Genomic DNA, 288,358 nt, shown 5'->3' on the forward strand with positions numbered 1-288,358 from the left:
GTCAGAGCAGAGAAGATGAAAGTTGTTTGCTTATCACACCTGCAATGTCACCTTGGACAGTTCATATTTACACAGCTATGAAGTAACGCATTTCTCTGAGTAGCACGACACAGTTCCAGTTTTATTCCGGATAGGAACAGCAGTAAAGAAGTCCGTTTTCCTTGTAAATTAGTAATGATCTGTACGTAGGGAAGCGCTCTCTCATAATTTTGAAGGTTCATGTCCTACTATTAAGATCACAATTGAGAAAATCAATGCGTATTTTTTGGTTACGCTGAGCCAGGCACTGTGCTAGGCACCGCAGAGAAGAGGAAATGAGGGCCACGCTGTAGGAGAGAAATGCAAAGTCATGATTAGACGATGCAAAGGTTTCAGAACTTGAAGGACAAGTTCTAAGAGTATGTCACAGGGAGCGAGTCTGGTGCTGGCTGTGGGGGGCAGGAAAGCCTCGTGGAGGGGGTGGCATTTCCAACAGCCTGCCAGGGAGAAGGGGATTGCTAAGCCAAGAAGACAGCCAAAGAAGAAGACACAAATATGGAATTCTACAATCCTTCAAGGTAAGGCGCTCGTAAAGAAACGCTGTGTTTGGAAAAGGCATTCCAAGGCTCCGTCTTTTCTATGCCTTGAAAATATGACAAGGGTGCCTAAAATTCAGATCATTTAAATTTGGCCCTTTCTGTTTGGGTATGTTTCTCTTCTGGTTGTCAACCCTATTGCAGAGAAAACAACTCTAACCAAAAAGCAAGAGCGAGTTTTGGATTTTAACACGATGCCGTGGTGGAGGTATTGATGACATGGATACCTGGACAATTATGAAGCTTATGTGTTTTTAACCACAAATGATATAATAGTACCGGAACGAATACAGAGAAATCGAGAGAGACTTAGAAGGCATTATGAGTGCATCTGAAAACAGGTTAAAAATAAGCCACAGGTTCTCTTGTGATTTCTGAAACATTTCTTTGTTTAATCATAGAATTATTTCCATCTTCCATTCATCATAAATAATCCACTTTATTATTTCACCAATCCTTTTGTAAAAATTTGGTATTTAGCATAAACAAACACTGAACATTAGCCAGAGGTGTGTTAGTTTTAAACAGAATAGGGAATTTTTAAAAAATACAAAATTTAAAACTTAGAAAAGAACACATGAAAAGATTAACATTATCACCCATTAAAAAAATCAAATTTCATAACAAACACTTAAAAAATGCAGGTGGAAAAATGAGTAAACATAAATATAATCTAATGTATTTCCTTCATAAATACATTTAGACAAAAAAAAATGCATAAACGGATAGCCTGACAGTGCATAACACAATAATAAAATATTTTGAGGTTTTTTAATAATTACATCCCAATAAGCATGAATTACAAATAAATTGTGATTTTAATTTTTAATTTTTATTCTTTATGGAAAAATAATATTTGTGTAAAAAAAGAAATAGGCATAAACGTATCACTAAAGCCACCAAAATGCACTATGTAGAGATTATTTGAAAACAAAACATTTTTTAAAGCATGTTATAGCATTTTCAGTTGAACCTTATCCCATAATCACACCTACTGTAGGTGTTAGACAATAGAGGTAGATAAGTTGGGGAGAAAAAAAATCAGTATTCTGATGCTGGGGAGAAAGATTTTTATAGCTCAGACAGACAGATGGACAACCCCATTGCCTTTGAAATTCCAAGAAAATTGTAGGAACAAAACACAAAAACCTTTCTGTGCTCCAATTGTGAGCATCAGAAATATCGAGCAAAATTACTGGAGTTTTAGGTATGAGTGAAATTCTTGACAAACAGCCTGTTCACCACACATTTTTGCAGAGTCTGGCATTAGCCTTAAAATTTACACTGAGGATAATTCCTGTGAAATTGATGAGGTCCAGCAATATTGAAATGGTCAGAAGTAACACAAGATGAGACCTGGTTGTGACGATAATTACGAATTTACGCTACTGATAAACCTGGTAAGTTTCTAAGGAATGATCTTTTCTGTTGCTGACCACAGAGTCAGCCTCAGTGTGACCCAGGATGCCAATACTGTCTGTCAAATCAAGAAAGGACATGCAGAGAGGACGTGACAGAATGCTGGGCAGGAAACAGAACAACTGTCCCCTAGTTCTCTATATCTCTTTCTTCTCTATCTGTGTGCAGTGAAAGTTCGTCCAGCCACAGTCGAAGCAAAGATTGAATACTCCTTTGAAAGCTGATGCCCAGTTGGGGCCTCATTTTATTTGATCTTTTGGTTAATGAATGGTTTTGTATTTTCCGTGCCCATTTTTCTTTCCATCTGGCTACACAGAGTGTGTATATGTAACATTTGTTTGTGTCCATGACCTTTATATTTTTACTTATTCATAAGAACAATACGATTTAATTTCAAAAAACTGTTGCAAACATTTGTCAAATCTGCCAAGGAAATTTTCATTAATAACTCGTCTCAAATGCCTTAAGTGTGCTTAATTCAAGGATGAAACAGGCTGCTTCTGGCTAAAAGGGGCAATTTGTGCTCAGACATCTGCGGAACAAGAAGAAATTCTGGTCTCAGTTGTGGAATGTGAGTATAATCCATCATTAATTGTTGCTGTTTTCAAACTGACTGTAACACTTTCACGTCTCACATTTGGCTGTCAGGAGTTTGCAAGTGTGCTGGAAAACAGGTAAGAAAGAAATTATGGCAGAAAGAGGGAAAATATATGAAATATAATTTCAAAAAATCCTGAATACCAAGTCCTGTAGTTTACCTCAAAACTTCACTTCCTTCTAGCTCACACATCAGGCTCTTTCTTTGAAGCAGCTTATAATAAATTTAAGACACATAACACCACAATCTCTTATAATGGGACTGAGGAATTTCTGCGTGGAAACAACTATCTGAAGGAATGTCTAAAAAATGATGTCAAGAAATGCAGATAACTTATGCGTTTCAGCATCTATGCCATCTATGACCCCTGCTGAGTTGATAAGGAAGAGGCATGTCACAGTTGTAGAAACAAAGAATCACACAGTAAATCAAAGTATTCATGAATAAGACTTTGGAAATTTTCACTGTCATCAGAAGGGCATTTTCCTGATGGTGTGACCTCATTTCAAACAGCACAGTAACTAGTGAAGGGTTGTACTGCACCAAAGGTGGTACGAGGAAAGCGTGTTTGCTTTTTGTCACGATCATGGTTTCCTGTGTTTGGAAAAACAAAACAAAACCAAAAAAAACCACTCCAAAATACGGTACCACCCCTGGCAGTAACCAACAAAGTAGGTTTTGGAAATAACGCTCCTGCCAAATACATTTTAAGGCACTTAAACTGTTATATCATATTTTTGTGTAAAAAAATAAAATATGCATCGAAGCCACATTCACAAGTACAAGTCTTCAGAACTGTCTGTATGCACAATCCTGTACATATATACATCGCTGCGTAAAGACTGCCTCCTTCGTTATACTGTTGGCCTTGTCAACTTCACTCCCTATAAGAAAGGACAACATGGTGTTCAGAGCTGGACAGTATCTATGAACAAAACGAAAGCATCAATTAACACCAGATAATTTATGCCACTAGAAGGAAGACGAAGCCCACCCGCCCCCATAGCATTACGTAACCAATGATCCAAACCTCTGGACACAAACGGGTCCGCTTGCCCACCTCACTGGCCAGTGGACTTTGTCATTTCTCCAGCCCGATCTGGCTACTCACACCGTCCCGCTGTACACGGGAGGGCGGCCACGGGTCTCAATCAGTCTTACTTACAAAGCAGAAGAGATACCCATGGATACACTTATGATTGACAGTTTGTATTTATTTTTGTGGTCAAATGGGATGGGCAAATATTCCACACTTTCTGGATTATTCTAAGGTAGCCAACACCTCCCGGGTCCAGAGTGGTTTCTGTGCAAAAGGAGAATGAACAGCATTGTCCAATTTAGCCTCCCTTTTGGAAATGCTTCTGTCACTCTGCTTTTAAACATTTAGAAGACAATTTCATTCTATTTAATTTGTTGTTCACTACAACTGCATATTTTTGACCGAATATTAGGATTTTTAAATCATTTTCTTCATTCTTTGTCAAAATTGACGTGTATCAATGCTGACCAACAGTGCACACATACATTGACAGATATAAATGGAAGTTTTCAAAAGGGATAAATAGTAACAGAAATAAAAAGGCACTAAACCGCTCCTCCACCAACCCTTGAGTGGGCGGGCTGGAGCCCGGAGTGGTACCCAGTAAGCAATGGTAATCACCACCGTCCTGGTAAGTGGAAAAATGAATGAAGGTGCCGGGTGGGCTAACTTGTTCAGGTGGGATCCTGGGGACCTAGGGCACTCCTAAAAATAATGTTCTGTTTCTGTCTCAAGTGTCCTTGTGGTATTGGGGAAAGATTTTGGGGACCAAACAAACCAGGGTTCCAGTCCTCACTCTAGAACTGACTAACCCACCCACACAACCTCGAGCAAGTTGCTCGACTCCCCAAGCCTCCTTCCTAAACTGTCCCATGGCAACAGCAGAGCTTGCTCCCGTGTCGTAGATCGTGATGAACAACAGTGACAATAACGGTAATTATAGCAGCTAGCGTTTATCAAACACCTGCCAGAGAATCCTCCACAACTCTGAGGAGCGGGTATTATCGTCAGTCTCAGGGTGGCAGATGCTGAGGTACTGAGAAGGGAAATAAGGTGGCCAAGGGCTCCCAGAGAAGAGGTGGCAGAGCCCGCAGGCTGGCTCAAGGTCCACACTCCGAACCAGGTGAAGATTGGGATGTGCTTATTAGCACACACAGAGCTCAACAGGGGGTAGTGTGGCTATTCCATTTTCAGGACCCTAATGACAAAACACAGGGCATGTCCCTACCACCGGCTGTCTCTTTTTCCTACTCTTCTCCTGATAACAGCTGCCACCTTGTGTCCAGGCTCAGGGAAGTCCTGTAAGGTCTGAGCCACTGGGAAGGAGCCAGCCCGATGGGTGCTTTGATGGTATACGCAGCATCTAAACTTTGTGTGAATCATCCTGATTTTATTTTGGCTGATAATTTAGGAAAACAAATCTAAAGATATTGAATACATTAAAAGACTCTGAGCTAAGTGTGGTGAAATTGACATTGTGTGGGTTCTTTTGCTAATTAAATTTTTTAAATGATCAAATGCATAGTTTTGCTGTGCAAAGAAGTTACTAGGTGTCTGGAAAATTAAAAATAAAGTAGGCATTTTAGATAAAGCCAGCTGCTATCATATTTAGAAAGGCATGTGAAATCAGGACATGTAGGAAAGACAGGGTGGGGGAAGGAAGGTGTATACCTCAGAGGAGGGGCATGGATATTCTGAGTATATTCACCTTTACCTCATTGCAGTATGCCCTCTCATATGAGTGGATTGTTTTAAAAAAGCTTTTTAAAACTGCATTTTAAGTCTAGTTGTACTTTTATAACAATATAAAACATGTAACCTTCAGTCCTCCTTTTCAAATTGAAATGGATCAATGCATCATCATTATCGTGATTGGCTAAGAAACTACGTACTTGAGAATGAGGATATGCTAGCAAAAGTTAAAGTATATGAACAGCTAAGATTCAGAAATAGCATTTCAATCTGATCTGGATTCAAAGGAGATCCTTCCAGAGTCTCACCTTCTGCCTTGACACCATCCAAGACTTTATTGTTGGCACCAACACGCTTCCCAGAAGGATCTGAACTGGGTGGTAGATGAGTAAGGGCACGGATATTAGAGACAGGTGCTCGTGGCCTGCAAACACGATCTTCAGCATTGGAATTCCTGATGAACAAAGAAGACAGAACATCTAGAGTCAGATTCAGTCTGTCATCAAACTAAAGACACACGCCATTAAAACTGGAGCTCTGGACTAGGTCATTACCACCTTCCCTCCTGAACGTGTTCATAGGGAATGTCTCAAAAGACTCATCAAATCCCTCCATCTTCCTTTCACTACATAAAACTCTATGCTCCACCCCGAGGGGATGAAACTGAAAAGGTGGTTCAGTGTTCAAAGGCACCAGTAAATCCCACTGCAAATGAGCAGGCTGTCTACCAAGGACAGGAGAGAAGAGTTGCTTCTCAGAAGGCTACAGAATATGAGTTAAGCAGAGATTCAAAATGGATCTTCTCTTGCTTAGTAGTGAAAACGTCTGCTGGAGGCCTGCCTGGCATCATTTTATGTCCCAAAGTTCACTTTTGAGGACCAAAAGGATATGGTAAGATAATATATGATATATACCATTATAAGTGGGAGGGTACTTTCACTAGATGAATGTTAATAAAGGCTTTGTGCCTTCTCTTTGGTCAGCGATATTATATGGCAGGTGAATTCTAAGATGAGGGCTGAATGTTCAAACCCCACAGTGAAGGTCTTAATGGAACTCAGGTAAGTGAATACTACTTCCTGAGTCTACCCTTCTACTAAACCAAGGGCAAGGTCTGCAGGTTTTGCGAACAGCTCCCTATAGTGTGTACCTATTAAGCTTTTGTAAGAGAAATCAGACGCCAGCAATTTGACTATTATTACCCATTGTTTTAATATGGCCCAGTTGTCAGGATTACTGTGTCTGTATGTGAGCTTTTTCAACGGAATAGCTTTAATCGCTTAGCTTCCTTCTTGTTTCTTTGAGAACAGCCTCTGAGAAGGACCCAAGGTCCTAAACATGCACACTGATGGCACATAAATTTTTATTATAACTCACTGAGGAAAGCTCTGCTTTTTCAATTATTTTTACCTTCTAATAAATTTCAGACCTTTATGCAAAAATGTATTTCATAGCCGCTTTCTTTTTCATAGCCTCACAAATCATTGCCGTAAACTGAAAACACTTAACTCGTCCCCAACAATCTCTCTCTCAAAGCTTGGAAAGTACACATTTAGATTTTTGCACTTTCTGTCTTCTCACCAATATAAAAAACAAAAGAGCTTTCTTTTTAAAATAATAGACGTAATCAATTGATAGTCGAAAAGCAGCATCTGATATTATGACCCTGGGAAGTTATCATGATGAGAAAAGAAGAGCTGAGCGTCCTCCTCCTGTTTCTAGGAAAGGTTATTTGGCGCAAAGGGATGATGCTCAGGGGCGGGGGGATCGGGCTGGAGTAAAAGCAGGGCTCAAGGGGGCAAGTGATAGGAATATGGAGATACTGGTCCCTGGAAGTGATGACAGCAGGGGTTTCTGACCCAAAGTTCGTGGACCTTGGCTGCTGGGCTAAATCACGCAAGCTACCCTTTCTTGGCGAAGACTCGGGTTCCGGGTCATTCCTCAGCAAGCTGAAGTGGGCTCTGCTATTACAGTCAGTAAACAAAAAATGGGCTGCAAGAGAGACAAGGTATCTCAAGGTAAGCTACAGCAGGGAGTCACCTAGTGTGAGGAATTAGGTACACAAAGCTCGCAATAATGATGCCGATTGTCATTAGTGTGCATCGAGTGCTTTCTAGATGTCACATGCTGCCCAAGTGCTCTCCCAAGAAAGAATGAAGCCTCGTGACAACCCTGGGAGGCCGATGAAAACTAGTGTTCGCACCGCTTACTGAGGAGGAAATGGAGACACCTCCTTGTCAGGAAACTGTCCCAAGGGGTGGGGTCTGAATTGCAACCCAAGCAACTTGCATTTCCAGCCGTCTGTGCCAGGGAAGGTTCAAGGTCTCTGAGGGCTTCAGTCCACCATGCCCCAGGGATTGCAGCTTCATTAAGCAGAAATGCAGCCTTTGGGTACGCAAAAAACTTTCTCCTCCAGAAGTTCTTTTGGAACTCCTTCCTCTTGGATGCTGCCCAGAAGCACTTCCAGAAGCAGCAGGCCACACCGAACTCCCCTGCTCCCCTTACCAGGATGTTCCTGTGATTGCCTACGCCTGAGGAGCTAAGTGAGGGCTAGGACCCCCCGCCCCCCCCCAAGTGTCTAGGGCACACAGACGGAAAGACGGAGCCAAGTCTTTACTCTCAAGAAGCTTCCAGTGCACAAGTGACCTTCTACCTGCTTTGGACCCTCATCCCAATCTGTGCGAAGTTCTCTTCTGGCCCTGTGCTGGCTCTCCGGCTCTTGGGTCTCATCTTCTGTCTGTAGCTGCTCGGGGATGGGGCCGGGACTCTGCGAACATCACTCCTCCTCGTCTGCCGGACTCCAGACTCCCCGATGCTTCTGCCGGTAGGGGCACTAGAGGGAGGCTGGAGGAGGAGGTACTTGGGGCTGCTTCGAGCAACAGCACCTTTGGGGTGCAGCAGCAGTTGGCTCCAGCTGATAGCTCACTGTGCCCCTCCTAAGAGGTCAGAGCCCCCATTTCCTCCGCCAAGCTCCTAGGCTCTGAGAACCCCAACTTCCCTTTGTTCCCCTAGCTCTTGCTACTTCGTGAAGTTTTTACTCCTTTTTGCCCTCACCGTCCCCCTTCCCCCCTTTCAGCTTTCGGACACTGTTTAATCTTTCCTCCGTTGAAAGAGTGCTTTCTGTTTTCCTGACTGACCCTGGCGGTCCAGGTGCTTTTCTTCCTTCGCCTGGTATTACAGTTACTCACCTCGCTGGACAAAGAGAAGGGATCCGTGAGGACTAGCAGCTGCTGCAGACGTTCGTCGAGTTAAAGAGGGATTTCTCCTCCCTGCTTTACGTGTCTGCAATACCTCCCTGTTAATCGTTAATCAAATTTCCTATCACTAGCACTCGAGCGACTGATGTGAAAAATATGACTGAACATAATATAACAGAGAAAAAAAGCCTAGCTTCCAGGGATCAGGACCCAAGTCCCTGTCACGTGTCCTTGCTTGTTCCTCTCCTGGGATGGATTCACAGCTCGATCACTTGGTGGGGGGGGGGGGCAGCCATTCAAGTCATATGTCATTTGTTTCGGGAACCTCTATCTTCCCTCAGTCTTAAAATCCACCTTACTTTTCAATCATTTGATTTCTACTTTCCTTCCCAATTATTAGGGTTTCTTCTCCATCTCCTATTTACCTGCGTCTTTCCATCTTTCTTTTTCCCTGCTTTCCTTTCATCCCCCTGCCCACCTCCCCCCCCCCCCCCACAGGAGAGAGCTTCCAGCCTGCATTTTCATTTCCTCGAAGGTCATTGTAGAAAGAAGTTGGGAGAAGCTGAGCGAGAGTTAACTTCTCCACGTTGGAGCGTTCCACGTTCTGGTGGCCATCCCTCAGAGGCAGTGAGTTTAACACATCGGTTCTAGGGCATATTTGCCACGTTGCTGTCACTATCAGGATGAGGACGCAAAATTCAATAGAGCGAGGTTAGGAACCTGCAGGAGCCCCTGCACTCACCATTCGGTGATTTCTTCCACTTGGTCATGAATTGGGCAAAATGTGATCTTCAAGTCCAATCAGAACACCAGCGGTAGCCCTTATTCCAGAAGCCTATGTCACGTGCGCCCTCTCATCCTCTCCACTCACTCATTGAGCAACTCCCTCCATCATTCATTGCTCAGTCAGCACTCACGGAGCTGATGAACTGCTCTGTGAAGGCCGAGGCATGCCAGGAGCAGAATGAGACCTAACCCTGCACGAGGTGACTTCCTGGGCTCCCCTGTGACCGCTCACCCCGCCTCCCCAGAAGCTTCCTTCAGGCCAGTCAGCTCTCAGTGGCGTTCCCATGCTGTCTCCACACTAGTCTCTCCGACTTCATGCGTGTCCTCTCTAAGCTCCTTTCCGCTTTGTGACCAGAGCGAGCACAAAATTGGATCCTGTCAAACCCCTCAGGAGTCTGTGACCCAGGGGAGACTCCTAAGTGTGGTGCACGAGGACTCTCCTGACCTGGCCCCCATCCCGCTACGTCTCGATGTCACGCTCCCCCCTCTGCTGCCTCTGTGCTCCAGCCTGGAGGAGCGCCCGTGCTGCTTCCCCCCAACTAGGCCTTTGCACATGAGCGCCTCTGGCCTAGAATGCCCACCACCCACGTCTCGCTTCACCCAGTCCTCTAGCCCTCAGCTCTTAGGTCGCCTCCTCTGGGATGCCATCCTCAAAGTCCCACGCTGGCCATCAGGTCCTTTCTACTCTGCTTACCCAGCCTGCGACTCGCTCCAGACTAGCGTTCACTGCACTTACTACCACCAGTGCTTTCTTCTTCATCTTTGAGCATAGACGAGGTGCTCCAAAGGAGTGTGTCGAATCAACGGATCTGTATTTTTCCAGATCCCATCACAGATTTACTGGACAGACTATCACTCCGTTTTCACGACATTCTTTAAGCAGGAGGAAAAAATGGCAATAATTTTAAAAAACCAAACAAACTTACTAGAAAGAGTTTTCTTTTTAAAGTAAAATTTAAATATAGGACTCTTTTCATCTTGCTATCACTGCAGTAATACAAATGAAGCGAATTAATTTTAATGCTCCCAGGTACTGATTCTGTGTCACCATGGTTGACAGGATCCAACTAGACTTTATGAGATGGCACTTGACTTTATGGAAGTGAACGCGATGCACGCATTTACAATTTTACTGGGGCTTTAAGCTGTCATGCTGAAAAATGTTTATAAAACATTAATCAAAAAATGCCTCTTTAATACAATGCATTGTCTGAAAGATGTTAGAAGGCGCATATTGTAAATGGATTCTTTTCCTGACTAAAGTAATTTCCACCGAAAGCATTTCCCCATTGCTCTACAGGCACACTGTGTGGCTAGATGAAGAGCACTTTCCCAGCACATTACTACCTGCTGCAAACACTTGGGAAATCAGTAATGTACAGCATGCCATATTTCCATGTCACACATGACACATTCGTCTAAAATTATCCAACAGAGTTTGACACTGTAGCATATTCCATAAGCAGAGCTTTCAACTGACATCTGCCAAGTAGGAACTTCAAGTGAGGGCTTTCTTCTTCTAACAAGCAAGTAAGGGGTTTCTTTTATCCTATACCCAGGATGGAAAGGATAAAACAATACGTACAAGCACGAGGTTTTTTTTTTCCCCCTCCCAATTTTAAATATGTTTATTTTATGTCCTCTGAATTAGAAAATTCCCTTTGTATCAATGTTCGAGTTGCAAGAGTTTATACTTTCTGTTGGATGGACAGTTTTTCATGCTTCCTTGAGAAACATTTTTCTTTCTAGATTAAATATGGACTTTAACCCACGCTGAAGGCTGAGGCTGCTCTATTGTTCATTATAGAAAAGACTAGCTACGTGACATCACTGTGCAATCTACTTACTTGTGGATGCACCATGTTCTCACCATCCCGCCATCCGTTCATTAAAAAATACCTTTCGGGCCTCTGCCCAGTGTTAAGCGCTGTCCTCGTTGCGGAGGCTATCAGGTCAGTAGTGCGGCCAAGGTCCCTGCCCTCCGGGGGCTCACCTTCTGGTAGCTCTTGGCCTGATACGTCAGCTTTCCTCCATCAGAGGGATGCTATCTGTCAGCATAGCTCATGTAACCCGTTCTGCCACTGGCTCACCCAGTTCCTACGACTCAGAGTTTGGGGATTATCTTTGACTAATTCCATTTGTCTTCTTGCCCCTCGATCAAGCCCCTGAATTCTGTCGATTCTTTCCTCCATCTGCCACTCTCCTTCCCGCTCAGTTTTCACTGCCACCTGCCTAATTCAGTGCCTCAGAAAATCGAGCCAAGATTACTCTTACAGTCTCCTGACATCAGCCCGTCTTCAGGCTCTTCCCTTCATCAATCCTCCAAACCCTGGCCAGATTAATCTTGCCCAAACCCACATTAATTAAAGCCAATAGCCTGCTCAAGAATTACAATGACTTTCCAGTGCCCATTCATCACATTCTCTCCCTATTCAACTTCAGTAAAGAACAGTTACTACGGCCACCATTTTGTAAGTGCCTGCTGCATGCTAAGTGCTTTGCCTGCATTATCTCATTTAATCCTCCCGGCAGCCCTGTGAAGAAGTAGGGCCGGTTTTCCCATTTAAGCCTGAGGAAACCGGAGTTTAGGGCAGTGAAGTGACTTGCCTGACATCATACATCATGCATTTCAGTAGAGGCACAATTGGACCTTGGTCTATTTACTTTTAATCCCTGAGCCGTGCCAACTCCATTAAACCAAACTTTCCCTTGCCAATTGCTGTCACTGGCTCCGGTCTAGCACTTTCTTGTCTTTGTAAAAACTGAGTCTCTGTTGGATCTTGCCCTTTCTCCCTACGTGCCTAAATCCTGTGGCTTCATTCAGGCTCAGCTTTCTATTTCCTCCACCCTGAGGTGGCCTCTCTACAGATTTCTTCCTTTTTTGAGGAAAGAAGTCGCTCTTCCTCCTGGCATCAGATAATGTAGCATTTGCTGATTCTGCCATTCTTTTCTTCGGGGTACGTTTTGCTTTCCCCTGAACATAGGCAAAGTATGACATTTGTCCTTTAATCTCCTGCAGTATTTAAGCACAGGACTGTTACTTAACAAATGACTGATTATTTAAGAATAGGTACTAAAGGAATGTTTCCTACTTGAAAGGACAGGATATAGAAGGAATACTAGTTGCTTTGCTGAAGTCTGCAGAGAGAACACCTCCACACACCCTTGGGGAAAGGACTGTATTTCCTAGCATAAAATTTGCTGTGGCAGGAAGGAGAGAAACTGGCCTGACCGAGAACACGAAATTTGAAAGGAGTACTGAAGTGTGGAGCAGGAGAGGAAATATGTTGAAAAACACCGTCTGTGTTCTTTGAAGTCTAATATTACACTTACGTGCTCACTTAGCCAAGATCGAGTATATTCCAATCACCTGGGTCATTTCCCGTCTTTCAGGCATTCATTCGCCCGAATTCACATGACTTGTTTTCCATTTAAAGGCTTTCTCAGACTTTTCCCTGAGTTTTGGAGAGAGCTGCTGGCAGATCTGGAATCCAGTTGCTTCTCTCCTCAGTTGTCATGGTGATTTCCCGCTTTTGTTTAGTCTGTCCTTAGTTAGAAACACCCATAAGTTTACTATCTAAATGTCCCACACATTGTTATTTGGATTCTATCTCTTCCTCAGGGAATCTCTCAGAAAAGACTGCGCTCGCCTTTAAAAGTCATTGGGATAGATGGTCTCCCCAATCACAAAATAATCCTGGAAGGCAGTTGCTGTTTGAGCAACAGAGACACTCGTCCAGCATCACTGAGTGCCAATCTCTGTGTCTCCTACACACACACACCCACCCACCCACCCACCCACACACACATACACACAGAGTCCTTCTCTTTAGAGACAAATAGTCGCAGAAAGTCAAACTCACTGGCACTAATTTATGTCAATTACTGAACAAAGGAGCAATTACATGCCATTTCTAGAGCACAAAATGAGGCCATGATCAAGTCCAACAGCAGTTTTGGAATTTGGGTAGAAAAGGCTTTCAGTTAGGGTTATCCTAAAGCAGGCGAATTTTCAGTAATATAGCTGTCACTTTCCTGCAGCGATTTATAATCGACTATATCCAGTAGCCTATGTGAGGCAGGTCAGTGTAGCAGTGACGAAGCCTGACACGGGAGTCAGAGCCCTGGGTTAGAATCCCATGTCTACCACTCAACCACCTGTGTGACCTTGGTCGGGCAAGTTATTAAACCTTGTTTTCACATCTGTAAAATGTACTTATTGTGTAGGTTTTTTTTTTTTTTAAATAAATGCCAAGTGAAATAATGCTCAAAGTCTGAGAAGTAGTAAGTCTTTGTCTATGTGTCAGACACTCTTCTGGGTACAGTGAATTAATGGGTAAGCGCCCCCTCCCCCTGCCTTCAGGGAGTGTATGCTCTCACTCATTTACCAGGGAGAGAAGACAGAGACTACCATGCCAAATCTAGGCAAAGAGCCAATTCCACTCAATAACAGCATCATGGCACATGGCAGTGAGAGAACGCAGCACTGCTATCCAGGAACACAGTGGTTAGGCAAATGGATTCAGTGACCGTTTGGGTTATTTTGACTTTTGTCACTTTTTAGTGGGGGGTAAAAGAAAGGCCTGCTACTTCTAGGTCAACGGGTATGGCTTGGCTCGCTGCCCATCAGAGGCCTGCTGGATCAGTTAAGAGCTCCCCTAAGATATGGCCTTTTGGAGCAGGCGGTATTTAGTCTGCACAGCCCCCAGAATTACATTCTGCTTATAATCCTGGCTATTTCAGGACTCCCCCGAAACCCCCTCTGGTATGTTCCAAAGGCTGGCAAGTCCACTTCCTGCAGATTCCCCCAGGAAGGGGGACAGGATGTCACGATCGTGTGCTCTGTTCTCATTCACTCCCTTCTAAATGACTGGTCTTCTGCTCAAATTCTCCAAGGTATTTTAATATGCGGATTATGCTGCTTTACCCTTGCCAATGATTTACATTTTACTTGCTTCCCTGTTCTTTTCGTGTCATTCCATCTTTAACCGGAATCTCCTGCCATATTATCTTTGCTATGACTCTACTGCAGCTGTATGAGACACAGAAGAAAACATTTTTGTCCTTTTTGTACCAAAAGACATCCAAAATGAGGTACAACTAAGTAACATATGCAAACATGAGCTCTCTAGCAGTTTCCCCGGTGTCCCAGTGTGGGGTTCGTGGAACCCACATAGATGTTGAGCGTTTCCAAATTTCTGAATACAAAGGCAATAACAGCAGCTCCGGGATCTCTGACAAACCCCCCTGGCTAGATCTCTGGCAGAAAAACACGATCATCTTGCCCCAGTTTAACAGATATGTACAAATGGAATTTTCATTTCTAATCTCTGAAGCCTGAAAAATGTCATATGGTTGGTTATCTCTGAAGATAGCATAGGAGAGGGAAAGGGACACTTTAAAATCCACAGAGAAGATGTCCGCAAACGTGCTTCACAAACTGGCCTCAAACAGCCTCTCTGTTTTCCTCTTAGGAGCTCATGCTGCTCGCTCACCACCCTCCCCTTCACAGTTAGGAAGGTTTTACATGTCGGATTTCTTTTCTGATGTACAACTTTTGAGAGATTTATTCTTCATCTTTCAAGACCAGAACCCCCAAAATATTTTTTTTATACAAAAGGGACAATTAGGCCTGGAAGAGCAGGGCAATGAACAAGTATAATGTTACAAGCTACAGGTCTAAGACCATTATGAAGAGAAAAGAACCATCTCTGCAGGAGTCAAAAGCTTTCGGAAAGAGAGAGCAGTGTTGGTGTTTTAGTCTTTCAGCAATCCCATCTTGTACTTCCGAAGCCGCATCTGGAGTTCACGGATGTTTCCGATCTGCATTTGTACGTTGGTGAGGCAGAATACAGATTGTGGAAGGTAGTTACACAGGGCTCCCTCTGGGTCAGGCACCATTCGGTGAGTGTGCAAACATCAAGTCATTCCCTCCTCACGTCTACAGTGCGAGTACAGCTTCCTCTCTTCTCTCCATTTCTCAGACAAGGAACCTGAGGTAGCAGTCAGGACCCATCTCCCCAAGGCCAGGCACAGCTAGTGACCGGGGGGACTGGTTCCACCATCCGTGGTCTTCAGCTAGACTCTGGGCCTGCAATGCTTGAATGCTCATTTGTCACAGTGCCGGCGGACCCCAGAGAAAAGAGATGCTTGATAACATTAACACTGAAGACAGAGGGGGAAACCTAAGAAAAATAATATTTACACAAGAAAAGTCTGAAAGGAAAAGAGAGGTATTCCTTTCAACACAAGTGCTTATGCTTCCGGCCTTCCACTTGCTTCAGATAAAAGGTGGTTTTATGACCATTTTTGGCCCATTAGGAAAAGAAAAGATGGTGTTTTAGTCTTTAGTTACCTGGGCTGTAAGCCCGTCACTTTGCTGAAAGTTTTATGTAAATAAAGGGGCAGGAAAAGACCAAAATGAGCAGCTGGTGTTATTTCTGTTTTGAAACAGGTACGTTCTGATTGGAAAAGACGTTGAATGAATGGCCTGAGTCGGCTCACCAGATGCTGACAATGAAACATTTAACTCTACAATTGAAGGTTTCTGCGTCGGAAGATTAGGCACACCTTCACCTGTCTGACAGCGCTGTAGGAGTAATTAGCAAGCAGGGAATTCCAGAATGAATTAAAGAACTGAGCCACGGAGCCTTCATTCAAATGCTGGCTGTGTCTTCCAGGAGGGGTCACCATATATATGGAGACAAGGTGGGCAGGAAGTAGATCGAGATTACTTTTTTTCCTTTCCTAGGCTGTGAAGGAAGAGCCTTTTGTCTTCTTAAGAGAAAATCTGGCTAATATTCATGCTCACAGGATGTGAAAACACCAAAAATAGACTGAGGCTTTCGTGTGACAAAAACAACACAAGGTCATCAGAATATGTTTAACGTGATCGCCAATACAGAGCTGCCCCGGCTCAGAACAGAAGTCACTCAGCTCTGGCTCTGGAAAGCCTCGTTGAATTTTACAGAATTTTTTAGATATGTAAATGAAGATAAACACTCAAATCTTTTTAGTCAGAGGCACAGAGAAGCGGGCGGGTAGGACGTGAGCGTCCACGGATCCGGGACAGCTCCCACCCTCTAAACATAGTGCTCCCTAAAATTTTGCACTGATGACCCTCTTACTGGTGGAGAGTGGGACTTCCGGAAGGCTTCCAAGTCTTAGTTACATGGTAAATGTGAGGAAGCCGTGGCACAAATGCACAGTATTTTTTTAACATACATTTTTTGTTTTGTCAACATGGCCATTAATCACCCTCTGGCAGTAACTTTCTTCTTGATGGTACCATGTTTATGATGAATGTCAACCTCAGAAGAGATGTCTCCTGACACAAAAGAATGAGGCAGTTTTGATTTGGGGATTAGAAACCAGCACTATTTATCCTTAAATCCATCTATTCTATGTTTTTAAAGATTTATTTGAGAGAGAGAGAGAGAGAGAGAGAGCACGCAGGGGGAAGGGGGAGAGGGAGAGAGAGAATCTCAAGCAGATTCCCCGTTAAGCACGGATCCTGACTTGGGGCTCGATCTCATGACCCATGAGGTCATGACCTGAGCCGAAATCACAAGTCAGACACTCAACCGACTCAGCCACCCAGGCCCCCCTAAATCCTTCTGTTTTAAAAAGGTTGACCCAGGTTTCTGTGGTTTAACTTGGCTAGGTGATGTCCTACTAACCCCCTCCTGCCCTTTATTTATTCTGAATGATATAAAAAATGGAGAGTTATGGCCTCATTTAGAAGGCTTTTAGGCAGAAGAAGAAATTAAGAAAGTCCTGGGAGCCATTTCTGGAAATAATGATGTTTTACTAAACCCCTCTGTTTTCCTTAACCTCTGAGTACTTCACATATCTAAGAGAACTGTGGTTTTGGGGTGCCTGGGTGGCTCAGTCGGTTAAGTGTCTGCCTTTGGCCCAGGTCATGATCCCGGGTTCCTGGGATCGAGTCCCGTATCTGGCTCCCGGGATAAGCCGGCTTCTCTCTTTCTGTATGTCACTTACTGTCACTGGATGGTTATATGTTTAAGTGTTTGTCTGTTTAATCCTGCTGGAAAGGAAGCTAGCTAAGGGCAAGAACTTTTCTGTACCTTGTTCACTGCTATAGCCCATGGGGCCTGGCACAGGGGCTGGCATACAGTAGGCACTAAATAAACACTTGGTGAGTGAATGAATGGATCAAGGAAACTGTGTTTTAAAAGCATCTCTTCATCGGCACCGGCCCTTCCTGTTTGGTTCTGCCATCAGTGCAGAAGGGTTTGTTTTTTACTAATATTGAGGAAGTTTGCTCTCGCAGTACAAGAGTCAAGTACTAGAGGTGACGAGTTGTGTACAGGCGGCACTAGTACGTAGAGCAAACGTGCGGCGAAGGCAGCTCTGGGAAGTGTCACGGCGACACTATCATTACCGCTCGGCTTCAGGAGAGATGACATTTCAAACGAGCCGGCTTCCGGGGACCCAGGGCTCTTCCGAGCTGTGCCCAATTTCACATCTCCTCTTGTCCCCATGGTAACTTGTCAAAAACCTACCGAGTACCCCGTGGCTTTAAAAAGTGGGCAGCTAACTTTAACTTCTGACTGCAGTTGTGTGGCTGGGGCTGTAGATGGGGACAAGGAGGTGGAGGCTGTCCCCCTCGTTTTGCAGCTGCAGGCTCGTTTGTTCTTTGCTGGAAAGAGGCATGGAGCTGGCTGTCATTAAATACATGCAAACGGGGTTATCGCGTCTGGTTCAATTAAGGGAACTTCTGGGAAGAGATGCAACCAAATAAATAATTGGAGATGCAACTCTGAAATGCCAACTGTTATTCACAGGCCTCTGTGTGCAAGTGGAGATGGAGAGACACGAACTTCAAGTGAATGAGGTCTCCTGGGTGAGAGTCTTCAAACGCAGTAAACCACTGTTGTTCTGTGATGCACGTTTTAGCACTGCTGCGGGCACACTTTCTAAATATTAATAATAATAATAATAATAATAAAGACCAAACCCCTCTGCAACTGACAGCGAGCGCAGAGCTGCGGGGAGCACTGGGAGATGGGCCGTTGTCAGCTCTCCTGGACATGGCGAAGGCTTCCTCAGAAAGCACCAGCCCCCGAACACCATGGTGTGCTCCCCTCTTCTTGGGCATTTCCGTTTCGGAAGCATGGAGCGTATGTGACTTTGGGTGCGTTACTGATTATTAATGTGTAAAATTAATCTCTGTAGAGCTACTTCTAACATGACGGGGTGGTTTTTACTTTGAAATAAATATGAAACTCAGGAAATAGAAGTTTGCACTAACTTGATGGCACTAAGAGTTAACATTCGAAGCACACAGGATAAGGATTTCATACATACTTCGAGGGTCCCCCATAAGCCAAGCCCAGCTGCAGTGAAGCTGGTGCGGGTAAACATTGGCTCCTCTTGCTCCTGCCCCGTCACTGAAGTTGAGCGAGCGGCGGACAGCTAACACAGCCTTCTTAGATATTTCCAGAAGCCTGGGTGGTGTGATAGAAGGGACCTGGTCTTTGACACCAGAGACCTGGGTTTAAATCCTGACCACACCACCTACCAGCTATATGGTCAGGTGATCTAAGCCTAATACCCTCAGTTTCCACATCTGCTCAAAATGAAGTTAAAGTAACTGTCTCAAAGGGGAGTTGGAGGTTTCAGTGACACAGGGTTTGTTTTGTCACCTAGTATGGCACCTGGCATAGATGATGGTGATTAGGGTTATGATTGTGGTTAGAAAGAGCATTATGAGATAGTATTGTGGGGCTCAAATTTAGTACTTTACAGGACCGACCAGGAAGGGGCTTGCCACTGAAATCATCCAGGGTGAGGTCTGAAGCATTCCTAAAACTTTTGAGAATGGTGACTGCTGAGGACTGCTACAGGAGCTGAAACTTCATCGCTTAGGGTGTTGCCAAAACTCCCCCGGCCTTCATCTGTCTACGACTTCTGGTTAAGTGCTTACAGTTCTACTTGGGTTGCTGTCCCTTTCAGAGTGCTGACTTCTGGAAAGCAGTGATTTTATCTTGTGTTTCTTTAGTCTTCTTTCTGTTTTAATTTTAATTTAATTTTATTTTTAAAAAGGTTTATTTATTTATTTCTGAGAAAGAGTGTGTGCATGAGTGCATGATGGGGGGAAGGGGCAGAGGGAGAGTGACAAGCAGACCCCCCCCCCCCCCCCACTGAGCAGGGAGCCCCATGGATGGACACCAGGCTCGATTCCAGGACTCTGAGATCATGACCTGAATAGAAATCAAGACTTGGAGGTTTCACCCACTGAGCCACCCAGGCAACCCTCTTTTCTTTCTTTTTTAAAAATCTTTCCACAGTATTAATTATACTGTAAGATTTTTTTGAAAAATTGTATATATTTCCTTTCATGAAGGGACTTATATAAGGATAACTTTCAAATACCAGGCATGCTGAAATTATTTTAAACATGCTTAAACTTTACTCTCAGCTTAAAAAAGAAAGCTTCCCTTTTGGAGCGGCTGCTAGGGACGATGGGCAGACACCTAGTGAACGGCTTTCCTGTGATCAGGTTATGACTTGTGACATACCGGCATACTTCCACATCCAAAAGCTGTGGTTTAACCACATTGATGCAAAGGGAACTCAAAAGACCTTTGAAGTTCAGGCACAAATATAGATATAGGTTAGAAAAACAGGAGCAAGTTTTTATCCTTTGTAGACACAACCACAATATCACATCCTGAGGCCATGGAAAGAGAAGGTAAGTGATTCTGAGAAACTGGAGTCCAAGCCTACTGAGTTGTTTTAAAAATTTGTTGTTGTTGTTGTTGTTGTTTTTTATAATAATATTTTTTATTATATTATGTTAGTTACCATACAGTACATCCCTGGTTTTTGATGTAAAGTTTCATGATTCATTAGTTGCGTATAACACCCAGTGCACCATGCAATACGTGCCCTCCTTACTACCCATCACCGGTCTATCCCATTCCCCCACCCCCCCCTGAGGTCCTCAGTTTGTTTCTCAGAGTCCATAGTCTCTCATGCTTCATTCTCCCTTCTGATTACCCCCCCTTTCTTTATCCCTTTCTTCCCCTACCGATCTTCCTAGTTCTTATGTCCCATAGATGAGAGAAACCATATGATAGTTGTCTTTCTCTGCTTGACTAATTATTGTTTACCTTTTTATGCTACTTTGTAGTATGTCATGAGCATCTATGTCCTAAGTATCTCCTTTTGGCTAATAATGAGATAAAAAGTATGCATATCATGGCCAGACTAAAGTTTAAAAAAAAATCAACACCCAAAACCAACCAAGCCAAGTTGACCCAGACTAGTTTCCATTACCATAAAAAAGCACTTACCCAAAACTTGCCTGAATGCTCTGCTAGGTCAAAAGCTTCCTTAAAGACCTGGGAGGGTGAGCCAGCATCTCTGGAAACCAAAAGGTGATTCTGGATGCATGTATTATGGTGGCTCTAAACTTTCAGGGGCATAATACTGTTTTTTGGTATGTTTTAAAAATCAGACTCCAGGGTCTTACTCTTGAAAATTCTGCATCAGATCAGGTCCAGTACTCTCCTTTGTTTTCTTTAAAGGAAGTGATTTGCTATAATTTAGAGTGCCACCCTTGGGGAAATGTTGATCTTAAGGTACCCCTTTGAAGGCTCAAGATTCTGGAGCCGAATACCTTTCAAAGTCAGAGAATTATTGAATGTTAGAACAAGAAGGGCCCCAGAGATCATCTAGCCTAAATTTTTCATAGCTAGTGAACCACGGGACTGATATAGAGCGCAAGACTCCCTGAAGAACTCCCATTACAGCTCAGTACAGTGGTTAAAAGCCAGACCTGATATAAGTTTTGTCTCTGCCACGTGGGTCATGTGACTTGGACAAGTTGCTTATCACTTAAGAACCTCACTTTCCTTCTCCGAGGTGACTGTGGGAATGATGTGAGCTGGTGTGTGTAAAGGACTGTTGGGAGGTGCCCTACACCAGGGTGGTCATGCACAGGTTTCGGATTCTTTCTGGCAGACACTGTGTAGTGGCCAAAGAAAGAATTTTAAGGTAGGTCAAGGTGAGCCACACCCCCACAAGTTGGCCAGCAAGTTTGAATGAAAAAGCAAACTGCCACACACACAGGCATTTTTAACTGAACACATATTAGTACTCACGCACAAAAATAGTTTAAACAACCTATCCCGTCGACTGAAAGTCCCAGCTCTGACCTTTCAAGCGCTCTCATCAGCCCCTTGCATGCAGTCTCTCAAAGCACACACAGCAACGTTCCAGAGCAGAATTCTGTGACCCTTACAGTCAGCCTCAGGCAACTCCAGGTGCTCCTAAGAGCAGCACAAAATCATGTAGGGATGAGCCTCCAGCACAGCCCTGAGGATTTCGGATTCAAGCCGCTGGACTTGCAAGATCCTTTGTATCAAGTAGGAAGTGTCTCTAAGTGTCTACTGATCAGTGAGCGTCCATTTATTACATGCAAAGTAACAAGTCAGTAATTTCATCAATAAAAACCTATTTCAGAATTCATTATGCTGATTAGCAAAATCTCTGGTTGACAGAGATACAGGTAACAAAAGCATTTGTTGGCGCTGCCTCTGGAGTATTCCCTTTCTGATAAAATAGTAGCTGAACACTTGGGGGAGAATTTTCCATTAGACCAACTGAACTCTAAACTAACCAGTACATACCTACATGATGCCCACGCTGGGACGCAAAAGTATTTTCAAGTAAATTACTTCACGTAACAAGCACACAGCACAGTGTTTGCCCATTAAGTACCCAAATACGGTTAGCTGTTATCATTATTCCTACTACTATTAAAAACATGATGAATAGAGACACAATTAAAAAATAAGTAAACCAACAGAAATTCTCTAATATAAGCTGCATGAATAAACTCTAAATGCTGGTGATCTTATATTAATGCAAATCAAGAACTGTTCTGAGTTTTAATTTACCTCTGGTTCCTACACGGTATCAGAAATTTGGGTTAAAGTTCGATTAAAAAAAAGACAGTAGAAGTGAAAGCCTACATTGTAACTATCTGAGGAAGAGGATAAAATCTCACCAAGCAGGTATAAGGTAATACTTCTCAGACCTTGGATTATATACCATTATAATGGGTTTATCTACCACTTGGATAGATTATGGAACATATCATATAAAGTAAGAGTGCATGTTATTTTGTAAAACTTTCCCATGCAAGCAATGCATACCAGATCACACTGTAAAATGTCTTTCTAACTGTTGGTTGTAGTTAAAAATGTTTGACAGTCTCCGGCATAGGAAAACGTGAAGGAGGACGAGAAGCCTGTGGGCATCGGGGCACTGACCTTCCCGATGAACCTCCTGGCTTATCATTAACATTAATGGTACTTGAGGGTCAGGGTAATAAAACCAAAAACCAAAGAGGTTTTATTATCTTTAATTTCAGACTTGCTGCCTAGAACCTGGGAACTTCCTAAATTTTTATTACATAAGTCTAGATATGCTAGTAATGATTTTCAGACACCAAACTCAGAATCAAAAATTCAAAACAAAATAATCCACAGACCTCTGTAGAACATAAGTGTGCCATTTAGAGAACTTACATTTCTTTCTTTTTCTATATGGATCAGAAAATGGTACATTATGATGGACGCTCCCTCACTTTTCTTCAGCATAGTAGTAAAATCTACTGTGTCTATAATTTCAGTGGCATCTTTAAGAATCTGTCAAATGACACAGGTCCCCAAACTGCCTTTCCTTACACAACTGTAGCTCCAGCAGCAAACTGCAGGACAGACAAGTATTTATGGCTCTGGCCCACACACAAACGTCTATTTTTTGTCTCTACTCTGGATTTCTATTTCCATTTTAACAGCTTATTTAGTCATACAGTACTATGGCTCTTAGTTTGCCAGAAAAGAGTGCAGACAGTGATGACTCATGAAAGGTGAGGGCTGACCCATCAAGACTCACTTTAAATAGAATATAGAACATAACTTTTAGTTTGGCTATTATGTCTTGAAATCTTTTTATTTATTTATTTTAAACTTTTTATTTAAGTTCAATTTAGTTAACATATAGTCTATTATTAGTTTCAGGGGTAGAATTTAATGATTCATCAGTTGCATATAACACGCAGTGGTCATTACATCAAGTGCCCTCCTTAATGTCCGTCACCCAGTTACCCAACCCCCCCAGCCACGTCCCCTCCAGCAACTCTCAGGTTGTTTCCTATAGTTAAGAGGCTCTTATAGTTTACCTCCCTCTCTGTTTTACACTGTTGGTGGGAATGCAAACTGGTGCAACCACCTAGAAAACAGTATGGAGGTTCCTCAGAAAGTTAAAAACAGAACTGTCCTACGACCCAGCAATTGCACTACTAGGTATTTATCCAAAGGATACAAACATAGTGATTTGAAGGGGCACCTGCACCCCAATGTTTACAGCAGCAACATCAAACTATGGAAAGAGCCCAGATGTCCATTAACAGATGAACGGATAAAGAAGATGTGGTGTACACACACACACACACACACACACACACACACACACACACACTGGACTATTACTCAGCCATCAAAAAGAATGAAATCCTGCCATTTGCAACGATGTGGATGGAGCTAGAGGATGTTATGCTAAGTGAAATAAGTCAGTCAGAGGAAGACAGATACTATATGATCTCACTCATCTGTGGAATTAAAGAAACAAAACAGATGCGCCTAAGGGAAGGCAGGGTACAACTTTTTGTTATTAAAGAAGATAGAAGGAGTGAGTGTCAGTGTATGACTGGGCCACATGGAAATAATGTGCTTATGGGAACAATTAATAGATAGTAAGTATTTTTAAACTGTTTTTATAACTAGCGATGTCATCAGAAGTGATTTTCTTTTTTAAATAATTAATAAAATACTTCAAACTCACACTGAGATTTCACATTCACAATATTTGGAATCAGTATAGCACTTTTTGGTCTTCAAAGTACTTTTGTATCTTATTATCCACTGCAATTCTGGAAGTTTGGAGGCTCGGCATCCGGTCTCTATTAGTTATACGATCTGGGATAAGTTTGTCAAATTTTGCCAGGCTTTCATTTCTTTGTAAGCAGAATAAGATAATTACTGACCTGCTACTATTCAAGGTTTTTGAATTATATGATTTAATGAGCTCAATGCTTTAAAAAGTGCTTCCCAATTGTGGGGCAGTTTTATTAAGACAATAGTCTTCATATGCCAAATAGAGTCACAGATAAGCTTTAGGGGAAAAGAACCATAGGAATGCAAACTTTCATATTTCAATCCCATTTCCTCTTGAGAAAATAACGCAGATGTTATTAAACGATCTTTTTCAGCCCAAGTTACAGGTAGTCCTGTCTCATTCTCAAATAGCTTCCAAGTAAAACTGAAAATAAGATCCTTTGCAGATTCCTTTCCTCTTATGAAACTCTTTGGAGTATGAAGGTATTTTTTAACGTCTTTCGGAAGAAGCAAGAGCTGTATTTCCTTTGTGTAACATTGTAGCGTTATTTACATAACTGTTCACGAACTCTTTTCTCTTCCACACACTGCAGGGAAACTTGGAGTGTAAAGAACGGAAATATCAGTTACTGAGCACAGACTCACAGAAACTGAAGCCTGGAGGAATGTCACGTGTTGTCTTGTCCATCTTCTCATTTTACAGATGTGGAAATTGAGGCCCACAGCAGTTACGTGATTTGTTTCAGCTTTTGGTGAGAGAATTGGAACTTGAATCCCGGCTAGAATCAGGGATGTGTTCTTTCCACTCTTTGCAGAATCCCATGCCTTACCAAAAAGTTGTATTTGTTTTGCTCAGCGCATAGTTTCTTGTCACAGTTCAGCTGTGTAGCTGCAACCATGGCCTCATAATGAAGGATAAACGACGTGAGGGAATGCCTGCCTTGATTCGCCTTTGTACGCGGTGTCTACAAACGTAAGACATATAGTGGACTTTTAATAAGTGTTGATCATGATATTCTAAAATTTCAGGAGCAGTCTTCCAACTCAGAAATGCTTTTGGAAAGGAGAAATGACTGAGAATCTCACAATGGACGGCCATTAGTCAGCTGACATGCCGTAAGAGTGTGTGCTTTCATTTTGCTACTTAACATTACAAACGAACATAAACACTCACTTAACTTAAGGACTTCAAACATCCTGAAACATCGTCTTTCTTGGTGTTGTGAGAATGTTTTTTACGTATATTGGAACTCTAGATCAGCAAAGTGATTGGAATACTCAAGAAAAAAGGACAAATAAAAGTGAAATACTAATTCCACAGAGTATCTTGGATCGAATTTCTTTCTTGATGAGATCTATTGACTGTGCACTGAGCCACTGTTAACCAGGGTACAAGCCGTTCTTCAATCTCTGCTATGGAAAATATCTTGTCATTACGGTGACACAGATTATTATTATACGGATATCGGCATCAAACTACAGAAGAGTCTGGGAGAGTTCGTGGCTTTTACGGCAATCCAGAGCAAGTGATGCTGTCTTGACAAAATATAAAATTACCTCCAACCCTGAGTTGAAGTCTAGGAGAGCAGCAAACAAGCCCTGTAGGATTGTTTTAGATGAAGCACAGTGATAGCTCTGTGCTTCCTGCAGGCCTCCTCTTTCTTCCTGAACGAACTCCAGGGAATGGCATCATGTCAGGCTTTCCAGATGGATTATGTGAAGCCATAGCTCAATGTCATTTCCAATAGGAAGCCTCATAATTAAAGGTCAAATAGTCACTTCATCTGCAATCAATCAATAGAAAAAGTACTAATACGAAGAACTAATCAATCAATGGCAAATGCACTAATAAAAGCAATGAATCAAATTCAGCATCTGTGTAGATGCAGGTACACTGAGAAGATTGAGACAGGGCAAAAGCAAGAACAATAAAATAAACTGGAAGTGTGTGTAAAAGAGAATATTCAGAAGGCTTCTCACGCGAGAGTCTTCATCTTTGGTTCATTAGTCACCTGGGTACCACTTGGCCTACAATGATTTATTCTTAAATACAAATACTGTATATAATAATGAACAGTATCTCATAATGTATTAATGTATTCTATTGGAGGTATTACACGTGTGCGCGTGTGTCTGTTGTATGTACACAAAATCGCTAGAAAAAATATTTTGATAATGATCTCAAAAGGGGTAGATATATTTTCTAAATGCCAAATATGTTATAATCTATTGTATTCCATTTTTGTGTGAGAGGTGAGAGACAGTATAATTCTGAGTGATATTTTCTGAAATACATTCCCTGCTTTCTGGAATATGGATTTTTCACACTTAGTGTGATGTTCTTTCATTTCCATGCAGATAAGAAGTTCCCCTAGGATAATTATTGGCCTGTAGCTCAGGCCACTGTCATGGCATATCCTCTAGACCAGTGATGTCAGGTCACCAGGAGAAGGCAGCACGCCTTGCATTTTGTGAAAATGGAGACAGTGAAATTACGGGGCTTACCAAGGCCATTCTAATGATGTTGAGTCGGACACCCCTTGCTACAGGTAGAAGTAAAGGTGCTGCTGGAACAAGGGCAATCCATGTCACCTCACTGAATAAGCAACAAAGAGGTCATATTTCTAAATGCTACCTCGGAGCCTGCAGGAAGGAAGCCTGGTATGATCAAGGCACGATAGACTAGTCAGGCTGGAAGGGAAATTCCCGAATCTGAGAGCTAAGAAACAAGCCTGGGGATGTCTCAGTGAAGAGTGAGGACAGTATTTAGGTCTTGCAGTTCTAAGAGTGCTCAAGGCTATCATGATATGAAAGTAACTAAGGATTTAGACTCTATGGTTACTTAGATACCACGCTAGTATCTTATTGGAGGATCTAAGGATCTATTTCACGGGAGAACGCTGCAAAAACAAAGTACACAAGCAGACAAAAGTCGAGTTAACTCAAACCTTTTTAGCAAAACAGCTACTTCTGATTGATGTTCAGAGCACCTGTTTGCCTGAAAATTAGGTTTCAGAAAGCATCCAGAACAGAAGAATATCGCTTTGAGATTAAGAAAAATAAAAAGACAAAAAAGAAAAAGATCTAACGGGTAGGTTTTTTACTTACAGAAAAGGAAAGGACACTGATGGAGCTGCACTACACTTCTTGGGTTGAGCTCTTTGCTCAAAACGGCCAGCTCCAGCACAGAAGAACATCACAGAGAGACAAAACATCCATTGTAGTTTTCCTGACAAAAGTGAACCCCTAGGACTGTCTGGGGTTTAAAGGCCCATTGCAGGGGCTCCTGGGTGGCTCAGTCGATGAAGCGTCTGCCTCCGGCTCAGGTCATGATCCCAGGGTCCTGAGATCGAGCCCCGCATCAGGCTCCCTGCTCAGCGGGGAGCCTGCTTCTGAACTCTCTCCTCCCCGCTCCTGCTCTCTCTTGCTATCTCTGTCTCTCTCTCAAATAAATAAATAAAATCTTTTAAAAAAATAAATAAAAGCCCATGGCAGCAACACAGGAGTGTATCTGGCTCAGCCATGGCTCAGCACCTTCTCTGAAGACATGGGGTCATTTGATCGCTGGCTCTGGATGTCTGAGGCACCTGGCAGCTCTTGCCTCTGGACTCCCTACCTTTGTAACAGCCCCTTACTTTCCAGGAGACCTGGAGCACTAGACATCACAGCACAATGACAGCATGGGGAGAACAGTGCAAGATGATTTCTTTGAAGTCAAAAATTAAACCACACTGATTACATGAAAATCTAGAGGACAAGGGGTCAGGGGACTGGAACCCTGGAAATGGTGACACAAACATAACTAATAGAGTTAATAATAACTATTAACAACAGCTACTGCTTAAAAGAGTTAGGCAGCATGCTGAGTTCTGTAGGTGGGCTACAGAATGTAGTCTGTAGCTGTCTACACACAGTGCAATGACTGATCACATTATGCTGGGTACTGACTATCTATTATGTCCAAGTACTGTGCTAGGTACTTAACACATTTTATCTCTGATCTTAATAAACTTCACAAAGTGAGTATTATTCTGCCGCATTTTACAGATGAGAAAGCTAAAGTTCAGGGAGGTTAAGTAATTTGTCCAGAGTCACAAAGTCAGGACTGGAATGTGGCTTCCAAAGCACTCTCGACTTCAATTTGATGATACTAGGAAGAAAGCCGAACAGAAATACTGCAAGGTATAAACATTCAATACAGTTCACCCTTGATCAACATGGGTTTGAACTACAGGAGTCCACTTATACATAGATATTTTTTTCGATCAACATGGTACAGGACTGTAAATGTATTTTCTCTTCCTTATGATTTTCTTAATAACATTTTCTTTTCTCTGACTTTATTGTAAGAACACAGTATATACATATAACATACAAAATACGTGTTAGTTGACTGTTACCGGTGAGGCTTCTTGTCAACAGTAGGCTCTTGGTAGTTAAGTTTTTGGGGAGTCAAAAGTTATACACGGATTTTTGACTGTGCAGGGGGAAGTTCCCCCAAGCCCCCCCCTCGCATTATTCAAGGGTTGATCCTCAAACATCAACCGTGTATCATTTATTCAAATAAGCTGAAGCCCTAGATAGCAAGTGCTCCTTAAAGAGTTTGTCCAATTTTTAAATCATTTTCCAAATTTGGCAAGACTGACAATAGATTCTATCAAACAAATATGCTTGGGGTTAGTAAAAACATTATGAAATGTCTTTGTTTTCTAGCTTACAGACTGAACTTGCACATGAGCAGACAGAGCAATGTCATTGATTTTTCATTTTCTTAAGTAAGTCTCATGCTAAAATGTAAAGAAATTTTTAACGCAAGTTTTTACCGCAATGTGTCTACTACCTCAAGGAGTTTGTAAATGATGTGTATTTTAAGAACGTTCCTGATAACTTAATGACTTTTAATGACTAAAAACATGGATTCAGATGCCTGGACCTTTATAACCTATATATTGGGATAATGCCACTATACTGGATAAAGCTTAGTAGAAAATAGTAGTTTTCTTCTTGATCTAGTTTTGTCCATTAAATAAACATTTCACTTTAGGTGCTAATTAGATTGAATTAATGATAATTACATTGTGTTTCTTTACAGAAATAACATTCTGAAATGAACTTTAAACTAATGTCAATATCAGATTAGAGTAACAATAGCTCTACCTTGCTCCAAGCTTCAAAAAAATAAGTTAATATTTTCCAGGGGCAACTCTAGAGCCTTCCAAAGCCAAGTTTTTGCCCATTCCTTTTCAGAAGTTCCCTACCCTTCCCCATCCCTGCCACCCCCTCCCCTGGCTTTTAATGTTAACATTCTACATTGAAACCCTTTTATGAGTATCAAAACATAATTACAAATTAAACTAAATCCTACACTATTAAATTTAGGCCTTCAAAAACTGGTTTGATCAAGTAATGGTATTTAAAAGGAATGACCCACCCTCACCTTGCTTTCGTTCTTTATCTAACAGAGTGGACAATGCTCCATTCCACTTCATTTGAAGAGCTGCTTAAATTTCAAAATCGTAAAACGTAACTGTCTGAGGATAATATGAAGTTGGTTTTTAACTCTATGAATCACTTACCCAGTGTGAGGGATTTGTGTGTAGAACAGAAAATGATAGCCACAGTGTCTGCTGGTGTGAAACCCGAATTATTCCTAGGGGCAAAAAGAGTGTTTTACAAATACTTGTATAAAAAGCCTACTTAACATATCCTAAATCAAATGTAGTACCTACCTTCATGTTAATACCCTTCTGATCAATCCTGGTAACAGAAGTAATTCTATGCCCAAATGTAGAGAAGTGTCTGAATTTCTTTTTAGAGAATCATTCCTGAGTCATTTATCCAGGAAGAAAAAGTCTTTAAAATGTGTGGTGCACACCATTTTTCCCCATCTCCTCTCCCCACCCCCATTCCTAACCTCTGGCAACCACCAAGCTGTACAAAAATGTTTTCATTTCAAAATGTTCTATATGTGGAGTGATGCGGTATGTCACCTTTTGGGATCGGCTTTTTTCCCTCAGCACAATTCCCTAGACAGTCATCCAACTTGCTGTGTGTATCAATAGTTTGTTCCTTTTATTGCTAGATAGCATTCCATGATATGCATGTACCATAATTGTATAACCATTCACCTATGGAAGGACAGCTGCACTGTATCTAGTTATTGGTTATTAAAAATAAAGTTGCTCTAAAAAATGTGTGGTGGAATTCTCTGGAGATCATACAATCAGCCTATAACTCAGGGCTTTGTGAAAATCATGCAGTGGGCACCTCTGTTAGTAGTTACCAGGCTATCACTTGACCTTAATTCTAGTGGCTCGAAAGCATTAATGTATCTCCATAATTGCTTCCCTCAAGAAGCAGCATACCTTTCTGGTAGCAAACACACCCTTTGGAGGAATACATGGTATGAACAAAGATTTAACATCATATCTTTTAGTACAAATAACAAGTATTCATTCCTCGAGCTGTTACTGTGTATTAGATATTCCTCTAAAGTCTATACATTTGAAGACAGCTATCCCATAAGGTAGGCAATACAATATAACTATGTACAGAGGAGACAACTGAGGCACACAGAAGTTATGTAGCTTATCCAAGGCCCCAGGGCTAGAAAATGACAGTCCCGATTCAAATCAAGTCTGGCTTCTGTGCCTATGCTCTTAACTGCTATGTTCTATTACTGTTATGTAATATGTTAAGCATTAAAAAACTCTTACTTAGCTAAAATCCATTAAATATTATGGGGGTCAGTACTGGGGAATTTCATATTCATATTTCCTGGTTTATAACATAAAGATTTAGAGAACCAGGAGCGAAAAGGATTAGAAATGTTGTTGTTGTTAGTGTGCTTGATATGTTAGAAACTACTCCTTCCTGCAGAATCAGGATTTGAAGGTACAGTGAGTCCATTCATTCCCTGCCCCGAGTTAGCAAATGGAAAATGCTCCAGAACCTGACTCAATGTATATAGTTTGGATACAACAATCAATCCAATTTTTAAGGATCTCTAAAGAAAGTGATCCCACCACCTTCCTTAGTAACCTCATCCTCACATATAACTTTCATTGGGAGAAAAATCTTCCCTGAATAGATCCACACATCTTGTGTTCTTTGTTATATACTCACTGGAAGGGAGAAGGGCCTCCCCCTCCTCCTCATCCCCTGTGTTAAGAGAATATGAAAATTGCCCTTTGGTCTTCTCTCCTTTTAAAAGTCATGTGTGCTCATGCTTCCTAACTAGTCTTACCTCCTGCTCTTTTTGGATAACAAAACTCAGTCCCAGACTGAGTTTTTGGTGTCTCACCTCAGTTGAGGATTCTCATGGATATGTATCACTTGAGTCTAATAAGATTGCCTTACTGTCCCCACATTTTATTCTCATATTTATATTGTGATATCACTCTTTTAAACACTGAACTACATGGCTGACATATTCCTTGATCCCTTAGTTCATCATGTAGGCCTAAAGATGGTAATATACATAATAACACGCATATTTTATACATATATACGAAATATATGAGGAAGATTGAGAAAGAGAGAAAAAGAGGGGGTGGGAGGGTTATGGCACCAAAGAAAAGCATTATCTCAAGCTTGGCAGGGAATGGGGGATAATGATGGAGCACACAGAGAATCTTCTTGAAGGAAATAACCATTGAGCTGGGCTTTAAAGGACACGTTTAGACATGGGTGGGTGTGTATTTCGGGTAAGGGACAGTGAGACTGAAATCTGGGGGTCAAGGGGGCAGATGGCAAAGAGCAGACTCTTCAGGCTGACTTGAGTGCAGGGACGCTGGCTTGTGACCAGGAGCGTAGACTCGACAAGATGGGCTAAGGAGGTCGGGAGGAGTAACCCACTGCAGTGTAAGAAAGATGGGCGATGATGAGGCTGGGCAGGAAGCAGAAAGCTATAAGAGCCTGAAGAATCACAGTGAGGGCAGGGATGCTGGTAAGAGACATGAAGACAGAATTAAAAGAGCTTGTCATCTGTTGACCTCTGTGAAATATTCCCTCCCAGCAGCTTAAGAACGTAGGCTTTGGGGGAAGACCCACTTGAATTTCAATCCAGACCATCCTTTTGCTTATAGAGAAAATGGGGATAATACCGCTGGCCTCTTAGGGGTCATTGTGAGGATAAATACCAATGTTTGTTAAGAATTTAGCATATTGCAAGTGTTTAACACAAGCTAGCTGATCTTTTTATTGTTACTGTTACTTTGAGAGAGGAGGAGGAATTAAAGAGAAACCAGAAGCTTCAAGAAACTTCGAGCGCATAGGATCAAGAGGAGCACTAGGGGGTTAATGAAAATGGGAAGGGAAGAGGCAGCCCAGTGGGGTCTGGGGAGGAGGCCAAGGAGTTGAGTGAATGGAATTTGTATTAGTGAGAGGGTACCTTGTTTTCAAGAAATCTGGTAAAGAGAAGAAGGTCATGGGAGTCTGAACATGACCACGCAGAAAGAGTGAAGGCCCAGTGGGTAGAAACAACTGATGAAACCAGATCCTTGGAGAGGTCCAAGAGGCCCAGGCTGAGGGGTTAGCCTGAGAGGGCTTATTTCCTCGTCCGTGAACTGGACATAAAAGAAGACAGAGTGAGTGAAAAATACAGAATATTTTCAGGTAGAGAATGGGAAAGTAGAGGCAATTTATGTCAGAGACTTTACTTTCTTTGTAAAGCATGAGGCACTTCACTCATCCACGGAGTCTGAGGTTAATACTGAGGCCTGGGAACCCAAGAAATTAGAAAACTTGAAAGAGGCCGATCAGGGAGTAGGAAACAGAGTCAATTCCCAGTGAATAAAGCCTCGTACAGGAATGAAGGCCCACCTGTGCTTGTAGAGCAGGCGGCATAACAAACTGGCCTAGTTGGAGGCTGTTCGCCCGCCATGCTTGTGGTGTTGGTGACGCTACAAAGGCCTCTGTCGTCTCTTGCTGCCCTTGATCACAGCCCATTGCTGCTGCATCTGGATTATGCAGTTTGGTTTTTTTTTCCACGAGCGTCTGGCAATACACTTCTCCTTTGGTGAACTTTGTTCTGCTGGATAGCTTGCTCTTTTCCAGGCTGTAGCACATTTCCAGTGTGTCAAAATCTCTCTGGCCGAGCAGGCCCTGATTGAACCTGGGGCTGGCTGCCGTGGGTCGGAGCAGCACTCACAGCGCAGCTAAGAAGGCTATCTGCAAGACCTGCTTCCTTGTCCTGTTTCAGGTACGGTGGCTGACGCTCGGCCTGCACGGGAAGTTTCCAGCCCTATCTGAACACTGCCCTACGGTTCTACTGACACCGGGTCCGTCGGTGGGGAGGGAGTACCAGCACATAAAAATGGACGGTTAAAGGTTAAGAACGATATTCTCCCTAACCACGCCATGTGTAGGAAACAGACTGCTCCGCAGCCCGGGCCGTGGGGAAAGCCGACAGAGCCAATGCTCGCGGAAGCCTCCATCCACGAGGGAGAGGAGGGGGCTGCTGCTGAACCACCGCATCAGGAAACACTGAGCATTCTTCTAGGCACTCTACTCCCAGGGCTTCCTTCTTCTTGGAACACACTTAGAAGCTTGAGGGCACTACTCCTGCCTGCTTTTTCTGAAAAGGGAACTCGAAGCACAACAAGGCTGAACAACTTCTCTCAAGTCACACACGGCCAGGAAGGAGGCTGCCCCAAACTGGAGACAAGCTTGCTTTCTAGGAAGGAAATTAAGAAAACCAAAACCAAAACCAAAACACCACCCCACACTTTAGTGCAGGACAGCCGCTACCTCAGTGTAGCCTTCCTTCAGCCGCGCTCTGTCAAGGGGTGGCCTAACGGCGAAAGTCAGGACGACACCCAGAAACACCAAGCAGCCTGTGCATTATATTTAAGTGGTAATGACTATAATTATCTTCAGTGATTAACGTCTCTATTGTGTCGGCTCACGCTCTTGAAAGGAATCACATTACTATTTATTTTCTAGCTCTACCTTATCTCTTTTTAATATTGATTTTCTTTTTATCCTGTTTTTATAATTCTTTTGATCACTATGGCTTCCCTTGAGATGTTTATTTCCTTTTCCTACCAACTGGTCTTTTTATGCTCTTTTACAAAGCTTTCAATCAGTGTTTTCCACATAATATTTATCTTGCCTTTCTCTGCAGTACTCACAAAGGAAAACATGTCAGAAGGTTTTACTAGTAGAATCACAGAATGTGGAGCAGAAAAGGTCCTCTGAGAGAGTTCCATCTAAGCCCACTGTTTTTAGAGGAGGAAACTTCCACGTGAAATACTTTCTTTTGTTAACCTCTGTACCTGTGTTTTGTCTTTACTTAATTTTAGGAGAAGCCCTCATCTGTCATTAGCTGTGTGCCACTAAACGAGTTACCCAGAGCTCTGTGGCTTAGTTGCCTCATGTCTGAAATAGTAAGACTTACCATTAATACTAATACCTGCCTTCCTTCCCTCCCTCTCTCGCTCCCTCCCTCCCAGGGCTACAATAAGCAGCCGACTGAGCTATCCGATTAAAAATGTACTGAGATAGGGATGAAAACACGTATACAAATATTCAAAATTTGTTCTCTTCTTTTTTTCCATTCTCAATAGTTTCTTTTGTCACTCCAGTGATACTCTGGGTTTCTATTACTCTAGTTATCAGCTTTCCAAACTGTCTTTTATGTATTTTTTAAAGGCTCACAATTACTGCTTTCTTTTTCTAACCTTTTCAACATTTTATTTTAACTCTGACAGCTTCCCCAGGTTGCAGACTATGGACAGGGTACTACGGACAGCTGACTCGTGGTTTGATGAATCAACTCTCGTCTCCTAGCATCTGTGACAGTGTAACATCAAAGAGAATGTACTACAAAGCTAGAAATGCTAATTTCTTCTCTTCCATCATTAGTTTGTGCAATAATATAGATAAATTGTTTTGGTATAATAAACACTTGACAGTTGCTAACATTTATTGAACACTTAATATATACACTAGGTGTTGTGATGAGGGCTTTACGTGCATATTGTTCAATTCACCAAATGACTTTATGAGGTAGGTCCTACTACTATCTCCGTTTTATAAATGAGGAATGAGAAAAGTCACAAAGTTATTAAGTAGGACTGAAACTCATGTCTGTCTGACTCTAGAATTGGAATTTTTAACCCTGACATTATTCTGTCGACAAATAAGAACACGGAGTAGTAACTCTAAAATGTATTTTAAATACTCAGAGTAGTAGTTCACGTGCCAGACATTAGAAAGCTAACATGTCAGGTCAGTAAATCTAAGAAATGTTAACCAGGTAAGAGGAGTGTTGTAGGAAAGTTCAATTTTCTCTGCTGGGTCTCTCCTGGTTCATGCTAAACTTCCATCATCAGGAGTCAGTGGCACACTGTCTAAAAAAGAGAGACCGATTTCCATGCTGAGATTTTTGTCTCTTGATATCTGGACTGGTGTTAGATTTAATGAATTGGTAAGAAAAAGCTGAAAAACAAACCACAGGCCAATTCCACTAATTTTAAGTAGAAAGAAACAAAAAGTAGGAAGAGAACATGAAACTCAGCAGAATATAAACCAATGGGTCCTAGTTCACACTCTCGGCGTCTTTGACTAATTTGTTTGTGTGAGTGAACTTGAAGAATCCAGTTAAATAGTCTCTACAGATTCCCAAACCAAAACAAGCACATACGCATTTTAAGAGTAACTGAAGTAGTTTAGTGTAGTGGAAAAAGTGTGGGCAAATGTCAAATGGAAATGGATTTCAATTCCACACGTACTCTTTGCCATCTGTTATTAAACTACTGAAATGTGATTTTGGGCAAGCTATTACACTAAACTACTCTAAGTACGGGTCCTCATCAGCAAAACAGCAACAAAAATGTATTGTATCATAGTCTTTGCTGTCAGACTTTCATGAAAGAACATACATATAGTCCCCAGCACAGTCTGCCACAGAGCAAGGCTCGGTAAACACTGGTATCTTTTATTTCTCCAATAAAATCTTTAGACACAAATGAGGTCTCTCATAATGAAAAAAAAAAAAAAAACCCAACAAACCAAAAACCAACCATCTTCCAAATTTTGTTCAATTGAAAAATCCCCAATTTTTAATGGAACATTTTGGGAGGAACATGATTAGAGCCACTCCCTACTCTGCTGTTTGTCCAAGAATGTGCGTGTCCGACAGTCGGCTGAGCAAGTTCAAAATGCAACGGAACTTCATTGAACAAAACGGTCTTAAGATCTCAAGGCCTTATGAAAATCCAGTCTGCTCCACACTGAAAATTCTCACTTTTAATTCAACCAGTTGTGACGCCGCCCCTCCTTCAGCCATTCCAGCGGCGGCCATTCTGTGCTTTTCAGCACGTTTTCAAGCACTGACTGGATATCTGCATCCTGCCCAGTCTGACAGGACAGGATAAGGGGTTCTGATATTACTTCTGCCACAAGGACCCGCACACAAACAGCTGGTGAAAGGCAAACATCTTTTCTAAGGCGACATAACAAACCATTTATAAAAAGAACTTTAAAACAGCTCCGACTCCTACACTACCCTTAAATTAAGTCACATTTTCCCGGTGTCTTAATGGCTCGAGGCTTCACTCTTACTTTAAATCACAACCACAGGCTAGGGAAAATGGTTCAGATTACACCAATCAATAAATTTTTATTGACTGTTTACAATCAGCCTCACGCTATGCCAAGTGCTGGAAGGGCCAAGTGCCTAATGCGAGGCCTGAACCAGCCGCTGCTCTGCCAGTGTTTCGGATCTCAGAAACAACCCGGGCCCGGGCCGCCTGGGTGGCTCAGTCGGTTAAGCGTTCGACTCTTGGTTTTAGCTCTGGTCATGATCTCACGGTCCTGAGATCCAGCCCCGCATCAGGTTCTGTGCTAAGTGTGGAGCCTGCTTCAGATTCTCTCTTCCTCTCCCTCTGCCCTCCCCCGCTGCTTGCGTATGCATGAGCACACACACTCTCTCTCCAAAAAACCCCAAAAACTGAAAAACAAAAACCCTGGGCCTTTTCCCTCATGGCAACTCACTGCTATCACCTGGCAATCTGGCCTAAGCCTGCCCTTCTAGTTACTGTTACTAGTTTTTAATCTTTTCCTACTCCTACTGTTCCACCATGTCTGTGTATGTATGTGTGTGTGTGTGTGTGTGTGTGTGTGTGTGTCCCACATCTGCATTATTGGGGTTTTTTCCCCCATCAAGGTGTCAGATGGAAATGGATTTCAATTCCACACATACTCTTTGCCATCTGTTATTAAGCTACTAAAATCTGGTTTTAGGCAAGCTATTACACTAAACTACTCTAAGTACGGGTCCTCATCAGCAAAACAGCAACAAAAATGTATCATATCATAGTCTTTGCTGTCCGACTTTCATGAAAGAACATATGTATAGTCCCCAGCACAGTGCCTGCATCTCGGTTTGCTGGTTTGCTGAATAATTAGCCATTCTTTATAACTCATGTCAAATCCCATCTCTTCCATGAAGCCTTGCTCTACCACTCTCTCTGGAAGGGCTTTCTTCTTTGAATTGACTCCAGGTTGGCTCACTGTCCACTGGCAGGACACTTAATTATCAGATATCTATCCCATCTATAAACTCATGCAAGGTCAGAATCAGCTCTTTGTGGTGCTCACTGTGACAACGTCCTCATACCGAAGGCTTAAATAGTATCTGGGGAATGTATAGCACTGGCGGAAGAAGCTACAATAGAGGTGTGCCTTTACGAACAGGAAAGATGAACTAGGGCACAGAGACCAATTTAATGAGGACAGCCCCAGCAAGGACTAGAAATGAGGATGCGTGAGGTTCCTCCAGGGAACAGCAAAGATTGCACCTCAACCTAAAGCTTAGATAGCATGAATGCGAATAGTGGTTCCCCTAGCCCCCCAAAATGAACTTCATTCTACGGGCGCTGGAACCACTGAAGATCTCTGAGAAGAGCTAGTATGAGAACTTTAATGAGAAAAGTTCATCTTAGAAATGAAGACACGTATAAAATACCCACTGCAACAGTCCACAGAGAAGAGAGGCAATGAGAGCCTGAATTAGGGACGCCGCTTTGAGAGCACAGAAAATATTACAGAAGTAGGGCCAATACATTTTTAAAGTAGTGATGCAGAGGATTCTGGTCTGAGTAACTCTATGGATGGTGATCCCATTAACAGTAAAGAAATGAGACAGGAAGTATTGGGGGAAAATTTGAATTCCATCCTGAGACCGAGGTCTTATTAAGATGGGTGAAGCTATCTAGATGGTGAGCGATAAATATTGCTAGAACTCAGGAAAACCATCGGAATGGAAGGTCTGGGCTTGAAAATCCTCAGCAGGAAGCTGACGGCTCGAGCCAGCAGAACAGAGAAGGCCGCCTAAGCACACGATGGGAGCAGATGACACGAGGGCCATAGACAAACCCTTTGGAAACGTCTGCAACCTGAGGGTGGCAGGAGCAAGACGGAATGGTCAGGAGTCAGGAGAAACACTAGAACAGCAGAGAGGCAGAAAAGCCAAGTAAATAGCGCCATTTGTCATTTAGAAAACTAACAACCACGAGAGATACCACATCACTTACCTTGTTGAAAAGAGGAAGGTTAAAAGCATGAAACTCAGCTGAACAGAAAATACTGGAAAAAAAAAAGCGAATCTAAATTAAGGGTATAAAGATATCTGTAGCATATTTATTGGTGTGCTTAATTTTATCTGCAACTTATAGGAACTCAAGTAGAAAAACAAACCTACATTGCGAAACTGATAGAATCACTGAAGTTAGTGGGTCTCAACTTGTTCTTATGGAAGGTAGCCCCAGGCATCATCATGATGTCTACTACTCTGCAAATCTAAAACCCTCCTTGATCGGAGACTTGGTTATTTAATTCGTTCAATTTAGAAAGAGCTGGTTTACGCTATGGGTGTTTATAGCAAAGAGCAAAACTGCAGTAGCATATAATATATATTTTGGAATAACTCATATTGATTTTAATAACAAAAGATTCTTAGGTATTATAATTACAAAGTTATCTTTGGCATTACAGGATAAACAGAACAAAAGGCTGATTTTTGATCCTTGCAGTTACTTGCATTTCATAGTTCGCCGCTTCTTAAAACGAAATGATATTACCTTGAGTATCTTTTAATAGAAAAGATGATGTAAATATCCACATTTTAACTAATTCAGTCAATTATTATACTTGGAAAATGACAGTATCAAGTGAATAAATCCTACTTTTAACTCACAATAAAGGGTAAGATCAGCTCCAAGTTATAGTAAAATAAATTGGCGAAAAAGTGCTCAATCTAACATTTGAATGTGACAGATCCCATGGCTTCTTTCATCTGGCATCAACTATTATAAATCACACATAAAAAACAAAGGACATTAAATCATAAGTACGTAGCGGATGTCATCTTGAAGCACACACGCACACGACCAAGTCACTGAGCACACAGAAGATGGAGCTCAGTATTGTTTCCTAACCAAACTGACATTCGGAATGATGCAGGGGACACAAAGGGCTACACGCGGCTCCCGAGGAGACTGAGGGGATCAGCAAGAATATCCCATCTTCCCACTTACTTATGAACAGTACGAGGACGAGGCTGACTGTATCGAGGTCAATACTCGGGTTAGAGAACGTGTCGCAGAACGTGGTATAGATGATGAGGAGAAGCACGCTGCTGCTGGCGGCGCCGAGAGGCGGTTTCTTTCTCTCAAGCCAGTCCTTGACGTATCTCCGGACAATCTGAAATACAGAGAGCAACAGGTTGCCTCTTTTCAAAGATGTAGGGTGTCGAGCTGGGCATCGCAAAGTGATTCTGACAGCAGAAAGACATAAAGGAAAGAGAATAATTTGGCTGATGGCCACAGTGGATTTCAAAGCTTCCTTGCCACGCCACTCTTCTTCTGGGGGATTTAACATTTGTAGTGCAACTTCCACTGTGTCCGTAATGAGAGTAGATTTTCAACTGCGTTCAAATCCATCCTTAATCATGCCAAATGCTCTTTGCTAGCTGTCACTGAGACGTGCCCATTAAGGCTCCCCAAAGTTTATCTCCTCTGCTGATCCTAATGGATGTGTGTAATTATCACAGTCCCCTTTGCCTCAACAGACGATTCCAAGTGCAACTTTGGGAATCTTAAAAATCTGACATCTTCAAGAATTTCAAGACAGTAGATAATCGAAAGTGATCCATGGAACATATTAATATTTAAAATGCAAGCAATGCACCAGAAGTTTTTAATTAAATTATAACTCATGCTTGAAAAGCAAAAGTGCATGTGTTGTGGGAGTTTAAATAATTCAAACTCTGAACATCTAGAGTTTTTGTGAATCCAAAGACAAATGCCATTTGCATGCTTTTAGAATTCCAGAATTAACACTTAAAAATGAATAAACCTGTCCTAACTCTCCTACAAAAGGATGAGTGAATAAAGTTACACAGCAATCCTCTCTTCTTTAAAAATCAAATCAGATTTTTAAAATCAGGACAGGCTGATTTTGGTGATGACTTTTGCTTGGATATAAAAGTGAACCAATCTACTTAAAACCTTACACTTTTGAAAGAAGCCAAACAAACCCTGTAATAAGGACTATGGTTGAGACATATTAAGTTTTGAGTCACTCATTATCCTGCATAATTGAACATGAGATTTCACAACAGGCTGAATTACCATGATCCATTAGCAATAATGAGGTCAGGGAACTTCTCCTGACAAGGCTGATGGGGTTCTGTCATCTTCTACTCTGTGGCTAAAAAGGTTTAATTCGCAATGGAGCATACCTTCACAGATACTCAAGAACAAAGCAAACTACTCTCAAGAGAACCTTTGAATGAATGGCTATTAGATCAACTTCATCCATTCTCAAAGACTCAGTAAGGGAATTACCAATATTAATAAAGGAAATTCTGGCAGGAAGCTGACCAGTTGGTACAAAGTACAGGAACAACACCTTAAAGGTTGGGTGGGTCGGGAATGAAAGAGAAACAGTGCTTTATATATATGTAGAGAAACAGTGGTTAAATATTTTTAAAAAATAGATCTTGTAATTAAAATTATAGCTGGATTTATTTTAAAAACTTACAGTTTTTCTTTTTGTAGATGTGATCCCAAACCATAGTAATTTATCAAGTGTTCGTTTTTTTCTTTAAGGTTAAAATGAAGTAAGGTATAGGGACGCCCGGCTGGCTCAGTTGGTAGAGCATGGGACTCTTGACCTCAGGGTTATGAGTTTAAGTCCCACGTTGGGCACAGAGATTACTTAAGAAAACTGTAATAAGGTAGAGAGAAGTTAAGAGCAGTTCTGTCACACAGTGTTATCGGGCTGATGCATTAGGACACAAATTTGGGGTAATAATGCTTGAGGTACCCAGATGACCCCATGTTCAGATATGTCACTGTGGGGGTAACTGCTCACTAGAAGGCTACAGAGAGACTTCATTTAAAGGTTATTTCATAATCTATTATGTTTGGTGGCATAAAACTAGTAGTTGCCCAAATTTAATACAACTCAACTCCTTTAGGAAATAAAATAAATGGAAGTTACACAGAGTTATTGAAATTGATGCTGTCCTCCAATCTTGTTTTAATATACAATGATTAAAGACACAAAAGTCCTCTCTCTGCAATCGGTTATAGAATGTATGATCCCAATTCCCAAAGTAGAAGTGTCTTCTTCTACCACCACTGACCCCACTGACAAAATAAATAGATAAATGTGAATGAGGTATAACTTGGAAGTCAAAGCCATTTTAAAAACCAAGACAAATCTCTAATCATTGATCAACTTTATAAGCTGCAATTTGACTTAGCCGACCTAATGACCTCTTTTTTCAATACGAAGTACTCAGAGCCTCACAGTATTGTAGGACTCTTTCAATATGGCAGGAAACATGGACTCCTAAGTCCTGCATCCTCTTAGCCAAAATGTCTTTCTTCTAGACACATCAATGTGTTAACGCTGGATACTTAATCTCAATAAAGAAAACAACTAGAAAGCTGGAAATTGGACAGACCCACAAGTGAAGCAATAACCCTAAGGGAAAACAGATCGTCTTTCACTGTTTTTAGTCTTGTAGTGATATTTGTCTGTGTTTTCCAAGCAAACTATTTTATAGCTTTGACAGGCTCTATAGAGCTTTTCTATCTGCTTCTAAAATTAAATTCACAAAGCGGCTGCTTTTGCAAACGTGTAGCGAGAAAAGTGTTAAAATCTTTCATAAACTACTGGGTGAAGTAGTGTTGATATGCCTTAAAGATAAGCTTTGGATATAAACGTCAAGAAACTTCATCTTCTCTTCGTTCAGCCACTTACACTTTTGATACAATCATCCTCCATTTGTCAAGAATCTATGTCATTTAAAAATCCTCCAAATTTCTTTGCCTTGTAGAAACATTTAATAACCTTATAGGAAACAAGCCCTTGCTAGAGATAGCAACCCAACCTGATATAGACGCCTCAGAATTCCCTCTTCAGGGGGGAAAAAAAAGTCAAGATCGGGTAGGAAAAGACATCTTGATAAGGTGGCCAGCTGTAGCTTTCTTCAGGATCTCTACTAATTCATTTGCACTCAGAGCTCACAGAAACTTAGGCATTCAACATTAGATGACAAATCCTCGTTGACTTGCTGTTCCCCATGGAGGAGGAAGGAAAAGCATCTTCCTCAGCAAGCTCTTTATTGTTTCACTTTCTTCATTTTGATTTTCTCTATTTTAAATTAAACACCAGGAGAGCTTAAAGGGAAACCTAGACTTGAATCCTAGTACTTTTAATAAGCTGAGCCACATATCAATTACTGTATGACCTCCAAGCCTGAGAAACCTGAGAAAAATATGTCTTAGGTGAGGAATGTTTATATACTGAGATAACTGAGAAGTGTAATATCCATCACTTTAGTTTTCTCCAATTTTTTTCTGGGGCATTTTCTTGCCTTTTTTTTCTTCCACTCTGTCTTTATATTTATAAATTGATTTTTGAGTGGGAATATGTGATGGATAATTTTTCATATTAAGGCTGAATTTTAAAGATCCATTTTTCTTCAAGGTGACTTTAGATTGCTTCTTCAAGTTGTATCCTCTATTCCACTGAATCCATATATTTTCACAAAGTGTTTGCTTTTTCTTTAATAGTCTGTTGAAATGTAGAGCCAGCGATACAAAATCAAATCCAATGTATGTAACACTTTTCTTTAAAAATATTTTTTATTAAATATTGAGTAGATTCAAAATAATATCTAAAAAGTATAAACAGTAAACACCCATCATCTACTTAAGTACTATTTAAATTGTCTCATGAGAGAAGTTGTGCGGATATTCTCCTGCTCAGTTTACAGTTGAAAACAAAGGCACAGAGAGCCCAAACAACTGGCATAAAATGTTAAAAAGTCATGGGGGGTGCTGGGGGTCTGAGCAAGGAACATGACCTCTACCTCCTGAGGCAACAGAGCTTCATGGTTAGAGGTATGGACTTTGGAGCTTCTTTCTCTGTAATCTTGGGCAAATCCTTAACTTTCCTGTGCCTCGTCTGTAAAATGTAACCAGTAGTAGTCGTAGTGAAGAGTAAGTTATTGAATAAATATAAAATGCTTTAGAACCAGGGCCTGCACATGGTGAATAATGGCAATTCTTATTTCCAAGTCCTGATTTGGTGATGTTTCTATCACATACTGTTTACCGGGCTATCCCACTGCATAATGCAACAGCTCCTTTTCTCTCAGAGCAGTTCAAGTGAAGCAATGAAAATAGCTCATAGCGAATATAATTACATAAATGCAAAATTTTACTAGCATTAATAACATTATCTTTGGCTTTGGCCGAAGACTATTTAATATGAAAAGTCAACCTCAAAATTTTATAGATAAAACGTGGGGCTTAGCATGCTGTTTTGAAAAATGTTTTTCAAAGGTGGTGGAAATTCTAGTTTGTTAACATTTCTTCATAAATCTCTCAATATAATGCATGAAATAAGTAACTGCCACAAGAATTCAGATGTATCAAAGAGTTTATCAGGAAAAAAGAAATATTACAATAACACGTGATTAATTTATTTCTAGAACTGACAGAAGATGCAATCTCCCAACCATCTATGGAAAGACTAATCTTATCTCACACGGTCACAGCATCTTTGAGCTAGAAGATACTAAACTCCTTGTTCTACAAATGAGGTAAGTGAGGCCTACAAGTTGTATATATATTCAGGCAGAAATCAAACTAGACCCTGCATCACATTGCAGTCAGTCAATAATGAGTTCAACCAAGAAGGTGTGCTGTATGGGGAAAACACAGAAAAATACAATAAAATTAACTCTCAGAAATAGAAGTAAAAAATTAAATGATGAAGCTTTATTATCACTAGAAGGTTAAGGAAAATATCTTCAACTCTTCCTTCCTGGTCTTTTTTCTTCTCCCTCTAGTTTCCATTGTTTATTTAAAAGGTAATGATAAAATCTCCTTTTAAAAGATATACACACTAATCTACAGAAATATTTATTTTCATAATGTGCCACCTCTACTTACAATTGAGAGATGAGACTACCCTGCCTGGGCTCCTTCCTCTGAAATAGTACATATGAGCACGTCTAACAAGGTCCTCAAAGATCACATCACAAAGTTTAGGTGAGTCAACTGATAACAAACGAATACAGAGATAAACGAGCAGAAAAGGTCCCTGATACCGCAGAGCTTATATTCTAGTTTAAGAAGATAAATAGAAAGCAAAAACAAACAAACCAATCAACAAGAGGTAGATCATGATCCCTACTAAGTAGAGGTTTAAACCGGATGATATGACACTGACTATTGGGCAGCCACTGGAGGAGGTGTAAGGAAAGGTCTTTCTGAGAAGGTGAAAGGTGAGGCGTTCCAAGCGGAAGGAACAGCCCTTGCAAAGTTTTTAAGGGAAGATCAAAGCTGGCGTGTTTACGAGACAGAAGCAAAGTCAGTGAGAGCCAAGGGTAATGGGCAAGTTGGAGAGTATTAGGGTAAGTAAAAGAGACCTGAAAATAGAAAGAGTGAAATAATCTTGTAAAGAAGTACAGTAGGATTTCTAGGAAGTGTTAAGTGACATTTTAAATTTGGGGTCATAAATTTGAAACCAGATGAGACCAATTATGTGTTTCTCTCTAGTGAAACTGGAGATCTAGGTAAAATAGCTGCTGGGGGCTCCATGACCATAAATTTGTGTTTTTTTTTCCAGCCAATCTTCCAGCCAACTCACCCCCTACTACTAAGTATACTATTAAGTATACTAATGGTCTCTACTTCTAGGAAGCTCCCAGATCAATTATAATCGCTCCTGATGAATATTATCAATCAAGGACCACGTGACAACTGGCATTTAGTCTAGAACGGGGAGTCAGAGCAGGTCAACTGCACGCCAGAGGGCATCTTTGCACTGAGTCTTAAGGAAGGAGCAGGAGTTTGCTGGCTGAAATCTCAGGAACCTAGAGATGCAAGGCAGGGGGCAGTGAAGGGGCGTGGCCAGGTGAGGGAGTGGTGCACATGTGGCCTGGCACAGGAAGTGCTGTTAGGAAGACGATGGCGGGAGGTGACACTGAAGAAGCAGGTTGGGGCCAGACTGTGAAGGGCTTTGTGGGCCACACAAGGAATGGGCAACAGGGAACCAAGGGGGTAGTGTGTAAGGAGAAGAACAACATCTGGTTTTTAGGGCTGTCCTGGAGGCAGTGAAGACATTGGCTAGGAATTAGAAGAGGCTCATATGTGGACTCTGGGAAACAAAATGAAGGCTTCAGAGGGGAGGGGGGTGGGGGAATGGGATAGGCCGGTGATGGGTATTAAGGAGGGCACGTATTGCATGGTGCACTGGGTGTTAAACACAAATAACGAATCATGGAACATTGCATCAAAAACTGGGGATGTACTGTATGGTGACTAATATAACAAAATAAAAATTATATTAAAAAAAGAGGCTCACAGCAGAGAGAGGTGTAATAATTTAGATGAGAGATGACAAAGTTGTGGCACCCTCTTTGGCGGTTGTGGATGAGATCGCAGATGCCAGATGTGAACGACCTCTGCGGCAGAAGTGGAGGCATTTAGTGATTGCCTGGATGTAGGGGAGTGAGGACGTACAGAAAAAGAGGTGGCAGGTGGTTCCTAAAGGTGGAGACTGGGGGTATGATTCTTAATTCCTAAGACTAGGATAGAAGAGGTGGGCAGCTAGATGCAAATATGTTTTCCTCTTTGAAAAAAGCCATTAAAGATCTTTGGTATTGGAAGAATTTTTTTAAAACCATCTATATTACTTTTTGACTACCTTTACTATTTTATAATTTACCATAATACTTTACTACTGGGAACACAATGATGAGCAATCTAACAATTCATTATTCTCTCTGGATATATATTCTTAATTACATAAGTTATAGAACTACATATCTAACTAAGTATACATAACTATATATATATAACTATATATAAAAATATGTATATGTATCACTGAATAGTTTAGACAAATGTATTTTTTTGGTCCATATGTCTGAAGCCGAACATTTATTATCAACAGAGATATATCCAAGATTCACTAAGAAAAGGAAGTGTGAGCCTCGAGTTATACGGAATTATTTTCAGAACCAAGAAAATAAGTATGGGTTTCAACTAAAAGTAACCACAGCTTAAACTGTCTAGAGCTGAGAAGGGCAGGTAGGTTCTGCTATGCCTCTACAAGACAGCATCTCCCTTACTGATCATAGAACTCACGCAGTCATTCCCTCACTCACCCATTCCATACATATTTATTGGGTGCTTATCGTCTGGGTCTGTAATGGTAAACAAAACAAATATGGTTCCTGTACTCACGAAGCTTACAGTCTAACGGGGGAGACAAACAGATAACAAGCAAGCAAAAGATAAGTATACATTGTGGCAAAGGCCAGGAAACGAATCAAGGTGCTACAGTAAAGAACAACCAGGGAACATACTTCAGACAGGTGGTTCAAAGAAGGTATAAATTAAGGAGTCACATGAACAATGAGTTGGAGTGGGAGGGTAGATGGAAAGATGTCCTAAACAGAAAAATTAAGCAGGAATTGAGCAAAGCCAGGGAGGCGAGAGTGTAGGAATGTGGCAAAGAGATTAGAGAGGCAAGGGGCATAATGTTGAGCCAGAATACCTGCGATGTGAGCAGCACTGTAGGAGAAGTATTTTTCCAAGTACCATTCTATATTTAATTTTTTTTTAAGATTTTATTTATTTATTTGACAGAGATAGAGATAGCCAGCGAGAGAGGGAACACAAGCAGGGGGAGTGGGAGAGGGAGAAGCAGGCTCCCAATGGAGCAGCCCGATGCGGGGCTCGATCCCAGAACGCTGGGATCACGCCCTGAGCTAAAGGCAGACGCTTAATGACTGAGCCACCCAGGCGCCCCCATTCTGTATTTGATTAAATGGTATTCTTTGAGTACCTTTAAATCCTACCCTCTTACTCTAAATTTAGTCCATTTTCTAAGTAGAACATTAAAATTTAAAGAAAAATGGAGACATGTAGCAGATGCTGTGGTGTGCCAGCTGGAATGAGGTGTTTCTTCCCACATCTGCAGGGCATGCTTGTTGCCCCAGAGATCCCAGTTGAGTTCCTCTTTGGGAACTGCTACGAAGACAGTAGACTCTCCCAAGGTCATACCTCTCACGAGGAGTGGAGGGAAGCCAGTATCTAATGCCTGGTCCGTGCAAGAGTCTGTAAGACTCTGGTCTTCGGTGGGATGACTCTGAGGGGTCAGTGCGGCTAGAGGCCTTTGCTGGAACTACATTGTCCTATACTTCTCCCCGTCCTACTTTTCTGACTTTCCCAAAGGTGTTCACCCCAAGGGCACTCCTCGAGGAAAGTTCCTACATGCAAACCTCTGTCTCACACTCTCTTTCCCAGAGAACCAGGCCTAAGATGGAGTGTAAATGTAACATGTGCATAGACATCATCTTTTTTCTACTTAGTATTTCAAAGAGTTGCTTCTTGTTTAGTATTTACAGGGAATTCGAAAATGAGGATGATAGACACTATCCAGCACTTACCTGTGTCAGGCTCTGTGATGACAAAAACTTCACATGCATCCACATTTAAATTAATCCTCACAACAACTCTTTGAAGTAGGTGCTATTATTATACAATTTGGTAAATTATGAACTTGGAGCTAAGGACATCAAATTACTTGCCCGAAGTCACATAGCAAATAAAAGGTAGAACTAAGAACTAGAGTCTAGTTGCTCTTTAACCAACGTCTGTGCTCTTAACCACCCTGACATACTACTTTCCTAAGACTCACTCATTTTAGCGGTACAATTCTGTGCTTCATTCCTGTGTTTTCAAATTTGTATGTTATAATTCAATTACATGCTTATTAACTTGCTATAAGAAGTTAAATGTAAGAATTTCTCCTATTAGTCTAATTTAATAAGAATGATGAAGGAAACTAAATTTTCTAAGATCTAATTTTAAGAGCTAATAGAATTAAGTGTTTATTTTATTAATTACATGATCACAAATATGATCACTGTTATTGAAGGGGTCTACGAAGAAGCCAGCCAGCTAGATGCTTGTTCCCAACAATAGTCACAATGCTGAGACCTTATCAGAATGAGCAGAATAAGGAAATTATTTGCTAGGTATTTTTAAGCTAGCTACATGGCTACGAAGTACAGATAATAAATTAAAAAATCAAGAGTATATGCTGGCATCCCTATGTAAAGCTATCTGCAAAGCAGATCGATATTAAATAAAAAAACTAAAAGGTGGGAATTTGGTGATGGATGAAACCTGGTATTTCATAGTCTTTTATGTTTTCTTTTAACTGTCTCTTTCTCTCTCTTTTCTCTCAATTGTCCCGACGTTATTTCGGAATTCACAATTTGACACACACACACACACACACACACACACACACACAAGAGCAGATAAAATTGGAGACCTTACCTGTCCAATAATGAGAGGAACCACAACAGTCATAAAAAGCTGAGAAAAAACAGATGTGAAAGGCACAGAAGAGGACGAGCCAAGCTGTAAAACAAGAATATAAGAGGAGTTAGAATACTTTGAAACAATTATCAAATATTGCTGTTAATTAAATGATACAATAATTGAATTCTCTCACAAGTACCAAAAATTTGGTAGCTTTATACAAAGAGCAAGTGAAGTTACTTTTTTCTAAATTTAGCACCAAACAGACTAAGTACTTTAACACTTAATTTTTATGGGAAACTACCATTGACGAAAAATGATTAACTATGGCTTTGCAATTAACTTACAGTGCTTATTATTAACACATTTCTGACTAGTAAAGTTATTCTGTGTTCATAATGTTCACAATCATATGGCATGATATTTCACCTATACTCATAGTTTTTGTGCTCTTCTCTTTGTCCTATCTGCAGATCCCTAAAACAAACAAGGGTGTCTCATCATTCTCTTCTCAAAATCATATGTTCATTTATGCAAATGAAATAGCTTCTAACTTTTCTACTCCATCAAAACAAAGGCAATGAATCTCACATACTTTTAAAATTTATTCTTACACAAAATCTAGGAAATGGGAATTCCTAAAACATAAATTACTTTTCAACTTTAAATTTCAATATATCTCTTCTAAATTTGTATGTTTTGACACTGCTCATAATTCCTATTTTTTTCCTCCCTTCTCATTTTTTAGTTCGTTTTCACTGCTGGTTGCAGTCTCAGCTTCATAAAGAGTCTACTGCCAGGAGCATAGGGAGTGTTTGCCCATAAACACAGCCCCACACTCACGTTAGTCTCAACCACCAAGAACTGCAGGCTTCCTATTAACTTCTTAATGGCTTTTGAAGTCTCCTTCTGGTTTCCAAACCCCTCTGGACAAACCATAGCCTGTTCCATCGATGTTTCTCTCTTTTATGAGTCCCTTTTGCAGCCAGGTTCTTCAAAGTCGTCAATAATGATCTCCCTGGAACTCGAAACTTGCACCCTTCCCCTGCAGACCAAACCTCAATTATCATATGTACCTAAGTTTAATTAACCTTGGAAATACCTTTGGAAGACAATTTTTGCGAAAGACTTGGAGGTAGTGGTGACCGAGGGCATTGAATGTTAAATAAAACAAATGAAATCCTTAGATAAATGAAGTCAATAGCTCGGAATGAAATAATGCGGGATCAGTGTTTTCACTGATTTCCAATTCCTGCGTGAACTAGCTTACCAGAATCTTTTCTACACCCCGGTGTATTTTATAAAGTTCTACCCCCATCCTCAGCCCCTCAGTGACTCTACATGCACCCACGATGCCAGGAATGTCTGTTCTCCCCATCAGCGGCTTGTATTCACTTCATACTAGCTTCAGCACTGACCACTGGCTGTGAGTTTAACTCATAAAAACTGTAGCCTCTAACCTTTTGCTCCATAACCAATATAAACTAAAGAAATGAAGAAAGAAAACAGAAAAAGTGAAACCGAACAGAAACGTGAACACATAGGATTCCTGGTGTGTTAAATGCCGCACAGCTGTTAGATGTTTCTTTTTATGCAAAGCCGAAGTATTGAAAGCTAATAGTCCCACCTTATTTTACAGCGACATTGCCTTTGAGTGCAAGGCATTTAAAAATATCTATTTCTTTCCACAAATAGTAACCCTAAGGATGCTCCTGAGGTAAGAACTAAAATTTTAAAAATGTATACAGAGAAACTGAGGCACTAGATGAATAGAAAGATAAAATTTAAAGAACAGAGTTTTCAAGTTCAAAAACATCCAGTGCTCAATCCATAAGGGTCACAAGTCTGAAGAGAGGCAGTAGGATTCTGGGTGACAACCTTCAAGTAAAAGCTGTCAATTCTTGCCTGGAATCTCACGGGTAATCTCACATATTTCTGTTCCTCTTTCTGTCTCAACTCTACTGTTATTTAATGTGTCCTTAAAATGTTTTAATGAACAACCATATCAAGCTATGTTCCCTCTGTAGGCCCCAAGCTTAACCCAGTACCTGGCAGAGAGTAAGTTTGCAGAGAGTAAAGCTGCACACAATGAACAAATGAAGTAATTTGTAACCAGGAGGTGCCAAAAAGTAACAAACTCTTATTCAAAATCATATTCCTATTTTTTTCTAAAGTTGCAAAAATACAAAACTGAAGTATATTTTTAAAACCTCTTAGAGGGGCCTGGGTGGCTCAGCCGGTTAAGCGTCTGCCTTTGGCTCAGGTCATGATCCCGGGGTCCTGGGATCAAGCCCCACATTAGGCTCCCTGCTCAGTGGGGAGTCAGCTTTTCCCTCTGCCTCTGCCCCTTTCTCCTCCTGCCCCTGCTCGTGCTCTTGCTCTCCCTCTCTCTCAAAGAAATAAATAAAATCTTAAAAAAAAAAACCCTCTTATATTCAGGTGGTGTTACACAGTCACTCGGTATTATTTTTCACTGCTCATTTATCACTAGCAACACAATTCTAATGTGCACCTAGAAACAAAGGGCATCTAAACATGATGATAACCATGTGAAGAAAGGGTGTGTGTGTGTGTGTGTGTGTGTGTGTGTGTGTAAGAAGCAGAGTGAGGGTGGCTATGCATGTTCTCTGCCCTCAGTTCTCCTCCGTAGCCCTTCCTTAGCTCCTTAAAGCAGCTCTGGAGGGGAAGACCTAAAACTGAGTAGAATCCTAACCCTGGAAGAGATTTGGAGTCCCATTCCCTCTTTTTAAAGATGTGAAAACTGAGGTCCAGGGAGAAGTGACTTGTAATTAACATCTTTAATAATTGCATTGTGATGTGAAAATGGCTATGTTTCTCAAACATATTCAAGCAACTTTTCAGCCAAATCTACTCTGTGATAACAGTTCTCCTTGGTTGGCTTGGTTGGAAGGCTTGGTTGTTTAACCAAAAAGTATTGTTGAAGAGCAGTTACCCCACAGATCAAATAGAGAGAAAAGTTAAAACATCATATATTAAGTTAATTGGGGCATTATTTTTAATCCCAATTCTATCTAAAAGATTGCATTTGGGGATAAGAGAAGCAAAGGAAAATTCATGTCAACTTTGGTTTTAAAAATTTTTATCTATTTTAACTTCTCCATCCATCACACAACAGACCATTTGTATGTTCAATGTTTTTTTAAAATTTTTTATTTAAATTCAATTTAGTTAACATATAATGTATTATTAGTTTCAGGGGTAGATTCTGTGATTCATCAGTTGCATATAACCCCCAGTGCTCACTACATCAAGTGCCCTCCTTAATAACCATCACCCATCTCCCCACTCACCCTCTGCCCTCACTTTGTTCCCTAGAATTAAGAGTCTCTTATGGTTTGCCTCCCTCTCTGTTTTTATCTTATTTTATTGCGTGTTCAATGTTTAGAAGGCTTGTGTTCCTAGATCTCCAAAGTCCCTTTGTCCTCTAAAACACCTATGATCTCTGGGCCACATGATTAGGAACCCAGGTTAGAGGAGGCCCCCGCTTTGTCAGATCAGAGGCCAGGGCAAGCTGGCCAGGGATGTAATTAACAGGGTTCATGAAGCCAGACTAGGTACACGGTGATGCTGGGGAGGAAATCCTGTAGGATGGCTCCCTTAGAAGTGGCTCTGAAAGGAAGGAAATCTCAGTTCTGAGGTCTAATTTGGCATAAGTCCTTTCTTTTGAATAGACGACCAGACCTGTCGCTGTGGTCAGTGTGAAGATGCAGAGATACCCTTGGGGAGGTGACTGATGCTATGAAGTACACCTTGGCATCCACAAGAAAGAAGAGCGGGCATCTGGCATAGGGTAACATATGCGAACATGACCAGGAAAAGTACCAGGATCATTTTGTATGCAGAGTTGATTTTAACTAAAGCAGAAGGAAATATGCTGCCTGGGATATTTGGTTCTTCACATTTTAATGAAGAACCTGTCAGGGTTTCTATTGTAAAGACCAATGTGTTTATAAGAAGCATCAATAATTTGTACCTTTGGATAGAGTTGCAGGTTCGGGATAAGTTGTATCAAGCCAGGGCTCTGGGCTTCACTGAGCTATCCTGGCAGATTTAAAGGGGACAGTCTCATACTGCCAACCCAAATTTTAAGATACACTGTTAAATGAACAATCTGGTCACTGGTTAATTTCTTTAAGGAATACGATGCTTTAAAGCACAGAACTCACAATAAGGTTTATTTGTTTTAATATCATTCTGAGAAGAAATGTTTCAATGAAAATTAAATATATGGAAACTTAGGACCTTTGTGGTTTAATCATTCAGATAGTTCCTGGTGCCTCCTATGAGCCAGCAGCATGTTTTAGGCATTGGGAATCCAACAGTGAACACAACACAAAGCCCCTCCTCTCCAGGAGTTGCTTTTTAAAAGTTGAGGTGTGGGGGCGCCTGGGTGGCTCAGTCAATTAAGCATCCAGCTCTTGATTTCAGCTCAGATCACGATCTCAGGGTTGTGAGATTGAGTCCCCTGTGCTGAGCGTAGAACCTGCTTGGAGTTCTCTCTCTCCCTATACTTCTATCCCCTGCTCAAGTTCTCTCTCTCGAAAAAAAATTTTTTTTAAAGACTAAAAGAAAAAGTTGAGGTGTGTGTGCACACCCATCCACCCCCAAGTGCACATGTGTTCCTTTCCATAAGACGCCGTTCCCCCACTTACACCTGGAAAAGTTCTAGTCTTTGTCTAAGAGTTAGTTCAATGATCACTTTAGAAATTCTTTCCAAGCCCTGAAATGCAGACTTGGCTTCTATTGTGGCTCTGCATTTCTACTGTTCCTCTCAGAATCCTTGGTTGCCCTTGTGTATAAAGCTGTCTCTCAGTAAACTGTATGTTCCAGAAGGAGAGGGACAGGATCTTATTCATGTTTATATTCCCAGTGCCCAGCAGACTGACTACATTTCACATCTAGGGCAGTGGTTCTCAAACGTCAGCACACCAGAAACATCCGCAGGGCTTCTTAAAACACAAATTGCTTGGCCCCACCTTCACAGAAGGATCTGGAGGATGTCGAAAATGTGCATTTCTAATATGGCTCCATTGATGCTGATGCTGCTGAGCTGGGGTTCACCCTCTGAGAATCACTCATCGAGCACGTTGTAGGTATTCAACAACAACTGTGAGTTCAATTAACGAACGCCTACAATGCATAGGTAGAAAAAGAGGCCGGGCAGTGTTTTCTTTTCTTTCCATCCTTCCAACTTACAAGTAAGTTACAAAGCCCTACCTAATTTACAGACTCTAGAAAAGGATCAGGTGCCTGGCCTCCCAACCATCTCCTGTAATTACAATACTGACCACTTTTACTGTGTACTCTCTATAAGCCAGACACTGCTCTAAATGCTAATGTGTGTCAATTTAATCCTTGCAGCAACTCCTTCAGGCAGATCTTACTAGTACCCGTATTTTCATATATGGCAACAGCGGCACAGAACAGTTGGACAAGGTCACTAGCTAGAGAGCGACAGAGCCAGGATCTAAACCTGGAAGTGTCACTTCACAGCCCTCATACTTAATCCTTACACTCTGCTGCATATTAATTACAAATGGTACAGAGCAGCGAAATAGGGAAGGGGGCAGAGTGGAAGCCAAAGCTGGGCTCCCCCTTTCTTGCCCACGTGAGAGCAAGAGAGGGTGTGTGTATGTGTGTGTGTGTGCATGTGTGTGTGTGGTGCTTGCATGGAGGTGGGGAACTGGGGTTCCAGATCTGAGCCACAGAACACTATGTTTGAGTGACTATTTTCTCAACTCAGTCAAGGATGATACCTAGCTAGTACCAGAGTAAATGCACCGGAAAGAGTTAATCCAATACACACAATGGATGTCCTAGGGCATTGGGACTTAGTTTTCTAACCTGGCAGAGAAAGGCTGAATAGAAGCAGGATTGACTGTTATCAACCCACTCAATTTAGAAACTGTTTGATTTGGAAAGAATCTGGGGGTCCAGCAGATAAAATATTATGGGCCCAACCAAGACTCAGAAAGACAAATAAGTAACAATTCTTGATGGAGACGCTGACTGTAAACAATCATGGTTATCAACCTACAGTTAGAAAACAGATGGTGCGTTTTAAATCACTTCTGTAAGTGAGCTGACCTGTAAATTGTCATTAATGCACCAGGTCTTCACTTGCTCTGCTGTGTAATCAGCCTTTTATCTCCTACCAGGGAAATCCATTAGCCACAGGCGTCTCCACTATTCGTGTCTCTTCTTAGCTATTAAAACATTATTGTATTAAATAATTCGCCCTTGGTGATTGGTCTTTGCTTTCGTTAGTGCCACATTCAGAGAAAATATAAGAACAGATATTGACAGTTTATACTGTAGAATGATGAATGGTAAATCTCTTCTGTGAGAAAATCAGGAAGAAGCCGCTTCAGATACAGAGCAGGATTTGTTCACTTCCTGCCCAATTTCCACCCTTCACCATGGCCCACAGAGCCCAGCACTGAGGAGGGGGAAAAAGCAGAAGGCTTCCTTACTATGGGCTCAAACTTTCTTGTACTCCTACACAGACACACTCATAAATACCTGTCTCCTTCCTGTCACAAAGACAAGCATTCAGACAGAATAAGGGAGAGTGGACCCAGGCCCCAACCCCCAAATCCTTCTAGATTTCCATTTTTCCCTAGAAACTACAGTTCAGCTTTTCTTTCATTCCTGCTACCCCTTTTCTCACAGGGAAACATGCAAACTACATTGATTACTTGCACAAAATCAATGACTTAAATGTACACCAGCTGACGGCTCAATGTAAAAATGACTACGATTTTTATCAAAATTAAAATATGATTGTTAAACACCCATATTGATTCAGCTGCATGTATAAAACTAAAATTGGGTTACTGTATGGAAGGTATAGAGGACATGAGCCTTTTTATATCTAGATGCATGGTATTTTTCTTTCTTTGAGAAGGAACAACAAAACAGGCTTGTAGTAATTTTTAAAGATAAAAAATTATGTAAAACATTTCCTTTTGTGATATGCTAATTTAAAACATAAGATTACCTTCCAATAACTGATGGAAACTATGTACAACTGTAAATTCTGGTTACTCAAACCACTCAGGATATTTAGTGAAATGTGCCCAAATGAACTGTAAATTGGCTTATCATAACCCAAATAGAAAAGCTGTGGGAGACAGACTTCCAGGACATGGAGGGCTGGAGAGAAAGATACTCAGAGGCATCTAGGAACAAACTTTGCTCCTAATTCCCTGACCACAGAACTTGGTCTTGGCAATCTGTTTGATTCAGGAACCAAAGAGCCTATTGTCAAACAGTCCCTTAAGTGGAACAAACATTGAAGTTCCCCCAGAAGAATGCTCTAAGCCTGGGGACCAAGGACAAGAGTGGTATAAGGAGGGGGTGTCCTTTTCACTCTGACCAGACCCTACCTGCTCAGGGAGGACCAGGAACAGCAGCACCTGGTGCTGGGGAGAGAACCAAGGGGCAAAGGAAAAGCCTGGCTTTCATCCAGTGTTAGTGCCTCCCTCCAGTTAAGTCTGAGAAGTCCCAGACCAGCAGTGGCATCTCTGGGTCAGTGATCCTGAAAAGGGAGATGGGGTTTATCAATGTCACTTCTGGAGCATTTGAAAATGGCTTATGAGGTGCTCCCCCTCGCCCATTATGGTTCAGTAAGATCTAGGGGGAGTCCTGGCCTGACCCCACAGATTGCTTTACAAAATTCTCCCTGTGTGAGAACCGTTTCTAGCAATTTACGCACACAGCCCAAAGATAAGCTGCTCTCAGGTTCAAGAGGAGGAGATTCGTGGTCACTGGCTTTCGCAACACTCTTGGGCACAAGGTGGAGAGGCTGGTTCAATGTGAAGCAACTGGGGCAATCAAATGGATAGTCTCTCTTTAAGAGGTTGCTGTTCTATCACTTTGTACATCACACACGTGTGTGACCATCAATTATGCAACCATCATTGGGAACATATTATAAAAATAATCAGAGCACTGTACATGACACTAATGGCTGTATTCATTGTTTCTGTTTATATTGATGGGATTAAAAGTGCAATAATTTTGTATCACAGATGGCCAATTACTAGGGAAACTAATGATGATTGTAGCCTCGAAAGCTGCCACTGGTCTGTCTCCCCCATCCCGCTCTCTCTCTAACATGAACTCTTGAACTATGTAGTCTCAACCGTGTAGGTTAGTGGTGACGTTTCTCCTCTAAATTTCTCCCGCGTTCTTTGTTTTTTTTTTTTTTTTTTTTTTTTAAGATTTTATTTATTTATTCGACAGAGATAGAGACAGCCAGCGAGAGAGGGAACTCAAGCAGGGGGAGTGGGAGAGGAAGAAGCAGGCTCATAGCGGAGGAGCCTGATGTGGGGCTCGATCCCATAACGCTGGGATCACGCCCTGAGCCGAAGGCAGACGCTTAACTGCTGTGCCACCCAGGCGCCCCATCGCGTTCTTTGTTCTTGTTTACCAAGGAAGCCTTAAGTTTCTTCAAGACAATAATTATGCTTTCTTCTTTTTTGTCTTTCCTATGTTACCTACAATATCCATGGTCAAGAAATAATAACTGAGGGGCACCTGGGTGGCTCAGTCGTTAAGCGTCTGCCTTCGGCTCAGGGAGTGATCCCGGCGTTCTGGGATCGAGCCCCACATCAGGCTCCTCCACTGGAAGCCTGCTTCTTCCTCTCCCACTCCCCCTGCTTGTGTTCCCTCTCTCACTGGCTGTCTCTATCTCTGTCAAATAAATAAAATCTTTAAAAAAAAAAGAAATAATAACTGAGTGCTGGTAATCTGTCTTAAACTGTGTCTCCTAAGAGGCATGCTTTGGAAGCACAACCTGGAAGGGAACATTCAAGGGGACGCAGAGTTTGGCTGAACGTCCTTGTGTTCTTTACTAGTTGCACACCCTCCAGCGAGTTACGAAACCTCTTTGAGTCTAAGTTTTATCATACAAAGTGAGGATCATATGTCCAAAGGGAGTCATGGGATTACTTTTGAAGTACATATTGTAGCTACTTGATAAAAATTATTCTACCTCTCCTCCCACTTCCCCTCTCCTTCCTGAAAAACAAGGTTTCTTACCTAGTGTGGTGGGAATTCAAGCCTATTGAGTTTAAGAACCACTGAAATGGAAAGTAACAGAAGAGACAGTCACATCAATGGAACATATAGTCAGCTCAGAAACAGAGCCTGGTGTGCATGCATGTGAGTGTATGTGCCTGTGTGTGTGTGTGTGTGTGTGTGTGTGTGCGTCTAATTATCATAATGCCTTATAAATATCTGCTTGAAGAGAGGCCGGGTTCCTAAGAAATCAAGTCATATCCAATCAAGTGATAGAACAGCAGAACTAGTGGTGCTCCCACTTACTTAAGGGGTGCTTACATGCTACTGAATGGGTAAGCGTGTGGGTGAATGTTTGTCAAATACCCTAAGGTATTGATGTGATCGTTCCCATGTATGAAATGGTCTGATCTATGACTCTGAGGACATGACTTTCAGCAGTGGTCAAAGTTGGGACTCTGCATGCTTCCAGAGGCCTTGATGTTCAATTACCTTTATGGCTCGGGTGGAAGCGAGGCCTTGATCTGTCGTTGTAATGGCACAAGCTCAAAGTGTTACTGACCTTCCCCTGCCCAACATAAACTTATTTAAAGACACTGGTGGTCTGCAGAATTATGGAATTTGAGACCATGAACATGATCTCTAATATATGGTTTCTTTGGATCACAGTTGCATTGAATTAGACAGACCTACTCTATGGCGTGAACACGGTTTTCTCCTCCCTTGGTCTTAATTCTCAGAGGAAGTAAGAGAGTTCACATTGTTTCCTTTCGTTCCTCAGAGTCAGCAAGCTGGGGCTGGTTAGATGCTGTGGGGTAGCAGCGGAGGCGGCTTCAGGGGAGAGGAGTCCACAGAAGCAGGAGCTTCACACTGCCCCATGGACCTTCCCAGCGCTGTTCACTCAGATTTCAAGCCTGACAGGATGACCTCACCGCCTAAGTGCTGAACTCAGCGCTCTGGCCTCTTCATCTTAACTCGCACACTCCACTCCAGTTCCAGCTCTCAAATCCCTCTCCTCCAGTGTTCTCTACTACTGGCTGCTGCACAAAGACTATAATCATGTCTGGTAAACAACCATATCAAAGGAAAGGAAAGCCACGGCAAGTTCTGAAGTGATGTTAGACATAACAGATCAGAGCCATGCATATGAAAAATCTGAAGTAAGCAGGAGATCCTTTGAGAAACATCAGAAGTTTCCATCTAACCTTCTCTTCTTCCTCAAATTAAAAGTTTCCTCTCAGTACAAAATTCTCTGAAAACCCCACCTCCCTCACTTCTTCTATTAAATGTTTTCTATTTTAGTAATCTCCTTTGAAATATTTTGATACCTGTGACACTTATAATTTCTGGATTAGATTTTAATTATCTATGAATGTATTCTATTTTCTCTATTAAACCATACATTCTCTGAGAGAAGGATCAATGTCAGATTGATCTTTGTAATATTCACAGTGCACAGTAGGCATTCAAACACTGAATAAAAGAAAGCATGTTTTACTTAATATTATTGAAAAAAAACGGTAAAGTCTTTTTCACAGCAAATACAAGGTAAGATTTTATGCATCAAGCTTAGAACATAGCCTTCTAACCATTCATTTATCATCTGAACCACTCTAATCATTTACTACTCACCCAGCTTTCTATTCCCCTCCTTCCAACAAATATTTAGTGAATATATGGCATTGGAGAGAAGGTAATGAATAAGGCATGCCTGGTTCCCAGCCTGGTAGAACTTCAAATCTAGTGGACGCTTACCACTTGTAACATTGCTTTGTAAGGAAAATTAATATGAAATTCCAAGTAATGAATGTATAAGCGCAGTTTTTTTAAAGCTGGACAAGGCTTAATTTATCCTTACGATAGAACTACATGGACTGGTGCATATCCACTGATAACATAAAGACAATAATTCCCGCCCCTGCCAATATCAGTGGTACAGTATCAAGAAAACTTGAGGTAGCATGTGTGAAAGCGCTTTGAATCTTAGGAGCAAATGGTGATATCTCAGGAAAAGTTTTACTGCTCTCACGGTCAGCCACAGTAAACACTGGATTTATTTACATACAGATTATAAGACTACAGATGATAAATGATTGTAGAATCTTAAAGGTTACGTTTTAAGGCGCAGCCCACCATTAAGGTCTGGGCTAGCTGGGCTAGTGCTGCATCTTAGATAAGCATTTCTGCAGAATCTTGACATCTTTCCTGGAATTATTTTCTATTTTCCTTTCTAAAGCGTCAAATGTAAACAATTAGCACTTGCATGGTTCTTTATAGCTTACAGCATACTTTCACATAAATTAACTCCCTTCATCTTATCGTAATCCTCATTTTACGGAGGAAAAAAACTGAAGCTGAGAAAGATTAAGGAAAATCCACTGTTACACAACAATTTGGCTGCAGACTGAACCAAATTTTTATGCCTCCTCACCAAACCATGCTACCTCTCTACACACAGACTGTGAGGGAAAGTGAAGCCAGTGCCTTCAAAATGGCTTTATAATAAAGGAATGTGTGCCTGAAGGTGGGGCATGTAACAAGGAAATACCAATCTTAAAAGAAGTCCTAACCCAGCTCTTGGGACAGATGCATTCAGTCATCTGTCCATCTGAGATGTGATACAGTAAGAAATATAGTATATTCGGTCTTCATCCTAGCATAGAGCTTCTGAAACCTTGTAACTTCCTGAGTCATGGGGTGATAGGAGCATCTTTTACTATAATATTTGGGTTTTGTCTCCAGTTCCTGGCACAGAGGGTGTGGAGAGTTCCTGGATTGGTGAATATATCCACAGGCAGGTGGTCAGTACACCTCAAACTCCACGGGGACATAAGATCCTGCATTTGGGACCCTTCTAGACCTTGCCCTATGTACTCTGCATCTGACTTTTCATTTGTATTCTTTGTAATATCATTTGTAAGAGACGGGAGGGAGTAGCAAGTCAATGTTTCCCTGGGTTCTGTGAGCCATAACAGCAAATTATCGAACTTGGGGAGGGAGATCACGGGATCCTCTGAGTTGAAGCCAAGTCAGACAGAAGTGTGGGGATCCTGGAAACCCCCTACTTGGAATTGGTGCTGGAAGTGAGGGGTAGTTTTGTGGGACTGAGCCCTTTACCTGTGAGGCCTGTGCTAACTACGCAGTGTCAAAACGGTAGGACACCCCCTTGGTATCCACAGAAAACTGGAGAATTGCTCGGTGTGGAAATCGCACACATTTGGTGTCAGAAGTACTGTGAGTACAGAAACATTTTCCTTTACCAACCATCCATTCAAAAAATGTTTGAGTGGCTTCCACGGGTAGGCACTTCAATGGATAGGCATTGGGGTTACAGCAGTGCCAAAACAGATAAAGTCCCTGCTCTTCGGTGATGTTTCTGTTCTAGTTGGGAAGACAGAGAATAAAAGACTAACAAATGATTAAGATGTCATGTGCTAATAAACGCTGAAAGGACAATTAAGGATGGTAGGCGGGGAGAGATTTGTGGAGAGAGGGTATATTGTTCCACATGAAGTAGTTAGGAAAGGATTCTCTCCTAAAATGACATTTGACTGGAGACAGAGATGAAAGTGAAGGAGAGAGCCATGTGGGTATCTGAGGGGAAAATCCAGGTTGAGACAATGCCAAGTGTAAAGACTCAGGATGGTTCTTGGTGCTGCTAGCGCATCCTACTATCTTTGCCCATTCCATGCTCTCCCATGAAGTGATTTCATATCTTTCCCTCTCTCATCAAATCTCCAAAACCCTCTTACCTTTTTTCGTCCCCCGCCCCTAACTTCACTTGCCGTTTCACTGGGAAAATGTAAACAATCCTAAGAGGCTCCTATAGTTACATGGACCAATTTATTTGCATCTTTGACCTTATACCACGGCTTCCCTCCTATTACTGTGGATGAACTACCTGTGCTTAGGAGGCCATACTTCCCCTTTGTGCACTAGAACTCACCTTCTTTCTCCTACCCAGGGACATGGGTCCACAAATTTTCCCTTCTTTTTTCTGAATGAATTGTTTCTTCTCTAAATGAATTAATCTATCAATACAAATATCCTAATAATTTTCCCAGCTTAAAAATAGATCCTACATGAACTCTGTGGCTGTCCCATTTTCTGCATCCTTTATAGCAGAATGCCTCAAAAGAGTTAGTGATTATCATTGTCTTTAATTCTTTTTCATTCATTCTTGAACTGACTTTAACTAGGCATTTACCTCCACAACTCTGCTGATACAGCTCTTGTTAGGGTCCCCAGTGACCCCCATCTTGTTAAAACCAGTGGTTGATTCTAGGACTTCATTTTATCTGAACTATTACCACCATTTGAAGTAGCTGACCACTCTCCCCTTTTTGAAACACAATCTCTAATAGCTTTTAGGACACCAAAACCTTTTGGTGTTCTTCCTAATCAAACTGGAAATCCTTGGTAGTCTTTGCTGATTTCTTAATATTAGGATGCCCCAGAAGGCAGTCCACTGGTCTCTTTCCTTCTCTATTCTCTCTTGGTAATCTCATTCTGTCTCACTTCAAATCCATTTCTATGCTGACCTCTCCCAAATGTGTATCTCTTATCCAGACCTCTCCCTTGAATTCCAGACTCATACAGTCAACTGCTTACTTGACTTCTCTACTTGAATGTCTCAAAGACATCTTTATCCAAATATGTGCAATACTGAGCTCCTTATGAGTTCCTTTAAACTGCTCAACCCTACAGTCTTCTCTATCTTAGTGAATGGTAACTCCAACCTTCCAGTTCCATAGACTTCATCATCCTTGACTCTTCTGTTCCCTTATGACCTTTATTCAATCTTTCAGTTCTTTCAAGTTCTACTTCCAACTACTTCCCACCAGATTTACTCAACCACCTTGGTTCAAGCTAAACCATCTCTTGCCATGTTATTGCACTAGTTTTCTAACTGGTATTCCTGTCTCCACCATTCTCTCCTAACAATCTATTCCCAACCCAGCATCCAGAATCATCCTTTGGAAAGGTATGCCAGACCATGCCAGTCTCTTATCAAAACTCTTTTAATGGTTTCCAGTCTCTCTCAAATTAAAATTCAAAGTCCTTAACAAAGGACTTCAAAGTCCGACATCATTTGGCCCCTGCTATGACTCTGACTTCATCTCCATCTACTCCCCTCCCTGCTCACTGCATTCTAGCCACACCGGCCTGCTCACCATTCCTTAAGGACATCATGCACGCTTTCAGGACTTTTCCACTTGCAGTTCTTTCCAGCTGGAACACTCTGCCATCAGAAGGCATCAGAAGGCTCCCTTATCTCCTCTAGGCCTTTGCTCAAATATCATTTTCTCAGTGTGTCCCACCATTGACTGTCTAATTTATAACAGCAATTCTCGCAACCCATTCTGGCACTTCTTATTCTCCTCCTCACTTTATTTTTCTCTTTAGTAAGTATTCCTCATCTTATACATTATATTTTCACTTACTAGTCGGTTGTTTCTTTCTACTAGTATATAGCCTCCACAAGAGCAAAGATGTATCTTTTCGCTCATTGCTATATCCTTGGAAGAAAGTGCCTAGCATATAGGAAGAACTCAATACTTATTAGTGAATGAGTGATGAATAAGTTTAAATAACTTTTTGAGTAATTTTGCTATAAAATAGAGGACAGAAATGGATAGCAGGTGGGATAAGGCAAGATTTAATTTTTAAGATATGTAATATTATAGAATACTCATATGTTGGTAGAAATGATCCAGCAGAGACAGAAAATTTGATAATATAGGAGAAAGAAGGAAATCTGTGTGAATCATATTGTTAAGTAGGCAATAAGAGGTAACACAACAGGAGGCCCTGGCCTTAGATGAGGGCACAGACAGTTTATCTATAGAAACAGGAGAAAAGACAAAGAATATAGATGCAGGTAGGTGGGATCTTATACAATTCCTCTGATTGCTTCTAATTTCCTCATGGGCTAATTTCCTTTCTGCATCAGATGAGATGAAAAAAGAGAAGGGGCATCAGAGATTTGAGAAGCAAGGAGAAGGTATGAAACGATTCTCTAGAGAGCAGGAATAAGAATTAATTAGGGGAAGGCAGTAGGATCACCAGGTGCACAGTTAGTTGTCATGAATTTCAAATGAGACCAGTCAGCATGCGAGTGCGTGTTCCAGCCATGTTCAGGTATGCACGCAGGAAGGTACAGAGTTGGATTTAAGCAGGCCTGGCACTTTGCCATGCAAATATGAAGCAGTAAGAGATGAGTAAGGTTGTTGATGGTGTATGCGATACAGTAATTATAATGATGGACCACGAGATCGAGGCTAGGTAAGATGGGATGTGAGGGTAAGGGAGTAAGGGTAGAGTAGGTTAGAGGCTTTGTTAAGGTGGTAAGGTAAATAAACTGGCCATTCTAGCAAGGTTGAAGAATTTTTAATTTGGGGAATAGGTCACAAAGATAGCAGCTATTGGTAAGAGAAGACATTTGAAAAGGGGAGTATGGAAGGATGCTGTTATTGGCGGTAATAAAGTCAAGGGTGTGTGTGACTATAGGGGTGATTGGCTGAGATGAAGTGGAAGGCATTTTTATGGGAGAAGAGGTCAAGAATTTAGAGGCCAGGGTATTAGGAGGATCAATTATGTGAATATTGAAAAACACCGAGAGTTAATCTAAGCATAATATTAAAAAGAAGACAATGGGAAGGTGCTAACATTTTTTGGACTCAGACAGTGACCTGGGGTTCTATTGATAATTACAGCAAGAAGTGGTAGCAGGTGATATAGGTATGCTGGCATAACCTTCAAAGGAATGAGAATATTTTATGAAGAAGGCATGGGAAATGATCTGGAATTGGTAATGAGATGTGAGAGAGACACCTTACCCCATTTCAAGGCTCAGTGATATGAAAGATGCCTGCAGCAGAAACATGAATCAGAGGACAGGTTTCAGTTGGAGCAAGATGGTGAAGGGGGACACTCTGAGGAAAGGTCAAGAATACAGAGAACTGAGATTCCTTCAGTAAAAATGGCCTTTACTGGCTACTACATTTAGAAATTTCCATTTTCAAGATATGATTTTAAAGAGACCATTCGATTTTCCGGGTTGTATTAGTTTCCTCAGCTTCTCTAACAAAATACCACAAACTGGGTGGCTTAAAACAACAGAAATTAGTTTCACGTTTCTGGAAATTCTAAGTCTGAAATCAAGCAAGGCCAGGCTCCCTCTGAAATCTGTAGGGGAGAATCCCTCCTTGTCTCTTCCAGGCGTGGTATCTGCCAGCAATCCTTCATGTTCGTTGGCTTGTCCCCGCATTTCTCCAATCTCTGCCTCATCATGACCTGCCGTTCTCCCTCTGGGTCTGACTCCTCTTCTTGTAAGGACACAACACCAGTATTGGATTAAGGGCCCACCCTGCCCTAGTATGACTTCATCTTAAATAATTATATCTGCAATGACCCTATTTTCAAATAAGGTCACATTCTGATGTCCTAGGGGTTAGAACTTCAGCATATCTTTTGGGAGGACACAATTCAACCCAAACCAGGGGTGCTGATAAGAAAACACTATATCTTTTGTGGAATGTGTTCCAATTTAAGTTGCTCAGGTTTTTGTCCTACTCAGTAAGTGAAGCCTGGTAATCCAAATATTTAAGCAATGGCCTTGCTTTGTGAAATGCATGACAACCCTAAGAGACGAAAAGTGTCATATACCATGCATGTGATGTAAGGTCATACAACACAGACATGTCTATTGATGGTGTGTGATGATGTCATTAAACCTACTGGGACAGCCCAATGAGTTAGCTCAGAGGGGAAGCATTAAACTTTGAAGTTGAGGGTCTTGGGGTCTCTTTCACTATTCTTGTAGCTCTATTATTTTAAAATGTCAAGCCAACTAAAGCTCACCAGCCTATGGGTCTAAGAGTAGGGCAAAGCTTGCAACAGTGTGATGTCATCATGTTAACGAGCTGAGAACATTTCTTGTTATGGCTGGAAATGGGCAGGAGAAGGAGAAAAGAACTCATCTGGTTCTGTAGTCATGAGATGAAACAGTCCGAGATATTCCAGACTCTGAGATACTCAAAGTGCTATCCTAGGTCTCAGTCCCATAGTTGTGGCTGTGGCTTCTCCCCAGCTCGTCTTAAACAGTCACAAGGGGAAGTGGTCAGTCTTCTGCAGTGGAGAAAACCTGTACTACCTAACCGTGTCTTGTGCTTTCCACTCATCTTCTGAGGGGCCCTCAGACTGGCCTGCATCCTGTGCCTGTTGAAGGCTGCCCCTCAGAAATCATGACCCAAGGTCTTGGAAAGAATACTGCAGGGTGATTCCAGCTCCTCTAGTGAGCAGTTGGGCACATACCAAGACTTTTCTTCCAAATGAATGCAAATCAATATTCACTTCCGTATTAATGTGACTCACTGCGAATTCTGAATTGGTAGAATCCAAATTACAGAGGTTTGTTATGCTGAGCGAAGTGATCTGATGATTTGACTCTTCTTAACCTTGTCAGCATGGAGCCAGCATTTCAGAAGGGATGGGGAAGCCGAGGTTTATTACTTGAAGGTAATGTCTTTCATGAAAGATGCAGAATCCAACTGTTTAGGAGGGCATCTCTCCCTCTCCACTTCCTGCACAGCTTGTAAGAAATGAAGTCCCTCACACTATTACTCTAATTGAATTCCAACTTGGGTAATTACACTATAATTAAATAAATTTTCCCCATAGTTTTAATTCACTGACAAATAGTGCTAGTCAAACAGCTACATTTCACGCCCAGAAACGATCCCCAACTTCATTTCAGTGATGAGTGGAATGATTTATATTTGAGAAATGTTGTGTATGAAAAATGCACAGTTCATAAAATATTTTAGGTATCATTCATGATTACATATGCTTTTCTCAGCATGAGATAACATTAATTTCTATTACAATCTTTCATCTAATTTCTCATATGCTCAGTGCCAAAAGAAATAAGACAGTTAATTAGCAGTTCTTATTTTCAGAACAATTTTTGTTAGTTAACCAGTGGCTGGTATTTTTTATTTCTGAAGCACATTTCATTATCCCTGGCAGACAGCCTGGCTAGGTGTTATTGTTTCCCATTCTACAGATGGAAAAATTGAGGCAACCTTTCCCAGATTGAGAAAGCCAGTTACTACAAGCCTTGGAACCTAAGTTTTCTTTGGTTCCCTGGTCCTAGGCTCTTTCTAACTAACATTGGGTCACTAGCTATCACTTTGGTTCTACTAATGAGAAAAGAAAGAGCATATATCTGTGATCTATGTCGCAGATCATTAATTTGTAATAATTAATGATTTAGCCCTGGAGTCAGAGGCCCAATAACTGGGCTCTGATGCCATCCTTGGATCATGAGACCACAGAGATCCTTTGTGTCGACACGTTATTATTTAGTACAGTTCAACTGGAAGAACAATTCAAAATATGATGCAAAGTGGTGCAAAAGGATTCAAATTTCCATTTTATCCTAATGCCCTTTCTTAAAGGGTTGTAGATGGCTTTTAATAAAACATATTAAAGACAACAGCAAAATACTCACAAAAAGCAGCAGCAGCAGGGGTGTTATAACGATGCCCTGAAAGAAATAAAAGAGATGATGATCATTTATCAGCCTGGAAAGCAGGACACTTTCTTTGCCATTTTATACTCTGATGCATGGAAATGTTGATCTTTCTCACCTCCGTTTAATAAAATCTAGGTGATAAAGATGAGGGAACCCCAGTCTTGGCTCTCCCTACCATAAAGCCTTAGCATCTCTATTACAATTATTTGTATTTGGTACCATGAATAGTACAAACACCACTCTTCCTTAAACTCGTCTGCCCTTTTTAAAACAGAAGTTGCCTTCCACGTTGCATACGTATCACTCGGGTGAAGCTGGCAAGCCTTCTCACTCCAAGGCTTTCAACTCTAACTTGGATAAAGTGCCCCCTTTCAAGAGAAGACAGGTGGTTCAGTCCCAGTCGGGGTCCTCTCCTGAGCAAAGACCACGTCAGTTGTGATGAATGAGATGTCGTGATTTTGTAATGTGAACCGATCTCCCCTAGGAAATGAGCTGGGATCTCAAAACTCATTTCACTTGATTAGACTCCATGTCTCCATGGTGGAAGGCAAGTCTTTCATCTAATTCAGCCACATAGGACCACCTCAGTCCCTCTGCCTCCCCTAGGCAGAAAGGAGCAAAAGATTTGTTTTCTGCAATGACAGGAAACAGTTTGAGGCTGTTGTCAATGAGGCAGGATACAAGCTTTTAGGTTTCTTGAAGGTAAATCTTTAAAACTAGGTGTTTGAGTTGGGAGTTAACATGACAGGTTTCGGTTTTAGAGCAGCAGATGATTATTCGCCCCTCTTAGTTCTTTCTTTATCTCTCAACACTTCATTATGATTTATACAAGAAAAAGCGTTTCATATTTTTATTAATGAATTCTACTAGGAACTTTAAAATTCCGAAGAGTCTGTGTGTGTGTGTACACATGCACGCACATGTATTTTATGTGAGAGAAAGAGACAGACAGACAGAGACTATACTGTGCCCAGGATCTAAGGTCAGGGACCACTTCATTACATTTGGGAAAAAGTCCTTTTGGTATTTATATGAAAGCCTTTCATCATTACAGTAACTAAATTCTTTTGGATGTGGCCCAAGAGGGGCTGGCTACCTTATATGAACATTGCTACTATGACTTTCTTAGGCAATACACCACATGTGAAGATTCACACGTGAGCTTGTTTTATTGCTAAATAATAGAATAAATGCTTCTTTATTGTGCAAACTTTTGCAGCTGCAGTAAGAATACAACACTCGAAGTGTTATATTTTTAATCTGTTTATTAAAATGTGTATTGTGGCTTATAACTCCATTGGTGTCTATGAAACAGGTTCTCATCAGCACATTTAGGAGAGCTAAATGTGCAAAATGGTAAAGTAATTTTTAAGAGCTACTGTCTGTCCTCCAATGATACGGAATATACTTAGGCTTTAGGAGGAATTCCAAACTTTACAAGGCCATGTAGAAATGAAAATATCCGGCTATTTCAGTCTATGTGGGAGCCATCTGATTTCAAGTCAATTTGCTTAAACATTTACTGAATGTCCACTTATATGTCAGGCACTATTCCATTAATTAGAAGAATTAGTGGTAACTGATCTGGCAGAAAAGAAAGCAAGGATATTCCAGGAAGAGGCAAGGGAATTCACAAAGCTATACAAAGTTGAGCAGGGTGGGAAGAAAGTATGAAGTGGAGGCATCAAAGACCAGGCCACCTCGTGGCCAGAAGAGGGAGTCTGAGGTTGATGCTTTCAACAATGGCCAAATACTGAAGACGTCAAGTAAAGGTACAATGAGGTGGTAAATAATTAAGTATATGGAAAAAAACTGGACTTAGCTTATAAGCCAACTGGTTTTACCTTTGTGATCTATCAATTTACCCATACCCCGATAAAAGAAAATAGAAACTTATGTTAATGTTAATTATGAAACATCAACAGCACTAATAACACTTATGAGAAACAAGGTACGGTATCTGTGATAGGGTAAGAATTTTCAACCAGGACGAAGGCTGAGCATTGTCACCACTCCGAGGACATTTGTCTTATATTAGAGGAGATGAAGCCACACTAGCGTCTTAGAAGTACATGGGGACCCACATTCTTCCTGGTGACCACTAATTTTCCCTTGCCACAGTGGAATACTAAAAGTATTAGTAATAATACCAGGACTATTAATGGTATTTTGCTTCAGCACTTTCACACAGCACGTTTTACAAGTTGGCTCTCCCCTATGGAAGGAGGTAGGTTACATCATAGGCCCATTTTATAGATGAGGCGATTGGGGTTTAGAAAAGCCAAGCAAAGAGCCCCAAGTCATACAGAAAATAAATGGCAAAGGCAACACCTAGATTTGAGTCTGCTCTGCCCAGCCCCAAGACCAGAACTGACTCCACTACGCCACTGGGCCTGGGTGGCAGGTTTCAGCAACCAGTACAGTTTTCTACAGAGTTCTGCTTAAGACATATGTCGGGGTAAACAGAAGGGGGAATGAACCATGAGAGACTGTGGACTCTGGGAAACAAACTGAGCGCTTCAGAGGGGCGGGGGGTGGGATAGGCTGGTGATGGGTAGTAAGGAGGGCACGTATTGCATGGTGCACTGGGTGTTATACGCAAGTGATGAACATAGAACTTTACATCAAAAACTGGGGATGTACTGTATGGTGACTAACATAATAAAAAATTATTATAAAAAAAAAAGACATATGTCGGGATTAGTTGCTATACGATCTTGCTCTCAAGGTGATAACCAATTCTTAAGATGACTCTACTCCGGAAGGCAGAGCACTATTATCTGCAGGTTTTCCTGCCTGAATATTTCAAGTGTATAGTTCCCAACACACAATAGTTTCTTTGAAGTTCTTCCAAAGACTTCCGGTATTTGTTCCTAAAATATTAAAAATTTCCTAGCAAATAGGATGTGTTTTCTATCTCTGGATTCAAGATTCCTCATTATTTTCTCAAAAATGTTTATTCAATTTCATTCATTAGGAATGAATTGTTACACAGTGCTGAAATGTGTTTTTTAATTGTGTTAGGAGGTGAGTCAGTCACAACGCCATTAATCGTGACAAGAACACCGTAAGTGTTAGTGGAGTCATTATAATACTTATCAAAATACTAATCGCCAACATTTATGGAGCACTTATCTCCCATCGATGATGTGCGAAGGACTTCATGAATGTCATCTTATGGAACTCTCACAACAACCGTATTATTATCCCCACCTCCTACAGAAGGAAACTGAGTCTCAGAGATACTGAGTGAAGGAAGAGTCAATGCCAGGAGTTCAATCTCTAGCTCCTTGACTCCACAGCCGGTGAGCCTGATGGTGTAAATAAAATCTCTGCAGTCTTACCCTATTTCCTCAGGGTGATATTTTAAGAGTAAACCTGAGAGGAGCTTCAAACTCAGTATGTCTTTTTGATGACATGAAACAAATTGTGAAATCAGCCTTTGTGTGACACGGTTGATAGATTTTTTTAAAGTCAGGTTTTCACAAATATCAATGGTAAAAAGGGTGAGCTGAAAATGTAAACTGTAACAGCAACAATCACTGGGAGCTGGAAAGTCAAATAAACATGTTCTTTTCTCTCAGGTACATAGAAGGCTCAATTTGATTGTCTCTTTTCTCTTTCCCCAGTAAATCCTATGCAAATGGATAAAACCAAAAAGGTGGTGGAGGAGAACTTCTAGCAAAAGATGTTACCCCTCTGCTTGCAGACTCAAGGTCAAGACACAGTTTTAGCATCCTTGCAATTGGGATGGAGTGTTAAGTTTTCTGATTGCAACAGAGTCACAAAGTAACTGGCTTTGATTGGCTCTTAAAAAACCTTCAGAAAATCCATTTACACCTCTGATGTGAATGACTGGGTGAATATATTTCAATGGCTTTAGTGGGAAGGAAAAAAAAAGTGTCAAATCTCAGATACTGAGATTTAGTCACTTACAAGTCAAAAAAACCCTCCAAATAACAACAAAAACAACAACAAAACTGTAGATGCACCTCTCTCAGCAGCAATACTAGTTAAAAAGGCAACACTTAAGTGAATTATCATCTTTTTAAAATAGAAAATGTTGTCAAAACGTTTTGCTGCAACAACTACTGTGATCACACAGAAAACAAAATTGACTTCTTAGGTGTCTATCTCCAGGACATTGAATGTTAAGTCTTGGAGAACGTACTTTTTATTTTTTAATTAAAAGGCAATCACTTAATTTTTACAGAATGACAGAGACTCATCTGAAGTGTGACCCCCCCTTCTGTCTCCTTCACTTGCTCACCAGTGAGGTGGGGCTGTGATGGCTGTGCTTTCGCCAGAGAACCTGGAGAGGCAATGTTCATTCTGAAGGCACACATTGACCTGGATGAAGCTCTTTCACAATAAGGAAGCTCTTTTATAAATGATCCCAAACCACCTCCACTGTCGCCCTGTCTTCCCCTTGGAGCACCTTAGGGCACATCCCACCCCTCCTGTCTTGTGATGGCCTCTTAACTGCTGCTTTTGAGTGGTGTAAATAAAATCTCTGCACTCTTCAACTATTGCCTCAAACCTACAGTTTAAGAATAATGCCAAGGTGAGCATTTGGGTCCCCACACTAAGTCTTCTCCAGGCTAAAGGTCATTAGGCAGCCCCCCAACCCCGCCCCAGTGCTATTCCCCTAGGGTAGGGCTCTGAGGCTCCTCTTAGACATAATCTCATTCAGGTGAACCTAAGAGTCCGTAGCACTCGTTTCATGACAATTGACCAAAACTTGGAGCTGTCATCCTGGAGCATTCTCTAACAGGGCAATCTGAGGATTATTTAATTACCAGGTGGGATATACCTTTGTTTGACTTCTATTTACTATTAATTGGGGTTCAGAAATTTTAGGCTAACTTACACAGTATTGTCCAGTAGATACAGAAATAATTTGTCTAGTAGAAAAAACCACCACAAGATTATGGTCTTATTACCCTGTAGATATTAGCCAGTTTTGTCCTTAACCTAGTGAACTTATTTTAGTATTCTTTTCTGATGGACTATATAATCCCCATTTTTTTTTTTAAGTTTTACTTAGGAGAGAGGGAGAGAGAGAGAATGGGAGGGAGGTGGGGGAGAGGTAGAGGGAGAGAGAGAATCCTAAGCAGACTGCCCCCCTGAGCGTGAACCCCTGACATAGGGCTCAATTCCACAACCCGGAGATCATGATCTGAGCTGAAACCAAGAATCAGAGGCTTAACCGACTGAAGTACCCAGGTGCCCCTATAATCCCCATTTCTATAATCTCTTAGAAATCAACTTTACTGTCCTGCTGGTTCCCTTATTATTCAGTTAAATTAAATGTTTGACATGTACTCATTCTATATTTGTAAGAAAGTCATGTTTTCAGCTTTTGAAAATTCTACTTTGACAGCTCCTTTACTCTGAACCTTGCATTTATGTTAATGCAAAGATAGCTTTTTTCCCCCCGAAGGTTTAATGCCACTAAAACTCCCAGTTTGTTTTCACATGTTGTTCGATTGTCAGTATACAGTGATATCTTAAAAAGTTAAAAAGAAGCATATTCTTGTTGAACCAATATGTAATGAGTGAGATTGGCCAATACATCCTAAGCAATAAATTATAAAGTGGCAATATGGGGAATTTTAGAGGCATTTAAATTTAAACAAAATGGTCAGGATATATGGTCTCCAGAAAATGCGGCCTGATAAACATGAATGTCAGAGTAAACAGCTGAGTAAACTTCATAAAGTAAAGAAAAAGGTATTAGGAGCCTAGCTGGAAAGAAAGTCTGGTTGATTGGTGGGGAAGGGCCTCTTTCCTCTCCTCTGCCTATACGTTCCTCTTTAAAACTGGGCCTTCACAGAGTAAATAGCTCAACATCTTCAAATTAAGCATTTCGCAGTATGTTCATAGCTCTGTCAGGGGAAGAAGGTGTCTTAGCAGCTGGCTTGAGCATTCTGGTTTGTCTGCCAGGCACAAGGCACTATAGTAAAGACAGTAGCATCAGACTACTGGAACTAGGTAACACCAGCCACTAAAAACACCCAGTCAATTCTCTCTATAGTCTGAGTCCATGTTTGCCAAGAAAACGTTGAAAAATAATTTCGTTTTCCAAATAGCATTTTTGATAGAAAGAGAACACACTGACTAGCTGACCCCAGGCTCCTAAAATACAACCATATTGAGGTACGCTAAACAGAGTGAGTTTCTGGACCTGCAAAGGTTAGGAACTATTTCTGGATTGTGGGGACTCCATGCGAGCAACATTACCCTATGAGGCCTTGCAGGAATGACAGCTGGCTCCTCTCAATGACATCCATTTAATTAAACAAACATTTACTGAGTGCTAACCATGTATCAGACATCACGGGAGCTGAGGAGAAAAAGATTCCAAAGTCTCCTAAAACTACAGGCATTTTGAAGTAGAATTTTACATAAAATTCCAGAGAATAGTTTGTGTGAAATCTTTGGCTTGTCTTTGAAGAACAAAGGAGACCTTTGTTCTTTCTTTCCTATTTTTCTTCTCTTACAAACACTGGTGAGCACTGTTTATCTCACTCATGCACTTAGAATAATTTTTGGATTTTCAAGTTATGTCTCTGATATGATATGTCCATATTTGATCTTTTTTTTAAATAATTTTTTATTATGTTATGTTAGTCACCATACAGTATATCCTTAGTTTTTGATGTAAAGTTCCATGATTCATTATTTGCGTATAACACCCAGTGCACCATGCAATACGTGTCCTCCTTAATACCCATCACCGGCCTATCCCAATCCCCCATGCCCCTCCCCTCTGAAGCCCTCAGTTTGTTTCCCAGAGTCCATAGTCTCTCATGGTTCATTCCCATATTTGATCTTTAATTTACGCTATGGTCCTTGTCAATGAGGAGTTCCCATTATAGAAAGCAGTTTTACCCATCCTTCTGTAATTTCAACACCTCTGTTAAGAAATACCTCTACTGTCTTATTCCCTAAAGATTCTGGTGTTTCTTCAGACCAAAATTAAGAGTCATATATATATGTTAAGTGTTATCTTGTTAGATTTAGCCTAGTATCTTCTGAGATTTTGGTCTGTCACTGATAAATTCAGCAAATACCTACTTGGTGACTACCACGTCAGGCCCCATTGGGTGAGGGATAGTGGTGAATGAAACACGCAGAAAGGATGCCCTCGGTGCTTTACAGAAGAGAGAAAAGCAACCACAGTAAAATGGTGAGGGTTTAAAATTACAATCTCAGCATGCTATGAGAGTGCTTAACGGAGGTGAGAACAGTTCAGATGAGAACTGAAAGCAGAGTAGGAGCAGGTCACATAAAGAAGGGACAGCCCCAGAGAAGGCAGGCGGGAGAGAACACAGGGACAGAGGAGGGGCTGTAAAAGGCTTTGGAGGCAAGAAGAACATACAGCCAACTGCAGGTGAAGGGTATAGTGTGGGAGAGCCATGTGAGAGAGGAAGCTAGAAGCCAGGCGAAGCAGGAAGGCCTAATCATCCATGGTGAGGAGTGTGGCTTCATTTCAAAGCAAGGGGAAGCCACTGAAAGAATTATGGAGGCATGGATCTAGGGGAAGGGCCTGGGACCAGGGCTAGATGATACTTGTGTTTAGGTAGAAATCACTCTGGGTGTAGTTTAGAAAAGAGGTTACAATGGTGAGACATTAAAAGGAGGGAAACTAATGAGGCTGTTCAGAAATCCAGGCAGGGGTGGACTTGGGCTAAGGTGATAGAAACTTAGTGATCAAGACAGAGAAATCAAATCCTCAAGAAGTATTTGAAATGTAGACTGGTAGATTAACTAAATATTGAGGGAGGGGTGGTGATAAAAAGGAAGGAGGGAGGGCTTCTTAGTCTTCTAAATTAAGTGATTTTTGGCCCAATAGGGAGTTTGTGGAGCCAATTACTGAGCCACGGTAGACTTGGGATGTATGTGGATTAATTTTTCTTCTGGAAGACGATGAATCTGAGATGTCTACAAGGCCTGCATTTAGAGACACTTTAAGTAGTTGGATAGATGGGAGAGAAACTCAAACTAGGGTAGACAGTGGATGCAGATGAGTGAGTCGTCACCATACAGTTGGTGGCTTACTATTACAGAGAAGGAAGGACATTCGGGAATACAGAATACATACTGAAGCTCAGAGGGGGCCTAGCAGAAAACAGTTCCAATGGAATAACCAGTGTGGAAGTTAAGCTGGATAGAGGGCTAAGAAGGAAGAGGAGAGAGTCAGTTTTGTTGCTCTTTCAAGAAATCTGGCTATCAAAAAAAAGAAAGAAAGAAATCTGGCTATCAAGAGGAAGAGAGAGAGCTATAACTGGAGGGGAATGAATACGAGGGAAACAAGTTTGTTGGTTTCTGTTTTGTTGTTTGTTTGCTTTGCTTTAGAAAGAAGAAACTTGAGGATTTCCAAATTCATTAAAAAAAAAAATGGGGTCGGGGGGTAGAGGTTTAGAAAAGAGAAGGGATTATACTTATTACCTTAAGGAGGCAGCAGGGAAGGAGTCCCAGTGCACAGCTGCAGGGTTTAACTTCAGGAAGGAGGTGGGCTGACATCTTTTCATTGTAAAAGGGGAGAAAAGGATAGATTAGGTACAGATGAAGACAAACTTGTATGTGTCTGATGTTAGAAAGCTGAAGGGACTTTCATTTACGAGCTTCTATTTTCTATTTTAAGTAGAAGTTGAAGTGTTTTACTAAACTGAGGGGAAGACAGGTTCAGACAGGGGCAAGTCAGTGATTGGAAACCAGTGCTGTGACTACTGGGAGCGGGTGTCTAAGATGGTGAAGGGGCTGGGATTTCACCATCCTGTGAAGGTAACAAGTTAGCCGGTCATGGCTTCATGGATGCTAGAAGAAAACACAAGACTCCTGGTTCATAGCCACAGGACTTTATCACTCACAGGATAGCAAGCCACCTAAGCATCAACTCCCCTCCCCCCAAGTCAAGCAGAGTGGTGTAAATGGGCTCAGATGGATGCCTGCACCCACGGCGGGTTGCATTACAGAAAAGGAATACTGAGTTTAAGGAATCCCAACCTTTTCTAATGGACAGAAGGCATGCCTATCATTTGCTCTAGAAGGAAATATTATCTTTATATTTCCAAGGCAGTAAGCAAACCTGCCATTTGCTCCAGAGGGAGATACTATTTCTATCTTTCAAGGCCATTCACTATAGAAGCATCCCTGAGAAGACAGATGAGAACAAAGGGCCATCAGTGCCTCTGACAAGATGTTCAGAGATGTGAGAGACACATGGAGAATTGTCTTCCAACAGAGGAAATGTCTGGCAGACCAACCCAACTGATATTAGTTATCTCAACATTTGAGCTATCAAGCTCATTATTGCTCCCTTCAAATATCATCACTTGTTCAGGAGAATGACAATTCGATAGTCATTTCTAAATGACCAGAAAAACCTTCAACATGACACTGACCCTCTAACACTCCACGGACATTATGATTCAAATAAGAGTCTAACCAGCTGGACTGACTTGCAACTCATAATTCACTCTCTCTCTTTTTAAATTGGGGAATTTGCTAAATGTATGTTTGAAATCTAGATCTTTGCTAGATTGAATGGTGGTCTCTGGGCCGCCGGGACTGGCTTCCTGTGAAAGCATGTCAGGAATTGCTGAATCTCAGACCCTACCCCAGGCCTGCTGTATCATCATCTGCATTTTTAACAAGATCTCCAATACTTGTAGGCACACTAAAATTCAAAAAGAACTGATTTAGTTCTAGACTGGGGTAGGCAAACTTTTTCTGTATAGGGCCAGATAACAGTTATTTCCGGTTTTGCTGGCCATACAGACTCTGTTACAATTACTCAATTGTGCTATTGTAGCTGAAAAGCCACCAAAGTCAGTAAGTAAACAAATGGGCGTGGTCAAATGTGGCCCAAGGGCTGCAGTTTGGACTCCTGCGCTAAAGCGTCCTTTTGGGTTCGCAGTTATATTTTAAAAAGAAATACGTAAGCGTAACAAACTTTTACTTTTAATAACTTGGGTTTTTGGAGAACCCGCACTGGCTTCCAAACATCCCAGCATGTTCCTTTGTAACTGCTTATACCACACTACTTAATTACCCATTCTTTAATTTTTCTCTAGACTGAAAACAAAATTACCAGTTAATAGTGTGTAAAATCTACTTTCTTCCCCTTTCTGATATTTGCAGTGACATTTGCACATGGCCAGCTGCTGATTCGACTCCTTTTCTTTATGATTTGTCAAAGATAGCAATTCAGCAATCTCAAATGTTAGTTTTCTCAGGACCCTATGAAGTAATTTGTCTGGGTCAGAAGATAGAGTCTGCTTATCTTGGGCCTACTTTCCTTTTGCCAATATTTACTTTACCATTTCTAATCTGAAGATGATTCTCTTTGCCAAAGATGATGGAAGCAAAGGGAAGGGACGGGGTGGGGGAAGGGGACGGGGGGACGAATGAATAGCAGGATGCTGGATAGTCGGCAGAATATGTGGAGTTTAGGGTCTAATATCCAGAACCGTATGAGAAAAAGGATCAACACAAGAACACAAAAGGGAAATAACATGTACATTGCTAATTAGAATATGGTGATATATGTTAAAGCTGAAAAAACTGTGTTCTGGCTCATGAGTTTTCTTTTTACTCTTTAACTGAAAAAGTAAACCTTCTTTTCTGACTATGTAAACTCATAGACCTGTATTAAAACTATTAACTTGGCTTTTTCTATCTAGATTAAGAGTGATAAGGACAATCTGAAGTTCAATTAAAGCCTAAAGTGAGATGGATGTGGGATTTTCTGTATTTTTCAAGAATCTTTCATGTAAATGTCTCCTAAGTTTACAGATTTAACATGCAATAAATAATTTTCCAAAGGAGCCTCTTAAAAATGCTTATCTGTAGAGTACATATTGGACCAAAGAGGCAGCAAAAGGAAACTAAGTCAAAATTGCTTTTTTGATGACATGAGCTTTCATAGCTGAGCAATGATTTGTCAAGGTTCGATTTGGCTTGCAGGCCTCCACTGTGGTCACAGGGCTGCAATCTGGTGTGTTGTGGTGGTTTTCTTTTCCCTGGGAATACATATAGCAGTCTATGAAGGATCATCAGCAGCATGACAAATATTATATACAAGAAGCACAACTCTCTTAAAACGTCAAGAGGTTGGTCCCACGTTACCCAATGGTCAGCCAAAGTGTCTGAATCTTATACATAGGAGCTGGTAGTTTCAGTGACAGCAAATACTGGCATCATAACGATAGTCAACATTTATTAATGGACATTATCCACTAGGAACTGTGCTATGTGCTTCACAAACATTATCTAATTTTAAATTCTAATAATAAATTGATTATTCCAATTTTATAGGTGAGAAAAGAGAAACTTATAGAGACTATGGCTAGGCTGTAGGAAGTACCAGGAGGCAGAACCCCAGCTGAAGAAATAAGAATAAAGGTAGAGAGGTCAAGAGATGGTCCAAAGGGAAGAAAAGTTGTTAGAAAGGAAAAAAAAATAGAGCAAAAGAGGAAGTAGGAAACTTAAAAAGATATTCAGAAAATGGATTGTAGGAAACCAACATAAAATGTTATATAAATTAAAAATAGAATCAGAGATTACAAATACAATCTGCCAGTGGTGTAGGAATATATGAAAAGAATGCACTAAGGCATTCTCTCCAGGCCATGAGAATAATCTTGAATATTTATTACCCATTGGCTTAAAAGATTTAATGTGTATCTGCCATTTTGCTCGTTGACGCCTTTCACAGAACAGGACACTTGGCACATACTAGGTACTTAATACATTTTTTTTGCTGAATAAATGAATGAATGTGTATCCACAAATGCTTCTTTCAGGGAACAATATATCCATTTGATAAGAAACACACACTTTCTGAAATGCTTTAAAACCCTGTGTTTGTCATCATAATGAGACTAGTTGACATTTATTGAATGCCTACTCTGGATGTGTGAGGAACTGTTCTATACTCTTCGTATGTACTAACTCATTCAATCTTCACCACAACCCTCTGAGAAAGGTACCACTATGATTCCCACTGTACGGAGGAGAAAATGGAGCTATATGGACAGAAGAATTATACAAAATTCCCAAGCAGTAAGTGACAGAGTGGGAGGCAAGCAATGTATTCGGCTCCAGAATCCACGTTCTCTACCATCACGTGTTTATACAGTGGTATAAACTTGGAGCTCTTGGAGAACTTAGTCATATCAGAATTCTAGTTCAAAGGAATCTTGAGAATAGCTGGCTGTCTCACTTTACAGATTGCAAAGCTGAGGCCCAAGAAGGCTGTGTCTCTCCCTCACAGCCTCAGTTAGTGGAAACACCAGGAAGAGGTCAGTAAGTGCCTCAAATTCCCTGCCCACTTCTTTATTTCTGATACCACACTGCCTCCTACAAGCCAGCTGAGTAGAGAAAAACTTACATCTAGAAGATCTGAAAACTATTCCTTGGCACTGTTGTATTTATTATATGTCTAAAGCAAAAAGGACATAGAGAATAAAATTAGACCAGGTGCTCCCTTCCTCCCAAAAAGGCTCATAAGTTTCCAGCAAGGCCATGAGAGAACATTTGTGCAAAATTTTGTAAAAGCAAGGTAGAAATGTGGAGGAGAAAGGAGAGGGGATGATATGAGGGTCAATAAGGGCTGAGAGAGGAGTAAATGAAAAGGGATTTGTGGACTCTGGGGGAGGGCCTTTTAATGAAGTCCTCTGGACGTTGAAGTAAACATATGGAATCATTGAGTTTCTTTTAAATAAGACATTCAAAAGAACAGTGCAATCAGAACTAGAGTTCAGAGTCATGACAGACCTTGACCATAAACAAACAACAACCAACCAACCAAAACCCCAGACTATGTCTACACATGTGAAATGAATGGGTTTGGCAGAGCCCATCCATTCCTTTTGGATGCATCTAAGTGACAGCACACACTGCTGTGAGATCTGGCTGTGACGATCAATACTGAGTGCAAAGATGGACACAATGAATGGAGACAGCTGCACTCCACTTGCCTTGTCTCATATGTCAATGGTCTGATTTACTTTGGTTTTTATCATATTCCTTAGCTAAAGCCATTCCTACAGCTTAGAAAACTGGCCTTGAACTTCGTGATTCAGAGAGGCTTCAGCTGGGAGAAGGGAGGGACTGGCCAATGGTCCTCACGTGAGCATCCTGAGTCTACGAGCCCTCTCAACCTTACCAAGGCAGAGGCAGCAGGATTCTGATGTTCAGGCTGACTTTGAGGAGTCACCTTTCCCGACTCATCCCATCACCATCAAACATATACTTTAAACAGGTGTCTCCTTAATATCATGCTTATTTTTTATTAAATATCAGTGGGCAGGAAAGGAAAAACATACAATGTGGTATTGGGGTCTGAACAAGATGGATCCTAGATCCTGAGCCTCTCTAGGCCAGTGCTACCCAAAGCCTGGCAGAATTCCTAGAGGCAGAAGGAAAAACAGTGGTGAGGTGAGGAAGAACACTAATTTATCAGCTTATTACAACTGGTAAACAGACTTTGTCATTTTATGATCATGTATTTTTTCTAGTATAAAAAGTTTAATAATTAATAAAAGTAAATCACTTCTGCATAATCAAATTTCACCTCATGACCCAGGAAAATGCAAAAGAGCTAGCTTCAAATTTTTTTTTAGTGCTTAGACTTTCATCCCCCAAATTCCCAGGGTAAATTGCTAAAAGGAGTCCTCATTTTTGGTTGTATAATTATATACAGGTAATTCCTCTAAATGTTTCAGCAAAGACTCATTCCTACACAATGACTTCTGGGTCAACACTATTGGGTGTTGCCACTAAAGAATTATTAAGAAGGAGGGGCGCCTGACTGGCTCAGTCAGGACAGCATGCAACTCTTGTTCTTGAGGTTGTAAGTTCAAGCCCCACATTTGTAGAGATTACTTAAAAAATAAAATCTTTAAAAAAAAGTTTTTAAGAAGAATAGCCAATGTTTCCACTCAGAAATGACTGTAAGGATATTCATATCAGATATTTATTTTTAAATGTCCTCTGCTAACCACTTCTAATATCTTTGGAACTAAAAAGTGCCAGAGAACAAAAAGTGATAATCTGGTAAATCACACCAACAAACTTAAGAGTCTTTAAGAAAATTGAAAATCCATGTCAACATAATTTTTCTAGTTCCCCAGTAGAGGGCAACTTCTACACACTTTGACAGTTAAAAAAAAAAAAAATCTATGCATACCACATCGGTAAGAACCACTGTTGAGTTTAAAATAAAACAATACAGTTATGTCCATGAATGGATTTTCACTAACAGGTAGCTATAAAATGTCATGAAATTTTAAATACGTAATTAGGAATTGAGTACATTTAATGAGTAATTAGCATTTTATGATTAATGTAAGTGTTATTGCAGAAACTTTAAAGTAGCAACCATTTAGGTCACTATGATAGAACTATCAGTAACTGAAATACACAAGGCAGCTGATGAGAGTAGTGTTCTTTAGTAAACATTTTGACTGAATTTCATTATGACTGACTTCCAAATACAGCTAATGGGAATGCATAAAGTCTTTAATAAGACAAATACACAAAAAAAGGCCATAATGCAAACATCTCAGAGTACAACTGAATGTCATCGTTATTACAGACTTTGAAATAATACTTATCAGTGTTCATGTTTCAAATGACATCAGATATAAGAATGTAACTGCACATATACACTTAAATATATGTAAATAGAGTAAAATGCTACTATAATGCATCTCATTACTATGGATTTGGACATAATGTGATACGTTCTTACTCATTCACTCATTCAACACTTATTTCCTGAGCATTTATTATGTACCAGAAACTATCCTAGAGGTCAAGGATACAGTGTGACAAATCTGACAAAATTCTCAGCCTTCTTGAAGCTTATACTTCCCATAATAAAAAGCAATGTGTTGTAAGGCCTTCTGAAAAGATAGCTCTGAAAGATAGATTATTGTGTCTCATAATGCTAGTTTCTTTTTTTTTCCCAAAAAAAGGCTTTGTTTTTAATACAGATAAATATCACATGGAAAAATGAAATGGTTCATAATTTAATACTCAGAGAACTCTTGTTGACCATAAATAATGTAATACATGAATTTGATTGGAAAAAATCTTACTTGTATAGAAAAATAATGAAGAGTGAAATATTCTAGTACCTCATTCTCCCCCAGGAATGTTAAGTTTCTTGTGACTCCCTCCGGAAAAGAAAATAATATACCAGTATCCATCCATCCATCCATCCATCCATCCATCCATCTATCCATCCATCCCTCCCTCTACCCACTCATTCATCCATCTAAACCTTTCTGAATTATTCAAATGTATGGAGTTTTCTTAAGAAAATCATACTATACACAGTATTTTGCACATAGCTTTATTTTTCTCACTTCATTGTGCTAGGAATTCTTTTCATAAAAGAATATATAACTGTACCTCATTCTTTTATTTGACTCATTTTATTTTTTAATGTGTAAGTATTTTATAACATTCCATCTCTAAATACCTCAAAATTCTAGTTTTAAAAGAGATTACACAATTTTGTCTGAAATTGATAAGAGCTGTGGCATGTAGTATAGTGCAGTTTTATCTATGAAGACTGGGAATTCATGGACTTCAAAAAGAAGCCTGGAAAAATGACCTTTAATTTATTATAGAGAAGCAAATAAAAATAAATAAATAAAAGGAATCAGCAACTGTTTTGGATAAAAAAAACTTACCAATAACTCCATTAGGTCACGTGCAATGTAACAATCTTTTAAAGAGTAACTCTGGTCATGAACTAGAAATATTAGTAAATTTTTTTACTAGTAAATTTTTATAATACTTCTGTTATAAATCAATATTTTTACGTCCACTTAAAATTTTAAATTAAACATGTAAGAATTACTTTATCTTAGTTTATTTATAATACTGCTTAACCCCTATATTTATTTCAATGCCATATTTGATATTAAAATGTGATCAGAATTTTTAGATTTACAAAAATATTATGCAAAATAAAATACAAAGCACTAGGTGGTGCTGTGGGACCTTCTAGATAAACCAATGCTGCAAAGTTCTGCACTAGATAATTAGTCGTGGGGCGGATTCTATAAATTTAAATGTACATTAAATATTGTTTCTAGATAAACCAATGCCATGTAAGTAATAAACGTTAACATAATGCAAAAACTAAGTTTTGATAGATGACCTCAGGAAGATATGACCCTTTTCATAACTATATACCTTAACTCCTACGTTAAACTATTAAAAACATCTTTATATAATATCACTTTGAGGCATGCTTCTCAATTAATTGTTATTTTTCACCTGTCTTTAAAGTTATTTTTTTCATAAGTCCAGGAATAACAAACCCAACAATTACTTTTTCTTGTCAAATAATTTTCTGTTAGGCGATTTCTTATGTCAAAGAAGAGTAATCTTCTTGGGCTCTATTTTCCAATTCTCCCTAGGTGTGGCTACTTGTTGTAGTGATGTTAATTCAAATGCTGAAAGCGGCCAGACTGACAAGGGAAATGTCTGAATCAGGCCATATGTAAAATAATAGGGAGAGGGGACAACCTAGAAAAAACGAAGAGTGTATGCATTCAAATTCAGATGAAAAACAAAACCAACACGTACACACACACACACACACACACACACACACACACACACACACGTACCACTAGACAGGTCAAAGAAAGCACATCTGTGGTCCCAACGTGGCCTGTGGCCATTCATCTGTGACATCTGACCAAGCCCCAACCTGTACCAACCACTTATCTATGAGTAACACATCCAAAGAAAACTCGAGAATTTCAGTTCAAATGAAGGAGTGCAAATGATGTTTTAGTTATTCTTCTGGAATGCTTTCTTAATCACATACGTATGTCCCTCCTTAAAGAAATTCCTAGTGATTCAGGAGATAAACTATAGTCGTCAAGAGCATCAATTCTCCTGTGTTGAGCTACTGATTCAAAGAAAAGCATAGATTTAGCAGCCTTTTTCGATCAGCATGGCTTTTCCTCTCCCTACTTTTATGATCGTGGGGTGACAAAAATGAAGTATTTAATATTGCATGGATAGAAATACGTGATTAGCCTAAACTAAAAAAGGGCAGAATTATTTTCACTAATAGTAATAGTGGAGCTTACATTGTAGGTACAAGATGTGCTTAAAAGCAATTAAAATGAATTTTTGACAAATACAACAAAGCTCATCCAAAGGAATGTTGTTCTTCAAGTTTGTCATTGAGAGAAGCCAAACTCATTTTTAAATGATGCATCATTGCAAACATTTTAGCTGTCTTCAGAAAAGAGCTCATGGGCCGAGTAAGAAAAGAATATAAATCGTGTCATTTCTGAAATGGAAGAGACCACAGAGAGGAAGAAACCTCTTGTTACTCTAGCTACACCTCACACATCAGTTCTTCTTGAAAGATAAACACAGTAAAGCTGCAGTCTCTAGGCGAGGCTATGTCACAGAAAGCTAAGGGACCTGATGCTTCCAGGAAGCCGTGAGGGGATCACAATTTACTTGGAATAGGGAATAGGCCTTTCGCCAGTAACCAAGGCAAAAATACCACATTTCAGGAATTTCAAATATTGTCTCAACACCCACAAGAGTCTCCACTAAACACTAAAAATCATTTGGAATTTTTTGAGAATGTAATGGGTTCAAACAGATACATGAAAGAAGTGGCTGAAAAGTAGAAACAGACTGGAGCCACACTGCCTGAATTCTTTCAGCTCACTTTGCAGACTGCCTGAGAGGCCATCTCAGAAGACAGTCTTTTGACCTACAAAGCTTCTTGTTTTTTCCACTGAAGGCCTTCTTCTAAGGCAGCAGTTCTTCCAGTGTGGTCCAGGGACCCAGGGGTCCCTAAGACAGTTGTGGGAGGTTGGTGAGATTAAAAAAAAAAAAACAACACAAAACTTTTGTGGTAATACTAAGACATTATTTGCCTTTTTCATCCTCATTCTCTCACAATTGTACAGAGTAGTTTTCCAGAGGCTACATGTTATACTGAGAGATTCGGTACAGAAACAGATAGGAGACTCCAGCTGTCTTATATTAAGCCAGACAGTAAAGAGATTTGCAAGATGGGAAACAATGATACTTTTCTTCTTGTTTTGGAAAACACACATTTTTTTTTCATAAAAATATCTATGTTTTACATATCATGTTATATCAGGTTTATTGTTTTTAAATGAAGGAATAATTTCCTAGCCTTAATTTCAAATATGATAAATACAGTTATAACCAACATAAATAAAAGTTCTCTCTGGTCCTCAACAAATTTTAAGAATGTAAAGAGGCCCCAAAAGTTTGAGAACACTGTTCTTCAGGTAAGCTCTCACTCCTTCATTTCAATCAATTTTATCAGTGTGCTCTCCTCTAAATACTTTTATGAACCTAAAACTTCTACCAGAATGAGATTTTATTAGAAGCAGGCAAGGTAGAGCATTTTGAAGCAGGAAGAGCTTTCATGGGCAAGGTGGCCCTGACTAGCTTGATGCAGAGGGGTAAACAGTCGCCTGAGAGCTATGGGCCCAGGTGACATGGTCCAGGGAGAACAGGGGATTCAGAAGGAGTCAGGAGGGTACAATGGCAAAAACTTTGATTTCAAAATTTAGTCTGGGACCAACACTACATTATTTTTCTCTACCTTCTCTTACCTTTTATACTTTGAGAGACTCCAGCCCAGTCTCCAAACTGAAATGCAGTCCTTCATTGATTTCCCATTATTCTCGAAAGACCAATTATGACCTACAACATCCTGTATGATCTCCTCCTGCCTACCTCTCCATCTCTGTCTCTCCTCGTTCTCTACCTGGCTCTCCATGCTCCAGCCACCGGCCCTAGGTTCATATCCTTGCCTGGCTATGTTCCACTCCACCTGCAGACTTTGGTTTCCTTCCGTCATAAAGGAAGCTTTCCTGTCATTATCGATTTCTCCTGAACATGCACTCTCCTGGTATCATGGACCTCCTCTGTAGTACTTAACCACAGCTGTAATTTTACACTTATTGGTATGATTTTTTAATTAATGTCTGTGTCTCCTCTCCTAGGCTATAAGTTTTATGAGGGTAGGAATCATGCGTATTTTTATGCTACCTTGTACCCTGTACCTAGTAAAATGCCCGGGACATAGTAGGAGCTCCGTCAATATTTTTGAACAAAGGGATAAATGACTTCTTGCTTCAAGGACTGATTAATACTTATAACTATAATAGGTGGCATTTATTGAATATACCTCCCAGACACTGCTGTATGTACTTTGCAAGTGCTTTATAATTTTGAAAACAAGCCAATGGATAGGTACAATCATAATCCCCACTTACGGATGAAGAAACCAAGTCACACAGAGGTTAGTTAATTTGCCCAAGGTCAAACAGTAATTTTTGAGGTCAGGATTTGAACTCAAGCACATTGATTCTAGAGTCTGTAACACTATACTGTAGCTTGTGGGCCTAATCTCTACTAATAAGGTTAGAATTTTTAAAAAAATCATGTACCAGAGAAATCAACAACTGACTTAGCAAACTTTAAGAAATGAACTTTTGCAAGCCGATGAGTGACTCTAATTGGGAACTGTGGAGTATGTTCTCAAATTAAGAAACTTCAAAAAACAAAAAGTCATTTTCACATTAGAGCTTTAGTATATTTCTGTTTCATTGGTTAAAAAGGAAAAGATACTTACGCATTCTGTTTTCTGAGAGTATAAGGGTAGTCCCAAGAAATAATGATGAGAATGATGTTCTCTTCCAGTACACGTTAGAATTTGGAAAAATTCTTCGCTCTTTTCAGAAATTATATTTTTAAAAATGGAAGCGAATCAAAATAAAGCAATGAGCCTAACCTTTCAGAATTAAATAGATAAATGTCCCTCTCCCCAATTCAGTTTAATTTGACTTAAAATTTTCAGCTATGTTTATGTCTTAACACAGGTTTTATTTATATTAACCTTGTCATTTGAAATTACAAATGACTGTCTCATCAGTCTTTAAGTGCAAACAAATTGCAATTCAAATCTATTTTTTTTTTGTTATCCTAGCATTCTTAATATATATTACTATAGGAAAAACAAAGTGAAAATCTAGGAATCCCTCAAATTCTGACAATTTATCATCTAAAACCTAAAACCCATTTTTATGTTTAAGTTCAATTTTATATTATTAGAATCTTTGTAGTTTCATTCAACAAATAATTATTAGACACCTACTCTAGGTCAGGCATATCCTAGAGATTGGGGAAACCATGATAAAGGTGGCCTGATCTCTACCTTAAAAGATTTTACAGTCTAGTTGTGGCAAAGTAAAAAGGCAAAGGGCAGATAACGGGGCAAGGAAAGGCTGCTTACCTCACCTCACTGAACAGGGGATTCCAAAAGAGGTGACATGTAAACTAAGACCAGAATGATGAGGAGAAATGTGGAAGGTACCTAAAAATGGTCTCAAAGAGGGGAAGAGCATGTATTAAGACCTAAAGATAAGAAAAGTGTTCTCACAGTGTTTAGAGGAAAAGAAAGAGAGCGTGTAGTGACAGGACATAACAAATGCCACTCCCACGACAAGAATCTCACAAATTCCTTATGAAAAGATAACCAGTTATACTACTAGCCTTGTCATTTTCTGGTAAATCAAAGAAACATAAAGGGCAATTAGATTAAGGAATACCTCGGAGAGTCTGGGTGGCTCAGTCAGTTGGGCAAACTGACTCTTGGTTTTGGCTCAGGTCATGACCTTGGGATCGTGGGATTGAGTCCCACATCTGGATCCCCACTCAGTGGGGAGTCTGCTTGAGAGTCTCTCTCTCCCCTTCGGCCCCTCCCCCCAGCTCACACACACACTCTCTCTCTAAAATGAATAAATCAATCTGAGGAAAAAAAAAAGATTAAGGACTACTTCAAAGGGTGCCACCTGGAATTTAACTTTCCTTAGCACTAAACTTTTTTTTTTTAATATTATTACCAAAATGTCAGCAAAAGCAAACATGACCGGTGCCGCTAAGTGGAGTGGATAGGGTAATAAAGTTAGGATCTTAAGACTGTCCAAATCTTCTACTGCTGGCAAATGCTTTGTTCTCTAAAGAATGTTTATTACTAGGGTAAACTTACTCCTTCTGGAATTTTTCTTATTTAGCAAGGAGTTGTTTCTATTCAGAAATGGAAAATCCAAAGACCTAAAACCCCTCACTGTATGGTAACCCATGTGGTTTGTGCACTGGTGCCGTCTGCTGGGTCCCACATCATCAATTATGTATAGAAATGTACAGCCACCGCAGTAGCCAGTGTCGTCGGCCTGTCAGGGATCTCTTAAGGGGAACAAAAACATTTGATTGTGTCTTCTTTTAGAAAACATACGCTAGGTGGAAAGAGGAAGATCTTTGAAAGGAAATGGGAGTCATCCTCAAAACAGAAATTAATTTCTTGTAATAAGTGAAAAATGAATGTTAACGAAGTGCTCGAAATGAAACCAGAAATATAACTAGAGCAAAAGCCTCAGAAATAGATATAAGAAAGGCTGCATTAGTTCATCAAAGCCACACACTTTACAATACAAATCCATTCCTTATATATTTGAGAAAAATAACTAATGGGGTCACCAAGCTCCAACCTCTCCGAACCAGATTCAGTGGATTCAGTGTTTACAACTAGGAGTGCTCAGGTTATTTGAAATAAAATGTCTTGTAATCCCCACACCTGGCTGCCTTCTGAGGTGTGAGTTCTCATTCTAAATGAATGAAGCATGTTTACAGACTGACTGGGGAGCACTAAGACTATGAAGATTACCATGAAGAAAATGCAATCTAAGATATCGTATGGAATTTTCCCTATTATACCAAACACAACAAAAGCTTTCACTGGGATTTCAATAAATTTAGTTCTACACATTGCTGCAGAAATTTAGTTATTCTCCCTTTCTCTAGTGAATAGCTGGGGTAGCAGCTGGTGTGTTTTGTATTTAAAACGTGAAAAAAGAACTCTCATTCTCTCTCAGTACCTACATAAATGTGCTCGAGAAAATTTGGAAAAATGATTTACTTTAAGTGAAATGACTTTATTTCCTTTACTGTAAGGTGTTTGAGATGCTTTTAAACATCCAAGAGTAAGAGTCATGTTTTCAAAAAGCATATAGATTTCTTCTGGAGGAGACTACAATGCATAAAAACATACCTTTTAAATTTATGTAAATTTCAACACACATGCTTGAATGTATATCCTCATTCTTCAACACTGTCTGGGTAGAATTTTTAATGCCTAATTTCTATGAAATAATTTAGGTGACATGTAAATATTGTGAGGTAGCCAGACAAAGATATCATAATTTTGTATTACTTTAAAGAGTGCAACAGTCTCATTTTGTCATTACCATACAGGTTAGATTACATATCCTATTATTCAGCCAAATTCTGTAAAATTGAAAGCGTATTTATAAATCAATGCAAAGACATTAGGGAATGCCTGAAACGGATGAGAACCAAATCAATTTCCTTATTCCTTAGATTTAAAATGGGAATAAATTCGTTGATCATTCATAGAAACTGTAATTTAGCAAAACAGGCTTTAATGAACACTGAAATACTTGATTTTCTTAGTTCTTATTTTTTACACAATTGATTTCTGCCAGTTCGAATGGGAAAAATTCCAATGTATTTAAAAACGTTGCAATTTACATGACCTGTGATACATGACACAAAACACGTGACACAACACATCAAATTAAGTACTTGTTACTAATACAGTTCATTAAACAAGACAAAGCCTCAGTTGGACAACTATTATGGTTTAATGTATTCACTTCCATATTTTGACTTCCATACAGTTAATTGAACATTTTGCAAATTCGGTGGGAAATTGAATTGAGACTATTTAGAAATATACTTCCTTATGAATTTTTAAATATTTTATTACACACATGATATGTGAAGAAAATCTTCAGTCACCTATCTACCATGTGACAGGTGCTTTACATAAATTATCTCACTTAATCCTCAGAAATATATTATTGACTATTGCTCTGAAAAGGTAAATAACTTGTCCAGGGGTCCAAAGGCTACTGAGAGCTCCTTATTTTACTCTATCACTCAATAGCATTTGACTTCTTCCTTTTTGAAAGACTTTGTTCCTTTGGCTTCTGGAGTACTACAAACTCCTCTTTACCTTCTCCCAGATCTTCCTCCCTCAATTCAGGTCTCTTATAAGCCCTTTCCTGACAACCCTCCACACCACACACACACACACACGCTCACGCTCACACTCACACACACACCTATCTACGCTCCCCTACCACCTTCTATTCCCTTATCTTGCTTTTTTTTTTTTTTTTTGGTTCATAAAACCCATCACCGCTTGACATTATATTTAGTTATTTGCTTGTTGTCCATTTCCCCTGCTGTTCACCCATCCTCACTCCCCAATAAAGCTCCCCAAGGTTGAGATCCATAAGATCAGGATCTCGTTTGTTTTCCCCCCCCCACCGATATTCTCAGTTACAACAGTACCTGGCACAAAGTAAGCTCTCAATAAATGTGTTGAATAAATGAATGGCTAGAAGTTGTGGAACTGGGATTTGAATCCAGGTATTTCCAACTCTAGGTTGATGCTAATTTTACCACATCTGTTAAATTTTAATTTCAAATATAGCACACCTTTATTAAAAGTTTCTGAAGAGTAAACTCACATTCTTTATAAGGAATCCCAGAGCCCTGCACCTCTCTGCTCTACCCAAAGCCTATAATTTAAAAAGCTGCTTTACTGAAAGAAAGGGAATGAGGGGTCACATAGTCCAGGAAGAAAGAAAAAAGGAGCTAACTTTTATTGTGCATTTACTTTGTTCTAAGTAATATATGTATAGTACATATGTATGCACATAACTATATGTGGATGTGTTTATTTCTATATGTGTATAACTCATTTACATTTAATCCCCATGGCAATAATACAAAGCAGGTAATATTTATCTTATTTTTATGTAGACACAGAGGCTCACAGTGTTATTCACAGTCACCCACAGTCACCCAAGAAGGTCCCAATAATCTTTGTGTGTAGGAATGTACGTGTAGGATAAAATCTTTATTCCTCAATCTTTTTTGTATACCGGAAATATTTTTGAAGTAGAATACTGAGAAAACAAAAACAACGGCACAGCACTTAATATTCCAGAATGCTTCTTTTCATTCAGAAAAGCCTCAAGCAACTGGTAAAGAAGGTGGAACAGATAAAATGAGTACTTCTCTTCGGGTCAGGAACCATTCATTTACCCTCTACCTTAAAACAATAATTGTGCTCTACCATAGGCTCACTGTCCCCTTTCAAGCTATACATGAAAGGCAGAAGTAAGATTGGAAGAAGCAACTTCTTTGAGGAGAGTTATCATTGGACCACATAATTACTCACTTGCTTCTCCAAGGTGGTTCCCGCCCCAGGTAAGTGAGGAGATCCTCACAGCATCAGTTGGAGAATGTGTCCCCTGGACTTCGGGGAATGGGAAAAGGGAATACCAGAGGGTGTTCTCTTCCCAGAGAAGCTTGAAGCTGAGAGGCTGGGAGGGGAGAGAGGCTATAGTGAGAGCAAACTGTCAGTTTTCCGCTGGCCAGGCAATGATGTCACTTGACCTAAGGAGGAAAACTGGTCTTGAGTCATTCTGCCTGGGATTCCACCCAGAGAAGCAGATCACTAAAAGCCAAGAGCTGTGGCTGGAGTTGTAAGAGGATCACGGCCCATACCAGGCAATGTTGAACTAGGATGTTTTTGGTGAAGTAGGATCACTCAAAAACCCACAGAAGTACCCTGCAAGAGAAAGAGCTAGACTTTGGAGATGCACCATACTCAGAGGGCAAAGCCTGAGTGCAACCCAAGACACATCAGACTTTGTCCATTCTTCTCTAGTCCCTCCTTCCCCTATGTGCTTGATCCTAGAGGGAACAAAAACAGTGGCTCGAGAATGGGAGAGCAGGTAGGCCAATGAGAAGAGAAGAAATCTATTATAACTCTCCCTTCCCTATTGCAGATTATTGACTGTGAATTGACAGGGGTCAGGGAGAGCTTTTAATTGAATATGAGACTAAATTTTTGACATTAGACTAGACTAGGCTTTTTCTTTGTTTATTGAGGTACAACACACATAGTATAAATTTTTACATGTATCTCATACATATACATACACCTGGGTTACTCCCACACAGATACAAATAGAAAACATTTCTAGTAATCTAGAAAGATTTCTCAAGCTTCCTCCAAGTCAGTATCCACCCTGCTAAAGTCACCCCTATTTTCACTTTTATCACCATAGTCTAATTTCTCTTACCTTGGACTCTGTGTCTGGCTTCATTTGCTCAATCTTATGTCTGTGAGAGTTAAATATGTTTTTGGGTGGGGCAGTAGCTCGTTTTTTCCATTCATATTTTGTGTTCTATTGTATGCCCACTCTATCAGAATTTAACCATTCTCCTGATGATGGACATTTGAGTTTTTTCCATTTTGATCTATGAAAAAAAAAGTTGCTCAAACCTTCCTGAACTTGTCTTCAGGTGGACATGTGTATTCATTTCTGCTGAGTTAATATCTGAGAGTAGAATTGCTAAGTCATAGGATAGGGATATGTCTAGTATTAGTAGCTATTGCCAAACAGCTTCCTAAAGTACTTGTAGCATTTTCCACTCCCACCAGCAATGTATGAGAATTTCAGTTACTAGACATACTGACAATCTTTTTCCAATTTTAGCCATTTTGATACATGTACAATGGTATCTCATTGTGGCTTTAATTTGCATTTTTTCTAATGACTAATGATGAGTCCTTTTCCATATGCTTTTTGAAGATCTGGATATCTTCTTTTCTGAAATGTGTATTCAAATATTTGCCTGTTTCTTATTGTCACCTATATTTTTTATTGATTTGTATGAGCTACTTATATAGTCTGGATACAAGCTGGATATCTGACAAATAATGTGCCTATTCTAAATATCTTCTCCAACTCTCATGGTTTGCCTTTAATTCTCTTAAAGGCAGTTTCTATTGAAAAGGTGTTTTTAATTTCAATGAAGTCCAATTGATCAATCTTTCCACATAAAGTTATGTTTTTGTGACTTAGGAAAATGTTCTCCTATGTTTTCTTCTAGTGGTCTGGACTTTTTAGTACCTGTAAGTGGCTGGGCTCATCCTGATTTTTTATCTAAAAAAGAGGAAAGAATGATTTTACAGAGCAAAAGTGTGCTAATGAGAGCCAGTAATACTGCTCTCTGTTTGTACCTGACAGAGTCTAGCTCATTCAATAAGTCAGTTATACTTGGTTTGACTATGAAGATTCATTTGAGGAGTAAGTATATCATATCTTTTTTTAAAATGAATAATCTTCCTAGTGTGTATATTAGACACTCCTGATTTATTACTTAAGTTTATTATAGATATGACATAGTCATGCAGAATCAGAAGACTTTCCATTAGTGAATATATATCGGATGCCTTAGGGCAATCTACACCAAGATGTGTTTCTTTTATAATTCGATTTTCCTAGTTTGTGTGTCATATTGAAAAGATTCTGGGCAGAAATTTAGAAATGTTTCCAGTCTACCCTGTCACTACCTAGTAGATAGCTCATCTATATCCATATAGTTGATTTTCCAAAACTATATTACAAGGTTGGATTTGAATTTCTTTTTCTTTTTCCTTTTTTAAGATTTACTTTTTTTAGAGAGAGAGAGCATGCATGAGCAGGTGCAGGGGAAGAGGGAGTGGGAGAGGGGAAGCAGACTCCCCAGAAGACTCCCTCCTATGCAGGGAGCCTGCCCGAGGGGCTCAATCTCCTGCCTGACCAGGAGCTTGATCTTCTGGACCAGGAGATCATCACTTCAACCAAAACCAAGAGTTGGACTCTTAATCCACTGAGCCACTCAGGCACCCTGGATTTGGATTTCTAATCCGTCTTTCACCCAGCATCCACCCAGTGGTCTAAACCTAGAAACCTAGGAGTCATCCTTAACTACCCTCCCCCTCACCTGCTACATCTATACTCATCAAGGACTCCTTATTCTACTTCTAAAATAACTTCAATATATTTTTGTTTCTCATCATTCCCACTGCCATCACTGTACTGTAGGCCAATGTTCTTTCTCCCTTGAATCACCATACAGCCTTCTCATTAGTCTCCACAGCTCCAGTCCTGCCCTGCTCCCGTCCATTTTCCACTTGCAGTCAAGGTGGCTTCTCTTAAGTTAGTAATAGCTAAGTTGTCTGCAGCGCCTACTCTGTGCTTGGTAGTTTATAGCCATGATCTCACTTCATGTTTATAACAATCCTAAGAGGGAGGTATTTTATTCCTCTTTCTGTTTAAATGGAGTCACTGAAGCTTAAAGAGGAAGAGTAACTTCCCCAAGGTCATTTAGTAAGGAAGGAGTCTACAAACCTGATCAGATCACTCACTCCACTTCCCTTTAAGTTCATTGAATGAACCAGATTATGTCTCTGTGCTGGGTCTCTGTGCATGCTGCTCCTTCTGCCTGGAATGTATTTTCTCTACTCTCTACTTCCCATATCCCTTTTTACTAACTGACACCTTATTTTTTAGGCATTACCACTCCTGAGGTCCCTTAGAATTAAAGTCTCTACTTATATACTCTCATAGTTCCCTAACTTTCTCTGTCATAGCATTTATCATATTTTACTTTAATACTTGTTTAACTGTTTTCTTCACTAAATGCAAATTCTGTGAGGGGAAGAGTGATCTATCTTGCTTACTATTGTTCTTGTGACACCCACAAAATAACTGACACTCAGAAAATATTAAAGGAAAAAATGTTGGCAAGATATTTTTGATTTGCCAGTTGTTTGATGAGAAATACAATGAACCACAAAATTGCAAAATAAATCATCCAATAGGTATTATACTCTTTTCCCAAAGAGCCCTCAATCAGATCATCAGGAAGTTTGCAAACTTGCTCTAAGTTCCTTGCATGCAGTGTCTGTATCTTACCATTTCTGTGGTGCTTTCTACACAACGTGTATTTATTATACGACTCAAGCAGAATTGCTCGCAAAGATGCCTCTCTTTGGATGATCTTCCCCATCTGTCACTACAAGCATAGCTCATGTCTCCCCTTATTTGAAAATACAGACTGGTATTGATTCTGGAGCCAGACTCCCTGTGTTCAAATTCTAGTTCCACCAGGTGTATGACCTTGGCAAATCATGAAACCCTTATGTACCTCAGTATCTTCTTCTGTAAAATGGAGACCATAATTGTACCTATTTCATAGGGTTGGTTCAAAGAGTCAATGAATTGATACAAAGTATTAGAATGGTGTTATACATGGAAGAAGCACTGTGATACTGTTGCTGCTGCTACTATTTACACTACAACTACCAATACTGCTACTCCTGTACTGCAGGTGAATGAGTCCTTCTCTTCTCTTGAAAGCAAATGCATTAGTTCTCTTTTTGCCTCCTTCCACACTGCCTCACACATCATCGGCCTGAAATAAATACTAGTTCGATAGATTGAGAGATAATTGCATTTCTAAAAAGAGCCAATGCCAGGCAGAGCCAAAGATTTCATTTTAGGTGGGTCAAACGTATGCTATTTATTTCAAGCTAAGTCAAAGTTGTGTTTTGTAAGTAAGCTGGAAGAATGGATTTTGGAAGGCTTTAGAAGAATTATTTTGATGGAGCCAATTAAAATGGGGCTGCTAAAGCAAAGGCACAAAAGGGGATTAGGGCACTGATTCTCGCTTGCTTTCCCAAAATTCTGACAAGTGACAAAAAAAAAATAATAAGACAGTTTAAACAGTGGAAGCTGCGTCCATTTCCTTTTTTAATACTACTTGCATCAGACAGTAAGTATCCAATGAAGTAGACACCCCCAAAAAGCAGCTGCCAATCCTGGGCAGCAACTGAAGTCCTGAGATCCATAAACTGAGCAAAGTATCAGGGGGACCTGTAATTCTATCTCTGATTATTGTACATTCAGATTACATTGTTATAGCTCAATATCCCATAAATATAGAAAATATAAAGTGTTACCAAAACCTATGGTTCATTCATAATATCTTTTATACTCCTAGAAAGCACAAAGCAAAACACTATTATATTTATATAAACACTGAATTCAATTAATAGTAAGATAGATAATTTGCTTTTTTTGGTCAAGGATCTATATTTGTATTATTATTTTAAATTTTTATCTGGATGCTTAACCATGTAAGATACAATAAATACTACATATATGATTTTTTAAATTACAAAGTATACATCAAAATATTATTTAGTACCTTGCGATTGATGGTGGCTGATTTTATGACTGCATTTAACATTAAAGTTTATCTCTTAAACTTAAAGCACAGTTAAATCATTAGACTCAGGACCAGAAGCTTAATAAATCAGAATTTTCTAACTCTTGATGAATAATGCTTCAAAATTATTACACTTAGTGTTAAGAGGGGGATGGTTACCAAGTTATCAACATCTGAAAGTTCTGCTCCGGCTCCTTAAGGTGGGTAGGTATACAGTTACTGTTTCTCAATATACAGCAGTTTTACTTAAATGAAGCAATGCTTTCAGCACTCAAATTCTAGAGTCGGAGAGGACCATTTGATTGAGTCCTGGCTCCATTCCCTACTGGTCATGAATTCTTAAGCAAGTTATTTAATGTCTCTATGTCTTCTTCAGTAAAAGTACAGTTTTATATCCTTTACCCAAAAATCTTGGAGCCAAATGGGTTTCTATATATACAGTGGAAAAGTTGTTTTCTATATAATACACCATATATAATATATACTAATTATATATTATTAATTATATATAATATATATGAACATGTATTAACCTCTTCTATATATTATATACAATGTGTATTACACACACACACACACACACACACACACACACACACGAAGTAACCATTCCAGTGGGCTCTGAGGAAGCACTCCATAATCAAACACATTACATACGTCTGTGGCAAAACACATTAGTATTCATATTAAGTGAAATAAACAAAGTAAAAAAAAAGCCTCATGTCGTTTCAGATCAGATACTTTCTGACCCAAACTCTTTTGGTTCTGCTCTTGGTTTTCAGAGCTTTTCTGTTTCTAAATGTGGACAAGGAGTAGACCCTCAAACCCTCCTTCGTGGGCTGTGCTAAGTATTAAATGGTAACATGCATGCAGAGCACACAACCCATACTAAAGTCATATTTAGCTGTCAGTGTTATCTCTGTCATCAAGGTTATTATAATTTTGACAAGCTACAAAATACATTAAAGTGTTAAAAGTGATGACTGCTGACTGATAGAATTCCAACTGAATTTTACCTTGTTATTTATACTTTTCTATATTTTATAAATTCTATGTAATGGACATTTATTATTTTTAGAATAAAACAACTTTATACAACTTAAGAAAATATTTATTCTGCCTTCATTTAAAAGTATTTACTTTCTCAAGTCACTGTATTTCCTTCTAGAAGGAAATTTCCTTCTTCGTCTTGCCTTTTCTTCTATCACACAGACAAAAATTCTTCTGAGTGTCCTGTGTCGAAAATGTTCTTGGGTTATAAATTCTTAGAAGCAAAGAAACTTTATTCTTTGACTCCACAGTCAGATTTTTTTTCTCTTCTGACTAACCAATAAGCATGGCTATTTTTGGGTATTCATACTGAAAACGTAGTTTAGCTAATGTACAAGGTATTTCTTCAGTTCCTGAGTTACTGGAATAATGTATTTATAGATCTGTGAACTGTTTCACATCATAAAAGTAAGCTACCAGGATGAATACCGTAATTCTTACATTAATTCTAACAGTTACAGTCTCTGCACCATAAAGAATATTTTAAAATTACAATTAAAAAACAAAACCAAAACAACACGAGGCAAAAAACAAAACTAAAACGTCTGTTGGCTTTCCCTATTATTGTACAGTGCAATGTCATCCAATAGAACTTTCTGCAAATGATGGAAATGTTCCACAGTCTGCACTGTTCAGTACAATAGCCACCAGCCACATGTAGCTATTAAACACTCGAAATGTGGCCAGTGCAACCAAGGACCTAAATTTTAAATTTTATTTAATTTTCTAATTAATTTAAATATAAATTTAATTAGCCACATGTGGTTAGTTACTAATGTATTAGATAGTGCAGGCCACAAAACTCCAGTCATTTATGCAGTCCTTTTTAACGGGGACATTGACTGTCACTTGTATTTTAAAACGATCTGTAATGTTATCCATATGATGAAATTTAGAGTTTTTTTCTATAATTTTACTTGGAAAAAGAATCATTGACAATCAAATTGTCAGAGTCCCCGTGAATGAAAGTTTCTGCTTCATTGTGCCATGTTGGTAGTTGTTGGCTAAAGAATGTATCACTTCATTCAATGTTTGTGCTTGTCTGTATCTGTTCTCTGGTTCTTTATCTACCTCACATTACCAATTATGTCTAATAAATAAATATCCCCAAAGTGGCTGCAGGCAGACAACCATTCAAAACAAAACAAAACCGCCAACAACAGAACAACACAGTCAATTAATAAATGAACCTTCCATCAAAGAACAAGGCAAGTAACAAGAGCCAATTAAAAAAATCTCTCACAGTCCAAAAAAAAAAAAAAAAAAGCCTTTAAATTCTACCTCAGTACACTGACCCTATTGCTCAGTATTAAAAACTTTACCCAATTTTTGGAAACATCCAGAAAGCTTCTGTTTCGGCATTCATTATACTGCAGCTCACAATTAACACTGCCAGACTCCTTTCTAATCAATTATTCACTAAGATGTCTAGCATTTCTTTGGAGCCCCTTACCTCAACATCACAACGGTTTAAGAGATGACACATGTCTGTGTACTTTTCAGAATAAAAGACAGACTTTAAGCAAGTTTTAACACTAAATGAGAACAAGGGTAAGAGAAGAGAAATCAACCCTTTTAGTCAAAGTTGAGCTTCCGGCGAGCTGCAGGCAGTGCACAGCATGAGGGAATCTGGCTCCAGAAAGTGCCCATGTGTTGACAGCTGAGTAAGAGTTTGAAGGCTTAATGGTACAAATGTTCTGTCAATGGTAATGTTACACAGGGTTTTACTTCACCAGAACTGCCAAAAATCTCCAAAGCTGTTGGCAACCAACGATGGGAAATTAATTCACTCTAGGCTTTGACATTAAATTAGCAAGTTATTGTATTTACATGGGTAGTAACGCTGCCCTGACTTGATTAGCTGAAGAAAACAAAGGATTGTTTTGTCCAGCCTACAACTTTGAAGGAGTAAGACCTAAAGACCATAAAAAATACAACTTGTGCCCCCTCCTTCCTTTCTTCTTGAATAAGTCCACTAGATACTAAATTAAGATTGTGTAATATTTTTATCAAGTGCAAATTCAACTTATGTCACAGGTGAGAGATCTCTAAAAGGAAAGATTCTCCAAAAGTATGAATACTCAAAATAATCCATAAGTAAATTAGAATTGGTAAGAGAGAACTCCTTCTAGTGTCTAGAATAACATGTAAATATAAAAATACTTCAGTCTATAAAATTACTTCCATTATTAACATTCCATTGTTTTGGAACTCTAATGCTTTTCTTAGGCATCTCAGTTTTAAGTAAATAACGCCATGTTATTTTGAAAGCTACCCAGCCTGTACTAGTCCCTGTCTCGTCTTGCATACTTGCAGAACCTATCTGGGGGAGCTTATTCTGTGACCTAGCAATGTCTTCTATTAAGACTTACTGTTCATGATTATTATCACCAAAATGAGAAAGCAAGCCACTGGGGAGAAGAACTACATCTCTCACATATTCCTCCAGCAGGTGCGCTATAGTAGTTAAGAGCATGGGCCGTGGTGCCAGACATCCTGGGTTCAAATGCTCCTCTACCACCTACTCTCTGTGTGACTGTATCCAAGCTATCCAATCTCCCGGGGCCTCAGTTTCCAGTAAAGGGATAATCACAGTACCTACATACTTCAGTGTTATTGCAAGGATTAAATATATTTATACATACTAAATGCACAGTATAGTTCCTGGTACTTGGTAAGCATTCAAAAAATGTTGGCTAACATATTATTATTAGTTTTTTTGAACAGATACAGTTTAAGAATAACAAAATGGCTTCATTTTTAAACATCAGATATCAAGGTTAATCGAGAAAAGAAAGGCTGATAAAAGAAATGGGGTTATCCTCTTTGGAATATATCTTTGCTGGTAATATTGACAGCTAAAGTCTTCCACCCTAAATGATGTTTCTATGAACCTTCACCATGTGATTCATATAACATGAGGGCTCCACAGCAGACAAATGAGGCTTATTCCTAAGGCCTGATTACTGATAGAACATAAAATGAGTAATGTTAGAGGCATTATCTTTGTTATTACAGCGAATGATTTATTCTATAACATAGCTCAGGGATCCCAATATTAACATATCTCTACAGCAATCAATCATATTCAATTTTGACTTTCAAATCTTTGGGAAACATCAAATGATACTGCTAAGCATACAGCTTAATTGTACAGACTGCTGATGTGGACAATAATGCCATTAGTGGGGCCCAAAAAGCTAAATCAGCAGTATTGAGCATGAAAATAAAAGAGGTTGGAGTTCTGAAGAAAAAGAGTTAACCCACCAATTTAAACGAGATAAAAACACTAAAAATAATTTGCAAAACAATTTTCCTCATGCATTTAATAAACATGTGTCAGAATAAACAAAAATCACAGAAGCAGAAAGTTTAAAAAATCAATTAAAATAAAGTCACAGGGCACGGTAGAGAATTATTTCTGGCAGTTATTTGATATAATATGGTTAATACTTCTAGTCAGTCAAATTAACACAATTTTGCCACTTTACAGTCACAAAATGCACCCTCCCAAGAGGCTTGTTCCAAGAATCAGAGTAACAAATTTCTTTTAGACAGAACAACTTGACCATTTTCTTCTGAACATAAGTAATGAAAGAGAACTCATCCCTCAGAAAAAAATTAATTTGCTATCCATTCACATTTGGCCATCTTTTCCCTCCTTGATTTCCCCTTCAAAGTCCTTGAATAGAAACCAGTCCATTTATCGCTCCATTTGTATCAACAGATATGCTTTTATTTCTTATCGGTCTGCCTATTCGGATCATGTGTACTCCACCATGTTATTGATTGAAAAAAGCTCAGGCAAGGTGGTGTCAGCTTCTATTCCTAAAGGGAGTCCCCTGAGCAGATTGGTGAGGCACTTAAGGTCAAGTCAGAATTGTCTGTTTCTATATTAAAACTGCAAGGGCACAAAGAAGAATGTAGAACTCTCAAGCATGCAAAACAAATACCAGCATTCAACTGTTTTGTTTTTATCTTTACCCACAGAGCTCGGAGGGCTCTTTACCACTTTTCATGGTAAAAAACAGCAGACACAAAAATTATTTTAAACCATTCTTATACTCTGCACTTTCTTCTTACTCTTTTCTTTTCTCTCACTTATTTATCTTTCCAAAAGGTTACTCCAAAACGAGAGAAATCATAATGCAATAAAGTCACTAAGTCACATCATCGCTAGAGAGAAAGGATCTACTAACTACCCTCAAAGGTCAATTTGGCATTTTCCTGATGACTTGTGAGGTAGTCTGTACACTTGGCAAAGGAGAAAATAAAGTTAACCACATTTGCCTGCTGTGTGCTTGGCACCATAAAAATTCCCTAGATCTGGTTTACAGGAAGAACCTCAAAATTCACTCTTCACACACCTTCCGGAGCACATTATACGTGCAGTGTTTTTTCTGGGGCTAGGTTTCAAAGATGGACTCAATGTGCGTGCCCTCAGGGAATTCACAATTCACTATTTTACAGCGTAATATGTGCTGTGATAGGACAAGAATAACCTGTCAAAGGACAGAACAACACGTCATGGCATAAAGAGCTTGCAAGTTAGACAGATTGGGGCTCAGGTGCCTTTCTCTGCATATTGGGGGGCTCTTGGAAAACACCTTCTTAAGCTTCATTTCAGCTACATAAAATACAGACATAGTGTTGTTTACCTTACAGGGTGCCCTTGATAGATGGTGAAGTTTGTTTCCCTCCTTGTATACAAATCAAGAACAATTCTTTGGTCTAAGGGCAGTGAAGATAATGGGAGAAGGGGCCAAAGAAAGTGCAGAGTTGAGGCTGGGCTTTGTAGAACAAGTTGGGTTTCAATAGAGAAGAATGGGAAGTAAGGGATTCTTAGCAAAGGGAGCATCACGAGGAAAAAATGAACCTATAAAAAGTACATGGTTAGAAAAAAAATAAGCACATGGTGTATTCAGAGGAAGGAGACCATAGTGGTTAACAGTTAGAATTAATGAGGTCAGCCTGACCGAACTGGGATCATATTGCCTACAAGGGTCACAATAACTTGCTTATCCAGCAGGTCACTTTTCTTGTATTTTGCCCACATAACAGTACCTAAGTCATAGGGGGGTATTGAGGATTAAATGGAGATTACATATCTATAAACAGGGACTCAGGCATAATAAATGTTCTTGCTAGTCTAGATGGTTGCGGATGGCTCAAACATACGGAAAATGGAAGAAGTGTGGGTTATCAGAGTGGTGTTTCTCATTCTGCCTTTTGATTCAGTATCTAGTTAGTTAGTACTCTGGATGCAGTATTTTACCTCAAATGGGTGACTGGTTTACTTTGATCAGACTACTCTGTGTCTCTTCCCACTGCTAAATATATTCTGGTCCAGTGGTTCTTAAACCTGGGTGTGCATCAGGACCCTCAATCTGATAAGAAACAGCATCTCTTGGGTCTAAACCCAGAGATTCTTACTCAAGAATTCAACTCTGGGGGCGCCTGGGTAGCGCAGTCATTAAGGCGTCTGCCTTCGGCTCAGGGCGTGATCCTGGCGTACCGGGATCGAGTCCCACATCAGGCTCCTCCGCTGTGAGCCTGCTTCTTCCTCTCCCACTCCCCCTGCTGTGTTCCCTCTCTCGCTGGCTGTCTCTCTGTCACATAAATAAATAAAAAATCTTTAAAAAAAAAAAAAAAAGAATTCAACTCTGACTCCTTAAATTTTTAAGGTGGAGCTGAGAAACCTACATTTTTAAAAAAGGTTCCCCAGTGGTTCTCATGAACAGCCAAATTTGAAAACCTCTATTGTATAGTCTACTCAGAAGCCAGGTCAATGTGTTTTTCTTATCTACCCACTGAATAAAATAACATCCAGTTTATCTAATAATGACAGATTCATAAAAGCACTAGCCTCCCTTTTATTTTTAATTTAAGAAAACAACCCACTTCATTCAAAAAAGGCATTAGTAAGATTATAACTTCTTTCTTAATTAGTTACTAAAGCATTTTGCAAGGATGATGGCATAACAGAGCAAGGAAAGACAGAGAAGCAAGTTAACTTTTCATCAAACATTAACAAGGGAAATATCACTCGCTGGGATTAAACATTATAAAATAAGTGATAAATAAACTGCCAAAATAAACTGCCAAAATAAGTTGTTTGACCATTGTTTACTCTATTCTCAGTTACATTTAGCAATGGAAACGATGATGAGACATCCAGATAACTCATCTCGAGTTTCAATATCATTACTAGGAAGATCTAAACTTTGATTTTGCCAGAGTCTCTTTGTTCTTTCAGGAGGTCTGTCTTAAAGAATATCAACCAGTCATTTCAGAGAGCTCCATTTGCTCCACAAAGGAATTGTTTATTTTATTAAAATCATTTATACCTTCTTAGTTTACCTAAGAGTTTGTGGATCATTATGTGACAGGAAGTCCGAGAGGAAGAACATTTTAAGCAAAAGGATGATAAGAAATACAAATAAACATCCCTGAGGTAATAATATAAAAATAATTTTATGTGATTTATAAATAAATTCAAGGGCAGGACAAAACATAAGGTCTGGCAAGATAAGATCAGCTCATTCTTAAAGGAACTAAATTTGTTTCAACACATGAAATTATTTTAACATAGTATTTAACAAATACCATGATTTACTTCAGGAGATGCAAGACATTTAAAAGGATGTCCTGGACATTGAATATTAGTATGTTACCATTTCTAGACACACAGATAAATTGAGAGAAGCCATCTGCTTCTAATATTGTTAAAATATTTCAAAAACAAACAGCAAGGATAGATAGGAGCTTTACAATGAAAGGTTGATCTTAGGAAAAGTATCGTTTCAATTCATGAGAACAGGGTCTCTGAACCTGTTCTAACCTTGCATTGGCTCTTCCCTTTGCCTCGCATGCTGACCAGAAATCTTCATGACTGACTCTCGCATGGTCCTCAAGTTTTTGCTCCTCCTAAGTGAGGCCAACTTGATCACCCTCCTTAGATTGCAACCTCCCCACTCCTGCCCAGCACTACGGGCCCCTTCAACCCATCTAACTGTTCTGTTTTTTGTTTTTATTTTGTTCCTTAACACTTATCTCTTTTTAACAAACTGTACAATTCACTGTTTATTTTACTTTTTATCATCTGTCTCTTCCGAATAGGATATAAACTCTGTCAGGTCAGAGATCTAAGACTGTTTTATTTGTTATTTATTTGTTATTATTATGCCAAGTACCTAGAATAGTGCCTAGCACAAAGCGGGTATGAAATGAATATCTGCTGAATAAAAAATTTTTTAATTGCCAACACAATTCAAAATTCATGGGTGTATATGCCAGTATTGCTAAGTAAGCATGGTACTAATATAAAACCCAGTCATCAAAACTGACCAGAAAAAAAAAGTCTAATCAAAATGGTTATTGAAACCACTTTCCTGTTCGCTGGTACTCATCAATGCTTTCTCTATTTCTGGAGCATCTGCACCAGGACTAGTGGAGCACAGGAAAGAGTATGTGTTTTAAGGGGAAAAGACTGGCTTTGGAAGTAGGTACTTTGGTAGTGATGTATTGGTAGTGATGAGAACAAAGATCTGGATTTAAGAGACTGCCATTTTGCTTTTAAGCATGTAGGGATACATTCTTATGCTAAAGAAGGGCATAAAAATGCACTTCCTTATCAACAATTTATCAGGGATACTATCTGCTTAGCCATAGAAAAGATTATAATAATTTATATCTGGTCAAAATATCATTAGTGTTCTCTCTCTCTTTCCCACCCTCCCCCCACTTCCTCCTTTTGTCCTGTTCTCTGTTCCAGAAAACATGGGAGAATGATGATAATATTCTGATCTTTGATAAAAACATAATTCACAATCCAGCCTGATTACCTATACACAGAAACTGTGACTCACAGAGATGACCAATCTTTCTTTTGAGTGAACCCAGCTGCCTTGAAGGGCACAATCAAGCAAGATTACCAGGGCACCAAGGACAGCCTAGGCTGGAACAACTTCATGAATTTCCAGAGAAGAAATTCAATTACATCCTAACGCTATATCTACACTTATCTACACTATAGAGTACATGAAAAAAGGAAAGGTGTTTCAGTAATTCCATTTTGCATGGATTTCATGATACATTTGTTTTCTAGTCTAGAGATTTCGAGATAAGAGTGAAATAAATGGGGTTTAGGCAACTCTAGAGAATACAGATTAAGATAGAAAAAAATGCCAAACTAAATAAGCCTAAAGTCATTTAACAAAGCAATGCCTGTTGATTGATTTGTATTTGGTTTTGTAATGGGATTGCACACAGAGTCCACTGTGCCTAACTTCCTGCACTTCACATTTTAGCCCCATCCTTGGCAACTGAAAGCCCAATGGGAAAGTTGATGATAGAAGATCAGATAATCTGCAAAGCAGATAATCTGCTTCTCGCAATTGAGTATTAGAACAGTCTAGTAGGCCACCTGAGCCCCTATAATATACCCTTTCCAGGCCCACAAACAGAGCCTTTCAGGTTATTGACCCGAGCCCAGAGGCATCATGGAGGCTCACAATTAAAAGGCTTTGACCCAACTTCTGACCTCAGTGTCCGCTTCCTGTGGAGAGTGTCTGAACTGGTCTAACAGAATTGCAGATTTAGGAATGCTGCCCACATTACTTTCAATCTACCTTCTAGCTCACAAAACCATTAGGATCTCATTTGTTCAGATACATATTGGTACAACAGCTCAATATAGTTCATATTAGTCTTTGTTACACAGACGGCTATGATGTTCTCAAAAACTATTTATCTCTTCTATCAAAAGTGACGATCTTGATTTTAAAACATGTAATACATGTGTTTACAGCTTTAGCTCTGTGCCTAATTAATGAATACCACATCTTTATTGATGCAGATTTATCAGAAGCCTCAGCAAGATCAGAGTAATAAACAGATCTTTGAGAAACCAGACCTCCAAGTAACCTTAATATTGTAACTGCTGTTGCTTGCACAATCAACATATATTCAAAACTAGGATAGCCAGCCTAAAATGAAGCAAATATTTTATTTCATTCAATTGCCTGTAAAACTGCCTGAATATCTGAGAAGCTCAGAAAAATGAGAAACCTGCTTCTTCAGAGATGGAAACGCCTATCTTGACAACCTCTCCGTCAGAAGAAAAAATTTTAAATGGATAACGTTGATACTAGCAATTAAGTACTTTGTCCTAAATCAGTTTATTCTTGTGTACATTTTTTATTCCCTGCAAAGAGTGTGGCAATAAGTGACTAACTTTTTCACTGGTATCTCCAGACCATCCCTACCATTGAGTATTGTGTCAGATACATTACTCCTAGGTGAGAGATGCAAAAATTCCGAAAGCTTGAAGACTGGCCTCAATTCTTGTCAAATTCTGCAGTTCAGAGTTCACTCAGTGATTCATACTACACAAATACTTGCTTGTCAAATAACTGTGTGCATGTGTGTGTGGTATGTGTACAAAAATATGAGTAAGCAAAAGAGAGCTAACCTCTTATGTCTTAGAAAGCAGCCGGAGCAAACTTTGATATCCATGGGAAGAAAACCATCCAAAGGATGTAAGTTTCAGATACAAGTATATAACTGGTCAAAGAAAAGTATACTCCATCAGTTATCATTTCTCCAGGTCAATCTACAACCCTATCAAAAGCAGAAAAACAAAATCACCAGTAATAATTTTTAAAAAATAAGAAAATAAGACCCTAGATCTTTCAAGCATATGTGAATTTTCAGACAAGGCACACAGGATGCCTAAGTTAACCAGGTTCTCACTGATAAATAACAAAATGGTAGCATGTCTGTGATGGCGTGTTAATTATACTTGCCAACGGGTGATTATGTAATTTCTAGGAGAGTAGAGAGTTTGCTCTATAAAAGTTACTTGACATTAATATGCAAACCACTATAGTAATATTATATGTTTTATTATTTTCAAACCAGACAGATTCTGCTAGCATTTCTTTTTAGTTTTAAAGCAATTCAATTTATAACATATACTTAGCTTCAATTCAATGAATACTTTTGAGCACCTACCATGTGTAGAACATTAGTTATTGCTAAAGAGTACAATGACGAATTCCATCACAATTCAGAATATAGAAAATCTGTCTTTTTAAAATCCATTTGATTCTTCTTTATAATTATTGTAACAGTACACAGAAATATGTAAACTGGTAATTTTATATTATTATACCATAGGGTTTTTTTTTTCTACTTTCCCGTTTTTAGCGTTACTAACAACTATATTTATGGAACAAAGTAATCAATATACTCACCAAAACATGTAATTAGCTAATACATTGTTCATCTCAAGTTTCAGAATTTCAAAAACTAGATAATGTAAACAGATAAAGATTGATGCATCTATTTAATTTAAACAGTTCCAGAATCCCTAAAAAGTGAAGAAATATTGGCCTTCATTTTGGGGAACTTTTCAATTTATGCCAGATCACTCTTTTATAATTGGAATTTCATCAGCAGATCCAGATATTGTGAGACCTGAAGGCTACACAATTTAGGGGCTCTTCTTTAAGAAAGGAATGCAAAATTAATTCCAGGGCCTTCAAAGGGGCCCACGCAATGGAGGAGCCCTAAAGCTTCAGCTTCATTAGCTTCTGAACAAATCCATCTCTGGTTTGCAGCCATCAGTAACAAGCTTTCATTAATGACATGATGTAAAACAGAGCAACAAGTATCTGAAACTTAAGTTGGGGCGGAAATATATTTCTCTGAAACTTAATTACAGCAGCTATGTGGACTTTCGTGAAAATGAGCTCCTAAGGCACCCCCCAGAAACCTACTCTAACATTACCACGCACAGCATCAGGAGGAGGCTCAAGGTTAATCACTCATTTCCCTTTTCAATCTGTCTCAATTACTGTTATGGGAGGCTTCAATTAGTCATTCCTATTCTCTCCAGGGATAGGGAGAGATTGCAGATAACTCATCCCAGATAGACTTCACAATTTGAATCCCTCCACCCTGCTACAGAAAAATCTTCACTAGAGAAAAGCAAGATTTGCTATCATTCTCTCTGTACTCTGTCAATGTCACTCTTTCATCAGACAAAAAGAAGTCATAAGTCTTCTGGGATGCAAGGCCTCCTTTTCCCTTCCCCCCAAGGAGCAAGTTCTGTTTCTACCACACATTCAGCCCAAGACAGCCCTAGGCAATTGTTCTTAAAACTACCCTTGGAAGGCCCTTTCCAGAAGCTAGCCCCTGAGACAGACAACCATATTATCAATCACGGAGACAGCATTTATACTTTTTTTCTATTCCTGCTGTCTACTTGTCCCAAGACTGCTTAGCCCTAGAATCTAAAATCTACAGAAAGAGACATTCAATTACTCTTTAAGAAGCAGGTGTGGCATCAATAGTTTACGGAAGACTACATAGAAAATAATGATTTCTAAACCTACAAAGAGTAATGCCTCTTAACATAAAGAAGGCATCGATCTCTAAATTCATGGGATAAGAAAAAATGCTAATCCAACAAAAGGCTTCGTTGCAAAGGTTGTGTTTTTATCTTTGCAGAAAAAAATCTAAGAAGTTTAGGTACTGCTCTCATGATATGGCGATTACACACATGAGCTTCTATGGCAGCTGTATAAAATAACATCTACAAATGGGTCAAGATTTCTAGTTATGTTGGCATTTCGGTAATTGTTTATTCTCCCATGGAAGGACTAAATTTGCTCAAGGACTGTATGAAGTGGTTTATTTCCCATCATTCATTTCCTCCTCTGTTCTATCACTGCACTTTGTGCTCATTGCACTTACATCATGGAAGAGTTACTTGTTCTCAGTACTGTTTCACCCAATAAACTATAAACTCCTGGGGGCTGGGGCGGAGGGGAACACTGGGGCTATTTTCATTTTTGTGTCCTTGGTGATGAGTAGAGTGCTGATATATTGAGTAGGCACTCAATAAGCAGATTTACTGAAGAAGAGACACGGAATGGATAATATTAAATGGTGAGATTCATATATTTTAAAAACTGACTTTGAATTGTGCTCTTCAATTAAATGGGAATGGCAGGAGGTTTAACAGTCTAGGAATTAACATGGCATATAGAAAATTTTAAAAAGCTACTGTATAAAGAGCTGTACAAAAGACGCTCTCAGTGCAACTGAGCAGTGCTAAGATTCTTTTTTTTTTTATTCTGTTCAGTTAGCCACCATATAGTACATCATTAGTTTTTGATGCAGTGCTCAACAATTCACTAGTTGCGTATAACACCCAGGGCTCATTACCATACATGCTCTTCTTAATACCCATCACCTGGTTACCCCATCCTCCTACCCGCCTCCCCTCTGAAACCCTCAGTTTGTTTCCCAGAGTCCATAGTCTCTCATGGTTTGTCTCCTTCTCTGATTTCCCCCCCTTCAGTTTTCTCTCCCTTCCCCTATAGTCCTCCATGCTACAACCCAGCAATTGCACTACTAGGTATTTACCCCAAAGATACAGATGTAGTGAAAAGAAGGGGCACATGAACCTCAACGTTCATAGCATCGATGTCCACAATAGCCAAACTGTGGAAGGAGCTGAGATGTTCTTTAACAGATGAATGGAGAAAGAAGATGTGGTATATATATACAATGGAATACTACTCAGCCATCAGAAAGGATGAATACCCACCATTTGCATCGACATGGATGGAACTGGAGGGAATTATGCTAAGTGAAATATGTCAAGCAGAGAAAGACAATTATCACATGGTTTCACTCACATGTGGAACACAAGAATGAAGTGATCCATAGTATCTCCTTCCAGAACAACATTTCAAAATCCAGAAATTAAAAATATTCCAGATGTGTTTAAAATCACATCATTTATTTCAAATTTCTTATAAGATCATCACCTTATTTCCTGGCTTTCCTTTTCATAACATTTGTATTTTTGCACATAAGAAAAATATAAAACTCAGTCCTGACTTATGAAACTCTCCTCTATTATGAGCCCAAAATATTTCAAGATATAATTACAAGCACACCTCAGAGATATTGAGGGTTTGGTTCCAAACCACTGCAGTAGAGGAGGAAAAAAAATCACAACAGAGTGAGTCAAATTAATTTTTTTATTTCCCAGTGCATATAAAATTTATGTTTAAACTGTCCTGTAGCCTATTAAGTGGGCAATAGCATTCTGTCTAAAAAAAACCACAATGTACATACCTTAGTTTAAAAATACTGCTACAGAATGGGAGATGACATTTGCAAATGATATATCAGATATAGGGCTAGTATCCAGAATCTATAAAGAACACATCAAAATCAAGACTCCAAAAATAAATAATCCAGTTAAGAAATGGGTAGAAGACATGAACAGACCATTCTCCAAAGAAGACATACAAATGACTAACAGACACATGACAAAATGCTCAACATCACTCATCATCAGGGAAATACAAATCAAAACCACAATGAGATACCATCTAACACCCGTCAGAATGGCTACAATTAACAACTCAGGAAACAACAAATGTTGGTGAGGATGTGGAAAAAGGGGAAACCTTTGCACTGTTGGTGGGAATGCAAATTGGTAGAAAACAGTATGGAGGTTTCCTCAAAAAGTTAAAAATAGAACTACCCTACGATTCAGCAATTGCACTACTAGGTATTTATCCAAAGGATACAAAAATGATGATTCGAAGAGGCACATGCACCCCAATGTTTATAGCAGCAATGTCCACAGTAGCCAAATTATGCAAAGAGCTCAGATGTCCATCAACTGATGAATGGATAAAGAAGATGTGGTGTATATATACAATGGAATAACTCAGCCATCAAAAAAGAATAAAATCTTGCCTTCTGCAACAACATGGATGGAGCTAGAGTGTATTAGGCTAGGTGAAATAAGTCAGTTAGAGAAAGACAAATATTCTATGATTTCGTTCATATGCGGAACTCAGATGAAGATAGGGGAAGGGAAGGAAAAATAAAATAAAGTGAAAACAGAGAGGGAGGTAAACCATAAGAGACTTTTAAGTATAGAGAAAAAACTGAGGGTTGCTGAGAGGAGGGGAGGATGTTCTAAATGGGGGATGGGCATTAAGAAGGGCACTTGCTGGGATGAGCACTGGGTGTTATATGTAAGTGATGAATCACTAAATTTTACTCCTGAAACCAACACTACACTATACGTTAACTAACTTTAATTTAAATAAAAAATGCTTTACTACTAAAAAATGCTAATCATCATTTGTGCTTTCAGAGAGCCATACTCTTTTTCTGGTGGAGGGTCTTGACTCAATGGATGCTGACTGATCAGGTGGTTGCTGAAGATCTGGGTGGCTGTGGCAATTTCTTAAAATAAGACAACAATGAAGTCTACTGCATCAATTGACTCTTTCTTTCATGAATGATTTCTGGGCAACACGAAATGTTATTTGATAGCATATTACCCTAGGAGAGCTTTTCTGAAACTGGAGTCTGTCTTCTCAAACCCTGTCGCTGTTTTATAAACCAACTTTATGTAATATTCTCAATCCTTGGTTGTCATTTCAGCAATCTTCACAGCATCTTCACAGACTAGATGCTATCTCAAGAAACCACTTTCTTTGCTCATTCATAGGACACAACTCCTCATCCATTCAAGTTTTATCACAAGATTATAGCAATTCAGTCCTATCTTTAGGTTCCACTTCAAATTCTAGTTCTCTTTGCCATTTCTACTATATCGTCAGGTACTTCCTCCACTGAAGTCTTGAACCTCTCATGAGGGTTGGCATCAACATTTTCCCAGCTCCTGTTTATGTTATTTTGACCTCTTCCCATGAATCACAAATGTTCTTAGTGGAATCTAGAATGGTGAACCTTTCCAGAAAGTTTTAAATTTACTTTGCCCAAATCCATAAGAGGAATCACTACCTATGGCAGCTATAGTCTTATGAAATGTATTTCCTAAATAATTAGACTTGAGAGTCAGAATTAGTCTTTGATCCATGGGCTGCAGAATTGATGTTGTGTTAACAGTCATGGAAACAACATTCATCTCTTTGTCCATCTCCATCAGAGCTCTTGGGTGACTAGGTGTAATTGGCAAAGAGCAGTCATATTTTGAAAGGAATCCTTTCTTTGAGAAGCAGGTCTCAACAGTGGGCTTAAAATATTCAGTAAACCATGTCATAAAGAGATATGATGTCATCCAGGCTTTGTTGTTACATTTATAAAGCACGGGCAAAGCAGTTTCAGTATAAATCTTAAGGGCTCTAGGATTTTCGGAATGATAAACAAGCATTGCTTTCAACTTAAAGTTATCATCTGCACTAGCCTCTAACAAAAGAGTTAGCCTGATCTTTGAAGCTTTGAAGCCAGGCATTGATTTCTCTTCTCTAGCTATGAAAATCCTAGATGGCATCTTCTTCCAATATAAGGTATATTGTTTACACTGACAATCTGTTTAGTGTAGCCACCTTCTTGAATTATCTTAGCTGGACCTTCTGGATAACTTGCTAGAAATTCTCCATCTGCCCCTGCTGCTTCACTTTGTACTTTGATGTCACAGAGATGGTGTCTTTCTTCAAACCTCACGAGCCCACCTCTGCTAGCTTCAGATTTTTCTTCTGCAGCTTCCTCACCTCTCTCAGCCTTCACACAGAACTGATGAGAGTTAGGGCCTTGCCCTGGATTAGGCTTTGGCTTAAGGGAATGTTGTGGGTGACTTGATCTTCTATCCAGACCAGTTCAACTTTCTCCATATCAGCAATAAGACTGTTTCGCTTTCTTAGTACTTGTGTGTTCACTGGAGTAGCTCACTTTTTATCTCCTTCAAGAACTTTTCCTTTGCACTCACAACTTGGTTGTTTGGCACAAGACACCTAGCTTATTGGCCTATCTTGGCTTTTGACATGTCTTCCTTGATAAGCTTAATCATTTCTAGCTTTTGATTTAAAGTGAGAGACATGTGACTCTTCCCCTCACTGGAACACTTCAAGGCACTATAGGGTTACTAACTGGTCTAATTTCAATATTGCTGTGTCTCAGGGAATAACAAGGCCCAAGAAGAGGAGAGAGACAGGGGAACGGCCAGTCAATGGAGCTGTCAGAACACACACAACATTTATCAGTTCTGTTCACCGTCTTACGTGGGTACAGTTTATGGCACCCCAAAACAATTACAATGGTAATATCAATGGTCACTGATTGCAGATCACCACACCAAATAGAATAACAATGAAAAAGTCTGAAATATTGTGAGAATTGCCAAAATGTGACACAGGGACACGAAGTGAGCAAATGCTGTTGGAAAAATGGCACCAATAGACTTGCTCAGTGCAGGGTTGTCACAAACCTTCAATTTGTGAAAAATACACACTACCTCTGAAGTGTAATAGGTGAAGCACAATAAAATGAGTTATACCTTTATATCAGTATTGGGAGGAGGAAAAGAGGAGGATTAAATCTCATAAATATTGGTGAAGCCTTCCTTGGTACCATCTAACCTCCTCCCATCACCACCTCCTTCTTGCACAGCTCCCACGTGTTCTTTTTGCATGCAGCCCTCTGAAACAATTGAACATTCAATCTGTCTCTTTCTCCACTTGCTCTGCTTCCTCATCACATATCATAAGGGAACATTTTTTACTGTTTCAGTGACCACATTAGAGTGTGCTTACAGTCATGAATTCAGAAGATAATGGGAAGCAACTAGACAAGATTAATTGGTTCACACTGATTCTAGGAGACTGGGTATTTCTATAACAATCATAATAAATATTTTACACAATATTTAGGTCCAAGTACTGCTCCAAGCGCTTTGTATATATTAAACAAACAACTAAATAACTATTTCTCCCAACTCCCTATAAGATAGGTTCCATTATTGTCCCCTCCTATAGTCAAGAAAGCCGAGGCTCAGAAAGACTAACACAAGTGATGGCTAGTGTCCCTGAGGTTCAATCTCAGCTGAGCTTCAGAATCTGGGCTCTTTATGAATAATGATAATGATACTGATGACATCAGCAAAGTAATAATACTAAAAGTTAGGAGCACTTATTAGGTGCCAAGCGTGTTCTAAGTACTGGATAGATATTCACTCACTTATTGAAGAAACAGCACTAGACTGAAGTCAAAAAGACCAGGATTCCACCCCAGACCCTGGTACTGATTAAATGTAAAATTTGGAGGAAGTTAACTTCAACCACTTTGGGTCTCGGTTTCCACAGATACACGCTGAGGTTACTTAACAGCAGATCTTTCGAGTCTAATATTATATTTATTGTCTGCCCACTCAGAATAAACCAATGGGAGTGGCCCTTGAGATGAGTGCAGGGGTACTAGAATAAAATTATATTCTTGCTCTCAAGAAATGTGTACACTAAGTCAAACAATATGAATGATTGAGAACCAACAAAGACTTCACATGGTACTCAAAACTGCTATTTGGTGGATCAATGCAGAATACAAAATAAAATTTGGTAATTGCTATGGACTGAATTACGCCCCTTCACTCCAAATTCATATGTTGAAGTACTAACTCATACTGTGACTATATGTGGTACAGAGCCTTTTGGAGGTAATTAAGGTTAAACGAGGTCATAAGGGTAGGGTTCTAAACAATAGGGCTGGTGTCTTTAAGAAGAGGAGGAGACACCAGAAATTTCAATCTCTCTCTCCACTGTGTGAGCACACAGCCAGAAGGAGGCCATACACGAGCCAGAAATAGATCCTTTGCCAAGAACTGAATCAGCCTGCACCTTGATTTTGGAGTTCTTAGCCACTGGGAGAAATAATTTTCTGTTGTTTAAGCCACCCAGTCTATGGTATTTTGTTAATGGCAGCCCAACAAACTAAGAGTAATTAAAGAAAAAAAAATCCTAGAAGCTATAAAGGAAAAGACTGCTGAATTTAATTGTACATTAAAAAAAATTAATATGACAAAAACAATTATACAGTCAAAAGATAACTGGAAAAATATTTGCAACACTGTAACAGAAATAGATTACTATTCTATGAATAACTTATAAAATTAATGTAAAAGATTAATGGGAAAATTGGTAAAAAGATATGAACATGTTTGTATCCTCGGTGCCTTGTCCAGTTCCTTGAGAGAGATAGCTAATGATTAGTTGAACTAAATACATAAGTTATGTAATTTTATTTTTATTTGTTTTTTTAAAGCGTACAACCCCTTGTAAATATAGTGATTTAGATAACTGTACATTAATTTTATAGAATTATTACAGAATTTTATAGAAATATAAAATCAAAATATTATATTAAAAACAAAAAAGGTATGCAAAAGCCAGTGAACATTTTAAAAACTTCTCAACCTCACTTGTAATTGACAATAAATAATATAAGTAATATTATAATAAATTAGACATATACATATATAAATAAGATTATATTTCTCTTAATAAATTAACAAGTTGGTAATACTTACTGTTGGTGAGGAGAGAAAAATGGTAGAGCCTTTTAAGAGGGAAGTTATTTATCAAAATATAAAATATAAATATTTATGTCCTAGCAGTTCTACTTCTAGGAAGTGATGCTACCAATACACTCCGAAAACAAACATCAAGATAAACGAACACTAATGTTCATGACCAGTTGTTCATAACAGTAAAAAACTAAAAACAACCTTATAGGTTCATTCATGGAGGATTAGTTCAATCCATTATGATACACCTTGTCAACACACTTATGCAGATGTTAAAACAGAATGAAGGAAGACTGCATTGAGTTAAGGAAAAAAAAAAAAAAAAGCAAGGCCCAGAGTTTTATATATTACCACTGGTGTGAATTTTTAAAACCATACACACACACCACACACCACACACACACACACACACACACACACACACTATATTGGTATTGTCATAAATATTTTTCTGGTAGAAAACCATGAGAAATTTAACAATGGTTTTCCAAAAGAAGATGGAGAAGGATACTTTCATTCACAGTTCTATTTTGGCGTGTGTGCCTATAATATATATTTAAGAATATAATTCTTAAAAACAGAGCATTTATATAAAAAGTCTTTAAATTATGGATCTATCTTTAATTTCTAGGAATCAATTACCCTTCCTGAAAAGACTGTCTGAATATTCAACAATCAGTATGGCGGACAATTCAACGAAGCTAACATTTCTTTCTTCCCATAGTAGTATCTTTTTCTTTAGCTATTTCTCTTTTACAAACAAACAACAGTGAGTTAGTCCTGAGCGCTCTTCCCTCCTTGTTCCCTTACAGACACTCAGTTGCCAAATCCAGTTGATGCTCTTCCATTCGCGCTGTCAGGACCCTGGCTCAGGTATTCATTATCATGTATTAGACAACAGTAATAGTACAAGGAGATGTTGTTACTGAGTTCTATGGGGCAGGCACTTCACAGATGCTGCTTTCTAATCCCTACAGCAATTACAGATAGTTGATATTAACACCTCATTTTTCTGGATACCCACAACATGATTACACCTAAAAAAATGGTATAATTGGGTGGGTGAAAAGCAGTGTCTCATTGCTTGAAATTAAATTTCTCTAACTCTTAAAATGTTGAACATATTTTTATTCATTTATTGGCCATTACACTGTCCCGAAGCATTCCCTGTCATATGTTTTGCCCATTTTTTTAACTGAGTGGTTTGTCCTTTGCTTATTGATTATAGTAGTTTCTCATATATTTTAAATCTTTTTCCCTCGACTTTTAAAAAATTCAAACCTATATTAAAATTGCCAAGAATAGTATAATGAACATCTGTATGCTCTCCACCTATATTCACCAATTACCAATTGTTAACATTTGCCACCTCTCTTTCAACCCTCCACCCCCAAACTCTCTCTCCCACTGGTAGACTTCCCAACATTGTGACACTTTCATCTCAATACTTCAGCATGTATTCGGTGCCTCTTCATACTTACTGCTATCCTAGTCCTTCATAGAGCCTTTCTCCAGCCTAATGAATTCCCACAACTTCTTGTATCATACATTTACTGTTTCCTTTCCTTAGAATATATTTCTGCCATTTTCCATATATCCAAATCTTATCCACCCTTCAAGGCCCAACTCAGATGTCCCTTGATCCATGAAGCCTTCCCTTCTTAATTTTCCTTCTTTTGTCTATGCAACTGCATACCATGTATTGCTTTCTTCTTGGCACCACTGTTCTTTATGTATATGTCTTACATCCCTAACAGTCACGAGCACTTAAGGACAGGAAGTGTGTCCAATAGTAACTTGTATTTTCCACAGATCTTAGCATAGCAACTTACAAACAGGAGACACTCAATAAGTATTTGCAAAATCAACCAGCAAAAATCACTGAATAAATGTATGTTTGTGAGAAAATCAGAGGGAAATTAAGATTTTATTTCCGGAGCACCTGGGTGGCTCAGTTGGTTAAGTATCTGCCTTCGGCTCAGGTCATGATCCCAGAAATCTGGGATCAAGTCCCACATCAGGCTTCCCGCCCAGCAGGGAGTCTGCCTCTCTGCCCCTCCCCTGGCTCCTATGCGTGCTCTCTTCCTGTCTCAAATAATTTTTTATAAATCTTAAAAAAAAAGAGATTCTATTGCCAACCCCTTCAATAATTCTTTGTGATTTTCTACAAATCACTTAACTTCAGCAGTGATAATACTGATTATAAAATAATAGCTCTTTTATTTTTTTCAAGATCAGGCACTTTATATGTGTCGTTCACTGTGTCTCTTCAGGCCTACAACAGCCTTATGAGGTAGACATTATTACCATAATACAAGTAAACAGGAGTGTAGAGAGATTAACTAACATGTCCATGCAGGTAGGGTATTGGTTTATGATTTTTGCCACATTTATCTTCTTAATGTTTCTATTGCTCATTTCACCTGTAGTTGTAAAATGACTTGTTTAAAATTGGGTGTTTGTGCCTACTTAGAGATATATGAGTTCAATGACTAATGCTACTTAGCGAAAAACAACAACAACAACAACAACAACCCAAACCAAAACAGAAAAATAACTCACGCTTAATAACAGATAATTAAAGAAAAGTTGATATTTTCTGTTATATGCAAAAAGTGACATAATAATCTTTGGAACTCCTTAATAGGTTGATTTAGCTTTCAACTTTTTGATTTATCATGAATAGCAGCAATACCTAGAGAGGCACGTGCTTAAAACACATGCAAAATTAAGGGGCTTTTTCTTTGGGGGATTCCGGTGATGAGCTCAGTGATTTTAGCTCTGCTTTTATAATTGGCAATTCACCAAAATCCTGCAGGTGGGAATCTGTGACTTTTCTTTTAAACATTTTGCATTACCTTGGAAAAAGCTCAGGCCAAGAGTCTGGTGTCAGGGCCTCTGTTATCAAACAAGGGATCTGGCTCCCAGCTCTCACAAGTCTGAGGCTTATTAGGCCAAACACAACTTTTCTGGCTGAACAGGGCTGTAGGACTTGAAATAACTGGGCTATAATTTCAGTTGTCTTAAAGTCTGACGCCAAAGTAACTGATAGGCTTTGATCTTGAGACAAAAGAAGAAAAAAAGTTAGTGCATAAGCAACTTTAATCAAATTTTGTTTCCTTGAAATATATAGACATTCTCCCAAACCACCATTGTGTTTAGTTTTAAACGCGTACTCTTTCTTTCTTTTTTTTTCAGATTTTATTTTAATTTTTTTTAAAGATTTTATTTATTTATTTGATAGAGAGAGAGAGAGTCAGCGAGAGAGGGAACACAATCAGGGGGAGTGGGAGAGGAAGAAGCAGGCTCCCAGTGGAGCAGGGAGCCTGATGTGGGGCTCGATCCCAGGACTCTGGGATCACGCCCTGAGCCGAAGGCAGACACTTAACAACTGAGCCACCCAGGCGCCCCTAAGATTTTATTTTTTAAAGTAATCTCTAGACCCAACATGGGGCTTGAGCTCACAACTCCAAGATCAGGAGTTGCATGATCCATCAACTGAGCCGGCCAGGCGCCCCTTAAACACATACTCTTAATGAAATCTATTAACTCATTTAAAAAGAGTAAATACTGCCAAGACAAGTAGTAGACCAACACTCCCAGAGAGAACTTCGGCCTCATTGGTCTAGTCTCAGAGTCTCTGTGGCCAAGGTCAGAGGATCAGCTTCAATACAACAGTGGGGAGAAGGAGCTGTTCTATAGATATGAACTCCATTTGGAATTAGGAGGCCTGGGAGGCTGGCCTCCAGGCTATGAGACTCTCAGCAAATTGCTTACCCAGCCTCTATGAGCCTCAGAGTCCTCAGCTATAAAATGTAGATGACAATTCTTACACCGGGCAACTGTTAGGATTTGTGATATAATGGATGTAAAAGCACTTAGCAGTTACCTAGCTTTATAAATGCTCAATAAATGTTAACAAATGCAACCTATGGGGTCTCACATCATATTTTTTAGAGATTATGATAATGAAAAGTGTAATAGTATATGACACCATTAAAGTTTGAGTGTTGGAGTTTTAATCTTTCAATGGTAAGATTTGTTGAAGACATCCTAGATTCTGCTATTTGAAGGACTAAATTTTACTCATATTTTATACCTTATCCAGAAAAATCAATCAACAAATGTGTGTTGATTTACTTATTCACCAAAAATACAGAAAATAGGTTTTGGGGTTATAAGCATACCTGCTCATAAGAAACTGTATTGAATTTGACAAAAGGCAATCATAATGTTTTATAATTCCAATTACTGATAGCATTGCTCATGCTAATAGTTATTAAGGGCTTAAAGTTTGCTAGGCATTGGGAAGCATTTATGGGAAAAGGATACAGGATATGTAAAAGATCGTTATTTAAACCAGAATCCTAGATCTGGGAAGGTTGTGAGCAGGAGAAGCCAAGAAAACATGAGCCTTTTCCCCTTCTACTTTATCAGTTAGATTACTTGTAAGTTATTTATGTTTACTGGTTTAAATGTGCCTGCACAGCAAGTACTTTTTGCTTTTAATTGTAACTTCAGATTTAGCAGCATAAAGACAGAAAATTCAAAATGCGAAAAATGAAAATAAATGGTTGTAAATATAGAGACGATAAAAAAGCAAGAGGGACTTTGGGACAAACTAAGGCTCAGAGCAACTTGGAAGGCAAAAAGAGACAAACAAATCTTGATCCATTTTCTTTAAGGAGAGAGATACTGAAGCTCATCATCCTGCTAGTTTAATGTTGATGTGTTGTGTGATTGAAGTTTCTAATTGTTTACAAAGATGTAACATGATATGTCATCTTCACTTATAAAGAAAATTTCTGCTTCACTCAAAAAAGGACATATAGACCATATAAACTCATGCCCTCAGTACAGTAAGAGTAATTACCTCTATTTTATGACTTTATTACAAGTCTCATACACATATTAATAAAAAGTATACCGGAGCTTTTAAATATTGACCCCTCAAACATGAACCTTGCAAAATGTGTGAAGAGGAAAACAATGTCAAGTACCCATTTGTGACTGTGCAAATCAATGTCTCCAAAAAGAACAGTCTGGACTAAGGGTTATTCTTGTTACCAAAAAGAAAAACGGTCTGTGTCTGTGTGACCAAGAAAAAAAAAAAAAGCGTAAAAACACTGCTAAAAGCAAACAGAATCCTTGAACTCTTTGACCTACTTTGAGTTGAAAAATAAAGTATACCTTAGCCCCTCAGTTCACAGTCCACTCAAATATTTGGGGCTGTGGAGCTGTGTTTCATTAAGTCGCTGGTCAGTTGTTAGGGACTGAGCCGCATAAAAGGCACGTGAAGTCCTCTTCTAAGACTCAATACGTCTTCTGCACGGTCCCCAAACATCCCTAACTCTAAGCAGTAATTGTCAGGAAAAGCTCTCATTATGTGAAGTGTAATTAGAGCACCTTGCCCTCCCAGGGTGTACCGTACGGAGAAGGCTGGAAGGGTTCATAAATTAGTGCCAAATCACTCACCCTCTGTCTACCATGCAATCTGCTGCGAGAGAGAAAATCGTATTTGTACACATTAGGGCAAAAGCCCACTGGCCCCTACAAAATTAACCTAAACACTAACTGTGGTTATTTGAGGGACTCCCCATTTCATTATGCATCTCAGAAATAAAAGAGATCAAGTTTGCTGCCATCAATAACACTGAACATATCTGCTGAATCCCGCAGATTCCAAGACATTAATAATTCAAAATCTTGTGGGAATTTTGTCATGGTGGAGATACGACTTGTCTGCAAACAGAGCTCAGTGGATGCTCAGTATGATCTATTCTTCCATATAGGCACGACTGCTGCATTCATCACAACAGAGAAGAACACAGGATTCTCCTGTATCTCTGCAACTGAAATTCTGGAATGTATATTATAAAGTTGTTATGTATAACATAATAATTCCCAACCTCACATGAAAAGTAATAATCATGATAGGTCCTTATACCTTATAGATTCAAAGGATTGGTAAATACATTTTTCTCTTCCTCATCTCTTAAACATATATGCCTTAATTCAAAAAACATTGAGACTGAGTGGTCAGATGGAAAAAATAAGAGAGAAAAACATGTTGGGCTCTCTTCCTGTTGGGAGACAGAATGTGTGTGTGTGTGTGTGTATACACAAACATACATGTGTGTATATTTATACACATATACATATTTGTATATACACACACATAGTGTATTTATATATTTGTGTATATATGTACATACTCACACATATACACATAGACATACCTATGATCTCCAGATTTACTTAAAAACTAGAAACTGACAATGTCAGTTATATCACTGACTGTTGTTCTGGGACCAACACCTAAGGAGATGACATTATCGAAAATATCCACCAATATTATTCCCCAAAAGGTCCCTATAGAGGCTACCCACACCCTTAATTATTGATAAAAGATTTTGAACCATTCTCAATGTTAAGGCCAGAACAACCGTTCTAAAACTCAAATCTAATCATGTCATTTCCCTGTGGAAATTCTTCTTATTGCCCTTAGAATAAAGCCCTAAATCCTCTTTAACAAGGCCCAGGAGACTTTGTGTGATCTAGCTACCCCAGTGTACCTTAGCCTCATTTCAAGCCATTTCCCACTTCATTTTCTGAGCTCCAGGCACAATGGCCTTCTTTCAGTTCTTTGAAAACATCATGGGCAATCCTGCCTCAGGGCCTTTGAATATGGTGTTTTCTCTTAGGTAATGTTCTCCATTTAGCAAATTCCTAACATTGTTCAGATCTCAGCTCAGAAGTCAATTGCTCAGAGAAAGCTTCCCTTACCCCTTCCCTTTAAAGCCTAATAGGCAACAATTACTAAATGTTCCTATTAGTAGGCAATGTACCCAACTTTTTACATGCATTTTTTTTCATTTAGTTTCAAAACAACCCCTGAAGTTAGCATTATTATCTCCACTTACACATTTATAGTGTGAAAATGGATACCAGAAAGATTAAGAAATATATGGAAGATCACACAGCTTATAAATGGGGGAAGAGAAATTAACTGAGATGGTCCCCCTGATACATTCTCTCTTCACATGTATACTCTTTGGTAACGCTTACCATATGATCAGTTGCTTAATGTTTGCTTTCCACATTAGAATGTAACCTCTATAAATGCAGAGAGGCTATCCACCTTGTTCATCAAGATATTGTTGTGATGATGCTGGGAACACAGGGGTCAACAAACATCTCTTGTTGAACAAATGAGTCTATGATATACTGAGTCATTTCTAGCACAAAGAAAAGAAAGGCTAATTAAAAACACTCACCATAAGTCATTACCTATCCAATTCGAGCACTAAATTTGGAAAGCTGAAATAGGCATGAGTTATTATTAAGTACTATATGTAGTCCAATGCAGTCCATAGTAAATATAATCCGAGTAGGAAATGTACACAGTGTGTCTTTAGGGAAAGGTAATTCTGTGTGCACATCTAACTCTATATTGGAACCTAACAGTAAAAGCAATTACTAAGAGCACTTTCTGCACATTCAATTCCCTATAGATTTCAGAGTAGGCTAGATAGCTCTCAAGTCCAATTTCAAAGTATAAACACATTAAAAATCACAATGAAATATTACAGATAATTATAGTAAAATTGTTTCAAAGACCCATGGAAGATCTATCTCAATTAATAAAGCTAATCCTTATATCTAAACAGTATTACTCTGTATGATACTGGGAAGTCTAATCAGAATGACTGCAAGTCTTCCTGAACTTAATACGTCAGGCCAATTCCACTGACTCTGGGAACTGGTCAAGGTCAGCTCTAGATTTCAAATTCTCATAATTCACGGTTATATCATGAATGAAAGCCTGATTTAAGTATTTATTTCAACATCCTACCTCATTAAATTTTTTATCTACCAGTATTACAACTGATGAACAAAATAAGTAGGTCTTGTTTTATATTCTTCTTTTCTACCTTCCTGTAACAAAGTGGTTAAGGAAGACCGATATGGTCAAAGATGTGAGGCAGCTTGGCATAAAAAAATTTTCAAGGAGTACAAATATTATATTTTAAATCATAAATTATAAAGGCCTATTATACTAGATGTGCATTTACAAGTACAGCAAGACACAATCTCTAACTTTGTCTCTAGCAATATACCTATTTAGAGAGCCTGCAGAGCCCACCATGCGCAAACACAAGAAATATGAACAAATAAAAATATGGAGGACTTGAAGAAGATTCAAAGACATCATCCTTTTAATTCCTTTTTCTTATCCATAGGATCACATTCCTTCATATTCTTAATCATAAGAATAAAATGAATAATCTGTATTTTTCAAAAGCCATGCCTTATTAGATATACATGAACTTTGTTCAGCTATCAGAAATGTTTAAAGGGAATCATGTTCTCTGATCAACAGTTCTATTTCTTCCATGAAGCCTTACCTGATCATTTCTATCTTCCCCCCTAAATCTGAGCTATCACTCCTTATTACCATGTCACCTGTGCCTCACATACATACTTCCTTTTTAAAGCACACAGTTTCTACTACCTTAAATTTCATTATTTATGGGTACATATCTCTCTTTTTAAAGTAGAAGATCATTCAGGGTAGGTTTTTCATCTGATTAAATTTTGCACCCTCCTTCCCCTCAATAGCACTTGTCATAATGGATGCACATAAGAGATAGAACAATTCACCCCACAAATAAATGAACGTGGTTCTCTGTGAGTAATGTGGAGTCAAGTGCTAATATATCTTTGCTTCCAACAATACTAACAACAGACTTGTTCTCTAGTGCTAACATGAGATAACTTAAGTGAAACACCGAAAATAACAAGTGTATGTACATTGCACAGCATGAATACCTTAGTACACAAGGTTTTTCCTTTGGTTATTCAGTATTTCTATGTATTTTGTGTCCGCTGAAGTCCCCCCTCACCCTGTACTTGTAGATAATTATAAATGTCATTCATTTTTCTTTGCTCAATTTGGACTTTATAGAACTTAACATTCATAAAAATCAATAAGATATCTTTACAAAAGTAAGCCACGTTGGCCCTTGAATTCAAGCCACTGGTCATTCTTTTCTTTGCTATGCATCATGGATTGTTCTCATTATAGTTCAACCTACAAAGTTTTTCCTCTCCACATACTTCCAATATTATTCCTTCTTCTCTCTGGCCCCGATCTACTACCCAACATGTTGCAGAATCATGTCTATCTGAAGAGAATAGGTAAGGTAACTAAGCTGTGATAACATTGGATATTTTCTTCCCCACCCTAATCACCCTGATTAGTTCAATTCTTTGACCACAAAGAGGGATCATTATGTTAACTTTTAAATGAGGAGATAACTAATTAAACCAAAGTTAACTCAAAGGGCTTAGAATGTTGAAAGAAACAAAGATACTGGTAGAAAAGCCCATTTCAATGGAAGGAACATATTTAAATAAAAATTTTCCCTCCAGTAATGGACATTTTACCAAAAGCTTTAAATAAAATGCATTATTTCATGCATTATGGTATGGAAGTCAAAAGCTCATGAAAGTAGAAAAGGTTGATAGTTTCAGATTACATTACTCTAAATAAAGAAGGAATTGTTGCTGACATCACCTTAAATATATTGCATATTGACATGTTTTTGAAGGAATTGTAGTTGTATGGCACAGGCCAAAATCAAATTTAGTTCAATCAGCTGCAACATATTTTTAAAAAATAAAAACATATTAGGGATACAAATATATGAAAAGGCCTTTATCAACCTTGCTCTTTATGTGTCCAATTTTAAAATCCCTACTTATTTGCAAGCAAAAAATATGTACATTGGTGAAATTATGGGATTATATATTCATAAAAAGAGTAATTTCACACATACAGACGAATTCCTGACCACTGCTTCCTCAAAAGTTCACTGAAAAAAAGGCAGGGAGGGGCCCACTCCTTTAGAATTCAGTACTAAATGTTTAAACCCATACAAGGGAAAGTCACCAAGATTTAAACATATGTAACAAAGGAAACATGAGAAAAAGAAAGAAGAGAATTAAGTCAAACACTCTGTAAACTGAATTCAGACTCTAGGATTTTACAGGGCATTAATCTAATATATGCCAAATTAGATTCTGAAATTCCGTAATATTTGATTTCTTTTCTAAAACCGGTTTACTCTTAATCCCAGAAGTTTTTCTTTCAAAGATAAACTACAATTCTAAGTGAGATTTCTATTCAACTAGGACCTCTATTGTTGATTTTTTAAGTATTTATGAATCATATTTATGATTTTACCCTCCCTAAACATTACTTTTGACTGTAATAAAGTTTAGACTCACGTAAGAACTCAAAGATGGTTTAATGTGGATTAAATAATACTCATTTAAAAACAGGACCACTTGTACACTATTTGTCAACTAAAATAACGTCAGAAAAGTTTTTAGACATCTGAGAATTTCTTCCAACTTCAAATACAAAGCAACACCGAAGTCATCCAAGAATTTCAGTATAAGATAGATCTGCTTCTGAAACACAATTCCAAAAATATATACAATTGATCACAGGTAACTCTTCTGTCTTTGCTGTGGGATTACAACCTTTAGCTGGAAAACACCATGACTATGTTCCAGTCTTCAGTGCTGAAGAATCTGCATGGAAAAACCGTCTAGGATTTTTAGCAATTGGACAGCTTGACCGTTCCTTTACACCCTGCTTAATGGAGCTTCTCAGTTACACCAATGGTGAACTTCAAGTCACAAAAAGCCATCATTCAACAGGAGTCCTTCAGTATGGCCAGTCCACTCATCCTAAAGTGCTGTTGAAACGTAAGTCTGTGGGTTTGCTCAAAAGCAAATAAAAGACTGCAGCAGGGCACGGACGTATGTAGTCCTTGTATAGTGAATAGATCTGGGGTAGCATCAAAACAGGACAGCAGAAGAAACACCTTTAAGAATTCCCTGGAGTATGATTTAACAATACGAAATAAAAGTGGAAACTAAAGATGAAAGAAAAACTGGATAAAGCAATAACAAAAGAAGTTGTTCATTTCGGGCAGAGACTCTGGGGACCAGAGTTTAAGCAGTTAGCTCTTCGGGCAGTGCGGATGCATATAATATCACAAGTGCTCAAAGTGTTACTGATAGAGCATTGGTATTTTCTGCAACATTATATTGCAGAACACAGTAACTCCTAGGAGCACCTTGAGATTTCTGGAAGCATGTGAATAAGTGTGCACATGAGCAAATACCTGGGAATGAGTACCTCTTCTGCTACACCCTCAATTTTAAAAAAAAATGACTCTATTCTGTACTGGAAAAAAAAACATATAAATCTCTTTACATAATTTGATATTTATTTTGGTAATTAAATAGCAATTAGGATATAAGGAAGAGCCATGTGAAAAAAGGTTGTGTGAACCAGACTAATGTCATTTTTGACGAATCTGCCATGATGACTGTTCTGCAACCGGAACCTTGAGCACAGCCCCTCTCCCTGCTCACCCCCTGACCACTTCTTTCCTTTTGTTTAACACATCCTGAAGCACACCCTCGGGGCATATTGTCCTTGATCTGCCCTGAAGATATAACTATGACACACAACTATTCTTAAAGATTCGCCTCTTGAGTGGTCACTCAGTATTCCCACATCTCTAGGGCTATAAAAACAGGTCTTAAGGAAGGTGGGATTGTGGAGATCTACTCCTCTTGTGGCCACCAAGACAGGCTTCTGTCCATAAATCCCCTTAATAAACCAATTCTCCTCAAGCTAGACTTGCTAGCCTTTCTCTCTGGTCTTAAGGCTCCTTTGGCCTTTGGAAGTCATTTTGCACATACCTGCCTTTCATGGAGCAAAGGTAATAGTTAGAAATACTTACACACACACACACACACACACACACACACACACACAATGAATGTGTGACACCCATTATAACTTAAATATTTTATTTCTTTCTATTTAAAGTATAGTAAGAGAAAGAAGTATCAAAAAGATTCTTTATCACAAAAGAAGTCGAAGAAGACAAATTAAGATCAAGAAAATCAGAAACTCCAAAGGGGAATCCATACAAAATTACACTGTTTGTAACAACAGTGGGACATTTGTTATAAGAAAAGTAGACAAGCCTTGGACCAGTGATCTGGAAGCCCTTTAATTTGATATAACAAGAAACAGCTTTATGGATCACAGCATGCTAGAATTAGTCTTCTTCAGAAAAGAATCTCTGGATGATGTCAAAAGATAAGAAGGATAAAATACGGCTTTGTAAAGCCTGTTTAGAGATGGGAACATAGACAAGTCCAACCCAAAGAAAGAGAAAAGAGAAAGAAAAAAAACAGCCAAGGTGGGCAGAGTGAAACCTTACAGCATGTGAATATGTATTGCATACCACTAACTTATAAGACTCACAAATACCAAGGCTTTTTGTTTTATCCTGAGTCCTGCCTGGAAAATGATTATTTATTCTACAGCTATTTAGACTGGCACAGACTAGGTGCCAGGTACTATATAAACAGCAGGGATATTAGAGTGAAAAAGATAGGCAAGGTCCCTCCTCTCTTAGAGCTTACACTCTATGGGGATTGACACACAATGGACAAATGAACAAGATAACTTTTGATAATGATAACAGCTTTGAAGAAATAAAAAAGTTGATGTGTTAGAAAGTACTGGGGAGGTACTTATGGAAGGGCACTGAGGAGGGGCCACTTCAGCGGACACCTGAGTAACGAGGCGCTAATCCAGTGAAGACCAGTATATTCCAGACAGACAGAAGGGCTAGTGCAAAAGCCCTGAGGAAAAAACAGCCTTGGTGTGTTTGAGGAGAGAAACTTTGTGTTGCTGGAGTATCCTGAGTATGTGGTGTGGTATTAGATGGGGCCAAGAAGGGAGACAGGACTAGCTAATAGGACCTTATTGGTTGGGATAATGAGTCCATAAATTTTCTCCTAAGGGCAACAGAAGACACCAGAGGTTTTAGAACTCGGGAAGAGTTGGGAGACAGTATGGTAATACAACATGAGGCCTATAGTCTAAAAAGATTACTTTAGCTGATGAATGAAGTCAGAATTTTAGGGAAATCGGAGTAGAAGCAGGCAAGACCGATTAGGGAATAATTTTAGGGTAGGAGGCAAGAGTTGTGACATCTGGTATTTGAGTAGTGACAGTGAAGATGAAGAGAGGTTGATGAACTCAAGATATATTTTGAAGGTAGATCCAATAGGATCTACAGATAAGTTAGATATGGGGAAATGGAGATGGTGGAAAGAAATCCAGGAACAGTCTTATATTCAAATCATGAGTAGAGGGGTGCCTGGGTGGCTCAGTTGGTTAAGCCACCTTCAGCTTGGCTCATGATCCCAGGGTCCTAGGATCGAGCCCCACATCAGGCTCCCTGCTCAGCGGGAAGCCTGTTTCTCCCTCTCCCTCTGCCTGCTGCTCCACCTGCTTGTGCTCTCTCTCTCTCTGTCAAATAAATAAATAAAATCTTAAAAAAAAAAAAAAACAAATAATGAGTAGAGCCATTTATTGAAATGAGAAAAACTGAGGGAGAAGCAATCTAAGGATTAGAAGGGAGATCAAGAATTCTATTGTTCATATGATAAACTTGAGATTTTTATTAGATATCCAAGATGAGGCACCAAATAGGCCTTTTGATATAGATGAGTCTGGCATTTGGGAAGAAGTTAGACCTGAAGATATCAATCTGGTAGCAGATGCATTTTAAAAACCATGCAACTGGGGGCTCCTGGGTAGCTCAGTCAGTTGAGCATCCAACTCTTGATTTTGACTTAGGTATGATCTCAGGGTCATGAGATCAAGTCCTGTTTCAAGCTCCACATTGAGCATGGAGTCTGCTTGAGATTCTCTCTCTCTCCCTCTCTCTGTCCTACCCCTGCTCACTCGCTCTCTCTCTAAAACAGAACAAAACAACCATGGAATTGGATGAACTTTCCTAGGGAGTTACTGTAGACAGAGAAAAAACCAGGACCCATGACCAAGCACTGAGACACTCTAACATTTAGAAGTTAGGCAGAGCAAAGAACCCACATAGGAAACTGAGAAGGGGAGGGGGTCGACAAAGTAGATGGAATCCCAGGAGAGAGAAGTAGCATGGAAATGAAGATGAAAAACATGTTTCAAAGGGGGAGTGATCAATTGTGTCTACTACTCTCAAGTATTTGAGTAAGACAAAAACAAAGAAACCACCACTGGCTTTGGACAGATGGAGATGACTGGTAACCTTGATAAGAGCTGCATTAAGTTCTTAGTAGAGTGTGAGGGAGACCTGATTACTGTAAATTGAGGAGGCGTAGTGCTATGAAGAATGAGACTAGAATAGGTGTTTCAAAACCCACAGCTAATATCATCCTCAATGGGGAAAAACTGAGAGCTTTTCCCCTAAGTCAGGAACACTACAGGGATGTCCACTCTCACCACATATACTTAACATAGTCCTGGAAATCCTAGTCATAGCAACCAGACAACAAAAAGAAATAAAAGGCATCCAAATTGCAAGGAAGAAGTCAAACTTCCACTGTTTGCAGATGACATGATACTATACATAGAAAAAAACCTGCTAGAACTGATAAATGAATTCAGTAAAGTCACAGGATACAAAAATCAATGTACAGAAATGTGTTGCATTTCTTTACACCAATAATGAAGCAACATAAAGAAATTAAGGAATCAATTCTATTTACAGTTGCACACACACACACACAAAAGATACCTAGGAATAAACCTAACCAAAAAGGTGAAAGACCTGTAATCTGAAAACCATAAAACACTGACGAAAGAAATTGAAGATGACAAAAAGAAATGGAAAGACATTCCGTGCTCATGGATTGGAAGAACAAATATTGTTAAAATGTCTATACTACCTAAAAAATTTAATGCAATCCCTATCAAAATATACCAGCATTTTTCACAGAGTTAGAACAAACAATCCTAAAATTTGTATGGAACCACAAAAGATCTCAAATAGCCAAAGCAACCTTGATAAAGAAAAGCAAAGCTGGAGGCATCACAATTTGGGCTTCAAGTTATATTACAAGCTGTAATAACCAAAACATTATGGAACCGGCACAAATTAGACACAAAGATCAGGGATGCCTGGGTGGCTGAGTAGGTTAAATGTCCAACTCTTGATTTTGGCTCAGATCATCATCTCAGGGTCATGGGATCGAACCCCACATTGGGTTCCAAGCTCAGCACAGAGTCTGCTTGTCCCTCTCCCTCTGCTCCTCCCCCTACTCTCTCTCAAATGAATAAATAAAATCTTTTTAAAAAGTAGACACACAGATCAATAGAACTGGATAGAAAACCCAAAAAAGAACCCAGAACCATATGGTCAAATAATCTTCAACAAAGCAAGAAAGAATATTCAATGGGAAAAAGAATGTCTCTTCAACAAATGGTGTTGGGGAAATTGGACAGCAACATGAAAAAGAATGAAACTGGATCACTTTCTTACACAATACAAAAAAGTAAATTCAAAATGTATTAAAGATCTAAATGTGAGACATGAAATCATAAAAATCCTAGCAGAGAACACAGACAGTAACTTCTTTGACATCAGCCGCAGCAGCTAGATATGTCTCCTGAGGCAAGGGAAACAAAAGCAATAATAAACTATTGGGACTACATCAAAATGAAAAGCTTCTGCAGTAAAGGAAACAATCAACAAAACTAAAAGGCAATCTATGAAATGGAGAAGATATTTGTAAAGGACGTATCTGATAAAGGCTTAGTATCCAAAATATATAAAGAGCTTACAAAGCTCAACACCCAAAACCCAAATAACCCAATTTAAAAATGGGCAAGAGAGGAATAGACATTCCAAAGAAGACATACAGATGCCCAACAGACACATGAAAAGATGCTCAATATCACTTATCATCAGGGAAATACAAATGAAATCTACAATGAGATATCACCTTATACCTGTCAGAATAGCTAAAATCAACAACACAAGAAACAACAGGTGTTAATGAGGATGTGGAGAAAAGGGAACTCTCTTGCACTGTTGCTGGGTGTGCAAACTGGTACAGCCGCTGTGGAGAACAGTACGGAGGTTCCTCAAAGAGTTAAAAATAGAACTATCCTGCAATTCAGTAATCACACTACTAGGTATTTACCTAAAGAATACAAACATACTAATTCAAAGGGATACATACACCCCTATGTTTAACAGCAGTATTTTATCTACAATAGCCAATATTACTGAGAATTACTACAGAATATTACTGAGCTATAGAAAAGAATGAAATCTCGCCACTTGCAATGACGTGGATGGAACTAGAGGGTATTATGCTGAGCCAAATAAGTCAGTCAGAGAAAGACAAATACCATATGATTTCACTCATACGTGGAATTGAAGAAACAAAACAAATGAGCAAAGGGTTAAGAGAGAGGGAGAGACAAACCAAGGAATAGTCTCTTAACTAGAGAGAACAAATTGATGGTCACCAGAGGGGAGGTAGGTGGGGGGTGGATGAAATAGGTGATAGGGATTCAGGAGTGTACTTGTTGTGATGAGCACTAGGTGATGTATGAAGGTGTTGAATCACTATATTGTACACCTGAAACCAATATTACACTGTATGTTAACTGGAATTTAAATAAAAACTTTATTTATTTATTTATTTATTTATTTATTTATTTAAGCTTTTACTTTATTTTAATGTTATTTTTTTTAAAGATTTTATTCATTTATTTGTCAGAGAGAGAGCACAAGCAGAGGGAGAAGCAAGCTCCCTGATGATCAAGGAGCCTGATATGGGGCTCGATCCCAGGACCCTGGGATCATGACCTGAGCCAGAGGCAGATGCTTAACCGACTGAGACACCCAGGCATCCCTTAAATAAAAACTTTAAAAAAACTGTTTGCTTGGCAGAAGAGCAGTGAAATGAGGCAGTGGCTGGAAGGGGACTTGGAAGGTTATAAGAGCACGGTACAGTAGAAGCCCACACTCAATCCTAGTCTGGTTTCTAAGCTTAGTACTAATATCTGGGATAGAAAGCAGGATCTTGAGTTATTTTTTGAGTCACTGATACAATCAATACTTACTGAAACATTTATTGAACACCTACTAGATGCAAAGCACAGTGGTAGGGATAGGAACAGAACTAAGGATATGGGCTCAGATTTTTAGCACTTGAACTCTTGCCAGGGAGCAGAACACTAATTGTAAATTTGTGGAATTTGGTTCCAAGGAAATATAAAAAGTAGGTTAAGCTTCAAGTCCGCTGGACTTGCTGTAGTTCACATCTGACCAATGTGATGACAGACAGATGAATGGACAGGTTGTCAATAAGAGCTCCTGCTTTCCACACATGTACCATGTTTATCAGTCCGGCCTGGCAGATACATATTTTTTTCCTTAGTTTTTTCAATGGGAAGTTTGTACCTTTTGACCACCTTCACTTATTTCACCCACCCCTCCACCCTCTTATGGATATTAAAAGAAGACGAAAGAAACAGAAATAAATAAAAATGTAATAAAGATTGCATAAAATGTATGTTGACAGGGAATATATATTTATGTATAAAGTGTAAAAAAGGTTAGAAACAAGAAAAATACCCAAAAAAGAACAAATAAAATATGAAGCTATCAATGAAAGGAAAGAAATTGCAAGCACTGAATGGCCCCAGGACTCAAAATAGCTAAAGTTAGGTTGCTGAGTAACAAGTCAGAGAGAAGCATCCAACAGTCATTCAGCCATGATCAATCAGTATTTTTCTTAGAGATCATAAGCTACTCCAGCAGCAGACAGTAAAAGTCTTCAGGCTAGAAAGACCTGTTCAATATTCCTCACTTTCACTGGCTACTGGTCTCCTAGGAACCTTTGGTGTTCTGGCAATCCCCTCAACCTCTCTGTGCTCTACTCCCATCCTCCCCCCAAACTGGGGTCACCATCTGGCCTGGTTCATCTTCTGGGTGATGACGGATGACTTACTGAAATACAGGCAAGAGTCAGATACAGGGAGGGAAGCCAAATATGAACAAAAGGACAGGGATGGAGTCCTTTTCCTCTGGCCCTGGATTAAAAAGCTTTGTATTTCCTTATGCCCAGGAGACCTACATGGACATTTCTTGTGAGAGAAGGAAGAAAGAACGAAGTGAGAGAAGGTAACACTTACTGCATGCCTCTTACATGCCAGAAATTGTGCTTAGGCTTCTCATGTTTCCATGTTTGTTCCTGAAAACAATCCTGAGTTTCCTACGGATGAGGAAACCATGGCAAAAAAAGAAAAAAAAGATGAGGATTTTGTCCCAATGTACACAGCCAGAGAGGAACAGAACTGGAGTCTGAAACCAAGTCTGCCCAACTCTAAATACTAGTCACTTCTCATTATAAATAAACACCAAGGAGTTGGTTACCTATGTTTACAATATATTAAATTGAGAAGATATTATGTAAAAATACTAAGCAAAAAATACATGAATGCAGTGAATTTGTGATTTGGAGTGCCCTGAATTAGCATTTTTTGTTGAGACTGCAAAGGTCAACTGAGCTAAAAACGAGATCAAAATAAACTTTATGAAACATTTTTAGAAACCAGGTTAAAGGGTATAATTAGGTGTTATATAGATCTGTTTAGAATGGAATAAAAATTTACATCTGTACAACTACCATAAAAGAGGTATAAACACACACTTACAATCATTATCTTCAGAACTGAGAGTAAGTTATAGCCATGATACAACATTAATAAGCCAGTGTGTATTTCCTAGAAGACAAGGACATCCTCCTGCGCCACCACAGTAAAACCTGTGTAATCAGGAAATTATCCTGATAACGATACTACCATCTATCATCAAATCCACAGTCCCATCTGAAATTTCACCAATCGTCCCAATCTTTTCCTAATCTAGAATCATGTTTTGTAGTTAATCGTCATGTCTCTTTATCCAGAACAATGCCTTAATCTTTCCTTGCCTTCCATAATCTTGGTATTTCTGAAGAGTACAGGCCACTTATTTCACAAAGAGTCTGTTTGGGTTTGTCTGTGTTGTTCTCATGATTAAATTCAGGTTATGCATTTTTGACAGGAACAGCACAGAAGTGATGCTATGCCCTCCAATTATCACATCAGGAGGCAAAGATGTCGATTTGCCCCATTCCTGGGGATATTCACTTTGATCGCTCGGTTAAGGTGGTGTCTTCTGGGCTTCTTCGCAGTGAAATTACTATTTTTCCCTTTGTAATTAAAATATTTTGAGAATACTAGCTGCCAAACCGTGATTTTTTTCTAACTCCAGCATTCCTCGTATCTTTATTGCCTAGAATTCTCTCCCGATGATTTGTTTATTCATTTATTTATTTATATTAGTATGGATTCGTGTGTTCCTACTTTATTTGCTGGGTTATAATCTTTTACTCTCATCATTAATTTGGATGCTCAAATAATTGCAGATTTGGCCAGTGCAAGTCCCTTCAAGCTCTGACATCTTCTGACATGTCCTCATCACTTTTCAGCACTATATCTTTAATTTACTTATTTCCTCATATGTCCTGTATATAACCAGCCCGCTGGCACTGTCGGCCCTGACTGCCTGCTCAGTCTTACTCACCTCCCAGGACCCGGTCCCAGTCACCTCCTCAGCCCCGGACCCCCAGGCCACCCCAGCTCCAGCTGCATCAAGGGGAGGTAAGGGAACAAAAATTATTTTTTTAAAAAAAAGATAAGGAAAGGAAGGGGAGGAGGACAGGAAGGGGACAGAAAGAAGAACTCAGCTCACTCTTGAATGGTTACTTGTGAATGATCTTCTCGGCTGGCAGCCATTTTCCCACAGCACTACAAGATACTCCATTTTAATCTGGCCTCTTGACTCAAGTCAGCTGCCAGGCTAATTATTGTTTTGGAAAGTTGCCTTTTCTCTCTGGTTAGTTTGGAAATATTCTCTTTGAGCACAATGTTAAGAGCCACAGACTTGGGAAGTAGATTATCTGGACTCAAATCCCGGCTTGGCCATGTACTAGCTATGTAATCTTGGAAAGATTTAGTAACTTCTCTGTGCCTTATTTTCCTCTTTTAAAAAAAGTGGGATAATAGTCGCTATCTATAAATGAGTGTGTGAGTGTGTGCATATGTATGTGTGTACAAGTTTCTGTACATATATCTCACTTAGGAGATTACCTGGCACAAAGTAACCAGTATATAAAGGTTTGCCATTACTGTTAGTAGTAGTTGCAATTGTAGTTATTTCTGTTGTATCAAAGTTTTATTCTGATACACAGGTGTGGATTTATTCATACTTATCCTGCTTGGGAGTTGATGAACTTCTTCAATCTAGGAATTCATGTTTTACTAATTCTGAAAAATTCTCAGCTACTCTCTCTCTTCTCTCTGAAACTCCTGTCTGGAACTAGTTTTTATATTAATTTCTATGCTCAGAGTTTCTGGCCCCATGAAAATGGTATAAATTCATACCTCTAACCACCTCTTAGCACAGGCTTGGAGTATCCATTTTTCCCAGGAGACTTATTTTCTTCCATTCAAATCTCAGCCTAAGACAACACTATCACTTATCATGGCCAACGAAAAGAGTTTTTCTAGTACTCTTTTCACTGCAGGGGCACTTCTCAGATTCCCACATTTACTCAGTTCTAGCTTACTGCTTGGAATATGACCAAACTGCATTTCATATAGCTGCATGGAGACTTAGCACCTATGAATGTATGCAGCGTTCTTCTTTGCATACCACTCAGCCATTTGATAATTGTCTTCTTAACAGAAATTCCTAGAAGTGCAACTGACCCACCAAGAACAGGCTGAACAACATGGTGGTTATCATTGTGGAATCTGGAGTTAGAAAGTTACAAGTTCAATTCTTGACTTCATCACTTAATAGCTACCATCAAACTCTTTTTAGTTCTGGCTTCCTCATTTATAATACAAGAGTAGTAACAGTCATTGAAAATAAAAAACATAATACAGGCTAAGTGTTTGGCATAGCACCAAGTCCATGGTAGCTTTGATAGAGTCTATTATTGCTGTTCTTATTATTCTAAGCATTTCCAGTTTAGATCCACATTGTGAAACTACCATTTACAAAGATCATATCTTATTTATAGACCTACCAACAGCATGTATTTCTAAGTCTTTCCATTCTCATCAATCAGTCTCATTAAACTTTGTTGATTTCATAGATGGAAAATAGCTCAGTCTTATTTGCACTGATAAGATCAGCAGTGCAGTTGTACATCTCTTCATAATTTTATTGCTCATCCATGTTTGTTTCTCTGTGAATGGCCAGCTTAAGATCTTTGCTCATTTCTCCATTGGTATATATATTTGTTTCCTCTTTATCTGTAAGAACTGTTTATATATTAAAGATAAAAATATCCTCATCTATATTTTGCTTCTTTGTTAGAGTGAGCTTCAGATGTGGAAGCACTTCCTTTATAGAGGATGAATTCACTGTCAGAATAAACTGCAGATGTAGTCTTTACTGATATGCTGCAGAAATTTTGGTTATTACTAGTCTTGTTTGCCAACTTCACATGAAAACAGCATAGGGATTATCTTTCTAGATCAGACCCCATCTTGCCCAAACATTGCAAAATTCTGTTTCTAAAGGATGTCCCAGAGAACATGATATAAAATAAGCGACCACGTGTAGCATAATAATACTTAACAATTATTTAGGATCTGTTCAGAGTTTATAGGCAGATTTGCTACAATTTAGTTTCTCATTGGTTCTGAAATAAATTCACCAAAACCCCTCTAAAATTACTTTTTTTGCCTGTGTTAAGTACCTCTACTTACTATTTTTCAGGAGTTTTAAGAATGCCCTTTCCTCTTTCTATTTCCAGATCCACCATCTTGGTCCATGTTCACCTTACATATGCCATTCATGATTTGATAGATTTCTTCTTTACTGGCCAAAGAGTCCTCATCTTTCACTTTGTCCTCATATGTCAATTCCTTTTCTCTCCCTCCTACTCCTCTGATCATTTTATAATGAATTGGTAACCACAATAATGAAATTTACTGAGAAAACTAAATTTTGAGATGCTGCCATAACTAATGGAGTCAGAGAAATGATGAAAAGGGCTTTAATGAGGTTTGAAATATGGTTGGAATATTACAGATAGAAAATCAATTTGGAAAATGCTGTCAGCTTCATCCACAAGGGAAAAATTATTTAAACACACACATCTAAAGGACAGAAATAAGTTTGAAGGCAATGAAGAACTGACAATTGTCTTATAATAGAGAAAGCTCACTATTTCTTTATCTACCTATATCTACCTATCTACCTACCTGTCTATGTCTCTGCCTATCTACCTATCAATTATCTATGACTATTTTGCTATGATTCAAAGTCTAGCTTGGTAAATATCTAAATACCTTGGGTACTCAAATTCTGCAAAAACTAGTAAATAATTAAGTATCTGACAATTGTAAGTAATTTACCCTTAACTCTAAATAATCTTGGACGTAGAAGAAGTTTTATGACTCCTTAGCAATACTACTTATAAAGACAATGTATAAATAGGGCCACCCCACACAATGGGTTTTATCTTCCTCAAGAAAATAACTAAATTCTGTGGTCTCAGGACTGATTAATATTTTGGAGAAAAGTGTACATTTTCCATAAAGCCATTTAGGCTACATACTTCACATACTGTAAAACCTTATACATCAAAGAGAAATTACTGTTTAAACAGATTATCAGGTTATAGAACAATTAGAAGCCACAGTTCTCTTAAAATAATTCTCATGAGGCCTGAAAAACTGCTTCAAGTCTGTGTTATTTAAGCATCCGGCATATTCTCTGTTCTTAATCTTTGAAAATTAGATGAAAGCTATGGCCTTTCTCTCTAGAAAAATCCATATACAATTACAGAATACATTTTGAATATAAATTTTCAGAACTTACTAGGATCCCAAGCCCCCGGGCTCAGAAACTATTACTCTAGAGGAAATATTGTTTTTAAGATTATCACTAAATATCTAATATATGAACTAATCTCCCTTTTCTACCTCAGGCACTCCATCTATTTATTTTGGAGCACAGAAGAGTTAAAGTTTCACACCTTCATCTATAAGCTCTTCATCCACGCTCTGCGGAGTAAAGCCTTGACAACTCCTGGAACTGACTGCTGATGCAGCTCCTACTGGATCTCCACTCTCTGCTATGGAGGGGAGCAAGAGGAGCATCCTGACTGACTATACTGGAGATCTAATGATGTGCCAGAGCACGCTTAGCAATAGGACACATTAGAAGACAACTACCACTGATCTGCTTGGTGCCTGGTTCCTAGGATTCTACCTCACAAGCTGACAATGCAACTCCGGTCTCTCACATATAAACCTGATTCACTTTGGTGATGGATCCTTTCCTGTCCCTCGCTTTCCCTTTACCAACTACCAGGATAGCCTAAAGCATGCAGAAGTGAGGCTGAAAGTATACCTGAAAAAAGAAGTCAACTTTCTAGCTCCCAGCCTCTTTTACAGTATGTAATAATTTCACTTTTAAAGGGGTGGGGGGAGTGACTTCCGAGTGTAACAGATCCACATTTATTCAAATCCAAATACAGCATATTCTGAGCTTAAACATAATTTTTTTTTAAGCAAACAGTTACTAGGCCAGATTCCATGAACTGCCTACCAAATAGCCATACCCATCTTCTCATATGCTAACAAAGCCCTGCTTTCTTTGGGGCAACAGTATGTCTAACCTAGGATATGACTCATGACTAGTCCACTAGTCATTTCCAACTAATGTGAGCCTTAAATGCACCATGGATAGACAAGATATTGATTCCCCTTAACCCTCGGGGCAGATGGGCAGGGCTTGGAGCAGCAGGAGCATTCTCTTCATTTCCATGATGTATAACAAATGTTAAATTTCCTAATGTGTGCCAAGAAGTGGAAGAAGGTCAAGAAGCAAAGGAGAATTTTGTTCCCTTTGATAGACACTCAACCTGTCTCCTTTCCTTACAGCTAGCAGTAACCCTCTGGTTGAGTTCTAGTCAATGAAGTATTAGAGAAAGTCTGCTGAAAGCCTCTTGTGAATGCTTGTCTTATTAAAAGGACAAAGATGAGAGGAAAGATTTCTAGCAATGCCTTTCCCCTTCCATCATACCTTGAACAAGGACACAATGCCTGAAGCTACAACAGCCATCTTGCTACCAAGCACGAGGGTAAAAGACCGATAGCTAAGTAGAGCAGAGCAGAGAGACGGAAAGAGTTTGGAACTTGATTATGTTGTTGAACATCAGAACCAAGATCAACAATCGTTCACTTCCCATCTTCTTATCAATGGGGATTTAAAAAATGTCTATATTACTTAAAGTTGACTAATGCATATTAGTGGATGGGAGATTCCAAGTAATTTTATTTTCCCTCTGAAGCATCCTCTATTTCTCACTTGGTAGGAGGATCAGCTCTTCTGCTCCTCCCAGTTACCTACCGCCTTATCATCTATTAACGCCTTTACCACTTCGAGTAGTGAGTCACCACTTCGAGTCTGACTAGGATGATGCTATTTAATGCTATTAATTTTTATTGTACTCTTTCTTCAGAGCTCAGAACTTCAAGTCTTCTAGAAATTTTAGTACATTATGGCAATACTGTGTATAATTCTGCAGCTATGTGGAAATTCTTAGAGACACTACAGATTCTTATATTCAGGATGTATTAGTTTGCTTAGGCTACCATAACAAAATGCCACAGACTGGGTGGCTTAAACAACAGAAACTTATTTTCTACATATTGGAGGCTGGAAGTCTGATACCAGGGTGCCAACAGACTTAGTGTCTGCAGGGGCCTTTCTCCTTGGTTTGCAGAGAGAGGCCTTCTCACTATAACCTCACCAGCCTTTCCTCTGAGTAAGTGAGACACCCCTGGTGTCTCCTTCTCTTCTTACAAATACACCAGGCCTACTGGATTAGGGCCCAACCCTTGGGGTCTCACTTAACCTTAATTATTTCCTTAAAGGTCCTAGCTCCCAATATAGTCACATTGGAGCTTAGGACTTCAACATATGAATTTTGGGAGGGACACAATACATTCCACAATGCAGGGCTTGAGTTAAAAAATAACAGACCTAAAAACTCTGAACTAACAACCTGGGAGCAAATATCTTTTCACACATTCTGAAAGATAATTTAACTATTTCTTTTCCAATATATGGGACACAGAGAAAGGAATTTTTAAATGGGTATGTATAGGCAAAAGATCAGGAATATTTAGGTACTCTCAACCTATCTATGAGCCAAAAACATCAACCAGTACCTCTCAATAAATGAAAAGTCCACTCCAATAATGCAACTTTGGAAATCTCTTTTAAAAAATAAGTGCAATAACACTTTTGTTCCCAAACAGAAAAAAATGGTGTTTAAAAATGGTACATTAACAAAAATGCCACATTTGTCAAACTCAAAGCACTACATGATGTATGATTCAATTTATGCAGTGTTCTGAAAAAGTCAAAATTACGGGGACAGAAAACAGATCAGTAGTTGCCAGGGGCTGGGAGGGTGGTTGGAGGCAATGCCTTCAAAGGGGCACAGGGAAACTTTAGGGGTGATGGAATGTTCTACCTCTTGATAATGGGGTTACTTACATGACTAAGAATTTGTCAAAACTCATAGAACTGCACACGAAAAAGAATGAATTTTACTATATGTAAAACATACCTTAATTTTTTAATGGGAGAAAATGGCCCATTTGTGGGCTGATATGAAACCAAAAGGTTATTCTGTGCTCAGTTAATCCACACTGTGGTAACCAATCAAGAACTCTAGAAATAGAGCAGTCACCCACATACTATGTAAATTTTTAAGCTATAAACGTCTGTGGCAGAAAGAATCTTGTATTGTAGGATACCGTCATATGTGTTCAAGACTTTTATGATGGTACAAACTTAATGTCTGAATTATATATCAAATTATTAGATTTAATTTACCAGTAAGGGGTCATAAAAAGTGATATCCACTGCTGTGGAAATAAGCAATTAATCTTAATATTTCATAGCATAATTGTGCCTTCCAATGGGAAGAAGGGCACAAATGATAAATTTGGTAATGATAAATTACAGATGATAATAGCTTACTTAATTTTTAAGAACATTTCATGTTTTACAAAGTATCTTGTCTCATCTGATTCTCACAGTAATTCAGGGAAGCTTAATAGGTGAGGTATTATGATTATTTCCCCTTAGACAGATGAGAAAATAGAGGTCAAATGGGTTAGATGACTTGTCTTCAGTCCTGAAATTAGTACATAGAGTCAGAAAATGAACCAAGATATTCTGACTCCAAATCTAATACATTTCTCCATAAATCAGTTGGCCAATTAAAAGGAACATATCTTGAAACTATTCCCCCAATCTCTAACTACAAAGTCAACTAAAACCTGAAAAAGCTACATCAACACTCAAACACACTACAGCTTCTTAAATGGTTCTATAAAATTAAAATGAGAATATAGCAGAGGCAGTACTATCTGCAAGGCAAGCTACTGCTCTAATGAAAAAGGAAGTAGATACACAGTGAGTTCCTACGATATGCTAAGCCCACTGTTTCATATTTAATCTTAGAACAATCTCTAGGAGTAGTATTATTATTATCCCCATTTCACATTTAAAGAAAGTTGGGTCCAAAGATATTGATTTTGTTGCCAGAGTCACACAACTCATAAGGAATAGAAACAGGATCCAAATCCAAATCTGCAGGACACTGAAGCCCTTTGTCTTAGGAGCCAAAGGAAGGTATTTTAAACCTACACATTGGCACAGACTGAGTCAAAATGTCAGTAGTTCCATAACTTTGACTCTCAATCAATCAATCAATCAAGGTATGCCTTCTTCACATTTTCTTCACCTTTACAATGTGGAATAAGTGTTTGTATGTTCCTTCTACACATATATAAAACGTCTTTGACTCTCCTGATATGATCTGAATTCACCAAAAACAGGTGTTTTCAATACTAATGTGACCTCTGGATACCAGTGTGGTGCCCTGTAGCAAGGTCAGCCAGTCCTTGAGATCAAAAAGCAAAATAAGCCAAAATGAGAATAGAAATAATTCCAAGAATTCTGACATTTTCCTTAAAATGTAACTCTGCTTTAAAAATTACATATTAAAGGGGCACCTGGGTGGCGTGGTTGCTTGGGCATCCAACTCTTGGTTTCAGCTCAGGTCCTGATGTCAGGGTTGTGAGATTGGGCCTTGCATTGGTCTCTGCACTCAGCAAGGAATCTGCTTGGGATTCTCTCTCCTTCTCCCTCTGCCCTTCCCCTTTGCACTCTCTCTCAAATGAATAAATCTTTTAAAAAAATAAAATAAAATTACATACTAAATGTTTAAAAATATCTCGGTTTTGCCTTTTTAAAAATCAAGATTCTTAGGGTGTCTGGGTGGCTCAGACAAATTAAGCATCTGCCTTAGGCTCAGGTCATGATCCCAGGGTCCTGGGATCAAGTCCTTGTGTCAGTCGCCTTGTTCAGCGAGGAGTCTGTTTCTCCCTCTCCCTCTGCCCGTCCCCATCGCTTGTGCTCTCTCTCAAATAAATAAATAAAATCTTTAAAAAAATAAAAATAAAATAAAAAATAAAGATTCTTAATTATTAAGATTATAGAAGGAATGGTTTATGTTTTAAAAATCTTTTTATCCAGCACAGAATAATGCCCATGCAGGCATTTGAGAAACATTTCACAGTGAGGTTCATGGTAATGATAATTATTAGATAGCTACTTTTACATTTACTTGTCTTTAGTGGCTTTCTTTATAACAAAAGTGAGGGAAAAACTAATTTCTAAAGTGTCTATTGTTTCATATTGTCACTTAAACCTGTGAGTTATCTGTTCCTACATGTATTTTTTTTCCCCATATAGAGATGTAAGTCATCACTTGCTGGAATAAAACTTACAAAATGAAGTTCATTTTGCTTGCCAAGTGCAGATGAAAGGAAGAGGGAGAAGAAACAGTTTAAATGTAAAAGGCACCTTTTCCCTAACTCCTGAACTAGTTCACACAATAAAATGAATAATTTAACTACCTGAAACTTCTATGTGCAGAATGCTGCATGCAGACCAGTGGCGTTTTCACTTCAAATTTGTACAGTCTTTAGTCAATACCCTTCATCTGCATTTCTAACACCTGCTTCAGTCAGCTGTGAAGTAGGCTGTTCTCTCTATGGTCGCCTTTTATCTTCACTCTGTCCATCCAACACAAAAAAATTGCATTATAGAATATAATTACTTGGCCTAAAACAGAGAGTAATCCACATGATCTTCTCAAAGGTATTTTCCTTTATCTTATCAAAAGATAATTTTAAAACAAGTTACAATCAATGTTGTCATTCTTTATCGTGGATGTCTCTTTCAAACACTAATACTAACTCTGTACAGCAAAAATTACAGCGTGTGCACTCCTCTGCAATGAGGATCTGTTTTAGGAGCAAAGGGAAGTAAAAAATTAAAGGCAATGACCGGTACCATTTGTAAAGCATACAAATATCTCTCCTAAGTTGTTATTATTATCCTGTTATTAAAATGATGCTCTTCTAGCTTCGCCTGCCTATCACGACCTATGTTCAAGCTTTATGTATATCAATGTAAACATTAGCTAAGTTTTGACTGTAAGCCAATCTACTGTCAATGACTCACATTATTTGTCCTGTATTTAAACAACTTTTTAAGAAGAACTTAAGCCAAACTCTTAAAGGCTGAGATTCTCTGATTTAAGAAATTATCTCAGGAAATGAGGAAAAATAGGGAGGAGCTGAGAAAAGAACTGTACTAAAATGGGACAATTTCTGGTTTATCATCATTTTGTTTATTTCATTCATAGCACTTAATTAGAATATAATTATTTTATATATTGTCCATTTCCCTATTTGAATGTCAACTCTATCTGGGCAAGGATGGCGTCTGGCTTGCTCACCACTCTAACGTCTAGCTTAATTCCAGCCACACAGTAAACACTCAGGAAATATATTTTAAAAATTTATTTATTTATCTGAGAGAGAGAGAGAGCACAGAGGGAGAATGAGAGGGAAAAGCAGACTCCCCACTGAGGAGGGAGCCCAATGTGGGGCTCGATCCCAGGATCCTGGCATCATGATCTGAGCCGAAGGCAGACACTTAACCGACTGAACCACCCAGGTGCCCCTCAGGAAATATATTTTAAACAAATGAATTTTTAGATCTTCTACCAGATTGAACTGGGATTCTGAAAGACCATTTAAACTTTTCTTAAAAATATACATATGCTCTCTCTCTATATATATATATAAAAGAAAAAATCCCTCAAGTATCTAGGATCATATTTGGAGAATATTTTCTATATACACTAATCTCAGCCAAAGACGATCCCTTTAAGACAATTTAATTCCCATGTCTTTTAAATATGAGTCATTCAAGCATACCTTACTGTTTATTTTCCACCTTGCTTTAAAAAGTAAATTTCACAAAATTTAATCATTTCTGGTGCCTTACGATCAAAATTATATACTAAAACTCCTTATATTCCACCACGTAATATAGTGGTTCCTTGATGTTAGTAACATAGGTAAGGCTATGTATCCCTAAACATGGGAATGTATCAATAGATTCTCATTTTTTTTTAAAGATTTTATTTATTTATTTGACAGAGACAGCCAGCGAGAGAGGGAACACAAGCAGGGGGAGTGGGAGAGGAAGAAGCAGGCTCCTAGGAAGGAGCCTGATGTGGGGCTCGATCCCAGAACGCTGGGATCATGCCCTGAGCCTAAGGCAGACGCTTAACGACTGCACCACCCAGGCGCCCCAATAGATTCTCATTTTTAATGATTTTGTTGTCTCTTTTCTTGCTTTCAATCTTCAGTATTATACCTCTACCTACCTCTCTTCGCTACAGGTTTCTGCTCCTAATAAGTTATAGTTTATTACTCAGGATTTTCTAAAGTCTATAAATTTCTATTAGAGATTAAGGGTTAAATCCAGCAGAGTTAAACAGCAATCCTTATACAAACATAGAAAATTCAGGATGCAATGCAAGGGAACTCTTCATCGTCCAGGGAGCAAGGGGGCTATACTTCTAAACCTGCAGGGAGGAAAATTCAGAGAGATATGGAGGAAGAAAAGGATGGGGAGGTCGGATACCAAGGTCCTTGCTTGTAAGAGATGGTGAAATAGAAATATGTAGAATCCAGAACCCGGGAGCTAATCAATGGCTTGCTCAGGATTTGCTCTGTGGAAGGTACAAACTCCTGGGAAGTCCCAACATGACTAGGAAATAATAGGGCAGCAGGGGTAAAAGGAAGTGTCTAGCTAAGTGAACATGAACTCCAGCTCCTGCACAAGGAATCCAGACAAGCACATGTGCCCCAGCAGGGAGACACCAAGGTACCATTTGAAATACACGGCAACCCAGAACTAATCATAAGGCTTTTTACTACCCTTCTAGCCTATTTCAAAATTCCGCCAGAGGCTGACATCAAGTTCATCAGTGCTCAGGACTCGCTGAGAAAATGCCTGTGAAATGAGAAACTGCAGAGACATTTGGCCATGACTTTCTATAGGAACCTGTGTACTCTACTCATGAATAAAATATCCAACAGTGGAGGCCAGGCAAAGACAGAAACAAAAGTCAGATGTTGGAGCAGATTCCTCCATAAAGCCTTAATTTAACAGTCCCCAAATCAGTACTTTCATTCCTAATGAGAACACTAAACCGTAAACTGTTGAGGAAACAATAGATAGAAATTAAGCAATTTCTTGGGGCACCTGGGTGGCTCAGTCATTAAGCATCTGCCTTCGGCTCAGGGAGTGATCCCAAGGTTCTGAGATCGAGCCCCACATCAGGTTCCTCCACTGGGAGCCTGCTTCTTCCTCTCCCACTCCCCCTGCTTGTGTTCCCTCTCTCGCTGGCTGCCTCTCTCTCTGCCAAATAAATAAATAAAATCTTTAAAAAAAAAAAAGAAATTAAGCAATTTCTAGAGAAGGATTAATTTAACAATTCGAAGGAGATTTAAACTTCTGGATTCTTCAGGGAAACTAAAAGCTAACCTTTATGAATAAATATACCCTCCTAAGAGGATGAAAAGAGTGTGAGTCAGGATGGAGTACTGAAAAGTTCAATTGATAGACTATTTTGAAAGAAAATGTACTGCTTTCTGTAACTTGAGTTATCCTATGTTTTAAAATGGAACTCCTTCAGCAAATGATATAACAGAAAGAGAGTGTATGAGAAATAATAGGAACTGGATTCTAGGTGTGGTTTTCTTATTACTAGCTAGATAAGCCTGGACAAACCAACTGACATTTCTGACTCTGAATCTCATTGTTTATTAAGTGACAGAGATAATGACAGCTAATATTTATTAGTTACTAACATGGCAGACACTCTGCCAAACATTTAACACAGACTATTTCATCTACCGTGCCCAACACTACACAAGGTTGGCATAGTTGCCGTCCCTAGGAATTGGAGGTACAGTGAGGGAGGACAAACCCAGGCAGTCTGACTCCAGAATCAGTTCCATTTGAAACCTTAGTCTCACGATACTGTGCCCAGCTCCCAGGAGAGGTGTGGGGCTTGCCTGAGAAAAGACATGTAAAAGAGCTTTGAAACCCAGAAGATGCTATACATATACAAGCAATCCGGGGGACAACCTATGAGAGCACCCTGATATTGTCAGGAGCTTGGCTCGGTAGCTACCACCCGACTTGGCGTCACTACGATCTTCCGGCTGAATTACTGCAATCATTTCTTAACTGGTCTCCTTGCTCCTGCCCTTAATTCTCCTTCCATTCTCCACAGAGAGGTCAGGAAGTGAGATCATGTTGCTGCTCTGCTCAGAACTCTCAGATATCTTCCCATCTGCTATGAACTGAACTGTGTACACTGGCCAGATCTCCATGTTGAAGCCATAACCCGCACTGTTTTGTACTGGGAGATCGGGCCTCTAGGAGGTCATTGAGGCTAAGTGAGATCATAAGGGTGGTGTGGGGCCCTGATCCAAAGCAAATTAGTGCCTTACTATAAGAGAAGGACACCATCCATATCTCTCTCTCAGCGCCCCACCCCTCATGTCAGGACGTGGTAAAAAAAAAGCCACTGTCCACATGCCAGGAAGAGCTCCCTCACTAGGAACTTATTTGGCTGACATCTTAAACTTGAACTTCCCAGCCTCCAGAAAACTGTGAGAAATAAATTTCTATTGTTTAAGCCACCTAGTCTGTGGCACTTTGTTTTAGCAGCTCAAGCGGGATAATACACTATCTCGCTCTGGTTTAAAACCAAACGCCTTTCAATGGCCCACAAGGCCCTACCTATACAATCTGGCCCCTTGTTACTACCTGAATTTATCTCTATTGCCCACTTTGTTGTGGCCTTCTTCCTACCTGAGTACTTTGCACTGTGGTTTCTCTCTACACGGAATATTATTTCCCCAAATATCCTCATGGCTTGCTTTCCTACCTCCTTCGAGTCTCTGCTCAAACATTCTAAGAAAGACTGTCACTTACCACCTTTTAAAAAAAAATTGCAACCCCTCTAGCTTCCTCCCTAACTTCCTTCCTTTCCTGCTTCATTTTTCCTCCATTTACTCCGTATATGGGAGAGGGAGTGAAGGAAAGGGGGCAAGACATACATATATATGATATTATATACATATTTGATATATATTATATGCATTTCAGTTGCAAACCTGTATATTATATAGTTGTATGCATCCCCTCAATTAGAATGTAAGCTCCATGAGTTTTTGTCTGTTTTGTACATTTTTGTAGCCTCAATACAGAGTAGAAGCTCAATGAAGTATTTGTTGAATGAATGAACTAGAGAAACTATAGGTATGCCCACATGGCAGCTGCCTTGTGGGTAAAGAAGAGGTGGTATGGCAGGAAGCTGGAGAAGAAGGCAAGGGTTAGATCACGCAGGACTTTATAAGCCATAAAAGGGATTTTGTTATTTATTTATCCCAAGAAAAACTGAAGGATTTTAAGCAGGGAAAGAATGACATAATCAATTTACATCCTTCAAGATCATTTTCACTGTTAAATGGAGAATGGAATGCAATGGGCCAAAAAAGAAGAAGAAATCCAGAGCAACTGCCATTGTCCTGATTAATGCACATTTTGGTGTTTCTGTATGCAAGGATGTATATACACCATTAACACATACTGACGTAAAAATAAGTCCTTGCTCACCTTATCACAATTGTGTTTGCACAGTTCCCCATACTATCTCTCAAAATTTAAATGTTTCCCTCCCAAATCTTTTTTTGTTCTGCGTAATCCCTGAAAGGAAAATATACTGATATAATGACATTAAGCAAATTCTAATTACTAAGACCCCAATTCATAATGTAATCAGTACTTTGAGCTTGTACAAAACATATCTCTGAACAAGATTCATAAAGGTCACGAGTAGCCTAATTTTCTGAGATTCTCTTGGCTATAAATTTGGCTAAGAGCTTGGATAGTAAGGGAAAGAAGATAAGTGAGAAAAACACTGGTGATTTAACCTCTAGTGTTCCCTTAAGGACAAACATTTGTCACCTTGACAGCAAGGTGAAAGGTTTGCAGCGAGTGTGCTTATAACAGGACTCTCTCCTTTCTCTCCTCCCTGGGGACCTGTGATTTCTGAACAGGCATTATCTGAACAGATGATGATGATGACACTGAGCCACAGGAAGGGCTGGGGAGGAAAAGAGGCTGAGAACCACATAACTCAGAGCCTCAAACTGAACGACTGCCCCAGGGACCACTGCCAAGATTTACCATTTGCTGATCTTCTTCATAAGGTTCCACTTGAGGCTGGAGTAATCAACCCTATAAATTATCAGAAAACATTCAAACAGTGTCCAACATTAACAGCATGGATCCAGTAATAGTGATGAGTGTGCTATAAAGCTGAAGTAGGTCCTAGCCTACTATATTTCCACTTTCTGTACAAACCTCTAACATTTAGGGTTTACAATTCTAATGTGAATGTCTGCTGCAGGCTTAAATCAGGTGCTAAAATGAGCCTGATTTTTACTCTTGATGAATACACATAACCCAAATTAGCATTAATGCGATGACACCCATGCATCAAAAAGAACAAGATCTCTGTTTTGGCCTATAAGCTAAATTGCTTACACTATTGTCAAAGTGAAATAGGAGGAGATCTTTTGAAAGCTAAGAACTTTTTTAAAAAGAATTAAAGTCACTAACTTATGAGCATTTTGAGTTCTAATTAAATTTCAGGATTGAGGGGCATTTACTTCTGTGCTCCTATGATATTATTTCACACTTTTACTTTGAAAAATATCTTCAGCTAAAATTACTATAAAATCAAAATTGAAGCTATCATCCATCCTAATGAATATTCATTCATCACCTAATCATCATTGACTCTAAGTACTGTCAGAAAAACCAAAATTATTTTTAGGGATAAAATAAACATTTTAACAGAACGAACTCAAACAAACATAACTAATAGAAAGTAATGTTCCCTAGTATACCCCCAAAGTGAATGGGAATGGAGCGGAGTAGCAGTAGAGAGTTGGAGGGTGGGACACAGAAAGGATGAGATCAGAGAAGAAGGAGAAAGAGAAGGAGGAGGAGGAGGAGGAGGAGGAGGAGGAGGAGGAGGAGGAGGAGAAAGGAAGGAAATTAATGGTCAACCTAAAAGGATCTATATTCATTTAAGATACCAAACATATCCATTCCTAGGTATCTGCCACTGGATGTCCCTGAACCATCATGAAACTAATACCTACTGAATCAAAGTTACATCTCACTCAAAATTATTCTTTTACTTAAACCCCCTGGTTTTGTTCATGACACCACGGTTATTAATCCTAAGACCTTTGGGTCCCCAGTCTGTTTATGTTCCTTGCATTTCCTGGCTTTTCTACATAAAGATATCCCGGACTCTTTCATGAGAAATTTGGCCAGTAAAAGTCTCTAAGTAGGAAAAACAACATTATAGCTATATTTTAAAAACAAGAGCCCTTATCTCTTAGATTCCTGTGAAAATGAAAAGATGGCTAGGTTTGCTTCAAAATAATACCAAAGTGGATGGAGAGTAGAGGAAACAAGATTGGAGTGAGTTAACTGTTAAAGCTGAGAGATGGGTATGCAAGGTTCACTAATATTACTTGACCAGCTTTCTACAAGTTTCAAAGTCTCTAATAGAAAAAAATGTTGTTGCTTTTAAGGAACTGGAGGTTTAGGAAAATATTGTATCTAGGGAGTAGGTAAAAAAGTCTTAGGTATGGGATTATAGAGAGGGTTTTGGCCATAGGGATGGAGAGGGTCTTGGCATCATTTCGTGTTTTTTTTTTTTAAGATTTTATTTATTTATTTAGAGAAAGAGAGTACACACATACAAGCCGGGGGAGGGGCAGAAGGAGAGGAAGAGAGAACCTGAGCAGACACTGCACTGAGCACAGAGCCCAACCTGGGGCTTGATCCCAGGACCACAAGATCATGACCTGAGCTGAAACCAAGAGTCTGAAGCTCAACCGAATGAGCCACCCAGGTGCCCCTCTTGGCATCATGTCTAAAATAAACAGACTCATATTAGCAGCAACCACTTATGATGTCTTGTTAATGTGCCAGACACTCTGCTAAGCATCTCCAAGACTCGATCTTATTGAACCTCTTTAACAGCACTGGTAGGCAGGTATCACTGGTTCAAAGCTTGGTAGTGAGACTCCTTCTGTACAGAGCCTCCCATACAGTAGGCACAAGGTTAATATTAGCTTTCTAAATAACTAAGAAAGCTTTTCCTTTTTCTTCTATGCTTGTGGTTCTTTCTTTGTAAAAAAAAAAAAAAATTTGAAAGGCAGTAGCCAGGGCATTCATCATTTTTTGTCTAGACTCAGAATAGCCTACATCCCAATCTTTCATGCACCATCTCACCAACAAACTCATTGCTGTCAGGACATTTCTCCTAAGACACCACCTCTGGCATGATACGCTCCTTGAAACTCCACAATAATGCCTCATATGGCACCAAGCTCAAGTTTAGCCTTGCATTCAAGGTTCTTCATAATACAGTCTCACATAATTTCCACCAGTCAACAAGAACTGGCTTACTCCAGTAAACATCCCTCCTTTCACTGTCTTTTGCCTGTGACTGCCCATTCATCTATTTACTCATTATATATTGACTACTATGTACCAGGCACTATATTTGCCATTATATCTATATAGAGAGAGAGGTAACAATGAGTATAACAGGTACGGTCCCTTTGTTGGACTATATCCACTCTCAGGTTGATCTACTACACTTGGGATATTCCTGATTTTCAAGATCTTACATTTAACATCTTCCAAGAATCCTTTCCTGATCATTTTCCCTGTCCTGCTCTCCTTTTCTTAATTGATGATACCACATAAATAACCACCTGATTATATTTTTTCTTGTTTTTCTCCAAGTGTTTAACTCAGTGATAGCTCATTTCCTCAATTACACTAAGTCTCTCAAAAAGAAACGTGTGTTATAATCTTCATCACCCACTGAATGTGGATCAACTGAATATGATGATATGTATACAGTATGTCCTTAATAAATGGCTTTTGGTATTGAGAAGAGTTTGAAATACTAAGTCAAACTAACAATACACCAAGACCTAATTTATCTTCAAAAACAGAGGTACGAAAAATCTCTAGGGAAAAAAGAGGTATACGAAAGATATAGTTATGCAAATGAAAACAAAAGGAACAGAAAGGAAAATTTCTGCGGTATGGTTTAAGTGTCTCCCAATCATGTATAATATAGTTGGCCCTCAAACAACGTGAGGGCTAAAGGCGCCACCCCCCCTTGCAAGGGCAAATCCAAGTTATAACTTTTGACTCCCCAAAAACTTTACAAAGAGTCTACTAATAGTCTACCATTGCATATATATATATATATATATATATATATATAATATAAAAATACTAATAGTCTACTATTGACCAGAAGGCTTACTGATAACATACACAGTCAGTTAACACATATTTTGTTATATGTATTATATATCTTATATGTATTATAACATCTTTTCCTTTAATTTAATTTCCTTAAACATCAGCCTTATTTTTAATTCTTATATTTTGTAGAACATAATTGAGACCATACCATAGGCCAAATTTAATAGGGCTCTGCTAAAATGTCAATAATATTGATAAAAGTAAATGAAGTCTTTACTTATTTAACTTTTTAAAAGAAAAATTATTTTTCAACAGAAGCAAAGATTAATATTCTATATATAGAGATCACACACATACACACACACACATCTTTACATTTATCTAAAAAGAACATTACTATAATTTAGTCATGTATAAAAGTATAAAAAATCTAATAAATTAGTTGGTAGGCTTTTCATGTCAAATACACCCTCCTTGCAAGTGAAATTCAGCTATGACAAATAGACCAGCCTCCTTCTATGTATTACTTGTCCATTTTGGACTATGCCAGATTCAGTCTATAAGACACTAACATTATAACTCATCAAAGACTGGCCCTAGTAGACAGATTTTTGAATAGAGAATCAATAATTATAAGATCGCCTTAGCCCCACTCTGCAATAAACATCAGTACTTCCCCAAATTCTATTTATTCTGCAAATCTTCTCAACCCATCCCTTGTGGAAGGTATTCCCTATTGCCCGTACCTTAGCTATGCAGTGAGAGCTCTATGAGAGGAGGAGCTGTGCCTGGAGACCTCTGTACTCTTCCCAGCAGCTACACTGAACCCACTATCTTTAAAGTACTCAGTAAAAAGCGACCTTTCCCAATATAAGAACAATTGTGTATAAGAATATGGATGAATGTATATTTGAGTGTATATAAAAACAGTCCAAGGAGTTCTTTCATGAGCCCCCCAAACACATAAAAAGTCCACAATTAGATATTAAATATACATAACACATATAATAATAAATAAATAAATGTATATTTAATTTTACCTTAAAAACATATTTTTCCAAACTACCTACTTTTTTCTAAAATGCTAAGTTCTTAACAAGTGAGCTATATTATCCAAATAGTCCCCAAAGAGGCTTTTTTTGAAACTGAATTCTCAGGCCTCATTAAGTCATTTTGCCTTTATTCCTTTGTTTTCATCTTCCTCCAATTCTGGAAAAGAGATCTATTTCTTCTGGGCCCCTACAGAGTATAACTTGGACAAACTTAACTCAGAATATGAATTAGACAAATGAATATTTGGTTAACAGATGGCATGGTTAAAACTGTTAAATAACTCTTTGATATATCTCTATCACGTATCAAATGCTCTAACTGGTCTAATCATATTATATTTCCTTAAATAGTGACAGTCTTTGCCTAACTAACAGCATAAAATCTAAATCAAAATTATAATTCAAAACACCAAATAGAGGTGTTCGTAAAAAGATCAATGAAGAAGAAAACCAACAAAGGTTGATAATTTCCATAGTGAAGAGTTTAGGCTTGGGACTAGTCAAAACTTTAAAGGAATAAATAAAACTTTAAAGGGCAAAATAAGAAGAAGGTAGTATAACTATCATCAGGTTAAATTTATTCAAGTATAAATGAATACGATAAAACCCACCCTTTTGGGTTTCATGTTTAAATGTCCACACTTGCATAAAATGATGACAATAAGAAGTGGCAGTTCTTATTTAGCAAAATGAAAAACTAAAAACATTAGGCACTTCCCAAAATTTCTTTTGAAATTTTACTGCTCAGTGAAATTCGAATGTTAGAAAATCACTGACCTAGTTAAACTTCTATGCAAGAAAGACCTGTCTTATTGAAAATAATCTTATTTTCTTATTGTCTTATTGAAAATAATCTTTCAAATGTGAAAAGGTTAAATCAGATTAAAAAATTATAATAGTCCCGTGAGAACAGTTGTTAAATGCAGAGGAAGACACACAAGTTAATAATAAAATCATATTCAGACTCTGAAAACTAATAGACTTTCAGGCACTTCTAGTATAACAGCATACTATTTTCCGCTCTTATACATAGAAGGTTGCATTTATTTTCCTGGTAATGTCAGCATTTCTGAAGGAGTATTATTAATTTATTAAAATAGTACAGCGTTGGAAAAAGCAAGAAAGCTACCGTTATAAGAAGTCAAAATTATGAAAACTATAACCATTAAAAAGTGTTTTTGCCGAGCACTAGAGTTTTTTCTAATACGCCAAAGTACATAATCCTCTCAGTAACTAGAAGAGAATTGCGAATGAAATTTATGAGAACTTTGTCGTAAGTAAAATACATAAGTGCTAGATACTTAAACAACCAGTATTTTAACAACAAAACCCTTGTCCAGCTGAACATGTGTATATGATGGACTTCAAACTCACTGGAGAAGATTGGAATAGTAATTTGGGTTATTAATTGAAATAAATATGTCACAGTGAAGGCATATGAAAATATTAGACCCCAAATTATATTAAAGTAGATAACTGCAAAATAGTTTGCCAATTGAACATCTCACTCCTGTGTTGTTCAGTAGAATCCTCTCCAATGAAAAAAATGTTCAACATTCTATATTGTCCAATACAGCAACCAGCAGTCACATGTGGCTACCTATACTCAAATGTGAGTATTGTGACTGAGGAAATGAATGTTTAATTTTATTTAATTTTAATTAATTAAATTTTAAATAGCCACATGTGGCTTGTGGCTACCATGTTGGTCAGTTCAGCTATATAGATAATACAAAATGGAAATATTAACATATCTTCCTTATCTCTGAACTTGGCAATAAAGGAAATGCCTTTGCAACGAAGACATGTAAAATCACTTTAAAACATCAGAATGGTTTCAATGTCAGCAAGACTTCACTTTAAGGTATGGTGGATCAATAAAAGGGCAAACCAGTCAGCAATGGAACCATTTTGAGAGAAAATGCCCATGAACTAAAGGACACAGGCAGGAAGCCTTTATATTTCTTTCATGTTTTTCATGATCTCTACTACATTTTCTTCTTCAGTTTAAAGAAGTAGAAGTAAACAAAGAAAAGAAAAAGGTAAACAAAGAAAAGAAAAAAGAAAAAGGTTTTTTTGTGTAAACAAGAAATAACCTTTCTTCTTGCTGATTTTAGTTATTGAAAAGACTGAAAAGCTGTTCTGCTCCAAATCTGTATACCTCAGCAGTTACTGATCAGGAATTCTGAATGGCTTACACGGCTGTTATAACAAATACAGATGGCATGAGTGTATTTTTTAGGTTATCGTAGGAAAATGGGACCAACTCTCCCATTAAAAAATCACGTCTGATTAACTATACACCCCTTCTTGGAGTATCTTAAAATTCTGTCTCTTCTTTCTCCATTATATAGAGCCATGTCACTCTACAAACCTCCTCCACCCCAAATCACATCTCTTTTTTCTGTATCTCATTTAACAAATTTTAACCCTTGACAAGATGATAAGACCAAAGTCGAAGCAATATTCTGAATTGTGAACCCACCTACCAAACTCAAATGCAGTGGCTGTAACCTGATGCTTCCAAAGAAGGAAATGCATTAGCTTTCATAGCTGTCGTATTATATTGCCAAGTTCAAGTTACCTGTTTCCTCATTATCATCTTGGCTTTCTTCTTTTCTTTCTTTTTCTTTTTTGGTCATTTCTATTTTCTAAGTACTTTAAATGACTCTCAGATACGTATCTGATCTAGTTTTTATACACCATTGATTTGGTTCTTCTATTTTTCAGACTTATTTTTATCTTTCCTCTAGGAAACTGTACAATTTTTTAGCATTATCTAGTAATTCAGCTTTCACTTGTCAATTTAATTGTATTATATATTTCACAAGTTGTTAAAAAATTAACTTTAATAATAAAATGCTTTTCCTTACGTGCAACAGTTCTCTACAATGGCATATAATGGCAATCATTTATTATATCCTCTTATTTATAAATCTCCAGCTTTTTATATATGTAGTAATCACACTTGCAGCAATTTTTCCTGAAAAACTTTCTAAAATATTTCAATGATAACAGCATATAGGTTGGTAATCTATTACATAGGGATAATCTGCCATAATCTACTTACGGAGATTATAAGAAGATAGTCTTACAAATTACTCATATCAAATTTAGATGTAATAATGAGTTTTCACTCCCATTCTAAATCAACACGGGGACTATAAAGCAATACGCATTTTGGCTGTTTTACTGAAACTAAAAGCTTACAATTTAAAATCATTTTAACGTTAGTAAGAAAAATTTGGTAGATAACCAACTAAAGTGATATTGGGATTTTTGTCAAATTAATTCAACATTTTATTATAATAATTAACATACATTTAACTGCATATCATATACTAGATATTTTACAATCTTAGATATAAGAAGAGAGGTTAAAATAACATTCATCGAATGATTTCTATTTATTCATTTAACAAATATTTTTTGAGTGCTTACCATGTGCCAGGTACTACAGGGGCTGTCGATAGAGCAGTGAACCCAAACCAACCAAACCAACCAAAGCCAATACCTGCCTTTATGGAGGCTTTCATTTGAATAAAGGGAGACAGACAGTAAACATAATAAATAAATACCTACTATGTTAGAAGACACATATTTCAGAAAAAAATTTTAAAAAGAGGATGATAAAAACTGCCAGAGGTGGGAGAGAAGGTCAGAATTTTAAACTAATTCTACTAACCAGTTACAATCTTGATGGAAAGTCTTCCTAAGAGCTAAATAACGATTAAAAAAAATGCTGGAGGCAGTCTTCAAGGGGCAGACAGTCTTTCAAGAGACGCACATGATATAGAAGGGATGAGAATAGTGTAAGCAAAGAGGTGAGAGGAGAGGGTGGAGAAGAGTGAATCAACAGTGAACACAGGAATGGAGGAAGGGTGCCGGGGGGTGGGGTGGAGGTATGGGGCTGCACTGGCAGGACTGCTGAATGGCCAGCAAGGTGGTGGGCAAATAAGAGCCACTAAAGGCATCAGGGCACAGGAGTGACATATAAAAGTAGTATGTGAAGACAGTTAACCTCACAGCAACGCACAGTATGGTGGTGAGAAAGAAGATAGAATCTATCACCCTTGGCTTTTCAAAATTACCAAAAGCACAATAATGTTACTAAACATTCTCTCTCCTAAATGAAGGGATAAAAAGAATAGCATAAGCTTTCAAGTCCAAAACCTGGGAACATTTTAGAAAATAACTACTTACAAGAGAATTGCCTGAAAGATAAAAAAAACTACCCCATAAATAATGACCACTAGACCAAACTTGTCTATAAATTAAGACTATACATATAGTGGACATTTTTAATTTAATTATTCTACTTATTAAAAATATCATAGAAAAAGCTACCCAGAAGAAGTAAATAAGTATGTGGTCCTGCCAAAAGAGAAAGAAAACATATACACTGTAAACTCATAGTATAACCATCAGTGGACATGAAAAATGCAAATCAACATTCATCTCATGGAGATCTGTGATGCTTTGATGTTAATGTCCAAAACACCATATTCACATCATGAGATTTTTCCCCCTGATCAGTAGAGCCTGTTCAATTATAAAAGTTAAAGTCAAATTGATCAGGTTTTTAAAATTATAAATTTATTTTTGTAAAGTCCTCTATTACTCAAAACTCTGTTACTAAGGGAGCTATTCACTTTACTCTACAATCTTCCAAATAGAAACATTTTACTGTTAGCTTGTGTGACTATCTGCAGATTAATTGATAAAGATCAAAATGAGGTTTCTATAATTTTCACTTTTCTATATACAATACCTATTTACACTTCAAACAAATAATTTTATCTTAAGTAACTGTATTAATGTCACGTGTAATATCCTAAGATAGAGAAACAATTTTTAACAGTCATGAATACTGATCTAATTATTTTCAGGGACAAGCATATATGTCACTATGTAGATATGAAAGTAACACCACAAAGCTGGACTTACATGCAAGAAAAAAAAAAGCCAGTAAGGACAGCAATGACATAAATTGACTTCTTTAGCTAATGACCATAATCAGGTGAAATGCTTTCAAACTTACTTATATCTACTGAACTCTCACATAATAGGCTTTGCTCTTTAACATAGTAGATATACACCGTATCTACAAAACTGAAAGAAAATACATGTGAAATTTTATCTGACATTGTGAGTAGAAAGGGGCTTAATAAGTTCAAAGGCTATGAAAAAATCCGTAAGGGGAAAGATGGATACATTTGACAGACATAAAAACTTTAAACTTCCATAACCATATGCAAAGTAATGAATCCCAACTTATACATGCACCATATACAAACATTAACTCAAATTGGAGCAAAGACCTAAATGTAAAAACAAAATCTCTAAAACTTCTAGAAGAAAACATTGGAGAAAAATCTTTGTAACTTTGGGATAAACAAGGAGTTCTTAGCAAGTACACAGAAACCATGAACCGTAAAAGAAAAAAAAGATAGATAAATTGAATTTAATCAAAATTTAAAACTTCTGCTCTTTGAGAGATACTGTTAAGAAAGTGAAAAGCCACAGGCTGGGAGAAAACAATTGCAAATATATATCCCTAAATGACTGCTGTCCAAAATATATTTAAAAATTCACAATCCAATGATAAGAAAACAACCCCATAAAAAAAAATATGCCAGAGATATGAAGAGATACTCCCCCAAGAAGATAGACGAATGGCAAATAAGCACGTAAAAAAGATGTCCAACATAATTCATTAGCCATTAGGGAAATACAACTAAAAGCCAAGATGACAAGTGGCTGTACACCTATTAGACTAACAAAAATAAAAAGCATCGCTAATACCTTGGGCTGGCCAGGATGTGGAGCGCTGGATTCCTTGTACATCCCTGGGAGGAATGTAAAATGGTACAGCCACTCTGGATAACAGTGTGGTGGTTTTGTACAATCTGAAACATATACTTACCGTATAACTCAGCAAGCCTACACGTAGGTATTTTCCCCAGGAGAAATGACAACATACATCTACACAAAAACCTGCACACAAATACTTAGAACCACTTTATTCATAATTGCCAAACACAGGAAACAATACGAAATTCATCAACCAGTCAATTGATAATGTAATACTATTTAGCAATGAAAAGGACCGAGCTACTAGTACATAGAACAACAAAGATGAATCACAAAAGCATATACTAAGTGAGAGAAGCCAGACTCAGAAGGCTACACACTCTGTGATTCCATTCATATGACCTTCTGGACACAGCAAACTATAAGAATAAGACAAAAAACCAGGGATTGCCAGGATTGCCAAGGGCTAAAGATAGGGAAGGGGACTGACTACAAAGGGGCAAGAAGGAGCTTTTGGAGGAGACGGCAATAATCTTTATCTTGAGTGAGGTGGTCATTATAAGACTGTATACATTTTGTCAAAACTCAGAACTGTCCATCTAAAATGGGTCAATTTTCTGTATAAAAACTGTATCTCAATAAATCTGACTAAAAGAAAATTTTAAATTTCCGTGGATCAAAAGTCATCTCACCCACACACACCAATAAGCTGCAATATATATATTAGAGGGTTCAGATCCTCAATATATAAAGACCACTTTGAAACCAAAATAAGCATCCCAATGAGAAAAATGAGCAAAGGATATGAACAAATAATTGACAATAGAAGAATCTCGAATGGCCAATAAACAAATAAAAGATCAACTTCTCAAAAAATTATAATTAAGATAAAATATCAGTTTGTTAAAACTTTAAAAAAAATAATTACCAGAATTGGAGAAGATAAAGGAAAATGAATATTTCTGAACATCCATATATTAGGATGATAATTTTGTTCAATATTTCTGGATGGCAATTTAGCAGCATCAAGAATCTTTTAAAAGATTGTAGCATTTTACTCAGTTATTGCTCTTTAGGGATTTTTCCTAAAAAGAATAATTAAAAGGGAGAACCACAAATATTTATGCACAAAAATGTCGTGGAAGGTTTTTGTTTTTTTAATAATAGTAGAAGAATATAAACAACCCATATGTCTACCAATGGAGAAACAACTAAATAAATATCAATACCCCATTCAAAAGAATATTATACATTATATTATTTATTATATAAAGCAAAATCAAGTTGTCAAGGGAGAAATCAGAATATGAGGAAATGCTTATATATGTTGTCAAAGGGGAAAGCAGAAAATAAAATCACCTATACAATGCAATACCACCTTTGTTAACTATATGTACAAAATACATAGGACATACACCAAAATGCTATAACTAGATGATTCTATATTTTTCAAAAGTTCTATAATAAACATTTACTACTATAATAGTTTTTAAAAAGTTAATTTTTAACACAATGTTCCCACAGAATAAGTTATATTTGGTTAGATACTTTTGTAAGTCAGCTTTTGATAGATACTAATCTGGTCTCTGACAAACTGCTTTTAAAAACAACTAAGTTGGCAGACACACAACCTTAAAATCCAGTTTTCCTTAAAGTTGTAATAAAAATGGAATGGTTTTCTTGTTTGTTAGTTTTGTGATAACTGGAGATAATGATCTACTACTTTACTTGAAGTTCTACAGTTAAAATAAGTGGTCCTCAAACTCTGTGGGTCCAAATCATCGGTTGGTGACTAAGGAATCAATTTGGGGAATCATACCGTGAAAAACCCCATTTATTTTTATTTATTTTTTTAAAAGATTTTATTTATTTATTTGCAAGAGAGAGCATGCGAGCGCACAAGCAGGGGGAGTGGCAGGCAGAGGGAGGAGCAGACTCTCCGCTGAACAAGGAGCCCAATGCGGGGCTCGATCCCTGGACCCCGGGACTATGACCTGAGCTGAAGGCAGAGGCTTAACCGGCTGAGCCACCCAAGTGTCCCAAAAACGCCATTTAAATCCTGGAATTTTTACACTCCTTAATGCCAAGAATCATATATTCCTTTCTTCTTCTTCTTTTTAGATCTAGAACCTTGCCCAGAGCCTAGCACATAGTAGGAAGTCCACAAATGTTTCATTGAGTAAAATTGATATAAGGTCAAACAGTGACGTGAAGTGAATTAGAGCTAAAAATACATGATCTTTGATTTTTTTAAATTTCAAACTACAGTTTGCCATTTCCAATAACACAGACTATTGCTATTGAGAAGTGCTAAATGTTTACACAAAAACCTGAGTCCTCGATGGAATTTAGATGTCTAGCATTGCTTTATCATAAAGTCCAGTAATTAAATAAAAGATTGTTTTTGACTGGTAGAATCCAAAAATTAATACAATTTATGCAAGCTCAGATGCCCTCCTGCTTCTCTCCATATGTCCAGATTTATTTTGGAATGGCAGTGGGGTCTGAGTCAATGAGGTATATTAATAATACTGGAAAATTATTACCTCCTCTCCCCTGCCTGTCATGGGATTTGATATTCTCACCTTGAGAATCTGTAAGGCAGATGAAGACAGAAACCTTGTTTGGCTCACCACATTATTATCCCCAGATCCCCCAATTATTAGCTTAATAAATAGATTAATCATGGTAAACTTTTAGTGTAGAGAAATGAGAACTATCTTCCACATTATTGTCAATGACCTGTAAGTGGGTATACCTCCTACTAAAGGCCATAAACTAAGCAGTTCTATAATAGGCTGGATTCGAATTAAGGAAATTTAGTCATTTTAACCAACCACTGGGATCATGGTTTGTAGGAGACCCTTTACAAGTATCCTACCCTCTCCCATTTATATTTATCTAAATGTGTATAGGAGCAAGTATTTTCCAGAATGATATTTTAAAAATTAATAAAAATATAAATGAAAGTACATGGCATTTGTTAAAGGGTAATAAAATAACTTCAGTCAATTGGCTAGTTCTACACCAGTAGATTTCTTTAAATAGTAATGAAATCATTGCTTTAAAAAAATCCATCATTATTAAAATAAAAAAAAAAGTTGCCTCAGCCTCCACCAAAATTAGATTTGTAAGTTGCTGGTCATTCCTATAATTAAATCTATGTCACAAATTTGCAAGAAAAATGGTCACTGTGACTAATGTATTTACTTGCTACACAAGTCCTGTCAGACGACACAGACATAGCTAAAATGGAGTAGGTAAGGATTCTATACATTTTTATTAAGTAAAAAGACCATTTTTATTCACAATGACTGCACTTCAAATGAGAGTTTGTTTTAGAAACAAACCCAAATGTAGCTATCACAGGGTTTTCCTACCTCAAGCATTACAGCCTATTTTTACCTCTACAAACATGTTTGGCACACATGCATAGTGCTTTTCTGAACAAATGTTATGTGTGAAAATAACTCTGAGGAAAGAAACAATAACGTGTTCAGGTCGCAAGAGTCCCTGATTCTCGGGGTTTCTTCATTTGACCTCCCCAGATGGCTTTAATTCACCTCTGTGACGAAATGATTGAGAAATGACCTGAGAAAACAGTGCTGCCCGAAGTGGAAGTCAAAGCAAGATGACTTAAGCACACACGAGCAGAGAATTAGTGATAAAACTTGCTCTCTTTGCAATCTTTTCTTTGCAATCTTTTAGATCGTAGGATTGTTCTTGGTTTGGTACCAGGGCTAATTTTACTTTTATCAAAAGGAGGGCAGGCTTCAGACTGACAGCCCTGTGTAGGCCGCAGAGTTTAGCTACAAGTTAATAATAGATTTTTTCCATTTGATTTCATTTCGGTTACCTTCTATTCATAACAAGATTGTTTATGTGTTGATGTCAAGTTTTGCTTTAAATTCAAGTTAAGTTTTACAAACGAGTTCTAGAGGTGGCAGCCTGGCTCAGTGGGTGGGGCACGTGACTTTAGATCTTGGGGTTGTGGTTTTGAGCCCTATTTGGGTGTAGAGATTACTTTTTAAAAATTAAATCTTTAACAAAAACAGGGAGTTTAAACTTAATACAAATAATATGTCAAGATGGCAAAAGTCATAAAGGGGCCTAAAATTTGGAAGATACTGCATTGAAGGCAGTTCTTGTCTTCCCTCTTTCTTAAATCTTTTATTGTTACTTTCTTCATGTATTTATGTTTTGCGTATTTTCTTCATAGAAAAATGCCTTGAATCTAATGGATTCTGAGTATATGTGTGTTAATTTATATCCTATTTTTTCTATTTTGTGCCATACTGCTAAATTGAATCAACTGTATTTTGTTTTTTAAAGAATAAGTAGTCTGTTCTCAGTAATCCAGCTGTTCTGATATTCATTTGCCCAAAAAAGTGATTCAATGAAATACATACCATGATGATGGGTTCCATTTTATAAAGGAAGAAACCAGTTTCCCATTGTCTGAACATAGTTCATGAGGTATTTTAAAGCCCAAAATAGGTTATTTTAAATCCTGGTTTTATCGAGGCCTTAGCAGTAAAGGGTGAACTTGAAATAACATCCTATAAGGTTGCACCGAAAACTGCTTAAAAACTCAGTGTTTTTGTGTTTGTTTTTTTGGCGTGTAAACTCAATGAAAATAAAAACCTGTTTTATAAATGAGTCATGAACTTTTAGGGGAAAAGCAAGAGCTCAACTGAGTAATTTGGTTTGGTTAAGATTTTAAGCAAACTAAGAAAAAAAATCAGCATAGTTTTCAGTGTTACACAAAACGAGTATTCCATAAACATAAATGAAATTAAAAACTGACATCCTAGATTTAGGTGAAAAGAAAACTAATGTAACAACTGAGTCTTCTCTGGTTACAACCCTTAACCCTCCTCATTAATGTTTGAGATTCTTGCTCCAATTTTTAAAAAGCAGTGTTGCACAGCAATCAATGGATAACGAAGTAAACGTGCTTCCTCTTTGACCGTGGTAAGCATGGCTGAGCACATTTTTGTACAAGAAATGAAGAATAAAACAGGGTAGTAAATATACACCCTAAGTTATTAAAACATGACATTTGTGTTTGGAATTTCTTTTCTTTCAACAGCTGTAACAGTATCAGTAACTCTTCAAATCTTACTACAAAACTGGGTAGTAATGGCGGACCAGCCAAAGCAAAGAGGGAAGATAGAACAACAATAGGATAAGGGAAGAAAAATATGTTCTGGCTAGTTCTTCCACTTGAGGCAAGGAGTTCCTTTTAATCCTTATTCATCTTAGAATAGCTTTTGCTGGTTCCAGCAATGACTATTTGAAAAGAATTACGTAAAATAAGGCCATTTCTTGATACTTTAAATGAAGAGATTTAGAAAGTAAACAGTAACCTACAGATCTTTCTTAGACTTGGTGTTCTGCATTCCCAGAGATGATTTCACTTTTCTTGTAACTCTTTGGTAATGTTTCAGAAATCCTTGCACTTACGAATTGCTATAATGTTGTGTGACACGTTATTAGCAGCTCAATTTGGCACCATCAACTTTGTCACTCACCAGGGTTTCCTCAGGAACTTAGGAAGAGCCTAGAAAGAAAAAGTTCGACCTTTTCCTTTTAAACTTTAACCTGTAATTCTTGAAGACATGCAGTCACTGAATTCAGCCTCCAAACCAAAAATGCCGAAAGTACAACAAAACATGCGATCAAAGTTTTTTTCAATACATTTACATTAAAGAGAGGATTTTTCAATTGGAATTTTTTTTTTTTTTGAAGATTTTATTTATTTATTTGACAGAGGGAGTGAGAGAGCACAAGCAGGGGGAGCAGCAGAGGGAGAGGGAGAAGCAGAAGCAGGCATTCTGCTGAGCAAGAGCCCAATGCGGGGCTCAATCCCAGGACCCTGAGATCATGACCTGAGCTGAAGGCAGACCCTTACTATCTGAGCTACCCAGGTGCCCCTGGAATTGTTTTAAAAGTTGCCAATATCTTTTTTTTTTTTTAATCTTTCTTTTGGTGAGGAAGCAACACATGAGGTGGTTGAACTTGAAATGCCTGGTTTTACATAGAAAAAAAAATATATATATATATAAATTTTGATAACATTATAGTTATTCAGAGTGGTGACTATCAAATTTTATTAAAATCTCATCAAGTGGGAAATCTTAAAACACTTATTATGCTCCACAATTATTGTAAACAGAGCAATTTAAACAAGAGGAGGAGATAATGACATTAACTTCTTAACTTAAAGCAATCCTCTGTGGCATGATTTTAAAATATTCTCTTGGTCTGAAATTTATGTAAATTGAATTCATCTATCATTGGTTATTACCAGCCAAGCTACATTTTAAAAAAAAACAACAACACAGTTCTCTGTAACAATTAGTTCTTAAAAACACTGTGTTTTAATTAGACCTGGGACATTATTAAACTAGCTATAAATATGTACAGAATTTTATTTGGTATACCCAGATGTCTAAAAATCAACAAAAATGCCCTCAGAGTTCTTTCTTCAAAAATTCTTCTAATAAAGGCTTTCATTCAAAGTTTTAATGTAATCTGAAGTAAATACCCTTTTCAAATTCCATTATGCAAATACAAAAGAAATGGTCACTTATAACCAGAGTATAATCATTAGTCAGAGATAACCAAGTCTTCATTTTATGGATGTCCATGGCCACACAGAAAAATTCATGGCAGAGCTTGGACAAAACTTAGATCCCAAGTATTTTATAAAGATTATCCCATTTAATTCTCACCACATCAATGTATAGTTGAGGTACATCTACTCCGTTTTATAGATAGGGAAGGTCATGTGATTAGACTAATAATTCAGTCAAGTAAGGATTTAAATCAAGCCAATTTGATTCCAGAAACCATACTACTACCCCTAATCCTAAATTTTAAGAATAAGTATTTTCCATTCATGAAGAAAATTCCAAAAACACTCTAACAAGTACCACCCTTTAAGAATAACAAAATAAGAAATAAGAAGTGTTGGCAAGGATGTGGACAAAATGGAACACTCTTGCACTATTGGTGGGAATGCAAACTGGTGCAGCCACTCTGGCAAACAGTATGGAGGTTCCTCAAGAAGTTAAAAATAGAGCTACCCTACAATCCAGTAATCACACTATCGGGTATTTACCCAAAGAATACAAAAACACTAATTCAGAAGGATACATGCACCCCTATGTTTATAGCAGCATTATTTATAATAGCCAAATTATGGAAGCAGCCCAAGTGTCCATTGATAGATGAATGGATAAAGAAGATGTGATGTATATGTAAAATGGAATATCATTCAGCCATAAAAAAGAATGAAATCTTGCCATTCACAACGACATGGCTGGAGCCAGAGAGTATTATGGTAAGTGAAATAAGTCTGTCAGAGAAAGACAAATACCATATGATTTCAGTCATCTGTGGAATTGAAGAAACAAAACAAACGAGCAAAGGGAAAAAGAGAGAAAGAGACAAACCAAGAAATAGACTCTTAACTATAGAGATCAAACCGATAGTTACCAGAGGAAAGGGTGGGTGGGGGATGGGTGAAATAGGTGATGGAGATTAAGGAGGGCACTTGTGATGAGCACCGGGTGATGTGTGGAAGTGCTAAATCACTATATTGTATGCCTGAAAATAATACAACACTCTATGTTAACTACACTGGAATTAGAAAAAAAAACTTAATAAATTTTTTTAAAAAGTAAATTAAGTGAAAAAAATTTTTAAAAGAAAAACAAAATAAAACATGAAGGTTATAATTTGGAATTTCCTTCCTCTAAAATAAGTCCTTTTCCCAAGCCCAACTCAAACACCAACTTCTCCCTAAAGCCTTCTCATATCATTCAACTGAAATTAATCTCTTTTTGAACTCTTGGCAATTGCTATACACTGCCCATAGGCAGAAAGTGCTAGCTGTCTTTCAACATCCATTCTCTTCTTTCTTAGTAACAGAAACCCAATTTTTAGCTCTTAGCAAATTGCCACATGTCCCAGCCTCTCCATTGGCTAAGTATGATCCTATGAGTAAGTTCTGCAATAAAATATTATTGCAAGTATACTGTTGGAATTTCAGGAGTGCTGTTTAAGGAAAGCAAACTTAGATTTTAGGAGAGCTTCTCTGTGCTTTCCCAGTAAAGACTTCACTATCCAGGTATCGTTTTGGCTGGAGCTCCAGCAGCTGTCTTGGACACTGAGGCAAACTTGAGGAAGGAAAGAGCATGCTGCGGAGGATGGAAGAGAAAGACAAGTGTATCTGTCCACAATGAGACCATGAAGCCACCATACGTGGGAGCCTCCTTCCAGGTTTTAGATAACCAAAAAATAAACCTTTATCCTGTATATGCCACAATTATTATTTTTTATCTTCAATATTCTGAACCTAATTCTAACTGGTTTAGCCCAGACTCATACATAGTCCATAATCTAAGGTTTATTGTAACTATGATGAAGAGGGGGGAAAAAAGAAAGAGAATTACTATTTCTTATAACCCTGGAACAAAACATCTCCAATGATCATTTTCATTCTCAAACCCTTTCCAATAATTTCCAACTTTGGGACAGAAAAAGGAGGGAACAGAAGAGGAAGAAAAAATGGAAAACGACACTTCTGCCTCTCTGCCAGTTCCTCTTCTTTCTTCTCTACTAGCTAAGTCCTACCATACTTCAGGGCCCAGCTCAGTGAAATTGCTTCTGTCTGACTTTTGAATTGAGTGCCTATCGCCTGCGCCATCTGACAATCATACGTTATCTAGTAACATCTTTTGTGTGACTTGTTAACTTTTACATTGTATTTCTTATTCTGTGTGTCATCTCCACAACACAGTGGGGCCTACATCCTATTCCTTGCACCCTCCACACTATTAGAAAATTACCTCTGTGTGGTAGGAGATCAACACTTTGGATTACTTGAGTTAAGATAAGAAAAAAGACGAAAAGAGGAAAAAGAGCAGGAGACTAAGAGTGAGAAAGAACAACTTCTTAGAAGCAAAAGAGCATTAAAAAAAATCCTAAAGAATCCCTAGAACAAGTTTTACTTCCCTGGACCTTACAAAGAATCAGGCCTGGTAGAATAAATATTCTGATGTGTTCATTGTTCAAACTATCAGTGCAAAACTCAAACTATACTTAGCGAGTTATCCTCCAACTAAGGGACAGTGCATTTTGCTTCAGTTACTCAGACAACTGCTCAGACTATTTTCTCAATAACTGTAGACATTTTAAAGAGTAAGAGATCTACCTTAGAAACCATGTTTTGAAAGTAGACATATAGGATTCCAAACCTATATTTAAAAAAAAACTGGCTTCCAGTAAGATCATATTTTACAGATATTATTTTGTCAATTTGTGACAACATATGGAAAATAATAGATGAAAAAACGATTTCACAAAATATTACTGAGTCTGAAATAAGTAGCTCAAGAGCTCATTTTCATTAAATAAACACTATTAGCTCTCTTCTAAAACCCAGTAATAAGACAGCACGGAAAATAACATTACTACTTCTTTAAAAATAAGATATACTCTACACATGTATTTTGTAGGAGCTACATCATGTAAAAGGTCTATAACATTGGGACCTTAAAAGCCGTGAGCACTACATAGAATTAACACTATGTAAAGTACATTTAAAAGCTTCAGCCACTTTCAAATACATACAATCATAAGTGACACAGAGAACATTTTAAACAGAAGTAATTAATATTGTGCTTAGATTCATGAACTATGTTATACCTCACTGATTTTATTCTCCATTATCACTGTACTTCATACCTGTCAATGAATTATGTACCTAAAAATACAATACTCCAATTTATTTTCACGAATTTGGTGAAGTTTTAGAGAGGGTATAAATAAAAATATTCAACTAACAGGAAACTCCATTTCTTTCTCATTCTTTCATAACACAAACCAAGTCTTTGTTACATTACTTAAAAAAGATTGAAAATGCTAAAATAGTATTATCCTTATAATTATATTGGCTCTACTTACGAACACTGAACTATTTTTTAACCTTATACAATTTATAGTTCACATGTCAAAAAAATATTACATTTTCTTGCAGATTACTCAATTATTTCATTTCAAATTTTTTTCACACAGATTTCTCAGAAGCATCCATGACAGTGGCTTCTTTGACAGTGAAAGGTACAAAATAAATGACATGTCAACAAGTAAATTAGCATTCCCTTTCTGACCAGCTGGGTCATGTTTCCTTTTCAAAATCCTCAGTCCCATGATACAAAATAATAATAATCTAAAAGACCTCATTAAATGATCAATATATTGACATAACTTCTATAAGGAGACACACAGTGTTTTAATTGATTCTTTGAATCCATTAAATGGAATATTAAACCCCAAATCTCCAAATTATATTGTAAGAGAACATTTCCTTTATTTATCAACTAATTTTTCAGGGTATGGTTAACGGCACATAAAAAGATTCAAGAACTTTTATACTTAACTAAATGGTAAAAGAAGTCCAATTTTCACTAAACCTTTCATACAAACAACATCACAACAAAAGTTATAATAGACAAGTTAAACCATGTTTACTTACCAAAAAACTTCCAAAGGCTGAATTAAATATTGCAGCTGCCTATAAAGAAAATAAATGGGGGAAAAAACTCACTGAAAGTAAATAGAAAAAGGAAAAGCAAAGATTATCATTCTCCCAACCCCCACTATTCAAAACCTTAAAACATTGACTCTATAAAGCAAAGTTAGTCACTGCTTACAAAAATCGCCAGTGGCCTGTACTTTACTAAGATAGATGAGCTGCAGCTTAGGAATTCATAAATAATGGGTCTCAAAAGCAAGCAGAAAAGGCCTGCCATGAGATGCTTTGAACCTGTATGACAGTACCAAAGAATCATCACCAATAGTAAACGGAAACCTTGTTGTTATTGATTTTGCTACTAGACTTGAAAAAGAGGTTGATTTATTCATCAAAAAATTTTTTTTCTTTTTACCGGGAAAAGAAATACCAGAATTGTAAAGCAAACATTGAGTACTCTGCATCAGGGAGCGTTATGAGCTAAGCCCACAAAGTGAGATCTGTTGTTCCCATACAACACACGTTAGAATATGAACAATGCTGCTAAGACGATGGCAGTCACTGCTATACCATTAATTCTAAAGTAAAACAAGCAAGAAAAACTTCCACTTGGTGTTCAAAATTCAAAGAAGAAATATTTGACTTTGTGCTTACCTAAATATCCAGAGAATACATAGCAGATGTAATATACAGTTCTTAACTTTAAATCAATCACTATATTCCATGAAGCTACACCTGAATCCTGAAGCTTCTCACATTACCCAAAAAGGATAAAAACTTGTATAACATCCAATTTGATGGGGGGGGGGGGAGGAGAAAGAAAAAAATAATAAAAGGCAAAAGGAGGGGTAGAGAAAACCTATTGACATCTCCTGTAGATCCAGAGCAGAATTAAATTAATCATCATGGACATTAGCAGCCACGTCGTAGTAAGAAAAGGATGTCAGTTTCCCAAGTTTGAATAAAGTCCAAAGCCAGGCTAAGAGCTGTAGCTGAAAATGCCTTCTGCTCCAGAAGAGGATGCAATGAGAGTGCATGGGTAATGAGATCCCTGGCTCCAGAGAGCTTAGCTCTCCTATTCAAGTTCATAATTAATTCAAAGCTTTGATAATTTCATTAGATTTCTCCTTTGCTGGCCCTATCAATAAAAGATGGCACTGGACCACAGCTCCTCTGCGGCATAGACACGGGCACAGGCACAGACCAGGGAAACCTCTGCTTCCTGACAGGGACAATGGCATATGGTGTTCTGTGTTGTACAGGGAGTCGTGGAAAAAAAAAAAAGATTTGGCTAAATAAAACATTACAGATGACAACCGTAAACTATAGCAACATATTTAACCCATCTTCCTGGAATTCCATTATGGATGATTCAGGAAAAAGTTTTATGTGTGGAGAAAAAGAAGTAAAACTGTATAAAATAAATGAGTTGTGCTAAGATCAACTGGAAACACTGCCTTCCTTCCTACAAAAAAAAAAAAAAAAAAAAAAAAAAGCACCTTCCCCACAAACACTGTTTATTTCTAAGCCCTACTTTGTGCTGAAAATGGATTGATCTCCTCTTAGTAAAGGGGAATGAGGTATTCCCCTTTGAGCTCCTCTCTTCCAAATGTTCTTTCTTTCCAGTGCCTTTCACCAACCCGTTTCAAGGTAACTAACGGTTTGGGCTAGCATTTAAAAAAACATGGATCGTTAGAAGTAAAAAGACTCAGAAGTCAAAGCAAAATAAGTGAACTACCACTCATCAGATCAAATCACCATTCTCCCACTCCACCCTGTTCTCTTTTTTTAACCCAAACACAGGCAACATATTTTATGGGGACTGGCATTTTATAAAACAATGGTGATGACAGGGACAGGCTATCTCAGGTACCCGAAGATGCTGCAGGCCAACTTCTTAGTTGTTCTTCCGCCAGTGCTGATGAATGGGAACTCACTCACCTATCACTCGGTGCTCCCTAGCAGAGCTCTGGCAATCATTTGTGAAATGGCTGATTAAGGTTCTGGGTGTTCTGAAGAACCGTGTGAAATCGGACCCTGAACCAAGGATCCCGGGCTCAACAGTAACAAAAAATTAAGCTAATAGTTGACTTAATTCTGCTTTTGTGGCATATAAGGGAATTATGTTTTTCAGAGTTCCAAAGAGTGATGATAAATGTTTAGAGAGCATTTAATTGATACATAAAAGGCATGCATGTCTTCAGACTTCAGGAGGAATTTCCAGCTCTCAACACAATGTACAAGGCCCTCTGTGAACAGGTTTCCGTCCATCTTATTTCTTGCCTCCAGTTTTATATTCTGACAACACTACGCTACTGACGATTCCTCAAACTCATTGTGCTGTTGATTACCTCTTTGTTCCCTGGTCTGGAATGCCCTTCTCCCTTCTTCTACCTAGGTAATTCCTACTTATCTTAGCAACTCCTTCCAAGAAGCTTTCGATCACCTCCTCCCACATGCATCCATCTATACATCTCGGGGGCCTGCGTGTCCCCACGCCTGCTGCTCGACATCTTGAGCATACCGTGGCACTTGTCACACTACTGAAATGACCTATCTACACCCCTCCTTGCCCCACTAGAAATTAAAGTCTTCTGAGGAAGGGATCTGATGAAGCTCTTACTAAGTACCTACATGTTTGCGTCGGTCGCAACTCAATGTGAGCATCTCTTTCACAACATCTTGTTTTACTCCCCGTAGCCTCCCTATTATGATACAGTTACATACAGTTACATAAATATGCTTAAATAATGTTTTAGAGTTTACTACTGCTATGGAGCAATAGAGTCAGTTAAAATAAAACCTAGAATTACCAAGGAATACTCTGAAGCCATTAAAAAGAGGACGATCTGTATCTACCAATATGAAAGCTGGCTAAGATATTTACAGTTGAAAAAGCAAGTTTTGAAACTGTTTTTTCCCACACCATCAAGCAGCTGGGTGTCCTACAATTCAACTCAATTGTGGCCCTGTCTACCTGAAACCAGTGTCAGATCCCACAGCTGAAGGGCTCGGTCTCACCAGACTGTCCCCACTGCAGACGTCCATCACAAAGGCCAGATTGTCATCACCTGTGCTTCCAACAGACTGGCTATAAATCAGAGCTTCCTACAACCCTGTCCTCGAGTTTGATTAATTTGCTAGAGCAGCTCACAGAACTGAGGAAACCAATTTTATTCACTCTATTCCCACTTTACTATGAAAAGGCTCTACAGGAACAGATGGAAGAGAGGCCCAGGGCAAGGTATGGGGAGAGGGCACCAGGCTTCCCAGGCTCTCTCCAGGTGTGACACAGTCTCAGCAGGTCCACGTGTTCGCCACCCCAGAAGCTCTCCCAAACAGTCCTTTTGGGATTTTACAGAGGTTCCATTAAACAAGTATGATTGATTAAATCATTGGCCATTGGTGACTGAACTCTATCTCCAGCCCTTTCTCCTCCCCAGAGATATGGTAGTTGGACCAAAAATTCTAGCCCTTTAATCTCGTTGGTTCCCCTGGTAACCAGCCCCACCCTTAAGTGAGTTAGGGCGCTTTCTGGAATTTGCCTAATTAACATGACAAAGACCATTTTTATAGCTTTCCTCACTTAGGAAATTCCAAGGGTTTTAGGAGCTCTGCGCCAGAAACTGGGACAAAGACCAAAAATATACTTCTTATTATAAATCACAATATCACATTCCTATTGTGCAAATAGGTACATACACGTGTATAATACACAGATAAGTATTAAAAAAACCACTATCTTTTCTGTGACCCAAGGGATCACAAAAAAAAAACCCTAATATGGTTAAATTTGTTGAAAGGGATTGTGTGGGGGTCATTTTTATTTTTCATTTTGCTTCATCTTGTTTGGCTTTTGTTTTTAACATGTTACTTTTTTATATTTCAACAAAGGGCATCTGGGCACGGAGATGTTGAGCCATTTATTGCTTGCGTTTTGAATCCCTTTGTGTTATAAATGTAAGAAACATTTTATTTTAAAATAAAATTAAGATTTCAATCTCTACTTTGCACGCTCACGATCTCTCTTGGCTGCCTGACAAGGTGGAGGTTTTCGCCCGCTGGAGCCCACATCACGGTGCTGGGGGCACAAGAAGCTACAGGAGGAAAAGAGGGTTTCAAGAATTTCTGTAGCACGTGAATACTGGTTATGAAAATAAACCAAAACTCCCCACTATTTTTGTATAAAACAAACATGGCTACAGAGAATGAACTGAGATCAAACATGAGCCACCCAGAACATTTTGCTCTGAAGGTAGGACCCTTCAGGTTATACAACAGACTTTCTCAGGATATGTTTCCTCTCTCTTGCCTTCTAGAAGCCATACCTGACAGAGTCCACCGATTTTTAAACATAGCATTTCGTTTGTTATTACCGTTTTTCCTAGAAACAATTCAATTACCCATTCTCTGTCTATAACGCTCCACTACAACAAGAATTTTTGTGACTTGTGCGAGATTATGTCCTCAGTCCCTAGAACAGCACCTCGCTTGTAGTAGAACCTCAACAAATATTACTGAGTCAAACAACAAAGGAATGAATACTTAGGCTAACTGAATGCCCTGCACAGAGATGTTTTCATTATTAACTCATGAATCCCATCTCTAAAGCATATACCTTGGTGTAATCACATTTGATGGGTAATTAGATCAAGCCTAACTGAAAAAAGTTCATTATTGAGGTGTTTTTTTTAATACTAAGTAGATTGACTTTCTTTATATTACACATTTTTAGATAACATATTGCTTTTAGTACCTGCCCAATTTTACCCAGTATATGGTATTTTGTTAATGTTTCATTATATGCTGTACAGCATGTCGTTAGTAAATTATTTTGGAAAACTGAGCAAGTTCAAGAACAAATTAATTTCTTTATAACCTACTTGGAAGTCATTTGAAACAAAAAGGTAAATTAAAAAAAAAAAATACCCTGAAAACCTCTAACTCATAAAAGGAAGCTCTGCCACTGGCTAATGTCTTTAAATGTTACTAAGTTCTACCTGACGGTCAGCCTGAAACCTTCACCTTTTGTTGCAGCCATGCCCTGACTGTGTTCCACGCTCTGGAGTGGCACAAATATGGCGTCCTTTTTTGAAATGACTGCACTTCAAATATATGAACACTACCTAAGTCTCCTCTTATGACACTAAGTCTAAAATTTTCATAATGTTGGTCCCACACCCTTTTTTTTCCTTCCATCATCGTCAGCCCACTAAATAAAGAAATGAAATCCACTGTTCACATTGGGTGTCAATGATCTCCTGCAAGATAACTGATGAAACTTCCAGTTTCTGCTGTTGCATACCCTGTTTCCCCACTCAACAAAATCAGAAATACTGACCCAAATGTTAAAGTGGGACATTTATGGTTATCTCAGAATCTCGAATACTGCTCCAAACTGAGGAGAGTATGTAGCAAGTACACCACTGTTCCTAAAGTAAGATACCAGACATAGCCATACAGTACTTCCAAGAAAAAAACCATGAAAACTAGGCCAGGGACCATTTCACATGCAGACTATATAAGAAAAGACTAGAAATTCTAGAAAGGATCGATAAAAGGAAATTTCCAGGAGTAGAAGGTCTTCGGACTTTTCCTCCTCCTTTAGAGGAGAAAGCTGACCTGCGCACCACCCCTCTCAAGTTGAGGATGGGGGCAACAGATAGGAAAGAACCAACAGTGGGCACAGGAGAACTTGCAAGGAAGCAGGCGTGGCACTGCGGCCCCGTGCCGGATGTTTACTGAGGGGAGACAGCACCCACTAGGCCGCTGGAGGAGCAGAGTGCACGCTGTGTGAGACTTCTCAGAAACCTCATGGTAAATTCCCTAGAACTGGGGTTGGCAGAATAAGAAGGCTGTGTAATGAACCAGAAACAGGCATGTGCTTTAGGACTAGAAACGGCAAGGGTGGGGAGGTTGCCAAGAACAGACCACAGCGTGTCTGGAGAGGACAGAGAGAGACTAAACAATTGGGCAAAGTATACTTCAGTTCTGTGATGGGGTGAGGTCTGGGAATTCCATATGGGCCAGGTACATGCCTCGGAGGACTGCCATCATACTTAATTCCTTTTGAAGGAACCAAAACAACTGCCTTCCAGGGTGAAGAGTTCCCAGCAAGAGGAGGCTGAGGGGAATATGCTTAGGGGCAGGGGCTGGAAGTATACTCTGAAGAACTCGCTCCCCTAACCTGTCCAGCAAAGAGACATAGCTGGGGGGTGTCTGCCATGACACAGGGCACTGAGGGCTGGTTTACATCAGCACCAGTAAGGTAAGACTGTCCCCTACCCTGTAATGAACTTGTTCTATTCACCCTGACTCTAAAGAGGCCAGAAGTAGGGAGAGTGAGAAGGTAAAAAAAAAAAAAAGTGAAACAGACCATGCCCTTTTCACCACTGGTCCTGCCTATCCTATTTTGATATTTTCATTATATGTGTGTACATTAAGGGAAAAAAGTGTAATGTTCTGTGTTTTAAATACACAGGTTAGGTGCGCCTAGGTGGCCCAGTCAGTTGAGCGTTGGACTCTCGGTTTTGGCTCACGTCGTGATCTCAGGGTCATGCGATCAAGCCCTGCATTAGGCTCCGCACTGGGCGTGAAGCCTGCTTAAGATTCTCTCTCTCCCTTTCCTTTTGCTCCTCCCCGCCCCACCTCTCCCTCTCAAAAACAAATAAACCTTTAAAAATATTAAAAACACAGGTAAGGCCTGCGTTGGGAAAAGAAGAGAATTCAGGGTTTTAAGCTAGACTGCCCTGAATTAAATACCAAAAAGTTAATCCTAATTAATAAATATTTGACTATTTTTGCAACTAAAAGTGACCAGAAAACCATGAGATCTGCCAGGGATGCTGTCAAAGGAGAGAGGAAGGATGGGGAAAAGGAATGTGTAAGATGGCATTCCATGTACATCATCTTTAAATTCATGCCACTTGATAAAGGGATTAAAATAAAAACACATCATTTTAAACATAAAGCTGAGCTAAAAGAAAACAAGGTAAGCCAGGATCTAGATACAGAGACGCTTAGGCAAAGCCAGGTGGGAAAGCAGGGAGGACAGTGCTGCACACTCCGGGACAACAGGCTCAGGCCCTGTGCCCCGGAAGCAGCAAGCACAGCTTCAACCTGCAGAGGGGACCCCTGAGGCTGAGCCACCTGCAGCAAGCAGAGCAGGACCCTGGAAGGGCTGTCCCCCCACATAAGGGCACCTAGAAAATCCGACTGACAAAATCAAGAAAGTAACATAAAGCCAGCTGCATCAAGGGTGGGCACAGAACTAAACTGACACTACGGATGTGATTCGAGAATCCCAAACTAATGACTAAATCAAGAAAAAAAAAAGACAAAATGAATCAAAGATCAACAGAACCCCTGAGGCCTTGATAGAGGCAAATGCAAAACTTCTCTTTGGGGTCACCTCAACAAACCGGAACACAGTGGATTCCCAGATAAAACAATCCCTACTGAACAGAAGTTTATAATAAAAAATTATAAATGTGGGCGCCTGGGTAGCGCAGTCGTTAAGCATCTGCCTTCGGCTCAGGCCGTGATCCCGGCGTTCAGGGATCGAGTCCCACATCAGGCTCCTCCGCTGGGAGCCTGCTTCTTCCTCTCTCACTCCCCCTGCTGTGTTTCCTCTCTCGCTGGCTGTCTCTCTGTCAAATAAATAAATAAAATCTTTAAAAAAAAAAAAAATTACAAATGTGAGGAAGCTGTATATGACAACAGCACCATTCTAAAGCAGTTAGGAAAGGAAGAGAAACTGAGTATTTCATAATATAGTAAGAAAAAAAATTCTAGAAGGGCGCCTTGGTGGCACAGTCGGTTAAGTATCTGACCCTTGATTTCGGCTCAGGTCATGAGCTCAGGCTCCTGAGATGGAGCCCTGCCTCGGGGAGTCTACAGCGGGGAGCTGGATTGAGATTCTCTCTCTCTCCCTCTCCCTCTCCCTGTGCCCCTCCCTCCACCCCCCCAAAAAATAAATAAATCTTAAAAGAAAACAGAAAAAAGAAAATCCTAGTTGAATTAAACACCTAGAGTTGGAAGGCAAAATCTGAAAACTTCTAGAAAAAAATGAGACCAGCTTTATGCCTTCCAAAAAGGAAACAATTTTTTAAATAAGACACAAAAAGTACACATGAAAAGGGAAAAGCTAGGGTTGCCATGCAACAAAGTTCTGGCCAATGAGATATAAACTGATACACGCTTGATGGTGGGGGTTAGGGAGATTAGTTTCTGGCACTGCCCTTCTTCTGCTCCTACTGCCTAGAGCAGTGAAAGCTCTCCGGCATCCAGAAGAGAGAGGCCAATAGCGGTACACAGACAGCCACTCTAAAATCATTGACCCACAGAACAAATGCCAGCAACCCCCACCTCCAGGCATCCTGGTATATGAGAAAATAAGTCTCTGCTGCTTAAGCTACTTTTAGTCTGATTTTCTATTACTTGAAGCCTAACTGATACAATCATGTTTCCAAATAAGGCAGAAAATAATAAAGGGCTAATCAGGCAGGTTAGATAAATAAAAAATGCTTCCTCTAAGATATGTTTGAGTATGCATATTAAGTTTTATTTAGCATAATCTCTTGTTCCCACTGCATATAGCATAACACAGTATTGAAAAAAAAAGGAAAAGAAAATTAACTATTAGTGATAAATCAAAGCTGCATTGTCTTACCCTAGAAAAGTTCCTCAACTATGTGAATTTATACCACTCCAGCCTCTGATTGACAAGAAGAATATAATATTTTTAATATTTTAATTTTTATTTAAATGTTTACTTAAATTTAAATTTTTATTTAATATTTATTTATTTCCTTTCCAAGTACAGGTTCAGTTTGAAAAAACATAAAGACATCAAAGATTGAATTCCAATCCTTGGTCTTCTATTAAATACAGAAACACAGAATATTTTCTTTTTTACACGTATGGTATTTTGCAAAGTCCTATAGAAATGTCAAAAAAAAAAAAGAATTAGGAAAAGTTTATTCTATTTGCTTTAAAGGCCAATTATAACTGGCTTTCTGAGAAGCACCTTAGTTGCTAGGGCATTTTAATACTGACTACTTAATTACCACTATTTCTGCTGTATAAATCTAGTAACAAGTAAAATTTGAGTTATACATTTCTATATTAAATATTTAAATATAATTGAAGCATACCACAGAAAAGTAAATATACGGGCCATCAGTTAAAATGGGAGTTTACACACCGCGCTCAACATGAAAGGGGCACTCTTCATTTTATTCCATTATTTATGTTACTGCACTTTCTAAGCAGCAGTGACTAAAAAGTAGAATATGATTTTATAATCATCGCTGAATATTTTTTGTCAACAAATAAATCCAGATGAAGACTACAGAAGAACACCCAGGCATTCCCCAATTTAAAGAAAGATTACTTTTAGAACATGCACCATTAAAATTCACCATCGTAACGACCACTTTAATTCTTCGCTTTAAAAACATCACAGGCATGAACGGAAGTCCGTATAGATGCAAGTCACTAGCCAACACATCCAGCTGCTTCTCTCAGAGTCAGCTTCACGTCCTGCCTGCTTCTACAGGTTCATTTCTTGCTACCAGTGGAAAAAATTATTTAATATCCTTAATCTTGAGGTGAACGGGGGGTGGCTATTCTTGTTTGTAACTATTCATCTCAATTCAGGCCAGGAAAAAATATATTCAAGTTACCGTTTCTGGGTGCTAAATTGAATCAGGTGTCCTCTCCTCTTAAGGAAATTAAGTTGCTTTTGTGCAAGAGTGTTTTAATGAGAACAGAGCCCGCCGACAGTGATAAATGGGAATGACACCAGAGAGAGCATGTAAGCAGGACAATATGTGCGTGTTACAGTCTTACAGCCTATTTTTCACTGACTATTCTGAATGACTTCGCTGTTTCTTAAGGGGCCTATTAATCTCAAATTTAGTTATTACACAACGTTTATTTGAACATATATTCTGCGGATGATGACAGTTAATAAAGGAAATCTTTCACAAGCTGTATTTTTACATATTGCTCCAACTACAGCTCCCAGTCATTTGATGGTATTGATGGAAGAACCGACATTGTGCTGAGGCGTGGAAAAAAGGCACATATATTCAGATTCCTTTCTAAGCACATGGGGACTCTTAAATAACCGTTAAAATGCATACAAAAAATCCTTCTACAAAATGGCAAAAGGAAAAGGACACCTTAACTGTCCGACAAAAATTGTTTAATATGAAAACTGACCCTTCTAAGACAAAACAGACACCTTTTAACACTTTTAAAGCTTTGCTGTGTAATATGCAATAGTTCTCACAGAGCAACCCCCCATTTTCACCACATGCATGGCATAGAGGAGGGAGGACAAAATCAATTTTCTTGAGGTGCAAAAAGAATCGAGCAACAGAGCTACTTTGATTTTCTTCTTGGTATGATTTTTTGATAAAATATCACATACTTAAAATAGTGGTGACCCTGTATTTCTTATTTCTGGTAGCAAACGTAAAGGCTAATAAGGATTACCTTAGCGCTTTCCTAAAAACGTATTTATTAGCTCAAGTACATTTACCAACTGAGACTGCGATTCTTGCTCCAAGAGAAATTTGTTACTTTAAGTATAACTGCTTCATACTAACAAAACCTAATGATATTAGCAGGACATATTTAAGATTCAAGATTTTTAGACCTGCTCATAATTGAGATGAATATAGACTTTGAATCAAACACTTGCAATTTCATCCTCCTGAAATCTCAGCCTTCAAAGGTGTTCAATTTCAGAATTTTCCACTGGTAAGGGCCCTTAGATACTATGACAATCCCTTTATAAGTGAAGAAATAGAACTCTAGAGAGATAAAAGGATCTTTCCCAAGGTCAGAGCGGCTAGTGGCAAAGCCTATTATAGAACTCATCCCCAGACATTCCCTGTACCCTCTCTATTATACCCATACTATCTACTTTACATATTATTTTTAACAGATATTTATAAGTATATAATATAAAAGGGCATAAGCCAAAACGCTAATAGCGGTTATGCTGGGGTAATAAGATTATGGATTTTTTTATCTTTGCAATTTTCCTTGATTTTCAATGGTTTTGTACTGGTTATATATTTATTAGAAAAAAGCATACAATAAATGCTATATTAAGTACAACAAACATTTTAGAGGCTCTCTCTTTAATCTTTAGGCAAATCTTAATGCTGTGTACCCACTAGGGGCTCAATGTCTGACTAAAAATTGAAAGAAATTGAGGATAAAACAAACAAACAAAAAATCTACCTAGACTTACTTGTTATATTGATACCGAATACTCAGGAACAAACTGTGGTTGTAATTCAGATTATCAACTATTAAACTGAAAATACATATTGTTTATTTATTAATAGCTTTTTAAGCACTTATAAATTTCTATGAAGCTGAATAAAACCTACTTAAAATATTCCATACTACTTAACATTATATCCTTTTTAAAACGCCAATTTCTCAATATCCCTTAAGTTTAATTGTTACTATCTTTTGGGTTTCCTATGTCCTGCCAAGAAGGAATAAAATAGATGCTCCTTTAATTATTCATTTATTCAACACAAATTTATTAATTCATTACGCTAAGTAAGCACTGAGAATACAAAAATAAATGCCAGAGTATCTGCTCACAGTATTAGGCTAGACATCATAACGGCTATAACACAATAAGATCAATGGGATCAGAGTTATGGCAGCACAGAAATTAACTACTAAAATTTCCTTTAAAGTGGGCTTTTTCAATACCTCCTAATGATGGACAACAAGCACTTTTCTGATCAATTAATGGAAGCTCTATTTAATGCCAACGGATGAACTAAGCTCTCAGCACACCAACAGAGAAATTGGCCATGAATTTCCTCAACACTGTGTAGAAGGGCATCTACAAAACATAAGTGACAACCTACGTCAAAGCATCTCGTGTTTCTTATAAATTTTAGACGCTAGCTACCTACCTCTGTTATTTCTGCTCTTTTCCATCCATTAGGTCTGGGAATCACAAAGCTTCTTAAGAGGGCAATGGATCAATCCCTCAGCAATAACTCTCTCATCAGCTTTTCATTAGCAATAAAACAGCTTTCCTACCATCTTCTGGGAAATAACTTACCATAGATTCACACAACTGAAACGGACTTTTGCAGATCATCTACTCAAGGCACTTTTCCTCAAAGATGACTACACTGAAATCACAAACAAAAGGAAACTACCTGTACTACTCTTCACATCTTCAGGATCCGAGATTGTATAATCTCTTAAAATTCTAGATTTCAAATCTGTATTTTTCACTATTAATCTACATTTCTTACCATCAAGTCCTTTCTTTTTCTGAATTAACTTTTCATTTGAGATCATCTTTTTATGGTAGGTCTCCTGAGAAGATTAGAAAAGAGCTGTGTTATTGCTGTTACCAGTAGTATGCTGGTAAATGTTTAATAACTGGCTCTCAGGATGAGGGGAGGAAGAACAGTTTGTAATATTTGCTGATTTTGAGCTGTACATACTCCCACCATGGCCAATTTCAAGCTACAAACATGATGTCATTGAACACCAAGATAGGAAGGGATGGCATAATTCCAGAGTATAAGAAATGAGAAGGGCACCTAGGTGGCTCAGTAGGTTGAGCATCTGACTCTTGATCTCAGCTCAGGTCTTGATCTCAGGGTCATGAGTTCAAGCCCTGCTTTGGGCTCCACGCTGGGTGTGGGGCCTACTTTTAAAAAAAAGAAAGAAAAGATGAGAAAAAGAAAGGCAAATCAAACACAAAATAAGTACAGGACGGAAATTAAGTAAAGATATGAGCAGAAACAAATGAAATCAAAACCATAAAGGCAATAGAGATCAATGAAATCAAAAGCTTGTTCTTTGGGGGAAAAATCAGTAAAACTGATAAAGCCTTAGAACAGGAATTGGAAAACTATTCTGTAAAGGGTTACTGTTCCATTTCAACCCAGCTGGTCTTACACCAACTGAATGTTCTGCAGTACAAATCTGACGCTAACCCCCTTGAGTTACCACAGACCCCCCACAAGTTCAAAGCTCAGTTCTCCACAAGACTGTCCTCACTTCAGGAGTCCCTGGGCCACCAGCACTTCTGACCAACTGGCTATAAGTTTAGGGATTCCCATGACCCTGTCTGATTCAATAATTCAATAAAACAGCTCACTGAACTCACTGAAAGCACTACCTAAGATGACACTTAGATTATAAACAATACACAAAGAGGGAGGTCTAGGAACTTCCGTGCCCTGCCCCATGGAGTCAGAGTGCATCATTCTCCCAGCACATCAATATGTTCACCACCCAGGAAGCACCAGTGAGCTTCAGTGTCCATAGTTTTTAACTGGGGTTTCATTATATAGGCGTAATTGATTAAATCATTGACCATGTGATTGAACTCAATCTCCAGCCCCTTCTCTTTCCTTGAAGGTGGAGAGGCTGAAAGTTCCAACCCTCTAGTCACATGACTGGTCTTTTTGGTGACCAGCCCACATCCTAAAGTTACCTAGGAGCTCATCAAGAATTGGCTAATTAGCATAATTAACATAAAAACACTAATCACTCAGGAAATTCCAAGGGTTTTTGAAGTTCTGTGCCAAGAACCTGGGACAAAGGTTAGATATATATTGTTATTATATTACAGCAACATAATAAATATTTTAGACTTTGTAGCCCACATGGTCACAAATTCTTAACTCTACTGTTATACCACAAAAGCAGCCATAGATAATGTATAAGTGAATGAGTGTGGTTGCATCCCAATAAAATTGTATGTATGGATACTAAAATTTTATTTTCATTTAATTTTCATGTGTCATGAAATTTTATTCTTTTTTTTTTCTACCTGTTAAAAAAATGTACAGAGGTACCTGGGTGGCTGTCAGTTAGGCATCTGACTCTTGATTTCAGCTCAGGTCATGATCTCAGGGTCCTGAGATCGGGCTTGGCACTGGGCATGGAGTCTGCTTAAGATTCTTTCTTTCCCTCTGCCCCTCCCTGCTTACACGCGCACTCTCGCGCTCTCTCTCACCCAAAAAAATGTACGAACCACTCTTAATTCACTTACTATACAAAAACATGCAGCAAGACTGATTTAGCATGCAAGCCATAGTTTGCCCATTTCTGCTCTAGGAGAAAGAGAGAATATAGAAATGAGCAATGTCAGGAAAGAGGTGACATCTTAAGATCCTTCAGGTATTTGAAGGATAAGAATATTGTGAACATACTACCAGATTTCAACCCTTAATATAAAGCTGCACTAATCAACAGTGTGGTACTGGCTTAAGGACAGATATAATTGATCAATGAAACAGAAAAGAAGGTCCAGAAACAGATCATTATAGACATAATAAATAGATTTTTGACAGGGGTGCACAGTAATTTAATGGAGAGAGAATAATCTTTTCAGCAAGTGGTAACTGACATCTCTAAGCAAAAAACAAAACAGAACTTTAATCCTTACCTCATAAAACATAAGATGCAATGGATCATGGAACTACATGTAAGAGCTAAATCTATAAAACTATTAGAAGAGAACATAAAGAAAATCTTCATGACTCTGGCTGAGGACAGCATTTCTCAGATAGGATTCAAAAATCATAACTTTAAAGTTAAAAAATGATAAATAGGACTTCATTACAATTTAAAACTTCTTTCCTTCAAAGACATTGTTAAGAAAATGTAACAGCAAGCCGAAAATTGGGAGAATATATTTGTAAAACATGTATCTGCTAAAGAACTTGTAGGTAGAACGTATTTTTTTAAAAATTCTTACAACTAAGCCAATCAACAAAAAAAGTGGACTAACGGTTTGAAAAGACACTTCACTAAAGATGGCAAATCAACACATGAAAAGATGCTCAACATCATTCATTATTAGAGAAATGTAAACTAAAATCATAATAAGATACCACCATATACCCACTAGAAGTGCAAAAACTTTTTAAAAAAACTGATAGTTCAGTGCTGGTGAGGATGTGGACCAAATAGAACTCTCATATATTGCTGGATGGATCCGAAATGATACAAAGTTTAGCAGTTTCTTTTAAAGTTACACCTACACTCACATATGATCCAGCCATCTCACTACTGGGTATTCACCAAAGAGACGGATACTGATATGTTCCTACAGTGACTTGGATTCAAATGTTCAGAGCAGCTTTATTTCTAACAGCCCCAAACTGGAAATTACCCAAATGTGCATCAAATGGTGAATGGATAAACACGTTATGATAGATCTACGCAATGGAATACTACTCGGCAATAAAAAGTAATGAACTATTGGTATATGCAACAACATGGGTGTATCTCAAAAGCATTATGCTAAATAGATGCAGCCAGATACAAAAAACTACATACTGTATGATTCCATTAATATAATATTCTCAAAAAGATAAAACTAAACAGAATTCAGATCACTGGCTATCAGTGACTGCAGGTAGGAAAAGGAAAAAGAGGCACAAAAGAATTTTTGGCATGATACCAATGTTCTAAATGATCTTATATATATTCTAAAATGAATCATACTATATACTTTAAAAGGGTGTATTTTACTGTCTGTGAATTATATATCCATAAACCTAACTTTTTAAATCTATAAAAATTTTAAAAGTTAACAAAAAGGTAGAAAAATACAACTATGACATTATGGTTTAACTTTTTCATATTTACTTGGTTTTGAGGTTTTACAGAAAATTTCAACAAATAAATATTAATATGTTTTTACTTAATAATAATATAAATTAAAAACACTGAGTTACTGGGGCGCCTGGGTGGCACAGCGGTTAAGCGTCTGCCTTCAGCTCAGGGCGTGATCCCGGCGTTATAGGATCGAGCCCCACATCAGGCTCCTCCACTATGAGCCTGCTTCTTCCTCTCCCACTCCCCCTCTTTGTGTTCCCTCTCTCGCTGGCTGTCTCTATCTCTGTCGAATAAATAAATAAAATCTTAAAAAAAAACAAAAAACACTGAGTTACTGTACTACTTGTTACTTATGAAAGCTAAAGCTTCAGAGCTCTGCTTATAATTTGTAAAAATGTCTTTTAAGTCATTATTTTCAATAATAACATAATGGTGATACTTAAAGACTCTGTGGGTTGATCTGACATTCAAAAAAGACACTCTTGTTCTATACTTTTTTAAAGATGATAAAGATTTCATGTTAAATAAAATGTTTTATTTTATTAAAACTTATTTTATTTAAATATAAATTAAATATAAGTGAATTATAAAATTTCATTTTATTTAAATGTTAATTTAAAATAATCACAGAGACATATGCGAAATACTAGAAAAAGCAGTGATAATAAAGTCAGGAGACTTGGTTTCACAACAACCTGGTTACATACTCAGCTATGAAAACTCTTTTAAATATCTCAGTGTCTTCATTTTATTAAATGTATTTGAGAATGGGAATAACAACAGCCTCTTCACAAAATTTTTGTGAGGATTAAATGAGATGCACATATAAAACCCCTGGGTATCCTACAACCATACAAGGGACCATTTAAGGCAAGGCCCAGCAAGCCTTCATTACACACGTATTCATGCTCCAAGTAAGTCCCCAAAAATGTAGATGGTACATGGAAACAAGAGACAACATAACGGAAAAAGGTTCACTAAGGAACTTACCATTTCTAAACAGATTCCCAAAAAGACATTTTCCCTTCCACACTCACAACCTAATTACTTTACAATAATATCTATCTCTGTACTTCAGCTTTGGTTGGGTTACTTTCACTTATCGCACAGTATTTTAAACACTTGACAATATACCGCAAATAAAGCACAAATAGGTTGCTAAATATCACTGAGTCCTACAGAAGATGCAGGATTTCATTTTTTTTAAAAGATTTTATTTATTTGACAGAGAGAGAGAGTGCGTGCGCAAGCAGGGGGAGCAGGAGTGGCAGGCAGAAGGAGGGAGAAGCAGACTCCCTGCTGAGTCCCAGGACCCTGGGATCACGACCTGAGCTGAAGGCAGATGTTTAACCGACTGAGCCACCCAGGTGCTCTGAAGATGGAGGATTTCATTAAGTTAATGAAATTAGCACAAAGTTAACGACAAGTAAGAAAAAAATAAATGACAGGACCAGGGCTTAAAAGGAGAGTAACTGGACTATTTTTTGAAATGAGAGCATCTGTGAAAATTTATGAAACCTCAACTTTTTGCAAATTTGTATCTTTATGATTGTGTTGCAAAATAAATAGGAGGAAAAGATGTGACATCATGTCATCTTAACAATTTTCTTGGGAAAATTACATTGATCTCCACCTTCCAAAACAACAGTTGATACTTTCTTCCTTCACTCCAAGAACGAGTACATAGTTATAATATAACCCAAATTTTGTTAAATGAATAAAGTTTAAATAAAATAAAATAAGTTTATTTTCATAATTCGGTGTCATTTTTTCAAAAAAAAAGCTAACCATATTTTTCAGTAATTACTGGTAAATGTTAATTCTTCTTTCAAAGCTAATTAACTTTAAGTGAGCTTTCTCCTGTATCATTTACCATTGAATAATGTGGATCTTCTCTTTTATTATTCTAGTTACTCAAATTTTTGGGGGGAGGCAGAATAGAGCAATTCTTTTTTCCTACAAAGGCATAGTTGAAGTTAAAAAAAAATTTCAAGATATTAGAGTCTTCAGAATGTAATTTAAATTTTCTACACACAGTAGAGTAATACAGGTAGAAATTTTAGAGAACATCTTCCCAATTTCCTAATTTTACATACAAGGGTTGGATGAAGCCCAGTGTAGGAAGTGACTTGCTCAAGATCACAGTTTCTGGCTGTGGCAAGACAGGATTACAAGAACTTCCAATGTTCTTCCTTCTCTAGGCCATTAATCTTTATTTGATTCTAATATATTATGTAGATAAGATATATGTGAATATCAAAAATACACGGGATGGAAATTGTACAGACACACTAAAATGTAAAACACTAGTCAGCAAGCAGTGAAGCACTAAATCGACTTCAAATTTTTATTAAGGTTATCCTTCTGTTAGTGATTGAAGGTATATTAGCTTAGTGGGCCATGCAATAGCTGTAGCACCACAACTAATGGACTGCCAAGAGATGATTTAATAAAGAGGCCCAGCTGAACAATGGTGTATAAGTAACTCTGACAACCTGAGGCTTTCTTCTGGTCAAACGTTTTATATCTGTAAGTGACTTTCTCTAAAAAAATTACCTGAGAAGATACTCTCAGAGGTTTCACTGTAATAACAGCAGCCCAAACATTCTTATATAAGTTCAGATTCTCCAAGAGCTTAAGATGTGATTAAAAAAAAAAAAGTTTAAAGGTCTTGTCCCCAGATCCTTCCACAGGCACCATTTATAACATGGTTAGGGGTCTAGTTAAACAACACTTCCAGCAACTACAATGTGTATTTCTTTCGGTTGAAGTAAAATAAAAAAAATGGGGGGGATGAAATAAAAATATTTATTAAATACACATTTCTATAAAAAACTACGTGGACTCCCCATCTTTTCAACATGGATTGACTAGCACTGAGAAAACAAAAGTAGTGTAAGGAGAAAACTATAGAATGAGCAAAGATTTTCAAAAATAATAATTCATATGACTGATGAGAGTTCAGGGAAAAGATGTCTCTGCATCCTTTATAACCTTGCTGGCAGTGTGGCAGTGAGCAGCAAAACCTTGCAAATGTCCATAAATACCCCTTAACCCAGCAATTCCCCCATTAAAAAAAAAATTATTTAAGAAAATAATACAGATCCAAGAAAAGATTTAGCTAAAAGGATCTTCATCATAACATTATTTTTTAATAGCCAATATTATCCAGGACTGAAATATAACATTGCAAACCCACACATGAGAAGAGTAAACAGTCTTTAGAAACAGTGTTGCGAACACTATGGAGCCATGATCACGATGTATTGCTAAGTGGGCAAACAGGATTACAAAACAGTATGCATTCTACGATCTCATTTTGTTAAACATGTGCAAACAAAAATGTTGGAAGATACACACAAAAATATCAATATAGTTATATGACCATTGGGATTATGGTATTTCTTTGTTCTGTTTATCTACATTTTCTAGATTACTAGGAATATACTGCTTTGATAATAAAAAAATTAAGACATTAAAAAAATTTTAAACAATACAAGCACATAACATTTCCTAGCCCTTCTGTAATATCGTATGTTACTAGGAGATGCCACACACAATGTGCTTTAGGACAGCGAATGAATGGTAAGTCTTTTCCTTGCTAACCATTGGTCAAAAATTATGTTTATGTGATAACGTGAACCAAACGCAAAAGAAAAAAAGTCACTTCACTGAGAATAACAGTAATTTTATGTTATTAGAAAGAGCACCCGTGACAGCCATTATCAAAGTAGTCATTTTAGGGAAATTGAATTACAAATAAATGAAGACATTTATGTGGAATGATTTTAGGTTGCAAGCAAAAATGGATAAGGATTTACATACTTAAAGCTGCAATGTCTTAGGTAAAAACAGAGCTTTTGTTTCCTTTAAAAGAGGGTTTGCTATACTCACTCAAAAAAAATGTATTCCCTTAGCTACTCCTTACCATAACACAGATGAAGTCTGAAGAACTCTGCTCTAGATATAAAGCCAGATTCACAATTCTTCTCTTTAGGATGCTCACTTCTTAGGAAATAAAGACAGCGCTTTCCACCTGTGAATCTTCACTTCAAACATTTCTCACTAAGAGAACATTTTAAAAGACTTTGAAATTTGTTTCTTAAAAAATTATGCTCATAGAATCCAATAAAATATTAGGCAGTCAGTATGTGTAACTAACACACACATGTGCGCACACACTGTTTTGTGCACCAAGTTCACAGTATGACTCATTCAAAACAGGTTTATGAAGTAATTTTTCCTCTTCTAGACACATGTAAAAATAAATTACTTAAAAGTAGAAATAATACCCTTGCATTTAAAACTGTGTTTAGATCACCTTAAAAGGGATTCTTGATTTAAAATGTGTTCCTAGAAAAAATTTAAGATAAAATGAAGCACCCGGGCACCTGGGTGGCTCAGTTGGTTTTGCATCCGACTCTTGATTTCAGCTCAGGTCACGATCTCAGGGTCGCCAGATTCAGCCCTGAGTCGGGCTCCCTGCTCAGCCAGGAGTCTGCTTGTTCTTCTCCCTCTGCCCTTCGCCCTGCTTCCTTGCTCTCTTTCTCTCAAATAAATAAAATCTTTAAAAATAATAATAATACAAAATAAACTAAAATGAAGCACAATGTTATCCCAGTAGCCTTCTGAAAAATTGTTTTCAGATTCAACATCAAATAATTAATTTAAATACTGCATGCTCCCAATCACTGAGAGATATGACTACTTACACACTTTTTTAAGACTATAAATCTCAAGTTTTGGTATTCTTTATAAATTAGGAAAAAATAACGCATCTGTATTTCTTCTAATGCTACTCTTTATCTCCATTAACACAGAGAAGTTATCATAGAAAGGCACTACTTAAATCTGAATTGTCCATACACAAAGTGCCTATTACCTTATTATACATAACACACCCCTTGGCCAGCACATTGTAAGAGGACTAATGCACAACAAAACAGCTGGATTGAAAGACCTCTGTTGCTACTTCCTTCCCAATCATTTTCAGCAGTTCTTAAAGATTTCTGCTCAACTGAAGTCTTTATCAGACACCAAGTCAGTTAACATCTACTGGAAAACTCTTTTAGAATATAAATGAGAGGGATACGCAAACCAGCCCCCCTTCTTTAACCACAATTAGCTTAAATTCTAGATCCCAAATGTGAGCATAGTTTTAAGATGTTTCTAATCTGTCCTTTAACCTGCTTTCTCCTTTTCTCCTCTGTATTTTCCTCATCTTTCTAATTTTCAAGTTGAAAGAGGTTTACATTTTTTAGAAAAAATATGGATGCTTTTAAAAATGTATTCCCTTTACTACTCCTTACATCTACTTTCTAATCCCCAACTCACTTAATTAAATTCAGCGTGAATTTAAATTGCAATTAACATCTTTTGAGGGATTACATGTCTAATCACAATTATGCAGTGAATATTTGAAACACATACATTTTGTTATATTATCTGAAATGCAAATTGGAGTCCAAAAAGATGTTTAATAAAAATGTATAGTACTGAAGACTTTATTATGGAACCTAAGGGACTAGAAATGAGATTAAAAAGAGTAAAAGCAGTGATACAAGTACAAAAACAAATTGCTTCACCTCCAAAACCCTTGGAAATGGCCCCACTTGGCTCCCATTTAACCTAGCTTCATCACAGTTTAAAAAGTGCCTTCCAAGAAGTGCTATTAACCAAACTGAATTTCACTTTTTCCCCAAGATTAGTAGCTCACAGGGTCTTAAATGTGAGGTGATGCATAAAATTCCACAAGAGCAAGAGATAAAAACTGTTTTTCTGACCCAGGAATTAATAATAAAATGATTTAACTTCTTTCGCTTTACTTTTCTGTCAAAATAGCATTTCACAAGCAGAAGGAAAAGAAGTGACATGTATTAAGCATCTTCCATACCAGACGATAGGTGTTATTTCGCTTAATTCTTAAAATAACCCCATGAGGTAAGTGTTATTCCATCTTACAGATGTGAAAAATAAGCCTCAGAGAAGGTAAATGGTTGAGAGAAATAAGTGAAATGAATCAGCAGTAAAATCAGAACTCTTAAACCCCTGCTCTTGTAGAAGGACGGTCATATAAATGTGAACCTCAAGAGGCAAGGCTCGGACAAAGCACCTGTCTTCAATTGTCCATTTAACTATAATCCTCTCAAACAGGCTGCTGGGATTTCAGGGGCCCGAGAAGACACCTTCACCTCTGGTATCAGCCTGAACAGAATGTTTCATTCTTGGGGCTCTCAGAGCTCTCTCCGCAAATCCATGGGTTTGCTGAAAGCCAGGCTTACTTCACTGTCTTTTCACTCAGTGTCAGGCAGTCAGGACAGGCTTTATCATGAAGTAAAGATCTGGTTTATTAATTTATGCCCTGTTTCCTTCTGGTTAACTTTGCTCTTTTTTTCTTAAATTGAAGCATAATTGACATATAACATTATATTAGTTTCAGGTGTACAACATATTAATTCAATATTTGTATACATGGCAAAAAAAACCCACCACATTAAGTCTGATTGCCACCTGTCACCATGAGAACTTTTGAGATCTACTCTCCTGAAAACTTTGAAATAGGCAATACAGTTATTATTGACTATCGTCACCATGCTGTCCGTTACATCCCCATGACTTATTTTCAGTTGACCCTTGAACAACATGGGTTTGAACTGCATGGGTCCACTTACAGGTGGATTTTTTTCAATGACTGTATCAGAAAATTTTTTGGAGATTTGCAACAATTTGAAAAACTCACAGAAGAACTGCATAGCCTAGAAATACTGAAAAAATTATGAAAAAGTTGGGTATTGCTGTGAGAATACAGTAAATAATACGTGTAACACACAAAATATGTGTGAATCAACTATTCGTGTTATTGGTAAGGCTTCCATTCAACAGTAGGCTATTAGTAAAGTTTTTAGGGAGGTAAAAGTTATACCTAGATTTTTGACTGCACAGGGGTCAGTGCCACTAACATAAACGTTGTATAAGGGTCAACTGTATTTTATAACTGCAAGTAACTTTACTATTTGATCTCCAGGGTCTGTCTGTACACTAACCAGACTGTTAGCTCCAAGAGTAGGTTTATTTTTAAGGAAACTGATACAAATTTCGGTTCTGCCTTTCATGCCCTTAAACTGTCAGCTTCCTGATAACTATTCACTATTCACACCACTTTCACTACAAATTTTACTAGTAAAAGAAGAAATGTTATGCTGGCTCTTGCTTTTTCCTTTGAGATTGTCATTATGAGATAATACCAAGTTACTAAGGTGCCTACCCATTCAGCCTTGAAAAACAAGGCTAAAAAAAGGTTAAAAAACAAGGTTAAAAAAAAAGGTTTTCTCTTATTTATCCATGATCCATCCTCCTAAATCTAGGTGACATGATTATACCTAACGAGACACAACCTCCTACACAAGAATAGATTTGGACACGACCCAAAGGTTGGAGGGAGATGGCTGGGAAAGGAAGGATAGGTTTCAGTATGCAGTTTATCAACTGAAACAGCCGTAAGATACGTAGGCACTAGAGGGCGCTACATTTAGCTTATATAGGTCTGAATCCAGCTCTACAGAGACCTCCAACAACTTTAACCATATTAAGCCTCTGTTTCCTTGTCTCAAAAATGGGTGTAAAATTAGTATCTACTTGTAAGCATTTGTGAGAATTAAATGAGACTATATAAACCATTAGCATAGTAAGTACTTAATAAATAGTAGATATTATTAACTGTATCATCAATATTATCATACTACTAAGTGGTGAGAACCATTAATCAATGACTTGCCAAATTAGGGACCCAGAAATAGAGATAAAATTTCTGGTAAATTTGGAAAAATAGAGACAAATAATCATTTAAAGGTGGGAAGAAGAAGAAGGATAGATACGGCGATATAAGGCAAGCCTTTTAAAAAATGCTGTGTTTATTTTTTACAATATAACTCACTGTGATTTCAGAATCATAACCTGTTATGTAGAATTCTTTGTTGATATTGAGAAATTTGTAAGACCCAAGAAAAAAGTAAAAAAAAAAATATTTTACCGTCTTTGGGGGGGGAAATCTGAAAGAAGCTAAAAGAAGTCTTGCAGGGAAGGGAAACATTTATAGAGGAGTGGGTCCTAACAATTCTAGTTAGGATTGGGGTTTGGAATAAAAAAAATCATTCAGGGTGTTTCTAAAGTTTCCTGAAAAGCAAAGAGTGAATGGGGAACACAACTAGAGGGACAACATAGTCACCGGAGAGGCTAATGGCTTCTAGCAGGACAGAAACCAACATCCCTCTGGCAAAACATTTGCTTCTTTCCTATAGAGCACACCTCAACTCAGTCATTGTTTCTCCAGAATAACAATGTGGGGAGCATATAAAGAGGTGTGAAGGGTTGATGGAGGTAAGAAGGGAGTCAGGAGAGGTAGAAGTTACCCATTGGTGTCAGAGAGGCTGGAAAGGTAAACTCAGTCAGCAGCTTCACAAAGCTGCCAAAGGGCACATGGATAATGCTTTCTTGAGAACAGTACCAAGTAAAGGTAAGAGAAAACAAGGTACACTGGGATCCATAGACTAAAATCTGAGTATTATACTATTATACTACATTATTATCTGGACCAAATTAGTCAGTCAATGAGCATTTGATGGCTTCCTACTGTGTTTAAGGAACTGGGTTTTTCTCTTTTTTTTGATATAAAATAAGACTTTTGTCCTTAAGAACACTCAATCTATAAGGGATTATCAGATGTGTCAAATCCAAAGCTACTTTAAAGAAAACCAGGCATTGGACAAACATTTATTTAAGCCGAATAGACTACACAGATTTTTTTCAAAGTAGACTTCATTTAAAACAGAGTTTGTTATTTATTCTGTGATGGACTTCTTTTAATGTACAATGGCTGTAGTGGGGGCAGACGTGGAACTGTACTCTGACAACAGGCAGTGAAGCAGCCTGCACTATTGTGTTGGTTGATAAAAAAGGAAATTTTTAAAAAGGCATACTCCTTTGACTATTCCTTACCTATCTCATGGTCTTATTGCTTCCTCTAATGCCTTTTCTTCAAAGTCTAAACAATTTAACAACTATTGCTCAAACTTAATGCATTACTTAAAATCCCATTATTAAGGAATATACCTGACTAGAGCTCCTCTTGAAATATTTTTATGTATACGTCAGATTCTGAGATTTTATATAATGCACACATTATATATAGCTATAGATATACAAACATGTATATGTTCATGTGTTCTCATATATACGCATGCATATATATAAATATAGACAGTATCTGCATACCCCCCAACACACCATATATGTACCAACTAGATGGGTAATATGAAGACATGTTATAAAAGAATTTTGTTATAACTACAGAGAATTGCTTAGACAGAACTGGTTCCTTCTCCCTATATTCTGTATATGTAAGGTTAAGTGCACAATTGCTTTTCAGAAAGGAGTCTCTTTTCTAATACAGCACAAAGTATCTCCCTCAAACTTTAACACAAAGTTTTCAATGGAGTATTAAAATGATTAGTGGATTATTTTTAAATCACGTGAATTATATTCACCAGATATATGGTAACCATCCTACTAGCCTATGGATCCTATACTACACCCAACTTTCTATATTTGCTGACCTTGAGAATCTCCCTGAAGTTCCTCCTTTTAAATCTATAAAGCATCACTTAATGCAGGCTGGTCTGTGGCTATGAAACATGCACTGACACTACTTAAAAATGACCATCATTTCTCAATTTTTCAATGTGCCAGGTACTGTGCACACATCATCTTTACATATATCTTCTAAGTAAAAAAACACAAGAGATAGTATTTAAAATAATTCCCAACTACATACTGCCATTTTTAATTAGTTTAAATAAACAACTGTGTTAGACACGGTTACACATACAGGAATATTTGTAAATTTTTCCAAATTTAAGCATCCACTAAATGTATTTCCAGAAGCTCTCTAGAATATTGGCCAAACAGATTTTCTTTTCCATTCAATTTTCTTTTAGCATTTGAAATATGGCTTATTATAAAACTAATTGTTTAAGAACATAGGCTAACATTAACTCTGTAAGTTAAATAATGTCTACCTGAATATTTTTGTCTCAAATCCTGGTTGAAGCTAAAGTCATTCCCATTTGTTGAGGCTTGGAAAAAAAAAAAAAAAAAACCTAGAGGAAAAGACAGAAAATCTTCAAACCATTGAAAGTATACAGCCATACATATTAAAATAATGGTCTAATAGTTGAATATTATAATTGTTATAACAGCAATTAAGTATCCTTATCATGGCGAGCATTTAGGACTACTCACTCTGTCAAATAAAATTATTTCTCTCATTATCCTCTCATTTAAAATTCATATTACACCCATTTTACAGCTGAGGTAGATGAGAGGTAAAGTAATTTATCCAAAATTAGATAACTACTAGTTAATAGAGCCAGAATTTATAGAGATCTGTGGACATGAAAACACACACTCTTTTCACTATGATACGGTGTCAACATTAAACACCTTAGCTGGAAACAAAATGCTACCGCAATTTGAACCACCACTCATACCAAACTCATAAACCAAAGAACATACCCACTACCCCACCCAACCATTTCCTCACCTCCAACCCATCCACTCCCAAAACATAGGCTTATGCAGTTTTCCAAAGCTGCATCAAAAATAAAGGAAAGTAAAAGCGACATCAACACAAAATATAAATCCTTCAGTGCCTTAAAAAAAAACAAAAACTCTCCTATAAAATACAGTGGGATAAGTGTAGGACAAGTATTAGAGAGTAATGAAGGTGCAAAAAAACGTACTACTGTCAGCACTCCACCTGGGTACCAATGTGTTTGAGCATCTTAGTTGAAAACAAATCAACCTAAGTGCCTGTTTTGGAAAACATTGCCATGTACTATATGGCAGTGTTGGGAAGAAAAGCAAGCCCAGAAATTAATTAAGAAATGAGTGGTCTTACAGAGTGCTATGAGAGAAAAAGAACTTTCTAATAAACTTTCTCTCTGCAGAGTGAAATCTTCCTACAGATTTCCTTCCCTCATTTACATATCTGTACAGGCCTATTCTTTTTTTTTTTTTTCTTCCTCCAAGCCCCTTTGCCCTTTCAATCATGAAGCATATTACTCCACTGTCAGTGCAAAGCAGTTCCTAACAACAGGGAACCCAGCTGGGATAGGAAGAGGGCAGCAGGCTCATGCATTAACATAATAATCCAACTGTGTTCCCATAGGCCCTTAGGGCAGACAGCATATTAGGTAGGCCTCCTGTGCAGACCCTGGTGGGAGCTGCCTGATCACCTGCCTATCAACCTGTGGCAGCCGCGGCCGGCTCAATAGCACCAGCCCCTGCCAAGCACGGTGCCCAATTACCTGACTACAAAAGACAGAAATCCATTTTTCTATGTCTGTTTAATGTACTCGATGCATTTCCTTATTGACGATTGGAATCTACGTTTCTGCATTGTTTCCAGGGGATTGACTTATTGCCTTTTAACTTTTGAAAGTCTAGTTGTTTAAAGGCCGTATCGCTGCAGTAGGCAGGAAATGAGACTGAAAACCAAATTTCAAATACCAAAGCACAGGTTGGTAAAGCCAACTACTTGGTCATCAGTTGTCGAAAGCGTTTTTCTCCATCAATACAGAGGACAAGAGGTGTGGGGGAGATCTAAACGGCTGTCATCACTATTTCCTTAAGGGGACAAAGGTGGGGGAAAATCCTACACCAATGTCTTCTTGAAATGTATTTTTTTTTTTTTTAATATTCTAATCCAAGCACATTCTAAGGTTCCCACAAAGCATAAGCTTTTGTGTACTGATCCCCTCGGAGGAAAGTGTGTGGATCACTACAACTGGCTGAAAAAGTAGAGAATTACAAAAGATATGGCAAAATTATTTTTTAATCTTAAATTATCATTGAAAACTTAAAAAAAAAAAAGCTGGCCCATTTGTATGCTTTTTACTGTTTGCATATATGAACTGTGTGTTTTATTTTAACGCTGCTCCGTTCCTGGAGTCTTTTGATTTACTGTGTGCGGTTTTCTTTCCAAGCCACAACACCTATCAAATAAGGAAAAGCCAAAGGGTATATTCCACTAAAGAGATATGTATACATGATACAAGATCATCTTTAAAACATCATAAACAGATGTTTGAAATTATGATTCACTTCACTGTATTAAATACAGTGCTCTCGTTCCTTGATAAAATTTCCCCTTACAAAGGTTGCAAAGAAAAGGCATTTGACATTTATGGAGAAAAGGCACTTTTTAAAGTATTCCAAATAATGCTATTTAAAAAGAGCATGAGGCTACCAATTTGGCTAGGGAAATATTTTCTACTGATCAAGTGTTTCTTAAAAAAAAAAAATGAGTTTCTAGAAATGTTGTATTTTGGTTTTTTTGTTTTTTTAATGGCTATTTTAATAAAAAATGAATCCTCCAGTCAAACAAGAGTGCATTTATCTAACATTTCTATGAATTTTAAATGTTAGGAAACTAATACTATTACTAAAGCCAACCAACCTGATATGCTTTATGTGCACTCTAATAATTAAGTAAAAATTAAGTATCAAGGGCCATATCTGCACTTGGCACTGATTTTCACTGTCAAGGTTACCTCGGTTACCTTAACATTAATAGTCTATACATTACATTAACAGATGATGGTGACCATTCAGCAACTTGTCAGTTCTTTGGATTACCTCCACATACCAGAGAGGGTTTTATTCAAGGTAAATGCCCTCATTATGAACAAATTTGCTTGCTCTTTACCAAAGAACCTGGGGAAATTTCAAATAAAAGAAGAAAAAAAAAACCTTAAAATTTTCTTTTCTCTGAGTAAACCCTGAGCTTTTTAATGGTCTCTAAATAATATACTATAGTATATTATATGTTGATGGAAGTGAAAATACAAAATACTAAACTCAATAATAAATATTAATGCTTGTATATGTGTTAAACAGCAAAATTATACACATCCCCTTCTTGATCTTTTGGGGATTCCAGAGGCTCTTTATTCTTCATAAATTCTTACATTTTGACAAAACGTAATGCATCTTCCAAGTCATTAAATACAGAAACTTGATTTTTGATTAAAAAACAATCAAAAACAGCCATGTAGTGACAGGATAAATGGTAGTCTACACTTAACCATTTTAATTCCTTCAAGGGCTAGGCTTCCACTCCAGGGTAAACAAAAGAAAAGCATTTATATAAAATAGAAGTCTAGCTATTCCATTAGTAAGAACTTGATTTTCACTTAAATAGTTTGTCCAGGTTTGTGCAGCTAGAATAATTTAGTCTCTGAGGGACAGCAGAGGAGGAAGTAAGGGATGGGACTGTAGTATCATTTCTAGCATGAGCAATTCAATTGGAGTTGCCGTTAAAATTGAAAAAAAAAAAAAAACCAACTAAACATAAATGGAGGAAAGTGTTATTTTAAATTTAAGTAGGAATATATAAAGGTAGAAAATGATGTGAAAGAATCCGTACTTATGTTTAAGTATGATGAAACAGTTTTTAAGTCCGCCCCCTGCCCTCTCCATAGCAGGTTTTTTTTAGGCTAGATGTTCCTCTGAAATACACCACATCTTCATTTGGATTCCACTAGAGCATTCTCTACCCTCCAGAGAATTACCTAGAAAGGACCCTCCTCTCCCCATGGAAAACTATTTGATTCTTAAAGACTTTTGCTACCCAGTTCAATTTGGTTGTGTAGATATGGCTTCAGAGATGGTTTGCAGCTAGTATATTTTGACATTTCTGCCAAGGATAAGATTAAGTATGAAATACCAAAATTACACGTTAAAATAGATGCCATTTTACTTTGTTTCTTCCTGAATAGCCCTTCAGCTGTTGAGGCACATACATTTTTCCCCAGGCAAAATCCCCAGGCTAAAATAACTAAGCCTCATATTGTCAGGAAACCCAGCTTCGCAAACATATTCTGAGGTATCTGATTATCTATCGTTTCATTCCACATTTAATCATGTAAATCTTACTTGAAAAAGGAAAAGTACTCCACTTAAAACATTTGTTTTCTGTCAACTGCTCATACTGGATACAATCAATGACAACACTTAATTGTCTATTCCTTCTTTTTTAAAATGTTGTTCCTTGTTTTAGCAACAGAGTGAGAAGTCACAAAGATTCAAGAACTAATCATTTTTGTACTCAAAACATAACTTTCCCTCCAGAAATGCCCTCTTGAGCAGTGGGCTACCCCTCATTTGCCACTGGGGAAAGGACCCTCCCATCTGCTAAGATCTAATCCTATCACTTTGTAGCCTCAGACGCTCAGGCAACTTTGAGGCAAAGACCATCATTTTAAAACAGTGACAGATGTTCTGAGGGCTACTTCTCCAAACCTCAGGAGGGGATAAATGTTACTTTAGAAGTAAAGAAATTTAGGAAACAAGTAAAAAAGGCAAATAAGTAAGAAGCTCTTAAGATCTTTCATAACATTGTAGATTAAAAAGAAATGTTTAAGACTGTACACTTAACCTCAAAGCTTTTAAAATTAAGAGAAATTAAAATGCATATTGAATCATCACATTCTAACAAAGCCAACTTGATTTATATCGCAAGCATTTTTATTTAGCACATAATTCTATCACAAAAAAGTTTATAGATTATTACCTCAATACCTGCTCAAGTACTAAATCATTACACATTAAGTTATTAAAAGAATTTTTAAGAGAGCTTAATTGCCTGTTCTTACAACTTAGCTCTTATTTCAATCAGAACCCATCCTGGAAAGCTATAGACAGAATGCTGAAACAGAATTAAGAACTAAAAGACAAAGAGTAGAGAAAATATGACAGGGTAGAGAAGTAGGTAATATACAAAGAAATCTATGAATAAGGAAAATAAATAAAAAGCAGGAACTAGAAAACAAACACTCTCTACCTCCTTAAATTGGATAATGCTTATTTTTTTTAAAGCACAATGAAGCACTTCTCTACACACAGTGTTGTGGGAGAGATGCCCCAAGAGATGATACTCACAGTAATGGTCCAAAAGGTAAATGGGAGGAGAGGGGAAAAGGTGGGGGTGGGGGAGAGTACCAACAGCCAATGAAGCAACTCAAGACGCATACATTAACAGGTGAGTCACCATCAACATTGGCAACTTCTGAAAGATTTTAAAAAAAAAAAAAGTGTTACCTTTTGGTCTTCTCCTTAGCAAATCCCTGTTTTAAATGTGTGTGTATACACACAAGCATGTGTGTCTTGGGGGTGAGGGGGAAAGGGGAGGAAGTGAGCAGGAAATAAGAACAGCCCCCTGAACCACAACAGAATGGAATGCTCCTTCTACCACTGGACCTTAGTCCTGAAACTATGACTCTCATTCCTTCGGATCAAATCCTGCTATATGACCAACTCCAAGGAACTGACAAGAATATTGTGATGCTGGGAGGTGTTTTGTTACTCTGAATACTACTTGTTTAAAGTAAGCCATTAACTGGAACTTAGAAATATTTATGACACAATGGTCATAACTGACTCAATTTGCACTCTAATAGGAAAACAGATAACCAGACTCTTGGGTGATGGTAAATGGTATTGTTGACAGTGGGGTAGCCAGTAAGAGAAACACAGGTGTAAAGAACAAAAACATTGATCACCCTCTGTCACTGAGGTAACACAAATTCAGCTCTTTAAAAAAAAAACCAATCACCTCTCCAGTTCTTTGTACAAGAAGCCAATTTTATTCTTGCTTCAATACTTAAATCTAGAAGCAAAGAGATAAATCAATTAATCCTTACAAACTGCTCCTAGGAGCTTCATTTTCCTCAAGGAGTTAAAAGACGCCTTGACCACTACACAAAGAATATGAAATCTCTTGCACTATATTGCTAACACATATCTCCAATTAGGTTTAAAGACATTTTTACAGCTTTTATGCCAAGTTTATATTACCAGATGTTAAAGAATGTGTTGTAGCACTTAAAAGCGCTAAAGCTGGCTCTTGATAACAATGGTTTATGATTATATCTCAAGGAAAGCAGGAATAAGGCTTTTACACAATTTTGTTGTTACATGATGATGTTAAACAGAAACAAAAACAAGTGGCAAGGCCAACCAAAATCTTTTGTTCTCTCTTTTGATACTCTCACCTAGAGGCTAACATATCAAAAGTTATAATTAGATGTTTACCTATCCCTTGGAATAAATTCAGCTAAAAGCTTTTAGAGGTTTTAAGATTAAAACAAACTCAAAACGGCAAATGTATTCACATTTTCCTAGTCTGTCTATGTCTCCACAATGTAAAATTGTATCCATAAAGCGAACAGGTAAAGGAGAGCAAGAATTTTTAATTAGCATTTCATTATAATACCAATGTGAAAAGAAAGAGGTCAACTATTAATAAGGTACAGATTTCCCACCACTGGGATTTATTCTGAATTCATTTTAAGACCAGGAAGCTGTGATCTAAAAATCTCCACTCTAAAGCAGTTAGAAGTTAAAATAATTGTACTTTTAAAGTAAGGGTTGGGACTTTACGAACAGCTCTTCATACATTAAACCATGTAGTTTCTGACTATTAATTTGTAATTTTGACTTAGAACCCTAGTGCCCACTTACTTCATGATAAATGATTATACACTGGATAGCATATCTATTTTGGATAAGAAGAACTGCTTAGAGATTTCAATCAAGCACATGGGTTCCTTTTCATTTCTCTTTTGTGGTATGTACACTTCTCAAAACCACACAAAAGAAAACATATCAAAAAAGAAATATACTCACTAAAATTTAAGGTTACTCCAACAAAAGGGTTAATTAGAGAAACAAATTTTCTCAGACTGCTAATAATGGGAATGACACATATTATGTGCCCATAAGTAATTCTCAGGTATCTTTGATCTTCAGCCCCACGCGGTTTCTGTTGCCTACCGTAGCCTGGCCTCTGGGACTCTCTCAGAACCAGACATCTGGCTACTTTGTTGTTTTAGACTAATCTCCTCCCAGGAGAGCTCAAGAAATGACACCAGGCAAGGAGGGTCCTGGCAAGGGAAAAAACATTACGGTATTAGCAGATTTTTTTCCAAGTGGACGAGAGTATCAAAATTGTCTTCAAATTTCTACAGGGGTCTTAGAAAGCTCTTCTGTTCTGTGGTTTTACTCCAGCATAATTTTAATAGGATATAAATATTATATCTATAAGGCCCATCAACTAACTTTAAGAACTCATTGAAAGTGAATCACAGAATCTTACAACGTGTAGGAGAAAGTTGTGGGGAAAAATACAAATCAGATTAATTCTTCACCCATCTGTTAGGGTTGGGTGATGACTGATAAAACAAAGATTTTAATTGTCAGCTGAAGGGTTACACCGAAATTGTGGGATAATGTCTAAGATTTGCAAATACAGTTGCATACCTCCCATTAGGCCAACTCCTTATCATATTTCTTCTTTTAATTGGGATTTTTTTTAAAGAATCTTATCTACCAATCTACCAGAAAGGTTTTACTGAAGTGTACCTCTGTAAAGTGTCTCTGAGAAAACCAAGAGGGAGCAAGAAGTGATACAAATTTAAACAAAAACAAAAAACAAAACAAAACAAAAACCCAAACAAACAAACAGTTAAGTCAAGGACAAATGTTATTTTTGAAGCAACAAAAATCATCAATATTTTCCCCAAGGCAACAAAGAATCATCAACATCTTAATTCCTTTTTAGGGATTATTGTTCAATCCTAAAAATCTATACATTCTGAGAAAAAAAATTAATTTACCATTTGTTTCACAAATAGAATATAAGCTAAGTGGGATAACTGCTTAATGTGTAAACTTTAATATCTTACCCTAAAATCACGTTTTATCTATTTCTAATATATTCAGATAATATATGAAATCAAATGGCACACTACGATATGACATTTATGTTCTTATACAGGATGATTGGAAACTTACCAGATTAGCTAAAATACCTAATGCATTTATCTCATATGTCATATCTGTTAAAATAAAGTCCTTGTTTTATGCTTCAATTGTCTTTATAATATTAAAAACACCAAACTATATAGTGACTTCTACCTTGGGCTGTATTTCATAAATTAATGATTCCAATACCCTATTTTATCGTAACACCATCTACTCTGTTAACATCCTTTATAATCACCACTACAGATGACAATTTTCAGAAGATGAATGTAAAAAGACAATCTTAAGCAATAATAATTCATTTCCGATTAAATAATTCCCCAAGTAAAGCAAAGACTTATATTGCTGTGGAATAAGCAAGTCACAAAAAGACAAATACTGTATGATTCCACTTATATGAGGTTTCTAGAGTAGTCAGATTCATGGACACAGAAAACGAGAAAGTTGGCTGCCATGGGCTGGGGAGAGGGAGGAATGGAGAGTTATTATTTAATGAGTATGGATTATTTTGGGAAGGTGACAAAGTTCTGGAGATGAATGGTGGGGAGGATTATACAACAAGGTAAGTTAAGTGTATTTAATGCCAATAAACTGTATCCTTAAAAAGAGTTAAAACGGTAAATTTTATGTTAGGTGTATTCACCACGATTTTTAAAAATTACATTAGATACAAAATAATATGAAAACTCAAAGATAATGAAAAAATAGAGCTTTTTTATTTTGAATATCTGTCCTTGACCAAGATGCATAAATTTTATGAGAAGCATTACCAATCACACTTTAATGTATGTATTCTACTCATCAACATTAAAGAAACAACAACAACATAAAGCACAAAATCAGTTTGGGGACACATTAGCAAAAAGGATTCCAGAGAGAATATTTCCAACAATTCCCCTCAACATCCAGAATTTTGTACTTAGAATTAGGAAATACTGCTGCTAAGTAACAAAACTATTACTCAATATTAATCTGCATTTCCAAAAGAATCAAAAGAGGTAGAATATTCAAGACAACCAATGAGATATTTTTTATAATACTGCACGCTATTAAATTATAATGGACCCAGGAATGACTTCAGCTCTTCAAGTGGCTTCTAAATATCATATTATTTTGAGTTATATTCAGTGTAGTTCCAGTATTATACTTTATTATATCCTATTACTTGAAAATTATACTCATTTATTTTACGTTAATTGCAATCAAGTTTAGTTCCATACAAAAAACTACTCCAAATAACAGTGCTTACACAAGAGAGGTATGCTCTTCTCTTTCATGTAAAAGACGTCTGGAGGTAGGCAATCCAGATATAGCAGCCCCATAGTCAAAAGGACGCAGAATCCTATTCTTGCTGCTCCACTATCATTAGCAGGCTGTTTCTCAATTTAAGACGCTCTTCAAGCTCTAGCCATCAAAGCAACATTCCGGTAAGCAGAGAGAAGAAGGAAAATGAAGGCTGGACCACCCACTCTTAAGGAGACATCTTGAATGTGATATGCAATACTTCCATTTACATTTCACTGACCATCAGAACACCAGAAATTCTAGCAAATACAGTGTTCAGCTGGATGGCAGTGTGCCTAGCTGGAAGACGAGATTCTGTTCTAAAGGTAAAGGGAGAATAGATACTAGAAAACCACCAGAGGTGTCTGATACATGTCTTAACCAGAATATTCAGTTAAATACAACTACTATTGTAGGTGAATAAATGTGTTTTCTTTGAAGAGAAAAAAGTTCATTACTCTTACTGGTATCTAATTAGTAGAATTTATATAAAAGAATGGGAGTTGTTAAAAAATCACCATGATGAAGATAAGAAATTTAAAAATGGGTCAATCTGGGGCACCTGGCTGGCTCAGTCAGTAGAGCATGCGACTCTTGATTTGGGGTCGTGAGTTTGAGTCCTTCATTGGGTATGGAGTCTATTTTAAAATGAATAAATAAAATAAAATTGGGTCAATTTGAGAAAATAATACCCAATTAAAGAGACAGACACAGGGAATCAATTCCTTGCCTTGCAACTCAGTGAGTTTCCTTTATTCCCTTAAGTACGAATTGAGCACTTCCTAAATAAATGAGTTGGGCAGATTCTTCCAATGAGTGAATATTTGGTGTTGGCTTAGACTGAGTCAATGCAGAAACAGAATGCAACTTAGGTATGGACTGAAGCCAATGATTTTCCATCATCCCACCCCCATCTTTTGCCACTACTCGGGAGGAAAATGTCAGAAAAGAAGTAAAAGTGTAAAAATCAAGATAACCAAACCATTTCCTATCAGACCCTAACACCCAGACCAAATTTAGAGTTATTTCGACAGAATCATACAAGAGGGAGTTTAAACAGATAGTATGATTTGACTCTGACCAGAGATTTTAAAGAGTTACAGTATAGCTCAAGTTCCTCTCAGTTGGCCATCTATCTCCTTGACATCTGCAATATCCAAATAAAGCCTTAGTGATTCACCTTGAGAAGGCTTAGGAAGCAGCACTTTAAAGAGTAGGTAGCTGCCTAGAAGGAAGGCCTGAGGATACACGACAGCAGCAGGCTTTGGGATGGGTCTTGTGGTCACAGCAAAATAGTCACCATTAGTCACACATTCCAAAGGAAGCTTCCTAACAACTTGGTGCTGAGGGCAGAATGCCTCATGGAGCCCCGTGGACCCTGCAAACACCTGCTATACACAGAGCCAGTGTGGAAGGTAATGCCCTGTCCATTGCCAGAGCAGACAGATTAACCCTGACAGCTTCTGGAAGAAGAGATGGTGCTTTGGAAGTACACGTCTTTGTCATTGTAAGGCCAGGTTCAGGGTTTGGGAACCTGAGATGTCCCACTCTAGGCTGAAATAGAGATATGCCCCAAGGAAGAGACCACACAATGACAAGATGATGCTGAGACAGTGACAATACCAACGGTGCCAGAGGACCATACTAACGAGTCCAGTTTGGTTAAGAACTGTTAGTAGAGGAACTAAAATTCATAAGAAAAGAAGGAGAGACAATGATGAAAGATAAACAGAAACAGGTCAGGAACGAGAAAGGGAAAAGTTGAAAAGATAAAGACAAATATTTTAAAAATACAAAAATAAAAATGAAGAAGCTTTAAAAAAATCAAGCAGACTATCACAGTATTCTCTCATCTCTCTTCCCAGCCTTTTGAGGCCAAAAAAAAAAGTGAAACAATTTAAGCAAGGAAGAAAAGAAAACACTAAATGTTTTTTCAGGTATCATGATAAAACTATGCTTTCTTAAACCAAGGGGGAAAATATCACATTTAACTCCTAACTTCCAAAATAGTAACATAACAATCAATAAGACAATCCAATACTTAACTCAACTAATTATATCGAATAGACTTTCTAATTAACAAAATTTTTTAAAAGCCAATCATCTAATAGCATCATCTAATAGCAGTAACATAATAGCAAAATAACTATAATGTTTTGTAATTTGCAAAGCATGTTCACATATGTTAATTTAATCATTTAATGAGTTAACACTAAACAACATGTATCTATTGTCAGGAAGTATTTTCTATAACCTAATCAATAGTATGGATTTAGGGAGGAAAGTGGGTATATATTAATAGGGTTTCAAACACTGAAGTTTATTTTTTATCTTCATTTAAATAACATTTAAAGTAAAAACATCTACGTGTGTCTTACAGTTTCAGGTACTAGCTAGAAAGGGGAATATCTGTGGCTGTGTTCTGGGTGGGATTGGCTTTCTGGCGGTGGAGTTTGGGTCTATGGTGCAAAACAAATTCAAAAGCCCTCTTGTGTTTGAGGTATGGAAGGAAATCTCAGATTTGGTTACACCTTCTCAACCGGCAGGGAATGAAAATTGCTGAGATGAATTTGAAGACTCTCTCTGTGAGCTTTTCTTTGAACTCTCCAACCCCCATGATGCACACAGGTTTGGCCTACCTGCGCCACAGACCCACCCACACCATTAGTGTGCGGATGTTTGGATGTTTGGTTTTTCCATTCAGATTTCATATGGGGCACAGCGAAGTGATAATTCTGTCACCAGCTCACTATAAGGAAGAAACATTTGCAGTGAAATTGTCAGTCACAACGCGATTGCACCCTCAGCCGGCCTGCACTCCTGCTCCCACAGGCAGGTAACCATGCTGCATCGGCCAGACCACTGGGACAGGATTTACGATCAGCACCCCTTCCATCGGGCCCATTCTCGTGGATCTTCCAACCAGTTTATCTTAACCCCACTTGGAAGGCCTCTCAAAAAATTCCCTAACCACTGGGGGACAACCTGAAAGCCTATGACTTCCAAGAACCATCATTCTGACCAGAATCTGTGGGCCTGACTCAAGCTCTAGGGACCTCTTCAGCCCTGTCCTTACTTACGACGCCCACCTGCTAACGCACGCTCTCGTGTGGTTTATGCACCTGCTGATCTTCCTCATTTCATTACCAACCTCTGTAAAAGCACACTACTGTTGGATTCTCTTTGTACACTACCTCCCTGCTCTTCAAAATATTAGCTCAGTGCTCTGTAAATTGCAAGTGTTGAAATAATTTGTTTTAGGTTAATAGTACATTGACATTCATCTCTCAGAACAATTTTAAATCACCCACCTTTAATGAAGAGCCAACACGAGATCTTCCTTGAAGAAGGTGTTCCTTCTTTCAGGATTTCTAGTGTTCTGTAATTTTTTGCTTGAGATATTGTACAATGGGATGAAAGTGTCCTGGAGAATGAGACCATACTTTCTAGTTGTGTGACTTTAGTCAAGTCACCTCACCTCTAAATCCTAATTTGACCAACTACAAAAATCAGGGTAATATAATACCAGTCATAACTACCTCATATAATTGTTAGGAAGTTCAAAAGAGAAAATACAGGTAAAAGTATTTTACAAAATATGCAAAGTAATTAAAAATGTATTTATCACCACAGAAGATAACCTAAAGAAGTATTCTTACATATATTTTAATTCTACATATACTGAAATTTCCATAGGAAAAAAAAATCACTGTTCATTTTAAGGAAAAGAATGTTTTACCTCATCACTTGTGCCGAACAAAAATATTTATCAAGTATCCACTAATGTCTTCTAATGTCAAAATCATTTTTCCCACATGAGATATTTGACTAAATAGTTTAAGACTATCTGAAATTAAAAAGGGAAGAGACAGACTCAAGGTCCCATTCAGCTACTAAAATGTCTGTGTATGTTTTTCATCACTTAACAGGTTTGAAAATACAAGATCAACCTTACAGAAGTCTTTTATTTCCTTCCAGGCCCGATCAACCGTATGAAAGTCTTCTATTTCCTTCCAAGCATTACAAGTCTTATTTCCTTCTTGGCATCCTGCCTGCCATTTTGGAAGTTGCCACCATATAAGTGGCTGCGGCTGCTAATGTTCACACAAAGCAGAAAAGGTGTGAATAACTGAGAGAAGTAAAAATATTGCAAGAGACGGGGCGCCTGGGTGGCTCAATCAGTTAAGCGTCTGCCTTCGGCTCAGGTGATGATCCCAGGGTCCTGGGATCCAGCCCCATGTCAGGCTCCCTGCAGGGAACCTGCTTCTCCCTCTGCCTTTGCTCCTCCCCCCGCTCACGCTCGAGCTCTCTCTCTGTCAAGTAAATAAATAAAATTTTAAAAAATATATATTGCAAGAGACAGCCAACCATGTATCTTGATTCTTCTATAAAAGTTTATGATATTTCCACAAGTTTATTTAATATAGGACAAATATAACTAGATACGAATTCTTGCCTTAATAAGACTTCTTTAAATCAAGACCTGGATAGAGCTAGATTTAAACAAATTCTTCACAAATATGAATCAATTCAAATATATTTACTGTGCCCCTGACATATGCCAAATACTGCACTAGACGCTATATAACTTTAAATAAGAAATATACATTCCTTGCCGTCAAATGGAAGAAGCTTCAGTGAGATACAGAGGCCTTTGCTGAGCTATATGTGCCTTGATGGCCTAAGCACCACAAGGCCCTGGCAGAGAGATGGGAAAGCTTCCTGAAGTGAGACGTGCAGTCAGGTAGAAAAATCAGTGCCTACACAACTTCGGAGGGATCATTTTTTTATCCAACTACTGGTTTTTTGGTCTACTCATAGGTCAACCTTTATTTTTCTGACCTAGGTAGTTGGGGCACTAAGCCACATATAGATGGAGAGTTTCAGTGCACCTGTCCTAGCTCCAGTGTAACTGAGGGACTGGCCAAAAAGGGAAGGATAGGAACACAGGCACCGGAAGGAGAGTGCTCAGTTTACAATCACTCCCAGCTCTGCTTCTGCGCTACATAACGCTGGACAAGTTTCTTATCTCTTTTTGTGTCAGTTTTCTCATCTGTAAAATGGGGATAATAATAGTAACCTAACGCAAACGTTGTTAAAAGGATTAAAGGAATTGATGCGTGCAAAGCCCTGAGGACAAGGACTGACACGTATCATGTGCTGTAAGAGCCCTGGCTATTACTATTCTGATGATAAGAGCTTACTATGATTGCAGGCTCTCTTACTGTGTGGGTTAGCAGCTAGCTAAATCCACTTAGGGCACAGAGATTGCCCACAACAACAGTGATTTCCGGATGGTGCGTTGCTGTAGTTCTGAATCATTCAATCATCCTGCTGTGCCCTTTCTTATGCCTCCAGGTCAGAAATTAGGGAAGTGCAGAAAAACGCTAGCATTTCTTCACACCCTTAAAAGACTTAGTAAAAATCTGAGGTTAGGCTCCTTCCAACCAGGGAAAGCCTCCTTTATTTAGTAAACAAGCTTCTAACTCAATTAACTTCTTTCCTCTTTCTCTATTGATAGTCAATTTATAATGAATTCGGCCTGATGTCTTAAAACTTCATCAACCATAGGCCCTTTTTCTTAAAGTAGGCTCTTTTTTAACCCTCAGAAGTATTTCTAACACAATTTAAAAATGAAAAATTTTTAAGGGGCGCCTGGGTGGCACAGCGGTTAAGCGTCTGCCTTCGGCTCAGGGCGTGATCCCAGCGTTATGGGATCGAGCCCCACATCAGGCTCCTCCGCTATGAGCCTGCTTCTTCCTCTCCCACTCCCCCTGCTTGTGTTCCCTCTCTCGCTGGCTGTCTCTATCTCTGTCGAATAAATAAAAATAAAATCTTTAAAAAATAATAAAAATAAAAATAATAAAAATGAAAAATTTTTAAAGAGAACTACAAAATTCCTCCAACAAAATTCTATCTTTGCTTACCTACAAAAAGATGATGATATCCCAACAGAATTCACACCTTTATAGACTACTTGAGCATAGTAGATCCTTTTTTAATTTTAATGCCAGCTCTCATTTTTCATATGAAAATGTGACTATGCACCCCACCTTTTTACGATTTTTTTTAACTTATTTATTCATGACAGACAGAGAGAGAGAGGCAGAGGCAGAGGGAGAAGCAGGCTCCCCGCTGAGCAGAGAGCCCAATGCAGGACTCGATCCCAGGACCCCAGGACCATGACCTGAGCCAAAGGCAGATGCTTAACCAACTGAGCCACCCAGGTGCCCCTGTACCCCACCTTTTCAATGGCAAGTATGCAAACACACAGCAGAATAGCTGGTAATTAAAACTACTGAGGAACTGGAAATATCACACCTTGGAGGAACAAAAAGAATAAATGCACGCCTACAAAGGCAGAGCGCAAATGTAATGAGTATTTACAATGGCTTATTTTGATAGGGAATTAATGTAAACTCAAGTGAAAATTAGGGCATATTATTCCCTGTTGTCCCTGATAAGGAGAACCACAAAAACTGAAAAGTGTTTTTCATAGGCTAACTCAACATGCATTTTAAAAACAGGAGTACGTATAAATATATAAATACGCTTTGCCTCATACAGTTAATTTCTCAGACTGTTTTTCAGAATTAAACTATCATGGTACTATTTGAGGAAGTGTACCACTTTCAAAACAGTGTGAATTTAATGTAATTGTAATTAGACTGGAACTTTGTAATAACACTGCCCTAGAGTCAATGTGTGAGGATCATTAAGCAACACTATGAAGCATCACCTGAAAACTTCCCACAATAAGCTCTCTCAACAAAATTTAAAATGTACTTGCATTGATGAGAAAGTATGTCTAATCTAGACAGAATATTGTTCAAGTCTATCCCACGTTATTCGAGCACAGTAAGTGTATAAAAATATCCTTGAAGGAGAGATTGAGAACACAAACTTATGGAAATTACTGTCAGGTAAGTGACTTCATCGTTCTTCTGAACAACTCTGTTGGGATCATTATATGACTATGATGAAACTGGAGTCACTCTCTAGCTTCCCCAAATCCTCCTTTGCCATTGTTATTATGGATACTCTTGTACAGTATTAAAAGGATCAAAGAAAAGCAGTTCCTGAAAAGAAATTTCAAAAATTGATTGGAGACCCAAACACAAGCAAAAATATCTGATAAAGGTAAGTGTCATGACAGAGGCACAAAAGAAGTACCATGGAAGGCAGGAAAGATTAATTCTGACTGAGCATCTGTAAAGGCTTCTGGAAAAGGAAGTGGTATTTGACTTCGGCCTTGACCGATAAGCAGGACTTCATCTGGGAGACATGGGGAATGAAGAGGTCGGTACTGCAGGAGCAGACTGCTCAAATGAACTGACCACCAACAGGAGAAGAATTGATCAGAGACACAAAGTTCCCAAAGTGGTCTGAGGGTCAATACCAAAGGAGCCAGCTACAAGTGACAGATGGCCAGGAACCCCCCAGGGAACAGACCAAAGGCCAGTAAGTTTGTCGGGAGGATCAGAAGAGCCGGCTCAAGAGAAAATATGGATGGCAGGTTTCCACTACAGTTTAGGAAAGTATTTTTCAAACTGTAGTTCACAAAATCAATTTAGTGAGTACTGCTTGGCATTTTCTTTCCAAAATGGAAGAGAAGAAAGGAAAAGGAAGGGAGAGAAAGGAGAAGGTGGAGGGGAAGGGGGGAAGGAACAGGAGAAGAGAGAGTGAATTACACAATAGAGTTACTATACTTTGGGAACTTTTCAATTTCTATCTGTGGGTTGTGTTTTGAAAAAAACTGAGAATCGCTCATTTAGAGGGCCCTGCAAATCTAGTATCTCGTCATTTGGTTAGAATGCAGCTCAGTCCCACTCAATATATTCAGACCATTAGTTTGGATCCAAGTGTTCTTGGTCATAAATAATCTGCTTGAAAAATCTTATTGCACTAAGCAGGATGTTTTCATTAGGTACTTAGGAGACACAGCTGATTTCTTCATAATGCAAGTAAAGTTTAAAAGGATCATTTTCAAAGTTTGTAGCAATGCAGTAGATTAAGGTTGATTCCTGTAGTCTGATAGATGCTGAATACCTTCATATGAAAGATACATGTATAATATAATCCTTTTTTATGAAGCATATAATCTCATAGGGAAAGTTAAGTTTAGAAAGCATAAAGATCTACAATTAATACAATAAAGTCGATCATATCTCACCAAGAAGCAAACAACTTCCCATATCCTCCCACATCCTATTAGCATAAACACAGACAACAAATTGATGGCTGCCAGAGGGAGGGTGATAGGATGGGCAAAAGGGGTGAAGGGGAGTAGAAGGTACAGGCTTCCAGTCATGGAATGAATAAGTAACGGGGATGAAAGGCACAGAACAGGGAATAGAGTCAATGGTATCATGATAACGTTGTATGATGACAGATGGTAGCTCCACCTGTGGTGAGCATAGCATAGCATACAGACTTGTCAAATCACTACGCTGAACCCGAAACTAATGTAACATTGTGTGTCAACTATTCTTCAATCTAAAAATAAATAAATCAAGTACATTGGTCCTTTTATTTTTTACCCCAAAGTATTTTCATCTAAAACAACCCTGTTGAGGTGCTTGGCTGGCTCAGCCCAATCAGTGGAGCGTGTGACTCTTGATCTCAGGGTTGTAGGTTCCAGCCCCATGTTGGGTACAGAGATTACTTTAAAACAAAATCCTTAAAAAAATAAATAAATAAAAATTAAAAAGAAAATAAAACAACCCTGACTCCTGAAACTAATATTACACTGCATGTTAACTAACTGGAATTTAAATTAAAACTTGGAGAAAAATAAATAAATGTACACATACATACATACATAAATACATAAAACAGCCCTGCCTACATACAGTCAATTAAAAAGCTACAAAAGAGAATACCTAAGATCACAGAGTTAGTTAGGGAAGAAACTAAGTCTTCTCATATCCAATTTATTGATATTTCCATAACTCCATGGTTCAACAAATTACTGAGAGTAAGTCTCCTATTTCCAGTAGTAACAACTTTATAAATATATATAAATACATGAGTAACTTGCATGCAGTCAATGCACAGATAAGACACAGAACCTAAAAAAGGTATATGCCCAGAATTTGAAAATAATCAAATTCTCTATAATCAGATACAACAAATATGAATATTAATCAAATTAGATTACCTAAGAAAAAAGCTATAAGTGTGTTGTTTAAACTAGTGTCTCCTCAAGATCAGTAATGAACCCAGGGTAGTTCCCTAAAAAGGAAGTTTGATATTTAAAATGTAATTAATTGAGGGGCGCCTGGGTGGCACAGCGGTTAAGCATCTGCCTTCGGCTCAGGGCATGATCCCGGCGTTCTGGGATCGAGCCCCACATCAGGCTCCTCCGCTATGAGCCTGCTTCTTCCTCTCCCACTCCCCCTGCTTGTGTTCCCTCTCTCGCTGGCTGTCTCTATCTCTGTCAAATAAATAAATAAAATCTTAAAAAAATAAATAAATAAAATAAAATAAAATGTAATTAATTGAAATAAACCAAATTATTGAAAATGTTTTATGTGGGTCCTAATACATGCAGACATTCTGATATTGACAAAGAATTAGATAACAAAATGTCAATGTTTATGTAGAAATGTTCACGGGAGACATGGTAACCTGTTGTATTTGTGGTTGGCTTGTGTGTTGGCTGGAATAGAACCAGGGTGGTTTTCCAGGCTTAACAGTTTAGAGGAAACATCCTGCAAATCTGTTCAATCCCCTTTATCTGGTTCTAAATTCCCAAAGCAACCTTTCTACTACTATGTTTCCCCACGCCCTTTCATTCCCAGAAGGTAATCTTGAATATCTGACTAATATTCTAAGTTACGGTGAGAAATATTTATATAAAAATATTGAAGACCTATAATACAAACTAATACAAACTAATAAACTGGGATTATCCAGCTTATTAAATTTATTTAAACCCTAGCCATCTGATATTGCAATTTACTATTGATGCTTTGTATCACTTACTAAGCTGAAAATTCTTTGCAGGTACTATATATAGCAAGCTATAGCAAGCACTCAACACATATTTTCAAATGAATGAATGAAGTGAGTAAATGAGCAAACTCAGAAGATCAAATTCTTGAGAAAGCAATGATAACTAGGTGATTTCATCAGTGACAAATCTCTACAAAGATGATGCTGATGCTTGCCTGATATGGTCCTGAACAATTTATAGGTACTTCTGCATACGATTTCACAAGATCCTTGTGAGCAATCCAATGAAATAGGGAGGCAAATACTACTGCCCCTCAGATGAGGAAACCAAGGCTCAGAGAGGTCCAGGGCTTACCTGATGACCACTGAGACCAGTAGGTGGGAATGGTAAAAGCAGGACTCAAACCCCTGCTTTGATTCCTCGGCAAAGGCGTCCTTTGCTAAAGGTCAGATGGCCTAGCAGCACAGGTGGTGGTCTTGCGCCACAGCGTGTTAGGCTGGCGTGGTTTAAATACTTCTCACCCACGAGCAGGACTGGTCCTTATGTCTGAGGCAGAGATAGACTGAAAGGTGGGGGTCAAAAGACTTCAGCTACAGAGAGAAGGACCCAGAAATGGGAATCTGGCAATGCTAAACAAGATGTTTGAAGATCAGGTCCCTGGAAGACATTCCCATTAGGTTGGAAAAGGAGCCAGACGGGAAGAAAAGGAATGATGAGAGACAGGAGGAAGAAAATTAGGAGAGAAGAGTGTCAAGGAAGCAAAAGGATGCAAGAGGCAAGTAGGCATGGTGTCAAAGGTTACAGTTAAGTCAAGGAGGATGAGAACTGCAAATGAGCCACTGAATCCATTGAACACAGATCAGTGCCAACCATAAAGGGGACCCTTTTGGTTAGAGTGGTAGAAATGGAAGACAACTTGAGAGGCGTTAAGGGGTTAAATGAGAGTATTCTCAGTTATATGCAGAATTCTTGAGAAATCTACGTATATTTCAAACAAGTTTTATAGCAGCTTAAAACAAACACAGGCAACTCTTTGTAGGGCTTCTAAGAATGCTAACCCCACCCAGAAGAGGAGACTAATGTTAAAAGGTAGCTATAGAAGAAGGGTAGGGATGTGCAATTTCTCACTGCTACTGTTGTTCTGTTCTTCCGTCTGTCAGAGAGGAAGACTGGTTACCAATGCCCAGAGAGCACAGGAGGTCGCAGGGAAATAAGTGCCCATAAGCCGGCTTGTAAGAGGGCTCAACACTGACAGCCTTTTTCAGATACGAGATTTCTCCAGAAGGCCATTAAACTTCCACCGCGAGCAAAAGCAGTAACGGACCCCATTTAACAGAAGAGAAAGGCAAGGCACAGAAAAGCCCAGGGATTGCTGAAGCTGAGACAGTGACTGACAGGTCAGATTGCCTTCTCACTTCAAGTCTGCTCTCTGCTGATCAGATCTACTCTAAAGGCCTTTATAAATGTTTCAATGAATCTTATCTTCATGCATTGGATTAGCAAGATCAACTCCCCACTGATAATGCAAAATAACCCTGAAATGTTTCATGCCTGACTGATAAGCCAGAAATTGAACTTTCTGTCTCCATTTGGACTGTGATGATCTTGATCTTTCACCTCTAGCGCAAATCTTCTCATAGCTATAATTTTAAAGTTAGTAATGAGTGCTTCATTTGCTTTCCAAGCAGATAGAAAACCTTTTTTAAATACACTCAGACTGTCATGACCTTCGTCTATGACTTAAAGAGTTCACCACACGTAATAATTTTCTTGGCTCAGGAGACATTCCTAAATTTTCTTTGAAGAGATTTGGGCAATAGCCCCATTGATAAAATTAAACACACAGACACACAGACACACACACACACACACACACACACACACACACCTCTTAACTTAATCACCTTTCTGCTATACCTGAAATCAAAACTTTTCTTTGAAATGTATTTGGAATTCTACATGACTAGCAAAGGGTTCTAAAATCCTTCAACCTGCTAATTAAAATATAATAAAAATGCCAACTAAATATGTTTACATTAAAAGAAGCAGACTCGGCAAGGGAACAGCCTATTGCCTACAAAAAGCAAACACAGTCCAGATTCCTAAACGGAAGTCTGGCTGTCCTACATAGGTGAGTGGGGCTCAACTCAGTTGGGGTGCATTTTAGTTTTTTTCTACACTAAAAAGGGAAAACAATTATTTGACAAAAATGGGCCAATACAAAGCCATTTCACCGTTTTATCTATTTTTGTGAGGTTTATAACATGAAATAGAGGTTCTGGATGGTGTAATATCGCACTAAACGTAGGCTTTTGAAGGCAGATCTCATTCTCCATTTTATTCCCTGGGGTAGAAGACAGTGTCTACATAAGGTGGGAGCTTAACTTCTGGTTGAGTCTTACATTCTATTTCTAAAGCTAGATGGCGAGCGAACAAAACAGTGTTTATTATGCTTTAAGCTGTATGTATGTTTTACACACCTTTTGTAGACATAATTCATAATTTTTAAAGGGAGAATCCTGAGGATCATCCATCACACATTCTAATTCAATAGACCTAAGGTAGAGATAAGGATTTTTCCCCCCTAATTACCCACCCATAATGCCGGTATGGGTGATCTGTGGGATTCACTTTGAGAAACAAGAAATAAACAAACCAACATAAATCACATGCATGTAATCAGTGCACTGCTTTTAGTGGTGGAGGTGCCTTATTTTCATAGTTCAAACTACCAGGCTTAGCTTTAAACACAGATAAAACAGAGCTTAGCATAACTCTTCAGACCTCACTGGCAACTCCTTTCTATCTTGCCCTGATTTTTATTTATTATGATTCTTAATGCTTTTCTTTTTATTTTTTCCTTCAGATATTTGAAGGCAGAAATCGTAAATTATATTTCTCTCCTACTTGGTTTAATGTTCAGACTCACAAAATTGTACGAAGCTATACAGCTTTGCAACTTTACTCAGGAACCAAGTCCTGGTTATTGACTTCACATTTTCAGGTATTGGCCATTAATCCTTCCCCTTCTCAGCTTGCAAAAGAAGAAATACTGAAGCAAAGGAAGATAGCATAAACTTTTCCCACACCCTACCTTTCTAGCTTTTTTCATGAAGCAGCAGCATAAGTGACAGAGAAATGAAATACCTCTATAACAACAGCACGGAAAACACGTAACTCTCTCCAAACTTGGAAAAATAATATACAGTTTCTTAAAGGAGAAACTTCTTTCATAATCCCTGTGGTATTTACTACAAGGCAGAAGTTCCTTGAATTTAAATACAATGATTCCTTTAGTAAGTCCCATAAGATTTTAAACATTTGTAAAGCTTTGGGGGAAAAAAATCATATCTTTTACCACAGGACTTTACATTAGGAACATAAATTTAAACCAAACAAATGTATACAGAGTTAAACAAAGAATAAGTGTTTATCTCATGTCTCTCATGTTCGAATAAAATAGAAAACATGATCTATCACTTCCTTATATTTGGCAATGAATTAGGGTTCACCAAGTCTTATTACTTTTTCTATTATTTAAAAAAGGAACTAAAATCACATGTGCGCATGCACACACACACACACACACGTGCGTGCCCACATGCACACACACATACGCACGCACACAAACACACACACTACCACATAACCACCAATCGGACCATGTCAACAGCACACCTATAATCTTGCGGCCTTGAAAAGTTGCACTTAAAATGCTGGAATGAATAAATAATGATCACAAGAAAGAACCAAGCCATGTTCCTAATATTTAAATGAAAGTAGTTTAAAATTTAAAAGCCACGAAATACGACTGTCAGTCAGCTATGCCCTTAAACAGTCTCATTTTAATACTTACAGGATATGCTCGCATTCCAGCATGTATGCATTGCTATGCACATACGTTTACTTCCTTTTGCGGCTAAAAATGATTATAAACTCTAGTTGGCTCAATGAAACAAAAACAATCTAACTTAAAAAAACAAAAACTGTTTTTTAACTTTAACAACAAGTAATAAGGCTATTTCTTGCCAAAGTACAAGCTGTGAGCTTACGAAATGCAGTAACTTTGAATTCATGACAAAACCTTTTGGTAACCAACAGTTTTATGGAAAAAGCATTTCAAACAAAAGGTTCCTTCTATGATATAGAACAACTTTGCAAAGTAAAAAGAAAATTATTTCAACTGACACTATTACATCTTCATACATTCCCCAAATCATTAAATACAAATAAGCTACACCATCTCCCATTTCCTTTAATATATGAGAGTGTATCCTAAACATGTGTATTTATCCTAGAGATGTAGATACAAATATTTGAGAGCATAAACTAAATGGAAAAAGTTTAATGACACAAAACCTAGAAGGAAAAAAGTTTTCTTACATGTCACAACCACTGTGGAGTCCAGTCAGTTTGAAAGGACAGTGGGACACGGAAGTGTGCCCAGCAGTTTTGCCAGCGTGTTGAAATCCATGAGGGTGTAAGTCTGCGGCGTACAAGGCAGAGCGGAGAATCACAGAGCAGGAGAACCAAAACCTTTTCCTAATGGTGGCTGACAGTGGACTCTGCTTTTGGACCTTTTCATTTACATGCACCCATTTACAATGCATCCTTCGATTAGATTATTTCCAATACATTATACAAAAGATTAATCTCCCTTTACATTTACTTCAGCAAAAGCTTACATTCAGTTACCTTGTAACATTACTTTAGAAAAACATTCAACTTAAAATTATCTAATATCTTTACTTGCAGATCACTTTCTTCCACAATCCGATATCAATATTTTAAAAGTCTATTCAGAAACATGGGAGAGGGCCTCAGAGGGGAGGGGGGGTGGGGGAATGGGATAGACCGGTGATGGGTAGTAAGGAGGGCACATATTGCATGGTGCACTGGGTGTTATACACAACTAATGAATCATCGAGCCTTACATCGGAAACCGGGGATGTACTGTATGGTGACTAACATAATATAATAAAAAATCATTTAAAAAAATAAATAAATAAAATAAAATAAAAAGTCTATTCATTTCATATCAAAAGATACGACCCAACTGGACTTTGTAAGCTCAATTTTCAATTTCTATGAAAAATTGCAACTTACTCCCCAGGACTACAAAACTGCTTGATAATGATAAAGTTGCACAATATAATCATTTAACGAACTTAGACCAATGATATTAGGAAACAAATGAGATATTCATAAATTCGGCATTATTAACATGCAACATTAATGTACATAATTTAAATATCTACTGGGGAATAAACATGTAAATACAATTTCTAATGCTATATGTTAATGTCAAGAAAATGAGTGAACTTTGAACTTCTGCCAAAAGTCATCGGAGAACAAAAAGGTTTTTTAGTTTTAAAGCTCTTAAGGGAATCACATCAGAGAGAAAGAGATAAATGACACCTTTAATCAATTAACGCTGGTCCCAGATATACCAAAAGAGACCCTTTCCTCAAATTCTTTCGAAGCAGTAGAAAGATAATCACGGCAAAGACTAGTCTAAGACTCCTACAACCCCTCTAGCTCACTAATTACGTGGCAACTAAAAAGAACTACCCAGCACGATGAAACGCTGGTTAAACCCAGCTCTCTGCCAATTCCATTCCTACAACCAAGAAACTGAATGTGGCTAAGAGAAAACACAGAACCATGATGCCTGGCTTCATCTGCAATGCACGACCACAGGTCTCGGCTGGATCCTTAGTGCTTCCAGCAATGCTCCCATACTCTCCAGTTAATTCACTCTCCTAGAAGGCAGTTGCACATTTTACCCTCTCATCTCAAACATTCATACCACCTACTCCATCATCCCTCTCAGCTGCTGAGAAAAAAATGAAAATCAGAAGACAACAAGGAAAATGAGAAGAGAGCTAAGAAACAAAAAGTCATCAGAAACTCCCAAGTGCACCCCGTCTACCCACCTTCATGGATCTCTATCCACACACTCTGTCTCCTCTCCTGTTATCATCAATAAACGATCCAAGCTCCTACTGAAACTCATGCAACCCCATACCCTTCTCTTGACCAAATAAATTACTTCAGCACTCTCTTAAATCAGCAGCTTCCTCGCAACTATATAATCCCCATCATGTTAGAAACATACTATCATTTCTGGGGTACTTGCATGGTGCAGTCAGTTAAGTGTCCTACTCTTGGTTTCAACTCAGGTTGTAATCTTGGGGTCATGAGATTGAGTCCCACTCAGCATTCAGTGGGGAGTCTGCTTGAGATTCTCTCTCCCTCTCCCTGTGTCCCTCCTGCTCATGCTCTCTCTCTAAAATAAATAAATAAATCTTAAAAAAAAAAATACTGTCATTTCTGCATTTATAATCCCTCTCCTCTTATTCTTCCTTGAGCCCATTCCAAACAAGCTTTTGAAACCCCTACACTCCACAAACGCACTCTGGTCAAAGTTACCAGTAACCTCCACATAGCTTAATTCAATGGTCAATTCTCAGAATTCATCTTACACAAGTTATGTCGGCAGAATTTTGAACGGCTGATCAGAACCCCCCTCCTTCCAACACTTTCTTCACCTGGCTTCCAGGATACCACACTCTCTTGTTTTTTCTTCTGTCTAATCTTCTCTGTTGCCTTTCCCCGTTACTCCTAGTTCTGACCTCTTAATGTTGAAGGGTCCCAGAGCTCAGTCCTTGAACCTCATCTCTTTTCTAACTATGCTCTCTCTGCAAGTAATCTCATCCAATTTTTGCTTTAACTACCCTTTGATTAAAAAAACAATAGAACAGGGGCGCCTGGGTGGCACAGCAGTTAAGCGTCTGCCTTCGGCTCAGGGCGTGATCCCGGCGTTACGGGATCGAGCCCCACATCAGGCTCCTCCGCTAGGAGCCTGCTTCTTCCTCTCCCACTCCCCCTGCTTGTGTTCCCTCTCTCACTGGTTGTCTCTATCTCTGTTGAATAAATAAATAAATAAAATCTTTAAAAAAAAATAAAAATAAAAAAAATAAAAAAATAAAAAAACAATAGAACAGATCAATGAAACAAAGAACTGGTTCTTTGAAAAGATCTACTAAATTGATAAACCTCTAGCAAGACTCATTAAAAAAGAGAGAGAGAGAGGACCCAAGTAAACAAAATTACTAATGAAAGAGGAGAAATAACAACCAACACCACAGAAATACAAACATTTGTAACAGAATATATTAAGAAAACCTATATGCCAACAAATTGCGCAACTCAGAAGAAATGGATAAATTCTTAGAAACATATAACCTACCAAAACTAAAGCAGGAAGAAATAGAAAATTTGAACAAACCGATTATTGCAATGAAATTGAATCGGTAAACAAAAAACTCCCAAAAAACAAAATTGAGGACCAGACAGCTTCACAGGCGAATTCTACCAAATGTTTAAAGAAGAGTTAGTACCCATTCTTCTCAAACTATTCCAAAAAATACAAGAGGAAGGAAAACTTCCAAATTCATTCTATGAAGCCAGCATTACCCTGATATCCAAACCACATAAAGACACTACAAAAAAAAGAGAACTACAGGCCAATATCTTTCATGAATATAGATGCAAAAATTATTATATTAGCAAACTGAATCCAACAATATATTTTTAAAAAATCATACACCACGATCAAGTGGGATTTATTCCCGTGATAGAAGGGTGCTTCAATATTCGTAAGACAATCAGTGTGATATGCCACATCAATAAGAGAAAGGATAAAAACCATATGATCAGTTCCATAGATGCAGAAACAGCATTTTACAAAGTACAACATCCATTCGTGATAAAAACCCTCTGCAACCCCATTCTTTCACCTACTCAATCAAAAGTCTTGGAGTCATTCATGACCCCCCCTCTTTCTCTCATATCCCACATTCAATTCACCAGCATATCCTCTGCTTTCAAAACACATCCAGAATCCAACCACGTTTACTGTCTTCATTACCATCCTACTCTTCAAAAGACACTGGTAAGAAAATGAAGATGAGCTACAGACTGGTAAAAAATATTTACTAAGCATATATCTATGAAGGACTTGTGTCTAAAATATATAAAACTCAAAAAGCTGATCAATGAGAAAACAAACCACCTAGTTAAAAAAAAAAAAGCCAAAAGATTTGATATTCCACCAAAGAAGACATGTATAGTAAGTAGGCATATGAAAGATAATAATGCTCAACATTATTAGTAGCTGGGAAATATAAATTAAAACCACAACGAGATACCTCTAGATATATATTAGAATGGCTAAGTTAAAAACACTGACAATACCAAGTGTTGCTGAGATATGGAGCCCTGGAACTCCAGACACTGCTGTTTGAAATGTAAAACGGTACGACCACGTGGGAAAACGGCTTGGCAATTTCTTAAAAAGTTAAATATACACCTGTGGTCAAAGAAGAGTGCTTGTTTATTGATAGAAATGGTCCACTTCAGAAGCTATTTAGAGATGACTTAAGCCTATTTATTCGTGATTCTTTCCTTGGTTGAAAGATGCAAACCCATACACCTCCAGATGACCCAAACGTTCCACTCCTAAGTATTCCCGGGAGAAATGAAAGTACACATTCACTTAAAAGTTTTGTACACAAATGCTCATAGCCCCAAAGTGGAAAATGCCCAAATGTCCATCAACAGGTGAAAAGATAAACAAATTATGGTATACCCATAAAAATAATACTACTCAGCAATAAAAAGGACTGAATTATTGATACATACCACATAGATGAATCTCAAAATCATTATGGTGAATAAAAGAAGCCAGAAAAGAAAAAAAGTATTATATGTGTGTAAACACACACACACACACACACACACACACACACACTGTATAATTCCAGTATATAAAACTCTAGAAAAGACAAACTAATCTACAATGACAGAAAACAGATTAGTGGTTGCCTAGGGAAGAGGAACACTCAGAAAGGCAGGAGGGAGGGTTTACTAAGGAACACAAGAGAGTCTTGAGGGTGTTGGGTATGTTCATTATCGTGATTGTGGTCACGGTATCACAGGTATACATATGTCAAAACACTAAATTGCTTAAGTGTATGTCCATAATAATTCAATAAAACTATTTCTAAGAAGAATATAGCAGGTACTTAATAAATATTTTCAGAATAAATAGAGTGGATGAAAATAAAAACAAATGCTAAGAAAACAAAATCCTAGGAATAAATAGAAGTAGAAACCTCTTTTTTTTTTGAAGTAGGAACCCCTTATATCCTCCCTTCTTGAATAGTATTCTTTTCTGAATGAGAAACTGCAAGTGGAAATGGAGGAAGGAGCTATCATGAAGCAAAGTCCCTCAGTATGAAGTTGCAGTGCCTTTCAGCCAAGAGGAACCACCTCTAAGTAGCCCGGAAATGGACGACTGTTGTCCCAATATACGAGCACTCTGCCACAGTCCCCCAGCTGCTGAACAATCTCCTTGAACTCATCTCAGAAACCTTGCCTCAAGGCACCTGGGCGGTGCAGTCCGTTGAGCCATGGACTCTTAGTTTTGTTCAGGTCATGATTTCAGCATCATGAGATCGAGCCCCATGTAGGGCTCCCGGCTCAGCACAGAAGAGTCGGCTTGAGATTCTTTCTCCGTCTGCCCACCCCCGCCCTGACCCCCCCCACCCCCTCTCTCTCTAAAATAAATAAGTAAATAAATCTTAAAAAAGAAAAAAAAAGAAACCTTGCCTCATTTCTCCTTTTTATATAATCTTTACTTGTCATTAAATGTATATTGACCCTTTCTCTACAAATTTAGTTTGCTATAAATTTTTTAAGAACTAAGGAATGGCCACAGAGATATCCTCAGCTCATCGGTCTTGGATGAAAAGTACCTTTCCTTGGATTGCTTGTCTTCTGTCTCCCAACTTCCCACTGAGGTAGGAAAATCACTATCTCTATTTCATTTACCTCCCTTGCTCCTCTCTTTGAAATCTTAACTTCCACTCATCAACATTAATTTTAGCATCATCTGAATTAATGATGATGAATTCATTACACTTCTTTCATTAGCTGCTATGTTCATGTGTTTTCTGTGACACTTCTTCATCATAAAAATAAATAAAATTTAAAAATAAAATAAAATATAAAATAAAAGTAAAGCATCTACTTATGTTTAAATAAAGTTAGCCCTATGACTCACCTCATTTCCACCAACTGCCTTGGTTAAAATCACTGCAGAAGACACAGGGGGAGGCATGCAACCTACTGTCTGCAAACTGTAAAATAAAAGAAAATGCAATTATAAGGTTTTTTTCAATTATAAACAGCAATTCTCAAACTTTCATGTTCATGTTGCTGTCACATCATTAAAGAACAAGCATGACATAATCATATACTTCTTAGATTCAAACTGTAGTAAACTCTACTACCTATTCTAAGTTTAGTTTTTATTAAATTATGTGTATATTCCCCAAATCATGACAAGAAGTCTATTCTCTTAGTTTAGGATAGAAAACACACTGCATAACAGGCAAATGAAACTATGAGTAGTAAATGTAAATACTAAAGATACAAAACATTACTTATCATCCAAAGCATGGATATACTTTCAACATAAATCAAATATACATTCTAGACATAGCGAGTAGCTGGCCTGACTAAAAATAGAAAATTCATATAGGGAACAGAGGACACAGATTTTAAGTGCAGGATTCCAGATGACCTCTACTCGCTTTTGTAAGAATGTATCGTTTAAGCTTTATGAAATGAATTTACATTACCTCTGAAATTAGAAAAAAGAAAAAGAAAAGCTTTAATTCATTTTGACTGAAAACATGAGAAAACATTTTTAATAGAATTTCCAGCTCAAGTCTTCTTTTAAGATCTATTTTCCCAAATAGACCTTAAGTTGTCTGTCTTATTATCAATTCCCAATCTCTGAGACTTTCTCATGATCCTCACTGTTATCATCACTGATACTTACTAAGCATTTACCATTTATAGTAGATACTATTCTAGATACTTTACTCACTTCTTCCTCACAAGTATTTAAGATAAATTCTATTATTATTCTCATTTTACTGAAAACTGAAGTTAAAAGAGAAGTTAAATAACTTGTCCAAATTCACAAAGCCACCTACTAAGGATTAAACTTTTATTCTGGAATCCAGGGTCAAAGACTTATCTAGGTCTACTATTCTAGCCTCTCTGCCTTCTATCTTTCCTACCCCCAATACTAGGGACAGGTCCTCTCAGGTATTTTCAACCTTTCCCTCTCTTCTGGCCCCTTCCCTTCTATGTACAAAAAAAGCAGAGCTCCCTTGTCTTAAAAAAAAAAAAAAAATCCCTAAACTATATAGTGAATACATATTCCATATGCGTTCTCTAGTTAGGATACTACATAAGCATGTCCTACACAAGTTAGGATACTACACGGTATATTCCTATTCTTACCGTCAAGGATATTCAATACACAAATGTAAATAAGAAACAGCAAAATGAGTCCTGTTGCCATTACATTCTAGCCCTAACCACCATCCCCAAATTTGTAGCTGCCTGTGACTGCCACCTCGAACTAAACATGTCTAATATTTTCTAAAAAATCAATTTCACCTCTGACTTTACTTATTTCTGTCAATGGGATAGTTTTGGTACTTTTTCTACTATTAAATTTGAAACCTTGGAGTTACATGGGGCTCCACTTGCTCCTCATAAACCAATTTATTACCACAACCAACTTTCCATTCTTTTCCATGACTGTTACCAGCACCCCCCTTCAGATGCTTTTTGCCCAAGTTTGGACTGCTTTAAATGAATGGTCGCTCTGCCTGCACTCTTTCGCTTTACACAGCAAGGTAAGAAGGATGTGCTCCAAATATTTATTTATTTCCATGACTTAAACATGATCCTGAGGTAGGAGTCTGCAACTCCCTCAAGTTAACATACTATGTACTCTCAAACTGGGGAGGGCAACAAGAAAAAGTGGGCTAGGAAGAGCTTTCCCTGAGTTCGTTAGGCCAAGTGTGTACTCCTTCAAGCTTCATATCCTGAGGTAAGAATTGTATCCTAGCTTCCTGAGACTGTAAGCCCTACTCTACTAATAACACACCCAGTACAATGCTGTCGGATTCATCTCTCTTACTGACCACTTCTGAGCATGTTGTTTAGGACATGTAAGAACTTCCCATCATCTACAGATGCAAACCCAAACGCCTCAGCCCAGTAGTTCAGGCCTTCTGCAACGCGGCTGTGTGGAAATGTTTTATCTTTGCCTCCCACTAATGCCTGATTTTTGAACTCTCTACTTTAGGAATACACCTTTGCTGAACCTCTTACCCTTTAACTCATTACACCACTTATCTAACGAATCATATGCTGCCCCACTGTGGTTGCTTACTATTTTATATTTATATCTCCCACATATCCAACTACCCTAGATGTTCCCCGAATACAAGAAAAATTAGTTAATATCTTCCTATTCCTTGAGTGCCCTTTACATGGGAAACACTCCGTAACTACTGGTTCTTAATATGCATCATACAATGCCGCTCTAAAATGATGTCATCATAGTTCTGTGGAATTTTATGCTTTTCCGTGAAAATTTTATGCTCATTCTCTCAAACTCAATCTGGCCAAACTAGCGGTCTTAATTTCGCCTTCTTGTCCTACTCTGTTTCTCCTCAGCTAAGAAAATGACACCACCAATTACCCAGTGGCTCAGACCCAAAACCCAGAAGTCATCCTTGATTCCTCCCTGTCCTCCTCTCTCCACATCCTATCCCCCCACAGGTTCTGAGAGCTCTAATTTACAGTACATCCGCCAATGCCCATTTCTCTCTGCTCCACGACAACCTTACCACAGGGGCCTCCAAGCTGTTCTCCTAGCCTTCTCTCAGTCCCTCCACTGTCTATTCTCCATGCACCAGCCAGGACAATAATTTGAAAATATAAATCAGACCATGACATTCCCTCATTGAAATCCCTCCAGTAGCTTTCTGTCGCACGCAGAGTAAATCTGAATGTTTTTCACATGGACCTACAAGGCTCTGTGTGTCCTGGCCCCTGCCTACCTTTCCAACTCCAAGTCATATTATTCTCCCTCGGTATCACCAGGCTCTGGCCATCAACATCATTTTCCTGACCCCAGAACACACCAGGCTTGTTCCTCCCTTACAGCCTTTGCACATTCTTTTCTTTGGCCTAGAACATTCTATCTCTAGAACTCTGCCATCTATATTAATCACTGCCCTGCCCACCCAATCACTTTCAACCATATCACAGTTTTACTTCCCATCACATTATCTCTATCTTAGTCATCTACTTACTTGTTTAGTGCCAATCACACCCAAGTCTTCTCAACCTGCAAAACTAACGGGCACTTTACCATTTTTGTTCACTATTATTTCTCCAACACCTATAATAACTCCTGGCACATAGTGGGAAGTAAACAAGTGACTTCAATAGATGAATGAGTGATCTCAGTTGAGATCCTCCACACTATTACCAAAGCAGACAGTAAAAGTATAAGTATCCTCATTATTATAGGCAGGGAAATTGAGGTTTGAATCTACTACATGACTTCTTCAAAGTCACACAGCAAGTTAAGGACAGGGTCAGAAAGAGATCTTGGGGCTCTAAGTTCAGTGTTTTAACTATTAGACTATTATACCATGCTGCTAAAATGTGTTTAGTTTTAAACCACTTCTAATAATTTTTTAAATTCATTAAATAATTTTAATAAACATGGCATTTTTAATGGAAGAAAAGTCTAATAAAAATCTATTGTTAATTCAACTATCATATCAAACATAGAACAAGTAAAAAATTAAGTGTTTGTTCCCTATATATATTTTTTCTTTCCTATACATTTTAAAAAATGTATTATCTGTATACATTTGGTAAGATATACAATGTATAATCTCTAGCACCCAACTGACAGCATATCTTACATCTTCTCTTCCCTTCCATCTCTCTCACAACACAGCTTTTTTAAAATTCCCAGAACAGTGTCTATCCCAGAACCTTAAGATTAAACATGAGGGTGTATTTTAAGATTGTGTTATAATTAAGAGCACACTTATATTGATGAGCACTGAGTAATATATAGAATGGTCAAGTCACTATATTATACACCTGAGACTAATATCACACTGTATGTTAACAATACCAAAATTACAACTTAAAAAAAATTTACTAATAAAACCCTTAGAAAAAAGAAAAAAAAAGATCATGTTATAAAATTCTTTGATGAATCTCCTTGACGAACATGATCATTTTAAAAGATAATAATTTTTCAAGCGTTTTATTCCCTTATAAAATACCACACATAAGCCCTTTTGTATATAGTTGCCACAGATGCCCCATTAAAAGTGGACCCCTCAAAATATTTAAACGTACCCTTTTAGAAGCCACTCATTGATGGGTGTGATTGATAAAAGCTGAAGAAAAAGCCATATTGTTGCTGGGAAGAATGCAAGTGTGAAGATCTGAATGAAAAGATGCAGTTTTATATGCACCAAAGCACTGGTCAGCTCCTGCAAAAAGGAAAGGCACAAAACAGCAAAGGGTAAGAAAACTACTTTTCTGAAGAGAGACTGATACTAAAATGATATCGAATAAATTAGTTTGTAATTTGGAGTTATTTCAGAGCTAAAATCTTTACCTCTAAGTAGATGCATAACAGACAGACTTTAAGGGGGGAAAAGAGGTATTTTTATACAAAATTTCTGAAATATTCTATTTTTTTCTGAATATACAATATATCCCAACAATTCAGATTTGTAGAATTCTGGACCAAGACTGAGCCAAGTACCTTTACATTGGTATAGACCTGAGGATTGTTGACACTATGAACAAACATGTACATAACTACTTAAGGACCTATCTCATTTTAATCAAATACAATTAATCTCTAAGAAGGCCTCACTTTGCCAAGATGTTACCAAATCTAAACACAAATCATAATTTTTTTAAATGTTTTCTCCAACAACATTTTATAATTCAAAATGGCTTTTTCCCCCAAAATCAACTTTCTGGATTTCTTTGCTAATGTTAACTGAACAGCGGCTATGTGCCATGCTCTGAGCTTGTCACTTTATGAATGTTATCTCATTTAATCCTCACGGCAGCCCCACTAGATATTATTAACCTATTTCGCTAAGCAGGAAATTGAGGTGAGAGCCATCATACAGTGCAGCTCAGAATCAAACTCATTTCCGGTATGCTAGCAAACTCATGTCCACTTCTTCCATCATGCCACACTACTGCCCCGGATGGAAGAAATTCACACTCAACACGATAAACCAGGCACATGCTATATGTCTCACGGCTAAAAAAGGACAATGAGTTAAATTTGGGGGGTTCAAATATGTACAAACTAACAAGCACTTGCATTTGAATTTCTTTGAGTTATAGTGTTATTCAGTTAAATAAAACAAACTCAGAAAGTAGGAGAAAAAATATTATAAAAATAAGTACTATAAAAAAAGTCCTATAAAATATGCAAGAAGTCATTAAAGCACAAAGATGCCAGAGATTCACCAGTTATAAGCATAGCACTGGAATGTCTCCCCTAGTTCAAGTAAGACATTCAAGAAATCCTGAGCCTCGGAGACATTAGCCAAAGTCTATCAGTTTAATGGACGGTAGGTTAATGCAGACTCTGATTGCCACATTCAGGGATCTGTCTTATCGGCTCCCACTACCTATCTCCCTGTGTGAAGACACACAGCCGTGCCAGTGTGGTCGCAAAACATCTCTAATGACATCTAAGGAATTCCTGGCAAACTGGGTCTCACTTTGTTTGGACAAATGGGAAGCACCACGCAGACCAGAAGCCACACCAGGTCCACGGATCAGATCTAAGATCAAAGGAACCATCCTTACACTGTATCAGAATTCTTGAAGTTTCACCCAGAGAAAAGATGAGCACCAGCAGTTCCAAGAATGCTCGGCAGCGTCAAAACCAAATCCCACTCAAATATAGTCAGAGGTATTTGATAAATACCAAGTAAATATTTATATTTTAATTTTTTAACTGTAACAAAATGATTAGCCAGAACGCAGTTACTAAGGAATTTCCATATATTTTAGTTAGTTATATGAAACAGCAGTACTTTTCTGAAAAGTAACTTGGGAATATATATCAAGGACTATAATATGATTCACATTCGTAGACCCCAAAATGTTATGTCTAGGTACTTATCCTAAGGATATAAAATGTGGTTATAAGTATTTATATACAGAATTGATCACAACAGCATCATCTATTATAGTAAAATCAGGAAACAAGTTAAAAGGCCAAAAATGGGTGAATAATTACATAACGTAAGGTATAACAAGACTGTTATGAGCTAGTGAAAACCATGTTAAAACTGTGCAGACAAGCACGTGGTAACACAAGATCTCTTCCCTACTTAACCAGTAGAAGTATAAATTGGCACAACCTAGGGACAGCAATCTGGCAATTCATTCCTTCAGTCAACAAACACTTACTGAGAACCTGACACTCTTCTAGGTACTTGGACTATCTGTCACTACTTACACTGCACATGATATTTGACTTAGCACTTCTACTTCTAGGAATTAATCCTTCATGTTTTCTCCCAAAGGTGGGGAAAATGGGCAATTTTTAGGTCACCCTGTGCAGCATTTTTGTAATAGCGAAACTTAAAAATTACCTAAATGTCCGTCAATGAGGACTAGTAAAATATATCATGACACATTCATAAAATAGAATGCTTTCCACCATACAAAAAGAAACAAGGAGTTCTTTATGTATTGATTTGAAACAATCTCCAAGATAGTTTTTTTAAGTAAAACAAGACAGGGTGGCAAGCAGTACAAACACCACAGCTTGAAAGCGGGGGCACATATGTTTTACACAGAATATCTCTGGAAAGATACAAACTATTAACATTCATTATCTCCAGATATCTGAAAGAGGGGAGAAAAGACTTCTCATCATACATACCTTTGTACCCTTTGATTTATATTCATAAAAGTAAACAAAATGTGAATTTTATATACATGAACAAAAATTAAATTAATATATTAAATTATATGAAAAATTAAATTATACAATGTTACATGGGAAAAAAGATTATATGTGTGGACATAAGTGATACATATGCAAGTATATGGATCAAGTACACATATACGTATACTTGCATATATACAATTGTTTAAAATATTTCCTTTTTAAATATTCTATATGTAAAACATGTTTAGGAAAAAAGGGACTAAAAATCACAGAGATGTTAATACTAGTTGTTTTTAATTTTTCTAATCCTTCCACAAAGGGGAAATACCACTTTTATAATCAGAAAAAGTCATAAAAAACAAAATATAGTTTAAAAATACTAGCTGATCTAATAAATGACAATTATAAGCAATTGCCATTGCATCAGAACAATGGAACAATAAAGAATCCAGTGAAATGAATCACAAAGGCTGACCATGTTGGGTCATGAGGGGCTTCTTGACAACAGGGAAATAACAGGCATAAAGTATTCCTAAGAAAGATTTTCAAGCCCAGCATCATATTTTCCATATATTCTTCATACAACCATAAAGATAAATTAAGGTAACAACTGAAAAGAAAAAGCAAGTGAACCCTATAATATCCAAAACAGTACATGCCCAAGCAGAATTTAGGGCCACATACTCAAATAAATGCCATCATGAGTAATTGAAATTTGATTCTGCATGACATTTTATTTATTCACATGTAATACAGGCCAAATTCCATTAAAATAAACTTAAGGAGATACTCCAAATACTGATTATACCAGAGTTATCACTGACAGTATCAAGAATTGCTTCAAATCAGGGGCTCTGACTGAGATGTAGAAATATTTTTATTACATACCAATTTCCCTTCTAAACCTTATTTGACCTTTATTTGATTCACTTTCTGAGACTCAGTCTCATAGCTCTGGGCTGGAAATAAGCAGCAAGAACCTAAAGTTTAAAATTTGCTATATTTACTTCTAAGGTAATAGAACTTCAAAAAAATGATCTGTTTAGGAAAATAAGGAAAGACCTGTATATTCTGCCCTACTCAGGACCCTTTCCAAGCCCTGAGCATTTTGCTCATCTTTGTTTCCAACGCAGTGCCAAACACAGTGCCTTGTAGCCCCAGGCATTTCATAGGTATTATGAGATTCACAGGTTTATATGAGATTGGTCCTGCCATGGCTTGCTAAGTGACAAGTCCTCTGAAACTATAGCTCTCAATTAGCTAAACATAAAATATATTGCAAATGTGACTTATTTGACTTTAATACAACAAATTTTCAGAAAACATTTCAACAGGTATTTTCAAATCTAGAAATCAATGGTCATAAAACTGAAGACAGCATTAAATCTTTTTAGTATTAACACAGAGTTCTTAACAATTTTAATAAATTAGCAAAACAAAGTTTAGAATATATACCATTACATCAATGTATGGGTAATCCTACATGAAATGTTCAGGATAAATCAAACTTGAATGGGACCAATGTAAATGCTCTCAAATAAACTCAAGTCAATAATAACTTACTGTCTCCTGTGTGTGAAAATGCACTATTCTAATAAGGCTCAAAAATGGCAGTCCCAGCGGAAATAAATGTAAGATTATTAACTAGAAAACAAATAACAAGATTGCTACCTCCTAACTTAAAACTGTTCGGTTGCCCAGGAAATTAGCGGGGCTTAAAGATGGTTTAACATTATACAATCATGCAATCTAGAACATCTTAAGTTAAATGGATCCTGAAAATGACTTAATGTAGTATAGTTTGAAAAGGGCCATTGATAGAAGAAATGGCTTTGATGGCTACTTAGATACCGTGATAAAGCACAGGATTAAGGCATTTCATCATTAGATCCAAATTAGCTGGATGACTCTAAAGGTTTCCTAGGTGCTTACAGAAGAATTTGGTCCTTAGAGAACTGCTGATAAGCTGTGACATTCTTCCTTCTTAAACTCCTGCATCCCACAAAATTGGCTGCTTTACAGAATCACATTAAGCAAGAAGGGAGGAGTGAGAGAATCAAGTCTCTTGCCAGATTTCTCATGAAATAAGTAACAGCTGTAGCCGTTAAGCAACTGCCAGGGGACATAGTTAGAGCAACGTCCCAAGAAGAGGACCTGGGTAAGGCAGCTGCTTTGCAAAGGGCATTAGCCACAACCAGCAGGAAGACCTCCAAGGAAGAACAGTCCAGCACCATGGGAGCAGCAAATATTGTTCTGTACCACTAGGCCCCATATTCGAGAACCAACAGAACGAAGATGTTGACAGAAAAAGTCTGTGCCCTCTAAGAACTGATCATAGTCCTTTCGTATCAATATAATTTGCAAAAACTAGATTTAACATATTTAGGAAATTCTGTCCCATGTCAGTTATTTTCAGAAGAACAGTCAGGATATTCAAAAATTTTGAGACAAGTTTATCAGATACTACACAGGGATGCCATCTATATAAAAAATGCTCCAATAGAAAGATTTATACCAACCAGATAACTACAGAATACATAAATTTAGTAAAACCATACTTTTTCCATGTTGCTATTAGGATGGTCAAAGAAGGAGGTAACTAAATTTGGTCCTCATTCAAATCATACTTAAAAGAAAATAAGTAAAGCAAAGCATGATGTTGAAACAAAATTTTGACTTTTAAAGCTATTTCCAAAAAAAAAAAAAATCCTTGCATAGTAAAATTTCCCTATCTACCTAAGAATAAGCATCTTAGAATAAGAACTTTAAAAACCCTAAGTAATTTCTTCAAAAATAAATAGGTATTTTTCTCCTTTTTTCCCCTCCTATTATAAGTCAAAAGAGGATCATAAATTCTATTCATTCCTCTCTTCGATATTAAAAATGTCTGATTTCTTGGGGTGCCTGGGTGGCTCAGTCATCAAGTGTCTGCCTTCAGCTCAGGTCATGATCTCAGGGTCCTGGGATCGAGCCCCTCGTCGGGCTCCCTGCTCAGCGGGAAGCCTGCTTCTCCCTCTCCAACTCCCCCTGCTTGTGTTCCCTCTCTTGCTGTGTCTCTCTCTGTCAAATAAATAAAATCTTTAAAAAAAAATGTCTGATTTCTCTCATTCTAGGAGAATCCCATGTTCAGCGACACTTGGATCAATAAATAACATTATCTACATGTCTTCATGATGAATTGTGACATAGAATGAAAAATCCCAATTTCTCTCTTAAAACATTTATTAATATTTAATAGATATGCCAGCAAAGAATATACTATAAAACATACAAATTAGTTAAAAGGTATAACATCACTTGAGTAGCATGAGTGCTGCCTGACAACATAAGTTCATCCACAAAAGTTATGGAAACCTGACTAAACATCAACAACTTAAATGTGCTATCGCATTCATCACCATAGTCACCACCATAATCTGAGGAAGACCTAAAGCAGATGCTTCATTCAGTTTAGTTGCTGTATTAAAAACATACCCATTATAACCACACCCTCGGGGTCCATGTTGTTCAACTGCAAAATTTCTATAATACGTAGGTTCAAAACACAGTCCTTTGCAGAAGTTCAAGTTCTCTTTTGTTACAGTGATGCCTTTAAGCCATAGTAACACATATCTTTACAAAAGGATTCTGAAATTTCAAACTAATAAGCAGAAATTAAACTTTTCTCCCTGCTTATCACATGCCCCATAGGTGACAGTACCTCTGTTTTTAACGATAGTCCACTGTTAAAGAATATTGTTGCAACAGCAATGTAGGAGACGGTTATTTCTGGCTTCAGTGGTCCTAAAGAGAGAGAAATGAGTTACTGTTAGATAAGAATTTCCAGCAGATAACTCAGTATGAAAGAAGAATCCACTGGGGGAGGGCAAATAGTACTTCAAATCTTAGTGTTGCCCTAGCATACTACTGTTCTGACAGAGTTAAGCATTCACTGTGATGCAGTCTAACTCCGAAGGGGATTTTCCAGAAGGCAAGAACTGTGGCTGTCCAGTTCAGCACAGGATCCTCAGAGCAGAACACTCTCCTGGGTGAGAGCAGAGAGGCAACAGCCTTTAGTATCAGGACCTAACTGCATCTGCCACAGTATCAGTTTTTATGCAACAATCAAAATTCCCCAAACCAAAAAAAAAAAAAAAAAAAAAAGAGAGAGAGAGAGAGAGAATCAGTGGAAGAAGTTCCCTTCTCTTTAGCAAATATTACTTTACTCCTTCTAGGATAACAGCAATAAAAACTTCTATTCATGCACACATTCAATTCCGCCCAAGGGTATTCATTTCTACAAATATTTATTGAGCACTTACTACGTGAATGGGCACTTACTATGTGAATGAGATAAGGCATATAGAGTAATAGAGTACTAACAGTAGGTTAGGTTCGCAATTATTATTACACTGTGTCAAGCCCTGGCTACACTATAGTGAACCAGACAGTCCTGATCTTTGCCCTCTGGAAAATCCTCTCTGGAATTAGGCTGGCATCATCCCAAATGTGTTAACGCTATGAGGACAATAGCAGCAACCCTGATATTCACTTCTTTTTTGTAGCCTGTATACAATTGTCTTAAAGACCTAATGTGTTAACCAAAGAACAACATTCTTTTAAAAGACGTAGTCTGAGAAAATGCCATTTTGTATTTAGGTATCAGTGGTTCTCCAGCAGCTGCAATTTTGTCTCCCACAGACATCTGGCAATGTTTGGAAACGCTTTTTGATTGTTATAACTCAGCAAGTGTGGTGTGTTACTGGCATCTAGTAGACAGAGATCAGGAGTTCTGCTAAACAACCTAGAAGACACAGGACAGCCCTCCCAACAACAAAGAATTATCATGTCCAAAATGGCAATAGTGCTGAGGTTGAGAAATACCGGTATATGCCAACATTTTAAAATCTGATCATCTCATATTTGATATTCTATTCAGCCCTCTTGTGCTGAGTTGAATAATGTCCTCCAAAATTCATGTCCACCGAGAACCTGTGAATGTGATCTTATTTGGAAATTGGTTCGTTGCAGATGTAAACAAGTCAAGATGAGGTCTTACTGGATTATGGTGGACCTTATCCAATGACTAGTATTCTTACAAGTAGAGGTAAATTGGACAGAGTCACGCACAGAGGGAAGATGGCCATGTGAAGACAGAGGGAAAACCTGGAGTTACATCATCATAAGCCAAGAATACCAAGGACAACTGGCAACCACCACAAGCCAGAGCCAGGAAGGAGTGATCCCTAGAGCCTTCAGTGGGAGCATAGCCCTTGACTTCAGAATTCCAATCTCCGAAATAATTTCTGGAAAATAAATCTCTGTTGTTCTACGCCACCCGGTTTGTGTGAACTTGGCGTGGCAGCACTAGTAAACTAAGACCCTCCCTTATGCAACAAGACCACAAGCATAGCGCCTCTGTTCCCTGCAGCCCTCCACCATACCCACAGGAATTGCTCGGTAAATAAGACCAAGCTCAGGAAAAATCACCATTCAGTCAACAAATATTTACTAAGCAACTCTGGTATTTTAGGCATTTGTACTACAACAATGAATAAAAAAAAAAAACAAAGATCTTCTCAAACATAGCAAAAAATTCTTGTATATACGTGGCATTTAAACAAATTATTTTGCTGAGATCTGAGAAAAGAGAGCAAAAGGAAGGAGGCAAGCTCAAAAGGCATTACATTTCAAGGCAGTAAAAGTGTTCCAAAACTTAAAAAGAGGTACATTTTCTATACTTGTGAGTGAATCTGTCTTCTGCAACTCATACTTGGAAATATTTTCTCTACAACTGAGGAAGCTGATTCGGGAACAGATTTTAAAGTCAAGGAATCTGACTTGTTTTGGAAGTAAATGCCTTCCAGGAATTTTAAATACCTTGGTTGTTTGAACTCATTTTTATTTTCCTGCAATCCCTTGCTTTTTATGAGACCTTATTCATGTCAACGACACCTCTGTCCACAGTGGCGCCCCAGAATTTCTCTACAGGATGAGTTAAAATTAGCAATGTGGTCGCGAGGGAGAGCAGGGACGTGTCCCAAGATGTACCTCCACAGCAAGGACATGGTTTACCTGGACTGCATGTTCCTTTGGGGCAGCTAAAGCGTCTACCTTAGTTGGCCAACAACTATATTTTTTTAAGAAGCTATCTCTTCCATACTACATACACAAACACACACACACACACACACACACACACACACACAGATACACACGATAACTATGAACTGGCATAATTCAGTGGAATGACTGCTGGCTTTTAATGTGTTCAATCCTAGAGACGGGGTACACTGTCTTTTGTATTAGATGCACATCTAAACAATTTAATCCATGGAAGAACATGGTGAGGATATTCCATGGCTTCCTATAATGTACCTTTTAAAAAGGAAGAAGGGGGGATGCCTGTGAGGCTCAATCAGTTAAGTGTCGAATTCTTGATTTCAGCTAGGTCATGATCTCAGGGTCTTGAGATCCAGCTGCTCGCTGGGGTCTGTGCTGGGCGAGGAACCTGCTTAAGATCTCTCTCTCCCTCTCCCATTGTCCTCCTCCGCCTCTCTCTCCCTCTCTTAAAAAAATGGTGGGGGGAAGAAGGAATTAATTCTGATTTGGAGAAACCTAAAGCCCCTTTGAGATGTGATCAACTGAAATGCTAACAGATTGCCTAAGTTAGGAATGGGGACCTAGAAGTTACACAGGGCTGAAATAAACATTTGGTAAATATTTGCCCAGAGGTGAGAGTTGAGACTACATATAAAAATGAGATTTGGCCTCTCTCCAAGATAATGATTATATCCTCCATGTCACCAAAATACATGTGAATGAGACCTGAATCTTAAAATGGCTATAAAGTTCAAAGTAGAAATAAAAGTTTTAGCTTTTCCTTTAAACAAAAGCAAAAAAAAAAAAAAAAGTTTCTCAGTGAAAATGGAATAGGGTAGCAAAATCAGAAGAAAAATTAGCCAGAAAAATGAAGTAATTTTTGGGCTCCCCAAATCCATGCTTTTTAATGGGGGAGATAAAAGAAAATGATTTGGAATGCTTAAGAATGCAAGGAACTATTACCATTTCATAAAATCTACTCATCACCAAGTAAATTTCACTTCTAAATCTAACTTAAGATATTAATGCTATAATATAACAAAATAAAAATTATTTTAAAAAGATATTAATGCTAACACACTTAAGCTTCAACATGTTTCTGCTTATGTTTCTTAATGAAAAACAAAGCAGTTTTCTGTTAGGATTTATGTCTTATTAATGTCAATAATCTAAATTAAGAGGCAGGTAGAAATGAGAAACTTACTCTGTACTTCCAAAGAAGGAAACCTTTCTCTTCCCGAGAATGAGTAGCACAGTGTTAGACTCTGGTAAACTCTAAGGCGTGCATAGCTCAGGGCTTCCCTGGGTTGCACTGGAACTGGAGCAGATTATCAACACCTCAGAATCTACATATTTACATTTGCTCTGGCTCTTTATTTTCAACTTCTTCTATATATTTAAAAATGAAAGGTACCTGAGTGAAAAGGGCAGTGAACTAAGAATGAAATTATCTAGGCTAGTACATGTTACACTTTTTCCCATTTGGACCGTCATTCAACTTCTCTAATTTTCAAGTTTCCATTATCTATAAATTTCCTGTGATACCTAACTCACCTATTGGCTATACAGACTATTTTTAAAGGATGGTCAGATCATAGGTATGATACTTTAAGTGCAGAAGTCTTGCACTTAAATCACTTCATTATAAAGACTGTTGTCGTTAAGGTATTGATCCAGGTAAAGTCGAAGTGAACATCTTAACAAATTTAAGACTACCAAAACTTTTCCTATTTAAAAGAATGTCTAGAAAACTGTTCTATTGAAAATTATTCAGTCAATGTAAGTGCACTAAAAATCACATTCCCAAGTGTACAGAGCCCATATACGGAACCTTTGACTGAAAATTACAAGTACAAAAAAAAAAAAAACAGAAATAAAAAAATTAAAATTACAAGTACAAAGAGGTGCTTTGGGGGCACCTGTGTGGCTCAGTTGGTTAAGCATCTGCCTTCAGCTCAGATCATGTCCTGGGATAAGCCCCATATCGCATGGGGCTTCCCGCTCAGTGTGGAGTCTGCCTCCCCCTCTCCACCTGCCTCTTCCCCGGTTAATGCTCTCTCTTGCTCTCACTCTCTCTCAAATAAATAAAATCTTTAAAAAAATGACCATTTGACCATTCTAAAGAGCAAGATGTAATAGAAACATTTTCAGCAACCATTACTCTCCTTATTCCTAGATCTTTGTTGTTTTAAACTTGTGAAGTGAAAGTGTTATTTGGTACTATTTGGAAGTTTATTTTTATTTAAGAGGTTTCACAGGTGGGAAGGTCAATTAAAACTTCAACAGAATTATCAAGAACTTAGCCTGACAGCCTATATAAGAAATCCCAAACAACCTTTGTTCTAATTTTTTGCAAAAAGTAACTTTTACACATGGACAGTTATCAAATCACATGAGTACATTGTTATTTAATATTAGCTGATTCTGCTCTGCTCTTTTGGACTAAAATTGAGGCACTGAAAATGTTTTTATTGCATAGAGCCCTTCTTTAGAATAGTCATTTATTTTAAATTATTTTTTGCCAAGGAAATTGTATGGGTTTTACAACTAGTATGAAAAAAAGGGAGAGCCCTGGTGTCCAGTGCCTCTTCTTGAGCTAGCTAACTAACCAAGGATGAGTCACATGACCTCAGGTCTCAGTGTCTTCAACTGTAAAGGCAGCTTGTTGGCTTAAAATACTTAAAGGTCCCTTTCAGCTCTTAACATTCTACTGTTATAATTAAACAAAGAAATGAATTATCCTGGATTAATGGCGTAAATACCAGTAAAAATCGGAAGCAATATTTCTAAGATACGATAATATACCAAAACTTCAAGAAGCAGACTCAGAAGGAACAAATAAGATTACAGAATCCATCTTACACATTCCACTTCGAAGAAGCCCTAGGAAAATGATTCAGCGTTCAATAACCCTTCTTCCCACAGCATCCTGGGAATGTAAGATAAAAAGTATTTTACCAAAGCTCTCCCCTGCAGATTTAAACTTAAAGATAATACATCACCTGTAATTACACCTTAACAATGAGCAAATAAAAGATCTAACACCACAAGCTAGAAAGTGTGCTACTGAACCTAGTTAAGTGTACAGTCCAGATCACCACAAAGACACTCTAACTTTAATTCTGCCTATTCAGTTAGCTCTAGGGACAGAGGGTATTCATTTGACAGAACTTGAAATGCCAGCATTCACAAGTTTTCCAAAAGCTCCCAGGGAAGCCAGGTCAAAGATCTTCAGAAGGAGAAACAATGATGAATATCAGCTTTATTCTCAGATACACATTCTACACATTTTGTACTCAATTGAAGATAGAAGGAAAAAACATAAAATAAATACAAAATTTTAATCTTCATAATCTTTGTTCAAATAATTCCTTTTAAAATATTCCCTGAAGCTAATTCTATATGGAGAAATTGAGGGTAGATGGTAGAAGGAACCATTGTTCTAATGAGAGATCATTTCATTCACTTCGAACATGTTTTAACAAAGAGGTGCATATTACTTTAAATAGCATCCTGAGCAGTTCCTAAAAGATTGTGTGTGCTCAATTCTGTCCTTAGTTGTCCCTGTTGTATGACTAACCTATTAAAACTGTCAATAAAGGTGGAAACTGACAAGGTCAAAAAGACAATGAATTGAAGAAATTCAATTAATGTTTATGAAAAGTAGGACATGATTGTCCACGGGTGCAAAGTCAGGGAGGAGAATAAAAGACTAATGATATTTCCAGTCGTTTCCACCGATGCCCACCCCCACATTACAAGGCTCCCACTATTCAGAAATCTGAGTACGATTTTAGCCTGCCTACATTTCCTTGCCAAAATACACACTACACATAGCCTAACACAGGCTGGATCTGTTAGAGTACTAACAACTGAGTCCCGGCAGCACACGGAAGTAGTGTCCTGTAATGAGAAAGTGCAACGTGTCAGTCGGCTTGGGAGTTTCTGAAGCGGCGGCAATTGCAGGAAATCATCACTCTGCAACATGTGGGCCACAAAATCCGAGTTGGAGAATGAAGGGGTATCCCTTTTTCTTTTTCTTCCCCCACCCCATTTTTTTTAAACGTGGGGCAGGGAAGTGGGGGAATCCGGAAATAGACAAGGTAATGGTGGCCACTCCAAGATAGATAAGGAACTCTTGGCAACCTAGCTAGCGTCCCTTGGGATAGGATGCTACTTTGAAGGCAAGAGGAGTAAGTTTCATTCTCAGGAAGCTCACTCCTCAACACTGAGAATACTCATTGATTGTCCGTGGAAAAGGCAACCTGTGTTCAAATTTCTTTGCCCCATTCCTAATTACAATCTGGGATTGGTAAATTAAAACATCAGCAAAAGGGCCAAAGGACACCCTGAGCTGGTCAGTGCCCTTGAGAGAAGCAGCCACTTCCCAACTACGGTCTCTCCTCCTTTCCCAGACTCGAAAATTAGTTTTGAAGTGGGAATCGCGATGGAGCATTCAGAGGTGCAGCACTTACCCCCATTCACCCCTATGGATGGCTCCAGTTTAGCTCCGGCGATCGCCAGCACTATTCCAATCATGAACCATTCTTTCCTCATTCTCTCCAGCAGCCTCATGTTTGTTAGGGTGGGTGGGTTTTGTTTATTTGTTTGGCTTTTTTTCTTTTTAAGCTGCGATCGCTTAATCCCCGGGGCGTCTCCACACTTTCCACGGTCCCTCCAGACATGCAGCAGAGCAAGTCAAATTGCCACTTGTAAACTAAAGACCAGAGGGTTGCTCCGGCGGCTTTGAGGAGGGCTGGGAGTAGTAGTATCCAGTGACAGGAAAGTCTCACTGAGCGCCGCCATCACTACCACGCGCCTCACAATAGACGCGCACATTACCACGGCAGCTCCGGCCGCGGCTCCCAAGCGCAAATGCTCTGAAGCGGACACTTGGGCCAAGTCGGCCAACGCAAACGATCACATAAGGGAAACTGGCTGCCTGGTAGGACTGACAGACTCGCCGCCTCCAGGACGTGAGGAATCTTAGGAATGACTGGTGCACGGAGCGACGTTAGGCTTCACAGCCACCCAGCCTTATCGAGGGTTCCCCTCCGACAAACATTTAGGCACAGCTGCCCGCGCCCCTGGAGCACATCCATGGAGAATCTTTCTTCTGCTTCACCATGAACTTGCGGGAAAGGCTAGCATGCACTCCGGGCAGGAATTTCTCGGTTGGCAGCTGAGGCGGCGGGGTGCGGGGTTTTTTTTTTTGATGGCGCGCTTCTTCGGGGCATTACGACGCTTCCCCGACGCTGGCGTTGACGTGTGCGCCGGGGGAAGGGGAGGCCACTCTCGGTCTCCGGGTTCTCCGCGGGAGCCCCGGCAGTTAGAGGCGCTCCGAGGTCCGCGCGGGAAAACGGCTCCTTCTTTCGAGGAGTTTTAGCACCGAGAGTGGGTTGCAAATTGGGCGTTGGGACAATGCCCAAGTCCGCGGGACCCCTGCCTTCCAGCATCCTCTGCATCCCGGGAGGGCGGGCGGGACCAACCCGTTCCATCGCTTGTTGGATCCTCGGCCGCGAGCCCACGAAGGCCCCCGGGAGTGGGGAGGTCTGCAAGGGTTCAGTCCCCTCCCGGGAGCTGGGGACCAGGTCTTCTTTTGGGGGCAGTGGTGAGTGCTCAAATTCCCTCCCAGCGAAGCTAAGGATGGACAGGGTGGGGTCCGAGCATGGGAGTCTGGAGGGTGCGGTGCGCGAGTGCACTTTCTTGCCTGACCTCAGGGCTTGTCTACCCAAGCATCAGGACAGCTGTGGGAAGGGGGCCAGGGACCTCAAGGCAAAAAAAAAAAAAAAAAAATGAGGAACCAGATAGAGGGGAGCTCCCGCCTTCCATTGGCCCTCGTGCTGGATTCTGTGCGTCCCCCAGTTTCTCCCTTGAGGTGTTTTCTGGCAACCAGTGACATTGATCATTTCATGAATGGACTTCTTACTCCTAGACCCAGCAGGAGCTTCACCTTCTCCCCAGCATGCACCGAAATAAATGAACATGAAATACTATCTGACATTTTGAAGTAGTGTGGTGTCTAACTGTGGAACCTCAGGTTTGTAAGAGACTTCTAGGATTGTTCAGTGATGCCAGCCTTTAATTCTGAATTTATTCAGAGACTGAAAGAGACTCATTTGGTAATTTCCTCTACTTATTTAGCTTTATCTTAATGACATGACTTGCTGTCCAAAAACTAAGCCAGTTTTTGCAGTTACGCTACCAGTTGTAGGTTACACAGTATAGAGTGTCATCTAATTACACATCAGGCAGAACGACAAAAAGTGAAACTCAAGATAAAAAGCACTTCATAGGAAGACACAGATGACATTAAACAACCTAACCTGAAAATAGAAAAGAAAGCACATGAGATGTGATGAAATCTGATGTTAATTATGAGGCAGTCACCAGATAAGTGGAGATGAAAGATAGTTTACAACACAATTTTCTTAGAATAATTTCTTACTGGGTTAAAGAGTCCTCATTTCAGTCATTGAAGATATGCTCTTGTATTTTTTTAAAAAAGTCATTAAACGTCATGCTTACAGGGAATTGGGTCAGTTTAATTTTATGGCTGTTTGCAAATTCCTATTTACTAAGAGCTCTTTGATCTGTTTACAGCAGAATCTAACTCATGGAAAGTTTTTTTTTGTTTTGTTTTTAATGGTACTTAAAGGAAAATACAGTCTGCTGCAATTTCTGTTCTGTTACTGTAAGACCTATATTAGTTTCCCATGGCTACCGTAACAAGCACCTAAAACTGGATGCCTTAAAATAACCAATCTGTTTTCTTGTAGCTCTGGAAACCAAAAGTCCGAAGTCAAGGTGTTGGTAAGGCCATATTTCCTCTGGAGGCTCTAGAGAGAGAATCCTTCCTTGCCTCTTCCAGCTTCTGGGGGTTGTTGGCATAACTTGGCTTCCTTGCCTTATGGCCACATCACTCCAATCTCTGCCCCTCATCTTCACATCATCTTCTCCTCTGTGTGTCTGGCTAGTGGCCACATCACTCCAGTCTCTGCCTCTGTCTTCACGTTGCCTTCTCTCTTCTGTCTGTCTATGTCTCCTCTTCTGTGTGTCTCTTATAAAGACATTTGCCATTGGATTTAGGACCCACCCAGATAATCCAGAATGATCTTATTTTAAGATCCTTAACTTAATTACACCTGCAAATATCCGTTTTCCAAATTAGGTTACTGTACAAATATTTATGTGCACCTGGAACCTCCGAATGTGAGCTTATTTGAAATTGAGTCTTGCAGATTTAATTAGTTGAGGTTATACTGGATTAAGATGGGTCCCAAATCCAGTGACTAGTGTCCTTATAAGAAGGATATGTGGTAACACACAAAAGAGACAGGAGGAGGAGAAAGTTATATGAAGATGGAAGCAGAAGACTAGAGTGGTATATCCACAAGCTGAGGAATGCCAAGGATTCTGCCTTGGAAACAACCACCAGAAGCTGGGAGACATAGTTCCTTCTGGAACCAACCCTGCTGACATCTTTGTTCCAGATTTCTGGCCTGAACTGTGGGGAATAAATTTCCGTTGCTTCAAGCCACCCAGTATGCAGTACTTTATTCTGGCAACTCTAGAAAACTAGAAACGGAATCATTCTCAGGTTCCAGGGATTCAATGTGGACCTGTTTTTGGTGTGTCCACCGTTCAACCCACTACAAGCCCCTTCCTGCCATCTCTTTCTTCCATTACTCTTTCTTCAATAATTCTATCACTCTTCTCTTTCATCTTTTTCCTATCATTTTTTTCCTTTCTTCTGTCTCTTCACCTTAGTTTTTTCTCTTTATTACCTCTGCCGCTTCACCTGACATCATCCCAATGAAAATGTACATGTGAAAACACACTTCTCTAAAAGACACATGAGAACTGCTCTTTGTTCAATAAATATTATATTGATATATTGAACAAATATTTAATGGTCTCCATTATGTGCCAGCATGTGTCAGTGTTGTGCATTCAGTTATGAAAACAAAGACAAAACCTGCCCTCAGGAGTTTATAATCTATTAGATGAGACAGTCAGGTGTAAGCAAATTGTAATTACAATTTGCCATCGGAAAGGAACAGGATGTTGTGAATAATCTAGATTGGGGAAGGCCTCCTGAGAGCAAAAGGATGAGAAGGCAGGTGGGAGAAAGCTATTGCTCAGCAAGGAAGAGCTTGACACCCTGAAATTCAAAGGCCAGGGTAGCTCGATGAGTCAGTGAAGGGAGAGTGATGCGGAAAGGGTAGAGAGAACTGGTCAGTGTACAAATCATGTGTGACCTCTCATGTCATGGCCAAGAATTCAGATTTTATTAAATACTGTAGGAAGCCACAGAAGGATTTTAGACTGGCTAGTGGTGACATGTCCAGTTTGTTGGAAAGATTCCTTAGGAAGCAATCTCTGCACAAATAGTTCAGGAAGAAGTGACTAAGTGAATGGACCTGGGAAAAGCAATTGTATAAAAACTGTTAAGCAGAAAGAATCAAAAACAAATGACCAGTCATCTCTAGGGGAATGGGGAAGCAGTCTAAAATGACTCCCAGAATGTCTGTCAGATAGATGCCAGTGCCATTCGCTCAGCCAGGGAATCTTTACAAAGCAGATTTGGGGAGGAGATTTTAAATTTAGTTTATATCTTGTGTGCAAGGCCACTGACGCATATAAGAAGAGATCTCCAGAAAGCAGGTAAAATGAAAGTTTGAGATGATGAAAACAGAGTTGCTATAGTTCCTGGATTCTTCAACAGTAGCTTATGGAAATCATTAATGTAGTTAATATTTACATTTAAACTTCGTTACATTGGTTACTCAGTCTCTTTGAAGATGGTTTGCTTGCTTATAATATTTATGAGTGTTTACTACATTCCAAGAACCAGGGGTACACCTTATGCTTACTCTCATGGGCTTTATGTTTAATAAAATGTTGATGGGAATTCTAACTCATCAAGCTGTTGAAAAGATTCAGTGGGATAGTGTATATACATTGCCTTGCATGGAACAGATGTTCAGTTACTCATATATTCAACAAATATTTATTGGTCTCCTTTGTGCAAGGCATTATTCTGGATACTGGGGTTACAAGGAAAAGTGAGAGACGAGGTTTCACCTTTGCTTCTGTATTCCAATAATTGCATAAAAAAGAAAAGGAATAAGTAGTGATAAAAGCCATGATGAAAAGAAAACAAGTCATATGATAGAGTAACAAGGAGGCTACTCTGTCTGAGTGGTCAGAGAAGGCTTTTCTGAAGGCATGCAATTTAAACAGAGACCCAAATGATGGGGAAATGTCCATAGTGCTAATATTTGGAAGATGAGCACTCTAAGGCAGACGGAACAATTGGTGAACAACCTATGTTAATGCCTAAGGTAGGATGGTCTTGGCATGTGTATTAGTTTGCTATTGCGGCTATAACAAGTTACGCCAACTTAGTGGTTTGAAATAACGCAAATGTGTTATCTCACAGTTCTGGCACTCAGAAGTCAAAAATGGACCTCACTGGGCTAAAATCAGCACATCAGCAGGTCTGCACTCTTTTCTGGGTTTCTAGAGGAGAATCTATTTTCTTTTCCTGCTTCTAGGGGCTACTTGCACTCCTTGGCTTTTGGCTCCCTTCATCTTCAAAGTCAGCAACTGCCCACCCGGTGTTTCTCATGATGAATCATTCCGACACAGACTCTCCGCCTCCCTCTTTCACTTATAAAGACCCTTCCGAGTATGATGGGTTCTCTGCATTTACAGTGTCTCCATCTTGAGATCTCTACTTTAATCACAAGTGCAAAGTCCCTTTTGCCATGTAAAATAACATATTCACGGGTTCTGGGGATTCGAATGTAGCTACCTTTGGGGGCCTACTTTGGCAAGTTAAAGGTATAGAAAGAAGGCCAATAAGACCAGAATGTAGTGTGTTGCAGGGGAGGGGGATTGAGTGGGAAGAGGCAGGGGCCAGATCATCCAGATCATGTATGTGTTTGTAGACCCCAGATTATGAAGTATAGATTTTATTTAACTGTGGTGGGAAGCTATAGGAAATTTTTAAGCAAGGAAAGAAGATATTGGCTATTGTGGGGTGCAGGAGCTCTAAAGAAGAAGAAGGGAAACCAGTTAGGAGGCTTTTGGGGTGGCTGAACGGAGAGCTCTTGTTGCCCTACACAGGAGAGGCAGTGGTAGTGGGGAGGAAAAAAGGGAGATCATTTCCACTTATGTTACAGAGGCAAAGACAGCATTTGCTGCTGAATTAGGTTTAGATGACTCAGGATGACTCCTAAGGTTTAGCTAAATCCACTGGTTGGGCAAATGTTGGTATCATTTACAAAGATGAAAAAGATAGAGAAAAGCAAATTTAGTAAGGAAAATCAAGATTTATTTTGAGACAGCTTTGAGATGCCTGTTAAGAATTCACGTGGAGATTAGCCCGTTGGCTAAACAGTTCAGAGTGAGGTCAGGGCTAGAGATAAAAATTTAGGAGTCATTGGCATGAGTGGTCTTTAAAGCCATGGGATTGGATAAAATTACCCAGAGAGTCAGTGTGTACAGAAAAGAGTTGCAATAAAAGAAGAGAGGTAAACTACCACCCTCCAAAGATCTCACCCTCTTTTCAGACATACAGCCCTACTCTACTCACAGATCTTCAATGGCTTCATATATCCTGAAGAATAGAATCCTTAGTCTAACATACCATGATTTACATATTCTATAGGTCAGAGTGAGTGACTTAAAATTTATTCTCTCACAGTTCTGGAAGAACTGGAAATTCAAGATCAAGGTACTGGCAGGGTTGGTTTCACTCTCCCTGGCTTGCAGATGGCTGCCCTCTTGCTGCCTCTTCACACCATCTTTTCTCTGTGCACCCACACATCCCTGGTGTCTTTTTCCTCTTCTCATAAGGACACTGGTCACATAGGATTAGAGCCCCACCCTAATGGTCTCGTTTTAACTTAGTCACCCTTTAAAGATCTTATCTCCAAAAGGTTGTATTCCCAGGTACTGGAGGTTGGGAATTCACCATGTAAATTTGGGGAGGACACAATTCAGCCTATAATAGTGGACTTATAGAATGTGACAGAAGTGATTATATGGAACTTTCAAGACTAGATTTCAAAAAAACTGTGGTTTCTGTCTGGGATCTTCTCTTTGGCTTGTTTCTTTGCTGAGGGAGGCCAGCTGCCATGAGGTAAGCTACTATGAAGAGGCCCAGGGCAAGGAGATGATCTTTCCCTCCTATAGCCAGCCAGAACCGGAGGCTTGAAAGTGCATCCTTCAGGAGAGTCTCAAGGCTGCAGGCCTGGCCTCTACCTTGACAGCAGCCGGTGGCACCCAGCTAAGCCATGCCCAGATTTATGACCCATAAAAACTAAGATAAGTCATGTTTGTTGTTTTAAGATAGGAAATTTGAAGGGTAGCTCATTAGACAGTAATAGAGACCTAGTACCCGAGCCAAATGGGAAAAGGTTGAAAAGAGGCTACAGTGAGCATAGAGAACTCAGTCAAGAGGTTTTGTTATGCTGTTAAGCACAGGAATTAACTGGGAACTGTGGAGAGATGTGGATCGAAGAGGAGTTTTTTCTTTTGAAGATAAGGGATATTAGAGCATTTCCATATGCTGATAAAATGACCCATTAGAAAGGGAGACCTTATTAATGAAGCAGAAATAAGGGCTATGACAGGCAGAATAATGACCTCTGCCAAAGATGTCTACTTCCTAATCCCTGGAACCTGTGACTATGTTACTTTACGTGGCAAAAGGGGACTGTAGTTGTAATTAGGTTAAGGACCTTAAGATAGGAAGAATATTCTGGTTTATCCAGGTAAGCCCAATGTAATCACAAGGGTCTTTTAAATATGGAAGAGGGCTGCAGGAGTCAGAGAAGGAGATGTGAGATGGAAGTAGAATTTAAACTAATGAGATGACTAGGAAGGGTCCATGAGCCAAGAAATGTAGGCAGCCTCTGGCAGTTGGACAAGGCAGGGAAATACCCCTTCCACCGCCCCCCCCCACCAGGCTCCAGAAGTAGGCAGTTCTGCCAACACTTTAGTTTCAGCCCAATAAGACCTATTTCAGATTTCTGACCTCTAAAAATGTAGGATAAGAGATTTATGTGGTTTTAACCTACTAAATATATGATAATTTGTTACGGCAGCTATAGGAAATTCATACAGCAGCTAACTTGAGTACTTGAGAAGGTAAATATTGACCCTTTCTGTAAAGGGGGAGGAGAAAATCTTTTTGCCCTCAAGTAGCTGAGGTTTGGAGGAATTTAGAGCACAGGCAAAGCCTCTATATCCCCAGACCATGTTAACCTGGGAAATGACCATTTGTCCTTTAAAAAGATTGTTTGTATTATTATAGTTTAGGATTTCTTTAAGGGATACATAAAGAAGTACATAAAGACAGATCCAGAAGAAGAGATATGGCATTGTTTAGCTGCATATTCTGATTATCTTTCATTGTGTAACAAACCACCCCAAACAGAGGCTTAAAACATGAACCAGCTACTACTCTTTTAAGAGTACTGCTCTCCGGGCGCCTGCGTGGCTCAGTTGGTTAAGTGTCTGCCTTTGGCTCAGGTCATGTTCCCAGGCTCCTGGGATTGAGCCCCACAGGTCCTGGGATTGAGCTCTGCATCCTCTCTTTCCAGTTATCCATACTCCAACCATAGCATTACCCTTGATTTCTTCCTTTCCTAGTCTATAATTAATCACTCACTAAGATTAGTTTGGTTTTTTTCCTCCAAAATTGTACTTATTTGTGTTCAACCCTTCCTGTTTGTTTTATTACTACCCTAGTTCAATTCTTCATTTCCTTTTACCTGGACCATTGCAATTGGCTCTAAATAACTGATCTCTCCATCTCTGTAACTCTAATAACACCACTTCTCTGCTCAGGTAATGTTTCATATCTTCCTACATGGTGTCTGACACACAATAGGTTTTGTGTTCATGAGAACCTCCCTGAATTTGGTCAGCTGTGCATTGCTGACAGGGTCAAACTTCTGAGCCTATAAATTTGGAAAACAGCCCCTGAATGGTAATGAACCCACTAGGGCAAGTAATTTCTTAGTGGCCAGCCAGGTTGTCTTCTTCTGGTAACTCCCCAATGGTAGCTTGCCATTTAAACTATGACAAGTATTATTTTCCTCATATTACAGATGTGAAATGAAGAAAGATAAACTAAATTTTCCTGATGACCAACAAGTGGAAGATTTAGGCTTCAAACTTAAGTAAGCTTGACCTCAGAACTTCAGGCAGTGGACCTTAGTGATTAAGAACTAGGAAGATCGGTAGGAGAAGAAAGAGATAAAGAATCAGGGGGGAGTAATCAGAAGGGGGAATGAAACATGAAAGACTATGGACTCTGAGAAACAAACTGAGGGCTTCAGAGGGGAGGGGGGTGGGGGAATGGGATAGGCTGGTGATGGGTGGTGGGGAGGGCACGTATTGCATGGTGCACGGGGTGTTATACGCAACTAATGAATCATCGAACTTTACATTAAAATATATATATATATTTATATATATAACTTTACATTAATGTATTAACTTTACATATATTTATATATATACTTTACATTAATTTATTAACTTTACATATATTTATATATACTTTACATTAATTTATTAACTTTACATATATTTATATATATTTATATATATATAACTTTACATTAAAATATATATTTATATATATAAATATATATATTTATATCTCCAAGCATCCAACCACCCAGGTTAAAATCCTGACTCTATTACTTACAAATATTCCCACATGACTCTGGGAAAGTCACTTGACATTAGTTAGCCTTAGTTTCCACAACTGAAAATGGGGGGTAATTGTCATATCTACCTTTATAGGTTTTTATGGTGATAAATAAATATAGCAGAAACATAACCAATGTCAAAAAATATTGTGATACTTTCTCCCTTATATCTTGACCCACATCAAATTGTGCAACTTCTATGAAAGCTTTTCCCTATTCTCTTGAGTCAGAAATAATGTTTCCCTGTTGTGCATTTCCTCCCTTTTTGCAGTTACATTAAAGTTATTTGTGAATCATGGAACACTACATCAAAAACTAATGATGTACTGTATGGTGACATAACATAATAAAAAATTTTTAAAAAATAAAGTTATTTGTGTACCTACTTTCTGATACTATATTAGAAGATTCTCAAGAATAAGGATTGTGGTTTTTAACATCTTACTGTCATCCACATCAGCTAACACAGCACCATGAGATATAAACATTTCATATGTTTATTGACTAGAATAATTGGTGCAGAATCAGAGGATATAATGTAGAGAGAAAAAAAGCAGGATTTACCTTTTTGTTAATATTATACCATGTATCAGAAGTTAAAGTTTTCCTGGATTAATTTATCTGTTTCAGTTCCATATCACCCTGTCAATATCACCCTGTCAATATGTTGGTAGCATATATTCTGAGTGTTTACTGTGTTGACACAGCCAAACCATGTGTTTTGGGTCATATACACATGAGCGTTTAGTGTAGACATGGCATAAATGTCTCCCATGATAAGTATGGGCTTGAGTAACAAAGTTTATACCAGGCAAATGAGTCTCTAAACCTCATAAATATCTAATAACATGGAGTTATAGATGAAAAACAAATGAAAAGGTTCAAATTTAGCCTCTATTAATTCTTAGGTTCATAATCAAACAACTAGTTCCTTCCCAATGCTCCAGGTTGGCTACCTATACTGTCATACTTCACCCAAACCTTACCAATTCTTTCCTGTCTTTATGATGCTTTAAGTCAACCAACTCTCATACTCTCCATCAAGAACTTCTCAAGTCTTGGGGTACTTGCCTGGCTTAGTCGGTGGAGCATCCAACTCTTGGTCTGAGGGTTGTGAGTTCAAGGCCCACATTGGGTATAGAGATTACTTAAAAATAAAATCTTAAAAAAAAAAGAGAGAGAGAGAAGTCAAGCTTAGCATGGACTTATAAGGAAATTGGAAGTATAGAACTCCAAGGCAAGTTAAATAAAAAGCCCCCCAGCGATATAGAAATATAATTTAGATGGAAGCATTTGGTTCAATAGTCAACCCATGTAATTCATTTATCACTGGTAGATGATTTGTGAAAATGACAATGGCATGATGATATGATTTTATAGTTTTCTTTTCGGAAGTTGAATAAGTCTTATGTATGCTTTTATAATTATCTGAAGTAATTACAATTTAAATGAAAAGATCCATAAGGACATAATTCTTGACATGTCATGTAACCTTCGAACAAATGTATATTTAAGAGCAATAGTTTTGATTGGAGAATACTTTTGTGCTAGTGGATATTTTTAGCCCCGAAATGTTACCATGAAAGAAAATGCTGAGTTATTTTCCTGTATTCTAAATATAGCAAAGATAAAGATACATAGTAGCCTTGCCAATTACAACAGAATACTACCAATACATGCTTAATTTGAAAACATATTGTAGCTCGCTAGCTAATTTCCAAAATAAATATCTGGTAATCAGCTTCTCTGAGTGTTGCTAAAATGTTTTACAGAGATAGAGTACTATTTTATTCTTTGATACAGAAGAACGCACAGACTAATATTAAACAGTTATGAAAATTCCAACTCAAATATAGGAGGTCATGTTTTACATTAGACTAGAAGTATAACCACTTCTCTTCTCTCTGCACAGGAATTTAGGCACTTAGCTTCTATTGTATTTGTGTTAATGAGAGTTATGCATGTAGATTCCCTCAATTCCAACGCCATTATGCCCTCTTCACATTGATAGCAACTGGGTTTGTCAGCGTGGAAGATGTAATGCTACTTTCTTTCCTTAACCCATAGTGTGTGAATGTGTTTCTTTGCAGAAGACCTTATGCTCCCGCGGTTTGTGGAAACTCTCCATCTAATAGTTTCTCAGTCTCTTAAGTGGAAATCTGTCTCAGGAAATTAAGGACAAAGAGGAGAGTAGACAGCAGTGGATGATAAGCTATTGGGAAGCACAGTAAATAATGGAGGGAAATGCAGCCCGAAAGAGAGGGTTCATTTAAGGCTATTAGATGACAAATCCACTTCAATGCAGTTATTATACCTGTAAATATAGAAAAATGATAATGTTGACAACTCTTCATCACACAATCTGTGTCATTAATAAATGATGAAGGATAGAAAGAGTAAAAGAAATAAAGCCAACACTGTGCATAACAACATCACAGAAGCACTTGGAAAAACTAGCTAAGCTAAAAACAGAGACAGAACTTGGCACCATTAATGAAGAAGGACTGAGATAAGAAGGAAAAATTCAAAAGCATGTGTGTGTGGAAAATAGCATGAATAATATAGGTTTTGTTGCTTAAAATAAATGTATGACTTTACCTTACAATTATCAGAAAAAATTAATGTATGATAATTACCTGAGTAATTTTTTAAAATGTTGGTTGCTAGGGAAAAGATAGTGCCTGCATTCCTCTAGGGCAGGTCAAAGATCATTCATAGAGTAGCTGTCCACTTCATATCCCTGAGAGAAATGCCAAACATATTAAATTTCTCCAGAGGGCATTTTTTCCTCCTACTAGAAAATTATGTATAGCCATATCTCTGATTGTCCTATAAGATTGGGCATCAACTGGAGTAATAAGTCAAATTTAAGAACAAACAAAGATCTGAAAAAAACTTAGAAACCTCATGTCTCTGTAATTTGCAGACTTGTGTACATTCTACTAGCTTCTTGGTGCTCCTGAAGGCTGCATGTTTCAAAGAACAGATTGGGTTGGCTGATTGAAGGGCTATGTAATCAGAATGGGTAGTAGGGATTGCTGGCAGTCTCCCCATGTCCATTTTCTCCTTTTTTTTTCTTAGTGATAGAACTCCTAATTCTAGCTGGGCACAGGCTGCCAAAGAGAGAGTCCAGTTTCCTTAGTAGCTGGTAAATTGGCATATGACCACATTCTACCAATGGAATGTAATTGGAAGGGCCTGATTTCTAGGAAGAACCTTAAAGAAAAGGGATGTTCACCTCTTTGTACCTTTCTCTTCTTGCTAGCTGGAATGCACATGGAAAGGCTTAAATCCCAGCATCTGTCTTTCCAAGACTGGCAGAGCACAAAAGGCATCTTGTGGAGCTGGCCTACTTGCTCTAGACTGCCTACCCTCAGATTGTATGTATATTCAAGAGAAACAAAATTCTATCTTATTTATCACTATTATTTTGAGTTTTCTATTACTTATAGCCAAGCCTAAACTTAATTAATGTGTTATGCATTTTCAAAAACTAGAAAAGTAAGCAGTCATCTCTTGATCCAAAGAGTGATCAAAGAGTGAATTGCTAATGCTGAATAATGCCTAATTATTGCTTTCAACTCATAAAATGTTTTGAACCTACACATAATAAAAACAGAATCATTGGTGATTGATTATTTTGTGGTTTTTGTTTTAATTTTCTATATCATTTATTGTGAGATTATCAATGTCAAATAAAATATTGATCTTCATCATTTGTTTTTATTGATGTCTTCCTTTTTTTAGGATTTTATTTATTTATTTGAGAGAGAGAGAGCACAAGCAGGGGGAGAGGCAGAGGGAGAGGGAGAAGCAGAGCCCCTGCTGAGCTGGGAGCCCGATGAAGATCCCAGGACATGGAGATCACTACCTGAGCCAAAGGCAGACACTTAACCATCTGAGCCACCCAGGTGCCCCATTCACATCTTCTTGACCAGTTCTTCATTTTTTCTTCCAAATTGTTGCATGCTACTCTTGAGGCAATGAAAAATTGCTGAACACTACACCTAGAAACATGAACCTTCATCTAAAGCTACCCATATGCTCATTACATGCAGCTGTGGTCCTAGCGGATTTTTTCACAGCTATGCTCTATCGCAAGTTCTTGGAAAACACTTATCACAACAATCTTGGTACACCTTCAACACTCATGGGCCTTATTGTACCTCCCAGGCTCCACCACTGCCTGGCCAGCTGGCTGACAGTGCTTCATGTACTTTCCTCCCTTGGCAGCCTTGAAGAAAAGTGATTGATTATTAAGTAGAAAAATAAGACTGGAGTTTGCTGTTGTGGTTGGACTACTTGTCTTGGTAAATTCACTTAGTGCATATGGGGAGAAAGAAAAGTCTGGCCTGGAGGCCAGAAGCTGACCCTGAAGATACCTTAGAGCCACACCAGCCAGGCTTTCTCCATAAGTGTTATTTTGAATAAACTGAATCTCTTAGCATCAGTAGTGAAGCTGGCTCATGACTTTTAAGTGGCCGTGGGTACCAGGATTGAAACTCTTGGACAATGAGGAAGAAAACTAGCACCACTGCCGTTTTCCAAGGCAAGAGAAAATTTTTCTATTTCGGGGACCATTGCAATTGTGTTTCTCTGGAAAGAAAGAGCTGAATTAATCAGACTAATGTTATTTCCTGATCTGTATAGCTTATCAAAGCAGAACTCTTAAATTCACAGCTCCAAATTGCTAGCCTAGTATTTGTACTATACCAGGAGTGGACAAACTAAAGCCCTTGTTTTTGTAAATAAAAACAAATTGTTTTTATAAATAGTTACCTAGAAACTCAGTCACGGCTTTGCCCAATTTTTTAGTATTGTCCACAGCTGTTTTACTACAGCAGTAGAGTTGAAGAGCTGCAAAGTGATTTTATCACCCCATGAAGCCAGAAATATTTACTATCTGGCCCATTACAGAGGTTTGCTTCTTAAAAGAAGTTTGCTGCCCCATCCCTATACTATAAACCTTAAGTAAGAAAAAGTTAAAGTTCTTAAGTTTCACCTTTGACTTTTAAGCTCTTCCTACCTCAAAATAACTCCCTGGGTCTGTCTACTCCTGGGTGCAGCTTACAAACTTTGCTAGGGAATAAGTGGAAATTTATAATCAAGTCCCACTGGCAAATTTGCCTGCATCAACCCCACACAAGTAACATTTTCCTGAAAATACAATATAAAGACCCGAACCCAAAACGTGTATCGATGGAAATTAGTACCTTCATCTAGAAAGTTATGTCCTTGGGTAGCCTGAGGTTGTTCTGACACAATTTTTGTTCCTTTCTGGAATGTAGGAAAAATGCAGAAGAAATAAAACCAACCAAAGATCGAGAACACAAACATAGAAAAAAGATCCAGAAGACTGGCTATGTGGCTGAATGAAATAAGCAAAGTTAAAGAGAATTAAGACAATTTAGCATAGAGGAAAAGCAGTGTGAGCGTATATTGAGACAGACAGAAGTAACTCAGATAAGACAAACAGTTTGACTTTCCTGGTTGAGTCATTCATTCCTGGGTGAAACTTACTCACATGTTTCTGCCACGAGTGCTTAATAAAAAAGATTGCTAGAGAATCGATTCTATTTGAATTTGTCTACTTGGAATTTCAGAAATTTAAAACCAGAGGTGACCTTCAAAATAATTCTCGTCCAATATGCCCATTCTACCAACAAGAACCAATGTGCTCCTCCTAAAAGTCACACACTACAGAGTGACAGCGCTGCGTCGGGCAACCACAGTTCCCATTCACAGCATTCTCTCTTCCATGTACACATACCCTCTCAGAAGAGCTGTTTTAGTGGCAAAGATTATTAGATACAGAACTCAATTCTGGGAAAGTATAAAACCTTTAGAGATTTAGAGTCACCTTAAACAATTGGAAGAGAAGCCTTAAGGAGTTCATTTGAAAGATAAAGTGAATTCCGAAGTATACAGGTGCTAGCTGCAAAGCGGATATAACGTAACAGTACATTGATAACCCAAGCATACAGTATCCTTCCCCTTATCCACAGAGGATACTTTCCAAAACCCCTAATGGATGTCTGAAACTGCAGAAGTATAGTACCGAACCCTATATGTACTATCTTTTCCTACACACACATTCCTATGGTAACATTTAATTTATAAATTAGAGTAAGAGATTAACAACAATACCTAATGATAAAATAGAACAGTTATAACACTATACTGTAATAAAGTTATGTGAATGTGGTCTCTCTCTTTCAAAATACCTTATTGTACTGTACTCACCCTTCTTGCTATGATCTGTGATGATAAAATGCGTACGTGATGAGAGGAGGTGACATGGGTGAGAAAGGCGTTGTGTGACCTAGTGTTAGGCTACAGTTGACCTTCTGAGGCTATCAGGAGGATGATCTCCTTCCAGACTGGGGCTGACCTCAGTAACTGAAACTGCAGAGAGAAAAACCAAGGGAAAGAGGGAACTACTGTATCTTTAAAATAGGATTAGAGAAGGGGAAAACTCCACTAATATTTTTCCTCTTTCCTTATGTGGTATATGAATTAATAAAAATTTTTGAGCATTGGAGCGCCTGGGTGGCTCTGTCATTAAGCATCTGCCTTCAGCTCAGGTCATGTTCCCAGGGTCCTGGGATTGAGCCCCACATCAGGCTCCCTGCTCAGCAGGAAGCCCGCTTCGCCCTCTCCCACTGCCCTTGCTTGTGTTCCCTCTCTCATTGTGTTTCTCTCTGTCAAATAAATAAATAAAATCTTTAAAAAAAATTTTTTTTGAGCATTTTAGTTATCATGTCTTTTTGATGTATATTCTATGAATTAAGTGCTGTCTTCCTTTTACCATTTGCTTTGGTAATTAAATTTTCTTATCATTCCTTTATTTCCACATTCTGAAGTGCCTAGGCATTTATTTTCCTTAAAGTGATCTCAACCACTGTATTCTATAGTCTCTCATGGAACTCTCGGTTTTAGAGAATGTGGAGACTATTAGAGATAGAAGCTAGACTAAAATGTTAGCCATCCTACTAGGTATTTAGGAACATCAAGTCATAATAGTACTTATATTTAAGTGCTTCTTTGTGGTTCCTATAGCACATCTTCCCAACAAGTTTACTTCTTTGCCTTTACTTGAGTGGCAGATGTTTTTCTGCATATGTCCTCTTCAGCTGGGTACCAGCTGCATCGTCTCAATGGCTTTCAAAAGGAGACTAATGGGCCTAATCCATAAATACTGACTAGAAGTCAGAGTAAAGGCAAGAAGCTCTGTTTATTGGCCATTAGTCATCAATAAATGATAGCAGTGTTAAACAATAAACACAGAGCTCTGAGAATATCATTAACATGACTTACAAAATAAATGTTGCTGCGGTGTTATCAGTGTTTGGTAGTCAAATCCTCAGAGGGCTCCAGGCTGGGTTTCTCATCTGCTGTGTTTTAAACTAAAATGACTTTTTAAAAAGCTATTTCTGGTTCTCTGCTCTGATGGACTTGTAAGAAGACTGGGGTTTTCTCAAAGAGTAGGATCATCATGTCCTCTGGTTATATGTCTGTCTTCATGGGGTTAACTTCATAAAGAGCTGGGACTATCTGACAAGTCTTTTGATCTCTTCACAACTTGAGTCCCTACACTTGAGGTATGTATTATAGGAAGCATGCCTAGACCCACTGACCACCTAACCCAAGGAAGCAAAGTATAGACCTTGAGATTTGAAGAAATGACTACCCACAGAACAAGATAAATCTGTTTTTGTTTTGCTTTCTAGAACAAAGAAAAGAGCAATTTTTAAAAAGTGCTTTGCAAACAGTGTGTTTGCCCCCTCCCTTTTTTCCCTGAAATCATATGCCTCCTCTCTTGGTACCACATTGCAAACAGCTGGGATCTACACATGTCATAGTATTATTCCTACTTGTTGAATTTCCTAAAACCAAACACTCTACAAACAATGAAGAAGGAAAGAATAAACATGTTTTAAATGATCCCATTTTCATGCTTTATCACTTTCCCATGATCGTTTTAGTCATCTGCCTAAAGATTTATTTTGAAGGCTAAGTGGTGATTACAGATGAATACACTTCTAAAACCCATTTGAAATGTCTTACTTTAAAACACTTAAGAACGCAAGAGAGTTGAAAACCTGGAGGCTTCAAACTCCATACCCACCACTTGAGTCAATTACCTAACCACAGTTACAGGTCTGTTTCTTCATTGATAGAGCAGAATTGTCACGGAGCAGAGTTAATGTCCGGCAAACTTAAGTTCTCAAAAAATCGTAAGAAAGACATTCTTACTTTTAAGAATTGCACAAAAATCTCATACCACCTCATTTAGAGGCAAGTGACCTCTCTACTTTCTAGTGACACATGCTATGGTTAATAATTCCTGCATCATAAGATGGTTATGAGCGTTAAATATCAAGAAAGCACCCCACAATAGAGTTAATGGTCAATCAAGTTAATTCTTCCCTTTTCTGCTTTGTCCTTCTTCCTGTTCTTAGAGAGGAGAAAAGTCAATAGTTTCTAAACATTAATATCTGTGGAATGGACTTAGGAACAGGATAGGATGACAGTCTCAGGCTTTTAATGAAAAACCTAAAATAATGACAAGACATCTAATGCCTTTCTAGAATCTTTGATCAGAGGAAATACCCTACAATTTTCCTCTTTTTAAAAAAAGTTTTTTTGTTTTTTTTTTTTTAAGATTTTATTTATTTATTTGACAGAGATAGAGACAGCCAGCGAGAGAGGGAACACAAGCAGGGGGAGTGGGAGAGGAAGAAACAGGCTCATAGCAGAGGAGCCTGATGTGGGGCTTGATGCCAGAACACCGGGATCACGCCCTGAGCCGAAGGCAGACGCTTAACTGCTGTGCCACCCAGGTGCCCCTAATTTGTCGCATTTTAAAAACACAGAAGCACCAAAATGTTAACACCCTCCCTAAAGTTACTTAAAGAACTGATCCAAAAAGAACATCAGAATGTCCACATTTGAAGTTCAAAATTCTAAAAACAAGCACGTTATTTTGATATACTATTGGTGTATTTGTATTTGTATCAGCAACCAGTGGTGAAGTCACTAGTTATTTTTAGGTTGTATATTTCTTCTGTGAGTTTTCAAGCAGAAACCCCATTACACGTTGAGATCAGGAAGGTAAACACAGCTGAAGGAGAACTTCACCTTGGAAAGCAAAGAACGAGTCTGTAAGTGAGCAGGTGCCCAGGCAGCCACCATGGCTGTGGTTCTTCAACAAGCTTTTTTTTTTTTTTTTTTCAGTGGTTGACATACTTGTTCTCTGTCTCTTACTGAAATTCCTATGCTTGCACTGCTGAATCTGTGAAGCTTTATTCCGTGCTATTCCAGGGGCGGGTCCCATGATGTAGTCGCCTGGGATATCTACCAGGGCTGCACACCCCAAGACTCATTTGCTTCCTACTTCTCCCTATTGCATTTGTTGGTTTGGCTGTTAACTCACACAGGTTTCACCCCTGCTAGGTCATTGCCCTCTGCACTCAGAATGCTAACTTAGAGTGTGATCTCTAATGGTCCTAGGCCATCTCTTGCTTGATAGTATATAAAACTCACCAGTACCCTGTGACAACATTGGAACACCCCCCAGTATACTGCGAGTGGGTAACTTACAACATTTGCCTATACACAGCTCCAAACATGTTCCAGATCATGGCCACCTGAGAGATGACAGTTTTGCTCTGGTCTCCAGGTTGAAGGTTTTTCAGAGTGTCATTCTGACCTGGTTTCAGTGTAGCCTCAATGGATGGTCTTACTAGGCTCCACTGGACCACAGTGAATCACAAGAGCAGGCTTGGATCCTGCTGCAATTCCACACCCTCAAGACGTCTCTGATCTGAGGTTTCTTGAGATAGACAGCAACGCCCTTGGAGTTTCTAAGATCAAGCCACACTTCTGGATGTTCCTGGCTCACAAAGAAAACAGGACCAGGTCACTGCCCTGAGACGCTTCCAAATAGCAGAGCAGGATGAACTGTACACAGTGATCCATGCTAACATTTAGCCTTATTTGCAATAAGGACCCAGATATGCGAACAGCCTTCTGCTACCTGGCAAAGTGCACTTCAATTTCAAGCTGATGTGTTTACTTTCCAGGGTTGAAATCGTTGTCAGCAATTTTTATTTTAAATAGAAGTTGCAGTCACTGGCCTTTTAGAATACTTCATATTTACAAAGGTGCCTTTTGTAAGAACATCCTAAAGTGCTATATGAGTATCATTTCATTTATCCTTATAATATCTCTGTGAGGGAAGACAGCCATATTACCCTGCCCCATCATCACCAGACCCAGTGTTCACATGAAAGCACACAAAGGCCCAACACAGAGGGTTTCTAGAAGACCAGAATAGAACTCACAATGGAACCAAGAAGAGGCCTGTTATGGTTGCATATGAATATTCAAACTGGCAAAGGGTTGGGAAATGTAATTCTATCACCAAGAGAATAACACTTTCTTCAGGACAGAAGAAGGGGGGAAAGGGAATAGAAGTTTTCTGAAATGAACCTGTTGTGTTGAGGACACCCTCTGCCTTCCTTTTTCTCTTGTTCTCCAGTTACCGGTTGTTATGCTACAGAAAGGTGGGGAGGGGAGACATGGAACAAAGTGGTAGGTGAGCCCGTGAAATATTCATCCTGTTACTTGCTTTTGAAATACCTGATTCTTATTCTGTAGTACTTTCAAGTGATTAGGATAACTCGTTAAGCATATCCTAAGAACATTTTATTTCCTACATTAAATGAATTAGATTCAACTAGGTAAATTCTTTCAGTGGAACTTTCGATAACTATACATAATATACATAATATCAACAAAAAGAGTTGGAAGAGGTGATGATGATAGAGAATTTTCTCTTTCTTTCACGAAGAAGGAAATGAGTATTTACCTAGTATCCACACTGTCCCAGGAACTCTTAAATGAGTTCATCCACGCAATTCACTTAATGCTGGATTTTGGGAATTGTGATTATCATGCTGTCTTCCAAGAAACCAGGGCTCAGAAAGAATAGACAGCTGATGCAATAAATAACTTACGCAGCTGGTGAACTTGAGTCCAGATCCCACCCAGACATTTCTAATCCTACACACCACTTAAGGGCTGCTTGGGAGTTGTTCTCATATGCTAATGTGAAGTTACTCAGGAATATAGCAGAAACTCTCTTACCAAGACTCAGTTGCATTTGTTCCCAAGCCAGGTTTTATCTTTTGCACCTGCTGTTCAGATTGTATTATTTGATTAAATGTTACCTAGACTAATGAAATATGAATACAAAAGAAAGAGGTTTATTGTTTCTATGAAAACTAACTAGAATGCTCTGGAAACACTGCTTAAAATTGCTGTCATACAGATGTGGGTGAGACATGAGCAAAATCTGTGGAAAATCCACAAAAAAGCTAAGATTCTACATTGACACCTGGGTGACTTGGTTAATGGTCTGACTTTTGATTTCATCTCAGGTCATGATCTCAGTTCAGCTCTGTGCAGGGCGTGGAGCCTGCTTTAGATTCTCTCTCTCCTTCTGCCCCTCCCCCTGCTCAAGTGCATGTGCTCTCCCTCTCTCTCTTTGGGAAAAAAATTTATTTATTTGGGGGGGGCAGAGGGAGAGAATCTCAAGCAGACTTCCTGCTGAGCACACAGTCCCACGGGGGCTCTATCTCATGACCCTGAAATCATGACCTGAACTGAAACCAAGAGTTGGATGCTTAACCGACTGAGTCACCAGGGTGCCTTTACCTCACAATTCTTACTGCAACTTAAAGAAATGGAAGCTGAAAATTGTACATGATGCATATGGCTGTAGTATTTAAGAAAGATGGTGCAAAAGTCAAAGAAAAAGCCTTAGCCTTACATCAAAAGATTGAAAAATTGAATAGACATGTATATGTTTAGCGTATATATGTATATACGCCTATCTGTATATATACATATATCTGTATATGTACACATGTATAACACATGAGGTATGTATAAACCTAGACTTTGAAAAATACAGTTCATAGATATCCCTGCTTTAACAGCCTTTTTCAGTTAACCCACTGCAGGTCCTGAAATCTCTGGATAAGAAGTTGGCATCTCCTATAAAGTTGTCATTCTCTAATCTGGGAATCCTATCAGCTGATTAATTATATATATATTCCTACCGGTCTGCGGGAAGCTTACATGTGAACCTGACTCTCCCTTTGAGTGAATAAGAGAACTGAAGCCAATAGGAGGGAGAAATATCCAAGGAAGTTTCCTGAACTGTGATAGCCAATCAATTATTCAATTAATATCTAGATCTTAATTAATGTTAAGATTAGGAGCCCATATTGTGTAAAATGATGTGTTGCTGTGCTTTTATACTCTTGCTTTTATTTGCTCTCATTTCTAATGAAAGTTTTATTTTGAGAAATGCTGGCCTAAATATTCTCAACCACCCCACTTTCCCCGTCATTCCAAATTGCAAACTGGGAAGCCATGCAGAGTCTTCTCTTGCTCACCCCCTATAGCCAGTCCTTGAGTCCCTTTGATCCCATCTCCACATTTTTCATATCTGTCCCTTTATCTTGGTGGGGTGGGAGAGATTAGAAAGGAGGCAAGTTGTTACCAAGTCCATGTACTAAGGCCAAAGTACCACTTGCCCGCATCTCTGCCCCCTGCACCGTCATTTCATTATGTGGGATCCGGGCAGAGTCAAAAAGGGAACTGGTGACATCCTCTCACTTCCTGTCATATTTGCTATAAAGGGATGTTCTCAAAGTTAAAGTTCTTCCCTGATGCATGTTGCTGAAATTAATTTTGCTGTTTTGTGTGCAGCTACTATGGTCACTAGTGAAACATGAAACTATTACATAGTTTCCCTCTTGGGTTCCTGTATCTAACCATCTGCCATCCCTTCCACTCCTCATGTCAAATCTGCAGCTGAGTTACCTTATTTATGTAGAACCCAAATCTCAGTTCCTAGCTACTCTACTTAAAACCCGTCAAGGTGCTCTTGGCCTATCAGACTGAATCCAACCTCCTTGGTATAAAATACCAGGCCTTCTGTAATCTGGAACCTTTCCTGTTTCATTGATTCAGTTCGTCTTCTCTTGCTCTACAGGCTTTTCTCTTCGGCACAATTTCTACACACTCTTCAGGACTCAACTTTAAGTGTCTCTTCCTCTAGAAGTTGCCATTGGCACTCCCAGGACAGTAGATGATATGTACCTCTTATGTTTCTCCAACCCCAGCAAACACCTACTGCTTCATGTGTGGAAAGCCCTGTGCAAAGAAGCTAAGGAGAATTTGGCAACAATTGATAGAAAAGATAAAAGGTCACTATGCCCCTGGGGGATCAGTTGTGCTGGACATTGTCTAAGACAGCTGTGGATTATAGGGGAGCCTCTGTGTGTAAAATGGGGAAAAGCCCAGCTGTGGGACCAATCCTCCCTGCCTACGTTATCCTTTGTAGGGGACTATCCCGTAAACGCCAAACACCAGTTTTAATCTTGTGCTTTGTATCAAAATCTTGTCTTTACCTACATTGAATAACATCTTACTTTTTGTGTTTATATTAATCCACCCAGGTCAATTATCAAGGAAAAATACCAAAAGATACAATTTCCTAGCAGTTTGAGCTTGCCTTCTAGCATTCTCCAAGAGCTGTAAGTTTGATCTGGCAGTGAAGTGAATTCTTGGTTTATTCTTGTTCTATTTATTCTTATTCTTACACTATCTTTAACGACCAATGCAGACTTGAAATTGGTTGTTCTTAGAGTCTGGCGTTCATTTCATCAAAGTAGACCATATTTGAAAATTATCGCTAAATTTAATTTTTCTCATTCTAAACCTGTTTACATATGTATAGATGTTGTTAAGGGCTCCATTTTTGTATTCTTAAAGTTTTACCTAAAGATAATGTTTTATATATAATTATATGTAGTACATTACAGTCTTGAAAATCCACGTGAATGCATTTGCTTCTCCCCATCCTATAGCATAGACAGGGCAGATAGTATTACCCTCATTTTACTGACAAGAAAACTCAGGGTGGTTTCTGACTCCAAGCACATTTACCCAGGGTTAACGTTGGGTTCAAAAACAAACAAATAAATCAAGTTATTTGATTCCTGGTAAGAGCTTGGATATAGGGAGTTACAGAACATTCTTTTTTTCCTAAGAAGAGAATGTGCGGAATGTTATATTTTAAGCTTGGTAAAACCACTTTTTCAATTGTTAAAAATCTAACGATAAAACCAAGGAATAGAAAAAAATAGATTCAAAATTAATTCTTCCTTGAGTTCTTTATCATGACGTTATGAATTAGGACAATGATTTTAATAAACAGACATTTCTATTATTAGCTTACAATAAGTCCATTTTACCTCTTCCGCCACCTAAAACTACCCAAGTACTCAAGTATAGAATTAAACATTTAAAAAATGAAATGTAAAGGTTTTGCTAATTTCTATGGTTCTGAAAGGAACATACCTACATTTTAAAATGCCATTGAAGGCAACTGGGACACTGTCTATTTATTTGTTACCACTCTGATGGCAACCAGTGAAACTATGTGGGGGGAAAAAAAGAACTTAATATTTTAATGACTATAAAGTAAGCTACAAGGAAGCAGGAACTGTGTTTCTTTGTTCAGTGGCACATTCCAAAGGCCTAGAACAGGACTGGAATATAGTCAGTGCTTAATAAATGTTTGTTGAATGAATAAGTGAAAGAATAAAGGAAAAAGAGCAGTTGAGGCTTATGTCCTCACATTATTGGAAAATTAAAAATCGTTCATTCATTCAACACATGTGGACTGAGTGCCTAAGAAGTTCTAGAAAATTCAGAGGCTCTGAACTAGTACCACCGCACCCCCGCCAGTTGTTCTAACTTAGACTGAGTGACAAAGGAACGCATCTCGGAGGAGCTGCTGGTTGAGATCTGAATGAAGTGAAAATAGTATGGCTTCCCTGTTGTTGAAGCATTCAATTAGATGATGCATAGAAAGCACTTATCTCAGTGCCTGGCCCATCCTTAATGATCAGCAAGTAGTGATGATGGCATTCAGGACCTCATACCCCAAAATATGACACCTTGGCAAACTGAATACTTCAAGCTGAAGGATTTAAGAAATGGCAGAGGGCAGGCAGGACTTTCTCATCTTCTCCTGAAGCAGGTCATAAAATCCCCATAGGAGGGGTGCCTCCCTCAGAAAGAACATCCTTCCCTGTGAAGACAGAGGGACACCCAGAGGAATCTGAATGAGTGGGCCTTGCTGCTTCCCCCACCCTTTCTTTTCTTACCACGTTTTCCCACAATCCTCTCTCTTTTAATCAAGCCTCATGTAAAAAGCACTCAGGTTTTCCATTTCTTCAGGTCTTATTTCCTTACAAAGTCTTCTGTGTCACATAAAACTCATGTTAAGTAAACCTATATGCTTTTCTCTTATTAATCTGTCTTGTGTAGAAAAGACTCCAGGCAAGAATTAAGAAGGTGGAGGAAAAAGACCTTTCTCCCCCTAAGCAGATGTTACAGTTATTTCTATAGATGGCAACCAGGATATTCATTTCACCATATTCAAAGCCAAGAAAACTCCATGGTGTTGTGATACATACGTATCTCTAGATGGCTTTTTTGGGTTTGTTGGAAACCTTGGACTTTCATGTTTCAAGTCCTTGGAAGAAACTGGGACCTACCTCCCGCCCAAGGTGGAACAGAGTCTGCTGTACATTCTGACTCTCTGTATCAAACCCAGCATTTCCAAGCCTGAGTATCCAAATTTGAAAGATCATCTAGTTGGTAGTAAAGGCCCTTGAACAGAAGTAGAGTTTGCAAATAGTCTGCTTTATATACTTGGGCCATACATATCAGCACAATGTAAATCCTTTAGGCAAATTTTTAAAACTTTACCAGTTGTCTGGAGTATATACTAAGCCTCACATTTGAAAACATAATATTAATTTTTAACCTTTCAAAAACTTATTTATATACTTAGTATTTTTTAAGTTTTTTCCTTAAGTATTATTTATAACATCGAAATTGCTATTTTAGTGATAATAAGCCTCTTTTTATCTTATCATACAAATAAAATATGCTAAATTATAGTCTACCAGAAAAGAAAATGTTAAGAAAGAAACTAAAATTCACCGAAGACAAGATCACCACTATTAACACTTTGATAACTCTTATAATCAGACTCATATTTGCAGACCCATATGTAAACTTTTGAGTGACAAGGATCATATTATACACATATTTTACTGAGGATACTTTTAAAACATTTTGTTCAATGGTTTATGTCCCACCTTTCTCTCCTCCATCGCCCCTCACCACTACCATAAAAAAAAAAAAAATGTCAGAAAACTGTTCTCACTTGAACAGACCATGTAAAAATCCCTCCAAATCAACTAATACGGATCTAACACATTCTCTTTCGTTGTATGGATGAACCACAGTTTACTTCTCCATACCCTTAGAGATGAGCACTCATTTGTGTTTCGATTTTTGCCACTATGAACAAAGCTACAGTAAAATCCTTGCACACATACCCTCATGTGTGAATGGTTTTTGTTTTGTTTTATGGAACGGCTCAGGGAAAGGGTGTGTTTACTTGGAGCCTTAATAGAGATGTCCAGAATTGCATTCTCAAAAGATGTTAACAGTTTACATTTCCTCTCTGCATTTTATCCAATGTTGATTTTTAGTAGTTATCCTCATACAACATAAATACCATTATACATAATTGGGAGTAATTACTATAGACTCCTTACATTATTTGTGATGCTAGAAAAATTCAGTAATTACTCAAGGTTTTGGCCTGGCTCATGGATCATTGACATTTTCAAAGTAAGGAAAACAGGCTTTCAATAACCACATTTCCAAAGCTATGCCTGGCAGTCAAACAGAACTATCGCTGACAATTCTGAGACCCATAGTGTGAAGTTATGTGCTTAGCCCCACCTGTTCTTAAAGTTGAGAACTCTCTCTGACTTCCATTTAGCAGAGGAAAACAGCTCCATTTTGCCAGCATGGTTTTCTGATTTTTATCCTGCTGCTAAAATAGTTGCTTCTAGCACCTGAAAGCAATATAAAAATGCATTTTAAATCATTGAATAGATTTCTGTACTCAGATTTGCATTATAAACTCTAAAAAAATCAACGGAGAACTATGAGTCTATTTCTTGGTAGCATTCTTTTTTTTCTTTAAGATTTTATTTTTAAATAATCTCTACATCCAACGTGGGGCTCGAACTCACAACCTCAAGATCAAGAGTCATTTGCTCCACTGACAGAACCAGCCAGGTGCCCTGCATTCTTATTTTTTAAGTGCTGGGGGGGGGGAAAAATCAAGATCATCCATCAAGAGAAACTTAATACCATTAACCCTTTGTACTGATACATGATGATTTATTTATAATCTAAATATTATAATTAGAGGTAATGTACCAAGCACATTTAGTCTCAGATTTCATGGCAATTCTCTGATTGATTTTCTGAGCTACATAATAATTGGCATATATTTGTACAAGTGGAAATTGGCTTCTTCTCAGTTATCCTCCCAAGTACACCCGGTCTCCTATTCTCTGACTCTTACGCCAAGCTCTGAACTGTAGGCTGGGGACTGGTGAGGCATGATCATACTATTCAGCGTCAACCATTGTATTTTCAGTCATTTCTTCGAATGAAAAAAAAAATTAAATGATCTCTACTGTGATCACAGGAAAAATGTCTAGAGATGTCTAAATAATTTTTCCAAACCTGCTATCGTGGTTATTTGATCCATATCGTAAATCGCTATTCATCTCCAAGTATGATAGAAAAACAATCACGGTGTAAACAAAGCACAAACCGTGTTTCCAACCTTGTGTCCAGTCGCTGCATGTAAACAGAGCGGTGAGTGAGCCTCCAGTGAACGCCCAGCAATATTCACGGCGCCAACGCCAGTCCCCAGTGAGCTGTATATTCACGTCTGCCTGGTAATTTAATGGCACCTCTAGGCATAAACAAAGGTTTATTAAAATAGTAAGTAAAATATTCCTGAACACTGGTTTGCTTTTTAAATTTTCCTGCTCTGCTTTTGGAAATTAAGAAAAAGCCTATATTGTGACATTGAAAGACACGGATTGAACCAACACTTGCCATCATTCTATTTAGGGTCTATGTAACATAGCCCGCAGCAAGTAATTCACCTCTATGTGTATTCAAAAACTTTTATTTCTGGGAGAAAAACCGTAAGGTTGATGAACAGGGTCCGCTTCTCCAGATTCTTCTCTATTTTCCCCTACAGTTTCAACACCACTCATCCTGCACGGCTCCCCACGAGCTTCACGATGCTAAAATCCCTGGAAGCTTTTTGGTTTTTTTCATGAAAAACAATCAGGTAACGAAAACAAATTAATCGTACAGAGACTGCCTCATGAAACCATCTTGGACGAGCCGCTTTGAAGTTCTTGTGGTCTCTTTGTAACGACTGCGTCCAACACGGCATCTGGTGGTCCATAATTCAGAATCATTTTTATTTTTTCAAAGAAAATAGTCTGAAGCTCTTGCCAACACCACTCAGCATTTCTTTATGGGATCCCAGCAGGTAGACTGCACTGATATCTTGGGAAATATTAACTTGAAAGAATGTAGTATGTTTTATCATACACTGAGTTTAGGGTCTTTTATCTAAAAGAAACAACAAAACTGTATCTAATGGTTTTATGTATTTCATCCCCTTCTACAAATAACAATGCGACTCTTTGAATGGACTAGAGCTCATTATTCTAAGCGTTCTCCTAAATATCTATCTATCTAGTCTAAAGTTAATCCAATATAATAAAACAAGGGCTTTGCAAAACTTTGTCACTAAAATCTTTTTATGTGGATTTTGCCTTAAATTATGGAAGTCTGTTTGGTACTGGCACTTTACCAATGGATAGTGCTCGATATACAACTAGTTAACTTTTCAATAACTAATAAGGATAGTTAATCATCAAACTTAAAACACGTTTTTTTTTATGGTAGAAGTTTCTAGTGACTTCTATCACAAGTTAATGTTCCCCGAGGATATAGTCACAGGTAGCAATTTTAGCTGTGGGTGTTAACAAGTCACTGGACTTGCTTCCATGCAATGTTTTTAGCAGTCATGATAGGTTTAAGGTATGATTTTCTGACCAAAGAGAATATAAGGACCTCTGGGGGACATCTTCCTTCAATCCTATGAGTTAGTATTTTAATCTGAAATTTATTTCATATAATATGTCCAAAAGCAAACATTGTTTTCCTATATTAAAAGGGATATTTTTCTAATCTTCATCCAGAAAACCTAGTTTAAAATTATAATCACAGGCACAATCTACTATGATGAGTAATACTTGGGTGGTTTATTTTCCTTCCAAAAGTATATACTTATTCCTTATATCCTTCAACAATGCAGAGTATGGGCAAAACAATGACACTTTATGAGCTCTGTCCACTGGTTTTAGTAAAAACAATTGCTTTACCAATAAAAAGAATGACAGGAAGTTAAGAAATAAAGGGTAGGCTGGCCTCAAAAAGAAGAAAATTGCCCTAACGTGAGGATAAAGTTTAATTAGGGAAGCTCTGCCATGCCCCAACTCATAAAACTCATTTTATTAAATTTATGTCCCATATTTTCGCCACACTATATTGCTTTCTGCACTTAAAATCCAGGCATGAGGATATGAAATTATTTTCCCACTCAGTCATTGGCTTCAGGGGACAGGGTCCTGATTTCGCCAGGGTCTTTGGTCTGCTTGCCCTTTTGTTCCTTATTCAAAAGTTTCAGCAAATTTGACCTCTGAGAAGATACCATTTCCTGTTAGCCTCAGAGTTTGACTTTTCTGTTTGCATACTAGGACTCTGCTCTGAAGCAGAAAGTCTTACGGCTGAGCTCAGGAGCCAGAGCCAGTGTGACCTTTTACAGCCAACGCATTTCACAGCTGGGCCAGTGTCCTTATTCAGGACTGAGCATCCGAATTCTACTTCTTTTAGGGTCCGTTGTGGATGGACATGCTTGTCTAGCTCTCTCCATCACCCACTCTTGAGTGTTATCTGATTCATTCTGCAAAATGCCTTTGTCTCCAATATTTAATCATGCTCTCGAAGAGAAAAACCCAAGTGTTTCAGAAGTCCTGCTTATCTACAGGGCTGCCTGCACTGATGATATCTAGACCAGAGCTCAGCTCCCCTGGCCTTCATTTGCACCCACCCAGCCCAACCAGAACATTCCTCCACCGAATTTGGTCCTATTTGAGAAGAAGCACCATTCCCAATTTACACTTGGATTGTGTTTCAAAGTTTCATCCATTAACCAAATGCTTAGAACTCGTTTTCTAAGCTGTTAACAATCAGAGGCTGAAACACACACAGGCATTTTTGAGGATCATTCAAGTACTCTGAAGAATGAAGAAGTCAGGGGGGAATATGCATGACTTTTAAAACTTTCAGGGAAACAGAATTACTGGACAACAAAAGCCCTGCCCCTTATTCCCTCTTCCTGGTCCGAGGCAGTGCTGAGGAATGCAGATCGCAGCTACATTGAACCCACTCTCGAGCCTGGTGTGAGAATTCTCCCCTTGTAGGAATGGTGCAGGGTCCAGACAGGACTCAGCCTTTGAAGGAACAGCAGACGGTGACTCATTATTTGTTTGCGTAACTGGGTGATGACAAGGAGAGGAGCATGAAAAGGTAGGGTCACGGGTTGGGCTCTGATTCATTCTAGTTAAGCAGGGCGGAGATTACAGCCATTCCTGAACATCCAGCACAGCACTTACCTTGTCTGAGGACACTGAGGGGCCATTGTTTTCCTATTCTTTTACAGAAACAAGCAAGCTTTTTAAATAAAGGATCTTCAAGCTGAGGATTTTCAAACACGATGTATTTTCTTTCTTTGTGGTCTATCTGCTAGAAAACCAGACCACTGGTTTTGGTCTACCTTGCCAAGGAAAAATAGACACGGATCACGATTCATTAATCCTGTCTGCTTCCTGTAAGAAGAGTCACTATATTGGTTGTGTTTGGGGGCTGAGGCCATATAAACTGTGTATAAAATACTATGTACTAAATACCAACATTCACATAAGAGTAGTAGAAAAGGAATTTTATAAAATTGGTCAAAATGCCAATAGTGAAAACTTAAAGAAAATACTTCAAATGCTAGAACTTGAGGAAAAGTGCATTTCATTTAAGATAAATGAAATGTTGGAGAGAAACATGAAATTCTGAAAGTGACTACGGTGTATTTGTATTTTGCCAACTTTAATTTTGAAATTTATGGCATTTTCTTGTCTGCAAGAGCTATAGAGCACCGCCAGGATGAGGGAGGCAAATGCAGGCCTGCTGGCCAAAGCTGTCTTAGAGATGAAGTGTTTTACTTTTTAAAATTTGAATTTGAATAGTTTGGGGTGGGGCAGACCCACTCCACCAGACCTGTATTTCTACACCCAGCTGCTTTACACATTTATTTATTTGGGTCTTAAAGGCGTTGTTGTTGTTGTTGTTGATGATTTATTCTAGACTATGTTGCTTTGGGAGATGTTAGGAAAATACATGTTAAGAAAAGCAATAAAAGACAGAAGACCAGGAGGTGAACAATGAAGATGCAAGAGTTAGAGAAAATTAAAAGAGATTTGTATGGCAATATTTATTAAGTTCCTATCATGCACTGAGCAAGGTTGAAAACACTAGGTAAAACACACACACACACACACACACACACACACACAGTAAATAAAACAAAGTCTCTACTCTGGTGGAATTTCTATTCTAGTGGGAAGGAATACAAAACAAATGAGTATTGTCAGTGGAGATGAGAAACATGAAGAAAAATAAAGCAAAATACGGGAATCCAAGTGACGAGGGTGGAGGGAGGAAGATGCTCATATGTAGGGTGGTCAGGGAAGGACTTTTTGTAAAGGAATGACATTCTAGGCAGAGTGAAAGGAAACACGAAGGTCCTGAGGCCAGAGGATGGGCAGTGAGTTATAGGAGAAAGAAGACCAGATTGGAGAAGGAAGGCATGAGTGAGGAAGTGCTAAGACATGGCTGTGGGTCAGATGATGTAGGACACAGATATACCAAGAACTTTAAAACTTCCTCTAAGGGAGATGAGAAGGGAGTTTTGAGAAGAATAGTAATATGATCTTGCATGAAGTTCAGAAGAATGACTCCAACTGTTGTGTTGAAAATATAGTGGGAAAGGCAGAAGTTAGTGGAAGAGTTAGGAGGCTCTTACAGTATTGATTGTGGGTGGGTGAGAGCAATAACAGTGGGGATGCTGAGAAATGGTGTATATATTCTTTGAAGGTAGAACAAGTAGGATTTGTTGATGGATATGGAGCACGACTGAAAAAAGTGGAATCAAGGTTCAATCTACTTTTTTGTATTTTTATTTATTTTAAAGATTTATTTATTGATTTATTTGACAGAGATAGCGACAGCCAGCAAGAGAGGGAACACAAGCAGGGGGAGTGGGAGAGGAAGAAGCAGGCTCACAGCAGAGGAGCCTGATGTGGGGCTCGATCCCATAACGCCGGGATCACGCCCTGAGCCGAAGGCAGACGCTTAACCGCTGTGCCACCCAGGCGCCCCTACTTTTTTGTATTTTTAAAGTGTCCGTAACAAAAGTAACAAAAGAAAGACTCAAGACACTGGGCTCAAGAAACTGGGAGAATGGGGTTGCCATTTACTGCTATAAACAAAAGTAGGGAGAGGAACATATTTGAGGCATGGTACCATGAGTTGATTTGTGATATGTTACATTTGGGATGCCTTCCATAGGCATCTGTAGACTTCCATATAATAATACCAAGTAGGGTTTGATTATATGAATACGGAGTTCAAAGGAGAGGTCTGAACTATCAATAGAAATTTGGAATAATCTATAGATAGTTGGCATTTAAAGTTAGAGGACTGAATGGAGAGCATGTGAAGAGTGAATGATAAAGAGATCTGAGGATGGAATCTTTTGGCAATGTCAAGTTTAGAGGTCTGGAATATGAGGAGGAACCAGCAAGGATGTGAATGGAGAATGATCAGAGAAATAGGAAGACAAAAAAGAGCCAAGAAAGAAAGCATTTTTTAGAAGATTTTATTTATTTATTTATTTGTCAGAGAGAGAGAGCACGCACAAGCACAAGCAGGGGGAGCGGCAGGTGAGGGAGACGCAGGCTCCTCACTGAGTAAGGAGCCCGCTGCAGGACTCAATCCCAGGACCCTGGGATCATGACCTGAGCGGAAGATAGATGCTTAACCAACTGAGCCACCCAGGTGTCCCCAAAGAAAGCGTCTTAAGAAAGATAGAGCAATCAATTGATCCAAATGTTGCTGATAATGGAAGACAATGAGAACTGAGAAATAACCATTAGCTTGGCAATATGGACGTCATTGTTGATCATTGAATGGCCTAATTAGAACTGATTCAGGAAATATTAGGAGAATAAATGCAGACAGCAAATGTAGCTCTCCATTTTGAAGATTTTTGCTGTAAAGGGAAACAAGGGAATGGGATAGTATCTGGAGGGGCATGTGTGGTCAAGCTTGTGTTTTATTTTTAAAGATGAAAACTATCCAGTTAAAGAGGGAAATATCACTAATGCAGAGAAGACAAGAAACTTCAGGAAGGATGCTTTTGGATAGAAGAGGAGATCCATTTTATATATGGAGGGGTTGTCCTCATCTGGGAGCAGAGACCATTTATTCAATATAATAGAAGGGAAGGCAGGGAGAGGGATGTAGAGGGAAGAAAGTTCGTGGATTTAATACTAGGAGCATGTGGAAGCTTCTTCTAATTGCCTCTATTTTCTAGTAAAAAGAAGAGCAAGATATTAAAAGTAAGAGTGAGAATAAAGGAGGAAGTGCTGCAAGTTTGAGGGGAGAAAAAAGGTGCAAAATAGTTGTCTAGAAGAATGAGAGGGGAAAGGGACGATTCAAAGGCAGTAGAATTTCCTGGCAACAATTTAAGAGTCCACTTGATATTAGTAGTTAGGAATTGAAGTAGGATCTGTTTGCATATGTGTGTTTTCTTTCAGCCATCTTCTACAGTTCAGGGGCAGAAGGGAGTGGAATGGGTGTTTGGACTGGACTAAGAAGAAGTTCACTTGATAATGGGAGAGAAGAGCAAGGGAATTGGGACATGTGTAAAGTAATAATTACCATGTTGAGCCACTAAGTCTTAACTGATGAAAGGGGTAAATTAAGACATGAGGAGGTGAGGGGAAATGCTAAAGTCAACACATAGGTGTTCCTCCTGGTGTGAAACAAATCATTACAGTGAAATGGAGAGATGAGATGTGGTGGTTGGAGTGTATGGTGCCTGAAATTGGTATCATGAAGGGGACACAGTAATCAGTAATGGTAACATCTGCAGTATGACCATAAGAGCAAGTGGCTGAATTGATGTGCAGGATAAGATCATGGGAGGAGAGAACATCAAGAGCCTGAGAGGGGAGGTTATTGCAAGGATCTTCTCAATAACTTTGAAATCACCATGAAATTGTGAGAGGAGTACTCTGGGAGAAAGTGACAGGGGGTCGGGCATGAGAATCTTCAGTGAAAGATGAGAAGTGACTATGAAGTCTATAGATTGACACATGGGGAAGTAGACAACTTCTGGACTTCTCGCTGAGCTTCCAAGGAAGCAAGAATGTTTAGGGAGAAGGAAGGGGGAACATTTGGAATTGGCAGTGAATACTCACAGCTGTAAGAAGGATAGGTTTCACTTAGAATAAAGAGGGAGCAGTAATGTGGAGAAAACCTTGAGGACATAGGAAATTTTGCTGTTGCCCATGAATTCCAGAAGGCACAGAAGAGCTTGTGTTGTGGGGAAGGATGAGATTGGGTGGTATAAAGGGATGGGCAGAGCTGTATGGGGATGTGATTTAAAACGATGAGTGTGGTGTTGGGGCTGCTTTTGGTGACTGAGAGAGTGTGGGTGTATATGATTTGCAATTGAAGAGAAATTCCCAACACAATTTACAAGTCTCAAGTACAAAAAATGATGGGAGAATGTGGTTTGCACATATACTAAAGCAATCTTATTAGACAATTTCCTACCATGACCAGTAGGTGGTACTGTTGGCTCAAGATAGTTTGGTTGCCGGTTGGCGGGGAGAAAGGAAGGGAATGAGGTCACAGATAGGGTATAATGGAGAGAAGACAGTGGCTTTGCCACTAGGTAAAAGGTAAATTATGCTGGTAGATTTAGGAGATCTTTCTTTATGGATTAATTATTCTTATACAAAACTGATGTTTCTTAGGATGGACGAACAAGCACTAATTCTTAGAAAGTTTTTTTTAATTAGCAAAAAGATAATTATGGATATAGATAAAGTACACAGTATGATGCATTTGCTTGTTTAAAAAAAAACCTTTTTGAATGAAAAAAATCAGAAACAGAGGGAGGGAAGGAAACTGTGAGAATTTGCAGATTATTCAGGATAATTCAATATGCCAAGCCATTGAAATTTCTCTTCTTTCGCTCTGGAACAGCCATGTGCACTCACCCGGGTAGGCAAATGCATGAGACGTCATTGGCTATATTCTGCTATTTATCTGAAAACACAGGAAGGCAAATTCAGTTTTTGCTATAAAAACAAACAAACAAATCCACCCCATCCCCTCTCTTCTCCTGCTTGCTTTAGGGATTCAGAACACAGAGCTTAGAAAGCCAGAGGCACAGAGACTTCCTTTTCAGGAGAAGAGGCTGAAAGAAGCAGATGCTGATCAGAGTCTATGAGCTTTGCATATTCATATTCCTTAGTTGCTCAGCATTAGAAAATTCTGGTAATGAGCATGTGAAAACTCTAGCAGCCTTTGTATAGCTTGGGGGTTTGCTATTCTCATGTTCTCTGTGTAGAATTGACTCTTATCAAATGAGGAGCACCCCCCTCCCCAACTGAATCAGCACTTGTACATTGAAGTTTTCAACATCACCCACAAGATTTTTAAGGGCTTGTCAAAAGAATTTTTGTAGTCTCTAACCATGAATAAAAATGATTTCAGATATCATCTCTATTGCACATTTTATTTCATGGGATTAATTTAATTGACTGAGCTGAATAGTTAAGAGTTTTTAAGTGGTTGCTAGTAATAAAAAGAAGTTTTTAAATTTTTAGGAAAATATGCTAAGTACGTTCTGCGGTAGTGATTTTATTTAAATGGTTAAAACTCTTCTTTAATGTTAATACAGTTACACCTTGATTAAACAATCTTCGAAGGCAAAAATGAAAAACATTGAAAATTATATTAAAAACTAGTGACGTACTGGGGCGCCTGGGTGGCGTAGTTGTTAAGCGTCTGCCTTTGGCTCAGGGCGTGATCCCTGTGTTCTGGGATCGAGCCCCACATCAGGCTCCTCCGCTATGAGCCTGCTTCTTCCTCTCCCACTCCCCCTGCTTGTGTTCCCTCTCTTGCTGGCTGTCTCTGTCAAATAAATAAAATAAAATCTAAAAAAAAAAAAACAAAAAACTAATGACGTACTATACGTTGGCTAATTAAATTTAAAGAAAAAAGAAAAACATAAAAACAAACAACCTCCTTTATAATGAAATCAGCCTTATTAAGAGAAAAATCTGCAGCTATCACATGGAGCTGATCTTCTTGGTATTTATTTGCACATTTAAAATGCTGTATGATTCTTTCTGTCCTCATCTCATACTTCGCCAAACACAGTCAAAAGTTAATAGTCGCTGTAGGAAAAATTAATATTTTCTAAGTCTCTCTTGGATACATCATCTTGCCTAGGTATTCGATGGCCAGGTTATTGCTTAAAAATTTGTATAGGATTCAAAGACCAGAGTTTTTGAGCTAAACCCCAGGAAGTTTTCTGGAGAGAATTGTTATTTCAGCTCTTCACGAAGAGTTACAACAAAAGATCAGAAATCTCTACTTTCCCCCAGCTGTTAGGTAGCCACTGGGCCTTGAGCTACATTCTGGGATAATAAAGGATATTCTAAAATAATGTAGATCTTCAGTGTTTTGCAACTTTTTCTCTCTGGTACTTGAGCAAGGGCTGCACTTCAAGTGGTAGTAGCTTCTAGCACCAATCAAGGGCACCCCGAACTCTCAGTAGTTGTTTCTATCAATAGTCCCAGTGTGCAAGCAACTCGAAGCAGGTTTATCACAGTGTGTGAAATTACTTATGGTATTTGTTAATAATTCCTGGACCTCATCTTAGACCTAATGAGTCAGGATCACTGGGGTGGGCTGAAAATCTGCATTTTACAAACTCTGAGTTGAATTTTTGCTTGACCGCCTATTGACGGCTAGGAGGCAACTGTGCTCCTGGAAGATCTTTTAAACAGAGCTACTATAAACGTCTGTAGAGCTGCATTAGAGAAGGAAAACCAAATGAAATACCATGCATTCATTTGACACCTACTCATCTGACAAATCATGAGCAGGCTCAGAGGAAATTTTTGAGTGACCAATCCAACTTTCAGTACTCCCCCAAACCCTTCCTCAACCTTCTTTACCCCTCCTATTCTCAGCACTTTACTTGAGTCTTACTTCGTCAAGAATATGGAGGTCCTTCTCTGTCAGTACTAGATTTCTGGATTTCCTGAAAAATTGTCCTGATTTCACTCTTCTCTCTTCCAGTAAGTACGGGAGGTTCTTACTCCCTGGAAGAATTTAGTCCTGCTCAAAATCTCTAGATAACTAAGACTAATAGAGGCTACTTCTAACCTTTTCTTTCTATTACAAATAATGATTTTAAAAATTTTTTATAGCAATCTGGACTTAACATTCCAAACTCTTTAAACCGGAATCACATATCCAAGTGTTGCTTGATGTTTTAATTGGATCCATGCATAATAGGCATCTTAATTGGAATATATTCAAAATTGAGTTCCTGCTATTCTCCTCAAAGTCACCTCCTACAACCTTCACCACCTTTGTTTCTGGCAATCTCCTTCCCCCCTGTCGCACTTTGATGTCATCTTTGAATGCTTTATTTTCCTAGCTATTCACACAAGTTCATTTGGAACACCCGGCAGCTCTACCTTTGAAATATATCTAGGATAAGACCATGTTTCATCACCTGCTTTACCATCTCTCTAGCCCAAACCACTCACCTCTTACCTGGGTTATGAAAACCCTTGTTCTCCTCTGCTCTTACTTCTGCAGTGTATTCTCAGCACAGCGGCCAGAATTATTTTGAAAACTTAAGTCAAATCATGTTATTTTTCTGCTCAAAACCTTTCAGTGGTTTCCCCTCACTTACAGTAAACAGCAATTTGTTCACTGTTACCTGTAAGGCCCTGCTCCTCTGGCCCCTTGTCCTCTCAACTATCACCTCCTCCTCCCTTCCCTGTTCTTTCTGCCTCAGCCACACTACCTCCTTACCAGTCCCAGAACATACAGTCTGTGCTCTCTTGGCCTTTGCATATGATTTCTCACTTTGCTAGCTCCCTCCCGTCCTTCAAAAATCACCTTCTTTTTTAGGCATTCCACAGCCACCTTATTTCAAGTTTTAATTTCCTCAACCCTGATATTTTTTTCTCCTTTCCTGCATTTATTTTTTCCTTTTAGCACTTAACGTAACCTCACATGCTGTATATTCACTTATTTGCCTTGTTTATTTGGTCTCCTCTTCTAGAAGATCCGTGAGGGTAGAGTATATTTTTTTGTTTTGTTCAAGGTTATATCCCCAGCACCTAAAACAACGTCTGGCACAGAATAGGTGCTCAATATATGCTTGCTGGGTTTTGATTAAATCATTCTTTGAAATGCAAACACTGGTGATTCCTGTCATAGTTGGTAATATTTCTGGGAAATGTCTCATTAAAGTAAGGGAATAAAAGCAAGCATAAAATTAAGGGACTAGGATGTGGGGAGTCAAGGGAGCAACAGAGAGGCCAGTTAGGAAGTCAATAGGAAACCACTGGCCATCATCAAGCAGAAGTTGATAGTATTAGTGGAGAGAGTAAAAAGTGGTAAGGTTTTTGGAAATATTTTGAAGGTAGAGCCGACAGAGTTGGAGATTAAGTATGGAATGTGATAGGAAGACAGTATTTAAGATGACTCCAACATTATGGTCTGAATGGCTAGAAGCCTGGAAATGCCACTTGGTAAGACAGAACAGATTTTGGGGGGTGGGGTGAGTGGATAGCTGAAATCAAGACTTTTTTTTTTCCATGTTCAATTTGAAATTCAGTTAGGCATCAAGTGAGGAGTTTCAGTATCCAGCTGGTTCTATGAATCCTCTGGAATCCCAGGGGAGAGAAAGATACATATGTGGGAGGTTCAACAGAGAGTATTTAGAGCTATGAGGTTGGGCCTCTCCACATCTTTCCTCCACCCCTGCCAGAAGCCTTAGAGCTAGCTGATCAGTGCTGGTGGCACATGCCAGCTGCACCAGGGTCCAGCTCACTACTGTCCCCTGCAAGGTCTACCATGGAGGCCAGTTAACCATCTGCCTTGCCCCGAGTGGCTGTGCCAACCAGCCTGTCTACCACATTGTGGCTGCTCACAACAAGTGTTCCAGGGATGGCTGTTTCCTTGAGGAGCTGGGTTCCTATGATCCACTGGCCTGTAGTCAAGGAGAGAAAATCATTGCTCTCAACCTGGACCAGATCCAGTATTGGATTGGGTTTGGGACCCACCTCTCTAAGTCTGTAGAGTAACTTTTGGGTCTTTTTGGCTTTCTCTTCTGCATCCCATGATGATCACAAATGCTGAGAGGCTGCAAAGGAAATGGGTGCATGAAGTCCTCTCAGCATCTCAGAAAAGAGATGCAGACGCTCCAGAAAGAAAAATGAGCTGACTTCAGGGAGCAAAGCATTGGGGGAAAAGCTCAAAGTCCTCTTAAAACACTTGTGCAGAGCTCTTAGTTTTATTAGATTTGAAAGCTATGGGGTTAAAGTTTCCAGAATGTGAATATACTAGAGAAGAGATCTGAAGAGATCTCAAAGATGAGAAGGAATCAGCAAAAGAACCTAAGAGTTAGAAAGAGAATCCAGAAAGGATGAAGTCCCATAGACCAAGTGAGGAAAGTGTTTCAAGAAGGAGGGAATGATTTTCTGTGTCTGACAGGTAAGACAGGTAAGAGGAGGACTTAGAAACACAGAGATCATTAGTAACCTTGACAAGAGAAGCTTAACAAAATGGTGGAGACAAAAAGTCTGACTAAAGTAGACTCAGGGGTGCCTGTGTGGCTCAGTGGGTTGTATCTATCTGACTCTTGATTTTGGCACAGGTCATGGTCTCGGGGTCCTGCGATCAGGCTCTATGTTCGGCGGGGAGTCCACTTGAGATTTTCTCCCTCTCCCTTTCCCTCTGCCCCTCCCCACCCCGCTCTCTCTCTTTCTCTCTGAAATAAATACATAAATAATCTTAAAAAAATAAATAAAGTGGACTCAGGAAAGAATGGGTAAAGAGGAGTGGACAGTGAGAATATACAACTTTGTCTAAGAATTTTGCTATAAAGAGGAGAAAAGAATGAGCCTATAACTAGATGGAGGTTTGAATGGAGCTGAATCAAAAGAGGTTTATTAGTTTTCATAATTTGGACAATATTACTACATGTAATTTTAATGAAGGAGAATTGAGTCTAAACTGTGTCAGGAGGGAAGAAAAAACACAAGGGGAGTAAGGCTGAATGAAAGGTGACTGAAACCATGGATTTGAAGGTCCTGGTGGGGTTGAAGAATCATTGGTGTCAGGATATTAGAGGGAGTGAAGTGAGGTTAGAAAGAAAAGTTCTTGAAAATGAGTTCTAGGACAGGAGATGACGAGGTCTAGGTGACCTTGGGAGTAGGTGGTGAGGGAGGTCAAGGGCCTGAGAACTCACATAAATGGAAGGATTGTCTCAGTGATAATGAGATGGCTGGAGAGATTGACAGTGAGCCAAGAGCTGTGATCTTTAGGGACCGATGAAGAGTGACCCGGAGGGCTGTATCTGGCTGCAAAATGGAGGGGTATTTGGCAGAATTGACAAAAGGCATGAGGTTCAAAGGATTTGGCAGGTTTAGGGAAGACGAGAAATCATGGCCTGGAAGTGGCAAAGAAGGATGCAAAGGACAGTTGTCACTTCTGGGCAAAGTTGTGGGAGACAAAAAGAGTCACTACCTAATGGGACCGTAGAGGAAGTAGTATGCTCAGGGGAGAGACAAGTTAGAGTTGTCGCAGGATGTGATTGAGGATATAGGAGATTTTGTTGATTACAGATGTGAGTTCCAGAGGCAACAATGGAAGGGACTGTGGTTGCAGAGGGAAGAAAGATTGAATCAGATTATTATGGGATCAACAGAGCCTTAGGAGAGAATACTGTAGTGAAGAGCATGATCTAGGAGTGGTGGCCTTCTTGAGATTGCTGAAGTAAACAGGGATGGGGAAAATGATGGGATTATTCCTGCTGGGTTCTTGGGCCGGCAAAGGTGGAGAGGCTGTGAGTGCATTCAAGAGGGAAGTCTCTTGCCCATAGCCAACAGAGCTCTAAGGGCTCATGGTTGAGTCATTCTGATGATGGCTTTGAGGCTGACACAAATGTGATAGCACCAGGAGCTGTCAGGCACTTTGACAAAATCGATTTATACAACGGAGCCTCAGTTAGTAATGAGCAGAAAGAAATTCTGGATGGCCTTCCGTCAGTATGGACAAATCAGTTTTCTCCACCTAAAAGGATAATGCAACACATGTTTTCCCTGGTGTTTTCTACACATCACTCTCAAGAACACGCACATCACCGTACATAACTGCAAGGGAGAACCAGATTAATTTCTTTTTAATGAAAAAAATGAGTGCTCCACAAAGTAGGTAATTGAAGCAAACTTCAGCAAAAATTACTTAAGATTCTTAGTTTTTGTTGGCTTGGAGTTTGAGAGATAAATTAATTCTGAAATGATTTATTATGAGTTTCATTGAGAAGGAGATGACTTTTCGTGGAAAGCATTCATTGGCTTATTAAAATGAAGCCCATTTTAAGGGACAGTCTTGAAGTATGTCTCCCAATACAAGAAGATTATTTATGTTGCCCATGACCTCCCCACAGGGCATTGACACTGATTGGATCATCTGGTGGTTTCTTATCCATTGCTTCTCCAAAGAAAATGTTAGTAATAAATTGAGGAATTTAAGACTATGAATATCTTTTTTTCAGGGAGTGTGACATTTAGGAGGGAAAAAAAGGAAAGTACTTGAGGGTAAGGGAAAATGGGTAATACTTTTCTCCTTCTTTCCAAGTCAGAAACTGCTTCAATCTGCCTTTCCCCTCATGAGTCAGAAAAATAAAATGATACAAAATCCAGTCTCTTCCTATGCCTCGAGGCATGACTATAACTAAACCATTAGGGGATGCAAATTGAATCCTCTCTGACTAAAATTCAGTGTACAACATACTGTTTGGGCCACATGCAGAAGCTACCCATTCATAAACAGGCTTTTCCTCTGAACATTCATGGGCAGGCTCTTGCTCAAGCATGGAGAAAAGTTTGATTCACAGGATTATTAAAAGTGAAGTAATACTTCAAATTTTGTCCTTGAGTTAACAGGCAGTAAACTGAGAATGATATTGGTTTTAGTCACTGAATTTCAAAAATTAAAACATGTCGCTAATTTGATAGTTTATGAAAAGCAGTGCTCATGGTGGGGAATATGTTCCTTGTTTCTAACATCCTTGTTTGAAGCCTGAAATTTAACCACTGTCCAGAAGATCTGGCCTGCCTCTACGTAAATCATAGAGAGGATGAAAGCACTTGCTTACCGTAAGCTCCTGTGACTGCTTACAAAAGCTGATGACAATAGCACTGTGGTTCCTCAAAAAAACTAAAACATAGAATTATTATATGACCCAGCAACTCCAGTTGCACTTCAGGGTATATATCCCAAAGAACTGAAGGCAGGACCAGAGATACTTGTGATATTTGCATCCTCTTGTTCATAGTGGTATTGTTCACAAGAGCCAAAAGGTGAAAGAAACCCAAGTGTCCATGGACAAATGAATGGATAAACAAAAGGGGGTCTATATGTACAATGGAATATTATTCAGCCTTTAAAGGGAAGGGAATTCTGACACATGCTACAACAGGAATGATCCTTGGAGACATTACACTAAGTGAAGTAAGCCCAACACAAAAAGACAAATATTATATGATTCCACTTATATGAGGTACCTAGAGTAGACAAATTCATAGAGACAGAAAGTAGAAGGGTGGTTACCAGGAATTGTGGGGAGGGGAAAATGGGAAGTTATGGTTTAACAGGAACAGAGTTTTAGTTTGGGATGATGAAAAAGTTCTGGAGATGAATAGTGGAATGGTTAAACAACAATGTGAATGTACTTAATAACATGGTTTTTATTATTATTAACCATCTTAAAAATGGTTAAGATGGTAAATTTTATGTTATGTGTATTTTATTGTAATGTGTTTTTTAATTTTTGTATTTTTATTTTTTTTAAGATTTTATTTATTTATTCGACAGAGATAGAGACAGCCAGCAAGAGATGGAACACAAGCAGGGGGAGTGGGAGAGGAAGAAGCAGGCTTCCAGTGGAGGAGCCTGATGTGGGGCTCGATCCCAGAATGCCGGGGTCACACCCTGAGCCAAAGGCAGACGCTTAACAACTGCGCCACCCAGGCGCCCCTATTGTAATGTTTTTGAAAAGCTAATGGATTTGCCTACTCTGGGCAGTCCGTGTAAATGATCATACAATATATGGTCTTTTGTAACTGGCTTTTTTCACTTTCCACAACGTTTCAAGGTTCATTCGTGTTGTAGTATGTGTTGACACTTTATCCATTTTTATTACTGAATGATTTTCCATTGTATGAATATACTACATTTTTCCAGGAACTAGAAGGAAGCAGTAACAGAGAGCAACTGTTAGTGGCTATGGGGTTTCTTTAGGGAATGATGAGAATGTTCTAAAATTAGGTTGATGCTACAGCTGCATAACTCTCAGAATATACTAAAAACCACTGAATCATACATTTTAAAAAGGTGACTTTAATATATGTGGATTATATCTCAATAAAGCTGCTATAAAAAAGTGAAAGAAAATGAGGAGCTCCTGGGTGGCTCAGTCGGTTGAGTGTCTGACTCTTGGTTTTGGCTCAAGTCATGATCTCAGAGTCGTGGAATGGAGTCCTAAGTTGAGCTCCGTGCTCAGTGGGGACTCTGCTTGAGATTCTCTCCCTCTCCCTCTGCCCCTCTCTGAGCTCACATGCTCTCTCTCTTTCTCTAAAATAAATAAATAAATATTTTTAAAAAGAAAATGAAAACACCAAATGACATCTTGGTCGCATTAACAAAAGTACAGAGTCCATACAAATATGGTGAAAAGGGCACCCATTTAAAGTCAGAAGGCCTGAGTTCAGGTCATGACTCTGGCATTTACTGGTATAATTTTGGCTAAGTATTAACTTCTCTAAATCTCCAAGTTATGATCTGTAAAATGGAAATAATAAAGTAATGCCTGCTTTGCAGGGACTTGATGGGGACCAAATAACATAATAAATATGAAAAGTTCTTTTTAACTGTGACTTGATGCATTAATATTAGCATTAACCAAAATGTAGAGGGTATGTGGATGTGGGTGGAAGATGTCTTTTGCTCAAAGTGCTGTTGAATAGAAGACAATTGGATTTATTCTGAATTGTTTTAAAGAATAAAACTGTAAACATGATTTTAATATGTCTTAGCTTTAATTTTATTATGTCTTCTAACACCAATATTTTTCCAAAAATATGTCTTCTATAAGATGATCAAGTCTTTAAAAAATGTAACCCTTTCTTTCTCCCTTGCCCACCACCATGTCTTTCCCCAGAGGCTTCTATTCTCTATATCTTCACTTGCCATCATCTCTAATTCCCACCAGAAATGAAGCAAAATTCCTAGGGTTCTGGGCAATGCTTCTCAGCCTTAACTGCACATTGCAGTTACCTTGGGAGCTTTACAAGCTGTTAATGCCTAGATCTTACTCTTAAAGAATCTTAGACATCTAGGGAATAGACTGAATGTCATTTTTAAGCTGCTGGGTGATTCTAATGTACAGGCAAAATTGAGGACAATGATGTAGAGAGAATTATTATGTGACCCTATTGGAACTCAGTGGGCTGGGGAGAGGGGCTGGCATAGAGAGAGTAGGTTCTCCTAGCTCCTTCTCTCACACATCTTGTGTTTTGCTATGTCACCAGCTGCCTCTATGTAGGTAAGTAACAGCTGCAGGTGAATCTGGAACAGATGTCAAGCCAGAATTTCATTCTAGCAATGACTAACCCCACAAAATCTTTTCTTTCTGTTAAAAAGAAACTCACCCTTACATTGATACAGCTGAAGTCAAGTAGGCCTTAATTGTGATCCAGTCAATCATCCTGGGAACGTAAATGTCCAAGACGGCACAGGAGGGGAAGGACAGGACTTTTGTATATGGGTGTCTAAGTAAAATGCAAAATTGTATGCAAAATATGTGTTTCTATTTTGCATGCATTGGCTTTTGCAGAAATTTTTCCTTTCTTCACCCCAGTCCTCTATACTCTAAAATATTTCACTGACGTTTCCCTATCAATTCTCCCTGACTTTTGGAGTTTTTGCAGTTTTATTTCTTATGTCACATCAGTTCTGGAGGAATACTTTGAGCGTTCTCTCTGGTCATCTCTTTCTAATCATTCTCTTGATCCCTATAGGCCCAGGAAGAGACTTCATCTTTAAGATACAGTCATTTTCTTTGTCCCACCCTGAAGGTGCTCTCCAAAGACAGCAGGGAAATACCACGTAACCAGTTCTCCAGTTTGCTAACTAACACTTTCTCATCAACATTTTATGTTCTATTGCAAGCTATTACTAGGAAAAAATTGGTCAGTGAAAGAATAAGTGGCTGTTCCTCTCTCTGAACTTCTTAGGGATAGTGTAGATGCACTTCCTGTTTCCTGCACCTAAGAGGAAGACACTTGGAGTGTGTGTTCAGAGAACAGGCCTCTATTATGCATCTTGATTTAAGAGATGAGTAACCACAGTAGAGTGTGTGACTCTTGATCTTGGGTTTATGGTCCACGTTGGGTGTAGAGATTACTTAAAACTAACCAAATAACCAGTCTTGCGGTAAGATTGAACTATCCATCCATTCCACAGAGTTGGTGATTCCCTAACTAATTAAACTGTAAATTGAAGATGGGAGATATTATTATTCTTATATTTGAATATACTGAATTGATAAGAAATATAGTGTTCCTGTGACAGTACTTGAATTTCATACTATGTGCATATGTTAGAGATACTAAAAAGAATAGGAATGCTCAGTGACAAGGCTAATTCTTCAGGTTTGATGAATTTATTGGTAACAAGAAAGGAACATTTTAAGGAAAAGCTTAGTTTTAAGTCTTTT

At 38.4% G+C, this 288,358-nt stretch overlaps 1 protein-coding gene across 6 annotated transcripts; it reads right to left on the minus strand.

Moving 5' to 3' along the window:
* Positions 1-946: 946 nt before the first annotated feature.
* On the minus strand, positions 947-243,193 carry SLC10A7 (solute carrier family 10 member 7). Of its 6 annotated transcripts, none has more exons than XM_026499431.4 (12): positions 242,821-243,169; positions 235,965-236,047; positions 229,681-229,817; positions 225,485-225,560; positions 170,598-170,636; positions 67,671-67,706; positions 49,127-49,210; positions 39,782-39,947; positions 38,780-38,831; positions 29,816-29,889; positions 5,632-5,777; positions 947-3,517 (listed from the first exon to the last, which is right to left on the minus strand). In XM_026499431.4, the coding sequence occupies exons 1-12, from the start codon at positions 242,918-242,920 to the stop codon at positions 3,470-3,472; spliced, it is 1,041 nt and encodes a 346-aa protein (XP_026355216.1). In that variant the 5' UTR covers positions 242,921-243,169; the 3' UTR covers positions 947-3,469. The 6 variants fall into 6 exon arrangements, with proteins under 6 accessions (XP_026355216.1, XP_026355218.1, XP_057166090.1 ...); XM_026499433.4 differs by having other exon boundaries at positions 947-3,476; positions 242,821-243,165; XM_057310107.1 differs by lacking the exon at positions 170,598-170,636 and having other exon boundaries at positions 947-3,476; positions 242,821-243,193.
* Between the last annotated feature and the right edge of the window lie 45,165 nt (positions 243,194-288,358).

The sequence above is a fragment of the Ursus arctos genome, unplaced genomic scaffold (genome assembly GCF_023065955.2).
Source record: "Ursus arctos isolate Adak ecotype North America unplaced genomic scaffold, UrsArc2.0 scaffold_11, whole genome shotgun sequence".
Taxonomy (NCBI): Eukaryota; Metazoa; Chordata; class Mammalia; order Carnivora; family Ursidae; genus Ursus; species Ursus arctos.

Bases quoted from the DNA above. Each gene is read 5' to 3' on its own strand.
- SLC10A7 (XM_026499431.4), bottom strand. From the start codon at position 242,920: ATGAGGCTGCTGGAGAGAATGAGGAAAGAATGGTTCATGATTGGAATA. The intron at 170,637-225,484 runs GTGAGTCATAGG...TTTTCTTTATAG, and splicing joins AGGCAGTTGGTGGAAATGAG to GCAGCTGCAATATTTAATTC. The intron at 5,778-29,815 runs GTAAGTGATTCA...TTTGTTCATCAG, and splicing joins ACACAAATCCCTCACACTGG to GAATTCCAATGCTGAAGATC.